Source organism: Gopherus flavomarginatus, chromosome 20, assembly GCF_025201925.1.
Source record: "Gopherus flavomarginatus isolate rGopFla2 chromosome 20, rGopFla2.mat.asm, whole genome shotgun sequence".
Lineage (NCBI taxonomy): Eukaryota > Metazoa > Chordata > Testudines > Testudinidae > Gopherus > Gopherus flavomarginatus.
This window is the reverse complement of record NC_066636.1, coordinates 1,133,499-1,396,687: the sequence shown is the minus strand read 5'-3', so window position 1 is coordinate 1,396,687 and position 263,189 is coordinate 1,133,499. Positions and strand designations below refer to the sequence as shown.

General features: G+C 60.5%; 17 protein-coding genes, 3 long non-coding RNA genes and 1 pseudogene across 29 annotated transcripts in view; 11 read left to right on the top strand and 10 right to left on the bottom strand.

Moving 5' to 3' along the window:
* Window positions 1–4,863: 4,863 nt before the first annotated feature.
* On the bottom strand, window positions 4,864–19,163 carry XRCC1 (X-ray repair cross complementing 1). Of its 3 annotated transcripts, XM_050931082.1 has the most exons (17): window positions 19,046–19,163; window positions 18,644–18,736; window positions 17,100–17,207; window positions 16,718–16,876; window positions 15,827–15,907; window positions 15,481–15,598; window positions 15,038–15,174; window positions 14,213–14,333; window positions 13,787–14,003; window positions 11,143–11,259; window positions 10,786–10,885; window positions 10,356–10,530; window positions 10,205–10,259; window positions 9,759–9,898; window positions 9,415–9,505; window positions 8,778–8,853; window positions 4,864–8,126 (listed from the first exon to the last, which is right to left on the bottom strand). In XM_050931082.1, the coding sequence occupies exons 1-17, from the start codon at window positions 19,094–19,096 to the stop codon at window positions 8,013–8,015; spliced, it is 1,953 nt and encodes a 650-aa protein (XP_050787039.1). In that variant the 5' UTR covers window positions 19,097–19,163; the 3' UTR covers window positions 4,864–8,012. The 3 variants fall into 3 exon arrangements, 2 of the variants coding, with proteins under 2 accessions (XP_050787039.1, XP_050787040.1); XM_050931083.1 differs by lacking the exon at window positions 8,778–8,853 and having other exon boundaries at window positions 8,040–8,126; XR_007770640.1 differs by lacking the exons at window positions 4,864–8,126; window positions 10,205–10,259 and having other exon boundaries at window positions 19,046–19,162.
* LOC127038459 (uncharacterized) lies at window positions 12,435–13,659 on the bottom strand. The gene is made up of 3 exons (XR_007770641.1): window positions 13,619–13,659; window positions 13,154–13,290; window positions 12,435–12,589 (listed from the first exon to the last, which is right to left on the bottom strand). It is a non-coding gene; the product is annotated as an uncharacterized LOC127038459 (long non-coding RNA).
* Window positions 19,164–29,907: 10,744 nt separating the features above from the next.
* On the top strand, window positions 29,908–39,583 carry LOC127038341 (sialoadhesin-like). The gene is made up of 8 exons (XM_050930926.1): window positions 29,908–29,926; window positions 31,313–31,666; window positions 33,850–33,909; window positions 34,397–34,660; window positions 35,012–35,293; window positions 36,283–36,429; window positions 38,630–38,673; window positions 38,953–39,583. Exons 1-8 carry the CDS (start codon window positions 29,908–29,910, stop codon window positions 39,016–39,018), a joined length of 1,236 nt encoding a protein of 411 aa, XP_050786883.1. The 3' UTR covers window positions 39,019–39,583.
* A 14,132-nt stretch (window positions 39,584–53,715) lies between these two features.
* On the bottom strand, window positions 53,716–56,284 carry LOC127038091 (phospholipase A2 inhibitor and Ly6/PLAUR domain-containing protein-like). Its single transcript, XM_050930486.1, has 5 exons — window positions 56,236–56,284; window positions 55,818–55,934; window positions 54,769–54,921; window positions 54,231–54,371; window positions 53,716–53,873 (listed from the first exon to the last, which is right to left on the bottom strand). Exons 1-5 carry the CDS (start codon window positions 56,282–56,284, stop codon window positions 53,716–53,718), a joined length of 618 nt encoding a protein of 205 aa, XP_050786443.1.
* A 12,172-nt stretch (window positions 56,285–68,456) lies between these two features.
* On the top strand, window positions 68,457–73,774 carry LOC127038128 (phospholipase A2 inhibitor PIP-like). Its single transcript, XM_050930561.1, has 6 exons — window positions 68,457–68,519; window positions 69,056–69,162; window positions 70,164–70,274; window positions 70,896–71,051; window positions 71,535–71,678; window positions 73,617–73,774. Exons 2-6 carry the CDS (start codon window positions 69,108–69,110, stop codon window positions 73,772–73,774), a joined length of 624 nt encoding a protein of 207 aa, XP_050786518.1. The 5' UTR covers window positions 68,457–68,519; window positions 69,056–69,107.
* Window positions 73,775–82,735: 8,961 nt separating this feature from the next.
* Window positions 82,736–87,134, top strand: LOC127038127 (phospholipase A2 inhibitor and Ly6/PLAUR domain-containing protein-like). The gene is made up of 6 exons (XM_050930560.1): window positions 82,736–82,798; window positions 83,257–83,363; window positions 83,997–84,104; window positions 84,664–84,819; window positions 85,306–85,449; window positions 86,511–87,134. The coding sequence occupies exons 2-6, from the start codon at window positions 83,309–83,311 to the stop codon at window positions 86,666–86,668; spliced, it is 621 nt and encodes a 206-aa protein (XP_050786517.1). The 5' UTR covers window positions 82,736–82,798; window positions 83,257–83,308; the 3' UTR covers window positions 86,669–87,134.
* Window positions 87,135–105,318: 18,184 nt separating this feature from the next.
* On the top strand, window positions 105,319–109,402 carry LOC127038340 (phospholipase A2 inhibitor and Ly6/PLAUR domain-containing protein-like; annotated as a pseudogene).
* A 6,472-nt stretch (window positions 109,403–115,874) lies between these two features.
* Window positions 115,875–121,219, bottom strand: LOC127038126 (phospholipase A2 inhibitor and Ly6/PLAUR domain-containing protein-like). The gene is made up of 5 exons (XM_050930559.1): window positions 119,884–121,219; window positions 118,484–118,603; window positions 117,996–118,151; window positions 117,265–117,408; window positions 115,875–116,790 (listed from the first exon to the last, which is right to left on the bottom strand). The coding sequence occupies exons 1-5, from the start codon at window positions 119,930–119,932 to the stop codon at window positions 116,597–116,599; spliced, it is 663 nt and encodes a 220-aa protein (XP_050786516.1). The 5' UTR covers window positions 119,933–121,219; the 3' UTR covers window positions 115,875–116,596.
* Window positions 121,220–125,437: 4,218 nt separating this feature from the next.
* Window positions 125,438–129,603, bottom strand: LOC127038120 (interferon-inducible GTPase 5-like). Its single transcript, XM_050930549.1, has 3 exons — window positions 129,528–129,603; window positions 127,930–128,559; window positions 125,438–127,387 (listed from the first exon to the last, which is right to left on the bottom strand). Exons 2-3 carry the CDS (start codon window positions 128,550–128,552, stop codon window positions 126,184–126,186), a joined length of 1,827 nt encoding a protein of 608 aa, XP_050786506.1. The 5' UTR covers window positions 128,553–128,559; window positions 129,528–129,603; the 3' UTR covers window positions 125,438–126,183.
* On the top strand, window positions 129,574–133,030 carry LOC127038118 (interferon-inducible GTPase 5-like). 2 transcript variants are annotated; one of them, XR_007770586.1, is made up of 4 exons: window positions 129,574–129,662; window positions 130,177–130,879; window positions 131,444–132,646; window positions 132,711–133,030. XR_007770586.1 is itself a non-coding variant. In XM_050930545.1 (3 exons), the coding sequence occupies exons 2-3, from the start codon at window positions 130,185–130,187 to the stop codon at window positions 132,591–132,593; spliced, it is 1,845 nt and encodes a 614-aa protein (XP_050786502.1). In that variant the 5' UTR covers window positions 129,574–129,662; window positions 130,177–130,184; the 3' UTR covers window positions 132,594–133,030. The 2 variants fall into 2 exon arrangements, 1 of the variants encoding a protein (XP_050786502.1); XM_050930545.1 differs by having other exon boundaries at window positions 131,444–133,030.
* An 828-nt stretch (window positions 133,031–133,858) lies between these two features.
* On the top strand, window positions 133,859–137,343 carry ZNF576 (zinc finger protein 576). 2 transcript variants are annotated; one of them, XM_050930556.1, is made up of 3 exons: window positions 133,859–134,350; window positions 135,232–135,449; window positions 135,761–137,343. In XM_050930556.1, exons 1-3 carry the CDS (start codon window positions 134,079–134,081, stop codon window positions 136,276–136,278), a joined length of 1,008 nt encoding a protein of 335 aa, XP_050786513.1. In that variant the 5' UTR covers window positions 133,859–134,078; the 3' UTR covers window positions 136,279–137,343. The 2 variants fall into 2 exon arrangements, with proteins under 2 accessions (XP_050786513.1, XP_050786514.1); XM_050930557.1 differs by lacking the exon at window positions 133,859–134,350 and adding an exon at window positions 134,364–134,511.
* Window positions 137,344–139,469: 2,126 nt separating this feature from the next.
* LOC127038122 (zinc finger protein 48-like) lies at window positions 139,470–145,256 on the bottom strand. Of its 2 annotated transcripts, none has more exons than XM_050930552.1 (4): window positions 144,939–145,256; window positions 142,226–142,322; window positions 141,273–141,371; window positions 139,470–140,956 (listed from the first exon to the last, which is right to left on the bottom strand). In XM_050930552.1, the coding sequence occupies exons 1-4, from the start codon at window positions 145,239–145,241 to the stop codon at window positions 140,379–140,381; spliced, it is 1,077 nt and encodes a 358-aa protein (XP_050786509.1). In that variant the 5' UTR covers window positions 145,242–145,256; the 3' UTR covers window positions 139,470–140,378. The 2 variants fall into 2 exon arrangements, with proteins under 2 accessions (XP_050786509.1, XP_050786510.1); XM_050930553.1 differs by having other exon boundaries at window positions 142,226–142,326; window positions 144,939–145,034.
* On the top strand, window positions 142,784–144,387 carry LOC127038132 (uncharacterized). 2 transcript variants are annotated; one of them, XR_007770587.1, is made up of 3 exons: window positions 142,784–142,886; window positions 143,485–143,586; window positions 144,292–144,387. It is a non-coding gene; the product is annotated as an uncharacterized LOC127038132 (long non-coding RNA). The 2 variants fall into 2 exon arrangements; XR_007770588.1 differs by having other exon boundaries at window positions 144,190–144,387.
* Window positions 145,257–145,277: 21 nt separating the features above from the next.
* Window positions 145,278–162,845, top strand: LOC127038131 (guanylate-binding protein 1-like). The gene is given in 12 exon segments (XM_050930563.1): window positions 145,278–145,419; window positions 147,464–147,645; window positions 152,983–153,116; window positions 154,552–154,661; window positions 155,076–155,113; window positions 155,116–155,265; window positions 155,646–155,888; window positions 158,839–159,119; window positions 159,446–159,658; window positions 160,191–160,293; window positions 160,413–160,606; window positions 162,156–162,845. Coding segments are annotated over 12 exon segments (1,872 nt in total). The 5' UTR covers window positions 145,278–145,411; the 3' UTR covers window positions 162,372–162,845.
* Window positions 162,846–167,844: 4,999 nt separating this feature from the next.
* LOC127038133 (uncharacterized) lies at window positions 167,845–187,593 on the top strand. The gene is made up of 2 exons (XR_007770589.1): window positions 167,845–167,915; window positions 187,352–187,593. It is a non-coding gene; the product is annotated as an uncharacterized LOC127038133 (long non-coding RNA).
* Window positions 168,992–181,008, top strand: LOC127038116 (guanylate-binding protein 1-like). Of its 2 annotated transcripts, XM_050930541.1 has the most exons (10): window positions 168,992–169,469; window positions 172,400–172,583; window positions 172,690–172,817; window positions 173,733–173,842; window positions 174,465–174,658; window positions 176,767–177,009; window positions 177,587–177,861; window positions 178,319–178,531; window positions 179,507–179,609; window positions 180,172–181,008. In XM_050930541.1, exons 2-10 carry the CDS (start codon window positions 172,403–172,405, stop codon window positions 180,600–180,602), a joined length of 1,878 nt encoding a protein of 625 aa, XP_050786498.1. In that variant the 5' UTR covers window positions 168,992–169,469; window positions 172,400–172,402; the 3' UTR covers window positions 180,603–181,008. The 2 variants fall into 2 exon arrangements, with proteins under 2 accessions (XP_050786498.1, XP_050786499.1); XM_050930542.1 differs by lacking the exon at window positions 172,400–172,583 and having other exon boundaries at window positions 168,997–169,469.
* Window positions 187,594–202,727: 15,134 nt separating the features above from the next.
* LOC127038125 (cell surface glycoprotein MUC18-like) lies at window positions 202,728–209,760 on the top strand. The gene is made up of 8 exons (XM_050930558.1): window positions 202,728–203,047; window positions 203,694–203,821; window positions 205,345–205,546; window positions 205,986–206,128; window positions 206,766–206,931; window positions 207,013–207,145; window positions 208,733–208,847; window positions 208,948–209,760. Exons 1-7 carry the CDS (start codon window positions 202,987–202,989, stop codon window positions 208,821–208,823), a joined length of 924 nt encoding a protein of 307 aa, XP_050786515.1. The 5' UTR covers window positions 202,728–202,986; the 3' UTR covers window positions 208,824–208,847; window positions 208,948–209,760.
* A 1,866-nt stretch (window positions 209,761–211,626) lies between these two features.
* On the bottom strand, window positions 211,627–238,465 carry CADM4 (cell adhesion molecule 4). 2 transcript variants are annotated; one of them, XM_050930550.1, is made up of 9 exons: window positions 238,355–238,465; window positions 223,141–223,287; window positions 222,695–222,847; window positions 222,188–222,322; window positions 220,949–221,110; window positions 218,815–218,905; window positions 218,108–218,280; window positions 214,041–214,169; window positions 211,627–211,901 (listed from the first exon to the last, which is right to left on the bottom strand). In XM_050930550.1, the coding sequence occupies exons 1-9, from the start codon at window positions 238,425–238,427 to the stop codon at window positions 211,792–211,794; spliced, it is 1,173 nt and encodes a 390-aa protein (XP_050786507.1). In that variant the 5' UTR covers window positions 238,428–238,465; the 3' UTR covers window positions 211,627–211,791. The 2 variants fall into 2 exon arrangements, with proteins under 2 accessions (XP_050786507.1, XP_050786508.1); XM_050930551.1 differs by lacking the exon at window positions 238,355–238,465 and adding an exon at window positions 236,662–236,682.
* Window positions 238,466–248,697: 10,232 nt separating this feature from the next.
* On the bottom strand, window positions 248,698–251,544 carry RPS19 (ribosomal protein S19). The gene is made up of 6 exons (XM_050930562.1): window positions 251,461–251,544; window positions 250,837–250,907; window positions 250,491–250,591; window positions 249,413–249,596; window positions 249,118–249,172; window positions 248,698–248,761 (listed from the first exon to the last, which is right to left on the bottom strand). The coding sequence occupies exons 2-6, from the start codon at window positions 250,905–250,907 to the stop codon at window positions 248,735–248,737; spliced, it is 438 nt and encodes a 145-aa protein (XP_050786519.1). The 5' UTR covers window positions 251,461–251,544; the 3' UTR covers window positions 248,698–248,734.
* Window positions 251,545–252,680: 1,136 nt separating this feature from the next.
* On the bottom strand, window positions 252,681–254,638 carry LOC127038123 (adenosine receptor A1-like). Its single transcript, XM_050930555.1, has 2 exons — window positions 254,191–254,638; window positions 252,681–253,850 (listed from the first exon to the last, which is right to left on the bottom strand). Exons 1-2 carry the CDS (start codon window positions 254,514–254,516, stop codon window positions 253,121–253,123), a joined length of 1,056 nt encoding a protein of 351 aa, XP_050786512.1. The 5' UTR covers window positions 254,517–254,638; the 3' UTR covers window positions 252,681–253,120.
* A 6,716-nt stretch (window positions 254,639–261,354) lies between these two features.
* The window catches only part of LOC127038119 (guanylate-binding protein 4-like), a 12,445-nt gene continuing 10,610 nt past the window's right edge, over window positions 261,355–263,189 (bottom strand). For both annotated transcript variants that reach the window (XM_050930547.1, XM_050930548.1), the window contains 2 exons: window positions 263,074–263,176; window positions 261,355–262,062 (listed from right to left, as the gene is read on the bottom strand). In XM_050930547.1, coding sequence (XP_050786504.1) covers window positions 261,671–262,062; window positions 263,074–263,176 — 495 coding nt within the window. In that variant the 3' untranslated portion in view covers window positions 261,355–261,670. The remainder of the gene's footprint in view (window positions 262,063–263,073; window positions 263,177–263,189) is intronic.

Genomic DNA, 263,189 nt, shown 5'->3' with positions numbered 1-263,189 from the left:
CTCTCCTGCCCTCTCAGGGACCCCCTCCCCCCAATGGAGTCCCCCCATCTTACTAAGGAAGCCCTGGTCACTGGCCAACTAGGCGCCTCCAGCCTCAGCCTGATCCCTAGGATTTCACCTAATTGCTCCCGTTTCCAATCCTGCGGTTTTTTGCTTTTCAGGAAGCAGCTAAGTGGTTTGTTGAGTGGCTGGGTAGCTCTAGTGCATTAGAGCGGGGGCGGGGGGCAGGATTCCTGGGTTCTCTCCCTGGTTCTGGGAGGGGAGCAGGATCTAATGGGTTTGAGCAGGGGTGCAGGGAGTTAACCCTTCTCTCCTCCCCTTGCCACAGGATGTTTTCTGTATTTATCTGCTCCATCAATGATTTTTTTTCCTACAGAAATCAAAATAAAATGTAGAACCAAAGCCACTGAGCTCAAGGAGACCCTACAATAATAAGCCAGCGTGTGCAGTGCCAGGACTCAGGGCAGACCCTGTAAGAAACAGCACGCACAGGCATGCAGAGCTCATAAGCAACCCGACAGCAATAACCCTGAGCTATGCAGTCCAAGCTCTCCCAGAGACCCTACAATAAACAAACGGGTGTGTAGCCCCAGAACTCTGGAGAGACCCAACAATACACTAATGTCTGTAGTCCCAGTGCACACGAGAGACCCTACAGTAAACAAACCAGGGTGTCTAGATACTCTGCAATAAACAACGCAGAGACCCCGTGTGCCTGGGAGGGTAGACCCAGCCTGGAACAGCCTGCTGCGGAGAGCTGCGGGGGGGGGGGGGAGGACGCATAGAAAGAACAGCCACAGCGCGTTGCGACGATGAATTTTGTCCCTCGCACCTCGCCATAGATATCAGCCCGAGCTGCTGAGATAAACCAACTGGGCGCGCGAAGGGGAGTCCTGGCTCGCCCCCGTGCGAGCACTTGGTACAGCCCCAGCGCTAGCTCCCCGCTCCTGGCCCCTCCCAGCGGCTAGGTTGATTCGGCCGCGTCCGGCGACGGTTCCTCCCTCTTCCCCCTCCCTTCTTGGTGGATTCTGCTGCGTCCGCCCCCTGTTCCCTGGGGAGTGGGAACTAGGGGGGTGGGAGGGGCTAGGAGCCAGGACTCCTGGGTTCTCTCCCTGGCACCAGGAGGGGAGTGTGGTCTAGTGGTTAGAGCTGGGAGCCAGGACTCCTGGGTTCTCTCCCCGGCTCTGGGAAGGGAGTGGGGTCGAGTGGTTAGAGCAGGGGGGGCTGGGAGCCAGGACTCCTGGGTTCTCTCCCTGGCACCAGGAGGGGAGTGGGCTCTAATGGTTAGAGCCAGCGGGGGGCTGGGAATCAAGTCCCAGAAGCAGGAATAGAACCCGGATGTCCTGACTCCTTGGCAATTACTCACAGGCCACCCTACCCTTCTGCTGCTGGAAATAGAACTCAGGAGCCCTAGGGGGCACACGGGCCTCGTCTGAGTGTGAACCTCCCCTCTTATGAAACAGGGCTCAGCCACCTTGTGGCACTGGGAGCCTGCACGCCCAGGCTGACAAACAGAAAACCCTGGGGAAATTAAATGCAAAAGACTTTGTTACAGGGTTGGGTGATTCAATGCCCCTCAGCTTATCCCACTGCTCCCACCAGCTCTGCCCTGAAAGCCTCAGACATGGGATTTTCCCTTCTCCCCTCTGCACATCCCAAACCAACCAAAGCCAGGGCTCTTGGCCTGCCAGTCCTGCGCCCTTTAGATTGGGATCCCCGCGGAGAAAGCTGCCCATCTACATACGTCGGGTTAATACCTCCCATCTCCGGGCAGTGGGCTGGTTTCTCTCCCTCTCCTGCTGTCTGCCTCAGTTTTCTTTTCCAGCCTCTCTGGGTGAGAGAAAATTCAGGTACCAGGTCTCCAGAAGGAAGCAGCAAATATTCCATTGGCCAGGCCAGGCTGTTGGAGAGCGAAGGAGGGGTCCTGAATTGGGAGGGGCAGCTATTAGGTGTTTGACAATAGCACCTAAAGGTGCTGATCAAGACAGTGAATGAGAACAAGGCTCCCACCACGCCGGGCGTTGCACAGACCCCGACCAAGATCAGGGCCCCGTCGCGCCAGGCGCTGACCAGACCCCAACCAAGATCAGGGCCCTGTCACACCGGGCGCTGCACCGACCCCGACCGAGATCAGGGTCCCTGGTATATGGGGTCAGTACGTGGGGCTGGATCTATGGGAGTTCTGTGGGGCTGGGGGCCACCCAGGGGGGTCTCTAGCTGGGTCCCCCTGAAGGACTCTGGCCCCATGCACAGCCCTGACACTGCCCCACACCCTGCAGCTGCCTGTGCTGCGCCCATCACCCTGGGCCGGGGGAGATTGAGGCGAGGCCCAGGGACCAGCTGGAGAAGGGCACAGACCAGCATCTGGGGCAGGCCAGGGACGGGGGAGGGGGAACAGGTGAGCGGGAATGGGGACAGGTGAGCGGGAGGTTGGGAAACAGGTGAGTGGAGGGGATAGGTGAGCAGGGGGTTGGGAAACAGGTGGGTGGGAAATGGGGACAGGTGAGCACAGAGGATGTGTTAGAGGGGGATGGCTGGAGATATAGAAGCGTGGGGGCTGGTCCCAGAGGGACGATGGCCGAGTGTAACACAAAGGTCATTTGTATTTTGGGCAGGGTATCAATGGGGCCAGAGCACAAGTGGGCGGGAACTGGCCTTAGCTCTGTGGACGTTCCCCATCTCATTCACAACAGGGCCTTTCCCCTGTGTAAATCTCAGCCCGGTTTTGCTCACCCCGATCTTGGCCTGAATCCGGCCCCCGAGACTGGATTCCCGCTTGCTGGGCCCACCCAAATCCTGCCCAGAGGATGAAATTCCAGCCACTGCCGGTGAGATGCAGGACAGGCTGGATCACTGGTGCGTGATAGCAAAGTGACACCAGCGAGACGCCCGAGCACCAGCACCAAGCGGACTAGGGGGAAGAGGTGACCATTGATAATCATCAAACGCCATAATTCACTGCAGGGCCCAGGTATCACTGTGTGTCTGTGCAGCGCCCAGCACGACGGGGCCCCGATCTCAGTTGGGATCTGGGCAGCGCCAGGCGCGATGAGGTCCCAATCTCAGTCGGGGTCTATGCAGCGCCCGGCATGAAGGGGCCCTGATCTCAGTTGGGGTTTGTGTTTATTGTTATACAATCTCTAACTTATAATATTATGTTAACCAACAATATATACTTATCAATGATATATTTTAAAGGAGAGATTGAATCATATTATAAATACATTAGTAATTTATTATAAATTAAATACTGTATATTATATATGATAAACAATAGAAATTTTTATAATTAAATAATTGTAACAACTATTATTTATCATTTATAACACTTCAGATCATAAATGATAAATTAGTAATTATTTAGTATAAATTAGGGACTATGTATGAACACTACTTTACATTATAAATGAGAAGTTAGTCATTATAAATTAGGGACTATACATTACATATTAAAATCCTTTGTTCTAAACGGTACGTTATTAGTAAGGCACAGTGTTTGTCACAGACACTGTTAGTAAAAGGGCCAGGTCACGGGCAAAGAAGAAAAATTCACAGAAGCCAGGACCTGGCCCTGACTTTTACTAACAATATCCTGGACGAAATGGGGATCGGTGGGGCCCCCCACCGCCTGACACAGGGCAGCGGCACCGGGGCTGTGGGGGACCCCTGCTGCTGGCAGCTCAGGGGTTTCCCCACTGCAGCCGGAGCTGCAGGGGCTGCCAGAGGCAGTGGAGGTCCCACAGCTCCCTGTCCCCGCGGGCAGCAGGTACCCCGCAGCTTCCGACCACGGCAGGCTGAAGTCATGCCGGTGGCTGGAAGTCACCGATTCCGTGACTAAAGTAGACTGAATCCTTAGTAATTCTGGGTAGTTCGTTGTACTCACACTGTGTTAAACCACCACACTTTCTATGACAGATGAGACAGGCTCGATTCTCCGCTCCTTAGGCCCATCTCTCCGGGGCTGGCTGGTCTCCGTTCCCGTCTGTCTTGGAGCAGTTCCTCAGAGACATGGCTGTTCACCCAACCCCAGCTAGCGCTGGGTCTCTTCCAACCTGTCTTTCACCTGCCGTGCCTAACATGAACCCATCTTCTTCCCACCTGGCCAAACAGCCCAAGCTGGATCCCCTCCGCGGTTCTAGAATTGGTGCCAGCTTCACCCTTCCCCTAAGTCGGTCGTTCCGAGCACGGTTCGGCCTTGTTTCCCCAGTTGAATGGGTTTATTCCCATTCTCTGCAGGATCTGCCCATCACGTCCTCCGTCCCCAGCACTGGGAGCTCTACACGCTGCAGACCCGATTACCGGCTCCTAGTTCCGACTTGTCACTGTGCGAACCAGCCTCCTCCCGCAGATCACGCCTCACTTTTCCTTACGTACTCTGCCCCTTTCCTGCTCTGCTGCTAAGATCCCTGCTGAGTTCTCCATTTTCCTGCTGCAGGGGCTGGCGCCAGCCTGGCCGCCACTGGCTGTAAGACTTTGCCAGAGACATGATAAATGACTGATTAGTTGTGTTAATTATTAATATTGTTGTAAAGCCCAGATTGCATGTTTAATGAACGGTGACACGTTACACCTAGCCTTGGGTCAGTTTTGATCAGTAAACATCGATACAAGTCAATTTCACCCATGCAAATCGATAGAAAAATCTTTCTGTCAATGAGCATCAAAATGTCCAGACGGGCGACGTGAGACCAGCACTGCTGGGGAACAGAGCGGAGCTGGAGTTCAAGGTATTTGCTTTGTCCACGTCGACCAGGTGTGTTTTAACGGGCAGAAAGCTTTCACTTTTTGAAATCAAATAATTATTGTCCGAGCCGCCCTGTTGCGTGACTGCCCCGTAACCTCTCGCAGCAGTGAACATTCAAATCAGGAGAAAACTGTAAAATGCTTTAAATAAAAAACTGAGATGTCAAAAATTATAAAACTCAAATTGTCAAGCCTAATTATACATTAAACATTAATTATTGCTATATATTCTCAACAGATCTTGGATGATAGATTATCAGTGATCAGTTACCAATTATTATAAGCAGGTGACAATGTGTTAGGTACAAAACGATAGTTGCTCAGTAAAATCAATCAGATGAAAGAATGTGACGGAAAAGAAATAAAAACAACAAAGATAAATTGTGAACTGGGAAATTTCTGTAGCAGGTTACAAAAAAAAGTTAAGTAACAAAAATAACTTTACCCAGATTTTAATTTTAAAAATGTTGTAGGTGAAATTTAACTAATTTGCTAACAGAATTGAGAGAAAATACTAAACAACAGAGTAAAAAATAAATCACCCTTGAGGTGGATAAATCACTGGGCCAGGGCTGTGATCCAGCCCAAACCCTGGTGCTGTAGGGGAGCTGGCACCGCTAGAGGGGAAAGGCCCCGTTCCCCCCTCCCCCTCCCGAGCCAGCCAATTCCGCACCCTCGGGCCAGCGCCCCAATCCCAGACCTGGACGCTTCTTTGGATCAAGGTGTATTCCCCCCCCCCTCAATCTTGTGGTGAAAGCAGCAGATTTGTGGGGGGATGCGGGACCAAGGAGTCCTGGGCAGCACTTCTGACCTCTTATTTCTATGGCCCCAGTCCAGGACCCCATTGCACTCACCCCAGTCCATGACTGGACCTTATTAAGTGTATCAGGGTAGGACTGAGGACCCCACCGCGCCAGGCGCTGCACAAACACCGAACACGGAGACACTCCTGGCCCTCCAGCGCTCACCACCTAAGCATCAGCCCCCACCAGCCCCAATGCCTGGATTTCCATCCCCGTGGGGCTGGGGATGCAAAGTTCAGGTGCCCTTTGTTCTGAGGGACCCCCCCCCCCGCCAGGGGGCAGGCAGGGTTGACCCATTTATAGAAGCTTCTTCCAGTGTATTGTGTGTGGAACCCTCCCCACATACACCCCATGAGGCCGGGGGTGGGGGGGAAGGAATTCACTCGTTTTATTTTCTTGGTACAAATGGTATCCTGGCAATCTAAATCTAAAAATCAGTAATAACTCTCTGTCCATCTGTCCTCTGTTGGACGGGCTGACCCCCCTGGCCCCCAAATACACACACCACCACCCAGGGAGTCTTGAACTCCCCAAAGCACAAACTTCTCCAGAACCCCTCCTCGAGGTTCCTGACTCCAGCTCCACAGCCCCTCACCCAGGTCCGACCCACAGCCCCGTTATCCCAGCCCTGGGCTCCCTTCCCCAAGCTCTTCCAGTGCCCCTCCTACCTCTGTCCCTGGACCCACCTCTCGGTCTCTCTCAGCCCCACTGCGTCATTTCTGCCACTCGGGGGCCACACCTGGGCTTGTTAACAGGTTTAGTTAGGAAAGAGACACACTGGCCCTGCAGCAAAGGACAGCCCCACCCCACCCCCGTCCCCCAGGTGCTGTGGGGAGCAGCTGAGCTGGGCTCTGGCTCAGGACCCCCATGCACATCTCTCCTCCCCATGGCTGGGCTGAGTCAGGAAAGCACCATGGGGCACCTGGCTGGATTCCCCTGCCCAGGCCAGATCTGAACATGCAGAGACCCCCCCCACACACCCCCCTAGAGCTCAGAGGGAGACGGAGGGGTTATGGCTCCACAGCTGGAGATGGGGGTCATGCAGAAATGGGGCAGCCGAGGGGATGGAGCGTGCATGAGTTTCAATACAGTGAGGGCTGGGGTGGGAGAGTTCAGCTTTCATGGCAGCAGGGCCACTAACCTTTCCCAAGCAGCTCTGGGGGAGGTGGGTTCATGGGGGCACAGAGCTGGGGGGCTGAGCCGCAGCAGGTCTTTCAAAGAAACCTGGGGGGCAGAGCAGGGCCCCTAGCGCGCCCCAGGGCCACGCCTCGGCTGCGGCGTGAGGTAGGGGGCCCAGGACTTGTAGCCTGAATTCCATGTGGGGTCCAGGCCAGGGGCGCAGGGAGACCAGACCCACCCCCATTAAAGCGGGTTTTTAAACCAAGCTTCTCCTGAAAACAGTTTATTTTGCTCAAAGAAAATTCTGTATAAAAGAGTTTTCCCCCGCCCTGCCCCCCAAATATGAACAGTGCCCCAGGCTCTGGGGCAAGAGAAAGGGAGGGAGGGGAAACCATCCAGACAGACCCACAGCAACTGGGAAACTGACCAGACACACCCACCTGCGGCCCCTCCCACAAGCCTGAAACTGACCAGGGAGAGAGGGAAGGAAACTCACCAGCCTGATTTCCTTGCCCAGAGCAAATGCTAAGACCTGAACTCACCCCTCCATGGCTCGGTGGAAATTCACGGTGCGAAGCAGCCCCCGGCCGCACCGATCCCTGGCCACACCGATCCCAGGGCAGCCCCCGGCCACACCGATCCCTGGCCACACCGATCCCAGGGCAGCCCCCGGCCACACCGATCCCAGGACAGCCCCCGGCCACACCGATCCCAGGGGAGCCCCCAGATGCCCTGATCCCAGGGCGGTAAGGCAGGGAGGGAAGGTTTCCTGCATTTCCTTTGGGTTGGTAAATTCTCTGGAGTTTAGCATCTAACTCAGCCCCTCGGGCTCCCCACCCCCAGGCACAGATCCTGGCCAGCTGAAGCCACGTGGATTTAACTGAAAAGGGAACTCACACGGGTGAAGGGGACAGGGGGCGGGGAGCCCACACGGCTGCAGACACCAGTTCGAACGGATGTGAGCATATGGCAGGTGAGCAGCGAGAAGCCGGGTTCAAATCCCTGTAGGGGCGTCCGCGCACACGATCAATTCAGGCTTAACCCGAGGGGTGGAAATGACAGCGCTGGTGGGAAAGGGGGTGGAGGCGGGGGCTGAGGGTGCCTTGGAGATGGGGGGGTATTTTGAGGAGAACAGGGAGTCTGGCCGGGGGAGGTGGATACATTTGGGGGGGCCCCTGCCCCGGCACAGCCCAGCTCATGCCCTGCCATTGCTGCAAACAGGAGGCTGAGGCAGGGACCAAGAACAGCAAAAACCGCCCCCGCCCGGCGTGGCGTCTGTACACAGGAGAGTGCCCAGCCCCCCCGAGTCCACAGCACCCTGCGCCAGCGGGCTCCCCGAGCGCCACCCTACGCTCGCGGCACCACCACGTACGGCTGGTGCGGGATGAGCCGCTGGCGCTCGTTGCAGGTGTAGATCCAGCGAGGGCGGACGAAGGAGAGGTTGGCGTTGTCATTCAGGGCCTGCGGGGGGTGAAGGCAGGGCCGTGAGAGCAGAGCAGCAGGAGTGTTGGACCAGCCCCCCCGCTCCGAGCCTCTAGCCCCCACTCCCCTCCCAGAGCCGGGGAGAGAACCCAGGAGTCCAGGCTCCCAGCTCCCCTGCTCTAACCACCAGCCCCCACTCCCCTGCCAGAGGCAGGGAGAGAACCCAGGAGTCCTGGCTCCAGCCCCCCTGCTCTGAGCCCCTAGCCCACATTCCCCTGCCAGAGCCGGGGAGAGAACCCAGGAGTCCTGGCTCCCAGCCCCCTTGCTCTCACCCACCAGCCCCCACTCCCCTCCCAGTTAGGGACAGAACCCAGGAGTCCTGGCTCCCAGCCCCCCTGCTCTGAGCCCCTAGCTCCCCACTCTGCCCCTTCCACCCCCCCAACCATTAGACCCCACTCCCCTCCCAGTCAGGGACAGAGCCCAGGGGTCCTGGCTCCAAAGACTCTAGTCTACACCCTGCATTAAACCGCCAACTGCCATAAACAGGTTAAAGGCTCCGTGTCCCACTCCCTGTCCCCTCGGAGCCAGCCAGCCCCCTACCCGCTCCAGGGGAGGACCCGTGTACCTCACCCACTGGGGGCGCTATTCGGTGCTGGGGGGCAGGGGAAGAGCAGGGGGGGCCCCTCTCACCTCCTCGAAGGTATCATCCCACTCCTGGGCCGTGATGACGTAGTTCACCCGCTCGTTCATGTAGCCCTCCACCTCCCTGGGAGCAGAATGGGAGTGAGAACCCCTCACTCCCGACCCCCAGCTCCCTTCACTCCCAACCCACAGCCCCCCCAGCTCTGCCTGCGCCTCTCACTCCTGACCCTCAGCTCCGCCCGCCCCCCACTCCTGACCCGCAGCCCCCTCGAGCTCCGCCCACCCCCACTCCCAACCCGCAGCCCCCCCAGCTCTGACCGCACCCCTCACTCCCAACCCACAGCCCCCCCGAGCTCTGACCGTGCCCCTCACTCCCGACCCACAGCCCCTGTGACCCCAGCCCATACTTCCATCGGTTATGAAAGAATTGCTTGCTGAACACAGCCATGTGTCTGGCACAGAGATGCAGCTGTCTCTGGGGTGGAACGCAGCACGGAGGCTGTTTAACCACCTCCTAGCAGCAGATCACGCTTAGGACAGCAGTGAGGGTAATTTCATAACTACGAAGGGGACTTCGGGAGCTAAACCCACACTCTATGGAATTTCACCCGGACTCCTGGGTTCGCGTCTGGGTGGAGGGACCAGCTGCCCTGACGGCCTGAGGCCCCCGTGGCCTGCCCCTCACCCGTTGAACGCCGTGATGTAGCGATTCAGGAGGCGTCGTTCCTGGGACGGGAAATCTCCATATAGGAAAAAGCGTTTGCCTACAAAGAAATCTGGAGAGGAGAAAAGGGGTTAACGTAAGGAGCTGGACGCTACAAAACTGTGTGGGCGTCTCCCTGTCAGATTTGTGCCGTGTTTACCCATGGGACTCACTGCTGCAGGGTGTTAAAATCTCCATGTGTTCAACTCAGACTCACACCCACGAGAGGAGATGGGCCCCAGGCCCCACTCCTCGCCCCCAGAGAAAGCCAGTTCCCGCCATGGGGCTGGACGGAAGCCAGAGTCCCCATGTCCTACCCCACATACCAGGCAGCTCCGGGATGGGCTGATCCGGCTCCTCTTCCACATCGGTGTTCTCCTCCGTGGAGCCGCCGTAGGGGTCATCGTCGGGGTCCGGAGTCGCCTCCCGACCCGCTTGCTGCTTCTTGCGGTGCTCCTCCTCCACCCTGCATCAGGGAGCACGGTTCAGCTGGGGGGAGCACGAGCCAGCTCCCCCTCCCCTGCCCTACTTCACCCCCCTCCCCAAGCCAGTGATAGAACCTAGGAGTGCTGGCTCCCAGCCCCCCTGCTCTAACCACTACACACCACTCCCCCGAGCTAGGGAGAGAACCCAGGAGTCCCTCCCCAGAATGAGTGGGGGGGTGGGCGATCTCCCTCTAGGGCCCTTTTTCCATCCCTCCTGTCCCCGCCCCCTCACTAGATCAGCCCCCATGGCCCCCAACTCACAGGTGGCCACGCTCTGCTGTACCCACCTCCTCAGCTCGTCGTCCGTGTCGCCGGAGTCGCCCTCCCCGCTGTCTCTCGCCCCTGGAGAACAGGACGGGAAATCAGTCCCAGCTACCCCACGGCACTGGGGGATACCTCCCAGGGCAGGGAGCCAGGACTCCTGGGTTCTCTCCCTACCTGCGGGCTCCCCGCTGTCCGTGGAGGCCGGGGAGCTCTCCTCCCCAGCCCGCGAGTTGCCGGCGTGGGCCCAGGAGGTGCCAGGCTCTGTCTCCTCTCCCGAGGACTCACCCTGAGGCGGCTGGGCCCTGGCAGGCACCTTGCCCTGGTGGTTGGAGCTGGGCAGCCCGGCTCTCTGCAAGAGAAAGGTCCGAGGGAGGGGGGTGTCTGCGCGAGGAGGTATCACAGGGGGCAGGGGCTTGGGGAGCTAGATCCCACCCCACCCCCAGAGCTGGGGAGAGAACCCAGGAGTCCTGGCTCCCAGCCCCCCACTCTAACCACTGGACCCCACTCCTCTCCCAGAGCTAGGACAGAACCCAGGAGTCCTGGCTCCCAGCCCCACGCCACTCTCCTCCCAGAGCCAGGCCCTGCCCCACCTGACACCCCCTACCTGTCGGGGGGAGGGGGTCTTGCGGGGCCGGGCGGGTGACTCCTCCTCACTCTCCTCTTCTTCCTCGCTGCCTGAGGCGGGCGGCCCGCCCATTAGGTATCTGCCAGGGTACACCGCTCGGTTACCCCCAAACCAAGTGAACCCCCAGGAACTCCCCCATCCCCAGGCAGTCTCCCCCACCAGGACTGAACCCCCTGGGATCCAGCCATCACTGATTGCCCCCATGAGTGACCCCCAGCACCGGTCTAGCTCCCCATCTGACCCCTGATAGCACATAAACCCGAGCCTCAGCCATTGCTGATAGCTCCTGGATGGCCTCTCACAGCCCCACTGGCCATGGGGTGCCCCCTGCCTCACCGTTTGCAGGGCAGGCGCCGCCGGGCCCGGTGGCAGTCCAGCACCCACTCCTTGCGCACGATGGTGCCCCCGCGCCCCTTCACCTGGCTGTACTTGGGGGTGTTGGCGAAGGCACAGCTAGGGGGAGGGAAGCAGAAGGGAGATCAGAGAGGGGCAGGGGTGTGGGACCGAGCACCCTCCACACACAGCCGTTTGGAGGCAGGAGGCATAGACGAAGGCATCAGGACTCCTGGGTTCTTTCCCCAGCTCTGGGAGTGGAGTGGGGTCTAATAGTAAGACGGGGGTGGGGGAGGGCTGGGAGCCAGGACTCCTGGGTTCCTTGCACAGCACACAGTTGGGAAGGTCCACCCGTGATGCTCTGCTCCTGGTTCTGAGTGCGCCCCGGGTTTCCCAGGATGCACTGGGTCAGGACTAGGCAGGGTTAATCAGGCTGGACAGTACCGGCTGCATGGCAGAAGGTCGGGGCCCACATTAGGGTGTGTGTTGTTGGGGGTCCAGTCGGGCTGGCCAGGCGGTGCCAGACGGAAGGGGAGAGGGAGCCAGAGGTACCTATGTGAAGCAGGTGCTGTCGGGGGTCCAGTCGGGCTGGCTGGGGGCACTGGCCGGGCAGGGGCAGGGAGCCAGCGATACCTACATGAGGTGGGTGTTGTTGGGGGTCCAATCAGGCTGGCCAGGGAGCCGGTGGTACCTACATGAGGCGGGTCCTGCCGGGAGTCCAGTTGGGCTGGCCAGGCAGGGGCGGGGAGCCAGCGATACCTACATGAGGTGGGTGCTCTCAGGGGTCCAGTCGGGCTGCACCGACCAGGTGGGGGCGGGAAGCTAGCAGTAGCCACATGAGGGGGGTGCTGTCGGGGGTCCAGTCGGGCTGGCCGGGGGTACCGGCTGAGTAGGGGCGGGGAGCCAGTGGTGCCTACATGAGGCGGGTGTTGTCGGGGGTCCAGTCGGGCTGGCCAGGGGGTACCAGCCGGGCGGGGGCAGGGAGCCAGCAGTATCTACATGAGGCGGGTGCTCTCGGGGGTCCAGTCGGGCTGGCCGGGGGGTACCGGCCGGGCGGGGGTGGGGAGCCGGCAGTACCTACATGAGGCGGGTGCTGTCGAGGGTCCAGTCGGGCTGGCCGGGGGGTACCGGCCAGGCGGGGGCAGGGAGCCAGTGGTACCTACATGAGGTGGGTGCTGTCGGGGGTCCAGTCGGGCTGCACCGACCAGGTGGGGGCGGGAAGCTAGCGGTAGCCACATGAGGGGGGTGCTGTCGGGGGTCCAGTCAGGCTGGCCGGGGGTACCGGCTGAGTGGGGGCGGGGAGCCAGTTGTACCTACATGAGGCGGGTGTTGTCAGGGGTCCAGTCGGGCTGGCCGGGTGGTGTCAGACAGAAGGGGAGAGGGAGCCGGAGGTACTTATGTGAGGCAGGTGCTGTTGGGGGGCCGGGCGGGGGCGAGGAGCCAGCAGTATCTACATGAGGCTGGTGCTCTCGGGGGTCCAGTCGGGCTGGCCGGGGGGTACCGGCCGGGCGGGGGTGGGGAGCTGGCAGTACCTACATGAGGTGGGTGCTCTCGGTGGTCCAGTCGGGCTGGCCGGGAGGTACCGGCTGGGCGGGGGTGGGGAGCCGGCGGTACCTACATGAGGCGGGTGCTGTCGGGGGTCCAGTCGGGCTGGCCGGGGGGTACCAGCCGGGCGGTGGCAGGGAGCCGGCAGTATCTACATGAGGTGGGTGCTCTCGGTGGTCCAGTCGGGCTGGCCGGGGGGTACCGGCCGGGCGGGGGTGGGGAGCCGGCAGTACCTACATGAGGCGGGTGCTGTCGAGGGTCCAGTCGGGCTGGCCGGGGGGTACCGGCCAGGCGGGGGCAGGGAGCCAGTGATACCTACATGAGGTGGGTGCTGTCGGGGGTCCAGTCGGGCTGCACCGACCAGGTGGGGGCGGGAAGCTAGCGGTAGCCACATGAGGGGGGTGCTGTCGGGGGTCCAGTCAGGCTGGCCGGGGGTACCGGCTGAGTGGGGGCGGGGAGCCAGTTGTACCTACATGAGGCGGGTGTTGTCAGGGGTCCAGTCGGGCTGGCCGGGTGGTGTCAGACAGAAGGGGAGAGGGAGCCGGAGGTACTTATGTGAGGCAGGTGCTGTTGGGGGGCCGGGCGGGGGCGAGGAGCCAGCAGTATCTACATGAGGCTGGTGCTCTCGGGGGTCCAGTCGGGCTGGCCGGGGGGTACCGGCCGGGCGGGGGTGGGGAGCTGGCAGTACCTACATGAGGTGGGTGCTCTCGGTGGTCCAGTCGGGCTGGCCGGGAGGTACCGGCTGGGCGGGGGTGGGGAGCCGGCGGTACCTACATGAGGCGGGTGCTGTCGGGGGTCCAGTCGGGCTGGCCGGGGGGTACCAGCCGGGCGGTGGCAGGGAGCCGGCAGTATCTACATGAGGTGGGTGCTCTCGGTGGTCCAGTCGGGCTGGCCGGGGGGTACCGGCTGGGCGGGGGTGGGGAGCCGGCGGTACCTACATGAGGCGGGTGCTGTCGGGGGTCCAGTCGGGCTGGCTGGGGGGTACTGGCCGGGCGGGGGCAGGGAGCCAGCGGTACCTACATGAGGCGGGTGCTGTCGGGGGTCCAGTCGGGCTGGCCGGGGGGTACCGGCCGGGCGGGGGCAGGGAGCCAGCGGTACCTACATGAGGTGGGTGCTGTCGGGGGTCCAGTCGGGCCGGTACTTGGCGCCCATCTCCAGCGCCTTGTCCCGCAGCTCGGAGCGGAAGGGGTTCTGGAAGCCGCTCAGCACGAAGACCGTTCCCTGCAGGAGGCGATGAAAATCCTCCCCCGCCCCCTCCGGCGATGGCTCCTTCGGCTGCTTCTTGGGGGCTGGCGGCTTGCGGGGGGGCGGCTCTGGGGCTAGGGGAGGACAACGAGGGGGTAGCAATAATCCCCGCCTACTGGAACACCTGAGCCAGCTGGAATGCCCTGCCGAATGAGTGACAGATCCATCCTCCCCTCCCTACACTGTACCCCCCTAACCCTCTCCACAGTAGCGACAGACCTCGATCGGTCACACTGTGTAAGGTGCACAGCGCCAGGGAGAGAACCCAGGAGTCCCCTCTCACCTTTGGGCTTCTTGGGGGCTGGCTGCGTGGGGTGAGGGGCCTCGGCATCAGGTTTCTGAGCAGAGAGGGGGGACGAGTTCTCCTTGCTGAACTCAAACTTCCTCTTGGTGGGAGCTGGATCCTGAGCGGGAAGAAAAGTGGGTCAGAAGTGAAAGGTAAATATCTGGTACGATCTGCACTGGATTCCTGAACGCAGCCACCTCTGGGGGGCTGTTTATCCAGGATCCCTCACTGGGTGCTGAGATGCAGCCACCTCTGGGGTGCGGCATGGTGCCTGTTTACACAGGGATCCCTCACTGGGTGCTGAGGTGCAGCCACCTCTGGGGTGCGGCATGGTGCCTGTTTACACAGGGATCCCTCACCGAGGATTGAGGTGCGGTTTCTTTAAGATAAAAAGTGAAGGAGAACCCCGTACCCAAGCAAACCTGCAACACAGCGGATTGTGGGTACCCGAATGCAGTCCCCAGTGAAGGGATCCGGCCCGGATACCAGGGTTCATATAGACGACATTCCCAGGCCAGCAGGGCCAGCTGTGCCCGTCAGCCTGCTCCTGAGAGCCCAGGCCACAGACCGGCTCCCGAATCACTCCTAGGGCCAATCTTACTAAGGAACCCCCCCGTCTCGGCTGAGAAACTGCCTAGGATGGAGAATCCCCCACGCCCCTCGGGGACGTGTCCCAGTGGCTCATTCCCCTCCCTGGTGAGCACTGGGGCCTTATTCCCAGGGTGAATAGACAGATGGGGATTTACCACCGGAACTGGCCTCCGGGTTCCGGCAGCCCCCCACCCCTGCGAGGGAGCAGCCGCACCCAGCCGAGGACTGTACCTTGGGGGAGGTTGCGGCGTGGCTGGGGGAGGTCCTGGCGGTGGGTTTCTCTGCGACGGAGGGGGAGGAGGCGCTGGGTGTGCTGGCCTGGAGGGTGGCCACGGCGTAACTGGGGGATGGTTCCTCCGTCTGCGGGGCTGCACGGGAGAGCAGACAAGAGACGTCGCAGCCAAAGCACGTGGAGCCAGAGCTAACTGGCAGGGGACAGCCCCTGGAAACCAGCATCTCTGGGTAACCACCAGCCCCAACTCTCCTCCCAGACCAGGCAGAGAACCCAGGAGCCCTGGCACCCAGCCCCCCCCTGCTCTAACCACCAGCCCCCACTGCCCTCCCAGAGCTGGGTAGAGAACCCAGGAGTGCGGGCTCCCAGCCCCCATCCCATTCTAACCCAATAGACAACACTCCCTCTCCCTCCAACCCCACCTCTCCGGGGTTCGTGGTACCTCTGGGCGGTGTGAGAAGTGGTTTGCTAGCTCGGCTGAAGAACAGGGCCCCGGGCCTCATTGAGGCAGAACTGCTGTCCTCGTCCTTCACCTTAAAGTGGCCCAGCTTGGTCACCTTCTGTATGGAGAGAGATGCACAGGGCTGGGCTAGCTGGGGCTGCGGTTCGGGAGTGAGGGGCACCGGCAGAGCTTGGGGGAGGGGGGAGCCCATGGCTGGGCTAACAGGAACTATGGGTCAGGATTGAGGGGCACTGGCAGAACTGGGGGAGGGGAGGAGGGAGTCCGTGGCTGGCTTAGCAGGGGCTGAGGGTCAGGAGTGAGGGGCCCCGGCAAAGCTGTTACTCACCGGGGAGGCAGATTTTGACTGGGTTTCGTTGTTTTCAGGCGGCGAATGGAACTTCACAAAGGACAGCCCATATGCCAGGGTCTATGGGGAGATCAGCCAGAAAGAAAGTGACCCATTGGCAGTGCTGGGGAGAGAACCCAGGAGTCCTGGCTCCAAGCCCCTCCCCCCCTCCACTCTCCCCCCACTGTGACACTCTGCACCCCATGTTCACCAGTTCTATATGGAAGGACAGTGAACCAAAGGGGTGGGTGGGGGTGGTCCCAGGCTGACAGGAAATCCAGGTTTTGCTTTTAATTTCACTTAGCTGGGTAAATTAGGTATTCACTTCCGTGTTTATCTTCTATTATGTTAACAAATTTTTCTGACTGTTCAGCCCAAAGCAGTGTGTTTGGACGGAAGTGTTTGGGAACCTCCCCTCAGCAGCTGCACACTCCATTTCCTTTGCTGGGATTTCTAGGAGCTCGTGCTGGCCAGGAGGGTGCTGAGCAGTACGAGATGCACATTTCTGAGAGACAAGGCCGGGACTAAGGATTTGCGGGTGCCGTATGTTTGTAACTCATGAGCGGCTAGGAGAACACTCCTGTCACTCAGCTCGGGGCGACTTTACAAGCTGTGGGCTGTGAGAGTCGGCCAGGACTGCAGGCAAAGCAACGTCAAAGAGAACCAAGAGGACACAGCTGTTCCCCAGTTCAGACCGTATCCCGGGGAACGTCACACCCACCCGGCTTGAGCAGGGGGCCCTGACAGCGAATCACGCACTCCCCGCTGTTCTGGACTGCCCACTTGCACTCCTCCACATGTAATCCCTTCCACCCTGCCCGGCCAGTATGCCGGGGTCCCCCGACCAGGCTGTACTGCGGAGCAGGGTCCCAGGGTCGGGAGGGGTCCCACCTTGGTGTAGGGCTGGGTGCAGACAATTTTCACCCGGTCCCATTTCTTCTCGGCTGCTGCTTTCACCAGCTTGTCCGGGCCAAACATCCGGACCCGGTTGAGGTTGGTGCCAGCCTTGCTCTCCGAGGGCGACATGAAGGATGAGGTGACCAGCAGCACCTTGGGAGGGGACCAACTGGGCTTAGAGAAGCCTCCGTAAATCCCTGACATCCCCCCAACCCCAAATCCTGTCGCTGCCTCAGTCCTAAGGGGTTAAGCCCCCTGGGGTTGCTCGGCTGGGCCCCACCCCACACGATTCACTGAACCAGGTCCACCCCTCTGCCCCCGACCTTAGACCTGGCAGCTCCCCAAAGCCCGGCACGTGCAGCTTCCTCCCCCTCACCTCGTAGTCCTGCTCGCTAGGCGAGGCGGAGCTGCCGGCCAGCACCTCCACGAAGGCCGAGCCCTCGTTGCCCACGTCGATGCTGTGGATCCGCTCCTCCTTCTCGAACTGCCGCGGGAGGAAGGGGGGAGAGTCAGGGGTTGGAGATGTGGCGCCCACCCAGGGTCCACTTCCCACCCACGCCGGGAACCCAGGAGTCCAGGCTTCCCCCGACCCCCTCCCGCTCTAACCACTACACCCCCCTCCCCTCCCAAAGCCGGGCAGAGAACCCAGGAGTCCGGGCTCCCCCTTACCCCCCCCTCCCACGGAGAGAACCCAGGAGTCCGGGCTCCCCCTTACCCCCCCTCCCACAGAGAGAACCCAGGAGTCCGGGCTCCCCCTTACCCCCCCCTCCCACGGAGAGAACCCAGGAGTCCGGGTTCCCCCTTACCCCCCCCTCCCACGGAGAGAACCCAGGAGTCCGGGTTCCCCCTTACCCCCCCCTCCCACGGAGAGAACCCAGGAGTCCGGGTTCCCCCTTACCCCCCCCTCCCACGGAGAGAACCCAGGAGTCCGGGTTCCCCCTTACCCCCCCCTCCCACGGAGAGAACCCAGGAGTCCGGGTTCCCCCTTACCCCCCCCTCCCACGGAGAGAACCCAGGAGTCCGGGCTCCCCCTTACCCCCCCTCCCACGGAGAGAACCCAGGAGTCCGGGCTCCCCCTTACCCCCCCCCGCTCTAACCACTACACCCCCCTCCCCTCCCCTCCCAAAGCCAGGGAGAGAACCCAGGAGTCCGGGCTCCCCCTTACCCCCCCTCCCACGGAGAGAACCCAGGAGTCCGGGCTCCCCCTTACCCCCCCTCCCACGGAGAGAACCCAGGAGTCCGGGCTCCCCCTTACCCCCCCCGCTCTAACCACTACACCCCCCTCCCCTCCCCTCCCAAAGCCAGGGAGAGAACCCAGGAGTCCGGGCTCCCCCTTACCCCCCCTCCCACGGAGAGAACCCAGGAGTCCGGGTTCCCCCTTACCCCCCCCTCCCACGGAGAGAACCCAGGAGTCCGGGTTCCCCCTTACCCCCCCCTCCCACGGAGAGAACCCAGGAGTCCGGGTTCCCCCTTACCCCCCCCTCCCACGGAGAGAACCCAGGAGTCCGGGCTCCCCCTTACCCCCCCTCCCACGGAGAGAACCCAGGAGTCCGGGCTCCCCCTTACCCCCCCCCGCTCTAACCACTACACCCCCCTCCCCTCCCCTCCCAAAGCCAGGGAGAGAACCCAGGAGTCCGGGCTCCCCCTTACCCCCCCTCCCACGGAGAGAACCCAGGAGTCCGGGCTCCCCCTTACCCCCCCTCCCACGGAGAGAACCCAGGAGTCCGGGCTCCCCCTTAACCCCCCCGCTCTAACCACTACACCCCCCTCCCCTCCCCTCCCAAAGCCAGGGAGAGAACCCAGGAGTCCGGGCTCCCCCTTACCCCCCCCTCCCACGGAGAGAACCCAGGAGTCCGGGCTCCCTCGTGCCCCCCCGGGACAGACCCAGCAGTCCCGCCCCCGGGGTCCGGGGGGTCTCACCTGCAGGATGACCGACAGCTGCTTCTCGCCCGCCTGCGCCGCCTTCCACTTCCGGTAGGTGTCGGCCTTGAGCAGGTTCTCGGCGCAGTGAGTCTGGGGGGGAGGGGGAGAGCGTCACCCCCGGGATGGGCTCTCCCGTCCCCCCGCCCCCCCCAGGGAATGGTCTCCCCCAGTCAGCTCTTCCGCACCCCCATGGGAATGGTCTCTCCCGCCCGCCCACAGCCGCTCCGAATGGTCTCTCCCAGCCCCCCACCGGAATGGTCTCTCCCGCCCGTCCCCCCCAGGAATGGTCTCTCCCGCTCGTCCCCCCCAGGAATGGTCTCTCCCGCCCCAGGAATGGTTTCTCCCAGCCCCCCCGGGAATGGTTTCTCCCAGCCCCCCCGGGAATGGTCTGCCCCGCACCGGGTCAGCGCTGCTCGCGGACACCACATGGCGGATCCCGATCTCCGGCATCCCCGCGCTCCGCCGCCGGGCGCCACCGCTGCCTGCCCCCGGAAACAAAACTCTGGCCGCCCCGGAAGTGGAACCGCTCTGCGCCGCCCACTCTATGCTCGCTCGGTCCTCCGAGACGCTCTGCGCAGGCGCCGTTGCCCGGCGAGGGATTGTGCGCGTGCGCAGCGCCCGATCCAGCCCGAGACGCGGCGCGCGTGCGTGCTTCCTTCGCGCCTCTTTCGCCCGGGCTCCGTTCCATCGCGGCGCATGCGCCCCAGCTGCTGCTTGCGGCTCCTGCTAGTGCGCATGCGTATTTCCCTGGTCTTCCCCTTTCTCCTCTGTGTCTCCCCCTGGTGGCGCAGAGTGAAGTCACGTCAGGGCGGATGACGTGGTGCAGGGGGCGGGGTAGCTCAGTGGCCCGCTAACCCCGGGGTTGTGAGTTCGAGCCTGGAGGGGGTCACGGGGGGGGCACTTAGGGAGTGGGGGTACAAGTCTGGGGGTTGGTCCTGCTGCTTTGAGCGGGGGCGGGACTAACCGAGGTCCCGTCCAACCCTCCCGGTCTGTGCTGTTGGAGCCCCGTCCCCGCAGCGAGGTGCAATACGGGCAGGGGGCTCGCACCACGACACGTCACTCCTGGCACCTGTGCACAGACCTGCACCCCCGAAGAGTCACCGCCGTCTGGGCTGGGGCAGTGGAGAGCCCCACCCCGGACTGAGCCGGCCCATTCCCGGGGGCACCGACTCCTAGGGTGGCGGTGGAGTCTGCAGGGAAGGGAACTCTTACTGTGCTTCGTGTGACAGTGAACCGGCCGGGGGCCTTCGTTCCTTACCGGAGCCTGAGTTCTGTCCTACGCTGTCATCCTGTTGGCTAATAACCTCCTGCTCTACGCTGGCTGAGAGTCACGTCTGACTGCAGGGTTGGGGTGCAGGGCCCTCTGGCTCCCCCGGAGCCCCACATGGGCGGACCAGCTGCAGTTACAGACAGGCAGGTGTCCTGAGCCCTGCAGCGCCTCCCCCCGTCAGCCAGGTCATTTGCATTTTCACTGACCACTTCAGTCTCAGCCAGTTGGTGCCCTGGATTCAAAGTCGAATCCTCGGCCATTACAGGAGCAGGGCCTGGATCCTTTCCCAAAGAGACACAGTCCACCCCACCCCCCGCCCCCAGGACTTCACAGCCGATATCCTGGAGAATCCCAACGACCAGCCAGCCGACCCCTCCCACGTCTGCACAGGGATCCAGGTCAGAGGCAGGGCGAGGGGCTTCACCCCAGGGACCTTCACTCAGGTCCCACAGCCCCTCAGCATCTGGGGCTGCACCAGCCGGGGCCTGACAACTGTTCTCTCTGTCCCAGGGTCTCGCCACCCCAGGCGTGTCCCCTCATTGACCCCACCTTGCGCTCCCACTGGGGGTCCGAGGGGCCTGAGCCAGGAGACTCCACGCAGCCATGTAGGCCGGGGCCAGTAGTGGGAGCCCATCCACCACCCCACCCCACCCCACCCATCTGGCTAAACAGCTCTATGGCCTCGGGACCCAGGAAGGGGGCTAGACACCAGAGCCTTTCCGCAGGGCCAGCCTGGTTCCAATTGCCAGTCTTCCCAAAGGCCGCGAGACGAACATCTATCTCTCCCCCACCCTTAACCTAGGGCAGCAATTTAGGGTCGAGGTTCCCTGCGGAATTGGCACCCTGGGGTCCATCGCCACTCGTCCCCGAGCAGGTCCCTCTGCCTCTCAGCTCAGCCATCACCAGTTCCTGCTGCCTCTGTCTCTCCTGCTGTTCTGCTTCGTGCCTGCCCTGTCTCTCATGGGCCTCCACCTCCTTCGATCTCAGCTCCACTTCCATCCATCTCAGATCCACCGACAGGGAACCCAGTGGAGACCCCCTGTTGGGTGGGGACACGGGACTCCGGGACAGCCGGCTGCTCCCAGCCTCTCTCGCGGCCCCAGCTGGGTCAGGAACTGGTTCCTTAGAGCACAGGAGCCGACTCCGTGGGTGCTCTGGGGAAAAATTAGTGGGTGCTCGGCACCCATTGGCAGCCACGCTCCCCCCACCTCACGTCCTTCCCCCCCCCAGAGCGCCACATTCCCGCTCCTCCCCTTCCATCTCAGTACTCCCCCCCCCCGCTGCCTATCAGCTGTTTGGCGGAGCCTAGGACTTTCCCAGAGGGAGGAGGAGGAGTGGGGACACTGCGTGCTCGGGGGAGGAGGTGGAGAAGGGGTGGGGACTTGGGGGAAGGGGGTGGAATGGGGTGGGAGCGAGGGCGGAGCAGTGATCTTTTGGACCCTGTCGTTAAAATGGATCAGCCTGTTCCTTGTTATCTGTGTGGAAGGCGCTGCCAGGGGGTTCTGGGACCATCCTGGCACATGTTTCGCTTACTGGTGATTGGTATCTGTCAGGTACGTGTATTGCAACATCAGCCTTCCTCTTGCCAGCTCCTGGGAGCCAGGCCTGCCTCTGGCTCGCAGCTTCACTTTGCTGTGTTAGCAAAGCTCGACCATTGCTTCAGTTCAGGCCTCAGAACGGGCCTCTGGTACAAGGGTTTATGTCTCAGGGTCTCATCTTACCACATCCCCCCATGTTTTGTCTTTTTATGAGGAGGATGTTCACCCATCGTCCTGGAAAAGCACAATGCTGGACCCAAGACAACCCAGTGGGCTAAACACTGTTATGTACTTACCTTATTTTACCATCTAGACACTCATGCCTCATCGGTCCCTTCGTCGGCACATTCCCTCGTCCGACTGGGAGACAGATTTTATTTTCCAATTGCTTTTAGTCCCTTAGGGTGGGCCTGGGACCTTGACTGAGATGCCTGTGTATTATTAACTTTACAGAATGGCATGAGACGGCCTTCACCAGCATTTGTTACCTCCCGCTCAGGGCTTCGTTGAGACAAAGCGGATCTCTAAACGACATTGCAAGATGAATATCTGAACAAGTGGATATATGGTCTGATTACTATGGGGTCGAGAACTGATTACTACATGTGACATATGAAGGAGCTTAACCATGTGCTTTAACACCTCTCTCCTTAAAATGATTATTCATTGCCACAGCAGCGCTGATCGGCATTTCCATCCCCTCTTCACTCCGCGCTGTAGCTTGGCTTGTCTGGTTTGACGTAGCATGTGACAGAACATGCACCCAAGAACAACCACTCGTAGGGCCTGCATACCCACTGGGATCACACCAAGGGTTCGGAGCACCGGATGTAGAGTCACATCCTCGGAAATTGCTCACCAGTGTGTTCCCACGTCCCTTTGTACTTTCGATTTCATTCGCTGTTGGATTAGAGATTCTTTGGTTCTCGCCACCAAATCCTGGATGTCCAACTGCAAGTGTTCCACGGAGGGGAACGGTTTGATCAGTAAGTCTTGTAAGCATTCCCGTGGGAGGATCGTTTCAGTGATCGCGCTGCCTTTGCACGTTGGCCAGAAGGTCTGGGCTCCTATTTGGATGATGCTGGTAACAGGTACGCAAAATCCAGCATCACTCGTAGGGCAACCGTGGCCAGCGATGGAAAACTGATGCTAACCTATAGCACAGATCACGTCCTGAATTCGTCCTGCCTCATTAACCAGGTCTTTTTGTACCAGTCAGGCCCAGCCTCTGCTGGTGGCGTTAATATCAGTTGTGGCGTAGCAGTCACACAGCCACCAGCCCTTATGTTTTACTCAACAAGCTTGACTAATTTCCGAGCCCGTTTCAGTTACGAGGCTCTCGGTGGGGTAATGCTGGACATACGCCTTGTTTACAAGCATCCCCATGCTATTTGCTTAATGTACCTTAACTGGCTCCTGCAACCATCCAGGGACTGCCAGCATGAGAGAGACACTTTTGCCGTCCTCCTGCTCCAATCTTGGAACCCAATCAAATTTAGCACATTGTAGTAAGACAGGTGCAGTGCGGTTTATGCCTCGTTGCTGTATTGGTTTTAAGATGGCTGCGGGGTTTAATATCCATGGCCAATTCTGAAGTTGCAACTGCCACAAACTTTGCTCTACTATTTTGATTACACTATTGCCATAGGCCAGTGGTTCCCAAACTGGGGTTCGTGAACCCCTGGAGGTTCGTGAAATGTTACAGGGGGTTCTCAGGGAAAAATTCCCTAATGGCAGACAGAGCTGTCTCTAGGGACCCCGGGCAGCACGGGGCCAGCAGCCTGGAGCCCCGGGGCTTCCAAGAGCTAAGCAGATCAAAGCCAGCATGTCTACCACACTGAGGAGACTTCACCCCCCTTTCCACTTGTAAGGAGTCTTGAAGGTTGATATTTTTTGCTGTTTAAAATTAAATACGCAGCTAGTGTTATTTTTAAAATTATTATGAAGAACAAGGTTAAGCTTTGTTGTAACGTGCGGTGTTTGCCTGGACTGCTCAAGACCTGAATGCTTGTGTAGGAGGAACTCTTTGAGTTGGCTTCTTAAATATCTTCCTGCTGTTTCACATCTGATACTCCTTGATGAAACACAGGAGCGTTGTGTTATAACAGGCTTCTTCAAAGTGATACAAGCTACGAAAGTGAGATCTTGGAAGATTGTTGCCATTTTCATAATGTAATAAAATACTGTAATGATAAATAATAATTAATAATAAATATTGTGTAATAAGCATGTCACAAAAACAAATTTTATATTTCCAAGATCACGGCTTTTATAATTTATACACAGGTAAAGGAGAAAATCCCTGAAAATATTCATTTTTACGAGGGAGTTCACAAGACCTGAGATTTTAGTGAAAGGGGTTCACAGGTTGTTAAAGTTTGGGAACCACTGCCACAGGCTGTGCAAGCAACTGCCAAAGAAACATCAGGATTTTGCATGCTGTTGATGAGGGACAGAATAGTGGTATTCAGGTGGATAAACCGTTGAGCAATCAAATGCATATTATCAATAGTGATCGCATGCTGCTCCAGTAATAAAGTGCTAATACCTCCCCTGTTTTAACTGTTTGGCCTATTCCAGTCACAATGGTGTTTATCTTTAAATTAAGATTTTCAATATCTGCAGAGTTCCATATGGACATGCGTGGTGGGGCAGTTGGCCACTGAGGCAGGTGCAAGCTGAACAACTGCTGTTAACCGCCCCCCCCCGGAAGGGGGTGAGACTGGAGTAGTGGCACTGCCAGAGGGCAGTGTCCTGAAGCGGACACCGCCAAGCAGGAAGCAGTGCGGTTCCCAAAGCAGCAGAGCAGACAACGGGCAAGACGCCGCACGCAGAGGGCGCGCCAGAGGTCTCTTTCCACACGCCACGCGCAGAGGGCGTGCCAGAGGTCTCTTTCCACACGCCACGTGCAGAGGTCTCTTTCTAGAAGTCTATAATATAGAACTAAACTATTGGTGGATGTAAAGTAAATAAGGTTTTTAAAATGTTTAAGAAGCTTCATTTAACATTAAATTAAAATGCAGATCTTATCAGTTTAGTGTGACCCGCGCCCTTGCTTTTCCTTGCTGAGTTTTCCAATGTCTGGCAAGTATTTGGATACTTTAAGCTGCACACCGGCTTCTGAGTGATCAGTTGTTAACTGGCTCCAAGAAGGACCAATTTCATGTGTGAAAATACCTGTTCACACAGGTATGTGGATGCAAATGCTGAGAGCATTGCAAACGCAATTTTCTTCAAACAGTTACATTTCACTGGCGGGGACGTCCAGCAGGTCAGAAGAGAGGCCCCAGGATCTCTCTCAGTAGCTTTAAGTGCACTCCGCAGAGCTCCAACTTTGATGCCCACAATTCTGAGCTTTTTAACTGAATCAGCTGCATTTCAAAATCTTCAACACCCAGCCACTGAAATACACACAAATCCAAGTCACTTTCGTTGAACTTTCCCAGCGATTTGGCCCAAGGCTTTCTTTTCTAATGAAATCTGAAATCTTGAAATCTGTCAGAAAATTCGGATTCCAGTTCTTGCATGTACATTCCAGTCTCATCGACACTGACAGAGCAACGTGTCAATAGCTCTTTTATGTGTTGGAAGTAGCAGAAAGTCGAAGTTTGAATATCCCAAGAAAACACTGCTCGTTTTACAACGAATTCCTTCCAGGCTTCATAAAGATCCAGAACCATTTGCCCTGCACCCTGGAGATGGAGGTTGAGTTCGTTTAGGTGAGCGGTGATGTCAGTTAGAAACATGAGCTTATACAGCCATTTGTCATCATCCAGTTTTGGTAGTTTTGTCCTTTTTCTGACAAAAAGGCCTTGATTGCATCAAAGCAGTTCACAAAGTGCACCAAAACCTTGCCATGACGTAGCCACTGAAAGTTGCTGTGAAGTGGGATGTCATTATAAGCACTGTCCATCTCTTCTAGCAGTGCTTGAAACTGTCTGACCAGCAGCGGACTGAGTGGGGCTGGCGGATGGGACCTCGGCTGGCAAGAGGCCGGCAGTAGGACCCCAGGATGGCAGCTGAGCCCCCGCAACTGGTGACCAGGATCCGGGCAGCGTGAGTGCCACTGAAAATCATTTCGCGTGCTGCCTTTGGCACGCGTGCCATACGTTGCTGCCCCCTGCTCTACCATACACTCTGCAGGGAGGTGTAGGAACATTCCTGGTTCTACAGTGGGACACTCCCTCCTTGGGGTAATGTCGGATGCGGAAGAGTGAAGGAGGAGAAGCTGGTGCTGTTGTCTGGCAGGCGTCTTCACGTGCCCGTACATGGTAGATGCATTTACTGATACTTGGGGTTCTAGACCAAGTCCCCGGGTATGTTCCTGTATCTTTTAATTGACTGTTCCGAATGCAAATCGACGCTCCATCTATCCTGCGAGTCAGTGAACTCCACCCGGCTTGTCCAATCTCCCGATGTTTTTACAATTCCATTGAAGTCAGTAATCACAGTGTCCCCTGCTCAAAACCAGTCCAAGGAAACTATCGGCCTCGAGCTTGTGTGCTTGGACAACACGTCCCAGAGTCAGATCCTCCCCCACCACTCCCGTGCCTCTCGCTCCCCTGGTCCCTGCCAGCAGACTTGGCTGCCCGTAGTCCTGCTGCTCTTCCAGGCAGCCAGGCCTGCAGCCCGTTCTTCTCTGTTCCATATGGAAACTAACTACTGCTCTGGGCTGCAGCTTCTTTTATATGGCCCCCCTGATTGGCTGCTTCCCCTGCAGCCTCTCTAGCCTGCTTGGAGGACCTCTCCACTGCTTCTTTCCTGGGATGGGTGGGGCAGAACCCCGAGGTTTGTAGCTTGTTACAGCATCACAGTGTGAGAGGGAGCCCAGGTTGGGAAGCCAGAGGGCTCAGCAGTACCCCAGTTCCACGTTGCACCCCAGGGAACCCATCACAGTGGGTGGGAGTCAGGACTCCTGGGTTCTATCCCCAGCTATGGGAGAGAAGTGGGGTCTGGTGGGTTGCAGCAGTGGGGCTGGGAGTCAGGACTCCTGGGTTCTATTCTTGGTTATGCCCCTTTGTCCCTGGGGGATGGGGACCCTCCTCTCGTTCCGAAGGCTGAGCGGCTCATCAGATGCTTTGCGATCCCAGCTGGCCAGTGCTAGAACAGGACCAAGCCTCATCCCTTCCCCAGGGTCTCTCAGAGCACAGGGATCCTGGTCCTTCAAACTCTGACCCAGCAGGCCCACTTGGCCCATGGCCGGGGAGTCTCTGGGGCTGGACGGGGTTAAAAGGAATGGGCACCACCACACACACACACCATGTAACCAGCGCTGGGGCTGAGCTTTCGCAATTTCCAAAGAAAGAGGAAGTGTCTCTGCTGCAGCCAGACAAGAAAGTGAAAGGCTCCCACAGGAAAAATGGTGTGTGGAGCCAGAACCCCCAAGTTCTGACTCTCAGCCCCCTGCTCTAACCACTAGACCCCACGCCCCTCCCTCAGCTGGGGATAAAAACCAGAAGTCCTGATTCTTGGTCACTGTAACCACTAGACCTCATTGCTACCAAACCAGGAAGTACATTGCCTTTAAAGGCCAGGAACAAACTGTCACGGTTCCCTTTCCTCCCCTGAGCCACCAGCCACTCACGGCGCCTGGACTTATTGCCACAGATGTAGATGAACCTGATTCCTCATTACCTGCCCCCAACCTCCCTGCTCTCCCATTAGTGTCAGCGGTGGGATCAGACCAGAGTCCCAGCTGCTAACCCAGGCCCAGGGCCCAGGTAAGAGCCACTTTCCCTTGTTTTGGGGCAAAAAACCAGAGTTGGGAAGAATCATAATCAGGGTTGGGAGGGACCTCAGGAGGTACCTAGTCCAACCCCCTGTTCAAAGCAGGACCAATCCCCATGGATTCTTCGCATCTCTAAATGGCTGAAAGGAAATTAATCAGTGACAGTTTCTTATGGGAGGGGCCCCAACTGAGATCAGGGCCCTGTTGTGCCAGATGCTGCCCTGACACAGCCAGAGCCAGTCCCTGCCCCAAAGAAATTACAATTAAAATAGCCAATAGGTGGGAGAGAAAACTGAGGCACAGAAAGGAGCAGTGTCTGGCCTGCTGTTGTATGGTGGGTCCATGACAGATCTAGGAGCAGGACCCAGGGCTCTGTGTCCCACTGCTGTGCTCTAGCCCCTGGGCCACACTGTCACATTGTAATTGGGGGTAGCATTGAAAATACCCTGGGGGCTCCCCAAACCCAGCATGAGAGCCAGTCTCTGCCCAATGAACTCATGGTGTAAGATATGGGGACTGAACACGGCAGGGCAACATTACCCTTTGCTGTTAAACCGCTGCTGTGCCCAACCCCAGAGCAGGCTGCATTTCACTGCTGGTTGAAAAGCTCAACAACTGGGCAGGCTGCGAAGGTGTCTGAGATCATGTGGGGGAGACCAGGCTAGACTGACCGACTGTTCAGAGAGGGAGCCTGGTGTTTGGGGTAGAACTGAGGGCTGGGAGCCAGGACTCCTGGGTTCTATCTCAGCTCTGCAAAGGGAAATTTATTCTCAGCCGCACCCAGGCCCTCAGACCCTCGCTGGCCAGTTGGCCCATTACCCAGAGAGGACGTTCACAGAGCAATTGGGTAACATCAGACACTGGCTCTGCCCAGGCTGTGGTCACAGATACACACAGAGACGGGCCCCCGATAAACAATCCAGCTATCGGAGAGGAAGGAGCCGAGGAAGTGCTGGGGGTGTGGAGCTGCAGAATGGGCTCGGGGGACTCAGCAGGGGGCGCTCTCTCATGGCAGTCAGGGCTGGCCCCAATGCCCCAGGATGGTGCGGGGGGGGGGGGCTGTGCTGCAAGGAAAGCCCCCCCAGCACCACTCCGTAGGGGGGTCTCCCCTCGCAGTCAGGGCTGATCTCTGCTTCTGGGGCTTTGCTGTTCCCAGCTGAGACACTGAGCCCCGACCCTGCCCCCTTGGGCCTGTGATACCCTTCCCCCACCTGGCCCTCTCCCAAGGGGTCGGGATGTCTCCCTGGGGTCCCTGCCACACCCCAAAATGGTTTGTTCCCTTCCTCTCTCCCTGATTCTCCCTGCACGTCAGCTCCACATAGGAACCATCCTCTGGTCCTGCCCTGAAACTGGCCTCTGCATTGCTGTGAGCTGCCAAACAGCCAAGCGTCTCTCCCCAGAGGTGGCTGCATTTCACCCCTAGGCTGTGAGACACGCAGCCTGCTGGGCACACGGGCATAGAAGTGCCACCAGTCCTTGCTCTGTCAGGCCAATCTCTGAGCTTTACTCCCTTCTGGTTAGGGAGCGCTTTTACGAAGGGCCCTAGGTTTAAAATACCTGGTCGCACAGCCAGTCCCGCGGCCGAACACCGTCGCCCGGCGCCGACGAGCTGTCACCCAGAAATGCTGCTGGTGACTCATTCCCGGCCCCTTTCTCCCCCAGGCCGGCTGAGCGCTCTGTCCTGGACAAAGATGGCCTTGGTGCTGGTCCCTGCCTTCTGCCTGCTGAGCGGTGAGTAATTCACATAGACACGTCGTGTTGCCGCTCAGGGACCGGTGGGGACCCTTTCCCAGCCCTGGGAGTGCGTCTACACTGCCAGGAGGGGGCTCGGAACCGGGTTCCAGCGCAGGGAAGTCCCAGCCACACGCCAGCGGCTCCAGTTCAAGCCTAGGGGCGCCTGGCCTTGAACCTGACCCCGAGCGGCCGGGTCCTCACTGCTGGTTTCGCCCCGGGCGGAGAACACGCCTGGTTCTCAGGGCCGAGTCAGCCTGGTCTAGCCCCGGCCACCCTGGGCTGAGCACGAGGGCCTCAGCCGTTCTCGTCCCCCGAGCGGCCATTTTCCCTGCACCACGTCCTGCCTCCGGGCATCTCGCTGCCCCGGTGAGTCGGGGCGTCTCCTGGGCTGGCTTGGAGAGCTCTGCTCCCGGCACTGCCCGTCCGCCCAGCTCCGGCCCAGCTGGGCCCTGCTGCCGTTTTCCCTGCGCCACGTCCTGCCTCCGGCCATCTCGCTGCCCCGGCGAGTTGGGGCTTCTCCTGGGTCAGCTCCGAGAGCTCTGCTCCCTGCACTGCCCGTCCGTCCAGCTCCGGCCCAGCTGGGCCCTGCTGCCGTTTTCCCTGCGCCACGTCCTGCCTCCGGCCATCTCGCTGCCCCGGTGAGTCGGGGCGTCTCCTGGGCTGGCTTGGAGAGCTCTGCTCCCTGCACTGCCCGTCCGTCCAGCTCCGGCCCAGCTGGGCCCTGCTGCCGTTTTCCCTGCGCCACGTCCTGCCTCCGGCCATCTCGCTGCCCCGGTGAGTCGGGGCGTCTCCTGGGCTGGCTTGGAGAGCTCTGCTCCGTGCACTGCCCGTCCACCCAGCTCTGGCCCGGCTGCGCCCTGCTGCCGTTTTCCCTGCGCCACGTCCTGCCAGCCCTCCAGGCTTGAACGATTAATATTTCATTAAAAATGGTCATGTTATGAAACCTTGTCACGGACTCACAGGTCGGGCCCACTCTTCACCCCATGCGGTCATGGGGGGAACCCCCTTCAGTGCGACAGCCATTCTCAGGGGGGCCACTCTCTCTCGGGGTCAGGCCCCTCCACCTCCTGGAGCTGCACGTCTCTGAGCCTTAGCACGTCTGTCTTTGCCGTGGGCCCCTCGGGGAGTCCCCTCGCTCTGGACCCCCCGGGCCTCCAGCCCCGAAGGGGTTGATGCCCCCCCCGGCCCCGCCCTGTTCTCTAGCCCGGAGCTACTCTCCCCCAGCGTAACACAAGAGGTTTATTGAGCATCTGAACCCAGCACAGGAAACTCTCCAGCCTCAGGCCTGGCCTCCCTCAGCCCAGCATATCCCAGTCCCCCTGCAGCCAGGTGGGTTCTGCCTGCTCCCCCTCCAGCCCTGAGCCCCCCTGCTTCCCAGCTGGGCCTCCAATACCCCCGGCCCCAAACCCCCTCTGCCCATTGGCTTCTCTCCAGGGAAACAGTCGTAAACAGGGGTGCCTGGGTCCCCTCTCCTCTCAGCCCCCCTCTGACCCCTCTGGCTGGAGCCGGCTAGTCAGGTCATCCAGTCCTCTCTTCACAGCCCATTGTCCTCCCACTGGCCAGAACTGGCTGTGTCTCGAGCTGGGTCTTCAGGTCACCAGGCGCTGGGGTCTCTATCCTCCAGGCCATCGGCCGGGGTCCCGAGTTCCCTCTCTGGTCCTGTGTCCCAACAAACTCCCTCTCCCCTCCCCTCGTTAAACCAGTAACACCCAGGGAAACTGAGTCCCACCCCCCTGCATGCAAACCACTGGAAAACACAGAAAACCCCAAGAAAACCCCCCACTTTGTCACAAACCTCCAGAAATTTCTCCAACCAAAGTTGGCAACCATAACCCACCCCTCAGCAGTGGGGCTAATCCTGGGATGAGGGGTGCACTGAGGGGTGATATGGGGGTGAATTGAGGGGGGATGCGGAGGTGAACTGATGGGGCTGGACTGAAGGGGGTGGCCAGAGCAGGTGAACTGAGCAGAGATTTAGAGGGACTGAAGTGGGATGCAGAGTATGGACTAGACTGAAGGGGGGCTAGACAGATGTGGAGGAGGGGTTCAGCCAGGACTGATGGGAGAACTTGGGGGGACAGGAGTGATTCGGGGCCTGGGGTGATTAATTGCAGGCGATGGGATGATGTTGCAGGAGACCATCTCCGAACTCCCCTCCCCCATTCACAGGGGGGCACTGGCTGGGCTCACTGTCCCCCCCAGGCCAGGAAAGGGCGGGGGGCTCAGACAGCCCCACAACACAACCTCCTGGATTGTTTTAAAGCCCCTGGTTTGGGGGGCCGAGCTGATGCTGGCCTCTCCCAGCAGGATCTGTGCAGCAGCCCAGCTTGTGGGGGGCGTTCCCCAACTCGCTGGGGCCGGGTGCTGGTCTGATCCCCGATTCCTGTCCCCGGCAGGTGCCTACGCCCAGGCGTGGGGCGTGACACTCGCACCAGGGCCCCTTGCTGCGGGGGCCGGCTCCTGCGTGACCATCCCCTGCTCCTTCACCTACCCCACAGGGTGGAACATCAGTGCCGTGAGCTGGACACGGGTCGGGGATCAAACCGTGTATCACTGGGACGGGGCTCGTGTCCACGCTGCCTTCAAGGGGCGCGTCCGCTATCTGGGGGACCTGCAGCACAACTGCTCCCTGCGGATGGCGGGGCTGCGCCCCAGCGATCAGGGCACCTACCGCTTCCGGTTCGAAGCAGCGGGCGATGGCAGGAGGGACGGATGGACAAGTCTGCCAGGACAGCAGCTCAATGTCTTCGGTAACCAACTTCTGTCCAGCACCCCTGGGTCACTCACTCGCGCCACACGCAAGTGCGCACACAGGGCAGGGCTCAGCACACACCCACACAAACCACTTCTGCCTTGCTCTGAAATCCAAGTGGTTAGAGTTGGGAGCCAGGACTCCTGGGTTCTCTCCCCAGCTCGGGGAGGGGAGGGGAGGGGGGTGGGAAGCCAGGACTCCTGGGTTCTCTCCCGACTCTGGGAGTGGGGGCTAGGAGCCAGGACTCCTGGGTTCTCTCCCCGGCTCGGGGAGGGGGGAGCTGGGAGCCAGGACTCCTGGGTTCTCTCCCCGGCTCTGGGAGGGGAGAGGGGTGGAGAGCCAGGACTCCTGGGTTCTCTCCCGGCTCTGGGAGGGGGCTGGTGGATTAGAGCGGGGGGGCTGGGAGCCAGGACTCCTGGGTTCTCTCCCCAGCTTGGGGAGGGGGGAGCTGGGAGCCAGGACTCCTGGGTTTTCTCCCCGGCTCGGGGAGCAGGGAGTTGGGAGCCAGGACTCCTGGGTTCTCTCCCCAGCTCTGGGAGGAGAGGAGTGGAGAGCCAGGACTCCTGGGTTCTCTCCCGGCTCTGGGAGGGGAGGAGGGTGGGAAGCCAGGACTCCTGGGTTCTCTCCCCAGCTTGGGGAGGGGGGAGCTGGGAGCCAGGACTCCTGGGTTCTCTCCCGGCTCTGGGAGGGGAGAGGAGTGGAGAGCCAGGACTCCTGGGTTCTCTCCCGGCTCTGGGAGGGGAGGAGGGTGGGAAGCCAGGACTCCTGGGTTCTCTCCCGGTTCTGGGAGGGGGGCTGGTGGCTTAGAGCGGGGGGGCTGGGAGCCAGGACTCCTGGGTTCTCTCCCCAGCTCGGGGAGGGGGGAGCTGGGAGCCAGGACTCCTGGGTTCTCTCCCGGCTCTGGGAGGGGGCTGGTGGATTAGAGCGGGGGGGCTGGGAGCCAGGACTCCTGGGTTTTCTCCCCGGCTCGGGGAGCAGGGAGTTGGGAGCCAGGACTCCTGGGTTCTCTCCCCAGCTTGGGGAGGGGGGAGCTGGGAGCCAGGACTCCTGGGTTCTCTCCCCAGCTCTGGGAGGGGAGAGGAGTGGAGAGCCAGGACTCCTGGGTTCTCTCCCGGCTCTGGGAGGGGAGGAGGGTGGGAAGCCAGGACTCCTGGGTTCTCTCCCCAGCTTGGGGAGGGGGGAGCTGGGAGCCAGGACTCCTGGGTTCTCTCCCGGCTCTGGGAGGGGAGAGGAGTGGAGAGCCAGGACTCCTGGGTTCTCTCCCGGCTCTGGGAGGGGAGGAGGGTGGGAAGCCAGGACTCCTGGGTTCTCTCCCGGTTCTGGGAGGGGGGCTGGTGGCTTAGAGCGGGGGGGCTGGGAGCCAGGACTCCTGGGTTCTCTCCCCAGCTCGGGGAGGGGGGAGCTGGGAGCCAGGACTCCTGGGTTCTCTCCCCGGCTCGGGGAGGGGGGAGCTGGGAGCCAGGACTCCTGGGTTCTCTCCCGGCTCTGGGAGGGGAGAGGAGTGGAGAGCCAGGACTCCTGGGTTCTCTCCCTGGCTCTGGGAAGAGAGTGGCAGCTGGTGGGTCAGAGCAGTGGGGGGCTGGGAGCCAGGACTCCTGTGTTCTCTCCCCGGCTCCGGAGGTGGAGTAGGGGGGGGCTGGGAACCAGAACTCCTGGGTTCTCTCCCCAGCTCTGGGAGGGGAGGGGGACTAGGAGCCAGGACTCCTGGGTTCTCTCCCCAGCTCTGGAAGGGGAGGGGGGGCTGGGAGCCAGGACTCCCCAGCTCTTGGGAAAGTGGGATGTAGTGGTTAGATCAGGGAGGGCTTGTGGGTCAGGACACCTAGGTTGTGTTGTCAGATCCGAGTCCCCGTTATTCTGTCTAACTCTGAAGAGTCGCTGAGGCTGACCCTGCAGCCAGCATAATGCAGCAGGCTTGAGGGGCTCTCAGGTGGGCCTGGGATCCTGCAGGACCCCCGCCCCCACCAAGAACAGTGGGAGCGAGTAAAATGTGCTTTGTTGTACGTGAGTTCGGGTCGGCAAAAAAACAGGCTGAGATAATTTGCGGGAAAAACACTAAATCTCATTAATGTAGCAAGAGTCGCCTAGCGAGGAAATTGCTAAATAATTTGCGTGAGCTTCTCTTTCCTCTCCACGTTTATCTCCCTCGCTGCAACGCTGGGGAAATGCACCCGCCCAAGTCAGGTCAGAAACGCGTTCTGAGACGCCAGGAGTTAACACGAGTTTGTACCTGCTTCAGGCAAGGTTTGTTTTATTCTTTTAGTGGTAGGAGTGGTCTCTGAATTCTGTTGGTAGCAATCATATCTTCACCCACCGGTGTCCGGCTGTTGGTTGGTTTTTAGCAGCGTGGCGGAATCTCTCTCTCTTGCGGGATCGAAGGTTTTTGTGGTTGGAAGGGGAGTGAAAATGCAAAAACCAAAGCCGGGCACTTGGACAGAATTAAAAACAGCCCAGCTCAGGGCTCTGCTCTGAGCCCGATGTGTGGTGCCCCCCACTGGCAGGTGTTCCCCCTCAGACAAACCCAGCGCTCCCCGTGTCTCAAGCCAATGTTTGCTGCTCTCCCCCATTGCCACGAGCCCTCATTGCCCCGGCCAGCCAAGCTCCCAGGCTGGGCCGCGCCCACCCCCTGGGGGCTGCTCCCCACTCTGCAGCCAGGCTATGGCCCCTGGGAGGTGCCAGCCCCAGGGCCCCAGCAGGTTTCAATGGCTCCTCACCCCTCCTCTCCTCCCAGGTGATTGGTGCCAGCCCTCCCTGGGGCACCGAACGGAACCGAGACCCTCCCTCACCTGCTCCGTGGGGGCCGCCTGCCCCCATCGCCCCTCCTGGTACGACCGAGATGGCGCGCGGCGGAGCCCAGGGCAAACCCCAGGTGGGGCTGGGGCGACCGAGCTGCGAATATCCCCGTCCCAGCTGGCCCCCGGCGCGGCACTGAGATGCCAGGTGGAGGGATACTGGGATGAGTGTGACTCTGCCCCATCCCAGCCCCTGGGGACAGGTGAGCTCTGCTGCTACACATGGCATGGGTAGGGGGGGGGGGGGGCTGGGAGCCAGGATGCCTGGGTTCTTTCCCTGACACAGGTAGTGGAGCAGGGATGTGGTTAGAGTGGGGGCAGGGCTGGTGATCAGGACTCCTGGGTTTTGTCCCTGACACAGGGAGGGGAGTGGGGTCTAGTGGGTGAATGCAGGAAGGGTGGGAGTCAGGACTCCTGGATTTTACTGTCTGAAAAAAACCTCTCACCTGCCTCTAGCAAGTATTCTGCCCCCGTGGGACTGGACGGGGAGGGACCTGCCTCTTCAGTCAGTCCCGGGGCCCCACTGACGAACTCTCACCCAACTCTCGCCTCAGTCGCCCCCAACGTGCCCAGGGTCGAGGGTTCGTGGCTGCCAGGGAAGGCAGCGCTAAGGAAAGGCGACGGTTTTACCCTGCACTGCCAGGCTGCTGCCCTGCAGCCCGTCGCCGGGTACGTCTGGTCCCGCGGGGACGTGTGGCTGCCAGAAGCCGGGCAGGATTTACGTGTTGACAAGGCAGCCGACTCTGACGGAGGGAGCTACGCGTGCGGGGTCTGGGTCTCCGGCCCCGGCTGGGCGTATCTGAGCCTCTCTGCGAGAGAATCGGTCGAAGTTCAGCGTAAGTAGCGAGCGCTGGCGAGAGCCTCCTCCCTCGCAGCCCCCGATACTCCCCACACGGCCTCCTGGAGCAGCCCTGCATGCCCCCTCCTCGTCCCCCCTGCTTTGCCCCCTCCCGCCTGGTCCCCCCCGATTCGCTCCCATCCTCCTCGACCCCCCGCTTGGCCCACCCACCTCGTCCCCCCCCCCGCTTTGCCCTCCCCTCCTGCCTCATCCCCCTGCTTCGTCCCCCCACCCTCCTCGGTGGCCCTGCTTCACCTCCCCACACGCCTCATCCCGCCGCTTCGCCGCACCTGCCTCGTCCCCTCCTGCCTCGTCCCCCTGCTTCACCCCCTCCCGCTTCGTCCCCACTCACCTGGTCCCCCCTGCTTCGTCCCTACTGCTTCGTCCCGCTGCTTCATTCCCCCTGCTTTGTCTCCCCCTCCTCGTCCCCCTGCTTCGTCCCCCCCACTTCGTCTCACCCTCCTCGTCCCCCCTGCTTCATTCCATCCGCCTCATCCCCCCTGCTTCGCTCCCCCACCCGCCTCGTCCCCTCCCGCCTCGTCCCCCCCCGCCCGCCTCACGAAAGCGTGACCACGGGGAGCGCCGCAGAGGCTCACCACCTGTCTAAAGTGACACCAGCCCGGGACACACAACCCCATTTTTATCATCCTTTCCCCGGCTCCTTTTTCCCCCCATATCCAGATGCCCCTAAAGGTGCCAACATCACGGCTACACCCAGCGCTGACCGGCACAAAGGGGACCCGGTGAATTTAACCTGCCGCGACGTCTCCTCGCCTGGGACAAGGATAACGCCAGGCTGGGGGGGTCGTAGCTGGCGCTTCAAGGCGTCACAGTGACACACACTGGGGAATATCACTGCGAGGTTTAGAACCAGATGGGGCAAACCCTTGGGCTGTGGGTTCTGATCCCGCCGGGCTCCGTGCTGCCCGGGTCGGGCCGGGCTGTCAGCACCCCTCACCGGTGACAGCTGCCCCTGTCTTCCCTCAGGCTCTGGCAGGTGCCCATGTCTGAGCCCCGGCCTCGTGGCAGGCGTTGCGGTTGCCATCCTGCTCCTCGTCGTCCTCATTAACGTGGGGGTTTGGTACCTGCTCGGCAGAGGCCGGTGGCAGGCAGCAGCTGAGAGGGCTGCGCAGGGTAAGAGTTGGGCTGGGTGGGTGGGAACAGAGATGGGGCTGGTGCAGAGGGTGGGTGATTTGGGGGGCTGATGGGAGACACTTGGGAGAATTTGGGGGGTTGGGACCAGTGGTTTAGGGGGAGACACTGTGGGTGATTCGGGGGGGCAGAGCCTGATGGTTTGAGGGGCTGGTAGAAGATACTTGGGGGAACACAGGGCTGAGGAGATGTTGAGACTTGTGGGGGACTGGTAGGAGACAGAAATACAGTTTGGGATGGCTGAGAGGAGACACTTGGGGGAATGCAGGGGGGCAGCCAAGGATTTTAGTTGATTATTCACTGATCGTGCGATGTTATGATTCGTTAACATACAGTCACTGTCTGGTCAGTAGAGGGGAGCTAAGACCGATCGGTATTTAGCAGGAATAACCATGTATCAGAGCAACAGTTCTCAGACTCCTTTGCATCATGACCCCTTCTGAGCACAGAGTTACTGCCTGACCCCGGGAGGGGGCAGAGCCCAAGCCCCCCAATCCCCCCCGGGGTGGAGCAGAGAGGGGGCCCCAGTCTGAGCCCTGGGGCTTCAGCTTCAGCCCTCAGTCCCAGCAAGTCTAACGCTGGCCCTGGCGACCCCATGAGAATCAGGTCCCACCCCACAGTCAGAGAAGTGCCGTGTTAGCAGGACGGCTGGAACGCCAGGCCTGAGGCCAAGACCTGCGAGATCTTAGCTTTGCTATTTTGGGCCTCGGAGCTAAGAAATGCTGACAGACGTAAGTAAGCGAAGAAAAGCCCAATGCCCTGAGATGCTGGGAAAAGAGGCCCCAAGGGGGAATGTTACAAACAAACAATCAGCCCGAAGATTAACTTCAAATCACAAAAAATGCAGTGGCGGCACATCTGGCTCCAATGTGTGTCTGCACCACAGGCTGCAGGTTGTGTGGCCGTGTTAATGAGAACAAAGAATCTACACAACCTATAGCGAGAGCCCTACCAAACTCACAGATCACTTTGATCAATTTCCCAGTCATGGGACTGTCAAAATAGTAAATTTCAGGATTTCAGAGAATCCTAGAATCTCAGGGTGGGAAGGGACCTTGGGAGGTATCTACTGCAACCCCTGCTCAAAGCAGGGCCAACCCCAACTAAATCAATCCGGCTATTTAAACCTGACATTTGGCAGTGTTGTAATTGTAGGGATCCTGACCCAAAGAGGAGTGGGGAGGGGGGTTCACAAGGTTATTGTAGGGGGGGTTGCGGTACTGCCACCCTTACTTCTGTGCTTCCTTCCGAGCTGGGCCCTCAGTCAGCAGCCACCACTCACTGGCCATCCAGCTCTGAAGGCAGAGAAGTGAGGGTGGCAGTATCGCAACCCCTCTAAAATAACCTTGCGGACCCCCCCCCTGCAATTCCCTTTTGGGTCAGGATCCCCCACGAAACCTGCTTCCTTTAGGGTAAACGCACACACAAGACCAGATTTCATGGGGGGAGACCAGATTGCAATGTCCGTGATGTATTTTTCATGGCCATGAATTTGGTAGGGCCCCATCTATAGAAATTGAGGGGCGGGAGGGGGCCTTAACCATCATGGGGATGCAGACCCATAAGGGAAAAGTGGAGTGAAACTTTCAGGTCCATGCACAGATGGTGGCTATAGACAGACTCTCATTATAAAAAGGGGGGACCCAGACTGGGGTAATTGAGTTTCCTATGAGAAAACTCCCTCGGGAACCATCCCTCTAGTGACGATCGATCCATGGGGGACCCAGCAGCCCAGAGTGCTGCCTGGGAGGCGGCGAGTATGTGTAGCTCTCGCTGGTGCGTGGATGGATCTAGGAGCTGGACACGTGGTGACAGTCATCACTCAGCTGGTGACTTTAATACAGTTGAGACAAGACAGAGACCTTGTTCCTGCCACTGGCCTGGGCCCCCCTGTGTCCCGGTGGCGCTGGATCTAAACCGGGTCGAGGGGACTCTGCTGAACAGAGACGGCAGCCGCCAGCGCCAGCTCCTCACTGCTGTAATGTCACATCACTGGCATTCACGTCAAATAAAACTAAAGGCTACAGGGGGTGGGAGGCTGGTGGTTTGGGAGTGGGGGGGCTTGTGAGAGACACTGGGGGGATCCCAGGGCTGGTGGGAGACACTTGGGGGGGGGATCCAGGGGCTGGTGATTTGGGGGACTCAGATCTAATACCAGAAACTATTTTCCCTTTCTCCCGAGGTGCTGAGCTTTCCCGCAGGCCAAAAACAGAGTCACCCTATGAGGTGAGTGCAGGGTCTGTTACCCTCCCCCTGCGGGCCCCACTGCCCCCTGCTGGCTGGGGCATGTGTGCAGCTGCAGCCTCTCCATCCCCCGCAGTGCAAACCCCTGCCCCCTCTTGGGTGGAACCGGCGCTGCCTAAGCGTGTGTCTCAGACCCCATCCTGCTACCGGCTCAGGGGAGATTCCCCCACCCACAGAGTCTCCGGTCCTGGCAGCACCCACCCTGCCGGCCCTGGGACCTGTTGTGCAGGGATCTCACTGGCTCTCTGTTTGGGCCTACAGGAACTCCAAGGACGGACCCAGGATATTTACAGCCAGTTGGTCTCTCCCCAAGCTGGTTCCCACTGAGCTCTGCTGAAATCCCAACCAGCCGGGGACCCCTCTGCATGGCTGGGACCCTAAACACAAAGAGAAGCCATCGCTCTATGGGGCCAGATCCCAGCAGGAGTCCACAAGCACTGACTTTCCATTGTGCCGGGGGGTGCTTGACCCCTGGCTCTGCCCCACCCCTGGCTCTGCCCCAGGCCCAACCCCGACCTTCAAGGCCACACCTCTGCCCTGCCCCTTCCCCACCCCTGAGCACGCTGCATCCTCGCTCCTCTCCCCTTCCCCCGGCCTCCTGCACCATGAACCAGCTGATTGCAGCAGGCGGGAGGCCCATGCAGGGAGGGGGAAGCACTGGACGGTGGGGCCTTTGGCGGGCGGGAAGCGCTGAGAGGGAGGGGGAAGCACTGATTGGGGGCTGCCGGTGGGTGCCCAGCACCCACCATTTTCTCCCAGTGGATGCTCCAACCCCAGAGCACCCATGGAGTCAGTGCCTATGCAGGGGGTCAAGCGGTCATAGCTCCTTTGGAATGAATGGGGTCAGACCCCCAGCTGGAGCGACGTGACTCCACTGGAGAACTAAATTGGGAATAAATAGCTCCGAAATGCAGGGATTGGGTCATTCTTATTTCTAGAGCAACTTCATAACAAACAGTGGAAATACCTGACAAAAAACTTCGGTGAACTTGGAATTAAGGGTGAGATGTGATGAGCAATTCCCAAGGGGCAAAGGAGAGAACAGGGGAGATTTCAAATCCCAAAGAGGAGAGAGGCAGGAAATTCCAGGGTCAAGTCAAAGTTAGGAGAACCCGGCGCTGGACAGCAGCAATTCCCAGCCCTAAGCGGGGTCTGGGCTGCAGCCGGGCTCCGCAGCCACAGGGGGCTGAGCACTAGGCGTCAGCTTGGTTCAGAGTGTTTCCCAGCTCCTAGAGGAGGGTGAGCTCAGGCCGGAGTCTCATGGGGTTCAGGGTCCTGGCAGCACAGAGGGGACCATGGCGCGCAGGGACCTCGGCCGGGCTCAGTTAGAATAGTCCCCCAAACTGTTATAATGGTCTCCATCATTGTCTGACGGGCTGGCGATATCCCCGGAGTGCAGGATTTCCCATTGGGGAAACAGAAAGACAGACAGAGAGAAAGAGGTGGCCAGAAAGCTGGCTAGATCATCGGGCTCAACGGGTAGTGATCAACGGCTCCATGTCTAGTTGGCAGCCAGTTTCAAGCGGAGCAATACAAGGGTTGGTCCTGGGGCCGGTTTTGTTCAATATCTTCATTAATGATCTGGAGGATGGCGTGGGCTGCACCCTCAGCAAGTTTGCAGATGACACTAAACTGGGAGGAGTGGTAGATACGCTGGAGGGCAGGGGTAGGATACAGAGGGACCTAGACAAATTAGAGGATTGGGCCAAAAGAAACCTGATGAGGTTCAACAAGGACAAGTGCAGAGTCCTGCCCTTAGGATGGAAGAATCCCATTCACTGTTACAGACTGGGGACCGAATGGCTAGGCAGCAGTTCTGCCAAAAAGGACCTGGGGCTTACAGTGACCAAGAAGCTGGATATGAGTCAGCAGTGTGCCCTTGTTGCCGAGAAGGCTAACAGCATTTTGGGCTGGTGGCTGGAACCCTAGACAAGGATCCCAGGCAAGGATCACACTACATTGATAAGATCTGCATTTTCATTTTATTTTAAATGAAGCTTCTTAAATATTTAAAAAACCTTATTTACTTTACATACAACATGTTTTTGTGGCGGCCAAACTAGTTTCTTTTCAAGTCGGAAATGCTTCCACCCATTTACTGAAACCATCCACGCTTACAAACAAAAATCTAGTTTTTCTAGGGGTGGTAGGCAAGGGTCCTGCAAAATCAACCTGTAAACATTGGTGGGGATCTTCTAACTCTCGATGCATTCGCGCTCCCCGTCTTTCCCTTCTAACAGGGTCTTGCTTAGCACATGGTAAACAGCTCTGAATACGCAGGTTTAAATCCTCTCTCATGCCAGGCCACCAGCCCAGTTTTTAAAGTTTTTCTAATACCTCTGCCTGTTTTGGGTGACCTCCCATAGCTGAACCCTGCATCCATCCCAAAAGGTGGTACTGCATCTGCTGAGGCATTACCAGAACCCACTCCGGTTCTAGTTTTGCCAGAATTACATCTCCCTCCTTTCTCAGCGGGTCACCCTGCCACTGTGAGGCGCATTCTACTATCCGTTGCTGAATTAAGTCATCGTTTGCCTGCAGGTCCTGTAAAAGTCGTAACTCTCTGTAACGATGCTGCCCTGGGTGGGACCCAACTGAGAGCGCCAGTTCAGGACAAATTGCTCAGAGCAGGGCAGATACAGCCCCAGCTGGGGTTCCTTTACTAACAAAGCACCAAACCAGCCAGCCAGAGAGGACTTTGGTCTCACCCCCCTGGCTAACCACAAGTCACACAAGCAATTCCCTTAGACACTCCAGTTTCCCAGTATCCCCACCAGTGCCACTCGTATGGGGATGAGTGGTTATGAAAACCAACACCCCGGTAAAAGAAAAGAGGTTCTCCCGATCCCAAAGGACCAAGCCCCAGACCCAGGTCAATATACAGATCAGATCTTACCCACAAATCACGCGGGTGCCAATCCTTTAGAATCTAAAATCTAAAGGTTTATTCATAAAAGAAAGAAATAGATCTGAGAGCTAGAATTGGTTAAATGGAATCAATTTCATCCAGTAATGGCAAAGTTCTTGGTTCAGGCTTGTAGCAGAGATGGAATAAACTGCAGGTTCAAATCAAGTCTCTGGAACATCCCCAGCTGGGATGGGTCATTCAGTCCTTTGTGCAGAGCTTCAGTTTGTAGCAATGTCCCTCCAGAGGCCAGAAGCAGGACTGAAGACAAGCTGGAGGGGTTTCCAGGGCCTTTTATATTCTCTGCCCCTGCAAGGACGCCCCTTTGTTCTCACTGGGGAAAATCACAGCAGCAAGATGGAGTCTGGAGTCACATGGGCAACTCACATGTCCAGGCACGACTCAGTTCCAGGCTGACACCATTGTTTACATGTTAGTTTGAAGGATCCCATTAAAACTTATGTGGATTGGGGTCTCCCAGGGTCCATTATCCATTAAGTGTTTCTTGATTGGGCACTTAACTTGCAAATTGCTTTCTTAAGAGGCTGACCAAATGCTTCAATAGGGCTGTGTCTACACTGCCTCTTTCAGCGCTAAAACTTTTGTCATTCAGGGGTGTGAAAAAACACCCCCCTGAGCCACAAAAGTTTTAGCGCTGAAAAGCACCAGTATAGCCAGTGCTTTATCCCCAGGCGCTCCTGGCTAGAAAGCTACCTCCGCCTGTTAGGGGTGGTGGGGTCTAACGCTGGGCAAGTTCTCCCGCAGGGATAAAGCATGTCTATACTGCTCACGTCACCGTGCTGCCACAGCCACGCTGTAATATGTGTAGTGTGGGCACACCCTAGGGTACTTCAGAATTAAAACATTGCTCACTTCAGCTACAAAAATGATGCACACATACAGCTGGCATCATCATAATCAGCAACATAGGGGAGGAGGGATAGCTCAGTGGTTTGAGCATTGGCCTGCTAACCCCAGGGTTGTGAATTCAATTCTTGAGGGGCTATTTAGGGATCTTGGGCAAACATCTGTCTGGAGATTGGTCCTGCTTTGAGGAGGGGGTTGGACTAGAACCTCCTGAGATTCCATGATTCTAATCACAACCCTTCCATAGACACTTTTGTACAATATGTGCTGCAAATATAGAACAGGGGTTGCAGGTTATGTCAACACCATCACACTCTTTCTGGTTGTTCTCTTCACTTCCTTGTTTTTGTTTCGCCTGTGACCGGATGGTTACTGCCACGGGTGTAGGCTCCCACAGTGTTCCAGTGAGGGCTGCTTCCTTAGCCAATTTATCTGCTTGTTCATTTCCCCACGGTAACAGACCCTTTTCCGTATGGGGCTTTATTTTAGCCATCCAGATCTCTTTATGCGGCTTTGCCAATTTTTCCACTTGCTGCCACAGAAGTTTGTGCTTAATTTCAGATCCATCGGTTCCTGTAAAACCTACACTATTCCACCATGGCAGATAGACGGTGGTTCCTTTGTAAACACAATGTGAATCAATTCCTATTATTAGCTCTGTTTGCTTATTCTTCATCCTAGCTAAAACTTCTAAGCCTGCTGACACTTCTGCAGACCGTGTTCCTCCTTTGATCAATTTGTACTGGAAGGTGTTAACTCTCTGCAGGTTTCCAGTGAAACAAATCCCTGCAAAGCCAGTGACTCGTTTCCCTTCGGTGTAATATGAGTTACCGTCCACAAACCAAATGGTTTTGCCAGTCAGCTGTTCAGTTGGGGTCGCTTTAAAGACAGGATGCGCTTTGGATTCCCGTTAGGGTTTACAAACATGTTCCCGGCCTTTTATAGTCAATCTCCATCCAGACAGTTCAGGTTCTTTTAGTGGGACCAATTGAACATTCTCGGACATGAGAGCAAAGAGCCACTGAATGGCCTTACCCACTCTCCTTTAGCCAGGTTTTCCTGACGAGTAACTTTCCCAGCGCAGGGTGACTCTACAACCACCTCGCTTGCGCCGATATTTGCCTGAGCTTTTTGTAGTGTCCAATAGGGGGCGAGAGCAGTTTGCTCACAACGTCCCAGTTTGCTTTCGGGACGTGTTAATGCTCTGCCATAGTAAGCAATGGGCCTCTCCCCAGCACCATGTCAGCACGCTAGCAATAGAGAAATCCTTCACACTGGGGTACAATACAAAGAGGAATTCATTGTTCAGGGCGACCAAGGCAAGTGCCTCCATTAACCCTTTTATCAGGCTTTCCCAGGCCCTGGTTGCCTCCTTGATCCAGGTCCAGTGTGGTTTTTTCAGTACCTCGTACAGGGGACTTGCCTTCTCTGCGTACCCAGCCATGAATTCTCTGCAGAAGTTAATCAGCCCCAAGAAATTTTGCAAAGATTTAGTATCTACCGGCATCAGGAGGTTAACAATACCCTTCACCCCTTCCTTAGCCACAGACCTTCCCCCGGTACTGAGTCGAATTCCAAGATTTGCACTTCTCTCTGGTTCACCTGGGATGTAGACGGGTTAAGTTTCAAGCCGTCTGCTTGGCAGCTAGTCAGTAACTGCTGCATTAACGCTTCATCTTCCTGTTCTGTTTCACTGACTATTAAAACGTCATCTACATTCTGGACTGTCCTTCTCATTTGTAACAGACCCTCCTTCTCGAGCATATTTCTCACTACAGCAGGAAATATTTGGGGTGCGTCACAGTACCCCACAGACAGAATATTCTGGCAGTATTGCATCCCCTGGGATACAACAGATGTTCTAAATTGAGACGCCAGGTTTAAAGGTAAACTCCAAAAGCCGTTTGCCACGTCGAGTTCTGAGAACCACTTCACGTCAGAGGTTACCACCTCCAACAATTCGGGGTAAGCAGCCACTACTGGTGCCCCTCGCTTGGCAGTTCTCTTTAACCCTCGATAGTCAAGAGTTAATCTCCATGTTCCAGCAGGTTTTTTAACTGGACAGATGCCGCGTTAGGCACTGAACACCTTTGAATTAATCTTTGTTTTTCCAATTCTTCTATAACTTGCCTTAAAGATTCTTTTGCTTCCTGAGGTATTGGGTATTGTTTGATGTATGGGGGTGTGTATCCTTCTATTGTAACGGAGCTTTGTATTTTTCCCGTATCTAGGAAGTCCACTGCCCAGATAGTTTGAATCTCAGCCCACCAGCCGTCCCAGCCGTCCGGCACAGAAGGTGGCTATTTGGGCTTTATCGCTTTCACTGTCAGAGGACCAAGTCCCACTGGGACCAGGTTAGCATTATTTCTTTCTCCCGTTACAGTGACAGCTTGTCTGATACACGTTTGGGAGGTCCAGGATTATTCCCAATCGTTTGATAGCTTCTGCCCCAATTCGATTTTCTCTCCCTGCTCTAGCACCCTTCTCCTGAATGGTCTGTACACCAGACTGCAGAGGGAGGGTTTTAACATCGTATGTTTGCTGATATGCCCTGTGTTTGTATGGAGTCCATGACTGGATATATGTTAAATGCATCTTTTACTATAGGAATTCCAGCTCCCCGTGTCCAATGGAAGATCTGCAAGTGGGGGTGTCCCCAGACATCTATTGTCCTGGGTCACTGGAAAACACATTCCTTGTTGCAGGGAGGGCTAGCCAACGGTACTGAATTAGTAGCAATTGGAACATTCAATCCAGACGCTAAGGCAGTCACCGGAGCCACCTTCATTGCTGCCTTTTCTTCCCCCTTTTGAGAGTCCTTGCCAATGAAACATGCCTGTAGCTGCACCCGCAGCTTCTCACTCTCTCCTTAAAGGTCCAAGTTCTGTTTCAGCGCTCCAGGCGACACCCGTTCATGCTCTCTATTTCCTCCTGTACCCTCTGTTCATTCCACGACGTCGCCAACCCTGGCCACTGCCACGGGGAATATCCAGGCCCCTCTGGTTTTCACTGTCCTGCATGTTCACAGCTCCTTGGCAGGAGTTCCTTCCTGCGGTTAACCACAGTCTCCACTTTTTCAATCCATTCGTTCCAAGGTACATCCCTGCCTCCATTCTCACACCAAGCATTCATCCGTCCCAGCACCCCAGAAGGCAGCCCCTCCAGAACAAGTTGCTTCAAATCCTCGTGCTCAGGATTCCCCGCTGTTAGCCTAACATACGTTTATATCCTGTCAGCCAGCTTGGCCGGAGCCTCTCCCAGCATTCCTGTAAATCCTTTACGTGCAGCTAATCCACTGGAGAGCTTAAAATGCTTCTGAGCCACCCGTTTAACCGTTTGCGTAACATCATCAAAACCAAGGGTGTGACAGTTCAGTGGCCCCAACAGGGTTTGTACCAGAACTGGTTCCTGTACCGTGTCGATGCCCACCGCTTTTCACAACCGTGAGCATTTCTGTAGCCAGGCCATGAACTCATGGGAATTCTCAGCAGGCGGGGGCTGACAGCGCCAGCTAGCGCCGTGACTTCATTCATTCTGAAAGCGACCAGCCTGGCTGTGAAGCCTCTTGCTCGAGGTGGGTGGGGTTTATCTGTGCGGCACTTGGGTGCCTCCATTTCCCTCTCTGCATAATTGCCACGGGGCCCTGGCTCCCTTAAAGTGTCAATACATTTTTTCCTTGCAGTTTCCACTGAGTTCCAGAACCCCAGTGGAGGTGGAGCACCAGTTTGTGGGGCTGCATCAAGGGTAAAGTGGGGTGCAGGCGGGGTGTCATGGTCAGGTTCTGGGGCAGGGCTGTCTCTCCCATTTCCCCCCATTTCTCCTGTTTTAACCGGAACTGATCTAGGTTTGGGGGAGGGTTTATCCAGAACCTGGTTCTCAGCATAAGGCGGCGATTGCGGTGTAGTGGCCCCTGCCCACGGCTCAAGAGAGGAGGATCTACCTGGGTCATTCATTCCACACATGCCCAGTGCAGCCTCCCTTCCAGTTGTCCCATGTTCCATCTTTTAATTTAGCTAACCCACCTGTTTCCATTTCTGTCCCATCCTTCAGGTACGGTAAAAGCATTCAAAGTCTGTCAAGCAACAGGGAACGGTAACTTTTTCTTCTGCAGGTTTTCCACGACAGTCTCCAATTTTTTATTTTCCTGCTTGATCTGTTTGAGCAGATCGTGGGTCTGGACCACCTGTTGCCCTGTTAAAAGCACTTGGGCTTTCCAGTGCTCGACTCCCCTGGGTTGCTTCCTCCGAGGCTTGAGTTACCACTTCTACTTCCCCGGATTTCTCCAGACTTGCCTGACCAGTATGGTGGTGTGTCGTTGAAGCCATCGTACTGCCATGGACATTAATTGCAAAATTCCAGCTTTTTTCCTTTTGTTATTGTTTTTTACAGCTTCTGTTTCTACCATTGCTTTACGTCTGCCAGTCCATGTTTGGAGTCACCAGTGTCATCAGATGTCACCAGTGTGGTGCTCTGCTCTGTTTGATGATGATAACAGTTGGCTGCACATGTGGGTTCCCTCTGTGCGCTGCCCCAGCTCTGCAGATCGCTGGCACAGCAGACTCCGAGAGAACCCCCAATGACCACAGGCTTCGATAAGGAACGAAGGCCCCTGGCCAGGTTCATTGTCAAATGAAACACAGTAATAGTTTCTTGCAGAGTCTACAGGAGATACTACGCATATGTGCCCCTGACAATCATAGGTGCCAGCTTCCCCTCTTTTCCATGGGAGCTCGACCCCCCCCGCCCTGCCCCTGGCCCCACTCCACCCCTTCCATGAAGCCCTGCATCTTTCCACCCCTTCCTGGCCCCCATTCCAAACCCTTCCTCAAAGTCCCACCCCAACTCCACTCCCTCCCTGCCCCTGTTCCGACTCCTTCCCCAAATCCCGCCCCGGCCCCACCTCCTCCCCTGAGTGTGCCACATTCCCATTCCCCCCCTCTCCCAGAGCAGCAAAACAGATGTTTGGCGGTGGCCGGGCAGGAAACACTGGGAGGTAGGTGGAGGAGAGGGGATGCAGCACGCTCAGGGGGGAGGAGGAGCAGGGGGTGGGGAACAGGAGAGCTTGGCTGCTGGTGAGTCCCAAGCACCCATTAATATTTCCCTGTGGGTGCTTCAGCCCCAGAGCACCCACAGAGTCGGCGCCTGTGCTGACAATGGACCGGCTCAGTCCATGGCGGGATTCTCCTGGCGTTTGAACAAAACAACTCTATCCACCACGTGAATGTTTTTGACCCTGTCATTAAAATGGATCAGCCTGTTCCTTGTTATCTGAGTGGAAGGTGCTGCCAGGGGATTCCGGGACCATCCTGGCACATGTTTCGCTTAGTGGTGATTAGTATCTGTCAGGTACATGTATTGCAACATCAGCCTTCCTCTTGCCAGCTCCTGGGAGCCGGGCCTGCCTCTGGCTCGCAGCTTCACTTTGCTGTGTTAGCAAAGCTCGACCATTGCTTCAGTTCAGGCCTCAGACCGGGCCTCTGGTACAAGGGTTTATGTCTCAGGGTCTCATCTTACCACATCCCCCACCCTCGCTCACTTTCTCCTTTTTACCAGGCTGGAGCAGGCGGTTGTGGTGCGGGAGGGGGTGTCTCCGGCTGGGGGTGCGGGCTCTGGGGTGGGACTGGGGATAAGGGGGTTGGGGTACAGGAGGGGGCTCTGGGCTGGAACCAAGGGGTTCGGAGTGTGGGAGCGAGCTCAGGACTGGGGCAGGGGGTTGGGACCAGGAGGGAGCTTAGGGCTGGGGCAGATAGTTGGGGTGTGTGTGGGGGGTGTCTCCAGCTGGGGGTGCAGGATCTGGAGTGGGACTGGAGTACAGGAGGGGGCTCTGGACCGAGGGGTTCAGAATGTGGGAGGAGGCTAAGGACTGGGGCAGGCGGTTGAGGGGTGTGGGGGGTGTCTCCGGCTGGGGGTGCAGGCTCTGGGGTGGGACTGGGGATGAGAGGATTGGAGGACAGGAGGGGGCTCCAGGTTGGGACCGAGGGGTTCGGAGTGTGGGAGGGAGCTCAGGACTGGTGGCAGGGGGTTGGGGCACAGGAGAGAGCTTAGAGATGGGGCAGGTGGTTGGGGGGTGTGGGGGTGTCTCCAGCTGGAGGTGCAGGCTCTGGGGTGGGACTGGGGATGAGGGGGTTGGGGTACAGGAGGGGGCTCTGGACCGAGGGGGTCAGAATGTGGGAGGGGGCTAAGGACTGGAGCAGGCAGTTGGGTGGTGTGGGGGTGTCTCCAGCTGGAGGTGCAGGCTCTGGAGTGGGACTGGGGATGAGAGGATTGAGGTACAGGAGGGGGCTCCAGGCTGGGACTGAGGGGTTCGGAGTGTGGGAGGGAGCTCAAGACTGGTGCAGGGGGTTGGGGCACAGGAGAGAGCTTAGAGATGGGGCAGGTGGTTGGGGGGTGTGGGGGTGTCTCCAGCTGGAGGTGCAGGCTCTGGAGTGGGACTGGGGATGAGAGGATTGAGGTACAGGAGGGGGCTCCAGGCTGGGACTGAGGGGTTCGGAGTGTGGGAGGGGGCCCAGGACTGGTGCAGGGGGTTGGGGCGCGGGAGGGAGTGAGGGTTGAAGGCTCTGGTTGGCACTTACTTTGGGTGGCTCCCGGAAGTGGCTGGCATATCCAGCTCTGAGATGCAGGTGTGGCCAGGTGCACTCCCCCCACCCGCAGGTGCTGCCCCCGCAGCTCCCATTAGCTGCGGCTCCCCGCCAATGAGAGCTGCAGAGCCGGTGCTCAGGGCAGGGGCAGTGCGCAGAGCTCCCATGGCCGCCCCTGCATTTCAGGGCTGGATATGCTGGCCACTTCTGGGAGCCGCATGGAGCCAGGGCTGGTAGGGAGCCTGCCTTAGCCCCGCTGCGCTGCTGACCAGACTTTCAATGGCCCAATCAGCAGTGCTGACTGGAGCCGCCAGGGTCCCTTTTAACCAGGTGCAACAGTCGGAAACCGGACGCCTGGCAACCCTAATTATCACGAGGAATCTGGGCACAGGGCCTGACTCAATGCTGGCTCTGTGATGGGACTCGGTGACGCTGTTGTGTGATGGTAGCCCTGGCGAGCAGGATGGTGGCACCGCCGGGCCACGACTGAGAGCGACTTCTGCTCCCTCTTTCTGTCTGCTGGGACAAAGTTCCTCCTCTGCCTTGGTGGGGCCTGCGCTTATTGGTGGATTTGCTCGCCTCAGTGATCTTCCCCTCTGGTGGAACCCACAGTCTGGGTCAACTCCTCCTGTGTCTGATCAGGAGTTGGGAGGTTTGCGGGGAACCCGGCCCATCCTCTACTCCGGGTTCCAGCCCAGGGCCCTGTGGATTGCAGCTGTCTATGGTGCCTCCTGTACCCGCTGCATGACAGCTACAACTCCCTGGGCTACTTCCCCATGGCCTCCTCCAAACAGCTTTATCCTCACCCCAGGACCTTCCTCCTGGTGTCTGATAACACTTGTACTCCTCAGTCCTCCAGCAGCACAGCCTCTCACTCTCAGCTCCTTGCGCCTCTTGCTCCCAGCTCCTCGCACGCGCACACCACAAACTGGAGGGAGCTCCTTTTTAAACCCCGGTGCCCTGATTAGCCTGCCTTAATTGGCTGCTGGTGTTCTAATCAGCCTGTCTGCCTCAATTGTTTCCAGAAAGTTCTCGATTGTTCTGGAACCTTCCCTTTTACCTTTCCCAGGGAAAGGGGACCTACTTAACCTGGGGCTAATATATCTGCCTTCGATCGCTCTCCGGTAGCCACCTGGCCTGACCCTGTCACGCTGCGTACACACGCCTCTGGCAGTCCCTCTGCCGCGCTGTCTGGAGCGGCTCACCACCGCGAGTGCCTATTTCAGGGCAGACTGACAGACACGGGACAGGCCCCCCAAACTGGTGGTGGGTTCTGTTATTAGATTTCCCCAAGACAGTAACAAATGCCAATCCCTGGCTCACTGTCACAGTCGAACCCTGGAGTCACAGCCCGTCCCCTGAGACTCTCCAGTCTGTCTTGGCACCCGAACAAACTGGCCTTAGTGACCAATGGTCATTACACCAAAAATCACCGCTCAGCAGGTTGCTCTCAGGCACTGGTGCCCTAGATCCTACACCAGAGGCAAGGCCTGCTGCAAATACTAACGCCTGCCCGGCTCATAGTGATCTGTCGATTTGAAGTGGCTTAAAGGGCAGACCAGCCGGGATCTCGGCCTCACAGAGCCGTCCTTAGCCATAGGCAGAGCAGGCAGCCGCCTAGGGCACCACTAGGTCTGGGGGCACCGCTCTGCCGGGAGCCCAGACAGACGGGAAGCAGCGGAGAATGTAAGAGCAGGGCTGCGGGGTCCTAGAGAGAGCCGAATGCAGCACAGTCTGAGGGAGGGGATTGGCTGCTGGGGTCTCTGGGAACGGGGCGGGGGGGAAGGAACTCACCTGCAGGGTGACCAGATGTCCCGATTTTATAGGGACAGTCCCGATTTTTGGGTCTTTTTCTTATATAGGCTCCTACTGCCCCCCGCCCCCATTCCCAATTTTTCACATTTGCGGTCTGGTCACCCTAGGTGGTGGTAATTGGTACCTGTATAAGACAAAGCCCCAAATATCGAGACTGGCCCTATAAAATCAGGACATCTGGAACTGGTCATCCTAGCTGGGGAGCACGCCTCTCCCCTGGGCTGGCAGTGATCCATCTCATCCGGGGGGAGCTGCACAGGGCAGGATGAGCTGCTGTGGCTCCATGGGTGCCCCATTCCTGAGATCAGATGCTGTGCTAACTTCACGAGGGTCTGTTGGGCTGGCGGTGGTGCCTATTGGTGTGGGATCGGAGCTGAGGTTTTGCTGCTGCTGTTGCCACTCTGCACCCCAAGAAGTGGATTCTGGGGTCCTGCAGTTTTCCATCTATCTCCTCCTCTACTGCAGCTGTTGGACCAGCAGGTTGGGGGGTGAGCCAAGCATGAAAGCAGTAGTGTTGCCATTTAGATTGTCATTTAACAAATTTGTTCACCAAAAATGCTTGCTAACAATCCTGAATTCAGTTTCAGTATTTTTTTTAAATCAATATCTTAGCCAAAAACAGAAAATTGAGTTGTTGACAATTATTTGTGACAAGTTTGGTTTGGGGAAGGGAGTGGGTCAGTTTTTATCACAAAAACAAAAAATGTTGACTGACTTTCCTATAGCCCCGTTACTGCTAAATAGAGCCCTCCAACAACTGTAATGTGTTCATCTCCTTACTAGTGTACAGAGCAGGGGTCGGCAACCTATGGCACATGTGCCAAAGGCGGCACGCGAGCTGATTTTTGATGGCACGCAGCGATGGGCTGAGCGGCTCAGCCCGCCACTGCTCTGGGGTTCCGGCTGCTGCCCCATTGCCACCCGGGGTCCTGGCCACCGGCCCGACTCAGCACGCACTGCTGGCCTGGGGACCCCCAAGGAACCCCAGGCTGCCAGCGGGCTGAGCAAGCCGGCGGCTGATACCCTAGCTGAGCCACTCAACCCGCTGTCGGCCTGGAGTTCCATTCACTCAGCTGGTAGGTGGGCTGAGCAGGACTAAATTCAACAAAATAGAAAAACAAGAGCAACTAATGACAAAGTGCAAGAACCTAGAGCAGTGGTCCCCAACCTTTTTTGTCTGGCGGGCGCCAGATGAAGGACTGTGGCAGTGGACGAGCAACCACCAAAATTTGGCGGCATTTCAGCAGCGACGCCTCTGGATGATGCTGCTTATTGGCGGCAAGCGGTGTCATCCAGAGGTGTCGCCGCCGATATGCCGCCGAATTTCGGTGGCATTTCAGCAGATGCTTGTCCGCTGGCCAGTACGCAGGTGCACTGAGAGGCCACTACGGGTACTGCGTTGGGAAAACCCTGACCTAGAGAGCCCCCTGAAGCATGGCAATCGTTTTGATTTAAATGGAGTTGAGCTGTATGAAGAATTGAGTACACTGTCATCAATGTTGCCACATGCAAAATCGATAATGGACATTGTACAGTTTACTCATACCAGCAAACTTGTTGACATATATTCTAATGTGGACATTGCCACTCCTATTCTACTGACAATTCCTGTAACAGGAGCATCAGGAGAACAGAGTTTCTCAAAACTAAAGCTCATTAAAAACTATCTCCGCTCTACAAGGAGTCGGGAACACTTGACTGGTCTTGCTATTCTTGCAATCGAACAAGACATCACTTTGTCTTTGTCATACTATGACATTATTCCTGATTTTTCAGCCAAAAAAGCCAGAAAGATTGCTTTTAAATAAAAACTAATCCTTGTTTCAATACCTCTTCATAGAAATTTCCAATAAAATGTTGACAAATTAAAAAAATTATATTATTTGCATCATTCTGTCAAATCAGAATTTTTTCTATAGTGCTGCTTCTTTAGTGCTAGTCCATCAGCATTACAGAGGCTTCACTGCGTTCAGCTGGTTTTAATAACATGCATGTGGCAAGTTTTCCAATAGTGTAAGCTTATGTTTGTGTTGCTAAGAGCAAGACAGCCTCAGGGGACCAGTTTAATAATCCCACCTAGGGCACCATAAATCCTAGGGACGGCCCTGCCTGGTGACCCGGAGACCCAGCTCAGGAGTCACAGCTGGTTCTGGCCAATGGGGGACTATGGGCTGCGGGGGGAGGATCCCAGTGACCTGACCAGCTGGTTCCAGCCAGAGGGGCCAGAGGACAGAAGAGGAGAAGAGGAGGCCCAGGCGACCCTGTTTCCCTGGAGAGAAGCCAATGGGCAGAGGGGGCTTTGGGCCGGGGATATCGGAGGCCCAGCTGGGAAGCAGGGGGGCTCAGGGCTGGAGGGGGGAGCAGGCAGAGCCCTCCTGGATGCAGGGTGACTGGGATGTGCTGTGCTGGGGGAGGCCAGGCCTGAGGTCAGAGAGTTTCCTGTGCTGGGTTCAGACGCTCAGTAAACCCTGCTGTTTTATGCTGGGTGAGAGTCGCTCCGGGCTAGAGAACAGGGGGCTGTCGCTCTGAATGGGGTTCCCCCCATGACCGCACGGGGTCACGAGTGCGAATGACCTGGGAGTCTGTGACATCCTGATGTGCCAGTTTTGCAACAGTGTTAAAAAATCACATGTCTTTTCCCCCCTCACCCTCTGGTGTTGCTTTATTCAGGGACGTTCTCACAGGAAATAAATCTCAACCTCCCCCACCCACCCCCCACCAGTTTGCAGCACACGCTCGATGCTGGAACTCGATCCTGGATCGTGCTGAGAGCCGACGGCGACAGGAGCGACTACCCAGCCGGGCTCCATGTGCCCCAGGCAGCGGCTGGGCTGGGGCCTGGTGGCTGCGCCTGGGGGGCTAAGTGCTCTGCTTGGGGCCGGGTGTGGGGGCCGGGCTGCATTCGGACGTGATCACGATGTCGGTGAAGACCCCGGGCAGCTTATACACCCCCACCTTGCTGACACAGGTGCTTTTGGTGGCACAGCCGCGCACGGCGTAGGTGTAATTCCGGGTGCCTGAAAGCAGAGCGGAGAAGGGTGTCGCCGGGGGAATGTCCCTAGGGGGCTTTGTTCTTCTGAATCTTACCTGCATTTTAATTCCAGAAGGTTCTTGGCTAATTTCCCCTCCCGCGGAGCCCCGGTAAGTCTCCCCCGGCACGGAGATCAAGGACTTGTGTTGCACTCAAGCAGCGGCCAGAGAGGACACAATGGGGGGTGGACCCACCCCAGCCCGCGGGAGCTTGTTACAACGGGGCCTTATCCCCGACCAGGCTGTGCCTGGCGCTAACGCCCGAACTCGCTCCTTGCCCAGCCTTCCTCCGCTAGAGGCCAGAGCCCTTCCCCGCCCCACACTGTCTCCCGCCGAGTGGTTACCGGCTATGATGGATCCAGCAAAGTAGACACAGTGGTTCTCGGCGCCCAGGCAGCTGACGGTCTCATTGGCCTGGCATTCGGTGCTGTCGGACAGGCAGCCCGGGCACTTCAGCCCACTGGGTTTGGGCTGGGCCCGTGGCACTAGGGACAGAGAGACACAGTCAGCGTTGGTGCTCGGAGCAGGGCAGGGCGTTGGGATGGGCCTGGGTGTCCCAATGGTCAGAGCAGCAGACCCCCGAATGAGACAGGAGTGGGGTGTACTGGGTTGGAAGGGGAGGGGTGGGTGGGAGCTCAGGGCCAGGACTCCTGGATTCTCTCCCTGGCTCAGGGAGGGGAGCAGGGTCTCATGGGTCAGAGTAGTGGGGCTGGGAGCCAGGACTCCTGGGTTCTCCCCTCGGCTCTGGGAGGGGAGCGAGGTCTCGTGGTTCGGAGCAGGGGGTGCTGGGAGCCAGGAGTCCTGGGTTCTCTCCCCGGCTCAGGCAGGGGAGCAGGGTGTGGTGGGTTAGAACAGGGGCCAGGCAGGCGACTGGTCCCGTACACCTCACGGCCCCCGTGTTGCACAGGTCCCGCTGGCAGCACTTGGCGGCGCTCCGCACACGCAGGCCGAAGGCGGAGCTGAGGCTGGAAGATCGCGGGGGGCAGAACTTGTTCTCGGTGCAGCCCTTGTAGGTGCCCAGCTTGTGCTCCTTCCCTGGGGGCGAGACGGGGGGGAGGCATCACCGGGCCGGACGGGCTGCAGCACAGCGGGGCTAAGGCAGGCTTCCTGCCTGCCCTGGCTCTGTACCACTCCCGGAAGCAGCCGGCACATCCCTCCAGCTCCTATGCGGAGGTGTGGCCATGGGGGCTCCATGCACTGCCCCCACCCCAAGTGCCGGCTCTGCAGTTCCCATTGGCTGGGAACCATGGCCAATGAGAGCTGCAGGGACGGCACCTGCGGATAAGGGCAGCGCACAGAGTCACCTGGCTGCGCCTCCACCAAGGAGCCAGACACGCTGGCTACTTCCGGGAGCCACCTGAGGTCAGTCCCACCTGGACCCCACACCCCAAAACCCCTCTCACACCCCAACCCCTGCCCCAGGCTCAAATCCCCTCTCGCACCCAAACTCACACCGAATCCCTCAGCCCCAGCCCCATAGCAGAGCCTGCAGTCCCACCCCTAGCCCCAGCCCTGGAGCAGCCTTAGAGGAGCGGGGCTGGGGCAGGGCCTTGGGAAGGGGTGTTTGGTTTTCTGCAATTGGAAAATTGGCCACCCTACCCAGAGGGAATGAACAGAACAGGGAATCATCAAATGATCCGTCCCCTGTCGCCCATCCCCAGCTGCTGGCAAACACAGCCAGGGACCTGATGGGCCTATGAAGTTATCTAGGTTGTTTTTGGACCCTGTTATGGTCTTGGCCTTCACAACATCCTCTGGCAAGGAGTTCCACAGGCTGACTCTACTGCACTTGGTGTGACAGGCCCTGGTCTCAGTTGGGGTCTGGGCGGTGCCTGGTGTGACGGGGGCCCCTCTGGCTGGCCAGCAGCAGAGCCCAGCCCCTCCCCCTTGGAGGTGGGGGGGAGATGCCCGGGCATGGTGCCAGGACCCACCGACTCTGGTCTCCGAGGTGAGGATGAGGCAGGAGGTCTGGGAGGGCGCGCAGTCCTGCGGCTCTCCAGTGCACGCCTTGTCGGAGCTGCTGCAGCGTTCACACTTCAGGGAGCCACCTGGGGAGAGAGGGGAGGATTTGGGAGAGGGATAATCTGCAGGGCCGCCAGACCCCTGTTAATGGATCCTTCCAGGGAGCAGCCCTGCTGCCTGGTCACCCGCAGCAGCTGACTAGCAGAGCTTAGATTGGGGCTGCCATTCTTGGAGCCAGGATTCCTGGGTTCTCTCCCTGGCTCTGGGAGGGGAGTGGGGTCTAGTGGTTAGAGCAAGGGGGCTGGAATCCAGGACTCCTGGGTTCTCTCTGGCTCTGGGAGGGGAGTGGGATCTGGTAGTGGGTGCTGGACAGACATTACCACTCACCTATGGCTAGCAGCGCTGAGAGCAGGCAGAGGGCCAGGTGGGCCGCCATGGTGCAGGACAGAGTGCGGGGCAGCGAGCGGAGCTGGCCGTTGGATGCAGCCAGCGCTGTGTCCAGTGGGATTTATAGCCACGGGGCTGGGCCAGGGCAGGGAACAGGACCTGGGAACAGCCAGTTCCTGGAGGGATCCGGCTCTGGAGCCATCAATTACCCTGGCTTGGACCTTTCACCACCAGCCACGTCTCCCTTTCAATCCCTGCCACCCACCCCGCCTGGTCTGGGGACGTGGCACCCACAGCCCCGGGGCTGCCGCTCTCGAACCATAGGGTATCTGGGGGCCGGTGTAGGGGGGCCAGGGTTGGGGTGAGGATTTAGGGAGCCTGGGGGTTGAATATGGGGGATCCCATTAAGGGAAGCCTGCGACCTGACCAGTGCAGCCTCACCCCACCCCCATTGTCCCAGCCCGTAATCCAGCCAAAGGCCCCCCCAGCCCAGGTTGCCCAGGAGGGACACGTGCCAGACGGTGTCTCGGCATGGGGCAGAGGGCCGAGATGCAGGGGGGAATGCAGCCCTAAGGCCAAAGAGACAGGCCTGTGAGCATCCGGCCACAGCTGCCAAGTGAGATTGCTCAAAGGGAAGGATGCGCCGGCCGGGCCAGGGCCAGGACTCCTGGGTCAGGCCCTGTCACAAAGCAGACGCCTGCAGCAGGTTCCACATCCTGTATGGGAACTTGGCAAGAACCTGGCTGGGGTCGCTCCAGTCACTCCTAAGATGTGCCAGGCGCTGGGCACGTTCCTGAAGGATCCCCCCAGTACCGAGTTAGGGGTAAACACACTCCCCAAAGATGATCCAGGGACACCCTGACCCCTCCAAAGGCCAGGCCCAGAATGACGGGGCATGGATAGAGGGGGCTTGACCCTGCATCAACCAGTCGGTACATGGGCAATATTACCTACTTTGTTGCTAGCCATGTGTAAAGGTGGGATCCCAGAGGGGGGGTCTTTGTCTGGTCGAGGCAGGAATGGAAAGTCCCACCAGGGATTTTCTATCCCTGGCTCTGGGAGGGGAGTGGGGTTTAGTGAGTTAGAGCAGGTGGGGGTCTGGAAGCCAGGACTCCTGGGTTCTCTCCTGCACTCTGGGAGTGGAGTGCAGACTCATGGTTTAGTGCAGGGGAGGCTGGGAGCCAGGACTCCTGGGTTCTCTCCCCAGCTCTGGGAGGGGAGTCGGGGCTGGGGGCTGGAGCCAGGGCTCCTGGGTTCTCTCTCCGGCTCTGGAATTGGAGCAGGGGCTGGTGGTTAGAGCAGGGGGGGCGAGGCTGGAGCCAGGACTCCTGGGTTCTATCTCCAGCTCTGGGTGGGGGGCGGGGGCTGGTGGTTAGAGCAGGGGGGGCGAGGCTGGAGCCAGGACTCCTGGGTTCTATCTCCGGCTGTGGGAGGGGGGCGGGGCTGGAGCCAGAACTCCTGGGTTCTCTCTCCGGCTCTGGAATTGGAGCAGGGGCTGGTGGTTAGAGCAGGGGGGGCGAGGCTGGAGCCAGGACTCCTGGGTTCTATCTCCGGCTCTGGGAGGGGGGCGGGGCTGGAGCCAGGACTCCTGGCTTCTCTCCCTGGCTCTGATTCCTGGCAGAGGGCTGAGAGGGCCCAGGGGAGCTGAGCGAAGTGCCCAGGTCGCTGACGGTGGCGCCACTGGCCTGGCGAGGGGCCAGCATGGGCAGAACAGAGAGTTACTGGGCAGGGCCCTGGAGAAAGGCCTTTGGGACAGTCCAGGGGCAGCAAAGGCCAAGGTCTGGCCAGCTAGCTGCCATGACGACCCAAGGCCCCCCCACTCGCTGGGATCTAGCGCAGGGGGTCTGAGCCCCCCTCCACATGCTACAAAAACTCCAGGGCCTGGCATGGGCAGGGGGCACTTGGGGCTCTGGCCAGGGGCAGGATCCTGGGGCATAGGCCTAGTTTGACATCTATTTTGGGGGAGGAGGCTCAGGCCAGCTCTGCATAGCGGGGTCCATGGAGGGAGAGTCGCCTCCACCCCTGGACTCTCCTCAGCAGACCCCCCGCCTGCCTGGGGCTGCGTGCATGCGGGGGCTGCTCCCCGAGGGCTCCACCGGCTTCGGAGCCGGGTCCCCGCCCAGGCGGCTCTGACCGGCTGCAGGAGCAGTGGAAGGGGGCTGGGAGCAGCCGTACCCCCAGGCACCAGCAGCAGACGGGGGGATGCCGCAGCTGCCCGACCCATGGTGCCACCAGCCAGAGGAGCAGCAGCTGCCCCACACTGCCTGGCTCCTGCTTCCCGCCTGGGACCTGGCCAGAGTGGTGCTGGGGGAGAGGAGAAGTGGGGGGTGGAGCTGCCCTCAGGACTGCCCCACTCTGGGTAAGACACTGCAGTTTGAGGGGGGTAAGGCTCTCATGCCCCCTCACCTCTGCCCATGGGCTCAGGGCTTCTGCCCAGGTCAGGGCTTTGGGGGGGGATCTCAGGGTTTCAGCCCCATGCCGCTCCTGGTTTCAGCCCCATGGCGGGGTGGGGGGGAAATGCCAGGACTCGGGGTTTCAGTGAAAGGGCTCACAGACGCCCAGGGGGCTGCGGATCCCTGTTTATCTAGGGAGGGTGATCCCAGGGGCACATTAGCTGCATGGATGGGTCTATGGGGGAGGGATAGGGAGACTGAGGGCTGTGTATGGGGCCGGAGGGCGGGACAGGTGAAGGCAGTATGGCCAACCCCAAAGGTTCAAAAATCCTGAGATTGGCTTTAAAATCATGAGATTATGTAAAGATACGTGATCTGGGGGGCTTATTATTTGCCGTCTGCTCTTTGAGCTATTAGGGGACCCATGGGTCACGGTTTGTAGCTTTTTCCACAGCCACGAGGGCTCGAAATGGCCCTCTGCTTTAAGGCTGAAACCAGCCTAGACCCACCTGACTCCGGGAGCTGGGGCTTCAATGAAAACAATATTTATCATCAAAAACAACAAGGAGTCTTTGTGGCACCTTCGAGACTAACACATTTATTTGAGCATAAGCTTCCGTGGGCTACAGCCCGCTTCATTGGATGAAATATATATTATATGATATATATATATATATATAACAGAGCCAGACGTGTACCCAGAAGCCACCTACTGCAAGACAAACCCAAGAAAGAAACCAACAGGACTCCACTGGCCATCACATACAGCCCCCAGCTAAAACCCCTCCAATGCATCATCAAGGATCTACAACCCATCCTGGACAATGATCCCACACTTTCACAGGCCTTGGGTGGCAGGCCAGTCCTTGCCCACAGACAACCTGCCAACCTGAAACATATTCTCACCAGTAACTGCACACCGCACCATAATAACTCTAGCTCAGGAACCAATCCATGCAACAAACCTCGATGCCAACTCTGCCCACATATCTACACCAGCGACACCATCACAGGACCTAACCAGATCAGCCACACCATCACTGGTTCATTCACCTGCACATCCACCAATGTAATATATGCCAGCGATGCCCCTCTGCTATGTACATCGGCCAAACTGGACAGTCTCTATGGAAAAGGATAAATGGACACAAATCAGATGTTAGGAATGGCAATATACAAAAACCTGTAGGAGAGCACTTCAACCTCCCTGGCCACACTATAGCAGACCTTAAGGTGGCCATCCTGCAGCAAAAAAACTTCAGGATCAGACTTCAAAGAGAAACTGCTGAGCTTCAGTTCATCTGCAAATTTGGCATCATCAGCTCAGGATTGAACAAAGACTGTGAATGGCTTGCCAATTACAGAACCAGTTTCTCCTCTCTTGGTTTTCACACCTCAACTGCTAGAACAGGGCCTCTTCCTCCCTGATTGAACTGACCTCGTTATCTCTAGCTTGCTTGCTAGCATATATATACCTGCCCCTGGAAATTTCCACTACATGCATCTGAGGAAGTGGGTATTCACCCACGAAAGCTCATGCCCCAAAACGTCTGTTAGTCTATAAGGTGCCACAGGATTCTTTGCTGCTATTATATGATATTATGATGAGACTCGTGACAGAATCATGAGTCGGCACCACTGTGGCGAGGGGTGAGGCTGGAGATGGACGGACAGAGGGATGTGGATGAAGTGGGAGGGATGGGTATGATGGACTCACAGATTGGGACCACGCATGGCCCCATGTGGTCCATGGGGGGAACCCCCTTCAGAGCGACAGCCACTCTCGGGGGTCCACTCTCTCTCGGGGTCAGGCCCCTCCACCTCCATTGTCCCCACTGGCCAGAACCGGCTGTGACTCCTGAGCTGGGTCTCTGGGTCACCAGTCGCTGGGATCTCCATCCTCCAGGCCATCGGCCGGAGTCCCGAGTTGCCTCTCCGGTCCTGTGTCTCAACAAACTCCCTCTCCCCTGTAACACCTGGGGATACTAAGTCCCACCCCCTCTGCATGCAGCCCCCTGGAAAACACAGAAAACCCAAGAAACCCCCCACTTCGTCACAATGGGGTGACGCTGGCAGGCCGGCTGCAGGCTTCTGAGAGGCTGCAGGCATTAGCTAAGAACTGACAGACCGCAGCCGGGGCCAGGCTAGGTTACCCGTGTGTTACTTTGCTCAGCACTGGCGTCGGTCTGGTCCGACAATATTTAATGTTTAGCCTCTAGTGAAGCTGCTGCGCTAACTTCCGGGCCACGTCTGGGTTCCAGCCTACAAGGAAGGAGCTCACTTTTGCTCTGAAGCTTTGAAAACGTTTGCTCTGAACTTGTGAACCCAGCCTGGGGCTCGTCCCCCCGCCTGGCCAGCAGGGCCTATCCAAATCTGACGGGCCAGCCAGGGCCATTGCGATCCAGGGGGCTGCTTAACGGCCCTCTCACACCTGGATAACAGAAATAAAACCAAGTCACGGGAAAATTGTTCCTCTCTCTCTTCTCTGTTTGAACTCTGACAGGGCCAGAAACTCTAAGCTGAGGCTGCAGGGCCGTCTTTAGGATTTAAGGTGCCCTAGGCGGGATTATTAAATTGGTGCCCCTGAGCCTGTCTTGCTCTTAGCAACACAAACATAAGCTTACACTACTGGAAAAATTACCACATGCATGTTATTAAAACCAGCTGAACGTAGTGAAGCCTCTGTAATGCTGATGGACTAGCACTAAAGAAGCAGCACTATAGAAAAAATTCTGATTTGACAGAATGATGCAAATAATATAATTTTTTTAATTTATCAACATTTTATTGGAAATTTCTATGAAGAGGTATTGAAACAAAGATTAGTTTTTAACTAAAAGCAATCTTTCTGGCCTTTTTGTCTGAAAAATCAGGAATAATGTCATCGTATGACAAAGACAAAGTAATGTCTTGTTCGATTGCAAGACTAGCAAGACCAGTCAAGTGTTGCTGACTCCTTGTAAAGTGGAGACAGTTTTTAATGAGCTTCAGTTTTGAGAAACTCCGTTCTCCTGATGCTCCTGTTACAGGAATTGTCAGTAGAATACGAGTGGCAATGTCCACATTAGGATATATGTCAACAAGTTTGCTGGTATGAGTAAACTGTACGATGTCCATCATCGATTTTGCATGTGGCAACATTGATGACAGTGTACTCAATTCTTCATACAGCTCAACTCCATTTAAATCAAAACGATTGCCATGCTTCAGGAGGCTGTCTAGGTCAGGGGTCCCCAACGCAGTGCCCACACGTGCCATGGCGCCCACAGGGGCCTCTCAATGCACCTGTGTACTGGCAGGCAGACAAGCATCTGCTGAAATGCCACTGAAATTCGGCAGCATTTCGGCGGCGACGCCTCTGGATGACGCCGCTTGCCGCCGATAAGCAGCATCATCCAGAGGCGTTGCTGCTGAAATGCTGCCGAATTTCAGCGGCATTTCGGCTGATGCTCGTTCACTGCCACAGTCCTTCATCTGGCGCCCGCCAGATGAAAAAGGTTGGGGACCACTGCTCTAGGATCTTGCACTTTGTCATTAGTTGCTCTTGTTTTCCTATTTCATTGAATTTAGTCCTGCTCAGCCCACCTACCAGCTGAGTGAATGGAACTCCAGGCCGACAGCGGGTTGAGTGGCTCAGCCAGGGTATCAGCCGCCAGCTTGCTCAGCCCGCTGGCAGCCTGGGGTTCCTTGGGGGTTCCCAGGCCAGCAGTGAGTGCTGAGTCGGGCCGGTGGGAGGACCCCAAGTGGCAATGGGGCAGCAGCCGGAACCCCAGAGCAGTGGCGGGCTGAGCCGCTCAGCCCATCGCTGCGTGCCATCAAAAATCAGCTTGCGTGCCGCCTTTGGCACATGTGCCGTAGGTTGCCGACCCCTGCTCTGTACACTAGTAAGGAGATAGGCACATTACAGTTGTTGGAGGGCTCTATTTAGCAGTAACGGGGCTATAGGAAAGTCAGTCAACATTTTTTGTTTCTCTGATGAAAACTGGCTCACTCCCTTCCCCAAACCAAACTTGTCACAAATAATTGTCAACAACTCAATTTTCTGTTTTTGGCTAAGATATTGATTTAAAAAAATACTGAAATTGAATTCAGGATTGTTAGCAAGCATTTTTGGTGAACAAATTTGTTAAATGACAATCTAAATGGCAACACAGCACTGCTTTCATGCTTGGCTCACCCCCCAGCCTGCTGGTCCAACAGCTGCAGTAGAGGAGGAGATAGGTGGAAAACTGCAGGACCCCAAAATCCACCTCTTGGGGTGCAGAGTGGCAACAGCAGCAGCAAAACCTCAGCTCCAATCACACGCCAATGGGCACCACCACCAGCCCAATGGGCCACGGTGAAGTTAGCACAGCATCTGATCTGAGGGACGGGGCACCCATGGAGCCACAGCAGCTCATCTTGCCCTGTGCAGCTCCCCCCGGATGAGATGGATCGCTGGCAGCTGCCAGCCCGGGGAGAGGCGCTCCCCAGCTAGGGTGACCAGATCCAGATGTCCTGATTTTATAGGGCCAGTCCCGATATTTGGGGCTTTGTCTTATATAGGTACCAATTACCCCCACCTAGAGTGACCAGACAGGAAATGGTGGGGGGGAATAGGAGGCTATATAAGAAAAAGACCCAAAAATCGGGACTGTCCCTATAAAATGGGGACATCTGGTCACCCTGCAGGTGAGTTCCTTCCCCCACCCCTTCCCAGAGACCCCAGCAGCCAATCTGGTCATCACCAGCCCCAGCCCCTACTGCAGGCGAGTCCCTCCTGACCCCAGCTGGGGGGTAGGAGGAGAAAAGTAGTGAGCGAAGCAGGGAGGGAGAGGAGGCGTGGACAGGGTGGAGCCTTGGGGAAGAAGTGGGGCAAGGGAGGTTCCAGCACTCCTGTTGCAGTGTCCGTTTTGTAAATATGACCAAGTTGGCAACTCTAACAGACAACCCCTTAGAATCCAGAACACTCACACCGAAGAACCGTCCCAAATCAGAGAGAGACAAAGCAGGCTGCTCCCTAAGGCAGCGAAGCCCAGCTCACCCCCTCCCCTTTCTCTAGGCTGGCTCACAGCAGGCTGACTCAAGCCACGTCCGTCCATGCAGTGCCCCCGAGCCTGCCAGCATGACTGGGAAACCCTAGCACTATATGGGGAATTACGACATTTTGCTACATATGTGTTACTGAAATATGTAGCAAACACCCACAACCAGCCTTTCAGGGGCAACAATAGAGCAGCCAGACGAGAGGGAGCCACACTCCCTAGGATGACCCCAGGAACTGGATACGATGGAGATGCCTCAGGGAGAGCATAGAGACAGCTGGCTGGAAGAACCTGTAGCTCAGAAAACTGCTCAGAGTAATATAACATCCCAACAATGCTAGAAACTGGACTTTCTAGAGGATACAGTTTCTCCTGTTGCTTTTTTGACTTGGAGTCTAAGTTTGGCTCAGCAGCCAGCAGCTCCATACACCCCTGACGAGGCCGTTCCTCACTCAGCAGCCTCCTTCTTTCTTTTAGCAGCTTCTCTTTCCAATTCAGCATTTCTTTCCGTAGCTTCTCTCTGTCTTTCAGCAGCTCCTTTCTTCAGCTGGGCCCACGCTTGCTTCTCTCTCATTTGAATTTCTGCCAGTTTCTGATGATGTTCAGATGGCAGCCTGTCTCTCAGGGTTTGCAGTTTCACTGCTTCTGCTGATGCTTTCTGGCTCCCGGTCACTGTTCTTTAACCAACCAAACTCTCAGTCCCAAAATTCAAATTTGGCTAGTGTGGGGTTCTGACCCAAAGCTTAATGGACCTGGTGCTGTGGATCCTGCCAACTACGCCACTGTGACGATGCTGCGTTTGGTGAGACACAACTGAGAGTGTCAATTCAGGACAAATTGCTCAGAGCAGGGCAGTTACAGCCCCAGGCTGGGGTTCCTTTATAAGGCACCAAACCAGCCAGCCAGAGAGGACTTTGGTCTCACCCCACTGGCTAACCACACGTCACACAAGCAATTCCCTCAGACACTCCAGTTTCCCAGTATCCCCACCAGTGCCACTCGTATGGGGATGAATGGTTATGAAAACCAACACCCCAGGAAAAGAAAAGAGGTTCTCCTGATCCCAAAGGACCAAGCCCCAGACCCAGGTCAATATACAGATCAGATCTTACCCACAAATCACGCGGGTGCCAATCCTTTAGAATCTAAAATCTAAAGGTTTATTCATAAAGGGGAAAAGGTAGAGATGAGAGCTAGGATTGGTTAAATGGAATCAATTCCATACAGTGATGGCAAAGTTCTTGGTTCAGGCTTGTAGCTGAGATGGAATAAACTGCACGTTCAAATCAAGTCTCTGGAACATCCCCAGCTGGGATGGGTCATTCAAAGCTTCAGTTTGATGTAAGGTTCCTCCAGAGGCCAGAAGCAGGACTGAAGACAAGCTGGAGGGGTTTCCAGGGCCTTTTATATTCTCTGCCCCAGGAAGGACGCCCCTTTGTTCTCACCGGGGAAAATCACAGCAGCAAGATGGAGTCAGGAGTCACATGGGCAAGTCACATGTCCAGGCACAACTCAGCTTGCAGGCCGACGCCATTGTTAACATGCTATCCTGAAAGTTTCCCAGAGGAATTCTTGCGTGGATTGGGGTCTCCCAAGTCCATTGTCAGTTAAGTGTTTCTTGACTGGGCACTTAACTTGCAAATTCCTTTCTCAAGAAGCCGACAAAATGCTTCCCTAATGCTATTTAGAATCAAACACATTGAGATACAAAAACAAGGAGGAGTCTTTGTGGCACCTTAGAGGTGAACGTATTTATTTGGGCATAAGCTTTCGTGGGCTAAAACCCACTTCATCAGATGCATGGAGTGGAACATACAGCAGAGAGGTATAAATATTCAGCACCTGAAAATATAGGAGTAGCCTTAGCAAGCGGGGGATCAGTGCTAATGAGCCAATACAATTAAGGTGGAAGTGGGCTATTCTCAAGAGTTGAGAAGAAACAGTTGACAAGAAGGTGGGAGTATCAGCAGGGGGAAATGAATTTTTGTAGTGACCCAGCCACTCCCAGTATTTTTTCGGGCCTAATTTGATGGTGTCCAGTTTGCAAATTAATTCCAGTTCTGCAGTTTCTCACTGGAGTCTGTTTTTGAAGTTTTTTTGTTGAAGAATGGCCACTTTTAAGTCTCTTATCGAGTGGCCAGGGAAACTGAAGTGTTCTCCTACTGGTTTTTGAATGTTATAATTCTTGCTGTCAGATTTGTGTCCATTTATTCTTCTGTGTAGAAACTGTGGGGTTTGGCCACTGTACATTGCTGGCACATGATGGCATATATCACATTGGTAGCTGTGCAGGTGAACAAGGCCCGGATGGTCTGCTGAGGATGAGGTCCTATGAGGGGGGGTGTCCCTTGAACAGATATGCAGACAGAGCTGGCATCGGGGTTTGTTGCAGGGTTCGGTTCGTGGGTTAGTGTTTCTGTTGTATGGTGTGTAGTTGCTGGTGAGTATTTGCTGCAGGTTGGGGGGCTGTCTGTAAAGAGAACTGGCCTGTCTCGGGGGAGACAATTTAGGGTGGGGAAGGGCTCTTGCATCTAGCAGAGGAAGTAGGGCAAGGAGTGAGAGCGGTGTTGTACCATGGGTACTGTGCAATATAACTGGTTATGTTTTGACCATATACGGTGTGTGTTTTACACTAAGACTTAAAGTAGTAGAATAAATGAATAGAATCATGGATACTAGGATTGGCCATTTCCTTCTTCTTCATGCCTTGCAAGTAAGAGACAGGAAACTGAGGCACCAACCCAAACACTAACGGAGAAAGTTTTGGGGCTAGTTCAGGAAACAGGGTTCAAAGTAGCCTGAGGCAAGGCTCCACTGGTGCTACCTCAGGTTACACTGCCTCATGCTCTGGCAGCTCCAGCCCTTCGCTCTCCCGAAGAATCACAGCCCCTTGTTACTCGCTCGGCTGCCAGCAGTACGGCCTTGGCTGCTACCCTATTGCAAATAATGAGGCGGGAAATCTGGTTCTGGTAGCGTCTGAATCCAGGAAATTGCAGGAGCTGAGATAAACATTGACCCCTGTGAACGCGAGTGCCTGGCAGCCGGCTGGGCAGTGCAATCTTTCGAGCCCCTCACAGGAACAGCTCCCATCACGGACTGTGTGCATGGGGTGTGTGTGTGTGTGACTGGAAAGTGTGTGCTGACTGCTGGATTCTCAATAAATGTGGCGTGTTGCCTTTTTCCCTATAAAAAGATCTCGTGTACTTTTTGTGAGCATAAAAGCGCGGGCGTTAGTGCCAGGCACAGCCCGGTCGGGGATAAGGCCCCATTGTAACAAGCTCCCGCGGGCTGGGATGGGTTCACCCCCCATTGCGTCCTCTCTGGCCGCTGCTTGAGTGCAACACAAGTCCTTGATCTCCGTGCCGGGGGAGACTCACCGGGGCTCCGCGAGAGGGGAAATTAGCCAAGAACTTTGTGGAACTAAAATGCAGATAAGATTCAGAAGAACAAACACTTCTAGGGAAATTCGCCACCCGCGGGAAAGCTCTGGAAAGCCAGCCAGGTGGAGGGTGGAGGGTGAAGTCCTGGCTCAGAGCAGGATGGGCAGGTGAACTGACAGGGTGAGGTCCCGGCTCGGGGCAGGCCTTCTCCGCTCTGCTTTCAGGCACCCGGAATTACAGCTACACCGTGCGCGGCTGTGCCACCAGAAGCACCTGTGTCAGCAAGGTGGGGGTGTATAAGCTGCCCGGGGTCCTCACCAACATCGTGATCACGTCCGAATGCAGCCCGGCCCCCACACCCGGCCCCAAGCAGAGCACTTAGCCCCCCAGGCACCGCCACCAGGCCCCAGCCCAGCCGCTGCCTGGGGCACACGGAGCCCGGCTGGGTGGTTGCTCCTGTCGCCGTCGGCTCTTGGCACGATAAAGGATCGAGTTCCAGCGTTGGGCGCATGCCGCAAACTGCTGGCGGGGGGGACTTATTTCCTGTGAGAACGTCCCTGAATAAAGCATCACCAGCGGGTGAGGGGGGAAAAGACGTGTGATTTTTTAACACTGTTGCAAAACTGGCACAACAGGCACCAATCTCACCTGGGGTCGGGCCAGCACCTGGCACGGGCGGTGGGGGCGCCTGGACTCGACTGGGGTCTGGGCAGTGCCCAGCCCAGGGGGGACCCTGGATTCAATTGTGGTCTGGGTGGTGCCTGGCACGGGGGGGCCCTGGTCTTGTGCAAGGTCTGGGCAGCGCCATGGGGGTCTGGGAAGTGCCTGGTGTGAAGGGGGATCCAGTCTTATTTGGGGTCTGGGCTGCGACCCCATCTCTCAGCTGATCCCTAGGAACAGACGCAAACCCCAGACGCTCCTATCCTGGGAACTCCCTACGAGGAGATGCAGTGATGTTCAGTGGTTAGTGCACTCACATCAGACAAGAGAGACCCTGGTTCAACACCCTGCTCTGCCCCAGACCCCTTTAGTAAATCACCTGGCCGCTCTGTGCCTCAGTTTCCCCATCTGGACAACAGTGCTAGAAGCTCTGCACTGCTGCCCAGGGATGTGTGGGGATGAAGCAGCAAGGACGGGGCTAGCAAGTCCTGGTCATCCCACTGTGGCCCATTCCCCCCTGGTGTAAATCAGGAGTCACCCCCCCTGGAGTCCCTGGGCCCATTGCCCTCTCACTTCCCCCAGGGTAAATCAGGAGTAACTCAGCGAGGCTGTTCCTGTTCACACCAGCTCCAGGGGCCGCCCTTCAGCAAGGGGAGGACGGGGAAGGGCTTTGGAGAGAAGCTCTGGTCTGGCATGGTGCCCACCTGCTGCCCTAGCTATTTAAGCTGCATGTCCCCATCCGCTTGCCCAGCCACCAGCTAACCCCGACATCTCCGTGGCCCAGGGACAGAGCTGCAAACCCACCCCCCAGCCCTGCGCTGCCCCAGGTGAGAATTCCCTCCCCAGCCGACACCGCAGTCGCTGGCTCCTGTGCCAGGCCCAGCCCCTGCCCTGGCCCTGCCCAGCTGGATTAAACCCAGTGCTCAGGGCAGGAGAAAGCCAGGCAGCGGGTGCCAGGGTATCTGTCCAACTGGGGGGCTGCAGGGCAGAGTGAGAGGAGACTGGCTCTGGAAATGTTCTCACTCCATGGCTGGGCTCAGCGGGCAACGCTGCCAGCCCTGCTCGCTCGGGTGGGCACTCCCCAGAGACAGCTGCACAACGCCACGGCCCCTTGCAGAATATCGGGGCTTCCTAGTGTGGGGGCCGGGGGTTCTCCCAGAGCTGAGGAGAGAACCCAGGAGTCCTGACTTCTGGTTCCTCTGCTGTAACCACGGGATCCAAAGCCCAGCCCAGAACTGGGGAGGGAAACCAGGAATCCTGTCTCTCAGCCCACTGCCCTCGCTCTAACAGCTAGACCCCACTCCCCTCTCAGAGCTGAGGGCAGAAAAGCAGACTTTGCTCTGTGATGTTTCCTGTGTTCCAGGCTAGGTGGATCTGTCACGGCTCCAACACCAGCCCCAGCTCTCTCCAGAGCCATGGACGTTCGTCTTGTCTTGTGCCTCGTCTGGGCTCTCCTAGCTACGGCCAACGGTGTGTGGAGTGAATTTCTGGGGGTCTAATGGATTAGAGTGGGGATGGGGAAAACCAGGACGCCTGGGTTCTATCCCAACTCCTGGAGGGGGAGTGGGATATAATGGGTTCTGTTCCCAGCTCTGTCAGTGAGCAAGTACCTGCTCCGTGCCTCAGTTTCCTCCCTGTCATGGAATTCCTGGGCAATGCCCTGGAACTGCTGCCCACAAAGCCAGTCAGGACTTTGGGGAGCCTCCTCTCCCTCGGAGCAGACTTGTTCAGGGCAAGAAGCTCACACGGCTTCACCTCCTGGGTCTCTCCTTGGAGCAATTCACCATATGCCCCTCTATGCGCTTCCCACAGCGAGTTACACACTCAGGTATCCTCCCTTCCCCAAGGCCATCCCAGCACAACTCCCCTGCAGCCTTCCCAGGTCAACACTCCTCACTCAGCATTCACACACCACAGCAAGAACATTCCCACTTCCTCACACTCCCCCACACACTCCATGCTCAGTTTTTCCCCTACACTCTTTGGGGAGGAATTGTTTCTCAAGGTGGGTCTGTGCAGCACCTGGCACAACAGGGGGTGGGCCCCAATCTTGGCCAGGGTTTGTGCAGCACCTGGCACGACGGAGAGTGAGTCCCAGTCTCGGCCAGGGTTTGTGCAGTGCCTGGCATGACAGGGAGCTGATCTCAGATGGGGTCTGTGCAGCTCTTAGGAAAGCATCACATGGATTGTTCCCCTGAGAAAATCACCATGGGAAACGTTCCCATTTTCCAGACAGGGACCTTCCTGGTCTGGCCGCTGGAGAGAGTCAGCGGAAGTGACTCTGCCTCTGCCCTCGAAATAACTCGCAGGGGGGCCAACCCAGCAGAAAGGGTCCCTGGGGGCCCGAGAACCCAGCCCATGGGATCTGAGCTGCCCCGGTGCCAGAAAACGACCCGGAGAGCCAGTAAATGGTGGCCAAGGAGGGATGAGGAATATTGTTTGCCAGAACTCAGGAGCAATTCCTTTCACAGCACGTCCTTCCAGCTGTTACTACAGATTCCCCGGGGAAAGCAGCCATGAAGAGAGGAGATGTAGGTTTTGGGAAGATTCTTGCATCGCTGTTCAGGAAGTGAACACTGTTGGTACGTACCATGGTGCCGTGACACAGAGCAAGGCGCGGGATCTCTAGGCCGCACATCCTGAATCAGCAGTGGCATTCAGCGAAAACAAAACAGCAGCTCTCAGGCCTTCATAGTCAGTGTGACCGACGCAGTGACGCTGCCTGGGTCTGCCAAGAGCCTGAGCCCATTGCTGGGAGGAGGGAGCTGCCCTGAATGACCGACAAAGTGACGCTGCCTGTGTCTGCCTAAAGCCTGAGCTGATTGCCAGGAAGTGAGAAAACTGCCCCAGGCATCTCAATGGAGTTTTAACTCCCAGCCCCTTGGCCCAGGGGGACTCTGTCAGCCGCCCAGCACCCCTCAGCCAGGGGGCTCTGCATGAGGGGCAGAGTACAACAGGCCTGCTCTCCCTCCCCCAAAGCAGAGATCCCCAACTGCCAGGTTAAGGCCTGTGGGATCCCACTTCTGCCACCAGTTTGAACTCACCCTCACTCTGGGTAGGGGGGGTTGGATCAAACACTGAGGCAGAGCCACGGGTGGCAGGGGGTGGCCTTGGTCCAGCTGTAGGGAGCCAGCAGGAGGTTGGGGATTCGGGCGCTCTTTTATGTTCACCCCTTGAGAGACGTTCCTGCCCCTCCCCACCAGGGGGTGTGGTGCAGAGGGGCGTCTTGCAGTCGTGCACCAGCAGCCTGCACAGCCTGGAGGGCAACCTGGACTTTGAGTTTGCGGAAGGCGTCTACGTGAGGGTCCATTCCAAGATCTGCAGAGAGACCAACTGCAACACGGGGGAGATAAAGGAACGTACGTACCCGGCCTGTGCCCACCCCCACCCTGGCACCTCTCACCTGCCCTTTCCCTCCACTGCCCTGCACCCTTGGGGATCAGGGACCCATTGCATCAGGTGCTGTCCAGGCTCCCCGACTGAGATCAGGGCCCCCTCTTCATGTCGGGCGCTACCCAGCTCCCCCGACTGAGATTGGGGCCCCCCATGCTATCAGGCGCTGCCCAGACACACAAGGATACACAGCTCCTGTCCCAGTGAGCTTCCAATCTGAATGGACCCAGGCAGGATCATTCTCACCATGTTCCCATTGGGGAAACTGAGGCCCAGGAACGTCCAAACTCCCCCAGCCTGTCAGCGGCAGAGTTCGGAGGAAGAGAACCCAGGCATCCTGATGTCCAGCCCTGTGTCTTCACCCTAGCCCACCCTTCCTGCAAATGCCAAGACACAAGGAGCTGCTTCCCGCTTCAGCCCCGATTCTGATTCCCTCCCTTCGTCCGCAGGCTCCAGACTCAGCGTCATGCCCAATGGAAGACAGTGCCCGTCGTGCTATGTCGTGGGATCCCACCGCTGCCTCCAGAACGACATCCTGCACTGCCGGGGGGCTGCCAACCAGTGCGTCGACGTTGTTGGGACACTGTCAGAGAGTGAGTTCCCCATAGGCCCCCCCAGGCCAAACCTGCTCAGGAGACACCCGGGCCTGCCAGCGGGCACTGGACCAATCCCCCCACCCCCCGAGCGGGCAGGCTGCAGGGCGCATGGGCGGAGCATGGGGGAGAAAGGGCCTCTGTTCAAAATCTGCAAATGAAAAAGGGGTCCAGCGGGTGGATGGCTCAGAACTACTTCATCTTCTCCCCCTTTTCTTCTTCCGCTCTTCCCGCCTCCCCCTCCGCCCTTGGGGTCACTGCCCCGTGGCGGGGGAAGCCCCAGCGCCTGGACCCAGCCGCAGCCCTGGGACTGCAGGAGTCTCACTCGCTGCTGCACCCCAGGGCCCTGGCGTGGGGACAGAGCTGCTCCGGTCGTGGGGCCGAAGTGGGGGCGGGGACAGAAAGGAGCAAACGGGCTGTGGGGCAGGTGGTATGTGGGGGAGGGGGCTCTGGGGGAACAGGGCGGGGCCCTGGGGAGTGGGCAGAAAGGGAGGGGGCTGTGGGCGGGGCCACAGGCAGAAGCGGGGTGACAGAGGCGGGACCGAGGGGAGAAGGGGCGGAACGGGGCGGGGCTGTGGGCAGAAGGGTGGAACAGGGGCAGGCGGCTGGGGAAGGGGCAGAGCGGGGGCGGGACTGCAGGCAGAAGGGGATGGGAAGGGCCCCCCACTTGCTCTGGCCCAGGGCCCAGGAAGCCTTAATCCATCTCTGGCGTCTTTTCTTGTTTCTTTTCCCCTTTCTTTTCCTTCTGTCCATCTCTTTCCTCTCGTCTCTCCTTCCTGTCCATTTCCTCCTCCTTCCCCCGTCCTGACTCCCCCCTTTGGGGACCCTCCCCCCTCTCTTTTCCTGGGGGTTTTCCAAATGGCTCCATCCAACCAGAATTGTCCCTTTCCTCGTCCCCCGTCCCCCCCCCCCGGCCAGTCGTCTGTCTCCTGCTAGTGTTTCTTGTTTTACACCAAGACTGGCAGATCTGGTGGGCAGGGACCGTCTCTCAGCTGCTTTGCCAGCGCCTGGTGCGGTGGGTCTCTGTCTCCCCCATGCCAGGGGCTCTGTGCCCCCCCGTGCCAGGGCTCTGTGCCCCCCGTCAAGGTTCTCCCACCCACTCTGAACTCTGGGGTACAGATTTGGGGACCCACATGAAAGACCCTGAAGCTTATATTCTACCAACTTAGGTTAAAAACTTCCCCAAGGCACAAATTCCTTCTCTTGTCCTTGGACGGTATAGCTGGCACTACCAAACGATTTCAACAAACATTCGGGGAAGGGTCGCTAGGAGTCCCTGTCCCCCCAAAATATCCCCACAAGCCCCTTCACCCCCTTTCCTGGGGAAGCTAGAGAAGAACGTGGGTACCAACCAGACCCCTTGTCTCTAGGACACTGAAAATTGATCATGTTCTTTAAAGAAGAATTTATTTAAAGAAAAGGTGAAAGAATCACACCTGCAAAATCAGGCTGGAAGGTAACTTTACAGTGTAATAAAACGATATAAAACACAGAGGATCCCCCCTGGACTCAACTTCACAGTTACAAAAACAGGAATGAAACTACATCTGTAGCATGGGGAAAATTCACAAGCTAAAACACAAGACAATCTAAGGCATTTCCTTGCCTTACTTACAACTTTTGTAATCTTAGATGAATCATTCCAGGGACATGTTCAGGAGATGTTGTCCCTGCCTGGTCTCTCTCTGTCTGGAGAGGGAACAAAAAAAATCCTCCCCCACCCAGATTTCAAAGTATTTTCTTTCCCCATTGGCCCTTCTGGCCAGGTGCCAACCAGGTTAGTTGAGGTTCTTAACCCCTTACAGGTAAAGGGATTTAGTGCAGCTGCCAAGGAGGGATTTTCTGTTACCCGTATCTCCACGGTTATGACCCCCCAATGACAGGAGCTCTGTGCGCTCCCCTCCCATGCCGGATAATGACAACTATTTCTCTGGGCAGACGACGCCAACCTCCCTTTCGCAGGAAGAGGATGCGCCACCAAGGATGTGGCCAAGATCAAAGCCGGGATGGGCCTGATGTCGGGTTTATACATCTATCAAATCAAGAGCATCCAGTTAAGCCCGGCCCCCAAGGTGGAGAACGTGATCAACTTCTGACGCTCTGCTGAGCTCCATCCCACCCCCGCTTTGAGCTATTCCCTCCCCCCCACTTCCCCAGGCCTGTCCGTGGCCGGCCCCCCAGCTGTGACTCAGTTTACCCCCACTCCAGTTGGGGAATAACGGTGCCAAGCCACCTTCACATAGCACTTTGAGAGCCATCGGTGCAGGGCCCAAGCCAGAGACCCATTATGGGCTTTGCACTGAGCGTGATGGGCTTAAAAACAGGCCTGAGTGTTAGAGACCCGTTAGCAGCTTTTCCCAGGAGAATGATCTGAGGGGTAGAACCCAGGAGTCCGGGCTCCCAGCCCCTGCCGCTCTAACCCATCAGCCCCCACTTCCCTCGCAGAGCCAAGAACAGAACCCAGGCATCCTGCCACTCCTCCACCCTCTGTTCTCACCTTCTCTATTTCCACCCACTAATGCATTGAATAAAGCTGCATCATAAATCCAAATTCCCTGAAGAGTACGTGTGTCTGTACCACTGCTCCTGTCCATGCTGGACCCTGGAGTCCTAGCCCCACCCCCACCTCCCAGGGACTCTTGTGTCACTCAACGTTATTGCTGAGGGCAGCTCTGCACCAAACACTTGGGGGACCCGGCTGCATCGCTCCAGGGTGTGAAACATCAACACGCTGGGGGCCGTAAGGTGTAGCCAGCGCTGGGTGGATGGGGAGAAATCAGACATCCCAGCTCCCACCTCTCGGGGAGATGGACTGACTCCGGCAATGGCAGCACCCTGCCCCTCAGCGTAGTCGTGTCTACACTGAAGCGCTACAATGGCACAATGCCGTGTTTCAAGTGGACACTGGGGTGGCCAGGTGCCTGGTTTTCAACCGGAAAGTCCAGTCCAGTCGAAAAGGGGTCCTGACAGTGTCTGGTCAGATCCACTCACTGGACAGCAAAGTTTGCAGGCTGGAGAGGTGGGGAGGTGCTGGGTCATCTCCTGCGCCAGCCCCTACTGAGCCAGGGCTGCCGCCAGCCTTCACTGGGGGGCTGCGCTCCCAGCCCCGGCTCCGCAGGCGAGTCCCTCCGGACCCCAGCTGGGGGTGGGAGGAGAAAAGCAGTGAGCAAAGCGGGGAGCGGGGAAGAGACGTGGCAGGGGTGGAGCCTTGGGGAAGAGGCGGGGCAGGGGTGGGGCTTCGGGGGAAGAGGCGGGGCAGGGGTGGAGCCTTGGGGAAGAGGCGGGGCAGGGGTGGGGCTTCGGGGAGAAGAGGCGGGGCAGGGGTGGGGCTTCGAGGAGAAGAGGCGGGGCAGGGGTGGGGCTTCGGGGAGAAGAGGCGGGGCAGGGGTGGGGCTTTGGGGAGAAGAGGCGGGGCAGGGGTGGGGCTTCGGGGAGAAGAGGCGGGGCAGGGGTGGAGCCTTGGGGAAGAGGCGGGGCAGGGGTGGGGCTTTGAGGAGAAGAGGCGGGGCAGGGGTGGGGCTTCGGGGAGAAGAGGTGGGGGAGAGGTGGAGCCTTGGGGAAGAGGCGGGGCAGGGGTGGGGCTTCGGGGAGAAGAGGCGGGGCACGGGTGGGGCTTCGGGGAGAAGAGGCGGGGCAGGGGTGGGGCTTCAGGGAGAAGAGGTGGGGCAGGGGTGGAGCCTTGGGGAAGAGGCGGGGCAGGGGTGGAGCCTTGGGGAAGAGGCGGGGCAGGGGTGGAGCTTCGGGGGGAAGAGGCGGGGCAAGGGTGGGGCTTCGGGGAGAAGAGGTGGGGCAGGGGTGGGGCTTCGAGGAGAAGAGGCGGGGCAGGGGTGGGGCTTCGGGGAGAAGAGGCGGGGCAGGGGAGATTCCAGCGCTCCTGTTGCAGTGTCCGTTTTGTAAATATTACCAAGTTGGCAACTCTAACAGACAACCCCTTAGGATCCAGGACACTTACACCCGAGAACCGTCCCAAACCAGACAGAGACAAAGCAGGCTACTCCCTAAGGCAGCGAGGCCCAGCTCACCCCCTCCCTTTTCTCTAGGCTGACTCTCTGTGGATGGACTCAGGCCACGTCCGTCCATGCAGTGCCCCTAAGCCTGCCAGCATGACCGGGAAACCCCCAGAGGATTTCAAGGATGGCCTGTCACTGTAACCCTGTTTCCAACATGTCCCCAAAGGGGGAAATCGAAGGAAATTTGGACAGGCAAACGCCAGCTTCCACTTCCCCTGGGTGCAAGTCCAGGTGGAGTGTGAGAGTGACAGCAAAGAAACAGCTGTCTAGAAAATCAGCCCCTTTGTTGCTTTGGGCCTCAGTTTCCCCTTCTGTGCAATAATCTTTCCTTTGTCTCTTTAGATTGGAAGCTCTCCAGGGCAGGGACTGGCTCTCAGGGTGTGTCTGGGCAGTGCCTGGCACAACAGGGATTCCCTGATCTCAGCCGGGGGGCTGGGCAGCACCTGGCATAATGGGCGCCCCCAATCTCAGGTGGGGTCTGTGGACCCCCACAACCCATTGTGACACTCCGTCCCCCAAAGCAACACCCCAGTACCCCCATATTTACCATGGCGAGAGTATTAAAGTGTGTTTTGTACCCAGTCTGCCTTGTGAGGGATCATTCTAAAAGTCTTGATCTGAGCATTAATACGCTGTTGGATTGTGTGCGCTAACACTGTATGATAGTTTCTCCTGTTCTTCCATTACTTTTTTCACCTGGAGCCTAAGTCCAGCAACACCTCTCCCTAGCAGCCAGCAGCTCCATACGCCCCTAATGAGGCCGTTCCTCACTCAGCAGCCTCCTTCTTTCTTTTAGCAGCTTCTCTTTCCAATTCAGCATTTCTTTCCGTAGCTTCTCTCTGTCTTTCAGCAGCTCCTTTCTCCAGATGGGCCCACACTTGCTTCTCTCTCATTCAAATTTCTGCCAGTTTCTGATGATGTTCAGATGGCAGCCTGTCTCTCAGGGTTTGCAGTTTCACTGCTTCTGCTGATGCTTTCTGGCTCCCGGTCACTGCTCTTTAACCAACCAAACTCTCAATCCCAAAATTCAAATTTGGCTAGTGTGGGGTTCTGACCCAAAGCTTAATGGACCTGGTGCTGTGGATCCTGCCAACTACGCCACTGTGATGATGCTGCCTTTGGTGAGACACAACTGAGAGTGTCAATTCAGGACAAATTGCTCAGAGCAGGGCAGTTACAGCCCCAGGCTGGGGTTCCTTTATAAGGCACCAAACCAGCCAGCCAGAGAGGACTTTGGTCTCACCCCGCTGGCTAACCACACGTCACACAAGCAATTCCCTCAGTCACTCCAGTTTCCCAGTATCCCCACCAGTGCCACTCGTATGGGGATGAATGGTTATGAAAACCAACACCCCAGGAAAAGAAAAGAGGTTCTCCCGATCCCAAAGGACCAAACCCCAGACCCAGGTCAATATACAGATCAGATCTTACCCACAAATCACGCGGGTGCCAATCCTTTAGAATCTAAAATCTAAAGGTTTATTCATAAAAGAAAGAAATAGAGCTGAGAGCTAGAATTGGTTAAATGGAATCAATTCCATACAGCGATGGCAAAGTTCTTGGTTCAGGCTTGTAGCTGAGATGGAATAAACTGCACGTTCAAATCAAGTCTCTGGAACATCCCCAGCTGGGATGGGTCATTCAAAGCTTCAGTTTGATGTAAGGTTCCTCCAGAGGCCAGAAGCAGGACTGAAGACAAGCTGGAGGGGTTTCCAGGGCCTTTTATATTCTCTGCCCCAGGAAGGACGCCCCTTTGTTCTCACTGGGGAAAATCACAGCAGAAAGATGGAGTCAGGAGTCACATGGGCAACTCACATGTCCAGGCACGACTCAGCTTGCAGGCCGACGCCATTGTTAACATGCTATCCTGAAAGTTTCCCAGAGGAATTCTTGTGTGGATTGGGGTCTCCCAAATCCTTTGTCAGTTAAGTGTTTCTTGACTGGGCACTTAACTTGCAAATTCCTTTCTCATTAAGCTGACCAAATGTGTCACTGATGCTATTTAGAATCAAACACATTGAGATACCAGGACAGATCCAATATTCATAACTTCAGCTACAAAAATGATACACCCCTACAGACAGCATCATCGTAACCAGCAAATCATAGCGTCCTCGTAGACACCTCACCTGACCTCCTTTGTACAAGATTCAGTGCCACTACAGGATCTTGGTTGCAACAATGGTCTATATGGTCACAGTTCGTGTCAGTAACGTCATGGGGGAGAACACGGTGAGTTATGCCCATCCCCTGGGGGAGCTCTCCACCACATCCTGTCCACCCGTCCTTGAACTGCACCCATGGGCAGAGATAGGGGGCAGGGACACCGCCCCCCAAACTGGACACATTGCAAAGGTGATGCAGGGGAGACACCCCCTCTGACTCTCCCACCGAGCCTCACCCTGCCCCCAGCCCTTGTTCCCCTAAATAGAGACATCAGACTACGCCTGTGGCTGCAACGGCCCTGATCTGGTGCCAGCACGGCTGGGATGGGCGCCCTGGGCATTCCTCCGGCCCCCCCTGCACATCTGCCTCTGCAGCAGCTATCGTCTGGGGCCAGGCCCGGTCCACAGCCCAAGAGCTGAGACAAACAACCCAGGAAGGCAGTAAGGCTGTCTGTGCCGGGGGCCTGGAGGTTACCCTGTGATGGAGTAGGGGCTGTCTGTGTGGGGGATGGGAGAGCCATGAGGAGAGGTTGCAAGGAGAGGTTCCTGTGGGAGAAGGGGTTCCTGTACCGAGAATGGGCTCCCCCAGGGGAAGTGGAGTCATGGGGGATCAGGAGGCAGCTGGTGGTCCCCCAGAAGTTTTGCCACAAGCTGCTGTACCTGGCCCATGACATCCCTCTCGCAGGGCACCAGGGAATCCGGCGCACAAGGCAGAGGCTGCTACAGAACTTTTACTGGCCTGGGGTCTTTACCCAGGTCCGACAGTACTGCCAGTCCTGTGACCCCTGCCAGAGGGTGGGGAAGGCCCGGGACAAGGGGAAAGCAGCTTTGAGGCCTTTACCCATCATAGAAGAACCTTTCCAGAAGGTGGCCATGGACATAGTGGGACCCCTCAGCAAGACGACCTGGTCAGGGAAGAAATACATCCTGGTGGTGGTGGATTTTGCCACTCGCTACCCCGAGGCGGTGGCCTTGTCCTCTATCGAAGCAGACACCGTGGCAGATGTGCTGCTGACAATTTTCAGCCGGGTGGGGTTCCCCAAGGAGGTCTTAATGGACCGGGAGTCCAACTTCATGTTGACCCTGCTCCGGTGCTTGTGGGAGAAATGTGGGGTCCAGCACAACTGGGCCTCAGCATATCATCCCCAGTCCAACGGGCTACTGGAAAGATTCAATGGGATGCTAAAGATGATGCTAAAAACATTTATGAACCCGCACCCGCAGGACTGGGACAAGTACTTACCTCAACTGCTGTTCGCGTACAGGGAGGTACCCCAGGAATCTACCGGGTTTTCACCTTTCGAACTGTTGTATGGAAGGCGGGTAAGGGGGCCCCTGGACCTGATGAGAGACGAATGGGAGGGGAAGGCCACTCCCGATGGAGAGTCAGTGGTGGAGTATGTCCTGACGTTCCAGGAAAGACTGGCCGAGCTCATGGGCCTGGCCAGGGAGAATCTGGCCCGAGCCCAGAGGAGGCAGAAGGTCTGGTATGACCGCATGGAGCAGGACCGCGCCTTTGCCACTGGGGATCAGGTGATGGTTCTCATCCCCGTGAGGAAAAACAAACTCCAGGCTGCCTGGGAAGGGCCCTTCAAGGTTGTCAAGCAACTAAATGAGGTAAACTATGTGGTGGAGCTGTCAAACTAGGCTCATCACCACCGGATACCATGTGAATATGATGAAGCCAGACTATGACAGGGGGAATGTGGTGTTGGCCGTGTGTGGACATTGGGAGGAGCAGGGAGATGACCCTTTAGTGGATCTATTCCCTGGGACAAAAGCTGGTTCCCCCCTGGAGACAATTCCCCTCTCTGATCAGCTGACCCCGGCCCAGCATGCTGAGATCAGGGGGGTGCTGCATCTTGTAGATTGCCATGTACTTTTAGGGGCAAAAGAAAAATGCAGACCTATTATTTACCAGGCTGCACGTGGCAATAGATTGTATAGGTAAGGGATGCAAGGAGGGTATGGGTCACGATGCAAACTGCAGGCATGCACACAACTAAAATTAATTAATTAAAAGTTTTATTGGGGATAGTTACAAGGGGTAGGGGAGCAGCGTATGATTAGCTAATAGGGTTAATGGAACTTAAAACATAGAATGGCTAAAGTATTTACTATCAAACAATATTTATAAACAAAGATGCAGTAAATAATATTTATAAACACGGATGCAGCATTTAGTAATAACCAATACTTACGAATACAAACCAACTCATAACAACCGGCAAACGTAGAAACTCTGCTTAAAACACGTGAGCTGAGAGAGGCTTCGAGGTGATCAGGCTCGGTTACGAGTGTGCACAAGGTACACAGGATTCGTTTTTCTTTCTCCTCTTCTGCCTCCACATGGCAGACTAGCCTAAAATACCCACTATGACATCATAGAAGTGTCATAGGGGACAGGGCCCAAAAACTGTGTGTGTTCGTTTCTGATTGGTACAAGCAAAGTTTACACCAAGTAGGGGAGCAGGTGCCTGAAAGTCTGGCTTCACCCCCAAAAGGTGAGGAAATGCATATAGTTCAGAATGCCTTTAACACTGAATGACAAAGGAAGAGGCCAGGGCAATGCCAGTATGGGCAAGTTTTAGGATGCAGACAGGAACTTATCTTAACACATCTGTACCGACAGCTGTTTTCCAACCAGCCTGGATGCACTAATTTGACTGTCCACTGGGTGAAGACCGGATCACATCCCCCTATAAGATGCTCCCCTTTTCAGGTCACTGGGAAAACCGCCCAGGACCTAGAAAGAGAGGTCAGGGACATGCTGGCTCTGGGGGTGATCCAGCCGTCTTCCAGCCCTTGGGCCTCGCCTGTGGTGCTGGTCCCAAAAAGGGATGGGTCAATCCTGTTCTGTGTGGACTATTGAAAGCTCAATGCCATCACCATATCTGATGCCTACCCCATGCTCAGGCCTGACGAGCTCCTAGACAAGCTGGGAGGCGCTTGGTACCTCACCACCATGGATCTTACAAAGGGCTACTGGCAAGTGCCACTGGACGCAGATGCCAGGCTGAAATTGGCCTTTATCACTCCTCTGGGGCTCTACAAGTTTCTGACCCTGCCCTTCGGCCTCAAGGGAGCGCCGGCCACCTTCCAGGGCCTGGTGGATCAGCTACTGAGGGGGATGGAGAGTTTTGCCGTGGCGTATATTGACGACATCTGCGTCTTCAGCCAGACCTGGGAGGACCACGTGTCCCAGGTTAAACAAGTGCTGACCCGACTCCGGGAGGCTGGGTTAACCGTAAAGGCTGAGAAGTGCAAGGTGGGGATGGCTGAAGTATCTTACCTGGGCCATCGGGTGGGGAGTGGCTGCCTGAAGCCGGAACCAGCCAAGGTGGAGGTGATCAGAGACTGGCCTGCTCCCCAAACCAAAAAGCAGGTCCAGGCCTTTATTGGGATGGCAGGGTACTATCGAAGGTTCACGCCCCACTTTAGTGCCATAGCCGGCCCCATCACTGAACTATGCAAAAAGGGGAAGCCAGACAAGGTGATCTGGACTGAGCAGTGCCAGGAGGCTTTCCGGGCGCTGAAGGAGGCTCTGGTTAGCGGCCCAGTTCTGGCAAACCCAGATTTTGACAAACCCTTTATGGTGTTCACCGATGCCTCAGACACGGGACTGGGGGCGGTGTTAATGCAGGAGGATGAAAAGGGGGAGAGACACCCCATCGTGTACCTGAGGAAGAAGCTGCTACCCCGGGAACAAAGCTACGCGGCCATCGAGAAGGAATGCCTGGCCATGGTGTGGGCCCTTAAGAAGCTAGAGCCATATCTCTTTGGGCGACACTTCACCGTGTACACCGACCACTCTCCCCTGACCTGGCTGCACCAGATGAAAGGAGCCAACGCCAAGCTCCTGAGGTGGAGCCTGCTCCTGCAGGACTATGACATGGACGTGGTCCATGTGAAGGGAAGTGCCAACCTGACAGCGGATGCGTTGTCCTGGAGGGGGGGCCCTGAACTTCCCCAGGTCACTGGGCAGAGTGACCCTGCTCAGTTCAGTCTCGAAGGGGGGAGAGGTATGATGGAGTAGGGGCTGTCTGTGTGGGGGATGGGAGAGCTGGTGGTGACTTTAGGTGAGGGACAGGATCTTTAAGCCTGTAACCTGAGCCAGGAAAAGGGGAGGAGGTTAGCACCTGGGCCCGGGAAGCTGGACAAAGGAATCGGCTGGCTGGAGGAGGGGCAGGTCAGTTTCAGTTTTGGGCTGGGTGAGGGGAAGTCAGGGGATCTTATGCTGGGATCCAAGCGCCCTGAACCTCCAGAAGGACTCGATTGAGGGGTCCTGGTTGGGCCCCCAGGTCCCAGGAAGAGGGGTGCAGGGCTGATCTCCCCCACACTGCATGACATACCCCGGCATCCTGCCAGCTGCCTCCCAGTCACGCGTCACCTGGGCCCCTCAGCAAAGCCTCCAGATCAGCCTGTGCCCAGTGCGGAACTGGGGAAATCAAGCGTCACCCCACTGGGGCCCGTTCCCCCCAGGGTAAATCAGGAGTCACCCCACTGGGGCCCATTCCCCCTGGTGTAAAGCAGGAGTCACCCCACTGGGGCCCATTCCCCCGTGTCAATCAGGAGTCGCCTCACTGGGGCCCATTCCCCCGTGCTAATCAGGAGTCACCCCACTGGGGCCCATTCTCCCTGGTGTAAATCAGGAGTCACCCCTGGAGTCCCTGGGCCCATTCCCTTCTCACTTCCCCCAGGGTAAATCAGGAGTAACTCAGCGAGGCTGTTCCTGTTCACACCAGCTCCGGGGGCCGCCCTTCAGCAGGAGGAGGACGGGGGAGGGCTTTGGAGACAAGCCCTGGTCTGGCATGGTGCCCACCCGCTGCCCTAGCTATTTAAGCTGCCTGTCCCCGCCCGCTTGCCCAGCCACCAGCTAACCCCGACATCTCCGTGGCCCAGGGACAGAGCTGCAAACCCACCCCCCAGCCCTGCGCTGCCCCAGGTGAGAATTCCCTCGCCAGCCGACACCGCAGTCGCTGGCTCCTGTGCCAGGCCCAGCCCCTGCCCTGGCCCTGCCCAGCTGGATTAAACCCAGTGCTCAGGGCAGGAGAAAGCCAGGCAGTGGGTGCAAGGGCTTCTGTCCAGCCGGGGGGCCACAGTGCAGAGTGAGAGGAAACTGGCTCTGGGAATGTCCTCGCTCTGTGGCTGGGCTCAGCAGGCAACGCTGCCAGCCCTGCTCGCTCAGGCGGGCACTCCCCAGAGACAGCTGCACAACGCCACGGCCCCTTGTGGCAGAATATCGGGCTTCCTAGTGTGGGGGAGGAGGGTTCTCCCAGAGCTGAGGAGAGACCTAGAAGTCCTGACTTCTGGCTCCCCTGCTCTGACCACGGGATCCAAAGCCCAGCCCAGAGCTGGGGGCAGAAAAGCAGACTTTGCTCTGTGATGTTTCCTGTGTTCCAGGCTAGGTGGATCTGTCACGGCTCCAACACCAGCCCCAGCTCTCTCCAGAGCCATGGACGTTCATCTTGTCTTGTGCCTCCTCTGGGCTCTCCTAGCTATGGCCAACGGTGTGTGGTGTGAATTTCTGGGGGTCTAATGGATTAGAGTGGGGGTGGGGAGAGCCAGGATGCCTGGGTTCTATCCTAACTCTTGGAGGGGGTGTGGGGTATAATGGGATCTATCCCCAGCTCTGCCAGTGAGCAAGTCCCTGTTCCATGCCTCAGTTTCCCCCCCACTCCATCTATTTGACCGTAATCTCTTTGGGGATAATCTGTTTCTCAAGGTGGGTCTGTGCAGCGCCTGGCATGACAGGAGTTGGGCCCTAGTCTCGGTCAGGGTTTGTGCAGCACCTGGCATGATGGGGGACTAATCTCAGACGGGGTCTGTGCAGCTCTTAGGAATGCATCACGTGGATTGTTCCCCTGAGAAAATCACCATGGGAAACGTTCCCATTTTCCAGACAGGGACCTTTCTGGTCTGGCCACTGGAGGGAGTCAGCAGAAGTGACTCTGCCTCCGCCCTCGAAATAACTTGCATGGGGGCCAACCCAGCAGAAAGGGTCCCTGGGGGCCCAAGAACCCAGCTCACAGGAGCTGAGCTGGCCCAGTGCCAGAAAATGACCTGGCGAGCCAGTAAATGGTGGCCAAGGAGCGAATGAGGAATCATTGTTTGCCAGAACTCAGGAGCAATTCCTTTCACAGCACGTCCTTCCAGCTGTTACCAGAGCTTCCCCGGGAAAAGCAGCGAAGCGGGGAGCTGCGCCATTGGGGCAGATTCTTGCATCACTGTTCAGGAAGTGAACAGCCTCGGTATGTGCCGTGGTGCCATGACACAGAGCAACGTGCGGGATCTCTAGGCTGCATACCCTGAATTAGCTGATTAGAGCAAAATTGCTGCGTTCAGCTAAAGCAAAACAGCAGCTCTCAGGCCTTCATAATCAGTGTGACTGATGCAGCGATGCTGCCTGGGTCTGCTCAGAGCCTGAGCCTATTGCAGGGAGGAGAGAAAACTGCCCCAGGCATCTCAATGGAGTTTTAACTCCCAGCCCCTTGGCCCAGGGGGACTCTACCAAACCTCCCTCCCCCAGCCAGGGGGCTCTGCATGAGGGGCAGAGTACAACAGGCCTGCCCTCCCTCCCCCAAAGCAGAGATCCCCAACTGCCAGGTTAAGGCCTGTGGGATCCCACTTGTGCCACCAGTTTGAACCCACCCTCACTCTGGGTAGGGGGGGTTGGATCAAACACTGAGGCAGAGCCACGTGGGGCGGGGGGTGGCCTTGGTCCAGCTGTAGGGGGATGGCAGGAGGTTGGGGATTTGGGTGCTCTCTTGCATTCACCCCTTGACAGACGTTCCTGCCCCTCCCCACCAGGGGGTGTGGTGAACACGGGTGTCTTCCAGTCGTGCACCAGCAGCCTGCAAAGCCTGGAGGGAGACTTGGACTTTGAATTCGGGGGCGACGTCTACGTGAGGGTCCACTCCAAGATGTGCAGAGAGACCAACTGCAACACGGGGGAGATAAAGGAACGTACGTACCCGGCCTGCGCCCACCCCCACCCTGGCACCTCTCACCTGCCCTTTCCCTCCACTGCCCTGCACCCTTGGGGATCAGGGACCCATTGCACTGGGCGTTGCCCAGCCACCCCCCTGACTGAGATCAGCACCCCCCATCATGTCAGGTGCTACCCAGCCCCCCCGACTGAGATTGCGGCCCCCCATCCTATCAGGCACTGCCCAGACACACAAGGAGACACATCTCCTGTCCCAATGAGCTTCAAATCTGAATGGACCCAGGCAGGATCATTCTCACCATGTTCCCATTGGGGAAACTGAGGCCCAGGAATGTCCAAGCTCCCCCAGCCTGTCAGTGGCAGAGCTGAGAGGAAGAGAACCCAGGCGTCCTGACGTCCAGCCATGTGCCTTCACTGCAATCCACCTGCCCTGCAAACGCCGAGACACAAGGAGCTGCTTCCTGCTTCAGCCCCGATTCTGATTCCCCCTTCTTTGTTCGCAGGCCCCAAAATCAGCACCGTGCCCAATGGAGGACAGTGCCCGTCGTGCTTTGCCCCAGGATCCCTCCGCTGCCTCCACAATGTCACCCTGCACTGCCGGGGAGCTGCCAACCAGTGCGTCGACGTTGTTGGGATGCTGTCAGAGAGTGAGTTCCCCATAGGCCCCCCCAGGCCAAACCTGCTCAGGAGACACCCGGGCCTGCCAGCGGGCACTGGACCAATCCCCCCACCCCCCGAGCGGGCAGGCTGCAGGGCGCATGGGCGGAGCATGGGGGAGAAAGGGCCTGTGTTCAAAATCTGCAAACGAAAAAGGGGTCCAGCGGGTGGATGGCTCAGAAATACTCCATCTTCCCCCCCTTTTCTTCTTCTGCTCTTCCCGCCTCCCCCTCCGCCCTTGGGGTCGCTGCCCCGTGGCGGGGGAAGCCCCAGCGCCTGGACCCCACCGCAGCCCTGGGACTGCAGGAGTCTCACTCGCTGCTGCACCCTGTGGCCCTGGCATGGGGACAGAGCTGCTCCGGTCATGGGGCCGAAGTGGGGGCGGGGACAGAAAGGAGCAAACGGGCTGTGGGGCAGGTGGAATGTGGGTGAGGGGACCCTGGAGGAACAGGGGCGGGGCCCTGGGGAGTGGGCAGAAAGGGAGGGGGCTGTGGGTGGGGCCGCAGGCAGAAGGGGTGGAGCGGGGTGGGACCGTGGGCAGAAGGGGCGGAGCAGGGGCAGGACCATGGGCGGAAGGAGCGGAGCAGGGGCAGGTCCGTGGGCAGAAGGGACGGAGCGGGGGCAGGACCGTGAGCAGAAGGGGCGGAGCAGGGGCAGGACCGTGGGCAGAAGGGGAGGAGCAGGGGCAGGACCAGGGCAGAAGGGGCAGAGCAGGGGCAGGACCAGGGCAGAAGGGGCGGAGCAGGGGCAGGACCGTGGGCAGAAGGGGTGGAGCGGGGGTGAGACTGCAGGCGGAAGGGACACCTTGTTTCCTTGTCCTCTCACCCCAGTGTCCTGCCAGCCGTCTGTCTCCTGCTGGTATCTCTTGTTTAACACTGAGACTGTAAGATCTGGGGGGCAGCTGCCAGGTCAGTGCCTGGTGCAGTGGGGCTCTGTGCCCCCAATGTCAGGGGATGTGTGCTCCCTGTGCCAGGGGCTCTGTGCCCCCAATGCCAGGGGCTCTGTGCACACACACACCCCGCCAGATAATAATGCCAATTTCTCTGGGCAGACAACGTCGAAATCCCTTTCGCAGCCAGAGGATGCGCCACGAAGGATGTGGCCAAGATCAAAGCTGGAGACATCCTGGTGTCGGGCATATTCATCTATCAAATCAAGAATATCCAGTTAAGCCCGGCGTCCAGAACGGAGACCGTGGATGGCTTCTGACACCCTGCCAGCTCCATCCCACTGGCGCACCCCCACTTTGAGCTATTCCCTCCCCCTCACCTCCAGCTGTGAGTCAGTCCCCCCCATCCCAGGCAGGGAATAACGGTGCCAAGCCACCTTCGCTAAGCACTTTGAGACCCATCAGTGCAGGGCCCAAGCCAGAGACCCATTATGGGCTTTGCACTGAGTGTGACAGGCTTAAAAACAGACCTGAGTATTAGAGAGACCCATTAGCAGCTTCTCCCAGGACAGTGATCTGAGACATAGAACCCAGGAGTCCTGGCTCCCAGCCCCACTGCTCTAACCTACCAGCCCTGACTCCCATCCCAGAACCGGGGAGAGAATCCAGGAGTCCTGGCTCCCAGCCACTGCTGCTCTAACCACTAGACACCACTCCCCTGCCAGATCCAAGAACAGAACCCAGGCATCCTGCCACCCCTCCACCCTATGTTCTCACCTTTCGTATTTCCACACACCCAGGCATTGAATAAAGATGGATCCTAAATCCAAATTCCATGCAAAGCACATGTGTCCGTACCGCTGCCCCCATCCACACTGGACCCAGGAGTCCTGGCCCCCACCCCCACCTCCCAGAGACCAACAGGGACTCTTGTGTCATTCAACGTTATTGCCAAGGGCAGCTCTGCCCTAAACACTTGCGGGGACCCGGCTGCATCGCTCCAGGGTGTGAAACATCCACACTCTGGGGGCCGTATGGAAGCCATCTTAGCCCCAGTGTAGCCAGCGCTGGGTTGAGGGGGAGAAATCAGACATCCCAGCTCCCGCCCACGGTTCTGGGGAAGCTGGACTGACGCCAGCAAGGGACGCATCCTGCCCCTCGGCGTAGTCGTGTCCACACTGAAGCGCTACAATGGTGCAGTGGCTGCGTTTCAACTGGACACTGGGGTGGCCACGTGCCTGGTTTTCAACCGGAAAGTCCAGTCCAGTCGAAAAGGGGACCTGACAGTGTGGGGGAGGTGGGGAGGTGCTGGGTCATCACCTGCGCCAGCCGTTACTGAGGGGCTTCACTGGGCGGCTGCAGCTCCCAGCCCCGGCTCTGCAGGCGAGTCCCTCCGGACCCCAGCTGGGGGTGGGAGGAGAAATGCAGTGAGCAAAGAGGGGAGAGGGGACGAGGAGTTGACAGAGTGGAGCTTCGTTGAAGAGGTGGGGCAGGAGTGGGGCTTTGGGGGGAAGAGGCAGGGCAGGGGAGGTTCCAGCACTCCTGCTGGAGTGTCTGGTTTTTAAATATTACTAAGTTGGAGACTCTAACAGACAACCCCTTAGAATCCAGGACACTCACACCCAAGAACCATCCCAAACCAGAGAGAGACAAAGCAGGCTGCTCCCTAAGGCAGAGAGGCCCTGCTCACCCCCTCCCCTTTTCTAGGCTGGCTCACAGCAGGCTGACTCAAGCCATGTCCATCCATTCAGTGCCCCTGAGCCTGCCAGCATGACCAGGAAACCCTAGCACTGTATGGGGAATTACGACATTTGCTACGTGTGTGTTACTGAAATATGGGGTGAGGTTGGGAACACCCACAGCCAGCCTTTCAGGGGCAACAATGGAGCAGTCAGATGGTGCTGAGGGATCCACACTCCCAAGGACACCCGAGGAACTGGATACGATGGAGACGCCTCAGGGAGAGCACAGAGACAGGGGGGGCTGCTTGACTCACCTCACAGCAAAACCTCTTTCCAGCCGCGGGAGGAACCTGTATCGGGGGGGGGGGGGGGGGAAGGGACGTTCTCCCTGTTCTCCCTCCCCCCACAACCCAACACCTGGAAACATGCCTGGAGGACAAGGACTGAACACGGGACGGGGGCCCGGGCTGGAAAGGAGAATCCCGGCCTGTGTATCAAGGAACGATCCAGTCAGGGTGACACGGCCTGATTCAAACCCTGGCTACTTTCTGGAACTCAGACTGCGATTTTCCTTTTATTTCTTCTGTGACCAGCTTGGATCTGCTCGCTCACTGCTTACAGCCAGTGGACACCTCTCTGCAGTTAATAAATTGTTTTTATATGTCACCTAAAACGGTGGGTTTTGCGTGAGGTGCCTGGGGAATCTGCTCAGTGTACGAAAGCTGGTGCATGTTCACTTTCCCTTGGAGAAGTGGCAACCTGGGTAATGAACTTACACTGCTCAGGGTCTGCCCGGGGCAGGACGGCCCAGCCCTGGGCTCCTAGGCTGGGCAGCTGGCGGGGAACTGGCTGCAGCCTCTCGATGGCTGACTCATGAGGGGCTGGGAGAAGCATTCGTGTAGCTCGGCTGGGAGTGTCCCTGCCCATGGACCCCTGTGTGAGTGCAGGACCTGAAGGGGTTGGCAGCTTGTCAGCATCACAGTGCGAGATAAACCCGAGAGTTGAGCAGTAAAACCCAGTTCCAGGTTGCACCCCAGGAAGCCCGTCACCTCCGGGTCTAGGAGTCCTGTAGCAAAGCCCTTGGGTTCAGGGCATTTATTGGAGTTTGCGAAGGATTCCAGTGGAACCCAGGTGTCCTCTCTCCCTGCCCTCCCCCCGGCCTAACCCCTGCCTCACTCCCACTCCGCTCCCCAAGTTCAGGGCCCCCGTTGTGCCAGGCGCTGAGAGGCAACCGCTGCCTCAAACAGCTTCCATTCTAACCGGATATCTGGGAGCTCCCTCTCCCCATTCTCCAGATGGGGAAACGGAGGCAGACAAGCCACCCAACTGGAGCGACAGCCCCACCCCTCTCTGTCAGTCAGGTACCCCTCACCAGCCGGCCATGATGGGGGCCTAACCGCAGCCCCTCTCCTGTCCTCCAGAGAGACTCCCGGGGACAAGGGTCTGCAACTGTCTTGGGCAAACCCAAGGGAGACACAATCCTTCTGGTTCGTAGCCTCTCTGGACAAACCCCCTCCCCCAAGCTCCTTATGCCCTGGTTGGCTGGAGCAATAAAGAACGTTATATTGGCTTCCCCAACACCAGAGTTTCCTGCAGAGGCCCCTGAGCCCCCGCCAGCTGCTGCAGCGTGTCTGGAACAGGCTGTTAACGGGCCTGAGGAATAAAGCAGAGGTTGGCCAGCAGTGAGAGAGGCTAGAGATGCCCAGACGTCCGTGCTGGCTAGTGGCTCAGAACATGGGGTCAGGGGTCAAGGCTTCTGGATTCTATTCTGGATTCTGCTTGGGGAAGTCAGGTTTCCCCCCTTGTGCCTCAGTTTCCCCTCCCATCCATTGTCAGCTCACACCGTGAGCCTTTGGGGGCAGAAGCTGTGTATCTGGGCCATGCCTATCAAGACAGGGGCCCTGCCATCTGTCTCTCTATCCATCCGCACATGCTCCCCTCTCCTACCCATCCTTCCCATGCACCCCATCTGAGAATCCAGAGCCCTCTGCTGGTGGGGCCTCCAGACCCACAGGTCTGGGACTTAACAGCCAATTGAGATGAACAAAGCAGCTCCTCCCTCCACAGCAACGAGCTCAGGCTCTCAGCAGACTCAGGCAAGTGTAAGTCACACACATTTTTTCACTTTTCTCCCCAACCACAAAGGCTAGAAAATTCCTCCTTTTTTTTTTAAAGGAAAGCTGTGATTCTGACCCATACCCATGAGCCGGGGCCCAGGCAGAGATGTATCATAAAAATCTGGCCATATATGCATATATGACACCTGGACTTTTACCCATCACTATTGTATAGCCGTAAAACCCACATAAAGGCATCATCTTTCACCTGGTGCCCCATGCCACCATTCATTCCTGCCTCTGTTTACCCAGCTGTTCCCCTCTGACTTCCCCACCCCACAGCAATTCAGCCCCTGCATGCAAATAACCCCACCCCCATTCCCCAGAGCGCAGGGGCCTGCAGAGACCCCAGATTTGAGCTCGACCTTGTACTTTGCCCAGCACTGCACTGGGAGATGGTGGGATGGATGCACAAAAGACTGGGAGGTGCCCGGTGATGAGCAGCCCCATGAGGTATTTTCATTCCCTGTGTTTCCTGGGACCCACGCGCCATGCCAGCCCCATGCGTCCTCTGCCTGCTCGCTGCACTCCTGGCTGTGGCTGATGCCCAGACAACAGCAAGTACGTGTCTGGCTTCCAGGGGAGCCATGGCACCAGCGTGTCCCCGAGACACAGGGGCCATCCCAGCAGGACAGCCGCTCTGGGAAGTGGGGAGACGGCGGAGCGCATGCAGGGATAGAAGGGAGTGTGGGGCTGGCTGGCTGGCTGGCTGGGAGTGCAGGGAGATGGCTGGATGGGGCATGGGTTGAGGGAAGGATAGATGGATGGATAGATAGATAGTCATACAGGGGGATGGATGGAGGGATGGATGGGCATGTAGGGGGATGGAAAAATGGAGGGATGTGTAAGGGACAGATGGATGGAAAGATGGATAGAGGGATGGATGGTCATGTGGGGGAGAGTGAATGTGTGGGGGATGGATAAATGGATGGACGTGCAGGGGGAAGGATGGGGAAATGAATGGACATGAAGGGGGATGGAGGGATGGATGGATGGAGGTGTAGGGGGACAGATGGATGGGTGTGTAGGGGGATGGAGGGATTCATGGAGGTCATGTAGGAGAATGGATGGATGGGCGTGTAGGGAGATGGGTGGATGGATGGATGACTGTGGGGGGGGGAAGGTGGGTGTGTAGGAGGACGGATGGATGGTGGGCATCAAGGAGGGGTGGAGAGATAGATGGAATTATGGATGGATGGGTTTATGGGGGAAGGGCGGGCATGTAGGATGATGGATGGATGGATGTGTAGGAGGATGGATGGATGGACAGATGGATGGGTGTGTAGGGGGATGGAGGGATTCATGGAGGTCATGTAGGAGAATGGATGGATGGGTGTGTAGGGAGATGGGTGGATGGATGGATGACTGTGGGGGAGGGAAAGGTGGGTGTGTAGGAGGACAGATGGATGGTGGGCATCAAGGAGGGGTGGAGAGATAGATGGAATTATGGATGGATGGGTTTATGGGGGAAGGGCAGGCATGTAGGATGATGGATGGATGGATGTGTAGGAGGATGGATGGATGGACAGATGGATGGGTGTGTAGGGGGATGGAGGGATTCATGGAGGTCATGTAGGAGAATGGATGGATGGGCGTGTAGGGAGATGGGTGGATGGATGGATGACTGTGGGGGGGGAAAGGTGGGTGTGTAGGAGGACAGATGGATGGTGGGCATCAAGGAGGGGTGGAGAGATAGATGGAGTTATGGATGGATGGGTTTATGGGGGAAGGGCGGGCATGTAGGAGGATGGATGGATGGATGTGTAGGAGAATGGATGGATGGGCGTGTAGGGAGACGGGTGGATGGATGGATGACTGTGGGGGGGGGAAAGGTGGGTGTGTAGGAGGATGGATGGATGGACAGATGGATGGATGAGCATGTGGGGGGAAGGCTGGATGGAGACATCAGACTTTTCCGTTTCCATGCACACTCAGTCGGGTTGTGCCCATGGACAAGGGGCGGGGAGGGGGACTCCAGGGGAGCAGGGGTCACTGGGGCTGGTGGGGGGCAGCCCAGAGAGAGGGGAGGCAGGAACCGTTTTAAGGAGCCATGGGTTGACTCAGGGAGGGGCAGGGGGGTGGGGGGTGGGGTGAGGGAGTGATTCTGGACTGCGCCAGGAGGGGGTAACAGAGGGATGGGGGGAGGGGGCAGGTTAACACGGCACTGCCGGGCAAAGGACAAAGCAGCTTTCAGTGGAGGGGTGGGAGGGTGTCACCCCATCTCTGCCCCCCACCCCCATTCCTGCTAGAACCAGGCAACCATTTTGGGCCCAGAAACACACATTCAGGTAATTTCCTAAATTTGTTTCAGCCGAGGAGGAGAGAGACTCAACGACCAGGGAAGACACGGAGCCGCGGGGGTTGTTGGGTGGGGGACGGCTCCTCGCTTGGCTGGTACAGAAAAGAACAAACAGAAAGGGGAACCCTCCCCCATATAACGTGCCATTCGCCCCGAGCCCAGCCGGCCCCCAAATCAGTCAGTTCCCAGCTCTCAGCCCCATTCCCCAAAGCTTTTGGGCGCCTAATGCGCCCTGAAGTTCGGCTTTGAGGAACTGGACCCTTGTCACGGGTTCCAGGCTGCACCCAGCCTGACACCTGCCCCCCGAGAGGGACCCCTTTAGTGCCCCGGGCTCCACGGACCCACAGGTCCACCGGGGCCGGCTCGTGCCCTCACTGGGCCTTTGGCACCAGCGATCCCTGTCTCCCTGCAGCGAATCCAGCCCAGGGGAGGCTGCTCCTGTCCCAGGGGAAGTCTGCGGTGCCCCCCAGCAGCCTTGGCCAAGTAATGCGACGCTTTATCAGCCGCCCAGTCTGAGTGTCCTTAGCCGGGCACTGAGAGGCCAAGGTCCAGGCAGGGCTCACCCATGCCAGCCTGGTGCCCTTGGACTTTGCCCTCTTTTCCCTGGCACTGGGGTCTCTCCAGAGGGCAGCTCACCCCGCAGCCCCCTTTCTTCCCAAGTTCCAGGCCTTCTCCTGCTGAGAGCTAGGGGAGGGGGAATCTCCTTTCTCTTCACACTGTCCTGGCCAATCGGGTCCCACTGTCTCTCCCGATCCACTGTTGCCAAAGGTTGGTGCCAGCTGGCCTGGAGCAACCCGTTCCTCCCGCCCTAGACAGCTGAGTGGCCCAAACACCGCAAGTCTCCTGCCCTCCCTCTTTTTAGCCCCCTCCATGCCATGCACAGCCTTGCAAAGCACGGAGGGAAACTGAGGCACGCCACGGCATGGTAGAAATTGCAACTAAATTCCCACTTTGTCACATCCCTCTGCGCCCCAACCTGCTGCAGACACCGGCTGGTGCCCCCTGCTGCTGCCAGCACCAATCCCAGGCAGTGGGTCCAGGCACTGCTCCCCGGGTGCTATTAGAGCATGGGACAGAGCCGCTGTGGGGCATAGCTCTGGGTGCCAGGAGCCTGTCTCCACCGGCGCTTTACCACATTGAAACTTGTGATTTTTCACACTCGAGTGAAGAACTTTCAGCGCAGTAACTTGTCAGCGGTGACAAGCCCTAGAAGTGGTGACGCACCCAGTGGCTGCGTGATCCTGCCCCAGGAGCCTGGCGTGTCCTCTGGTGACCAGCCCACACCACCCACATCAACGCTGCCACTTTTCGCCTGCTAGCTACTCGTGGGCATATCTGGGGTGGTACCACACGGCCTGGGCGTGCCAGCCAGCCAGGGGCACTGAGATCAAACCAGCCGAGGCCACCGCCGTGAGCCCTAGGCCTGCAGGGACCAGACGGGAAAGGGGGGACGGCGGCACCAGAAATTAAAATGGAAACACTGATTGTTCTTTCCCTCCTCACCAGATCCTCAGTCCTGCTACCAGTGCAGGGAAAATTCTTTGAGTAGGTGCCCTGCCCCAGCACAGCCCTGCCCTGCCGGTCAGAGCTCCTGCCTCAGTGTCTGGGAGGAAAACACGCTGGTCAAAGGTGGGTGGCACCGACCGTTTGCTGGTGGTGGGCGTGGCAGGGCGAGCGTGCTGAGTTCTTAGCACACCTGGGCTCCAGTCCCCTCTCTGCCAGCCGCCCTGTGTGACCTGGGACACGCCACTTAGGCCCAGAGCTTCAAAGAGTTAGGTAGTGCTGAGGATCTGTGCCTCAGTTTCCCCATGTGTTCAGTGGGGGTGACAGCCCTGCCCCATCACACAGAGTGGCTGTGAGGATAATACATTAAAGATGACGAGGGGTTCAGAGACCATGGTGATGGGTGCCAGATAAGTATTTGGCTAGACGTGCTGAGGAGGCTGGTTAACAAGATCCCCAGGGACTTGGTGGATGCACCGTCCCTCGGCATCTCCCAGGCCAGGCCGGCTGCCCTCCTGGAAGATGCTTTCATCAAACACACGTGATCGGGCCCTGTGGAGGGGGGAATTCTCCAGCCCGGGCTACGCGGCAGGTCAGACTAGAAGCTGGGATGGGCCCTGCTGTCCTGGGACTCCAGGAAAAGGGGTGAGGCAGCTCCCAGGAATCACCCGCCCTCGGGGCGCTGGTTTCATCTGTAAATAATTTTTGTAACTGTTTGGCTTCTAACCAGGATCTGTGAAAAATACAAGCTATTCCTACTCCTGTGTATCCTCCGCCAGCCCCAGGAACATCTCCCTCTTCTTTGGGAACAGGGTGTATGTGAAGATTCAGTCCCGGAATTGCTCTACGAACAGCTGCAATGCCGCATTCACTCCTGTCTGTACGTCTCTGCATCCCTCCCTGCTGGGTCCCAGCGGCCCGGGCACCGACTGAGTGTCACAAGGGCTCTTTCCTGGAGAAGAGGGGAGTCCCGTGTAGCACCTAGTGCCATGGGAGGGATCCTGATCTCCGGGGGGGAGGGGTGCAGTGGCGGCACAATGGGGGGCCCCCAGTAGCAGGCTGGGGGGGATCTATGCAGTGCCCAGTGCAGTCAGGGCCCCTGCTCTGGGGCAGGGGGTGTACAGCACCCAAAGGGGAACCCTGATCTCGAGCCGGGGGGGGGCCTCTGTGCAGCTCTTGGCACAAGGGGGTCCCTGATCTCAGTTATTGCTGTGCTAGAAGTAAGTGGTAACAAAGTAGAGAAGGCATCTGTCCCCAGCTCAGCCCTGTCAACCCCCACCGACCCGCTCTCTGGGGGTCTTGCAGGGCCAATCATCAACTCCGTCTACACGGGAGGCCGGTGCCCGATCTGCTTTGCCCCGGGTCAGGGCAACTGTTCCAGCAAGGAGACTCTGCAATGCGAGGGCCGTGCCAGCCAGTGCATTTCCATCAGCGGGCAGATCTCGGAAGGTGAGCGCGTGTCTCGGATCCCTTCCGGCCCCGGCTGTCTGGGCCCATCGGCACTAGGACAAAGGGAGGCCCAGGACCTGGATTCCCAGTGTGCCAGGCCCCCGCAGCCCCCCGGCAGTGCCCACTTTAACTGGCTACGCCCCCAGCCCAGCTGTGTGCGAGGCTCTGCCCCAGGGTCCCTATGGGGCCAACGCCCTTTGCAAGCGAGTTCGGGGACACGGTCCCCTGTCCAAAGCCAGCCGGCTTCCCCCTCTCCCTGTGGACACGGCTCTGACTCGCGCTTAAGGCCAAACCCCGCTCCGTCCACACACAGAGCCCCCTGCCCCCTGCCCTGCCAGGCCAGCTCAGCCGGGGAAGCCCGCGCCTCTACCCGCAGTGTGGCAATGGCAGATTAGCCAATAGGCCATCAGGGCCTGTGCCCAGCGGCCTCAGCCAATTGAGGCCCCCTGGAAAATGGGCACCCCCGCGCCCCAACCCTGGTCCCTGGCCCGAGGACTGGAGCAGCTCTCGCTTCTTGCCGCAGCCCCAGGTGCGCCGGCAGGGGGGCAGATCTTCTCCGGTCTTGGGGCCATGGTGCGGGGGCGGGGAGCATACAGGGGCTGCAATGGGGTGGGTGGAACGGGGAAGGGGCAGGGAGCATACAGGGGCTGCAATGGGGCAGGGCTGCAGGGGAAGGGGCAGAACAGGGGTGGCACCGTAGGCAGAAGGGGGGCTGAGCCCCCCCACATTTGCTCCCACTTGCTCTGGCCCACAACCCCACAAAATCCACCTCTACAGTGCGGCCGAGGCTCAACTCGTTGCCAGCTCAGCTAGCCGGCCCCAGCTGTCCTGCAGTCCCCGGGGCCCGCCCAGCCCAGCCCTCCCGGCTTCCCGCCGATGACGGAAGAACGAGAGACGCCCACACCATGCGGCGTGCGGCCAGCTGCTCCCCAGGGCTGGGCAGCTGAGCTCTCACAGCTGTGACCTGCCCCGGGGCCCTGGTAGCTGTTGCGTGGAGGCCGTCTCTCCCCTCGCCAGGCGTTACAAATTAATGCCCGGTTCTGCCCAGGGCAGTTACCCGGCTGGGTGGCTGTCACACTGCCTGGAGCGGCTCAGGACCATGGGTGCCTGTCTCAGGGCAGACCCCCCGAGCGCATGGCGTGTTCTCCCATTAGATTTCATCAAGCGAGATTTCCTGGCAGGGCCGGCTTAGGCCGATGCACCCAATTCCCCGGCATTGGGCCATGTGCCTAAGAGGGCCCCGCGACTTCGGCGCCTTTTTCATTTTTTTTTCTTTTTTACTTACCTGGCGGCGGTCTGAGGCTTCGGTAGCATTTCGGCAGCGGGCGGGGGGTCCGCTCCGGGGGGCTTCGGTGGCATTTCGGTGGCGGGGGGGTCCGCTCTGGGGGGCTTCGGTGGCATTTCAGCGGCGGTGGGGTCCACTCCGGGGGGCTTCGGTGGCATTTCAGCAGTGGGGCGTCTGCTCCAGGGCTTTGGTGACATTTCGGTGGCGGGGGGTCCACTCCAGGGGTCTTCGGTGACATTTCGGTGGCAGGGAGTCCACTCTGGGGGTCTTCGGTGACATTTCGGTGGCGGGGGTTCCGCTCCGGGGCTTCAGTGACATTTCGGCGGCAGGGGGTCCACTCCAGGGGTCTTCGGTGACATTTCAGTGGCGGGGGTCCTTTGGTGCCACGGAAGACCTGGAGCGGACACCCCGCCACCTAAGTGCTGCCAAAGCCCCGGCCCGCCGCCGGGTATTCAAACCAGGCTCTGTTTTCTGGCTTGCTGACATGGCCTCCCCGCGGAGTCCCAGCCCATCCCCTGAGATGCTCCAGTTCTCTCCTGCCACCCAACCAAACTGCACTTATGATCAATGGTCACTTACACCAAAAATCAGCCCCCAGCAGGTTGCTCCCCGTCACTCACCCCAGCTGAGCTGGTGCTGTAGATCTCACATGAGAGGCAGCGCTGGCAGGTAACGCTGCAGTAACCCCCCGGAAGGGTTATTCGCTAGTAAAAGGAGGTGAGAGCTCTGGAGAGGTTATAGCAGGTACAATATATGCCCAGGTAAGTCAGTCTGTAACCCCTGCAACCTGCCAGGTTCCCAAGTGTTGCTCGGGGCTGCCCAGAATAACCCTGGGGAATCTCCGTCTTTCCGCCCAGCTATTCTGCCCCGCTAGATGCCAAGCCGGCCAGAGACGCAGGATCTTTTCCTGAAACCAAACTTCCAGCTCCCGCTCCCAGAGAACAAGCCGCCAGGGTCCCCACCTGCGTGGGCTCTCCCTTCGATGGCGGAGAGCGAGGAACCCGCTTTGGGTCATTAACTGCCCATCCTCACACGCAGGGGCCACGTGCTTTGGAATTAACCCGTCTCTGTTGGTTACAGGGTGTGAACCTTTGCTATGACATCGAAGCAGGAGGCAGATCAGTGCAACTAATGCGTGTGAAGCCCCACTCGTTTTCATGACAGTTCAATACCAAATGCACCGTTCTGCCACCCACCATCACTTTGACCGACACTAACACACAAGTAAAATGGCCTGGGGCTCTGACATGAGCTGGCACCTGGTCTGCCAGCGTCACAGCGACCACTTCTTGATACTCCATTCAGAGCAACTCAGCCAGGCCCACTGCCTAGGTCACTGCTATGTCACCAGCCATCAGCTAATGGGAGTTAAGAACTTGCCTTCCCCTCCACCAGACCCAAGAGAACCCCGCAAACGGCAGTGAGTCTCCAGGCAGGCCGAAAACCACATCCCCCAGGGGGTGACGCACGCCCTTTCTGTCTCAACAAAGTGTTGACTCTGAAGCCTACTAATTACCGTTGGCATCTTGGTGCCACTCGGCGCTAAAGATGCATGGCTGGGGGCTTCCAGGCTGCAGGTGTGTGTGTTGGGGGGGTTATGTTGGCTCAGCAGAGCCGGGACACCCCATGTCTGATCAGCGTCTCTTTCTCTGCACAGATGACATCACGATACCCTTTGCAGCCAAAGGCTGTGCCACCCCGCATGCCTGTGAACTCAAGAAGGGAGAGATTCTGAATTCGGGAGTGTTCACCTACAAAATAACACAGACTGAGTGTTACACACCCAGCGGCGCTCAGCGGATGCTGGGCCCCTTCGGCCTGGGCAGCATCTTGCCCTGTCTGGCTGGGCTCCTGGCAGTGAAATTCCTCTCTTGACACCCCCCCGTGTCATCCCCCCCAAAGGGATCCATCCAGCAGCTGGATGATGCCATCATGGTCCGTGGGTCTCTCTCCTCTCCCTCCAACCCACCTGTGCCTCAGTTTCCCCATCTGTGTCCAAAGGATAATGATGCTGAACCGCGTTTGCAAAGATCCAGGGAGTCAGGACCCAACACAAATCCCATTGCAGCCAGAGTGGGAGGAGGGGTGGGGGTGTCTCTGCACAGACTGTGATGTGCTGTGTTGCAGTGCTGAGTCTTATTGTATTCCACAGCAGCCCCCCGAGAGTCCTGGCTCCCAGCCCCCCTGCTCTAACCACTACATACCACTCCCTTCCCATAGCCGGGGACAGAAGCCAGGAGCCCTGACACCAGACACTCCCTGATTTAACACGATGTATTTCCAGAAGTCAAGGCACTGAATAAAGCCGGATCCTAAACTTAAATTCCCCGGAAAGCATGTGTTTGTTTGGACAAGTTGCCCCATTACAGCCCCGATCTGTGCTGGACCCAGGCGTCCTGGGACAGAGCTTAGTCCAATAACCCAGGTGGGGAGGGGGAAGGGGTCTCCTTTGTTCTTTATCCTCTTTATCCTCCCGTGCAAAGGGTGTCCGGGCTGGGCCATTCCCCGGCGTACAGGTTGGACCCCTGACCCGCCATGTCCCCCTCAGCCTAGGGAGATTCACGGTGAGAGCCACCACTCCCCTGCTGCTCACACCCAGCCTCCAGCCCAGGGCCGGGCAAACTACAACCCAGGGGCCGCACCTGGCCTGCCAGATGTTTTAATCCGGCCCTCAAGCTCCAAGCAGGGAGTGGGGTCCGGGGCCTGCCCTGCTCTGGCGCTCCAGCTGGGGAGTGGGGGAGGGGGGCTGCCCTGCTCCTGGGCTCCAGCTGGGGAGGGGGGGAGGGGGGCTGCCCTGCTCCTGGGCTGCAGCCGGGGAGGGGGGCTGCCCTGCTCCTGGGCTCCAGCCAGGGAGGGAGGGGGGGGCTGCCCTGCTTCTGGGCTCCAGCCGGGGAGTGGGGGGGGGGCCTGCCCTGCTCCTGGGCTGCAGCCGGGGGGGGGGAGGGGGGCTGCCCTGCTCCTGGGCTCCAGCCAGGGGGGGAGGGGGGCTGCCCTGCTCCTGGACTCCAGCTGGGGAGGGGGGGAGGGGGGCTGCCCTGCTTCTGGGCTCCAGCCGGGGAGGGAGGGGGGCTGCCCTGCTCCTGGGCTCCAGCCGGGGAGGGGGGGAGGGGGGCTGCCCTGCTCCTGGGCTCCAGCCGGGGAGTGGGGGGGGGCCTGCCCTGCTCCGGCGCTGCAGCCGGGCTGGGGTGGGATTTGCCTTGCCCCACGTCCACGTAGAAGCTGGAGGGGGGACATGCCACTGCTTCTTGGAGCTGCTTGAGGTAAGCTCCGGAGCCTGCACCCTTGAACCCTTCCTGCACCCCAACCCCCTGTCCAGCCCTGATCCCCCTCCCTCCTTCCCTCTGAACCCCTCGGTCCCAGCCCAGAGCCCCCTCCTGCACCCCCAACCCCCTGTCCCAGCCCTGATCCCCCTCCCTCCTTCCCTCCCTCCCTCCCTTGGTCCCAGCCCAGAGCCCCCTCCTGCACCCCCAACCCCTCAGCCCCAGCCGGAGCCCTCAGCCCCTCACCCCAGTTTTGTGGCCCACCATACAGTTTCCATACCCAGTTGTGGCCCTCGCAGGGCCGGCGTAACCCATTAAGCAGTCGGCTAAGGTGCTAACATTTCGGCTGCCGTCGGTATTTCAGGGGCGGGACCTCCCCCCCGGCTCCAGGGTAGGAATCACTCCCGGTTACACTGCAGCCAGCCCCCCGCAAATCACACTGCAGAGCGACACCAGCGAACCCCCCGGCCCAGACACATGGGAACCCCCAGCACCCTCCTGCCAGCCCACGCTCCTGGAGCATCCGTCGCTGATTCCTAGAAAAGGAGGCGCCCAGATCCTGCCAGCCACGGGAAGGTCCCAGCCACACCCTGCTTGAGATCAAACACGAGGCCGAGCCTGGGCACCAGGGAAGGGAGGTGCTAAGTGATCACAGGCCATAAACCCCCGAGTTGGTCAGTGTAGGGGCTGTGACAGTGCTTCCCTCTGGCCAGATGTGGCACAGCCCCTGGCTCACGTAGCCCAGGGGGCACCCCAGGCCTGCCCACTCCTCTGGCTTCCGGCTCAGGGCCCTCCAAGGAAATAGACGGGGTCAGAGGGGCTCCCACCCGCCAAAGCCCTGAGTGCTCCCCTGCCTTGCCCCAGGGCTCTGTGTCCCTGCACCTTTGGGGGCTCGCAGCCAGCCGCTCCCTCCCCTCCGGCAGCTGGGACCGGGAAGCCGTGGGGCAGAGCCAGGGGCGGCTCCAGGCCCCAGCAGGCCAAGCGCGTGCTTGGGGCGGCGCGCCGCGGGGGGGCTCTGCCAGTCGCCGGGAGGGCGGCAGGCGGCTTCGGTGGATCTCCCGCAGGCGGGCCTGTGGAGGGTCCGCTGGTCCCGTGGCTTCGGTGAAGCTGCGGCTTGGGTGGAGCCACGGGACCAGCGGACCCTCCGCAGGCACGCCTGCAGGAGGTCCACCGGAGCCAGCAGAGCACCTCCCGCGGCAAGCCGCCGTGCTTGGGGCGGTGAAATGTCTAGAGCCGCCCCTGGCTCTGCCCCACGGCTTCCCGGTCCCTTTATTCCTCCCAGCCTGGGCCCGTGTTAACCCTTTGGTCTCTGGGACACCCTGGGGTGCTGCAGCAGGGGAGTCACCCCGCTCATGCCCTGAAGGGTTTAAAGCAGCCCTGGGAGAGGGCTGGGGCAGGGGAAAAGCTGGGCTGATTGGGGGAAAGTAGCCACAGGTGGGGCCACGCCCCAATCAGGCCACAGCAGGCCCTATAAGAGGACTGAGGTCCAGAAAGAGAGACAGACTCTAGCTTTTAGGGAGAGAAGGACCTGGCTGCCTGGGAGCTGAGGCGGGTATCTAGGGTGGAGCAGGGCTGGGGAAGGGCCGAGGAAGCTGGGAGCTCCAGCCTAGCAAAGCCCCAGGCTGCAGGCTGAGTTAAAGGCCCACAAAAAGGCACTGGGGCTGCAGAAGGGTAGCTGGTCCTAACCCCCTTGCTGCTGAGGTGTGGTTTACGGCCCCAGGGAGTGGGGGTTAGATGGTGACTGGCACTAGCCCCTGATGTGGGATAGGGGGTGGGGGTTCCCCTGGGAGGGGAGACCCAGATTGTGGGGTGCTGCAGTGGGCAGAACCTCTGGGCAAGGGGCACCGGGGTCTGGGAAGGAAAAAGCTCTTTCCCTGGACGACCAGCAGGAGGCGCCGCGCCACAGGTGCGTATGCCCCAAGGCAGGTACAAGGACATCGAAGGTGAAAGGCCAGTGATGCCTCCCTTCGCAAGCCAAGCGAGTTCAAAGCAAAGGTTCCTCTCCCTGCTCCCTTTCACAGACTGGCTGGCTGGGTGCCAGGCAACCAGGACCCCTCCCAGTCCCCACAGGGGTTCATTTGTGCCCGGGCTTGCCAGGGTGGGCCCCAGCATCCCCCGGGCCCGGCGGTTCGGGGCCCCGGCGCCCCCCGGGCTCTGCATCAGTTCTAAATGTAAGCGAAATGAAGCCTGGCCTGACCCCAGGCCAATGCTCCTTTCCGCGCCCCTCAGGGGTGGGTGCCACGAGCGGTGAGCAAGTTCCCAACTTTCTACTTGCTGACAACCAGCCCCCTTTGCCCCACCCCTGCCCCGCCTCTTCCCCTGAGGCCCCACCCCTGCCCCGCCTCTTCCTCCAGGCCCCGCCCCTTCTCGCTCTTCTCTCTCTGTTCCCCCCATCGCTCGCTGCTTTCTCCCCTCCCCGTTCCGCATAACTGGATCCTCTCCGCTCCCTCCCGCCTCAGCTGGGCTCCCGCTGCTCCCGGGGCTGCAGCCCGATGGGGGCCAGCTGCCCACGCGCGATGCAGGGATTTGAGCAGGTGCTGGTGCGGGTCAACTTTCTGGTCAAAACCCGGGTCCCCGGCAACCCTAGCGGGGAGAGAGGGAGGAAGAGATGGGGGGGGTCATTTTCTCCTCTTCTAGCCCCCTCTCTTGTGCAAGAGCCGTCTCCTGCCGGGGTTCATGGGATGGAAAGTCTGTTCTCAGGAAAAACAAAGTTTGGTTTTGTCCACACCATGGCCCCTTAATCAGGCCTGGGGCCGCTTGATTTCGTGGACATGTACATCGCTCGGGGGGGAGGGGCGTGACTATTCCACACACACACACACACACACACACACCCCCAAACGACTTAACACCGACATAAGCACTTGTGTGCAAGCACTGTGCAGGCAGGAGAACTTCCTCTCATCTATCTGCTCCAGTCCCCGCTGCAATTCCCCATCTCATCCCACCCCCTCTCTATGGCTGGGCCAGTGATTTTCAACCTTTGTACGTTCCCTGACCCTGTGACCAAGTGGGATTTGTTCAGAATATTTTGTATGAAGATTGTGCGTGCCTCAGTTTCCCCTGCGTGCGGCACGATTAGGGGGCGGGGAAAGGGGGTTTCTTTGCACAACAATCCAGAGATCCAGGTGGGGCCGGAGCCCAGAAAATTGCCTGGTGATTTGTTACCTCGCAGCTGCCGACCCCGGCCCAGTAGGAAGCCAGCCAGTTTTGGCCAGGCGGAGGATCCCGAGGAGGAGCCCAGGTGACTCCGGTGGTCTGGGAAGAAGAAGGAAGGACTGAGGCAGGGCCAGGCGGCGTTGTTACGTGTGGGCTGCCTGAAGCACATACAAGCTTCCGGACTGGGGTTCTGGGGTTGTGAGAGGAGAGCCCCACCCCCAGGCTGATGGACTTTGCTGTAACTTTCTGTTCTCTCTGCTGCCCTAAGGCCGTTGTAGGCCATGTTCCAGACATCAACCAAACCCTCCTGTCTGACACCCGCTGGCGGAGGGTCCCTCCAGACTGACGGGGGTGCAGGACTCCAGATGGGTCTACGTCTCCCGCCAGTGTCCAACCAGGGGGATGCTCTGAGGGGCTCGGGGGGCTCTGAGGTTTGGTCCCAGAAGAGGGAGAAGCCAAGAGGCTCACCCCAGCCCTTGGTCCCCACGGACTCCCAGACTGAAAGGTGGGCGGGGCCAGGACTCCTGGGTTCCATCCCTGGCTTTCAGAGAAGAGTGGGTTAGAGTGTGTGGAGGGTGCAGCTGGGTGTCAGGACTCCTGGGTTCTCTTCCTGCCAGTATCTCTGGCGCACAGAACAGAGGCCGGCTCCTTACCCCACCACTCACTTTATTCAGCCAACGCACAAAAGGGAATCGCAATCCCCCCCCAAAGAGAAGCAGCAGCAGCCGATGCCCCAGGGTGAGGCGCATTGCAGCCCCCACGAGCAGGGCAAGGGGATGGGGCCCGGCTGGGGCTCACAGCTCCCCGCCAGCCCAGGGAGCAGGGTAGGGTTAGGGTTAGATTTCTAAAGATAGCTACAGCACTCGGCCCAAGGTTTCCAAAATCTGAGAGAGCCGAGGTGAGGAGCATGCTTTCGGAAGTCTTAAAAGAGCAACACTCCGATGTGGAAACTCCAGACCCCGAACCACCGAAAAAGAAAATCAACCTTCTGCTGATGGCATCTGGCTCAACTTTGGATCGTTATCGAGCAGAGCCCGTCATCAGCATGGACACATGTCCTCTGCAATGGTGGTTGAAGCCTGAAGGGACATATGAATCCTTAGCGCATCTAGCAGGTAAATATCTTGCAACACTGGCTACACCAGTGCCATGCGAATGCCTGTTCTCAGCGTGATGCTACAGGCAGCTCACTGGTCTCAGTACACGGGCTGGATTCCCCCCTAGCCTGGGACCAGTCTCCCTGGGTCGAAGTCCTTGTCTTCTAGACCATCGTCCCTGCGCTGAGATGGGGGAGGAGGGAGGCCAAGTGGTGATGTTGCTGCCCCTCTTTTATAACTCCCTCCAGTGCCAGAAAGATCCTCGCTGTGACCTGGGAGCCAGCCCCCCACCCCACCCGACGTACATGCCCTCTCTGAGGAGCCTCTGGAAGGGTGGATTGTCCTTGATGGGCCTGCCTGGCCCGTGATGGTTGCTCCTTTCTTGCTACTGGAAGGCCGTCTGGGTCTTCTCCCTGCGTATTTCAGTAACACACCCCGCAAGACTTCAGCCCTTCGGAAACCCACAACCTACCAGCACGGGAACGCTCAGCAGGTCGAGACTGTTTTTAAATGACCCCTCGCAATACAGACATTGTACGGATCATGTCACAACCACACCAAGGTGGTGAATATGGGCTTTCCACCGTGCAGAGTGTCCTACCCACACAACCCCACTCCCCTCTCAAAGCCAGGAATAGAACCCAGGAGTCCTAGCTCCCAGCAGCCCCCCACTCTCCTCCCAGAGCTAGGGAAGGGAACAGAGGAGTTCTGGCTCTTAGCCCAGCCCCCAATCTAACTCACCCAACCCTAGTCCCCTCCCAGAAGTAGGGATAGAGCCCAGGAGTCTGGGCTGTACCCCTTCCCCCAAGGCGAGGCCCCGGAGGCCGGAGGAAAGGTGTGGGCTGGCTGAACGTCCCTGGGGAAGGAGGGCTGTGGGTACGTGAGGCCGAAGCTCACCCAGCCATGAAGGTGGGTGGGAACACGCTGCAGGGGAGACATGTGCCTCGGGGGTCGATTTTGCAGCACTTGGGACTCTGAAATGTCCCATCTCCAGGCCCACCAGGATGTCATGGAACAGCCCCAGCTGACCCCCTGGGGCAAGTATTTGCCAACCTGTCTAACATAAGTACAACAGCTGCTCCATTGCTGCTCTGGTCACTGCAGAAAACGCCTGGCACCATGTGGGCACCCCTGCCCCTCTGCCTGCTGGCCGCTCTCCTGGCCACCGGTGAGTCCCGTCCGTCCCTGGGCAGAGGGAGCTGGACACTGGCGGAGGGTGGGGTGGTTTCATCCGGGAAACGTGCTGCTGTCGATGGCGGATTCTGGGGTCAGGATGGAATTTGTGGGTAAAACCAGCAAGAGGAAAACCCAGCGCCACATCCCCCGGCTGATTCAGGGAGAGCAGGCATTGGAGCCTGGGGCTCCCACAGCCCACGCGAGGGGCCTGGCCGACGGCTGCGGGTCAGACTGGGGTGATGGGTCGGGGTCTGAGTCCGTCTGTGCGTCTTCTTCCTCGTTCCTCCTCCAGCTCTAATGGGGCTCCCCGACGAGGAGCAGGAAACCAGGGAAACCGCCCCCCAGCCCCTTGCAATCTTGCTTGGAAACGTTCCCCTACCCCCTAGCGCTGAGATTCCTGCCAGAACGCCTGGGTTCATTCCCCAGCTCTGAGAGGGGAGTGAGGGGGTCTCTCATGGGGTGTAGGTACCCCAGGCCAGCCCAGCGAGTGAAGGGAGAAAAGGGCTGGGCAGCAGAGGGTTTTGCAGATTTCTGGGCACAGGGACTCGAGCGAGGGCCACCCTGAGCTCGGTGTGCCAGGGCCACGCCCTGCCTGGCCAGGAGGGGGCACTGCTGCACCATCACACTGACTCACATGGTCTAATGTGATGTCTGGGAGCCAGGACTCCTGGGTTCCGTCCCCCGGTCAGGGAAGCGGGTGGCTGTAGAATGGACTGGAAGTCAGCAGCAACTAGGACTCCTTGTTTATATTCATGGCTCTGGGTCTGACACCGCCTCTTTGTGCCTCAGTTTCCCTGTTTATAAGATGGGGATAATTTTCCCTTCCTACCACTTAGGACCTGGCAAAGGCAGAGGAAGGCGTTCTGAGGCTGAAGTGATGTTTACAGATGAAAGCTCCGAAAAAAACCCAAAGTGGACCAATTAATCTTCTTTCTTTCTTCAATTAAAATATTATGTTCACCTAATGAAATGAAACTCTCCCAAGCTGTCCCAGGAAAGAGTGAACGATCATGGGAGCTCTTCAGCCAGCCCAGATTTTTCTGCATGCAGGATAGAGGTGTGAAGCTATCAGTGGAAAGGGTTAACCATCACCAATGAAATTAGGAAGAAGACAGTTGACAGGACCCCAGACAAAAAGTGATCCAGGAAGTTGATCATGGCTGAGCTAATGTTACTCTGAGAGGCAGAGTCCTCAAACAGCAAGTCTCTGTGTGTGTGTGTGTGTGTGTGTGTGAGAGAGAGAGAGAGAGAGAGACAGGTTCACCCCAAAGCCAGGCAGAAACCACTCCATAGAGAAGTGTAATTCTGTACAGATGTGTGGGGTTTGTTCACACACACGACTTTTACCGGATCGCCAGCTCTGCAGCTGAACATTTATTCTAGCCACAAACACTCAGGCAGCAAACAGACTTGTCTACAGCTTTGATGAGGATGCACATAACCAGCTGGCAGGATGCCTTTCCCCACACAGCGAGTCAAAGGGACCTGGGCCAAACTCCTGCAAAAGCAGATGGAATTTCTCCAAGATCTGCCTGCCCACACGTTCGGTGAGGTGGCATCGGTGGTAACAACCACCACAGCGACACCTCTTGGTTCCTGCTGGTATTTCTCCCCCAGGCACTGCCCGAGGAGGGGTGGGGAGCCGGGGTTTGCACTGAGCAGGGATTTTTCCATCCTCCAGGGAGCGCCCTGCAATGGGAAGTGTGTCAGTCCAAAGCGGGATCGTGCTCCAGCCCACTGCAGCCCTGCACCCCCTCAGAAGGGACCTGCGTCGCTGCTGTGGCAGAGTTCAACCTGGGTGAGTGAACCAAGATTCCTACAAAGTGTAGACACCATGGTCCTCCTAGAGCCAGGGGAGAACCCAGGAGACCTGGCGTCCAGCCTGCACGCCCGCTTTATGCACTAGACCCCACTTCTCTCCTGGCTTAGGGCTCCTTAGGGTTTTCAGCCTGTGCTCCATGGCCCCCTGGGGTCTGCAGACTCTGTCTTAGATGAGATGGGGAATTGCAGTGGCCCCTGTGGGGACAGGATCGGATAGAGGAGAGGATTGTGCTGCGGGGAGGGGGAGAGATGGATAAGATATGGAGTGGATGGATACAAAAGGGGAGGCCGGAGCAGCTGTGGGGGCACTGGGGGGGCTAAGAGGTGATTCTCTATTTCCCTCCCACAGAGGCAAACTCCTTCTCCTACACGGCTAAGTCGTGCCTGGAGCCCAAGAGCTGTGAGCCCTGCCCCTTCACGCTGACCTTCGCCAGCAATATCACCTTGCGGGTGAACATCGCCTGCTGTGACACTGACAGCTGCAATGCCGGGGCCATCTCAGGTGTGTGTTGTCACGGGCTCACAGATCGTGCCCACTCGTGGCCCCGTGCTGTCCGTGGGGGGTGCCCCTTTCAGTGCGACAGCCCCTCTCGGGGGTCCACTCTCTCTTGGGGTCAGGCCCCTCCACCTCCTGGAGCCGCACCTCTCTGAGCCTCAGCACGTCTGGCTCTGCCGTGGGCCCCCCCAGGGAGTCCCCTCACACTGGGGCCCGGGGCATCCTCACCCGCTAAAGGGGTTGATGCCCCCTGTTCTCTAGCCCGGAGCGACTCTCCCCCAGCGTAACACAGGAGGTTTATTGAGAGTTGAACCCAGCACAGGAAAGTCTCCAGCCTCAGGCCTGGCCTCCCTCAGCCCAGCACATCCCAGTCCCCCTGCAGCCAGGTGGGCTCTGCCTGCTCCCCCTCCAGCCCTGAGCCCCCCTGCTTCCCAGCTGGGCCTCCAATATCCCCGGCCCCAAGCCCCCTCTGCCCACTGGCTTCTCTCCAGGGAAACAGGGTCATAAACTGGGTCCCCTGGGTCTCGTCTCCTCCTCTCAGCCCCCCTCTGGCCCCTCTGGCTGGAGCCGGCTGGTCAGGTCACCGGGGTCCTCTCCCCGCAGCCCATTGTCCCCACTGGCCAGAACCGGCTGTGACTCCTGAGCTGGGTCTCCGGGTCACCAGGTCACCAGTCGCTGGGGTCTCCAACCTCCAGGCCAGCGGCCGGGGTCCCAAGTTCCCTCTCCGGTCCTGTGTCCCAACAAACTCCCTCTCCCCTCCCCTCGTTAAACCAGTAACACCCGGGGACACTGAGTCCCCCTCCCTCTGCATGCAGCCCCCTGGAAAACACAGAAAACCCAAGAAAACCCCCCACTTCGTCACATGTGTCTGCTGCAAACCTAGAGCCCTGCTCCGGCCACACCTGCCTGGAGAGAACCCAGGAATCCTGGCTCCCAGCCCAACCCTCCTCTTCTCTAACCATTAGACATCACTCCCCTCACAGAACTGAGGAGAGAACCCAGGAGTCCTGGCTCCCAGCCCCCCACCCCCGCTCTAACCACTGATCCCCACTGCCTTCCCCAAGCTGGGATCGAGGTGCGGTGACTCCCCACCCCCGGCTGACTGGGTGTGTCTGGCTGTTCTCAGTGCCAACCGTGAGCCCCGTCCCCAATGGCCGGCAGTGCCTGTCGTGCTTCGCCGCGGGGGCAGATCACTGCGAGGACGTGGAGCCCTTGGCCTGCACCGGCGCCGAGGACCATTGTGTTGAGTTCACCGGGACAATAACAGCGAGTAATTCCTCCAGATCGGGATGGGGTGTGGAAGGCAGCATCAGCCAGCTAGAACCCAGGAGTCCTGGCTCCAGAGACCTCTGCTCTAGCCACTAGACCCCACTCCCCTCCCAGAGCTGGAGCGTGAACCCAGGAGTCCTGATTCCCCCCCCACCTCCCCTGCTCTGACCACTAGACCCCTCCTCCCTACCCAGAGGTGAGTGCAGTCCTGCTGGGAGGGGATTGGGTGAGAAGCCTCCTGGGGGTCGGGATGTGGGAGCCCCCAATCACGTCTCTCTCCCCCCTTCCAGGTAACGAGACCCTGAGGAAGGCTGCGGCTGGATGTGGCTCCCCTGGCGCCTGTGTCAAGAGAGTGGGGGTGAAGAAATACGCCCAGGGTGTGGTGGATGTGCTGAGAGGGCCGAGTGCTACCCCGCTCCCTGGGCCGGCAGGGAGCAGTGATCCCCGGCCGGGCCCCGTCTCCTTGCCCTGCTCGTGGGGGCTGCAAAGCGCCTCCCCCGGGGCATCGGCTGCTGCTGCTTCTCTTTCGGGGGGGATTGCGGTTCCCTTTTGTGCACTGGCTGAATAAAGCGAGTGGTGGGGTACGGAGCCGGCCTCTGTTCTGTGCACCAGAGATACTGGCGGGAAGAGAACCCAGAAGTCCTGACTGAGTCCTGCACCCAAACCCCCTCATCACTGGTCCCACCCCACAGCCTGCACCCCCAGCCCAGAGCCTCTGCCCCCTCCCATACCCCAACCATCTGCCTCAGCCCAGAGCCCCCTCCCATACTCCAAACCCCTTAGATCCACCCCCCAGGCCAAAGCCTCCTCCTGCACCCAAACCCTGTCATCACTGACCCCACCCCACAGCCTGCACCCCCAGCCCAGAGCCTCTGCCCCCTCCCACACCCCAACCATCTGCCTCAGCCTGGAGCCCCCTCCCATACTCCAAGCCCCTTAGTTCCACCCCCCAGGCCGAAGCCTCCTCCTGCACCAAACCCTCTCATCACTGGTCCCACCCCACAGCCTGCACCCCCAGCCCAGAGCCTCTGCCCCCTCCCACACCCCAACCATCTGCCTCAGCCTGGAGCCCCCGCCCATACTCCAAACCCCTTAGCTCCATCCCCCAGGCCGAAGCCTCCTCCTGCACCCAAACCCTCTCATCATTGGCCCCACCCCAGTCTGCACCCCCAGCCGGAGCCCTCACCCCCTCCCCCATCCAGCCCCCCTGAGCCAGCGTGCTGAAAATGAGCAAATGACAGAGGGAGGGGGATGGAGTGAGTGGGGGTGGGGCATTAGAGAAGGGGCGGGGCGGGATGTGGGGGCTAGGGTGTGCAGTTTTGTGCAAGTAGAAAGTTGGCAACCCTACCCCACTCCCTTCTGAAAGCCAGGGAGAGAACCCAGGAATCCTGGCTCCCAAGCCCTTCCACGCCCCCACTCTAACCACTAGATCCCACTCCCCTTCCAGGACCAGGAAATAGAACCCAGGACTCCTGCCTAGATCCCCTCCCTCAAAGCAAGGCCCAGGTGGCCGGGGGAAAGGCGCGGGCTGGCTGAGGTCCCCTGGGGAAGGAGAGGCTGGGGCTCACCCAGCCGTCCAGGTGGCCGGGGGAAAGGCGCGGGCTGGCTGAGATCCCCGGGGGAAGGAGAGGTTGGGGCTCACCCAGCCATCCAGGCGGGCGGGAACGCGCTGGAGGGGAGAAATATTTGCAGGGCTGAGTTTGGAGCGGCTCCCCTGGGAGCGCCGAGCTCAGGGAAGGTGTCAGAAAACAGGGCAGATCCCCCGAGCCGGTGGCGCTCCTGGATCGCTGCCCCCGTCTGAGCCGGGAGTCACAGTCAGGCCCTTCCGAGACTCCCAGACAGGCCGGACTTTGGGAGGAAAGGTCACTCAGCCCACATTGCCCCCAGCCAGGGGTGAAAGTAACGCCCGAGTCCTGAGCGGGGGCGTGGCCTCAGCCAGAGGAGGCGGGGCCTTTAAATCACCCCGGAGCTACCAGCTGCAGAGGCGGCTGCGAGCCCCGGGGCACAGGGGTGAATTAAAGGGCCCGGGGCTCTGGCCGCCGCCGAGTTCTGGGCTCTTTAAATCACTGCGGGAGCCCGGCCGCTGCTACCCCGGGGCAACAGGGCTCGGGCGGGGATTTAAAGATCCCGGAGCTCCAGCCGCTGAGAAGATTCCCGGGCCCTTTAAATCCCCGGCAGAGCCCGGCTGCAGGAGCCCCGGGGTTCTGGCAGTGATTTAAAGGGCCAGAGGCTCTGGTCACTGCGGGGAACTCTGGGTCCTTTAAATCCCCACCCAGAACCCGGGACTATCCCAGTGAAAACCGGCCGCAGGGCCGCCCAGAGAGGAGGGGCAAGCAGGACCTGCCGCCAAAGTGCAGCCTGGTCTTGGGCGGTAATTCGGGGGCCGGAGGTCCTTCCGTTCTGGGACCCGCCACCGAAGGGCCCCGAAGATGCCGGCGAGGACCCCCTGCCGCCAAATTATCGCCAAAGACCCGGCTGCACTTCGGCAGCAGGTCTCACTTCGCCGGTAATTCGGCGACGGGTCCCGGAGTAGAAGGACCCCCCGCCGCCGAATTACCACCAAAGCGAGGGCCTCCCGCTGCTGAAGACCCCAGGCCCCCAGAATCCTCTGGGCAGCCCTGACTGGCTGGGTGGCCACCCAATGCCGCTGCTCGGGGCATTTGCTGCTGTGAACAGCCCAGCAGAGCAGCTTGACAAAGCCTGCCTCAGTTTCCCTTCTCAGACTGGTCAAATAAAATTTCCCGTCAGGCTTTCTCTTGGGCAGAAATACCTCTCCTTGGGCACCGGGTTTATTAATTTAAACCCACTCAATATAACCTGCAAAAAAACCATCTCAATAAATATATACTAATTAGTAATTAATCCAAACCCAATAAAATAGAAATTACAAAACCTAATTAATATTTAATCATTAAGAATTAACATATGTTCAATAAAAGAGCAGCTTTGGAGAGAATCATTAATATTTAATAATTAATATAAACTCAATACATTCTAAACTGGAACAATAATTGTTAATAATTAATATAGATTCAATTAATCTTAAACTGCAAAAAATCAATTGGAAATAATTAATCTAGAACATCTAAACTGCAAACAACCCCCCCAGCCCATAGTCCTGCCCTGTGTCCACACACATGGGGGGGGTCATCCTGCCCCCCCAGACTCCTGCCCCGCCCTCCCCCCTGCCAGCAGCTCCGTGGCCAGCCAGCCCGGGGGCACAGACACAACAACCCTTGCGTAAGGTCGGTGCTGTGACTTCAGCACCCGCAGCAGAGAGGTGAAACTGGGGGCAGGTTACACAACCAAGGCCAAGGAATTCCAGTCGCTGGGGAACAGGCGGCAAGCCCGGACTCCTGGGTTCTCCCCGGCCCTGGGAGGGGAGTGGGGGCTTGTGGTTAGAGCAGGGGGGCTGGAAGCCCGGACTCCTGGGTTCTCTCCCTGGCTCTGGGAGGGGAGCAGGGGCCTGGCAGTGGGCTGACTGGAGGACTCTGGGAGTGCAGAAAATGGGCGGAAGGCACTGGAGGAACCAGCCGGCCCCAGAAATGTTCCCACTTTCATCCTTTTGTTCCTTAAATTCTTCTCCTTCCCTTGCCCATTAGTGGCGGCATCGCGGCAACATCGGCCGCCCCAGGGCTTGGCCAAAGGAGCTCCAGCCTGGGGGGTGAGTGGCAGGCACCTCTGGGGGTGGCGTCAGAGCTGCAATGAGGGGGCACCGCCCCCCGGCCAGTCCAGCATGGCTGGTCCTGATCCCAGCCCAGATCTCTGCTGCCGCCTCTCCCTCATTCCCAGCTGAAATGGGGGGGGGGGGGTGCAGGGGGGGGGGACTCAGTGAGGGGAGCCTCTATGAACAGCCCCTACCCTGCACCCCAGTACAAAGTAAGGAGTCCCTGTAGAACCAGCCCCAGCGCCCCACCCCAGAGCGGCCGCGTCCCAGTGCCGGGTGAGGGGTCCCTGTAGAACCGGCCCCAGCGCCCCACCCCAGAGCGGCCGCGTCCCAGTGCCGGGTGAGGGGTCCCTGTAGAACCGGCCCCAGCGCCCCACCCCAGAGCGGCCGCGTCCCAGTCCCGGGTGAGGGGTCCCTGTAGAACCGGCCCCAGCGCCCCACCCCAGAGCGGCCGCGTCCCAGTCCCGGGTGAGGGGTCCCTGTAGAACCGGCCCCAGCGCCCCACCCCAGAGCGGCCGCGTCCCAGTGCCGGGTGAGGGGTCCCTGTAGAACCGGCCCCGGCGCCCCACCCCAGAGCGGCCGCGTCCCAGTGCCGGGTGAGGGGTCCCTGTAGAACCGGCCCCGGCGCCCCACCCCAGAGCGGCCGCGTCCCAGTGCCGGGTGAGGGGTCCCTGTAGAACCGGCCCCGGCGCCCCACCCCAGAGCGGCCGCGTCCCAGTGCCGGGTGAGGGGTCCCTGTAGAACCGGCCCCGGCGCCCCACCCCAGAGCGGCCGCGTCCCAGTGCCGGGTGAGGGGTCCCTGTAGAACCGGCCCCGGCGCCCCACCCCAGAGCGGCCGCGTCCCAGTGCCGGGTGAGGGGTCCCTGTAGAACCGGCCCCGGCGCCCCACCCCAGAGCGGCCGCGTCCCAGTGCCGGGTGAGGGGTCCCTGTAGAACCGGCCCCCGGCGCCCCACCCCAGAGCGGCCGCGTCCCAGTGCCGGGTGAGGGGTCCCTGTAGAACCGGCCCCGGCGCCCCACCCCAGAGCGGCCGCGTCCCAGTGCCGGGTGAGGGGTCCCTGTAGAACCGGCCCCGGCGCCCCACCCCAGAGCGGCCGCGTCCCAGTGCCGGGTGAGGGGTCCCTGTAGAACCGGCCCCGGCGCCCCACCCCAGAGCGGCCGCGTCCCAGTGCCTGGTGAGGGGTCCCTGTAGAACCGGCCCCGGCGCCCCACCCCAGAGCGGCCGCGTCCCAGTGCCGGGTGAGGGGTCCCTGTAGAACCGGCCCCGGCGCCCCACCCCAGAGCGGCCACGTCCCAGTGCCGGGTGAGGGGTCCCTGTAGAACCGGCCCCGGCGCCCCACCCCAGAGCGGCCGCGTCCCAGTGCCGGGTGAGGGGTCCCTGTAGAACCGGCCCCGGCGCCCCACCCCAGAGCGGCCGCGTCCCAGTGCCGGGTGAGGGGTCCCTGTAGAACCGGCCCCGGCGCCCCACCCCAGAGCGGCCGCGTCCCAGTGCCGGGTGAGGGGTCCCTGTAGAACCGGCCCCGGCGCCCCACCCCAGAGCGGCCGCGTCCCAGTGCCGGGTGAGGGGTCCCTGTAGAACCGGCCCCGGCGCCCCACCCCAGAGCGGCCGCGTCCCAGTGCCGGGTGAGGGGTCCCTGTAGAACCGGCCCCGGCGCCCCACCCCAGAGCGGCCGCGTCCCAGTGCCGGGTGAGGGGTCCCTGTAGAACCGGCCCCGGCGCCCCACCCCAGAGCGGCCGCGTCCCAGTGCCGGGTGAGGGGTCCCTGTAGAACCGGCCCCGGCGCCCCACCCCAGAGCGGCCGCGTCCCAGTGCCCGGTGAGGGGTCCCTGTAGAACCGGCCCCGGCGCCCCACCCCAGAGCGGCCGCGTCCCAGTGCCGGGTGAGGGGTCCCTGTAGAACCGGCCCCGGCGCCCCACCCCAGAGCGGCCGCGTCCCAGTGCCGGGTGAGGGGTCCCTGTAGAACCGGCTCCAGCGCCCCACCCTAGAGCGGCCACATCTCAGCACTGGAGGAGGGGTCCCCGTATAACCAGCCCTGGCGCCCCACCCCAGTGCCAAGTAAGGGGTCCCTGTGTTCCAGTGCCGGGTGAGGGGTCCCTGTGTAACCAGCCCCGGCACCCCACCCCAGAGTGGCTACGTCCTGGTGCCAGGGGAGAGGTCCCCATATACCCAGCTCCTGCTCCCCACCCCCGAGCAGCCACATCTCAGCACTAGGGGAAGGGGTCCCCATATAACCAGCCCCCTGTGCCCCACCCCAGAGCAGCCACATCTCAGCACTGGGGGGAGGGTTCCCCACATAACCAGTCCCTGCACCCCACCCCAGAGCAGGCACATCTCAGCACTGGGGGGAGGGGTCCCCATATAACCAGCCCCTGCACCCCACCCCAGAGCAGCCACATCTCAGCACTGGGGGGAGGGGTCCCCATATAACCAGTCCCTGAGCCCCACCCCAGAGCAGCCACATCTCAGCACTAGGGGAAGGGGTCCCCATATAACCAGCCCCTGAGCCCCACCCCAGAGCAGCCACATCTCAGCACTGGGGGAAGGGGTCCCCATATAACCAGCCCCTGTGCCCCACCCCAGAGAGGCCACATCTCAGCACTGGGGGGAGGGTTCCCCATATAACCAGCCCCTGCACCCCACCCCAGAGCAGCCACTTCTCAGCACTAGGGGAAGGGGTCCCCATATAACTAGCCTCTGCTCCCCACCCCAGAGCAGCCACATCTCAGCACTAGGGGGAGGGTTCCCCATATAACCAGCCCCTGCACCCCACCCCAGAGCAGCCACATCTCAGCACTAGGGGAAGGGGTCCCCATATAACCAGCCCCTGTGCCCCACCCCAGAGAGGCCACATCTCAGCACTGGGGGGAGGGTTCCCCACATAACCAGTCCCTGCACCCCACCCCAGAGCAGGCACATCTCAGCACTGGGGGGAGGGGTCCCCATATAACCAGCCCCTGCACCCCACCCCAGAGCAGCCACATCTCAGCACTGGGGGGAGGGGTCCCCATATAACCAGTCCCTGAGCCCCACCCCAGAGCAGCCACATCTCAGCACTAGGGGAAGGGGTCCCCATATAACCAGCCCCTGAGCCCCACCCCAGAGAGGCCACATCTCAGCACTGGGGGGAGGGGTCCCCATATAACCAGCCCCTGAGCCCCACCCCAGAGAGGCCGCGTCCCAGTCCTGGGCAAGGGGTCCCCATATAAACACAAACTTGTGCATATTTGCAACTTTATTATATAAAACTCTGCAACTGCATTTTTGACCCAGACTGGCCGTTCCCGTCGCGTGAGCTGGTTGGTGAGAAGTGAATGAAACCGGAAAATCAGCCCGGATCCCGGATCTCAGGTGAGAAAGAAACTCCTGCAAGCCCTGGGTTTGGCAATCACTGCCAGCGAACAGGCCCGGGGCCTCTCCCCGCTGGGGGGGGCACCGTCTCCCAGCCGGCCCCAGGGCAGGGAGTGGCTGGCTCGGGGGTGGGGAATGGGGCAGGGGCCTGTCCCCCCCAGGGGACGCTGGCTCCCACCTGGCCCCAGGGCAGGGAGTGGCTGGCTCGGGGGTGGGGAATGGGGCAGGGGCCTGTCCCCCCCTAGGGGGCACTGGCTCCCATCCGGCCCCCGGCTGGCTCAGGAGGGCAGGGAATGGAGCAGGGGCCCGTCCCCTCTGGGGGGCGCCGGCTCCCATCCAACACAGGGAAGAGGACAAGGAATTGGGTCGTGGGAAGTACCATATCGGGGGCGGAGTGCCGTGGGGGGGCACTGGGGCAGGTGAGGAGGGGCATAGCAGGGGGCATTTAAGGGGGCAGCACCCAGCTTTGGGGGTGTGATGGGGGCAGTGCCGGGCTGGGGGCAGGATGACCAGGAGACAGCGACTGCCAGGGAGGGGGCTAGTCCCCAGCCCTATCGGGGAAGGTGCAATTGGGGGGGAGGCCCCCGCCAAAGGGGGGCGCTGCAGAGGGGGGACGATGCGATCAGGGGCGCAGCGCCCAGAGGAGAAGCCCCCCCAGGCTGAGGAGGGGCAGCCCCCCCCGGGCTGCCCCCGCCGTGCTGCACAGGTTGGTCTTGAGCACGGCCTGGCGCTGGGAGGCGAACAGGGCCACGGCGCCCACGTCACACAGGCTGCGGGTGGCACAGCCCATGAAGGCCACGCGGAGACTCTCGAACCCTGGGGGGAGGGAAGAGGGTTAGGGGTGCAAGAGACCCCCCACGCAGCCCCCTAACACCTCATGGGCACCAGCCCCCCACCTGCCCCATGGGGATCAGCCCCCCAACTGCTCCATGGGCACCAGCCCCCCACGCAGCTCCCCGTGCCCCATGGTCACCAGTCCTGCAAGCACCACATGGGCACCAGCTTCCCTCACAGCCCCTAACCACCCCATGGGCACCAGCCCCCCACGCAGTCCCCCACTTGCTCCATGGGAACCAGCCCCCCAACTGCCAGCCCCCGACCTGCCCCATGGGGACCAGCCCCCCAACTGCTCCATGGGCACCAGCCCCCCATGCAGCCCCCTGCTGCCCCAAGGACATCAGCCCCCCATGGGAACAGGCCCACAGCATGACCCCTCATAGGCACAAGGGCGCCCCCCTAACACACACGGCTGAACCTCAGCTCCCCCCAGCAGAGCCCGGCCCCCGGTACCTTGGCCGGCGGTGGCAGCGAATTGGATGCAGCGGGTCTGCAGGCCCGTGCAGTTCAGCACCTCGGTGGGCACGCAGACGTCTGAGCCGCGGGCAAAGCACGAGTGACAGCTCAGCCCATTGGGGACCCTGGAGCTCGGCTGCACTGCAGGAAGGAGACACAGGGAGTGAGACAGAGCTGGGGATGGGACCCAGGAGTCCTGGCTCCCAGCCCCCCATTCCCCTCCCAGAGCCACAGAGATAACCCAGGAGTCCTGGCTCCCAGCCCTCCACTCCCCTCCCAGAGCCAGGGAGAGAACCCAGGAGTCCTGGCTCCCAGCCCCCACTCCCCTCCCAGAGCCAGGGAGAGAACCCAGGAGTCCTGGCTCCCAGCCCCCCATTCCCCTCCCAGAGCCACAGAGATAACCCAGGAGTCCTGGCTCCCAGCCCTCCACTCCCCTCCCAGAGCCAGGGAGAGAACCCAGGAGTCCTGGCTCCCAGCCCCCACTCCCCTCCCAGAGCCAGGGAGAGAACCCAGGAGTCCTGGCTCCCAGCCCCCACTCCCCTCCTAGAGCCACGGAGAGAACCCAGAGTCCTGGCTCCCAGCCCTCCACTCCCCTCCCAGAGCCACGGAGAGAACCCAAGAGTCTTGGCTCCCAGCCTCCACCCCTGCTCTAACTACTATACACCACTCTCCTCTCAGAGCCGAGGAGAGAACCCAGGCGTCCTGGCACCCGCCAGGAGGGTCCCTACGGGTGATCTCGGGCACGTTGCAGCTGTCCGCCCGGCAGCACGTTGAGTTCCAGCGCAGACGGTAGGCACCGGCCGTCAGCCCATAGAACTGATTGCAGAGCCGGTCGTCCGAGTTGCATTTCTTCTCGTACACTGTCTTCTCCTTGTCCTCGTCCCCTGGAAGGACACGGCAGGCACCAGAGGTGAGACAAGGGATACAGGGATGGTGCAAGCCTTGATTTGTGGGGAGAATCCCCCTGGGATGGAGCAGTCAAGAGGCTAGGACACACGTGGGGTTCGTACCCACACCCCCCTCAGTCTACCTGTGGCTCTGGGGTGGGGGCATTGCTGGGGGGAAGCTCGTAACATTGAGGCACTGCTGACAGGGGAGGCCTGCAGCTCCAGGGGGCACTGCTGGGAGGAAGCTGGCAGCGTCGGGGCACTGCTGATGGGATGCTCGCAGCACTATCGTCCCCACTCCCCCAGCCCCGCAGGCAGTCCAGCCCTACCTTGCTCCTCGTCGCGGGCGATGGTGATGCAGCTGTTGACGGCGCTGGTGCAGGGGGCCTGGTTCGTGGTGCAGTTGTAGCCCTCTGAGCTGGTGCAGTTATAGCAGGAGATGGCGCCCCCTGGGCACAGGGGAGGGAAGCGCAGTCAGAGCCCCTTCAACGGGCCCATCTCACCCGGCATCCCGTCTCCTGCCCCCCTAACCAGCCCCACGGGCCCATCAACCCGCCTTTGTGCAGGAAAGTCCATCCTACCCCCGTGGAGACACAGTGGCCCTGCAGCCAGAGGAAACAAATCACTCGCTCAGCCTGTATCGCTGCATACCTTCTCCCCGGCCCATGGCCCCAGAATGAACCCAGGAGTCCTGGCTCCCAGCCCTCACTGCCCTCACCCACCAGACCCTGCTCCTCTCCCAGAGCTGGGAGAGAACCCAGGAGTCCTGGCTCCCAGACCCCCCTGCACTAACCACCAGACCCTGCTCCCCTCCCAGAGCTGGGGATCTATTAGCCCAGGGGTCGGCAACCTTTCAGCAGTGCTGTGCCAAGTCTTCATTTATTCACTCTAATTGAAGGTTTCCCGGGCCAGTCCTACATGTTAACGGTTTTCGAAGGGCTCTCTCTGTACGTCTGTAATACAGAACTAAACTGTTGTTGTAAGTAAATAAGGTTTTTAAAATGTTTAAGAAGCTTCATTTAAAAGTAAATTAAACTGCAGAGCCCCCCAGACCGGTGCCCAGGACCTGGGCAGCGTGAGTGCCGCTGAAAATCAGCTCGCGTGCCACCTTCGGCCCGTGTGCCATAGGTTGCCGACCCCTGTATTAGACATTAAATAACCAAAATTCACTGGGTGAAGTGACAACAGGCTCCATCCCACCCCACTCCCACCCCCTAGCAGGTAGCCAGAGGAGGTATCTGTGAGGCTAGACAGATTGTGTGTATGGGGTTAGATGAGGGATAGTGAGTGTCTATGGCGATCTGACAGTGGGTACAGGGGTGTCCTGGGGCTAGGGACTGGGGACAGAGTGCCCTGGGGGCTGGGTATAGCGGGTCCCAGGGGCTAGGGGTGAGGTATGGGGTGTCTCTGGGGCTGGGGGCTGGGGACCAGGTGCCCTGGGGCTGGACTGGGAGCTGGCTATGGGGTGCCCTGGGGCTGGGGAATGGCGGGTGTCCCTGGGGCTGCAGCCTGGATATGGAGTGCCCTGGGGGCTGGATACAGCAGGTCCCTGGGGCTGGGGGCTGGGTACAGGGATGTCCCTGGGGGCTGGGAACAGTGGGTCCCAGGGGCTGGGGGCTGGATACAGGGGTTCTTGGGGGCAGGTTACAGGGGTTCTTAGAGGCTGGGGACAGGGGTGTCTGTGGGGCTGGGGACCGGGTGCCCTGGGGTGTGCACCGCCACCTCTCACCTGTGCCCAGGAGTGCAGCCAGCACACATAGGCGCAGCAGATCCCCCATCCTGTCTCGTAGGCTCAGGCCAGCTGTGGGGCTGGGGCCGCCTCCCGGGGCTGTTATAGGCTGGGCTGGGCCGGCAGACCCAGGGGCGGCCCCGGGCTGGGCTGGGCTTGGCTGGAAAACTCCCGGGCACCAGCTCTACCTGTTCCTCCACCACCACCACCCCCCCCCCCGTGCAATTCAATCTCCCGGCTCCACCACAGGAATGTCCCCGATTGAACCCGACCACCACAGGTCCAGGAGGTAGACGGCACTGCTGGGGGGAAGCTCGCAGCACTTGGGGTATTTCTGTAGGGAAGATCAGTGGAGGAGTGGGGTCTGGAGGTCTGGTAGGGGGGTCTGGGAACCAGGACTCCTGGTTCTCTCCCCAGCTCTGGGAGGGGAGTGGGTCTAGCGGTTAGAGTAAGGGGCTGGGCGGTGGCGCTGGCTGCACCCAGCTCTAGGTGTGAACGGAGACATACCAGCTGCCCCTCGCTGCGTGGCTGATTTGTTCCAGAGGCAGTGACTGCGTCATCCAGAAGCCGCAGATTAAGAGGCCTAATGCCCAGGGCGATGGGCCTGTTCTGCAGGAATTAGCACAGCCCCCGCCGGTGCCCCTCAGTCCCGACCCGCAGCCCCCAGGATTCCAGCCCTCCCCAGTCCCACAGCTCGGTGCCCCCAGTCATTCTCCAGGCCTGGCCATCTAGTCCTCCAACTCCAACCCACTCCCCTCCTTCCCCAAGCTGCCGAGAGAACCCAGGAGTCCTGGCTCCCAGCCCCCTCCCTAACCACTATACCAGGCAGCTACAGAACCTGGCTCCTAGGTGTGTTTAACGCTTTCCCTGCTGTACCCTGGGTGGGGCCCATAACTGCCCCTGTTGGGGAGCTGCTGGCAGCCTGGGCCAATGCCATGGAGGGTTCCATCCCCTGCTCTGGGAAGGGAGTGGGGGCTAGTGCTTAGAGCGGGGGGGCGCTGGGAACCAGGACTCCTGGGTTCTCTCCTTGGCTCTGGGAGGGGAGTGGGGGCCAGTGGTTAGAGCAGGGGGGCTTGGCTGGGGAACAGGGCCTGTCTGAGCACCCAGAGGCAGGAGGTTGCTGCTGGGACTGTCCCCAACCCCTCGTGCCACGTCAAACCCGCAACAGCGTCCCAGTGGTGCCAGGCAAGAAGGGCCCGGGGCATCACAGCAGGTGATGACAAGAATGTGGGCAGACTGGTCCGGCAGGAACCGGAGCAGGATCGGGGCTTTGATTTCAATCCCCTCAGAGGCGCTGTGCTGCAGGGAGCAGAGCAAGGGGCTGTCCCCTGGCCTTTAGGACCAGTGCTGGGGGCGTTGGGGTGGTGGCTCAGTGGGGCAGGGAAGGTGATGTGAGGCAGATGTGTGGGAACCACTCCCCTCCCCCCCACAGGAAAGAGCAGCCTAAAAATAGCATGAGTCTCAGGGAAGGTCAGTTTATTGAGGCACAATTATGTGGCTCTTTATTGCAAGTGACTGTTTCCTCCTCCTCCTCCATCCCCTCCCAGATCCAGGGAGAGAACCCAGGAGTCCTGGCTCCCAGCCCCCCTGCTCTAACCACCAGCCCCGACTCCTCGCTCAGAGAGAACCCAGGAGTCCTGGCTCCCAGCCCCCCTGCTCTAACCACCAGCCCCGACTCCTCGCTCAGAGAGAACCCAGGAGTCCTGGCTCCCAGCCCCCCTGCTCTAACCACCAGCCTCCACTCCCCTCCCAGATCCAGGGAGAGAACCCAGGAGTCCTGGCTCCCAGCCCCCGTGCTCTAACCACCAGCCCTGACTCCTTGCTCAGAGAGAACCCAGGAGTCCTGGCTCCCAGCCCCCCTGCTCTAACCACCAGCCCCAACTCCCCTCCCAGAGCCAGGAGAGAACCCAGGAGTCCTGCTCCCAGCCCCCCTGCTCTAACCACCAGCCTCCACTCCTCGTTCAGAGAGAACCCGGAGTCCTGGCTGAAGAATCAGGCAGAGATATGGGGGTAGGGGAGATTCTCCATGACATGACCTTTATCTTACACACAGGAACCAGGCCTTAGACTGTGTGTCTCTGTGGGGCTAAGGATCCCGCCCCTACGCAGGCAGAGGGCATGCATTACCATAGCTACTTATTAGGTGCATTACGGTAGCTCCAGTCCAGGCCCAGGCAGGACTCATTGTGCTAGCAATTGTGATGTACAGCATCTATTTATTAGGTGCATTACGGTAGCACTAGGTGCGGTTCATCATGCTTGCTATTTATTAGGTGCATTATGGTAGTGCTGGGTGCAGTACATCACAGTTGCTATTTATTAGGTGCATTACAGTAGCACTAAGTGCGGAAGATCACGATTGCTATTTATTAGGTGCATTATGGTAGTGCTGGGCGCGGTACATTACGATTGCTATTAGGTGCCTTATGGTAGCACTGGGTGCAGAACATCACGATTGCTATTTATTAGGTGCATTATGGTAGTGCTGGGTACGATACATCACGATTGCTATTTATTAGGTGCATTATGGTAGTGCTGGGTGCGGTACATCACAATTGCTATTTATTAGGTGCATTATGGTAGTGCTGGGTGCGGTACATCACAATTGCTATTTATTAGGTGCATTATGGTGGCACTGGGTGCGGTACATCACGATTGCTATTAGGTGCATTATGGTAGCACTGGGTGCGGTACATCACTATTGCTATTTATTAGGTGCATTATGGTAGTGCTGGGTGCGGTACATCACGATTGCTATTTATTAGGTGCATTATGGTAGTGCTGGGTGCGGTACATCACGATTGCTATTAGGTGCATTATGGTAGTGCTGGGTGCGGTACATCACGATTGCTATTAGGTGCATTATGGTAGCACTGGGTGCGGAACATCATGATTGCTATTTATTAGGTGCATTATGGTAGTGCTGGGTGCGGTACATCACGATTGCTATTTATTAGGTGCATTATGGTAGTGCTGGGTGCGGTACATCACGATTGCTATTTATTAAGTGCATTATGGTAGTGCTGGGTGCGGTACATCACGATTGCTATTTATTAAGTGCATTATGGTAGTGCTGGGTGCGGTACATCACGATTGCTATTTATTAGGTGCATTATGGTAGTGCTGGGTGCGGTACATCACGATTGCTATTTATTAGGTGCATTATGGTAGTGCTGGGTGCAGTACATCACAGTTGCTATTTATTAGGTGCATTACAGTAGCACTAAGTGCGGAAGATCACGATTGCTATTTATTAGGTGCATTATGGTGGCACTGGGTGCGGTACATCACGATTGCTATTAGGTGCATTATGGTAGTGCTGGGTGCGGTACATCACGATTGCTATTTATTAGGTGCATTATGGTACTGCTGGGTGCGGTACATCACAATTGCTATTTATTAAGTGCATTATGGTAGTGCTGGGTGCGGTACATCACGATTGCTATTAGGTGCATTATGGTAGTGCTGGGTGCGGTACATCACGATTGCTATTAGGTGCATTATGGTAGCACTGGGTGCGGAACATCATGATTGCTATTTATTAGGTGCATTATGGTAGTGCTGGGTGCGGTACATCACGATTGCTATTTATTAGGTGCATTATGGTAGTGCTGGGTGCGGTACATCACGATTGCTATTTATTAAGTGCATTATGGTAGTGCTGGGTGCGGTACATCACGATTGCTATTTATTAAGTGCATTATGGTAGTGCTGGGTGCGGTACATCACGATTGCTATTTATTAGGTGCATTATGGTAGTGCTGGGTGCGGTACATCACGATTGCTATTTATTAGGTGCATTATGGTAGTGCTGGGTGCAGTACATCACAGTTGCTATTTATTAGGTGCATTACAGTAGCACTAAGTGCGGAAGATCACGATTGCTATTTATTAGGTGCATTATGGTGGCACTGGGTGCGGTACATCACGATTGCTATTAGGTGCATTATGGTAGTGCTGGGTGCGGTACATCACGATTGCTATTTATTAAGTGCATTATGGTAGTGCTGGGTGCGGTACATCACGATTGCTATTTATTAAGTGCATTATGGTAGTGCTGGGTGCGGTACATCACGATTGCTATTTATTAGGTGCATTATGGTAGTGCTGGGTGCGGTACATCACGATTGCTATTTATTAGGTGCATTATGGTAGTGCTGGGTGCAGTACATCACAGTTGCTATTTATTAGGTGCATTACAGTAGCACTAAGTGCGGAAGATCACGATTGCTATTTATTAGGTGCATTATGGTGGCACTGGGTGCGGTACATCACGATTGCTATTAGGTGCATTATGGTAGTGCTGGGTGCGGTACATCACAATTGCTATTTATTAGGTGCATTATGGTGGCACTGGGTGCGGTACATCACGATTGCTATTAGGTGCATTATGGTAGCACTGGGTGCGGAACATCATGATTGCTATTTATTAGGTGCATTATGGTAGTGCTGGGTGCGGTACATCACGATTGCTATTTATTAGGTGCATTATGGTAGTGCTGGGTGCGGTACATCACGATTGCTATTTATTAAGTGCATTATGGTAGTGCTGGGTGCGGTACATCACGATTGCTATTTATTAAGTGCATTATGGTAGTGCTGGGTGCGGTACATCACGATTGCTATTTATTAAGTGCATTATGGTAGTGCTGGGTGCGGTACATCACGATTGCTATTTATTAGGTGCATTATGGTAGTGCTGGGTGCGGTACATCACGATTGCTATTTATTAGGTGCATTATGGTAGTGCTGGGTGCGGTACATCACGATTGCTATTTATTAAGTGCATTATGGTAGTGCTGGGTGCGGTACATCACAGTCGCTATTTATTAAGTGCATTATGGTAGTGCTGGGTGCGGTACATCACGATTGCTATTTATTAAGTGCATTATGGTAGTGCTGGGTGCGGTACATCACGATTGCTATTTATTAAGTGCATTATGGTAGTGCTGGGTGCGGTACATCACAGTCGCTATTTATTAGGTCAGTGGCTTTCAAACTGCAGGTCGTGACCTAGCACTGGGCCGCGGCAGCTCTGGTCAGCACCACACTCCCGGCCAATGGAAGCCGGGAGGGGAGCGCTGCCTGTAGGCGAGAGCCGTGCAGAGCTGCTTGTGTCCCTCCGCCTGGCAGCAGGGCCTGCTGCTGGCCACTTCCGAGAAGCAGCGCAGATCGTGATGCCAGGACAGGTAGGCAGCCTGCCTCTGCATCCCAGTTGTGCTGCTGACCAGGAGCCGCATGAGGTAAACCCGTGCCCCAATTCCCTGCCCCAGCCCTGAGCCCCGCCCCACAAACCCCTTCCTGCACCCCAAGCCCCGCATCCCTGGCCCCACCCCAGAGCCTGCATCCCCAGCTCAGAGCCCTGACCCCCTCCCCACCCCAAGCACCTCATTCCTGCTCACACCCTGCAGCCCTCACATCTGCACCCCAACCCCCTGCCCCAGCCCTGAGCGTCTCCCACCCCCCAAACCCCTCACCCCAGCTCTGTTGGGTCGCAGGCATCAACAGTTTTCTTCAGCTGGGTCGCCAGAAAAAAAGTTTGAAAATCACTGTATTAGGTGCATTACGGTAGCACTGACTGTGGTACATCATGATTGCTATTTATTAGGTGCGTTACAGTAGCGCTAGGTGCTGTACAAACCCATACGGGCATTCTTAGCAGAGCTGTGGAAGGACAGCCCCTCCACACACACACACATGTTGCCCCTTTTGAGGACTATCAGGGGCCCCCTGCAGAACGGGCCTCCCTGCATTTCAGTGCTCCCCTCCAAAAGCCAGGGAACAGGGCTGGACCCAAGCCCCACAAGCCAGCTCAGACCCACCCACGGACTGAGAGAGGCCTCGTCCGTGGGCCTGCGTCACGCCAAGATCCCTGTATGAGCCGGAGCCACCATGGGGCAGGGGTGGGACAGGGTCTGTGTTAGCAACCTTGGGTATTTCAGGGACTGTGGGGGGAGAACTGCAAGGAGAATTGCCCCCCAACCCTGCCCCCTGCAGCACAGCACCTCCGAGCGCCGCGCTGGGGCATCGGGGCCAGCTTGGGATCTGCCCCCATCGACTGCAGTGGAGCTATGGCCGATTGCCCCAGCAGGGGGGTTGCTATAAGGGTGGCTGTGCTGAGACGGTAGCCATGGGAATACGGGGTGGGGGGCAGAGGACAGGGAGTGCAGGCCCCTTTCAGGAGACCCTACAATAACCAAGCAATGCACGCGGCCCCTACTCGCCCGGGAGACCCTACAATAACACGGCCGTTGTGTCTTCGCTGCGGGAGGGGATCCCCTCGCGTGGCTGGAATCCCCCTCAGACCTCGCTGTCGAAGGCCTTGATGAGAACCCGCTGGGAGTCGGCCGCCAGCTCCTCCAGGCACTGGCTGAGCATGGAGTAGGTAGTGTGGAAGGAGATGCCCCCGGAGGCCAGTGCCCCGTAGATGGGAATCCGGTGGAAGAAGAGGTTGACCACCACCAAGCCCCCGCCGGTGGCCTTCCCCAGCAGCCCGATCACCACCTCCTTGTTGATGCTGCGCCCAAGCACGCTGCGCACCTCGGCCCGCAGCACCTCCAGCGGCTTCCCGGCCCTCTCCGCCAGCCGGGCCAGGGAGGCCGCGTCCAGCCCAAAATCCTGCCGGTAGGCGGCCAGCTTCCTCAGCAGGATGGAGACGTCGCAGGTGAAGGCCAAACCCGGCAAGGGCACGGCAGCCACCAGGCTGGAGACCAAGGCCACCTTCCAGACCTCCTGGTGGAGCAGCTGCCGCTTCTTCTCGATGATGGCCCGCGAGAGGTTGGGCAGGGAGAGGAGGAAGGCGTGACGCTTGTGCGCCGGCAGCTCTCGCTCCAAGGTCTCCTCGAAGGCCTGGAAGTCGTATTTCTCTATCTCAAAACTGCTGAGCAGGAAGACCTTGGTGTTGCCCAGCCCAGCCTGGCCCAGCCGTTCCCGGCAGTCCCTCCTGATCTTCTCCAGCACCTCCTCTTCCTCGGGCGGGTCCTTCCTCCTCCGCATGGCCTCCAGGTCGTTGTCCACCTTGGCACGCACGAAGTAGAAGCGTTTCCCTTGCTCCACGATGGCCCGGGCCAGGTGGACGTGGTTATCCTTAAACCGCTCCGAGGCCAGGATGATGAAGAAGTCGTAGCGAGTGAAATCCACGGCCTCGAGGTAGTGGTCGGCCCGGAAGCTGGGTGTGCCGATGCCCGGCAGGTCCCACAGCGTCACATTGGGGTAGCCGGAGTAGGGGTAGGCCGTGGGCTGGGCCGTGGTCTCGGTCACGCCGGTCTGGGCTGCCCCCTCGTCCTCGTCGCTCAGGCCTCGCAGGGCATTGACGAAGGTGGACTTGCCAGCCCCCGACTCCCCGGTGATGGCCACATCCAGCCGGGCGTTCCAGAGGGTCTCCAGGCTGCACTGGACCCGGGTCACCACCTCCGCCAGGCCACCCAGCTCGTAGGCCTCCTGGATCTCAGCCACCTCCCGCTCGCTGATGAGCTCAAAGCCAGAGAGCGCCGGGCGCAGCACCCTGCGGGCACAGGGGGAGAGACAATGGGGGCATGGAGGCGTGAGATGCCAGAGGGCACCAGGGGGGCACCAGGGGCATACAACAAAGGGGAGCACTGGGGAGGGGGATAGAGGGGGCATGAAATGCTGGGGGGCACTGGAAGGTGGGGACTGAACAGAGTAAGGACCAGGGAGTATGGGGCGGGGGGGCTGGAGTGGAGGGGAGGCAGAGCAGGAGAGACATGAGATGAGGAGTAGGGGGCACCGGTGAGAGGGAGACATGGGGTGGGGACTGGCTGGGTGTTGGGGGCTCTGGGAGACCCTAAAATAACAAACTACCTGAGACCCTATAAAAAGAACTCACCAAGAGACCCTACAATAACAAAGCACCGCATGCAGCCCTCCAAAGAGACCCTACAGTATCACCCCACCTGAGGCCCTTCCCCCCACAACAACCACCGTCGTCTCCCCGAGAGACCCTACAATAACAAACCAGCCCTCCCTCTCCCGAGCATCCCCACAACAGCAGCCCACCCAAGAGACCCTACAATAAACAAGCCGCACCTCTCGTACACCCTGACATCTCCCACCAGAGCCTGGCGCAGCAGGGGCCCGTCCAGCTCCTGGGGCTCGTGGCCGGAGATGAGGAAGACGACGGGCGGGGACTCCCCGAGGCCATGGGCCGCCAGGGACTGGACGCAGGCGGCCCGGAGGGCGTCGAGGGCCTGGGTCCGGTCGTAGCGCTCGCCCAGGAGCCGCCGGAGGGTGTGCAGGTCCAGGTCGACCTTGGTGCGGGCGAAATGCACCGTCTTGCCGGCGCCGCGGGCCTCCTGGGCCAAGCGGGCGTGGCTGGCACCAAATAGCCCGTCGGTGGCCAGGAGCACCACGTCCCCCTCGGCCAGCCAGCGTGCCGGCCCCTCGCCCTCCGTCAGGGCCAGCTCCCAGAGCAGCAGGTTGGGCCGGGCCGGATCGGGGTACAGCACAGGCCCCCCGGAGCTAGCCAGGGCCCCCAGCGGGGCCGCGCGGGCATCATCCTCCGCCAGGCCCCGCGCGGCGTTGAGCAGGGCCGACTTGCCACAGCCCGGCACCCCCACGATCACGACCGAGACATCGCCCCGGTCCGGGGAGCCCGGCGAGGCATCCGGCGGGGGCTGTGGGGGCATTTCGGGGCCTGGGGTGTCGTTCATCTGGGTGCTGAGGAGACAGAAGGAGACGTGATTGTCTGGGGGGGTGGCTCAGGGGAGTCTGTCCCCTACCCCGACACCCCCTGAGCCCACCCCAAGCCCTGACATCCCACCCCTTCCTGACTCTGCCCCACCCCACCCTGCTCCCAGCCCCCCCCAATACCCCAGCCCCCATCTTGAACAAGATGAAGAGGTGTGCACAGGGGCGGACAAACCGGGGGGGGGGAGTGCATGGGGACAGAAAGAAAGAGTGCAGGGGGATGGATTGGGGGTGCACAGGGTGAAGACAGGGGGTTACAGGGGATGGATTGGAGATTCATGGGGCAGAAAGAGGGGGGTACAGGGGCTGCACAGGGATGGATCGGGGCAGGGAGACAGAGGGGGGTGCATGAGGTGGATCAGGGAATGCAGGGGGTGGAACGGGGGGTGCACGGTGAGGATACAAGGGGTGCAGGGGGACAGATCAGGGGGTGCACAAGGCAGACAGAGGGGGGTCCAGGGGGATGGGGGGACAGAGGGACCCAGGTGGCGGATCGGGGAGTGCACGTGGCGGGTGGAGGATGGGGGGTGCAGGGGGCGCACAGAGAAGGTGCAGGGAGTGCAGAAGACGGGGCGGGGGGTGCACGGGGCGCACAGAGGGGGTGCAGCGGGATGGATCGGGGGTGCACGGGGCAGGGGGAAGATGAGGGGTGCAGGGAACGAGGAGGTGGGGGTGCAGCGGGATGGATCGGGGGGTGCAGGGGTGCAGCGGGATGGATCAGGGGTGCACGGGGAAGATGAGGGGTGTAGGGAACGGGGCGGTGGGGGTGCAGCGGGATGGATCGGGGGTGCAGGGGCGCACAGAGGGGGTGCACCGGGATGGAGGGGTGCAGGGGAGGGGGGTGCAGGGGCGCACAGAGCAGATGCAGCGGGATGGATCGGGGGGTGCATAGGGCGGATCGGGGGGGGGGTCACACGAACGCTCCCTCCCGCACTCACGACTCCGCCGGCGTCTCTCCCGGTTCCTCCCCATCCGGCCCGGCCCCCGCGGGGAGGAGCCGCCGCTTCGGTTTCTGTTTCCCGGCCCCGCTGTCACTCGGCCTGGAGCCACCGGCCGGGAGGGACCCACTGCGGGTAAGCAGCTCCCCGCCCCCCCCCCGAGAACCCAGGCGTCCTGGCTCCCCCAGAGAACCCAGCCCCCCCTTCCCAACCACCATCCCCCTCCGAGAACCCAGGCATCCTGGCTCCCTGCCCCCCCTACAGAATCCAGCACCCCCAGAGAACCCAGGCGTCCTGGCCCCCCCATCCAAAACCCAGGAGTCCTGGCTCCCAGCACCCCCACTGTAACCACTAGACCCCAATCCCCTCCCAGAGCTGAGGAGAGAACCCAGGAGTCCTGGCTCCCAGCCCCACCGATCTAACCCACCAGCCCCTATTCCCCTTCCAGAGCTGGGGAGAGAACCCAGGAGTCCTGGCTCCCAGCCCCCCCTGCTCTAACCACTAGACCCTACTCCCCTCTCAGAGCTGAGAAGGGAACCCAGGAGTCCTGGCTCCCAGCCCCCCCTGCTCTAACCACTAGACCCCAATCCCCTCCCAGAGCTGAGGAGAGAACCCAGGGGTCCTGACTCCAGCTTTCTTCCCCTCGCAGCTGTGGCCATGGCCGCCCCAGCGGGCTTGGACGACGCTTTCCTCCGGGAGCTGCGGACCCGCTACGAAGCCCAGGACCCCGGCACAGCCGCCACCCGCCTCCAGGCCCTGGTGGACTCGGTCAACGCCCTGAAGGCCGATGTGGCTGTGGTGGGCCGCCGGGGCGCTGGGGTCACCACGCTGATCCACGCCCTCCTGGGAGAACAGCCCGGCCTGGACGACCCCCAGGCCTTCTTCCAGCAGGCGCCAGAGCCCCCGGGGCAGCCGGCCGGCTACACCCACCCCACCTTCCCCAACCTGACACTGTGGGATCTCCCGGGCTTCCAGGAGCCGGAGAAGCCGGGCGACTACACGAAGCGGCTGGGGGACCTGGGGAAGTTCGGCTGCCTGGTGCTGGTGGTGGCCGAGGGAAGCCCGGCAGATCCCCTCCTGCAGCTCCTCAAGGCCTTCCAGCAGAAGCGGAAGCCCTACTACGTGGTGCGCACCAAGGTGGACCTGGACTTGCACACAGCCAAGCGGCGGTTCCGGGCCCGCTACAGCTCGGCCGAGGCGCTGGCGCTGGCCCGGAACGGGGTGGCCGAGGTGCTGGCCAAGAACGGGCTGGACACCAACAGGGTTTTCCTGGTCTCAGCCCTGGAGACGGACAGGTACCAGTTCAACCAGTTCCAGGACCAGCTGGAGGAGGAGATAATCCAGCTGAAGAGGTGAGCGGGGCGGGGCTAGAAGCCTGGACTCCTGGGTTCTCTCCCTGGCTCTGGGAGGGGAGTGGGATCTCGCAGGTCAGAGCAGGGAGGGTGGGAGCCAGGACTCCTGGGTTCTGGCTCTGGGAGGGGAGTGGGGGAAATTTTACAGCACTTTGAAAAATCAGCTTTTTAACAGAAACTGCAGTAAACCTTCCACACTGGGTATTGAGGGGCCCCATCACAGTAAGTGCTGCATTGTGCCGGGCGCTGCATAGACCCCGCCTGAGATCAGGGGCTCCGTTGTGGGGTGCTGTATAGACCCTGCCCAAGCCCCAGTCCCTGCCTCACATCGTCTAAGGGGTGGAGCTTCCATTCTGCATAGACAAAAGAAAGCTCCTTCTCCCACATTATACAGGTGGGGAAACTGAGGCCCAGAGAGAGGCAGTGACTCACAGGCAGTCTGTGGCTGAGCTGGGACCAGACCCCAAGTGTCTTGGGTTCCAGTAACACCAGGTACAAGCTTCCTCTCTACCCAAAGCACTGCAGAGGGGCTCCAATTCCCCCCATCCCGTCCTCTCTGTGCAGGGCCCACAACAGGGAGCTGGAGGACCTAAGGGCCGTGAGCCCGAGAAAGATCCAGGAGCTGCACCAGGCCTGTGCCACGGCGGGGCTGGCAGAGGTGCCTGCCATCATCCGCTCGGCACTGGAGGAGCCCTCACAGATCCGGCTGGACGTGGCGGTTCTGGGGGAGGCCGGCTCAGGCAAGTCGACGCTGGTGAACGCTCTGAGGGGGGTGGGCTGCGGGGAGCCAGAGGCAGCACCCACGGGGGTGACAGCCACCACCCAGAAAGCCACGGCTTACGCCCACCCTACCGTGCCTGGCCTGTATCTGTGGGACTTGCCAGGAGTGGGGGTGACGGAGGAGGACGTGGGGCGGCTGGATCTGTCCCGTTATGACTTCTTCCTGCTGACGGCCACGGAGCGCTACCGCCACGCCCAGAGCCGGCTCGCCCGGGCCATCAGCGCGGCCGGGAAGCGGTTCTTCTTCGTCAGAACCAAGGTGGACGTGGACGCCCAGCCCAGCCCTGAGCCCGGCCCCATGGAGGAGATCCGGGGCAGCTGCGTGGGTGCCCTCCAGAAGGACGGCGTGAGCTCCCCAAGTGTCTTCCTCGTCTCCAGCCTTCTCCGCGAGGCCTATGACCTGCCAGCCCTCCAGGCGGCCCTGGAGAGTGACGCCCCAGCCTTGAAGAGGGAGGCCCTGGAGAAGGCCATCCCCGTGGCCTTGGGCCGCCTGGTGAGGAGGAAGAGCAGGGCGCTGATGAAGGACGTCTGGGGCAAGACCCTGGACAGCTGCCTGTACTGGGCAGCGAAACCTGGCCCGGATGTGGCCACCAGCCTCGTCGACACAGTCTCAGCTTTCTCCATCCAGCTGGGCCTGGACGAGAAGTCCTTGGCCCAGGTGGCCAAAGCCACAGGGAAGCCGGCCGGGCTGCTCCAGGCCGAGATCCGGAGCCCCTGGGTCAAGCAGCCAGACCCGGAGCAGGTGCTGAAGCAGATCACGAAGCCAGTGCCCTTCTCCTCCCGAATGTGGAGCTTGGTGCCCTACTGGGGCCACGGGGCCGAGGGGCAGCCCGAGATCTCCCTGGAGGCCACCTACAGGGTGCTGACGCAGGCCCTGGCAGAGATGACGGAGGACGCAGAGCGGATGCTGCGCCAAGCCTATGCCAAGGAGTAGGGGGAGGGGCTGTTTGTAGAAGGTGTCCTCACCCAGCACTGAGATGCAGACACCTCTGGGATGGGGCACAGGCCTGTTTGTACAGGGATCCCTCCCCTAGCGCTGAGATTCAGCCGCCTCTGGGCTGCTGTGCGGGGGCTGTTTGTACAGGGATCCCTCCCCCAGCGCTGAGATACAGCCAGGGAGGCTGTGTGGCACAGGGGTTGCTGCTGCATTAGAGGAGTGTGGTTATACAGCTAGGGCATTGCATGGCTCTTTCCTCGTACTGCACTCGTGAGAATAAGGTGCGACCTGCCCGTCTAGGGGGTGACCTACTGAGCTCCAGGAGGCTGATGTTATAGCCAGAGTCACTCACACTGGGCCCTCCGCAGCACAGACTTTGTATTAGTTCTTTTTTGTCTGTTTTCCTTCAATCAGAAATAAAACAGAGACCCGAACATCAACTGTGTTGATGGAAAATTCTGACGATGAAAGCGCAGCTGCTGGCTGGGGCACAGCAGGCAGCGCAGAGCCTCCCCGGGGGGCCAGCCCTGCCTGGGAAAGGAAAGGGGGCACCCTTGCTGACCTCCACCCTGCAGCATGGCCCTGGATACCCCATTGCCCCTGGGATTTGAGGCTCTGAACACCCCAGAGCATTCTTGGGAGTTGGAGCTCTGAATGTCCCAGAGCATGCTGGGAATATGGGGCTCTCCACGCCTTGGTGCATTATGGGAATTTCAGGTGCTGGACACCCCACTCATCCCTGGGAAGTTGGGGGACTCTCCATGCCCCAGTGCATTCTGGGAACTTAGGGCTCTCCAGACCCCAGTGCATGCTGGGAATGTGGAGCTCTCCACGCCCTAGTGCATCATGGGGATTTCAGGTGCTGGACACCCCACTCATCCCTGGGAAATTGGGGGAATCTCCATGCCCCAGTGCATTCTGGGAACTTAGGACTCTCCAGACCCCGGTGCATGCTGGAAATGTGGAGCTCTCCATGCCGCGGTGCATCATGGGGATTTCAGGTGCTGGACACCCCACTCATCCCTGGGAAGTTGGGGGATCTCCATGCCCCAGTGCATTCTCGGAACTTAGGGCTCTCCAGACCCCAGTGCATGCTGGGAATGTGGAGCTCTCCACGCCCTAGTGCATCATGGGGATTTCAGGTGCTGGACACCCCACTCATCCCTGGGAAGTTGGGGGAATCTCCATGCCCCAGTGCATGCTGGGAACTTAGGGCTCTGCAGACCCCAGTGCATGCTGGGAATGTGGAGCTCTCCACGCCCTAGTGCATCATGGGGATTTGGGGCAGTGGATGCCGCTGTGCTCGCTGGGAATGAGGCCTCTCCCTGCCCCGGTGCACCCTGGGATATCATGGTGGGTGGCCTCCCGCAGTTGCCCGCAACTTGCTTCCCCCTCTGAATTGTCACCCCCCTCATAGGGGAAGCGCCCCCGCAGTCTGCGCATGCGCATCATTCTAGCAGCCGCCCCGCCCAAGTATTACGCATGCGCAGACCATTCGTCGTAGGCTCGCCGCGACGCATTGAGCAGAATCTATACGCATGCGCACTGTCAGACGCGGAGCTACACGACGTATGTCGCGCATGCACAGTCAACTTCGCCACGCGCCTTTCCCAACGCGCATGCGCTTGCCGCAGTAGCGCGACGCTGGGAACAGAAGGACCCCGCGTCCTCCCGTCTTTTGGCTGCCTTGATGGATGCCTGATTAAAACTACTCCTCTCCGGGGGCGGGGCTGGGGGAGGGAGCCCAGATGGGGGTAAGAGGGGGAGGGAAGGGAGCAGGCCTGGGGCCCGGTAGTTTAGGTCAGGCGCGGCCAGGGGCAGCCCCACCGGATACAGGGAGGGGTCCTGGCTGGGTGGGCATCGGAAACAGGAAGGCGAAGCGGGCGAGGGAGGAGAGAGAGAGGGAGAGGGAGAGGTGAGGGGAGGGGAGGGGAGGGGTCCCTGGGGGGGGTCTCCATGCGGGTGGCTGGGAGGGGTCCCTGGGGGGAAGGGTGGCTGAGGGGATCTGTGGGGGGAGGGGTCCATGGGGGTCTGGCTTTGTGAGGGGAGGGGGAAAGGGGCCATGGGGAGAGGTCGCTTTCTGTTGTGGGGGGAGGGGTTGGGAGAGCTATCTGAAGGTGGCGAAGGGCTCCATGAGAGAGGAAGGATTTAGAGAGAGAACACTCCATGGGAGGGGGGGAGAAGGATCTGTAGGGGGGGGAAAAGAAGTTGGGGGGCCTCTATGGGGAGGGTGGGCCTGGGGGGGGAGGAGTCCACAGGCAGTAGTGGCTTTATATGGGGAGCTTTTGGGATATGAGAGGAGTGGGGGAGCCTGCATGGGGGGGACAGCTGGTGGCTGCATGGAGAGAGGGTTGGACAAGAGGGGGCTCCTTTGCGGGAGCGATGGGAGGAAATGGGGCGGGTGGAGTGAGGGGCCGAGACACTGCATGAGCGGCCCTATGGGAAGCTGAGGTGCTTCATGGTGAGGGGCAAAGAAACCTAGAGTGGAAGAAACCATGGCTGATCTGGGGCAGCAGGGAGGGGGCTGGATAGGCACCTAGATGGGCCTGTGGGTCTGAGCTGGAGGGGGGCAGGATATGGGGCTAGCTGGGCCCATGGGGCTGTGCTCTGACACAACTCACCCCTCGCCTGGCAGAAACAAGATGTCTGAAGTCACAGCAGAGAAGCATCCCTTGGCTGAGCCGCTCCCGCAGGAGATCCCAGTGCGGCCTGCGCTCCCTGCCAAGCAGGAGGCTGCACCGGCCCGGGCACGGTGCCCCAGCTCTGACCCAGAGCCCATCTGCATTGAGGATGAACCCGCCCGGCCCAGCCCCGAGGGGAAGGTTAAGGCCTCTTCCAGCAACAGCCCCGTCTGTAAGTACCCGGGGTGGACATGGCTGTTCGCTGTATCTGTTCTCTAGGGCTTTAAATGCCACAGCACTGGGGCTCCCAGCCCTTCCCTTGGGGAACTGCACCCTGGCTTCCAGATCCCCCCAGTGCCAGGACTCCCAGCCCTTCGTTCGTGGAGGGCAGCCCCGGTCCCCCTCCCCACCCCCGCGGTATGCAGCTCAGGAGTTAGGGATCCCCCCCCGGCAGTGTGGGGAGCCCAGGCTGGGCAGGGAGTTGGGGGTGGGGATAAGCCCCGGCTGGAGCCTTGAGCTTTCCCTCCCGCCCTTTTCCCCCAGATCGCCTGGGTTCCAACCAGTGCTTCCACTGCCTGATCACCTTCCCGGACGAGAAGTTCAAGGAGCGGCACATGAAGCGGGAGCACCCCGAGGACTTTGTGCAGGAGAATCTGCGCGACGCCCTCTTCGTCTGCTTCATCTGCAGCAAGCCCTTCGAGAGCTCCCGCGCCCTCATCTGCCACCAGCGTGGGCATGCCCCTGCCCCGCCCCCCGACTGCCCCGACTGCCTGCGCCCCGCCTTCGAGTGCCCCGACTGCGGCCGCCGCTTCGGCCAGCTGGCCAACTACCAGCGCCACCGGCTGGGTCACGCCGCCGGCCGCAGCCTGCCCCACCAGTGCCCCGACTGCGGCAAGAGCTTCCGCCAGCTCTCCAACCTGCGCCGCCACCAGGCCTCCCACCAGCGCCCCCTGGAGCTGCTGCCCTCCCGCCCCTACTCCTGCACTGAGTGCGGTGAGAGCTTCGCCCAGGAGGCCGGCCTGCACGAACACTACATCCGGCACGCCCGCGGCGAGCTCTAGCGCCCCGGCCTGGGGGCTCTGGCGCTGCCCCTGGAGCTCTAGCGCCCCTCCAGCCCCCGTGGGGAGAGCTGGGACTGCAGCAGAATGCCCCCCTCTTCTGCCACCGAGCCCTCTCCCATCGGCTCCAGGCACTGGGACAGCAGGCGCCACCTGGCAGGAAGTCGAGCTAGAATGGGACTGGAAGGACATTGATGGGACTAGAGGGTGCCAGCTCCCATCCAGTCCCAGGGCAGGAGGGCTGGCTGGCTCAGGGGGTTGGGGAATGGGGCATGGGGCCTGTCCCCTCTAGGGAGCACGGGCTCCTATCTGGTCCCAAGGCGGGAGGGCTGGCTGGCTCAGGGGGCTGCCAGCTGAAACCTCCCCCCCATCCCCCTGTGTCCGTTAGGCACCCTACAGCATCTCTCTCCCCACCCTGCTCTTCCTCCCATAAACGCCTCATGCCTCCCCTGCAGCCAAGCACCGAGCGTTCCACGGCACCGGCTGTCACCCCCTAGTCCGGGTGGAGGCTGCAGTGCCCCACACTGGAGTCCTGGCGGGAGAGGACCTAACCCGAACACATCCTCTTTCTTTGTTTGGGGCAGGGGGGAGCTTTCCAGCGCCCGTGTGTCCAGTCTCTGGGCTGTTACCCTGCAGCGTGGTGTGATCTCTGACTTCCCCCGAGCATAGCTGGATCCAGTAAAGCCGTGTTAGCGCGGGGGTGACTTTTACCCTGCTAGTTATCCCAGTGCAGCGCCTAGCACGGAGGCACTTACTCCAGTACGAAGGGCTGTTGTACCAGTCTGCCCCTGCAGTGTGGCACTGAGCCACCGTGAGCTGGGGTATAACTGCCCAGTGCTGCAGGGGTCACAGACCCGATCCCAGGGCGGGGGTTGTCTTCAGTGCTTCAGGGCGGAGCTGGGCAGCCATGGGGAGGAGCTTTCGGGGGCAGTTTGGAGTGGAATGGGGGAGATGTGGGATGATGAGGAGAGCTGGGCTCCCATAGCCGGCAGCGGGGCCGTGCCAGGACACTGGGGTGAGGAGTCAGTCCTATTTTTCATATGGAAACAATAAAGAGTTGGAAGCTGAGCACAGGATGGGGTGTCTGTCTCCTGGGGTGGGCTGGAGCCAGGCAGGGCTGGCCACTGGGCAGGGGAGGGCTACAAGGAGCCATGGGCACGTTGCCCCAGGGCTGGGGGGAATTGGAAAGGCTCTGCGTTCAGCTGCCAGGGATGTGTGGGACCTGCAAAGCCTGATTTCAAAATCAGAGGAAGGGGAATGGGCCAGGGGCCTTTCCCCTTCCCCTCTAGGGGGCACTGACTGCAGGGTTGGGGGCTGGGATGCAGCGAGAACTTGAGGCCTCTAGTTCTCAGCTGTGAGCTCTGCCCCACAGGGGGGTTGTGGTGACACAGGCCAGAGCACCAGGACCCCACTCAGCTGACTAGTGGTGCTGGGACAATGGCCTCAGCTGCTGAGGGATGGGGGGTGGTCTAGGACCCAGCTTCACTTCCTGTTGCAAACTGCTTCTCCCCCCCCACACGCACACACACCCCCACTGCCATCTCAACTGCAGCTAATCAAAATGTTCCATCAGGCCCAGCCTTGCCCCCCACCCCCTGTGGGTGCCCCTCAGTCCCAACCCACATTCTGCTGCCAGCCCAGCCCAGCCCAGCCCTGCCCCACCAGCTCAGCCAGTGCCCCTCCAGTTCACCCACCTTCTACCCCCAAAGAAAAAAATCTTGGGGCTGTTTTCCGTTCTTGACTTTGTATCGATCCCAGGTTTGGTCTCATTGCCTCTGCTGCTCTGCACAGCCCATGGGGCTGAAACTGACACCCCACAATCTGGGGACCTCTGGGCTGTGACTCCAGCTACTCCCACCCCACATCCCTCTGGAGCTGCAGCCCCAGGGCTCGTGCTCCCAGACCATGTGCGGACGGGCTCTGGGCCCCTGCATAACCATGAGGGAGGGTTTCATGGCTTGGTCACTGCACCCGGTCCTGCTTCTGCACCCACAGTCCCTGCCCTTGCACTGGGTCCATAGCACAAGGGGGCCTTGGCCCTGAAGTGCTATATAGGACCATGGGCTTCCTGTAGGACCCAGGCCCTGACTGAGCCCCACAGAGCGACAAGCCCTAGGCCCCAGCCCCAGCCCCCTCGGTCCCTCCTCCTCCCTTCTGGGGCACAGGGCAGCCCAGAGGGCACCTTCACCATGGGGCAGGCAGCCACCAAAACAGTGACAAGCCATGAGGGGCCAGCAGCGGGTGGCTCAGTCGCTGGATGCTCTGCCCCAGATGTGTGGCCTTGGCCCCACATCTTACCCCACAGTCCCAGCCAGCCGCCCCCCATAAAGCAGTTTACCCAGGACCACCCCTAGCCGCTGTCTCCCAGGTCAGATCCTGGGTCAGGGGCTCATCCGGGGGGACCTGGCTGGAGTCCAGGGATTGGGGAGGGGAGAGATGAATTGGACACACAGCCTATGGGGTCCCAGATGGGGAAAGGTCCCCTGCCCTGTTCTCCGGCCCCTCTGTCTTGCACCTCGAGCTGGTGCTGCAGGAGCCCCTGGTGCAGGTATTTCCCCCCGCCCCAGGGGCTGACACCTACCCCCACCCCCAGCTCTCGTTCTCAGACACAAAGCCCCGGCCACATGCATGCTGGGCGCTGTACTTCTCAGTGGCGAAATGACCGAACCAAATGCATTCTGGGAGTTGAAGTTCTTGCAGCGGAGCAAATGCTAGGTAAGGTGGGAGGTGTAGTTCTCACCATAGAACAAGGCCCCAGCCAGATGCATGCTGGGAGTTGTAGTTCTCAGCGAAGCCAGAGGCTACAGCTGTTAACATCCTTCGCGGACACCAGGCCACGTGCTGGGAAGGGCCCCGGCGCCCCCCCCCCCCCGCGGAAAAAGCAACACGTGATGCTGCCGCTGCCGCAGGCATGGCATCACCGCCGCATGGTGTCGTCACCCACCTGACGCCCAGCTGGGCAGGGGGACGGCCACGCGCAGCATCCCCACCGCCGTCACCCAACTGCATGGTGATGTCACCCATCAGCAGGGTGACGCGTGACGATATCACAGCCCAGGCCAGCTCCTTACCCCGATCATCCTGGGAGCCAGTCCGCCCGCAACCAAGCTCCTGCCCCTGATGCCAGGTGTCCCCGCAACTTCGCCACCCACCCAGACCCGCAGACACCGGCGCAGGGACAGAGTACAGCAGAGTTACAGAATCACTTTTATTATTAAACAAGGTCCCCTCCCCACCCCACCCCACCCCCCGCTACTTCAATGAGCTTGTTAATATTCATCGTTCTGCTGCTGGCTGGCCCGCCCACAACCTGCTACCTCCAAGGCGGAATAGACAGGATGGGCGGGATCTGCCCCACCTGAAACCCTGGGGGTGGGGGGGGGGGCGCTGGGTTCCAAACACACCCCGGGCTAGTGGAAGGGGCAGTTTGGTGGCTGCCAGCCTAATCTGCGTGGGGCAGAGGGGCAGGAAATGAGTGATGGGGCCTTCTCCCCATCCTCGAGGGCGGCAGTGGGGAAGGAGGGGGCTGGGCCCCTCCAGCTCCACAATTTTGCTGCCCCAAGGGTGAGTGGAGTTTGCCAGGTCTGAGCCCCCAATGGGGCTCCCCTCTCTGAGGTCTGGGGGGCAGGTTGGGAGGCCCTGCTCTGCGGGGAGGCAAAGATAGGGCCAGGCTGTCTGGGGCCCTCGCCAGAGTCACTTGAATCTACAAATCAACTAGAATAAAGGAAGTGGGGGGTCCCCGGCCTCCATTTCTGTCTCAGGAGCTCAGGACTCCAGATCCCATCACTGCCACCAACCCCCAGCCTGCAGAAACCACTGCGAACATCACCCAACCCATGGATCCCACTGCATCCACCCTCCTCTCTCCTACTGAACCACCAGTCCTCATCTGTGGATCCCACCGCACCCACCATTCTGGCTCCCTCATATCCTCCCACAGATCCCCAGCCAGCCACCATCCAACCCACAAATCCCACCGCACACACCAACCCCCAGCCTGTGGAACCCACTGCCACCGCCGTCCAACCCACACATCACACCACTGTCACCATCCATCTCACTCCCACTTTCCCCACCCCCCAGCACCACAGCAAGGTAGGGGGCTACAGCTCCCCTCGGGCATGCAGCATGTAGTGCTCATGCAGATCCGCTACCAAGCCGAACTCGCCCGGGCACTCGGTACAGTGGTAAGGTCCGTCTGCTCCCTCGGCATCCCGGGCACCATTGGCCTCGCGGGGCGGGGCAGGGGGCCCCTTGTTGCGGGGCGGGGCCGGGGGGCTGCGGCGCCAGCCATGTTCACAGCGGTGAGCCTCCAGGGAGGCAGGCGAGGCGAAGCCCAGGCCACATTCAGCGCAGATGTAGTGGAAGGCTCCAGCTCGGGGTGAGGGGGGCACAGGCCTGGCATCGCGGCCCTCTGGGTCCCCAGCAGAGGGTGGGGCCGGCCGGGACGGCGGCGGCTTGGAGGAGGAGGTGTGCGGCCGCTTTCGGCCCACGTGGTAGCTGCGATGCACCTTTAGGGCCCGCGAGGTGCCAAAGCCGCGCCCACACTCAGGGCATTCATGCCACTCAGGACTGGGGGCCTGCGGGGAGCCCAAGCGCCCCTGGCCGGCATCCCCCTCCTCTGCCGCCACCTCCTGCTGGGGCTCCGATACTGCCGACCTCAGCTCCTTGCTCCTGGGACCTAGAGAGAGATGGGGTTGGGGGGTGTCAGCAAACTGTCCCTGACCCACAAAGGCCACAGTCTTCGGGCAGCCTGAGAACACACACACACTCCAGCAACCCCCAACCACAGGGAAGGGGCTGACCTGCATGGCCAGGAGTCTGGCTAGTAGCACTATGCTGAATCTCTGTCAGAGGAGAACCCAGGAGTCCCGGCTCCCATCTCCACTTGCTCCAACCACCAGACCCCACTCCCCGCACAGAGAACCCAGGAGACCTGACTGACTCCCAGCTCCACAGAGTGAGATGACCAGCCCTAGGCAGAGCCGCCCACCTACCTGGGTACCCGTTGGCAGAGGGCGTGGATGGCCGGCTCTCTCCAGATGACACTGAGGTTGCTTCTGATTCATCCTCTTCCTCCTGCACCGTGGAGACGCCTGCAACATCCACTGCAGGTGAGAGGCTGCCTTTTCCCTCCCACCCACCCAACCCACTGGGGGTGCCCTATAACTCCAACCCACAGCCCTGGGCTCCCCACAGCTCTGCCGGTGCCCCTCAGTTCCTGAGCTACAGAAGTTTTCTCCAGTGCCCCTTGTTCTGGCACACATGAAAGTATGCGCAGGTAGGATGCAGCTAATCCCCCTTCTCCCCATGGCCTCAGGCAGCTACTCAGGGAGCACAAACTGTTAATGGGCACCAGAGAGCTACACACACCAAGCAAACCCTGGGATCCCCGCCTTTCAACATAGGGACCAATCAAAAGAGAGCTGGGGAAAGGGGTGGAGACCAACGCCTATTAAAGTGCACTGTGTTCTCCTAGCGCTGAGATGTGGCCCTTCTGGGGTGGGACACGGTGGGTGTTCAACCACCACACAGCACAGTAATTTAGGACCAAAAACAAAGGACTGAAGCCCAACACACACACACACCGACATATCCAGCATCGCCCTGGGTTTAACGGCAGATTTCCCATTCCAGTCGTGACCAGGCCTGACCCTGTTTAGTATCTGTGCCACCACCTCCCAGCAGCTCAGGATCATGCGAAGGAGGAATTCCAGGCCTATCATGCTTTGAGACTAGCATTGACCAGGGGATGGGGAATTCCAAGCCCATAATGCACTAGGCCTAGTGTTTTATAGACCAGAGCAAGGAGAAATTCTAATCCCATAATGCACTGGCCTGATGTCATAAAGACCAAGAAGAGGGGGAGTGGGAGGGGGAATCCCAGCCCCTGCAATGCCCCTCCCCCCACCAAGCCACCCCACCAGCCACCACCTTGCCCTGCCCTCACCGGTTGAGGTCCCATCCTCCTCCTCGAAGATCACATCCTCGCTCCCCCCCACATCTGTGTGCTTGTGTGTTTCAGACATCATCCCTCGGCGATCAGCCTGGCTGGGGCGAGAGCCTCGCTCATGGAATCCTTGCTCTGTCACAGGGGAGCCGACCCCCCGAATATGCCACAATCCCACAATGCACCAGGGTTATACAGATCAGGAGAAATCTGAGGCTCCAAACCTACCTTGCCCTGGAGCTATATGGACCAAGGGGCAGGGGACACTCCAACAGTGGGCTGGGGCTATATGGACCAAGGGGAGAGGGTTCCATCCCACAATGCACCTGGCTGAGGCTATATGGACCAGGAGCAGGAGGGTCCCATCCCACAATGCACCGGGCTGGGGCTATATGGACCAGGGGGAGGAGGGTCCCATCCCACAATGCATTGGGCTGGGGCTATATGGACCAGGGGGAGGAGGGTCCCATCCCACAATGCTCCGGGCTGGGGCGATATGGCCCACGAGGGGGTCCCATCCCACAGTGCACCGGGCTGGGGCAATATGGCCCAGGGTGAGGAGGTTCCATCCCACAATGCACCAAGCTGGGGCAATATGGACCAGGGGGAGGGGGTTCCATCCCACAATGCACCGGGCTGGGGCGATATGGCCCAGGAGGAGGTTCCATCCCACAATGCACCGGGCTGGGGCGATATGGCCCAGGGGGAGGGGGTCCCATCCCACAATGCACCGGGCTGGGGCCATATGGACCAGGGGGAGGAGGTTCCATCCCACAATGCACCGGGCTTGGGCCATATGGCCCAGGAGGAGGTTCCATCCCACAATGCACCGGGCTGGGGCGATATGGCCCAGGAGGGGTCCCATCCCACAATGCACCGGGCTGGGGCGATATGGCCCAGGGGGAGGGGGTTCCATCCCACAATGCACCGGGCTGGGGCGATATGGCCCAGGGGGAGGGGGTTCCATCCCACAATGCACCGGGCTGGGGCGATATGGCCCAGGGGGAGGGAGTCCCATCCCACAATGCACCGGGCTGGGGCGATATGGCCCAGGAGGGGTCCCATCCCACAATGCACCGCGCTGGGGCAATATAGCCCAGGGGCAGGGGGTTCCATCCCACAATGCACCGGGCTGGGGCGATATGGCCCAGGGGGAGGGGGTTCCATCCCACAATGCACCGGGCTGGGGCGATATGGACCAGGGGGAGGGGGTTCCATCCCACAATGCACCGGGCTGGGGCGATATGGCCCAGGGGGAGGGAGTCCCATCCCACAATGCACCGGGCTGGGGCGATATGGACCAGGGGGAGGGGGTTCCATCCCACAATGCACCAGGCTGGGGCGATATGGCCCAGGAGGAGGTTCCATCCCACAATGCACCGGGCTGGGGCAATATGGACCGGGGGAGGGGGTTCCATCCCACAATGCACCGGGCTGGGGCGATATGGACCGGGGGAGGGGGTTCCATCCCACAATGCACCGGGCTGGGACGGTATGGACCAGGGGGCGGGAGTCCCATCCCACAATGCACCGGGCTGGGGCGGTATGGACCAGGGGGCGGGAGTCCCATCCCACAATGCACCGGGCTGTGGCGATATGGACCAAGGGGCGGGAGTCCCATCCCACAATGCACCGGGCTGGGGCGATATGGACCAAGGGGCGGGAGTCCCATCCCACAATGCACCGCGCTGGGGCAATATAGCCCAGGGGGAGGGGGTTCCATCCCACAATGCACCGGGCTGGGGCGATATGGCCCAGGGGGAGGGGGTTCCATCCCACAATGCACCGGGCTGGGGCGATATGGCCCAGGGGGAGGGAGTCCCATCCCACAATGCACCGGGCTGGGGCGATATGGCCCAGGAGGGGTCCCATCCCACAATGCACCGCGCTGGGGCAATATAGCCCAGGGGCAGGGGGTTCCATCCCACAATGCACCGGGCTGGGGCGATATGGCCCAGGGGGAGGGGGTTCCATCCCACAATGCACCGGGCTGGGGCGATATGGCCCAGGGGGAGGGGGTTCCATCCCACAATGCACCGGGCTGGGGCGATATGGCCCAGGGGGAGGGAGTCCCATCCCACAATGCACCGGGCTGGGGCGATATGGACCAGGGGGAGGGGGTTCCATCCCACAATGCACCGGGCTGGGGCGATATGGCCCAGGAGGAGGTTCCATCCCACAATGCACCGGGCTGGGGCGATATGGACCGGGGGAGGGGGTTCCATCCCACAATGCACCGGGCTGGGGCGATATGGACCGGGGGAGGGGGTTCCATCCCACAATGCACCGGGCTGGGACGGTATGGACCAGGGGGCGGGAGTCCCATCCCACAATGCACCGGGCTGGGACGGTATGGACCAGGGGGCGGGAGTCCCATCCCACAATGCACCGGGCTGGGGCGATATGGACCAAGGGGCGGGAGTCCCATCCCACAATGCACCGGGCTGGGGCGATATGGACCAGGGGGAGGGGGTTCCATCCCACAATGCACCGGGCTGGGGCGGTATGGACCAGGGGGAGGGGGTTCCATCCCACAATGCACCGGGCTGGGGCGGTATGGACCAGGGGGAGGGGGTTCCATCCCACAATGCACCGGGCTGGGGCGGTATGGACCGGGGGGGGTCGAGGGGCCAGACCCCACAATGCACCGGGGCGCTATGTCCCGGGGGGGAGGGAAGACCCGCCCTATCCCGCCATGCACCGCGCCGCTCACCGGCTCCTCCGGGCCTGACCCGGTCCCGTCTGGCCGCCGCGGCAGGACCGAGTTGCGCAGGCTCAGTGAGAGCGAGGCGGGGGGCGTGGCCCCGGCAGCGCCTCCGACGTGGGTCTTTGCGCATGCGCGGGCCGCCCATTGACGTCTGCGTCCTGGTCGCAAGGTATTGCGCATGCGCTGTGATGAGGGGACGCGAACGTCGCAGCTTTGCTCACGCGAAGCCTCTCCTGAGTCGATGCGCCTGCGCCGAGTGGAGGCGGTGAAGCTGGGGCGACTTGTTCTCCGATGGAGGGTTCTGCGCATGTGCGGCGGAGTATGCCATTTTTGCTGTTGCTGTGGGGGGAATAATGCTCCCCGTTTTCATTATTCCCCTTGGTATGGTCTAGATCTGGAGTCTCGTGCAATGCACCACTGGTGGTGCAAAGGACCGGTCCACAAACTAGGGGAAGCTGGTGCAATGCGCGGGGGGTGCTATGGTCTGGTCTGTATACTGGGGGTGGAGCTGGTGCAATGCACTTGGGGTGCAACAGTCTGGTCTGTACACTGGGGGCGCTGGTGCAATGCACGGGGGGAGCAATGGTCCGGTCCGTACACTGAGCGGATGCTGGTGCAATGGTCCGGTCACTACACTGGGGGCTGGGCTGGTGTAATGCACGGCAGTGCAATGGACGAGTCTGTAAACTAGGGGGAGCTAGTGCCTGGGTCCCAAGTGCCCACAGTGGGGGGTGCCACATTCCAGGGGCCTGTGATGCGCTGCCAGGGTGGGAGGCGGGCGCCTGCTTGGGGCCCAATGCACCACGAGCGAGCTGGCTGGGCAGCAAGGGATCCTGTGCCCTGGTCTGCCATGCCCTAGGCAGGAGCTGGGGTGACCCTCACCCTGGTACAGTGCTTCTCTATCCTGGGGAATTTCCCAAAACCTGGGAATGTGTGAGTAAAATGTTTTGAATGAAAATTCCCCAAGTTGAAACATTTTACTCACACATTCCCAAGCTCTGGGAAATTTCCCAGGATAGAGAAGCACTGTAAAAACTGTATCTGAAATTTTTCACTAGATTTGGGAATCTTTAGCACTAGGCTGGGAAAAGTTGGCATCGCTATATAGCAGCACTGCCCAGCCCGGTGCTCTCCAGAACGTCCCTGTCCGGAGCAGTCTGGCCCTTGGCCCAGGAGAGTTGTGGGGAACCCGGCGGTGCCTGGGACAGGGGGCGTGGCTGTGCCGTGCCCTGGCTGCCAGATGCAAACGTGGCCTGGCTCCAGACCAACGGAGAACATGCCTGCCATACGGGCGACAAGGGCGTTGCCACTGGGGAGCCAGTGTATGCTGGCAGCAGCCGTGAGCTGGGCCTGGGGCCTCTGGCATGTCCATTTGCCATGGAGCAGCTGGCCAGAGTCCTGGCTTTCAGCCCCTCTAACTACTATGCCCCAGTCCCCTCCCAGAGCTGGGGAGAGAACCCAGGAGTCCTGGCTCCCAGCCCTGCCCCCTGCTCTAACCACTAGACCCCACTCCCCTCCCAGAGCCAGGGAGAGAGCCCAGGAGTTCTGGCTCTCAGCCCCGTCCCCTTGCTCTAAACACTAGACTCTGCTCCCCTCCTAGAGCAGGGGAATCACTGGCTCTGTGGCCGGTCCAGTCGCTCTCCAGTGTTTGATCAGCGGCTCCTGAAGGCCAAGGGTTGGCCTGAGCGAGCTGCGGGATCCCAGCCGGTCCGGTCCACGGAGCTGGTGGGGCGGAAAGGGAAGGAAGCGGGTAGTGCAGACAAGTGTCTGGAATAAAGAGGCTGGGAGTGAGGGGGGGTCGGATGGAATAAAGAACAAGGGGGAGGAAAGTTTAATCTCTTGCCACCTAAATTTCCCAAGGTCGGATGTGGTTAAAGCAGAAGCTGGGAGCCAGCACTCCTGGGTTCTCTCCCCGGCTCTGGGAGGGGAGTGGGGTCTGATGGTTAGAGCAGGGGGGGGCTGGGAGCCAAGATTCCTGGGTTCTCTCCTTGGCTCTGGGAGGGGAGTGGGGGCTGGTGGTTAGAGCAGGAGGGGCTGGGAGCCAGGATTCCTGGGTTCTCTCCCCGGCTCTGGGAGGGGAGCGGGGGCTGGTTGTTAGAGCAGGGGGCGCTGGGAGCCAGGACTCCTGGGTTCTCTCCCCGGCTCTGGGAGGGGAGTGGGGTCTGGTGGTTAGAGCAGGGGTGGAGGGGCTAGGAGCCAGGACTCCTGGGTTCTTTCCCTGCTTTGGGAGAGGAGTGGGATCTGTGAGGGGGGGAGCCAGGACTCCTGGGTTCTGTCCCTGCTGTGCCACCGAACTTCATACGCAACCTTCAGCGAGTCACTTCCCCTCGCAGGGCCTGGGTTCCCCCCGGCAGCGTCTCTCTTGGGAGGGTGGCGAGGCAGCGGTCGTGTGTCTGACAGTGACTCTCATGCTGGGGGCTGCGGCCCCTGCGGAGCGGCCTGAGAACAGGGGTTTGGGGTGGAGGGAAATGCCAGAGCTGCCCTCCCCCCACTCTCCCCCCGGCTCCAGCTCTGCGCCTGCTGTTCTGCAGGTGGGCGATGGAGCAGCCCGTGTGCCTCGTCGCCAACCCGGCCGACGGGGAGCTGCAGGTGATGGAGGAGGCGCTGGAGGCCCTGCGCGATGTGGATCAGCCTGTGGTGGTGGTGGCCGTGGCTGGGCTGTATCGCACCGGCAAGTCCTACCTCCTGAACCAGCTGGCCGGCAGGAGAACGGGTGAGACCTTCTGCTTCACCTCCCCCCTGGGCTGGCCAGGAAATCCCCCTGCTCCCAGCGGCTCATGTGAGTCTGTTATCGAGCCACGGGAACGTGGGGCTGGAAGGGACCTCGTGGGCTCATCACGTGCAGCCCCCAGCGCGGAGGCAGGGCCAGGAACCGAGAACGGCCGGCACAGGGGTCTGTCCAATCTCTGACCAATGTGTGCTGGCTAGTGGGCGACCATCCACATAGCTAACCCTGTGCACAGCCGCTGTCTGTCTGTCCGTCTGTCTGTCTGCCTATCCCCAGACCCCACATCCATCTATCTATCTATCCCCATCCACCACCATCTATCTATCTATCTATCCCCACACACCCCTCCTTCTATCCATCTATTCCCATCCCATCTATCTATCAATCCCCCACACCCTCTATCCTCATACACCCGCTCCCTCTATCTATCTATCTATCTCCAGACACCCCCCCATCCCAGACACTGCCTCTGTCAGAGAACTGTCCATGGTGCCAACCCACATCCCAGGGCCAGGGGACGAGGCGGGTCTGGCAGCTCCAATCCCTGAATGCCTCAGTCAGGTGGAAACTGAAAGCAGCCGGATCCTTTCGCAGCCCGGGGCTGATTCCAGGATACCCGGTGGGGCAGGAGGGGTGGGGAGGGGGGGGTTGCTTTTCTCTGCACTGGGGCCCGGGACACTTGCAGGTTGAACTTGTGTCCGTGGTGGAGTCTCTTGGAGTCTGTAACCCCTGATTCAGGGCTGGCAGCAACTCGGCCCGAGGTCAGGGCTGGTACAGGGGGCTGGGCTGGGGGCTGCGCCGCGCAGGGGGTTGGACTGGATCACATGTCCCTGAGTGTGGAGCAGTTAAGCCGGCTCCAGCCTCCACTTTCAGTTTCCAGCTGACTCATCCCGTTTTCTGGACCAGGTGTGGAAAAGTGCAGCTCCGAGCCAGCCGGACAGACACACTGCGCGGGAGGGACCCCAAGCGGACACCGCGCCGGCCGAGCACCCTCGCCCCAGGGCAGGTGGGTCCCGGCTGCTCCCCTGCCCCCCGGGGCTCGGATCGACTCGGGTCAGAGCACAGGGCTGCCACGGGCAGAGGGCCACCCCCCTGAACACCATGGCCCCATACACCCCGTGACCCCTGGCCCTCATGGCCCCATACACCCCGTGACCCCTGGCCCTCATGGCCCCATACACCCCGTGACCCCTGGCCCTCACGGCCCCATACACCCCGTGACCCCTGCGCTCACAGCCCCATAGACCCAGTGACCCCTGGCCCTCGCGGCCCCATAGACCCAGTGACCCCTGCGCTCATGGCCCCATACACCCTGTGACCCCTGCACTCACAGCCCCATAGACCCAGTGACCCCTGCGCTCACGGCTCCATACACCCTGTGACCCCTGGACCCCACAGATGCCAGGCCTTGAGAGCCCCATAGATCCGGTGCCAGGTAGGGGCTCTGTGGGGCTGCCCAGCCCTGGGTGTGAAGCAGTTAAGACGGCTCCAGCCTCCACTTTCAGTTTCCACCTGATTTGTCCCCTGTTTTCTGGACCAGGTGTGGGAGAAGCGCAGTTCTGAGCCAGCCAGGTGGACACACAGCACAGGAGGGAAACCAAGCGAACACCAAGCCGGCCGGGCGCCCTGACCCTGGGCAGGTGGGTCCCAGGTGCTCCCCTCTCCCCCCGCCTCGGGCTCGGAGTGACTGGGGTTAGGGCGCAGGGCATCCCCTGGGTATGGAGCCGAGAGCGAGGGGAACGGCTGCTAACGGGGGGCAGCACCGGGGAAGGAGTGGAGAGCAGGGTCTGCCACGGCCCTAAGACCTCAACCCTAATCCCTGACACTCACCTAGCCCCCTTTCCCGTACCCCCACCCCATAACTCTATCCCCCACTCCACAGCCCTAGCCCCATAACTACCCCCACCCCATAACTCTATCCCCCACCCCATAGCCCTAGCCCCATAACTACCCCCTAACTACCCCACCCCATAGCCCTAACCCATAACTCTACCCCTCACCCTATAGCCCTCCCCCCTAACTACCCCATCCCATAGCCCTAACCCCATAACTACCCTACCCCATAGCTCTAACCCCATAACTCTAACCCCACCCCATAGCTCTAACCCCATAACTCTACGGGATGATAAGGGATAGCTAACAGACCAAAGCAGAGCAACAGGAATGATGAAAGGTCTTGAGAACATGACCTGTGAAGGAAGGCTGAAGGAATTGGGTTTGTTTAGTTTGGAAAAGAGAAGACTGAGAGGGGACATGATAGCAGTTTTCAGGTATCTAAAAGGGTGTCATCAGGAGGAGGGAGAAAACTTGTTCACCTTAGCCTCCAATGATAGAACAAGAAGCAATGGGCTTAAACTGCAGCAAGGGAGATTTAGGTTGGACATTAGGAAAAAGTTCCTAACTGTCAGGGTAGTTAAACACTGGAATAGATTGCCTAGGGAAGTTGTGGTATCTCCATCTCTGGAGATATTTAAGAGCAGGTGAGATAAATGTCTATCCAGGATGGTCTAGTCCAGGGGTAGTCAACTTATGGCATGCGTGCCCAAGGCGGCACACAAGCTGATTTTCAGTGGCACTCTCACTGCCCGGGTCCTGGCCCCCAGTGCAAGGGGCTCTGCATTTTAATTTAATATTAAATGAAGCTCCTTAAACATTTTAAAAACCTTATTTACTTTACATGCAACAATACTTTAGTTAATATATTATAGACTTATAGATAGAGATCTTCTAAAAACGTTAACATGTATGACTGGCACGTGAAACCTGACATTAGAGTGAATAAATGAAGACTTGGCACACCACTTCTGAAAAGTTACTGACCCCTGGTCTAGACAATATTTGGTCCTGCCATGAGGGCAGGGGACTGGACTCAGTGACTCTCGAGGTCCCTTCCAGTCCTGGAGTCTATGAATCTACCTAGCAAATAGACAAAACCGCAAACTAAGTTTAAGATACTAGAAAGACAGGATATGAACTAGCAGATTCTCACCCTGCTGGACGGTACAGGTGGGCGGCAGATTCATAAGGGGAAAGCTGCCCCCAGGTGTTCCATACACAGGGCTAGAAATCCCTTAGCCTGGGTCCAGCACCTCCTCTCAGTCAGTCTTTGTTCTTCGGCTCTTTGTTCAGGGGTCTGTTTGGGTGGGGCGTGAAGAACCCCAGATGACATCACTCCCCTGCCTTACACAGCGTTAGCATCTGGCAGGAACCTTTGTTCCCAAGCTTGGTTCCCAGACTGGGTTGTGGGGAAATACCGACACCCCAAGATGGAGGCTGGAGTCATGTGGTCTCATGACATGTCCCTGTAGAGTCATAGCAGCGTCACTCACAGGCTGTGGGGGGGGGTCTCAGGAAGGCCCCCCAGGTTGGGGAAAAGCTTCTCCTAAGGGCCAGTGTCTTTTCCTAATGGCCCTGAATAGGCTCTTCCCCACCCGCTATGTAGACGGAAAACATCTTGCCCAGTGGGCATTCTCCGGGTGTGACTACCGTTGATGTACAGATACACGGTCAATATTTATACCTTCAGATACCAAAATGTTACACGCACACACCTAGGAGAATCCTATTCGGCAAACACCACTTGTCCAATGACCCCTCACATGACTTGTGGAAAATGCATCAGGATTATGCCATAACCCTGTCGTCATCGTATCACGGTGAAAACACGGCGTGCAGTGTCCCAGGGTCACCGACGATTTTCGGCTGGAAGAAAAGCAGAGGGGAACCGGTGGCAGCGTTTCGTTTTGAAAGGCCGGTTTGTGTCCACACGGAGCTGGGTTGTGTTAAAACCACAGGGCCAGAAAGGGTGAAAATCTGCCTAGAAATGCCCTGGAAAAGGGAGCAGGGGCAGTTTGGGGTCGAATGGTTCATTTGGGACCGAAGTTCGCTAATGTGGTGAGATTCTTCTAAAAAACAAAATGTGCAAAGGTTAAACATTCTGTTCAACCCCCAAGCGGATTTGTTTTGCTTTGACAAGACCACCAGACACGTTCCCCTCTCGGGTGGAGTCAAAACAGTTTCCCCCCTGCCCCGGATTTTCTGGTCACTGAATGGAAAAAAATCAACCTCAGCTCAGCCCGCAGCTTCCGGGCAGCCGAAGAGAGCTCGGAGACAGGGTGTAATCAAGGCAAGAGGCCTCTGCGTGCCCCATGGCTCCATCCTGTGGGCTCTGGCTGCCCTGTCTATGGTCCTTCTAGGGGCCCCATCGCCGCAGCCTCATGTATTGACCCTCACCCCCCAGGGGCAGGGCAGTGCCGTTATCCCCATTGCACAGATGGGGAAACTGAAGCACAGAGGAGCTGAGACCGGGGACAGTCAGGCCTTGCAATGCTGAGTGCAGCAACGCCAAAACACCTTCCAAAACATGGCCCAAGAGTCGGGGAGTCTTGCTCTAACCACTGGACCGTCCTGCCTGTCCAGCAGCAGCCCCAGCAGGTGTGATTCAAGGGGCACCGGCTGGGGTCTGCAGTGATGCCCAGGAGCGCCAGGGCTTGTCTGCCCCAGGGTGAGCTGCTGTGGGCGACGCTGGGGTCCGTACACTGCATGCGGGTGGGTGGAAGGGTCTCCCGCAGTTTGGGGGGCTTGACTCTGTGTCTCATTCCCCTCCCATGTCTCACCCCCCCGCGCTGACCCTCCCCGCTCTGTGTCCCGCAGGCCACCCCCCCAGCGCGATGGAGATCCCCATGCCGGCCCCCATCTGCCTGATGGAGAACAGCCCGGTGGGGGAGCTGCGGGTGCAGCAGGAGGCGCTGCGGGTGCTGGCGGAGATCTCCCAGCCCGTGGTGGTGGTGGCCATTGCCGGGCTGTACCGCACCGGCAAGTCCTACCTCATGAACCAACTGGCCAGCAAGAGAACGGGTGAGAGACGTGAGCCCGGCCCCTGGGAGCCAGGACTCCTGGGTTCTCTCCCTGGCGCTGGGAGGGGAGTGAGGTCTAGTGGGTGAGAGGAGGGGGGAGGGGCTGGGAGCCAGGACTCCTGGGTTCTCCCCCTGGCGCTGGGAGGGGAGTCAGGTCTAGTGGGTGAGAGGAGGGGGGAGGGGCTGGGAGCCAGGACTCCTGGGTTCTCTCCCTGGCGCTGGGAGGGGAGTGAGGTCTAGTGGGTGAGAGGAGGGGGGAGGGGCTGGGAGCCAGGACTCCTGGGTTCTCCCCCTGGCGCTGGGAGGGGAGTAGGGTCTAGTGGTTGAGGGGGGTAGGACTCCTGGGTTCTCTCCCCGACTTTGGGAGGGGAGTAGGGTGTGATGGTTAGAGCAGGGGAAGCTAGGAGCCAGGACTCCTGGGTCCCCTCACTCTGCGTCTGTCCCAGCCCCGTCCCTCTCTCCCCAGGGTTCTCGCTGGGCTCCACCATCCAGTCCCACACCAAGGGCATCTGGATGTGGTGCCTGCCCCACCCCCATCCCCGCCGGGCCGGCCACACCCTGGTGCTGCTGGACACCGAGGGGCTGGGCGACGTGGAGAAGGTGAGTGGGGGTGGGGTGGGGGCAGCGTATGAGAATCAGCCAATCTGCAGAGCAGGATGGAATGTCCCTCAGGATGGAGCAACCCTTGCTGTTCCCAGGGACTTCTGGGACTTGTAGTTCCCAGGGGATGCTGGACATTGTAGTTCAGGGCAAGGCATGCTGGGAAAGGGGATGGAGTATTTAAGGGGCTCCCCCGGCTAAGGAACAGACTCAGCGAGCCCCGTGTAGGGGAAGGAGGGGCTGTCTGATGTGGGGTGATGCCCTCTGAAGGGGGCAGTGCCAATGCTGGGAGGGCTGGGGATGCGGTGGCGGGGCTGGGAAGGGAGGCTCAGGGGTGTGGCTGGAAACGTTTGTCCTGCCCGGGGAGAACTGTTGAGATATCGAAAATGTTTCCCATCCCGAATCATGATGAAAAGTCAAACTGGGGGGAAAGTGCCAGGGCCTGAAAATCAGAAACGTGCCCTGGGTCCAGGTCACACAAAAAACTTCGGTCATTTTCAACTATTTCATTCTGATTTTCCACCTTTTTATTTTCTTTCTTAACTGGGTCTAAATTTACCAAAACGTTGGCAATGAGACATCTTGAAAAACAGCAAGTTTCCGGTTACACAAACGGCCAGTTGGTTTATTTCCACAATTCTGAAACTTTTTCCCTAATAATTTTTCAAGTCAGGAAATTCACCTTAACCGATCCTGTTTCACCAGTGATTTTGGTATCAGCAATTCAATGTTCTTCAGCGACAATTTCATGACCCACTCTAGTGGTGGAGGGCAGGCCTGGGAATTGGGGGAGCCAGCTTCAAATCCCTGCTCCACAGACCCCTGTGGGACCTTGGACTCAGTTTCCCCACCCCGCCTGCCAGAGGGAGTGTGACGATAAATACATTCACTCTGAGGAGGGGCTCAGACGCTGCCGATAAGATGGATCTTTTGAGAAGGATCCCGCAGCCTTGACCATATGTCGGCATCGCTTAGCTGTAGGTGGAGGGAAGAGCCGGCATCGCCAGCCACCAGGGATCAAATAAAAGTTGAGACCAGAAAAATGCATGAGAGCAACTGGACCCCATGAGGCAGGGGTGGGCAGGGGGTTGTTGCCTTCCCAAAGTTTAAATGGAGCCATGTGGGTTAGAAACTTACTTCAGTAAAATAAGGGCAGTGGGAGCTCCCGTCCCATCCCGTGCCTCCAGGAGCTGGGGATTTAAAAGGATGGGGGAAGGGAATACACCAACCCCAAATAGTGACTCTGCTGGCTCCAAGCGGGGAAATTCATTGTGGCCTGGACCGGGACTCCAGAGAGCTGGGGGCTGTTCTACTGACCATCCCTCCCCCATGCCTCAGTTTCCCCACCTGTGCTATGGGGCCGGCAATCCCGCCATGCTCTGTGAGCTCTGCAGCTGGGACGTGCTTGGGACGGTGACGGTGGGTGTCGTTCCAGGGCGACGGGAAGAACGACACGTGGATCTTTGCGCTGGCCATGCTGCTCAGCAGCATCCTGGTCTATAACAGCATGGGCACCATCAACCAGCTGGCCATGGACCAGCTGCAGTATCAGGGCCTGGGGGCTGGGGCTGGGGGATCAGGTCTGGGGGCTTGGGGTTCCCCATCTCCCCAGAGAAGGGTCCCACAGTTCCATCCAAATACATCACCCCCAGCAAAATTGTGACCCACGGCGCAGGGTGTGCACCATGGCCCCCTCTAGTGGCCGCTCTGCATGGCGGGTAACAACCCACTACTACCACCAGCAGGCAGAGTCACTGCTTCAGCTCCAGTGCTGCAGGGGGCTGCTCTGGACCCTGGAAGTGTTGGGTTCGATCCCTGTTTCTGAGGGTTGTAATGGAATATCCTCCCCATCCCCCAGTCTCTTCTGAGCCCCCGTTGCAGGTGGGTTGAGGGGTCCTAAGGGATCGGGACCCCCGTGCGGGGGGCACCACATCTCTGGTTCCTTAGCCCGGCCCCCAGCTACGTGGCGGAGCTGACGGAGCGCGTCAAGGTGAAGGCGGCCGGCAGGAGGGGGAGGATTCAGCCGAGTTCGTGCGGTTCTTCCCGGCCTTCGTGTGGGTCGTGCGGGATTTCACGCTGCAGCTGGAGCTGGACGGGCGGGAGATCACCGAGGACGAGTACCTGGAGAATGGCCTGAAACTAAAGCCGGGTAGGGGAGCGGTGCCGGCCCCCGTGCAGCTCTAAGGGGCACTGGGATGCAGGGTGTGTGTGTGTGTGGGCTCTCCCCTGGCTGTCAGGGCTGGCCCCAGGGTGGCACTAGGAGGTGCTGTGCTTGCAGAGGGGATGACTTTTGCTCGAGACACAGACCCCAGCTGTTGACACCTCGCGGGGGTTACCAGTTCCTGGGAGTTTGGGTGTTTGCTGTCCCGGACACGTTCCAGCTTGGACGGTTCCCTGGCTCCCCTCAATCCCCTGTGGATATTGGGGTCTCTTCCCCCAGGGGAATCTGTCCAACAGCTGTTGTGCTGCCCCCCAGAAGCAGCTGCATGTTGGCACAGGGCTGCTGCCCAGCTCCCGTCTCCTCCCCAGGCAGCAGCCAGCGAGCCCAGCTCTACAACCTGCCCCGCGAGTGCATCCGCCAGTTCTTCCCGGGCCGGAAATGCTTTGTCTTCGTCCAGCCGGCCAGCAGGAGGGACCTGCCCTGGCTGGAAGAGCTGCAGGAGGCCGAGCTGGAGCCTGAGTTTCGGGAGCAGGTGGCCCGGTTCTGCCACCACGTCTGGGAGACGTCGAAGCCCAAGACCATCCCAGGCGGCCACGTGGTGACTGGGGCCAGTGAGTGTCGGTAGCCCTTGGGCTGGTGGGCACTGGGGCAAATGGGGCTCGTGGGGTGCTGCGCGGGTGAACCGAGCTGGGAGGGGGTCCCATGTAGCCGGCGCTGGTGGGGCCAACACTGGAGCCTGTGCCCAGCTCTGGAGTGCACGGTTAGAAGGGCCACTGGAAATTGTCAAGGGGTGGAACAGAGCCGCAGAAACGACCCACACGGGGAGAACAGGCCAGGTGGGGGGAGCCCAAGAGAGCAGATCTGGTCAGTGGATCCCAGCAGAGATGGGGAGAGGCCTGGATAGCAGGGTGGGCGCGTTTCCCTGGGGAGGGACGCCTGGGTCCCAAGGGGCTGTTTGGGCTGCAGAGAACTGCAGAGCAGGGCCCTGTGGCGGGGTAGGGATGGCGAAGCCAGGTGCGTCCCAACAAGAGATGAGGCACCAATTGTTCAGAGGAGCGGGGGGCATTTGGGAAGGGGGCATGTCCCAGGCTTGGCGTCTGTCCTGCAGGCGGAGGGCAGTTCAAGGAGTGCAGGGACAGGCAGGGAGCAGCCAGGGTCCTGGAAGGTGTGGAGAGGGGCTGGGTACCCTGGTGCTGACCGTGTCCCCCTCCGACAGTGCTGGGGAACCTGGCACTAACCCTGCCCCTCCGGCCCTGCCGGGCCCCCTGGTGCTGACCCTGTCCCCCTCCGGAGGTGCTGGGGAACCTGGCCCTGACCCTGCCCCCCTCCAGCCGTGCTGGCCCCTCTGGCGCTGATTCTGTCCCTCCAGCCGCACTGGGGAACCTGGCGCTGACCCTGCCCCCCTCCAGCCACTCTGGGCTCCCTAGTATCAGAGGGGTAGCCGTGTTAGTCTGGATCTGTAAAAGCAGCAAAGAATCCTGTGGCACCTTATAGACTAACAGACGTTTTGGAGCATGAGCTTTCGTGGGTGAATACCACTTCCTCAGATGCATGTAGTGGTAACTTCCAGGGGCAGGTATATATATACTAGCAAGCAAGCTAGAGATAACGAGGTCAGTTCAATCAGGGAGGATGAGGCCCTGTTCTAGCAGTTGAGGTGTGAAAACCAAGAGAGGAGAAACTGGTTCTGTAGTTGGCAAGCCATTCACAGTCTTTGTTCAATCCTGAGCTGATGGTGTCAAATTTGCAGATGAACTGAAGCTCAGCAGTTTCTCTTTGAAGTCTGGTCCTGAAGTTTTTTTGCTGCAGGATGGCCACCTTAAGGTCTGCAATAGTGTGGCCAGGGAGGTTGAAGTGTTCTCCTACAGGTTTTTGTATATTGCCATTCCTAATGTCTGATTTGTGTCCATTTATCCTTTTCCGTAGAGACTGTCCAGTTTGGCCAATGTACATAGCAGAGGGGCATTGCTGGCATGTGATGGCGTATATTACATTGGTGGACGTGCAGGTGAATGAACCAGTGATGGTGTGGCTGATCTGGTTAGGTCCTGTGATGGTGTCGCTGGTGTAGATTTGTGGGCAGAGTTGGCATCGAGGTTTGTTGCATGGATTGGTTCCTGAGCTAGAGTTATTATGGTGCGGTGTGCAGTTACTGGTGAGAATATGTTTCAGGTTGGCAGGTTGTCTGTGGGCAAGGACTGGCCTGCCACCCAAGGCCTGTGAAAGTGTGGGATCATTGTCCAGGATGGGTTGTAGATCCTTGATGATGCGTTGGAGGGGTTTTAGCTGGGGGCTGTATGTGATGGCCAGTGGAGTCCTGTTGGTTTCTTTCTTGGGTTTGTCTTGCAGTAGGAGGCTTCTGGGTACACGTCTGGCTCTGTTGATCTGTTTCCTTATTTCCTCGTGCGGGTATTGTAGTTTTAAGAATGCTTGGTGGAGATTTTGTAGGTGTTGGTCTCTGTCTGAGGGGTTAGAGCAGATGCGGTTGTACCTCAGTGCTTGGCTGTAGACAATGGATCGTGTGATGTGTCCGGGATGGAAGCTGGAGGCATGAAGGTAGGCATAGCGGTCGGTAGGTTTTCGATATAGGGTGGTGTTAATGTGACCATCACTTATTTGCACCGTGGTGTCAAGGAAGTGGACCTCCCGTGTAGATTGGTCCAGGCTGAGGTTGATGGTGGGGTGGAAGCTGTTGAAATCATGGTGGAATTTTTCCAGAGTCTCCTTCCCACGGGTCCAGATGATGAAGATGTCATCAAGGTAGCGTAGGTAGAGAAGGGGCGTGAGTGGACGAGAGCTGAGGAAGCGTTGTTCCAGGTCGGCCATAAAGATATTGGCATATTGTGGGGCCATGCGGGTGCCCATAGCGGTGCCACTGATCTGGAGATATATATTGTCATCAAATTTGAAATAGTTGTGTGTGAGGATAAAGGCACAGAGCTCAGCAGCCAGTTGTGCTGTGGCATCGTCAGGGATAGTGTTCCTGACAGCTTGTATTCCATCTGTGTGTGGGATGTTTGTGTAGAGAGCCTCTACATCCATGGTGGCTAGGATGGTGTTTTCTGGGAGGTGACCAATGCATTGTAGTTTCCTCAGGAAATCAGTGGTGTCACGGAGATAGCTGGGAGTGCTGGTGGCATAGGGTCTGAGTAGAGAGTCCATATATCCAGACAGTCCTTCAGTGAGAGTGCCAATGCCCGAGATGATGGGGCGTCCAGGATTGCCGGGTTTGTGGATCTGGGCTCCCTGGCACTGACCCTGCCCCCCTCCGGCCGCGCTGGGCTCCCTGGCACTGACCCTGCCCCCCTCCGGCTGCACTGGGCCCCCTGCTCCCCTCCGGCCGTGCTGGCCCCTCTGGCGCTGATTCTGTCCCTCTGGCCGCACTGGGTCCCCTGGCGCTGACTCTATCCCTCCGGCCGCGCTGGGCCCCCTGCTCCCCTCCGGCCACGCTGGCCCCTCTGGCGCTGACCCTGTCCCTCCGGCAGTGCTGGGCCCCCTGGCACTGACCCTGTCCCTCCGGCAGTGCTGGGCCCCCTGGCGCTGACCCTGTCCCTCCGGCAGTGCTGGGGAACCTGGCGGTGACCTACGTGGATGCCATCCGCAGCGGGGCAGTGCCCTGCATGGAGAGCGCGGTGCTGGCCCTGGCGCAGATCGAGAACTCGGCGGCGGTGGGGGAGGCCGTGGCTGCCTACGAGGAGCAGCTGGGGCTGCGGGTGGTGCTGCCCACGGAGAGTGTGCAGGATCTGCTGGAGCTGCACGCCCAGTGCGAGCGGGAGGCGCTGCGGGCGTTCATGGTGCGCACCTTCAAGGACGACGACCACCGCTTCCAAGGGGAGCTCATGGTACGGCCCCTCGCATGGCCCCAGGGGTTATGGGGTAGCTGCCCCTCTGCAGGATAGGGGGGTGGGAGGGCTCGCCTGATCCCCTTCCCTGGGTACGTCCCAAGCCGGTCTCTGCTTAACTGGAGACCCAAGATGCCAGGCCAAGGGGACTCAGCCCAATCTCCAGCCCCGGGTGCATGTGGATTGGCTCACATCCCTGCCCCATTTGGGCCCTCTCCTGGCGCATTCCCTGCCCCGTCTGTAACCCCCCACCCTGGCTCATGCCTGCCCCATCTGTAACCCCCCACCCTGGCTCACGCCTGCCCTGTCTGTGCCCCACCTGGCAGCGCCGCCTGGAGGAGCAGAAGCAGGAACTCTGCGGGCGCAATGAGCTGGCGCTCTTGGACCGCTGCACGGCCGCCCTGCTGGAGCTGTCGGACGAGCTGGAGGACCGGATTGGTGAGGGGGTCTACTTGGTGCCTGCGGGCTACCAGCGCTTCCTGGATGACCAGTGGCATGTGGTGGAGAGATACTGGCAGGTGCCAGGGAAGGGGGTAAAGGTGGGAGAGGGCTGGAGCCTGGCTCTGTCTGTCTGTGCGTGTCCTCATTCTGCAGCATCAGGGGCAGCATCAGAATGCGTCTACCCCACCCACACAGCCCTCCCCGCTGCCAGCTTGCCCCGGGCCAGGTTCCCGCGGCCAATCCAGTCCTTGGCTGCTCTGCTGGGGCTGCTGGCGGGTGGCCAGTTAGCGCCCGTGTGATGAGTCCGTTTGTCCTGTTACAAAGCAGGTTCAGCCCCCAGCTCATCCGGAACCAGCGCCGAGGGTGTCGAGTGAGAATGAAATGCTGACTCTGGAGCTAGCGCCCCCAGAGGGGAAAGGCCCCATGCCCCCATTCCAACCCCCCCGAGCCAGCCAGTCCCCTGACCTGGGACTGGATCATGGGCAGCAACCCGTAGAGGGGAAGGATCCTGTCTCCCCGCCTGCCAAGCCAGCCAATTACCCTCCGGTGCTGTGATCCAGAATCCTGACCCAGATCCGGCCCCACAGGACAAACCCCCCTGACCCGGTGGCTCCCACTCTCCAACCCCAGGCCGAGGAGGTGCTGCAGGAGTTCCTCCAGCCCAAGCAGGCCGTGGCCCGGTCCATCCTGCAGACGGACGAGGCCCTGACGGAGAAGGAGAAGGAGATGGCAGGTACCCACCGGGGGGCATTGCACTGCTGGGGCAGGAGAGAGGGTGCCTGGGCTGCAGCCTGGCAGGCAGAGTCACTATGGCCCTCCCCATGCTGACCCAGTTCTCTCTCCCTGTCCCAGCCGAGCGAGCCCGGGCCGAGGCGGCCGAGCGGGAGCAGCAGGTCGTGCAGCAGAAGGAGGCTGAGCTGCAGCAGAAGCTGGAGGACCAGGAACGCAGCTACCAGGAGAACCTGCGGCAGCTGGAGTCGAAGCTGGAGGACGAGAGGAAGAAGCTACTGGAGGAGCAGGGCAAGATGCTGGATCAGAAACTCAAGGTACTGGAGGGGGGCGGTGGTGGGGCCGGGGCCGTGGGTGCTTGGCGCTGGGGGGAGAGGGACAGGATGGGCACAGCCTCACTCCCCCCCCTTTAGCAGATTTCCCCGTTACTTTGGGATATCCTCATTAGGGTTTCTCTTCTGGCTGGTTTCCTCCAGCCCCAGAACCAGATGAAAAAGCGTGCGTGCACGCACGCGCACGCACACACACACACACACACACACACACAGGGTCTGAGAGGACCGGGTCAATCAGCACTCTCTAGCTGACCCTGTATATGCCCTTGGACTCAGTAGTCTGGGTCAAGCCTCCTTTGTATGCCCCAGGTTCAGCACGTCCCTGTCCCCACTTTCACGTCACAATCATACTGGCAGTAACCCCCTTGATGAGCAAACCCCACAGGATTCTGGGTGCTGCAGGGATCTTTAGCGTAGGTAAGAGAAGCATTGCAGTAGAGTGAATGGGGGAAGCTAAAAACACCAGAGACTAAAGTTCAGAGAGAGAGAGAGGGAAGCAACCAGCTTAACCATATACGTTATTTTTTGAATAATAGTGATACCTGCACCAGGCGCCTAAACCAACATAATCAGTTTGTTAAAGGTTACAAAAGTGATATATAAAAAACTCTACGTGATCAAACAAACCCGGGTTAGAAAGTTATACCTGAAGTAGAAAGGAAAACAGAGAGCGAGAGCGCTGGGGTCTCACCACTCCCTGAAGCTTGAGCTGCTCGGGGTTCCCAGGTGATGGTGGTAGCTCAGGGTGCTGAGTGCTGGAGCCAGGCCGAGCCCCCCTGCACGATCAGTCAGCAGAAGATGAAATCCCAGTGGAACTGATGCAGAGTTTGGGGCCAGGCATCAGAGCACTTCCTGGAGTGTGAGTAGGAGTTTTTGGTTGGGAAAATACAATGGTTCAAGGGAGAACAATCCGTGTTTTTCTGAGTACAATGATGACTCCAGGGTTTTCTTTAGGCTGGACATGGGAGCTGCTGATTCCTGGCCGTGGGCGATGTTCCTTCCAGGGAGCTCACGGTGCAATTAGGCAGCGTCAGTATTTTGGATCCCAATAAAGGATTTCTGACTAGACCTGGTCTGATAACTGCTGAGCTGGGGGGGTGCTGGTGGGTTCATTGACATCTGGAGCAGAGATCCCCCATCATGCACTGCTTCCCTGCTGTTCTGCTCCCAGAGTTCAGTGTGGTTCCTGCCTTGGAGTCTCTGTTCTCCAGTCTGTAGCTAATGGAGATGCCTCCTTGTCCCATCTGTGATGCAGATGACACTCGGTGTTTCCTTAATCCTGTCCCCCTTGTCCCAGGGGTCTAGGTGTGTCTCCCACCCCCCGTCACTGCTCTCTGCAAGGCCTTTCTCTGATGGGTTTTGGTTCTAGCAGACGCTGAGGCGGGAGTGGGGTCCTTCATGAGTCAGACAGATGGGATACTGCACCCTGGTTCCCCAAGAACACAGAGCTGACTGGTATCACTGCCCGTGGGGCAGAGACTGTCCCATGGGGCGGGGATGGGGATCCCCCTCACACGTCATTGCCCCTCAGGAGCAGGAGGCCCTGCTGAGGGAGGGGTTCCAGGAGGAGGCTGGACGCTTGGATAGAGAGATCCGGCGCCTGCAGGAGCGGAGCGAGGAGATCCAGAAGCCGTCGTGGATCCAATCGGCGCTGGAAGTTCTGGCCGACGTGGCCCCCTTCGTGCTACCTGGCTTGGCTGGCAAGGCCGCCGGAGTCGTCAGCAGCTTCTTCCGGGGGATGGTCTGAGGGCGTCCCGCTCACCTCTGTACCCCAGCACCCTGTTCACCCGCGGAACCCCCCACCACAGGACGCTCCGCCAGCGAGCAGCTTAGGAACGTCCAGCAGAGCATTGTGTGGTTCTGACTGCAACGCCGGGGGCTCCCAACCCCCACGCTTCGTGGCCTGGGGTGGCCCCCCTGCTGGCAAGGTCAAGGAGGAATATCTCACCCCACAGGGCCCTGCAGGGAGGGTCACTATGGGAGACGTATTACCTCAAGATTCAGAGGACGTGTTAGAGAGGGATACCAGGATGGGTGGGGCTCATAGCCTGATCTGTGAGGCAGGACCCAGGTGAGGTGGCCACCAGACAACCACACCTGGAGCTAAGGCAGCCTTCTGCCCTGGGTACCTCCCCAGCCGTGGGCCGAAGGATGGGAGCTGTTGTGGGTGCAGGGTGCCTCTGCCTTTAAACTCTGCAATGAAACAAACCTCCCTCGCTCACATGTCTGCATGTTTTTGCTGCTCTCTGGTGACATGAATTGACCCCTGAAACTAAGAAACATACAGGACAGACGCCGGCTGCCCTGAATTTGGGCTGTCAAGGAAGGGTCAGTGTTGTGAGATTGGCTAGTGGTTGGTGGAGGGGGGCTGGGAGCCAGGACGCCTGGGTTCTCTCCCCAGTTCTGGGAGGGGAGTTGTGTCTAGTGGTTAGAGCAGGGGGGCTGGGAGCCAGGATAAGGCCTGTCAGGGCATAGAGTTCTCACCGGCTTATTAGTGAAATACCCAGGGAGGTCCTGGCAGCGCAAATGCTGGAGGACAGTTTAAGCAGCGGGATTGGCTGGCACCAGCGGGGGGGGCATCAGGAAATGCGCAAGAAGCCAAGCCCCTCGCTGTGTGGAATCCCGACCCGGTCAGGGCCCTGCGAGGTGGTGTGATCTTGCCGTCGCCAGCTGGCCAGGTGTTGTTTAGCCTGCTCCGTTCAAGGCTCCGAGACCTGCCCCATTTCCCACAATGACAGGGAAGAAGCACCAGGGCTGGGTGTTCCTGCTGAAATGATCGTCAGTGACACAGATAACGAAGCAATCATTAGGCCCCAGGGGTAACATGCCATTGCTATGAAAGACACAACTCACACTGGGGTCAGGCTCTCTGCAGACACAGGGAGCAAACCATGTGGATTCAGGTCACATTGGGAAGGTTTTATAGAAGCTCAGGGCTGGATTTTCACCAACACCGGAGCCCTGTTCAGCCTGGAAGTGGGGGAAAATATAACACGGGCCCCCTGTACTTCCTGAGCTGTGTAAAGGGACCCTCGCACCGGTGAGAATCCAGCCATGCTCCACCAGCCATTGTGGCTGCAAAGCAAACTTCCAGATGTGACCTCTGCTGGGCAGGGTTTTCTGCCTCAGTGTGCAGAGAGCCTGAGCTAAAAGCCCTGTGAGTGGTATGAACTGCCCCATTTCTAGTGACAGTCTGTTAACTCTGAACCCTAATGACCACACTATAACCTGTTTTGCTGATCATTCCAGCTATGGGTCAGCCCGGCAGTAACACTTGAGGTTGGAGCCATTCGTTGCTGGAGGGGGATGTGGGATAAACACTCCCTTCATGTGGGCCTCTGGGGCAAAGCGCTTTGGACACCAGCTGTTCACACACACCCTGCTCTTCCTGCTGGGCTCTCTGCTGCTCCCTCTCTTTAGCCCATGGTCATGGAGGAGCCCGTGTACCTGGTGGGAACCGGCGCTGATGGGGAACAGGACGTGTACAACCCGTGGAACAATGCGGTGACCGCCATGGCCTCCATCGAGAATGAGACAGCTCTCAGGGAGGCGCTGGCTCACTACACAGCCCACCAAGGGACCCTGTGATCAGCGGGTCCGACCTCCTGTACAGCACAGGGCATAGGATGTCCCTGAAGTGATTCCTGTTTGAACGAGAGCAGATCTCATAGAGAAACACCCCACATTCCCCAGCAGGTGACAGCATCGGCCTTGCGGGCAGGCAGCTCCTCTCGACCCGGTCGCTTGCTTTCTAACCCCGGGCTCTGGCGCAATGTCAGGAAGCCCCCACCAAAGCCTCGATTTTGCTCCTCCAAGAGGATGAGGCCGCAGAAAGGAGGAATCAGCCCCTGTGCTGCAGCTCAGCTTCCATCTCCCCACCCCTGACTCCGGCCCCTGCGATCCTCCATCTTCATGGGGGGACCATTTTGCCTGAGGTGGAATAAAGTCCCCCTGAGAAAGGAGGGGGCTCATTACCACATTGATTGGAGCTCATGAATAACCCAGCTCTTGGCCATGTCTGGTCCCAGGCGGAGGAGGCTCTGGAGCAGTTCCTGGCCAGTAAGAAGGCGGAGGCGGAGGCCGTGCTGAAGGCCGACAACCTGTTGACTGAGGCGGAGAAGCACATGGCCTGTGAGTCCCCACAAACAAGCCTCTGCTCCCTTTTCTTTGCAGCAGAACCAGTTTGTGAAATGTCGACCGGCTTTAAGCTGTTGGGGCCAAACGCCCATTGATCTCGCTGGGTGTGCCGGGCAGACCCGGCCCAGGCAGTTCGTACCGTGCTGCGTTAGCTCCCTGCAGAGCAGACGCCATCCGCACTCAGGGGCCGTCTACACTGGGACGGCAGCTGGGGGATAGACCCACGCCAGCTCTGAGGTAGCTGCACCAGCCCGCCTGACGCTCAGCAGAGCCAGGCCCTGCTGCTCCTGCTTCCCAGCACTTAGGGTCACTCTGACCCAGGCACAAACCTGTGGCCTTTAGAGGGTGTCGCACCTGAGGACAGCTGGGCTGAGCCAGTCCCTCAGCTTTGGAGACGTACAGCAGGAAGAACAGAAAGGTGAAGGCTGTGCCCTGAATTGCTAGACCAGCCGTGTATCGCAAACTATGTTAATATGACAATCTCTTGCCTTAAATCCTCGGGGGGGTTCCTGGGCCTGCTGGCACGTCAGGGGCCCCGTAAGGAAGTGTGCGACCTAAGTCAGCCTGCGGAGAGACAGCCCAGAGCAAGGTGGGGTGAGCTGGGCCTCGTGACCTTTGGGAGCAGCCTGCTTTGTCTCTCTCTGGTTTTGGTTCTTGTGTGTGATCGTCCTGGATTCTGAGTAATGAAGTCGTGTTACTCTGCAGCCTTCCAGCAAGAGGATTCGGTGGTTTTATCTAACATCTCTGCCTGCGTGGCATGAAGTATAACCTTGACAGAGTTCATTTCTGATGGACTGGCCCGTCCTGTTGATAGCTAATTATTACAATTCCCAGAGGAGAGGGCATGGCAGGGTTGGAATCTGCTCTGTGTGTTGTTCCCAAGCCCCAGTGAAATCAATCTTTTCCATCCTTTTTTCACTTTCCATGAGAAAACTCTGCAGTGCCGCGGTAGCCGTGTCAGTCGCAGGACGTTAGAGAGACGAGGTGGGGGAGGGAATCGCTTTCACTTGCCCAGCTACTGGCGGGAGAGAGACGAGCTTTCGGGCTGCACCAAGCTCTCCTGGAGGGCTGGGACATGGATTGCAAGCGTCCCAGCTCAATACAGGGGGGGCAGATTGTTCAGCATGAGGAGTTAACACCCATTTCCAGGGACCATTCCGGGTGACGGGGGTTGTGGACACCCCTCCAGTCGCAGGGAGAAAAGGGAGGCGGAAGCAGCTGGGCCGGGGCTTGTTAGTGGGTTATCGATCGTCTCTGACCTCTCAGGAAACCAGCACGACACGTTCAAGAGGCGAGCCCGGGGGCTAAATCCCTAATGCTGCTGGACACTGAAACCCAGGGGCTGTGCAGAGACCTGGGTCTGTGGCTGATTCTGGCCCATGTTAGCGGGTCGCCGCTCGGACGCGAAATGTTGTATCCGTGCAGAGCTCTTCCTGCACAGCCCCTGAGCAGGGCCCGGCCTGCAGAGCTCACAGCAGGGCGCCAGCGAGGGGCACGTTGTGGCCCTGCACAGCCACTCTCCAGCTCCCCTGGGCTGCCCAGCCCCTGAGGGGTCTCACTCGTCCTTCAGCCTCCGCCACTGAACCTCCGGGCTCCGGCCCTCCTGCTTCACACCACACGCTCGGCCCGGCATGTCGGAGCCAGGCCCCGGGAGAGACTCTAATTTTGGGGTCCCACTCCAGCAAGGGCGCAAGGCGGGGGAGCAGGGAAATGGGCTGTTTGCCCTTGAGTGGCTTCAGTAAAGCACTCAGGCAGCTGAGTTCGGTGTGTGGCGCCTCCTGCTGTCGTGTTGGATGATAACAGGGCCCGGTGAGGCTGGCTAATGGGAGAGGCCTGCCCAGCTGGAGGGTCAGAGCCCACAGCGATTCCACAGCTCCCAGGCTGCACCCCGGGGTGACAGCCCATCACACCCGCCTTCGGTCACGGCGAGGCCCCTTTCCCAGCGAGCCACTTCTCATCTCCTGAGCCATCTCCTGAGCTCGGCACCCTCCCCAAAGCCTGTCCTGATGGATCTGTTCTTTTCAAGGCCGTCCCGTGGCTGCTACACCCGGCTAGTCGCAACAGGGGGCAGCGGGGACCAGTGCTGCCAGCGCTCATGAGTGGAATCATTTTCCTTAAAGCCCCAGCTCCTGGAGTCAGGTGGGTCTTGGCTGGTTTCAGCCTTAAAGAGAAAGGAAGCTTTGAACCCTCGTGGCTGTGGAGAAAGCTACAAAATGTGACCCCCGGGCACCCTAATGACTCAAAGATCAGACAACAAATAACAAGCCCCCCAGATCTCTTATCTTTACATAATCTCGTGATTTTAAAGCCAATCTTATGATTTCTGGGGAGGCTGACTTGCGATTAAGGATATGATTCTGTCACAGGTGGAGGTCACAAATTCTGGGACTTTCCGGGACCTCCAGGATATCTTTGGGGGCCAGGCTGGAGCAGCTGTCAGACCTGGAGCAGTGGCCACCAGAGCCTGTGTCTGGCAGCCAGTCCTGGGGCGGCTGGAGCAGTGGCCAGGGTTGGGTCAGCCCCCCTGGGCCTGGAGCAGTGGGGCGGTGGGAGCAGCTGCAAGCCCTGGCAATGGTCTCGCTGTGTTTGCCCACCCCCTGCCCCAGGGTATTTTTAGTAACAGGGACACTCCTCTCCGGCTAGATCTGAAAAGCCACCCAGCAGAAATGCCCCGGGACGGGGTGGGCTGGACAAATTCAGACTGGAAACCAGGCGTCCGTTTGTACCAGGGAGGGGAATGAACCATGGGAAGAATTTCCTGAGAAGCACGTTGGAATCTCCATCACGGACAGTTCTTAAATCAAGCTGGGCTGGTCCTCCGACAGATCCACTCTCGGGTTAGTGTGGGGCAGGCCTCTGGCCTGTGGGACACAGGAGGTCAGTCCAGGTGTTCACCGTGGGGTCTTCTGGCTTTGGGGTCTATGATCTATGAATGGGGGACATGGCACCCCTGGCATGGGGGGCACAGAGCTGCTGGCATGGCAGGGGTGGGCAGGTGGCACCCAGGGAGCACGCGGGAGGGGACAGAGGGACGCCAGGAGCCCCGTGAGTGGGATGAGCTGAGCTGGTACAAGCTACACAGGGTGTGACCCAGGGAATTCAGACCGTTAATACAGGGAACTGAGGCGCTGGTGAAAAGCCCCTGGCCAGTCGGGTTCAGGATCACAAGCCCTTGTCACACATCTCAGGACTAACCGAGATCCCAGCGCGGGCGCAGCCGTTACAGGCCCTGCTGGGAAAAGCCTCATGGAGGACGCTGCGCAGGCAGACGGGTTCGGTGAATGTTCCTGCCCTGGGTCGGAAGGAGGTGGCCGAGGGATTTGGCTCTAGCAGCTGTACCCGGCTTTCTGTTAAGTACCAGCTGCTAAAGTTACACATCTGGAAATCGGCAGGGCTGGGTAGGGAAGAGTAGCAGAAGAATTGGCCGAGGGCTCCCTGCACCACTGAGGTTGATGTGTAACAAACCTTGGCACATACAGGAGGTCCCAGGGGATCTGAGAAAGCTCTTTCAGCAATATTAAAAGGGTGGACGGGGTGACCCGGGAACCCAGGGCAGTAAAACCCCTGTGGGAAGGGAGTCAGCCAGCTGGGGGGTCTGGGCGGGGGAGGGTAGTGTTTAACCTGTGCTTTCTGGGGTGGTGCTGCCCCTATTCCCCACAGCTTAGAGAGAAACGCAGCCCAGACCTAGTGCAGGAACAACGCTGATTTCCCGGCATCGGCTCCCATCACACGAAGGGCAGCTGCTGTCCTGACCGCTTCCAGTTTCTGTTTGACACAAAGCTGTTTGCACTGCCAGCCAGTTTTAGACTCATTGAGTTTAACGTCAAGGGGCCCAACGTGATTGTCTCGTCTGACCCTTGGCACCTCGCAGGGCCCAGAACCTCCCCCCCCTCCCCCGTAACAGACCCCAACCTCTGACTGACTCACCGAGGGCCCCAAATCACGGGTTACAGACAGAGTGACAGAGACTCCACCACGGACACAAGTTCAAACCTGCCAGTGACCTGGGCCCCAGTGCAGAGAAAGGTGAACCCCCCCACCCCAGGTCTCTGCCAATCTGTCCTGGGGCAGACCTCCCCCCCGCCAGCCCCGAGTCTGGCTTTAAGCGAACACTTAACATCGCTGGCGATTTTTCGCTGCTCGTGGTTTTGCGACGGCTTAACAGGAAAGGGTGCACACCGCACTCGCAAGTCCAAGGGAGCAGCACAACAGGAAGCTGTTCGGGGGGTGCCATGGGCTGCCCCCCTCCCCGTGGAGCAGGAGCTGCTGCTGGCTGGGGAAGGCCAAGCCATGGCCGGGGCCGCGTCCAGGCTGGAGTGGCAGGACGGGCCAGTGCGGCACCGAACGTGGGCCAGGAAGTTTTCCACACACAAGAGGAGGCCCGGGACGCTTTGGCCACCTCGGAAGCTGGAACTTGCTAAGAGCGAGGAGCTGCCTGAGATGTCAGCTGGAGAAGGAAGTTCAAGGCAGGCAGCCGCCCGGGGGAGGCAGGGAACCGATCAGCGGACCTGGGCAAGGCTGAACAAAGACCAAGTTTTCGACCACACCCTCCGAGCTCACCCCTTATATCGGATGCCACCTGCTTTTGCTTTTGCTTTTGCTTTTGCTTTTCGCTCAACCCCAGGGAGAGGCAGGAAGCCACAGTGCAGAGCGACAACGCGTAGGACTTGTCCCTACATCTGAGAGAGAGGCTGGGTGGCTAAAGAAGGTAAGTGCTCAGCCTCCGGCTTGTCCCACCGCACCCCAGGACATTATCAGCACGACTTTACCCTGGAAAGGTTTGCTGGCGATGTGGCGTCGGTACATCAGGTCAGAGTGTGGGGGGAATCGCCCCCCTACTGACAGACCTGTGCCAGCCAAATTCCCAGTATGGACGCAGCTCTAGCAGCAAACGTTTCAGGCTGTCCGGGTACAAGAACTCGTTGGCTGGAAGAAGCCATGTCCCCACCAGCAGCGTTTGCCAGTGGAGCCCTTCTGTGCAGAGAAGGATTTATCCGCAGCGCCATTGTTCATGGCTGAAGATCCTTTTCACGGCACATGGGGGAACCGGACTGTCCATCATTATCTTGCAAAGCGAGTCTGGTGGAACAGAAGCTAGAGGAGAGGCAGGGAAGGTCCTGGAGGAGAGTCAGGTCCATCCATGGCTATTAGCCAACATGGTCAGCGATACGACCCCCTGCTTGGGGCCACCCTGGACTTCTGACGGCCAGACGCTAGGAGGGGAAGATGGGGGTGGGTCTCTTCAAATTGCCCTGTTCTATGCATGTCCCCTGAAGCTCTGGCTTGGGCCACTGTCAGAAGACAGGACACTGGGCGAGATGGACCATTGGTCTGGCCCGGTCTGGCTGCTTTTATGTTCTTAACCTGAGCTGCCTGGGCCATGAGAGCCGGGGGCATAGCTGTGGGAGAGCCTGGTAGGTCATATGGAGATTGGTCATGGGAAGGGTGAGACGAGCTGGACGGAAAAGAGAGGGGAGGAAAGGTAGCGGAGTTTCATGTCAACTTACTAGGAAGGGAACTGGAGCTAACACTGGGGGTTGAGGGGCTGGGACTCTTGGGTTCCTTTTCCAGCTCTGGAGGGGGCTGGGATCTTGTGGTTAGCTCAGCTTGGGGGCTGGAAGCCCAAATTCCGGAGTTCTGTTCCCAGCTCAGTAACGAATCTTCAACAATTCCACTTCTGACGCCGGTGCCTTAGTTTCTCTCTGTGTTGAAGAGAAGAGCAAAGCCACCGGGGACTGGGAGGGTGAATTGTTGTGTGTGAAAAACTTTCAGCCCCTCAGACGAGACGAGCAAAGTGTCATTAGTGATAATGAAACTGACTGAGGTAGAAACATAAGAAATAATATTCGAGAGGAAATAACAGGGAGATTCTCGGTATAACTCTGGGGTTTGTGATGCGGTAGGTCGTGGGGGTGGGGCCCCACTGCACGAAGCATCTTGAGAAGCGGAAAGTGGGTGTTTGCCACAGACAAGGGCAGAAATATGTTACAGGAACGCGCTGCACAAGAGACGTCGGGACAGGTGTCAATCGCTAGTGCACAGTGAACGCGCCAGGAGATGGCGTTGCAAATCTCTATTGTGCATTAAAGCTGCTTGTTTCAGAGCCGAGCCAGTAATTGATTTGTCAGGGCAGTGGCTGAAAATCACAAAACCGCCTCTTTTCGGGTCGACACCAGATGCAAATGGAAAAACGAAAAATGATTCATTTGGGGTCAATTGAAATGTTTTATTTGGCCTCCGATTCTTTTATTTTCATTTTTTCCTGGTTTTTTAAAATCCTTGTGGTTCATTTTAAATTTCAAAAGAAATTCAAAACGGTTCATTCAGGAAATGTCAGAGGGAAACGTTTCGACTTTCAAACCAAATATTTTCCCTCCGAACTGTTCCGCACCTCGGGGGGTTCAGCTGCAGACCCTGGCAGGAATTTCTGCTGGAGGTGCAGACCCCTTGGGAGCTGTGGAGCAGAGGTCGGGACCACTGAGCTAGTGACAGGGGCAGGGCTTCCTCCCGCCTCGGCGCAGGGTGTCGGCCTAGGTGACCTCTGGAGCGTGGGCGGTGGGGATGAAAAGCCAGGGAGACGCTGCCTCCCCCAGCTGCTGCGGCCGCTGACCCCCGGTTGCACGGTTTGGTGGCGAAGGTTTTGCATTATTATGCACCATGCAGGCACATCCTGCATGAGGCATAGCAAACGAATCCGGATGAGAGGGGAAGGGTGGCTGCGGCTGGCCCGGGGCTCCTCCGGGTGGGGTGGGGGCTCCAGTACTTCAGAGGGAATGAACAGAACAGGGCAATTATCCAGTGATCCAGCCCCTGGCATCCAGCCCCAGCTTCTGGCACTCAGAGGTTTAGGGACACCCAGAGCATGAGGTTGCATCTCTGACCATCTTGGCTCATAGCCATTGACGGACCTGTCCTCCAGGAACTTGGCTAATTCTTTTTTCAACCCCGTTATACTTCTGGGTTCACAACATCCCCCAGCAGGGAGTTCCACAGGCTGACGGCGCTGTGTGAAGAAATGCTGCCTTCTGTTTGTTTTAAATCTGCTGCCTGTTAATTTCATTGGGTGACCCCAGGTTTTTGTCATGTGAAGGGGGAAATAACACTTCCCTTGTCACTGTCTCCACACCAGTCACAATTGTGGAGCCCTCTGTCACGTCCCCCGGATACTGGAAGGGGCACAAGGGTATAATTACCCCAGGAAATTCTGGGCAGGCGAGCCCACCTGCAGCCTGGATAGAGACTGTCTGAATATGCCAGGGAAGGTCTCTCCCAGCCTCTGTGTGTGCTGCTGGTGTCGCTGCCTGTGCATCACTAGATCCAATCTAAGCGACTTTGTCAACATATTCAACCCAGCCCAGCCCAGGCGGGCCCCTCTTATTCAGCACAGGACGTTGGGTCAGTGCTTGACCATCGAGTCACTGGTTATTGGTTGTGGGCAAATTATGAGTGATCAATGAATCCTGATCGGATCACCTGAAAGGGCATTTTTTAGCGACTAAATGATTGGCCTGTAAAGTTTGGCCCCACTCCAGCTGTTGTGCCTGGGCAAGCAGCTCTGTGCACCGGAGCCAGCGCCTCGGTGTTATCACTGCCGGCGTTACTGCCTCCCACGGTCTCTCTGCCGCTCCCTCTCTTTAGACCATGGCCATGGAAGGGCCCGTGTGCCTGGTGGGGAACGGCGCCGACGGGCAGCTGGAGGTGAAGCCCGCGGCACTGGAGATCCTGTCTGGCGTGGCCCAGCCCGTGGTGGTGGTGGCCATCGTGGGGCTGTACCGCACCGGCAAGTCTTATCTCATGAACTCCTTGGCCGGGAAGCAGAGAGGTGAGAGGTTTCCCAGCCCCCTTCCCATGGACCCGGGCTGAAGCCGGGAGCGAGGGGGCAGGTGCAGCCGGGTGCTGGGTCTCTACCCCATCTCCTCTCTCCCCAGGGTTCTCGCTGGGCTCCACGGTGCAGTCGCACACCAAGGGCATCTGGATGTGGTGCCTGCCCCATCCGCGCCGGGCCAGCCACACGCTGGTGCTGCTGGACACTGAGGGGCTGGGCGACGTGGAGAAGGTGAGCGGGGGGCAGGGGGCTGGGGGAAAGGGCCGTGTGGCCCTTGCCTGGGGAGCAGATTCTGAGATCCCCAAGGCCAGAGGGACCCTGTGACCGTCTAGCCTGGCCCCCCTGGATATTACTGGCTGGATTCCAGCCCCCCAGGAATTCCTGAAAGGGATCGAGAGGATCAGCCGCCTTCATTTCCACACTGCCTGGGAAGGAGACTCCCCTGTGTCCCTGGGCCAGCTGCTCCCAGGGTTCGTTCCCCTCCCCGGGCAAAACTGGGGCCTGAGTCCCAGGCTGAATTTGCTGCACTTAGTCACCCTGATTTAAGGTTCTGCAGGCCAGTTGGACATGTTAACGGTTTTGGAAGGGCTCTTTCTATACGTCTACAATATAGAACTAAACTATTGGTGTCTGCAAAGTACATAAGGTTTCAAAATGTTTAAGAAACTTCATTTAAAATTGAATTAAAATGCAGAGCCAGGATCAAGGGCCAGGACCCGGGCAATGTGAGTGCCACTGATAATCAGCTCGCGTGCTGCCTTCAGCTCCTGTGTCACAGATTGCCAACCCCTGCTCCAAAGCCTTCCCTGGGCCCAGCTGAGCAGCGGGAGTCCTGGCCTCGCTCGCTCTGGCGCAGGGCTTCGAACCCTCGAATCATCCTTGGGGCTCTGCTCCGGCCCCTCCCCAATGTATCACCAGCTGTCAGGGATGGCTGGGCCCAGAACTGGGCACACGTCCAGCATGTCACCTTCAGGCCAAGCCCAGAGGGGAGATCCCCTCCCTGCTCCCACTGGAGAGCCCCCGTTTGGGATCCCAGGCCGGCGCTAGCACGGGCGGCTGGTGCGCTCAGCCCCGGAGCAGCCCCCTCTCACCCTGTGCTGGGCACCCGGCCTCGTGCTTCAGATCCAACCCCCCCTCGCTGCCCAGGGCGACACCAAGAACGACGTGTGGATCTTCGCGCTGGCCGTGCTGCTCAGCAGCACCCTGGTCTACAACAGCAAAGGGACCATCGACCAGTACGCCATGGAGCAGCTGCAGTATCCTTGTCGTGGGGTGGCCATGGGGGCCATGAGGCTGGGGGCTATGGGAGTGGTCCCTGGGGGATGTGGGGCTGGGGCTGCTGGGGGGTGGCCATGGGGGATATGGGTTAGAGGCTCCTGGGGGGTGGCCTGTGGGGGATGTGGGGCTGGGACTCCTGGGGAATGGTCCCCGGGGGATGTGGGGCTGGGGCTGCTGGGGGGTGGCCCTGGGGGATGTGGGTTAGAGGCTCCTGGGGGGTGGCCCCTGGGGGACGTGGGGCTGGGGGCTCTGGGAGGTGGCCCTGGGGGATGTGGGTTAGAGGATCCTGGGGATGTGGGGCTGGGGGCTCTAGGAGGTGGCCCTGGGGGATGTGGGGCTGGGAAAGGCCCCTGGGGGGGACCTGGTGCTGGGGTTCCTGGGGGGTGGCCCCCGGGGGATTTGGGGCTGGGACTCCTGGGGAATGGTCCCTGGGGGACGTGGGGCTAGGGCTCCTGGGGAATAGTCCCTGGGGGGGCCTAGCGCTAGGGCTCCTGGGGGGTGGCCCGAGGGGATTTGGGGCTGGGATCCCCCCATTCAGTCCCACGCCGGCTGGTAGCACCCCGGCCTGGCCCCCGTTTGAGCCCTCAGCCCCCGGCCCAGCTTCGTGTCGGAGCTGACGGAGCACATCAAGGTGAAGGCGCAGAGAGGGGACGACGCAGAGGAGGACACCGAGTTCGTCCGGTTCTTCCCCAGCTTCGTGTGGGCCGTGCGGGATTTCACGCTGGAGCTGAGGATCGAGGGGCAGCTGGTGACGGAGGATCAGTATCTGGAGCACGCGCTGGCCCTGAGGAAAGGTGAGCTGGGGTCAGCTGTGTGCAGGAGGGGCCCATCACCCCTGGTATCCTGCCTCCCCCCCCGAGATCAGACCCATGGGCCCATCTACCCCGGCGTCCCGGCCCCTGGCACTGAGGGCCAGGCCCAGTCGTAGCCCAGGAGCCCAGTGCTGCACAAACAGAGCAAAGATACAGGCCCTGCCCCCATGAGCCGACGGCATAAGAGACACGCGGCCCAGATAGACAGACGGGGGGTGCCCGGGGACACAGGGACAATACAGGGCAATATAGCTGTGAACGTTCCCTGGCCGGGCCCACACGGGACAGTGTTATCTGGGAGCTCCGCAGCCACGGCTGGGTACCGCACAGGTCCCTGCGTTCCCCCTCCCCACACACACACCCCTAGCGCCGGTTGGGAGAGATGTAACCCTTCTGCCGGGTGGATCCAGCAGCAGCCAGGGCCGGGTTCAGTAGCTAGGTGCTCCTTTCCATCGATACAACACAGAACCAGCTCGAGCCCCCACCCAGTGCCCTGGGAAAATCACACCCCACCCCTGCGCGACTCTGAGAGGTGATACTTCCCCACTGGCAAGGACAGCCTCTGAGCATAGAAAAGACCCTTTTAATGAAAGGAAGGAAGTCGCCCGACATTAATTAAGGAAAATTCCACCAGCCAGATCCACTGCCATCTGAACACGTGCTCTGACTGGCAGGGCTGGCTTTAGGAGGTGCGTGGCCCAATTCAAACAGTTTCGACGGGGCCCCGGCAGGGATGACTAAAAAAAAAACCAAACCAGAACAACAACAAAAAACACCTGTAGAAAAACACATGGGGCTTGTATTCACCAGGCGGTGCTCTGAGTCTTTGGCGGCACTTCGGCGGTGGGTCCTTCACTCGCTCCAGGTCTTTGGCGGCACCAAAGGACCCGCCACCGAAGTGCCACCGAAGACCCAGAGAAAGTGAAGGACCCGCCACCGAAGTGCGGCTGGAGATCCGAAGCGCTGCTAGGTGAGTAAAAATTAAAAAGACGCCTCTAGCTAGGGAAGGGATTCTCACTGGGTGCGGGGCCCTCTTAGGTGTGGGGCCCAATTCGGGGGAATTGGTGGAATTGGCCTAAAGCTGGCCCTGCTGACTGGGCACCCCACCACCCGCCCGTTCTGCCCAGCCCTCAGTCACCTGCTGCTGCTTCCTGCCCCTCGGCTGGTCAGTCTCTTAGGGATTTTTCGCTCTAAGCAGGCTGGGTGAAAACAGGTCCCATCACAACAGATTTCAGCTCTGCCTGAGCATTTGAAATAAGAAGGAGTCTCCTAATGAAGCCTATTTAGCTGTGTCTGAATGCAGGGGGGAGGAACAGGTTAAACCAGGCCAGGGAAGGGTAGGAAGAGTCCAGACCTCTTGGCTGGAACACCTGCTGCCCCTCCTCTTACTGTCACAGGGCTCTGGCATTTGAGCCCCTGGCTTAACGGGGTTCTCTCAGCCTAGGGTGACCCCCTCATTTGGGGCAGGTTAAGCACAGGTTCTGCACCCCTTTATTCGTACAACACTGATAACATTTCCCCACCCTGCATTCACTACTAAAGTGATTTGTAACCCAACACCGCTGCTGTGCTGGATACCTAGGCAGGGTAGGTGTGTTCATGGAAATACAGTTTGCTCCTGAAGTCTCCCCCCTCCCTCCCCACTAGCTCTCGAGGACAATTCATTCAGAGCCCGCTTACAAGGCGTAGTCACAGCCGACCGTCTGGGTTTGGTGAACCCTGCGGATTAAGGCTCCATGTTGCAGGTTCCGGTTGGGTTTGTTGATTTGGGAAGAAAATAAATAATAAAAAAATCCAAAAATCTGGATTTTTTTTCTTTTGGTTATAAACAACTTTTGGTTCCAAAATCTCCATTTGACTTTATTCAGCGTCCCGACTCCAGACATGTTTAAAAATGGCCATAATTAAAACACCACGTTTCCTTCAGCTCCAAAGTCAGGTTTTCTCAGCTTTTCAGTTTTCCAGAACTTTTCATTTTCCACCTGACCTCAGCCAAATTTTCCCCTGATGTTTGGAAGCTGCCAACAATCCAAAACTCCTTTCTTTGCCCAGTGCTGAGTGTAGCCTCCTGCTTCTGCTTGGCTCTCCAGGTAACAGCAAGAAGGTGATGGACTACAACCTGCCACGGCAGTGCATCCGCAGCTTCTTCCCCACCCGCAAGTGCTTCGTGTTTGTCCAGCCGGTGTCGCGGCAGGAGATGGGCCAGCTGGATTCGCTGCCCACCAGCGCCCTGGACCCGCAGTTCCTGGAGCAGACCCGCCGGTTCTGTGACTACGTCTTCCAGTGCTCAAACATCAAGACGGTCAAAGGAGGGATTCCGGTCAACGGGCGAAGTACGTCAGCCCCACGGCTGCTCGGGGAAGACGCAGGCCGATGGCTTTGCTGGGTGCTCTTGCACCTGGCCTCGTAGCAGAGATGGAAGCAGGGGTCGTCCTGCATTCAGGGATCCTGGGAGCCGCCCAACTTCAGATTTGCATGGACGACGCACACCTGCCTTGGCAATCTGTGGGTAAAACGGCTCCAGCCCCGTCCCAGCTCTGGAGAAAGACCCCAGGGAGCCCTGCTGGCATTACCCACCAGCGGGCAGGTCTGACGGGTGCCCCCACTGGGCTAACCCACCAGGGAGAGGAGCTCGTTCTGGGCCCAGCTACGGAGCCCTGGCTCTGCTCAGAGGACGCTCGCTCCGAGCCTCTAACAGTTCGAATCCCAGATGAGCCCCGTTGGACTGGGGTCTGCAGAGCTAAAAGCAGGAACTCTGTGTCTGCGACCAGAATAACCCCTATCCCCCAGGCATCGGCACAAAGGAGAATCTGGGACACGGTCCCCTGTGGAGTCCCTGGGGTGCCAGGTGCTGTACAAATATACAGTCCCCTCCCCCCAGCTCTTAACCCTCCCCCTTCCCTTGCCCAGGGTTCGGTGCCTTAGTCCAGAGCTACGTGGACACCATCCGCAGCGGGCAAGTGCCCTGCCTGGACAATGCTGTGACCACCATGGCTGCCATCGAGAATGAGGCGGCCCTCAGGGAGGCACTGGCTCACTACGTGGCTGGGATGGAAGGGCTGCAGCTGCCGGTGGAGCTGAGTGAGCTCTCGGCAGCGCACGGGATGTGCGAGGCGGACGCCCTGCAGCTTTTCATGCAGCGCTCCTTCAAGGACGAGGAGCAGGGCTTCCAGAAGCAGCTGGTGGTAGGTGGGGGCATCCCGAACCGGGCCCAGCAGCAAGAGAATTGCTGGGATGGATCTGCACTGCGGGAAGCCCCCTGGGCACCAGTGGTGGGTCAGGGCCCCTTTGTGCCAGGCGCTGTAGGAAAACCTGCTCCCTGCTCCGGGGACCGTCCAATCCCCAGGTGACCTGATAGGCCAATGGACCATTGGCACTTCCAGTCCTCCAACTGGCCAATGGATCGCTGACCCTCCTAACCCCCGATTGGCCAGTGGACCATTGGCCTCTGTTCCCCTGATTGGCCAGTGACCCATTGACCCGCTGATCCCCCGAGTGGCCAGTGAGCCTTCGGCTCTCCCGTTCCCCGCTTGGCCAGCGACCCACAGTCGGGTGCAGGCGTCAGCCAGGGGAGGCAGGAGGGCACCTCAATCCAGCCCCAGTCGTTGCTCTGCGACGAAGTTTCTCCCTTTCCGTGCCCAGGCCGGGATCACAGAGCAATACGCAAACATCCTAGCAGAAAACGAGGCCGTTTCAGAGCAGACCTGCCATGTCCTGCTGGAGGAGCTCTCGGCCGCCATGCAGCAGAAACTCAGCACCGGGCTTTACTCCCAGCCTGGCGGGTACCAGGCCTACGACAGGGACCAGAACCAGGTGGTGGAGAATTACCGGGCCAAGCCCAACAAAGGGGTCAAGGTGAGTGTCTGAAATTAGCCCCCCCGTCTAGGCCTGGCAGTTACAGGAGCGAGCGCAGCTCCAGGCGGAGGAGCTGGATTCTGCTCCGGCTTGTACCTCACCCGCAGAGCTGGTGCCTAAACCCCAGCGGCTGAGTCAGGCTTCCCCGCTTCGCTGAGGACAAAGCAGAGGAGCAACGGCAGGGAAAGGCCATGGGGTAACCAGGGTCTGACCGTGACCTGCAGAGTCACTGTGGCCCCTGGTGATGCCCCAGCTGGATCCTGATCCCATGTGGGGAGTTTGTGGAGCTGGAAAAGTCCCACAAAGGCCCTCGGTCATGGAGCTGCTTTTCTGAGCAGGATGGTGCTGTGGGCGAATTCCCCCCAGGATCCTATCCTGCTCTGCCTGGGCCCAGTCCGGATCTTTCCATTGACTGGGCTTCAGATCAGGCCCTGTATGAACAGCAACGGGGCCCTGTATGAAATGACACCACATGCATCATAGGTTCATCGATTCTCAGCCCACTAGGGACCCCTGTGATCAGCGGGTCCGACCTCCTGCACAGCACATGGCGTAGGACGTCCCTGAAGTGATTCCTGTTTGAAGGAGAGCAGATCTCACAGAGAAACACCCCACATTCCCCTGTGGGTGACAGTGTTGGCCTTGCGCGCAGGCAGCTCCTCTCGACCCGGTCGCTTGCTTTCTAACCCCGGGCTCTGGCACACCACGGGGAAGCCCCCACCAAAGCATCGATTTTCCTCTCCCAAATGAGGCTGCGGAGAGGAGGGATCAGCCCCTGTGCTGCTGCAGCTCAGCTCCCATCTCCCCACTCCTGACTCCGGCCCCTGCGATCCTCCATCTTCATGGGGGGGACATTTTGCGCAGAGGCAGAATAAAGTCCCCTGTGAGACATATGCCCCTGAGAAAGGAGGGGGCTCATTAGCATATTGATTGGAGCTCATGAATAACCCAGCTCTTGGCCATCTCTGGTCCCAGGCGGAGGAGGCTCTGGAGCAGTTCCTGGCCAGTAAGAAGGCGGAGGCGGAGGCTGTGCTGAAGGCCGACAACCTGCTGACTGAGGCGGAGAAGCACGTGGCCGGTGAGACCCCACAAACAAGCCTCTGCTCCCTTTTCTTTGCAGCAGAAGCAGTTTCCATCACTGCAGCGTGTCTGTGCAGCGCCTGGCGCCGTGGGGCCCTGGGTCGGGATTGTGGCTCGTAGGTGCTATGGCCAAGCAGACTGCAAATAATACCAGGGTCACATGCTGCAGAGCGTCTGTCGGCCAAACTCATTGCACCCACCAGGAGCTACCCGCATGCCCCCCCCCAGCAAACTCCCTGGGTGCTCCCTCTCAGCCCCCTTTATTTTAGAGACTCTCTGCAACCCCCTGCCCCTCCTCCCATGCCAGGTGCTCTGAATGCCCCCCACACCCCATTTCCCCAGGGCTCTGTGGGTCCCCATCCAAACTGCCCTTCGAGCCGTGGTTAGGTGGGTCCCATGCTGAGATGCTGGTGTCAGGGACTGGCTCCCTAGTTGTCCACCCCTGTCTCATGCCAACCGAGTCAGGGGTGCGGGTTTGCGTGGTGCCTGGGAGCTGCTCCAAGTGGTTGGGGGAGGGGTTGTGCCTCTATTTCCCCCTTTCTTTCCCCCCCCCCCGAAAGAGGAGAAGCAGAAGGCAGAGCTGCTGGAGCAGCAGCGGAAGGCGGCGGAGGAGAAGCAGCTGCAGACAGAGCAGCTGATGAAGGACCAGGAGCGCAGCCACCAGGAGAACGTGAAGCAGCTGGAGGCCAAGGTGGCGGAGGAGCTGGCCAGTGCCCGGCAGGAGGCAGAGCGGGCACTGCAGAGCAAGCTGAAGGAGCAGGAGGCCATGCTGCAGAAGGGCTTCGCGGAGAAAGCCAGGCTGATGAAGGACGAGATCTCAGGCCTCCGGCAGGAAATCAGCTTCGCCAACAGGACTGAATCTTTGTCAGACCTTTTGGGCACCATCAGGGAGGGACTGAGAGCCGTCGCCAATGTGTCAGGTTATCTGAGATCCAGGCACCAGCGGGGGAAAGGGAAAAGTAACCCAAGTAAAACCCCGAGACCAAAGTAGCCGGGCCCCTGTGGGGTCCCCCCCGGGCGGCAAGTCCCACAAACGCTGCTTCTCTGCACAATCGAAAGCTTCTGCTGACTAATTCCTGTGATCTCCCAGATCCCACAGCTACTAACACAGGGCCCGGAGCTGTCTGCAAAAGGAAATCACAGGGCACCTGGGTTTTGTCCCCAGCTCTAGGAGGAGAGCAGGGTCTAGTGGTCAGAGCAGGTGGGCTGGGAGCCAGGATGCCTGGGTTCTGTCCCCATCTCCTGCACTGTAATTCTGTGAACCTTTGTGCTGATCACATCACTGTTCCGTGCCTCAGTTTCCCCATTGTGAAATGAGGATCTTCCCTCTGGGTGCAGAGGACGAAGGGTTGTTTGTCTGTTAGGTGCTGAGCGGATGGTGCTCTCTACACGCAGTGTTAACACAGGGATCTCCAGTGACTGGCTCCAATTTCCCTGCATGCCCCTACGACCATGTAAATGCAGTCCCGCTCCCAGGGCTCCCCCCGGCCGGTGCTGTAATGGGGCTGCCGGGTGTCTAGAATCATAGAACCATAGACTACCAGGGTTGAAAGGGACCTCAGGAGGTATCTAGTCCAACCCCCTGCTCAAAGCAGGACCAATCCCCAATTAAATCATCCCAGCCAGGCTTTGTCAAGCTAGGTCTTAAAAACCTCTAAGGAAGGAGATTCCACCCCCTCCCTAGGTAACCCATTCCAGTGCTTCACCAAAGCATCAGTGCTTCCAGTGCTTCTAGGGCGAGGCAGCTGTGGGGATGTCGCCTTTCCCCAGCTCAGCATGCTGAGAGCTGGGTCATTATCCCCCCATCTGTAACAGGAAGGGCTGGCAGGTGGCTGCAAGCTCCAACACCTGTATCTCCCTGCGCAGGGAGACTCTGCGCCCTGGAGCCCGGGTCAGAATTAAACAGGTTTGCATGAGCTGGAGCAGCCTGTCCCAGTGTCTGTATTAACAACAGCTCCTGAGTTGATCATGGTCAATCTCCCTCCACCTGCAAATCCAAGAAAACACAGAGCCGGAGGGGCTATTTCTCTTCTCTGCAGAACCACACAGCTGTCCCATGAGGCTTTGCAGCATTAGCTCCCCCTCGCATATAGACAGATATTGATATGGAGAAGATCCTAGAATCAGAACTAAATGGAAGGAGCAATGAAGCACCTTCATGGAGTGAGATAGCAGGATACTACAGAAGCCGCTGTCCAAGGCACTAGGCCACAGGCCGAGGCTAGCGCTAAAATTAAAGGCAGGTAGTTTCCCTGGTTGCAAAGGCAGTGGCGGAGGTTTGGGCTGATGTGTCTGTGGGTGTTTAGCGCAGAAGATCCAGGAGAAAGGGAGAAAAGCAATGGGGAGCTAGCGTGACCCCGAGCTGGAAGCAAAGGGACAGCTTCTTGGGCACAGATCTGGCTGGAGAGGCACGCGGGGGATGTCTGAGCAAGGAAACTGCCCACTATTGTCCGTCTCCACTGCGGCCCGGGCAGCAGGCCTGGGTGGGCGTTCGTAGTACAGACGCAGGATTGCACCCAAGACCAGACCTGACTCGTGGCTTCGATTTCTCCTTCTCCTGGAAACACCCTGCAAAGCCCAACTATCAGCAACGCCCACGGGCCCCGAGGGGTGGCAGCAGCTTTCTGAACGGCAGCCGGCCCGGCTGTGGGGAGAATCCAGCACCTCCCTTGGGAGTGTGTTCCCGGGGCTAATCACCCGCCCGGTTAACTAGATTGGCCTATTTCCAGCTGGAACGTGTCTGGCTTTCGCTCCCAGCTGGCAGTTCTCGTTCTGCCTTCGCCACCCGCTCACAGAGCCCTTCGGTGCCTGGGAGATTCTCCCCGCGGCCGGCCTGACACCCCGGGATCAAGTCACCCGGGCCCCCTCCTTCTGAGCGAGCTCTGAGCCTTTGCTCAGATGCCATTTTCCCCTCCTGAGTTCAAACAGCCAGCGTGTTGGGGAGACAGGCAGGGCCTCTGCGGGGCGTCAGACGGCAGGACACCCACTCCTGAGCAGGGGCGGGGCAGAGTCTGGGCATTTAACTCAAACTGCTTTGACCAGCGCACCCCGAATGTGCACCAGGGACTCCGTGCTGCAGAGCCGGGCGCGGGCACTGCCGGGCCTGCCGAAACAGCTGCTTTTAGCTGTGTGTGTGTGTGTGTGTGTGTGTGTGTGTGTGTGTGTGTGTGCCGCCCCCTGCTGGAGGGGCTGAGCCCTGCTCTGTGTGTGTGTGTGTGTCTGTCTGTCTGTCTGCCGCCCCCTGCTGGAGGGGCTGAGCCCTGCTCTGTGTGTGTGTGTGTGTGTGTGTGTGTGTCCCTGCCACCCCCTGCTGGAGGGGCTGAGCCCTGCTCTGTGTGTGTGTGTGTGTGTGTGTGTGTGTGTGTGTGTGTGTGTCCCTGCCGCCCCCTGCTGGAGGGGCTGAGCCCTGCTCTGTGTGTGTGTGTGTGTGTGTGTGTGTGTGTGTGTGTGTGCCGCCCCCTGCTGGAGGGGCTGAGCCCTGCTCTGTGTGTGTGTGTGTGTGTGTGTGTGTGTGTGCCGACCCCTGCTGGAGGGGCTGAGCCCTGCTCTGTGTGTGTGTGTGTGTGTGTGTGTGTGTGTGTGTGTGTGCTGCCCCCTGCTGGAGGGGCTGAGCCCTGCTCTGTGTGTGTGTGTGTGTGTGTGTGTGTGTGTGTGTGTGTGTCCCTGCCGCCCCCTGCTGGAGGGGCTGAGCCCTGCTGTGTGTGTGTGTGTGTGTGTGTGTGTGTGTGTGTGTGTGTGTGTGTGTCCCTGCCGCCCCCTGCTGGAGGGGCTGAGCCCTGCTCTGTGTGTGTGTGTGTCCCTGCCACCCCCTGCTGGAGGGGCTGAGCCCTGCTCTGTGTGTGTGTGTGTCCCTGCCACCCCCTGCTGGAGGGGCTGAGCCCTGCTCTCTGTGTGTGTGTGTGTGTGTGTGTGTGTGTGTGTGTGTGTGTGTGTGTGTCCCTGCTGCCCCCTGCTGGAGGGGTTGAGCCCTGCTCTGTGTGTGTGTGTGTGTGTGTGTGTCCCTGCCACCCCCTGCTGGAGGGGCTGAGCCCTGCTGTGGGGTGGGTGGGTGTGTGTGTGTGTGTGTGTGTGTGTGTGTGTGTCCCTGCCGCCCCCTGCTGGAGAGGCTGAGCCCTGCTCTGTGTATATATATGTGTGTGTGTGTCCCTGATGGCCGCTGCTGGAAGGGCAGAGCCCAGCTCTGTGCGCGTGTGTGTGTGTGTGTGTCCCTGCCGCCCCCTGCTGGAGGGGACGAGCCTGGCTGGGGGGGGGGAACATGTGCAAGACCATCTACCAGCACAATGAAATAACAGTATCTGTTGTGGTTGCAAGTTGTCGGTTCACTCCAGCTGCTGGCCTGCAGGTGGCCAGGGGCATCTCTGACCCCCTTGCCCCTTGAGACACTTTGGGACTGATTTTTCATACTCAACAGGTGCTGTGGGGGCTCAGGTCCCCCCCCCAACCAGGCTGATGGAGCAAAGTGCCAAAGGGATTTAGGCACCCAGTGGGATGCTCCGCCTGGCCTGAGGCGGTTGGGGCCAAACGCCCATTGATCTCGCTGGCCATGCCAGGGCAGACCCGGCCCAGGCAGTTCGTACCAGGCTGCATTCGCTTTAAATCCTTGGGTGGGTTCCTGGGCCTGCTGGCAGGTGGGGCCCTGTAAGGAAGCGTGAAACCCGAGTCAGCCTGCAGCGAGACAGCCTGGCCCAGGGGTGGGTAAACATTTTGGCCCGAGGGCCAAATCTGGGAATAGAAATTGTATGGAGGAGCCATGAATGCTCACGAAACTGGAATTGGGATGCGGGAGGGGATGAGGGCTCTGGTTGGGGGAGTGGGCTCCAGGGTGGGGCCAGAAATGAGGAGTTCAGGGTGTGGGAAGGGGCTCTGGGCTAGGGCAAGGGGTTGGGGTGCGGGAAGGGATGCAGGCTCCAAGTGGGGGTGCGGGCTCTGGGGTGGAGCTGGGGATGAGAGATTTGGGGTACAGGAGGGGGCTCCAGGCTGGGATCAAGGGGTTCAAAGGGTGGGAGGGGGATTATTGAGGTTACATTCTACAGATCCCTGTGCAGTGCCAGACGGGCTAATTCTGGGGTCCCACTCCAGCAAGGGCGCAAGGTGGGGGAGCGGGGAAATGGGCTGTTCGTGAGCGACTTCGGTAAAGCACTCGGGCAGCGGAGTTCGGTGTGTGGCGCCTCCTGCTGTCGTGTTGGGTGATAACAGGGCCCAGTGAGGTTGGCTGATGGGAGAGGACTGCCCAGCTGGGGGTCAGAGCCCACAGCGGTTCCACAGCTCCCAGGCTGCACCCCAGGGTGACAGCCCATCACGCCCACTGTCAAGGCTGAGAGCAGGGCCTGGAGGAGGCCTGTGGGGCCCCCTGGCTGACCCAGCTTAGCCCTTCAGCTCCATTTCCGCCTCGGAGCGCTTCTCCTCCGTGTCCACCTCCAGGCACTTCATCGGCAGGAAGAAATTCCTGTCTTCCGCAGGTAGAGCTTGGTTCAGGTTAAGGGCGTCCCTCCAGCTCGGCGCCTGGATCCCGTAGGGGAGGGCTGACCATTTCCTCCAGGGGGATCTCCAGTCCCCCATCCCCTCCCTGCATTTCTGTCACAGAGCTGGATGTCTGGGCTTGATCTGGGTCTGTCTTCTCCCGGACGTGCCGCTTTGGGAAGAGCGGTTGCTCTAGGGTTTCGGTGCCCAACCACGACCTCATGCACAGGGCTGCCCTACTCTAGCCCAGCTATTTCGTTGCCACCAAGCTCAAAGAAATTAAACTGCTTGTTGGACTCGCTGGCTTTGCAGGCTGAACCCTTTGCAGAACTGTTCCTCCTCAGGCAGCAAAGCCAAGAAAAGAAAGAAAAAAACCTCCCTGGCTTTGCAGGTTGCCAAAAGGAAACGTGTGTCCTTTCCAAATCCTGAGGTCTGTGCTTCTGGTTCAAAATGATCCCACTATTGCCACCGTGTCAAGGCTGATTCCCACTCCGGCACTTCGAGTGCAGAAGGTGGGGGCCTGTAAGGACTCTAAAAATTAATAATGGCCACTCCAGGCTGGTATTAAACTCTCAAGGTATTAAACTCTCTGGCCTTGGCTTGGTAGATGCTGCCACCACCCAAGTGCAGAACCCGTTGGAGAGCCCAGGAAGGCGCACTTGGGAATTCCTTCCTGGGGGGGACCCTCAAGGCCTTTCACTCCCCCCTCTGGGAAGAGCTGAGAAAGAAAAGAAAAGAAATCAGCTGTTGCCACCAGCTAATTAAATAAAGTGCACAAACCTCTTAGACACACAAATCCAATTCTGTTCTTAAAAAAGATACATTTTATTAATATAAAATCAAAGAAAGAAAATTCATCTGGGAACTCAGGAATTTGCTAGTTTTTAAAAGCATAACTACAAGGGTTAAGGACCAAGAATCGTTTTCTGGGGGTGCAGCTTAAAGGTTACAAGCAAAGCAAGAGCACTGGGGTTAGCACAGGAGAGTCCACGAGCCATGAAGAAATAAAAGGGATGAACCTGATTGCATCGTCCTAGACCAGAGGTCGGCAACCTTTCAGGAGTGCTGTGCCGAGTCTTCATTCATTCACTCTAATTTAAGGTTTCCCTGGCCAGTCATACATTTTAACATTCTTAGAAGGTCTCTTTCTACAAGTCTATAATATGTAACTAAACTATTGTTGTATGTAAAGTAAATAAGGTTTTTAAAATGTTTAAGAAGCTTCATTTAAAATTAAATAAAATGCAGAGCCCCCCGGACCGGTGGCCAGAACCCAGGCAGCGTGAGTGCCACCGAAAATCAGCTCACGTGCCGCCTTCGGCCCGTGTGCCATAGGTTGCCAACCCCTGTCCTAGATGTTCCCTGAGCTACTCACATATCTGGGGTTCAATGAGTAGTTTCTAGGTGTGATACCAGGGACTTTTCATACCTGCCTCCAGCTTCTTACAGCATCAATGGGCCTTGGCCCCTTTCCCCGGGAGAACAACAAGAGACAGACCAAAGGGGAGTCTTTGTTCAATTTTTAAAAGTTTGAGCCTTCCCATTGGCTCTTTTGGCCGGCTGCCCACACCCGCCTTCGGTCATGGCGAGGCCCCTTTCCCAGCGAGCCGCTTCTCATCTTCTGAGCCACTTCCCGAGCTCAGCACCCTCCCCAAAGCCTGTCCTGCTGGGTGCCATGTCCTTTGAATTTGTTCTTTTCAAGGCCTTCCCATGGCTGCTACACCCAGCTAGTTGCAACAGGGGGCAGCAGGGACCAGTGCTGCCGATGCTCATGAGTGGAATCGTTTTCCTTAAAGCCCCAGCTCCTGGAGTCAGGTGGGCCTGGGCTGGTTTCAGCCTTAAAGAGAAAGGAAGCTTTGAACCCTCGGGGCTGTGGAGAAAGCTACAAAATGTGACCCCTGGGCACCCTAATGACGCAAAGATCAGACAGCAAATAACAAGCCCCCAGATCTCATATCTTTACATGATCTCGTGATTTTAAAACCAATCTCATGATTTCTGAGGACCCTGACTCGCAATTAAGGATACGATTCTGTTGCAGGCGGAGGTCACAAATTCCAGGACTTTCCAGGACCTCCAGGATGTCTTTGGGGGCAGGGCTGGAGCAGCTGTCAGACCCAGAGCAGTGGCCAGAGTTGGGTCAGCACCCCTGGGCCTGGAGCAGTGGGGCGGCGGGAGCAGCTTCAATTCCCGGCAATGCTCTCACAGGATGTGACCCAGGGAATTCAGACCGTTAATACAGGGAACTGAGGCGCCAGTGAAAAGCCCCTGGCCAGTCAGGTTCAGGACCACAAGCCCTTGTCACACAGCTCAGGACTAACCAAGATCCCAGCACAGGCGCAGCCGTTACAGGCCCGGCTGGGAAAAGCCTCACGAGGGACGCGGCCAAGGCAGACGGGTTCGGTGAATGTTCCTGCCCTGGGTCAGAAGGCAGTGGGTCGAAACATTCGGCTCTAGCAGCTGTACCCGGCTTTCTGTTCGGCCAGTGACTGGGGGGGATGTTAAATACCAGATGCTAAAGTTACACATCTCTAAATCGGCAGGACCAGGTACCCTGTACGGAAGAGTTGCAAAAGAATTGGCCAAGGAGCTCCCTGAACCATTGATGTTGATATGCAACAAATCTTGGCATTCAAAGGAGGTCCCAGAGGACTGGAAAAAGCTCTTATACCAGTATTTAAAAAGAGTGGAGAGGGCGACCCAGGGAACCCTGGGCAGTAAAACCCCTGCAGGAGGGGGTCAGCCCTGTGCGGGAGAGGAGGGTCCTGTTTACTCCTCACTTTCTGGGGTGGTGCCGCCCCTTTTCCCCACAGTTTAGCGTGAAACACAAGACGAGCTTTGTGTCGGCGTGGTGCTGAATTCCCAGCGTCAGCTCCTGTGACACAAAGAGCAGCTGCTGGCCTGGCCGCTTTCAGTTTCCATTTGACACAGGGGGAGGGGGTTTCGGGCCCAGCCACTTGCCCATGCCCAAACTCCGTCACCTGGAATCTAGTCTGCCCATTTTCAGCAGAAAGGAGAAGCTGTTCAAGGGAATCAGCGTCCCAGCTCCGAGACAGCGAAGAGGAGGAGCCAGTGGTCTGTGTGCAGCACGGCAGAGGGACACGAGCTGTGCTAATACGGGTGGCTAATAGATCACGTAACAGACTGGGAAAGAAAAGGGATCAGTAGGGTGCTTCTAATTCACATGCAGCCCCACTGGAAAGCCAGAGACCCACACATCCAGCTCTGCTCTCCGGCACTTCCTAGTCACCACCCCCAGCTAAGCTCCCTACCACAAGCTGCCCCAGTAGCAAATTGCTGAGACACAACATTGGTGTATAGGGTGAGACCCGGTGGGCAGCTGCCTTTCAATCAAGATAAGTATCTAAGAAGCAATTAAGCTCCTTTTATGGAACCAGACAGCTGAAACTAAAGAAGCCACCACCCAAACTGTGGGACACATACAAAGCCTGTTAGGAATCCGAGCTATATTGGTGAAGTTTTTGGTGGAGGGATGTGTGTGTTTGAGGGGAAGGTGTGGCAGAGAAACAGCAGAATCACCACTGAAGCAGACACAGAAGGAAGACAGCAAGCCCCAGAGATGTGCTTCTAACATGACCCTGAAAAAGAGAGACCTTTTGGGCAGAGTGCTGTCTGGAAAGAGGCTTGAGATGTAAGTAAAACAACCTGCCTCTTGCTGTGTTCTGGGGAACAGGACTTCATAAATAAAGACATAGCAAGGAAGTGCCTGACCCATCAGTAATGTCCCTCCCCGTAACAGAAACAACAAGTGAGACCCCAAATATGGCCAGGCACTCAGGCTACCGTTGGTGTGAAGAGTGAGATCCATTCTCCAGGAGGAGACTCAAGATTCCCCTGTTTGGCCAGGGTCGCGTGAGCCGTTTGATCCTGGTGCAGGGCCAGATTACCAGTGGCCTGGCAGCTGACAGGGAACTCACCTCTTCTCCTAATGGCATGATCATTTCCCACCCTGCAGAGGCCAGTTTTATATTGTCCATTGCTGTCTTCGAAGGGCTGCTTGTCTGGCCCAGGGACGAAAGAGGAAGCGACCAGCCCCCTGCATAGACCATCAGACCTGGAGGGCCCAGAAAACGCCTCCCAGAGTCCTAACCCTCCGCTCCTTTCTCCCCCTTCCAGTGCTCAGCGTTTTGGACACAACACCCCGCGGGAACGTGCCCTGCCTGGAGGACGCCGTGACACTGCTGGCGGCTCTGAAGAACGAGGCGGCCGTCACAGAAGCATTAGGCTCACTACATGCCTGAGATGGAGACGCGGGTGACATTCCCGGTGGCCATGGTGGAGCTCTTGGAGCCTTACGGCAGAAGCCTGGTGGCCGCACTGCAGCTTTTCATGCCGGGCTCCTCCAAGGCTGAGAAGCCACAGTCTCAGCAGGAGCTCGTGGTAACGTACAGTCACCGCTCGTGTCTTCCAGCTCTAGAGGTCCCTGGTTCGATCCTCCGTGGCAGCCATGCCAGGGCCAGTCTAGGATCGAAAGCGCTGTGAGCTCCAGGTGAGCTTGGCTTGAGCTGGAGGAGTAAGTTACCCACTGGCGAAGGGACTAGAAATGCCAGGACTGTGTCCTCTCCTGCAGGGCAGGGGCCAGCCTGACGCTATAGGCCAGAGCAGAGAGGCGGCTGCGGAGAACAGAAATGAGTTTTTTCCTTTTGTGGGCTAGGCCGGGTTAGCAGAAAACTTTGGCAAAGTCTCCAGCAGAAGTGAAGCATCTCCAGGGAGCTTTGCCTTGTGCTGCGGGAGGAGCTCTCGGCCGCTGTGCAGAAGCAGCACCTGCGGCTCCGAAGTTGACCTCCGAGACCAGAGCCGCGGGGTGGAGAATTTCGGGGTCCAGGTGAGTGGCTGACAACCCTTCACTGGAAAGGGGGCAGGTGGACGGAATGGGGGGCCAGGGGGCCATAGCCCCGTCCCTTTGAACAGGAAGGGGGTGAAGCGGGTGCGAGGCCTCCGGGGCAAGGGAAGTGCAGGGGGCAGGGGCACGGTTCGGGCACTGGTGGCCCCACACTCTTAAGGACCTTCCCTCGCCCCTGTAGCCACAGCAGTGCTTTCCTTCCTCATCCCCCCCAGGTTTGTTTTCAAACGCCAGCAACGGCCCTTGCTCCCTTGCTAAGAGGAAACGTGTTTTAGTGGGAGATAAGGTAAATTAGCATATTCATGAGTGCTCATGAATAATTCAACACCATGTGATCTCTTCTTCCCAGGCAGAAGAGGTACTGGACCAGTTCCTGGCCAGTAAAAGGCGGTGGCAGATGCCATCCTAAGAGCAGAGCAGGAGAAAGCCAGTCCAGTGCTCGAGTCTGGAGGATTCCCAATTGAACCAGACCTAAACATTCCCTAATTTCCGCAGACTGCTGAGAAAAAATGGGTCAGTGCCATGAAGAGAGGCTGTTCTTTAGCAGCACAGAAGCAGAGACTCACACCCCATTGCATGGTGACAGTGCTGGTGACATCCCCCCCCCCACAGGAATAAATGGGTCCGTGTGTCCCTAGCTTTACGGTCACTGACCTACGTGGCTCACCAGAATTTGGGGTCTTGTGGGTTGTTCCACTTGGGAGGGGAAATTGAGGCTGGAGTGTGGTGCCTTTGGGGCAATCCCGTTCATTTACCAAGCATGGACCAAGTCCAATTTTCCTGAACACAGGATGACTCAGAAAAGAGGGCCCCCCTTCCCACCCCCCACAGAAAGGATGTGGACGAATTGGAGAGAGTCCAGCGGAGGGCAACAGAAATGATCAGGGGGCTGGGACACATGACTTATGAGGAGAGGCTGAGAGAACTGGGATTGTTTAGTCTGCAGAAAGAAGAGTGAGGGGGGATTTGATCGCTGCTTTCAACTACCTGAAGGGGGTTCCCAAGAGGATGGAGCTCGGCTGTTCTCAGTGGTGGCAGAAGACAGAACAAGGAGCAATGGTCTCAAGTTGCAGTGGGGGAGGTCTAGGTTGGATATTAGGAAAAACTGTTTCACTAGGAGGGTGGTGAAGCACTGGAATGGGTTCCCTAGGGAGGTGGTGGAATTTCCTTCCTTAGAGGTTTTTAAGGTCAGGCTTGACAAAGCCCTGGCTGGGATGATTTAGTTGGTGTTGGTCCTGCTTTGAGCAGGGGGTTGGGCTAGATACCTCCTGAGGTCCCTTCCAACCCTAATCTTCTGTGATTCTATGATTCTAACAGGAGACAGTTTCCTTGCTCACAATTCGAAGCCTCTTCCAGCCAGTATTGTGCCCAAAAGCTCCCTCTCTGGGCTTCTCTCAGGGTTGTGCTATCAGTTGCGTGTTCAGGCTGCATCTCGCTTTCTTTTGCCGTGTCTTACACGCAGACTTTTAAGCCAAAGCAACATTCAGTGACACCCTCCGCCCAGATGTTTGCAATGTCTGTGAGTTGCTTGAGGCAATGACTGGTGCTTATCTGTCTCCTGCAGCTTATCTGAAAGAAAGGGTAACAGTTAAACCTCTAATAACATGCTAAAAAACCCTGCAGCTGGAATGAAGAGATTAAACACTCCAGTGTGTGTGTGTGAGAGAGCGAGAGCTCCCCATCACTTACCCTCCATTCAGTCTCTTAGGGGTCGCCGACCCAGTCTTTTCCACCCATGTGACATTCACTTACTATAAATCAATACTGCGCTGGATTTAAATCTCTCTTCATCCTTGAATTATGTGCTGCCCGTCGCAAGGCAGCCTAGCGCGTGTGAACTGTGCGGAATAGACTCAACTACCGTGAAGGAGACACAAAAACCAAGCAAACCTCAGGAAGATTTAAAAGAAAAATAGGGGGAGAAAATATTCTTGTTTAATGTAAGGCCCCCCAGGAACTAATGGTGCGAGATTCCTGTAGCAACTTCAAAACACTGCTCACTTGTACAGGGAAAAAATCAAAACCGGAATTAGTTCTGGAGTAAGATTTTTCAAAAGCATCTAAATGATTTAGGGGCCTATTTTGATAACCCCAGCCCAGAGTCTGATAAAATCCAGCCAACCGGCAATCGCTCTCAGGGCCAGACCAATCCATCAAACCACTACAGGCAACATGCCCCATGCAGATAGGTCTCGGGGCTTAGTCCTAAGCGTTACATCATCATTGTACATAGTCTGAACCCCTGGTCAGGACGCCACAGCGATAACACGTCAATGTTTAGCTCCTTAGCTAAGCTCCACACAGGAGGATCTCTGGAGATGGTTAGAGATTGTCGCTCCTTTGAGCCCAGGGGTTTGCCAGAATTCCCCACCTTGCAGGTTTCAGAGTAGCAGCCGTGTTAGTCTGTATCCACAAAAAGAACAGGAGGACTTGGGGCACCTTAGAGACTAACAGATTTATTTCAGCATGAGCTTTCATGAGCTACAGCTCACTTCTTCGGATGCACAGAATGGAGCACACAGACAGGAGATATTTGTACACACAGAGAACATGAAAAGGTGGAAGTGTGCATACCAACAGGAAGAGTCTAACGAATTGAGATGAGCTATCGTCAGCAGGAGAAAAAACACTTTGGAAGTGATATTCTGTGGTGTCATCTTGCTTATTTATAAAGGATTTTCACAGGGGCCTGGCAGGAGCAGGAAGTTCCCTTTCTCAGAAATCCCCACGCCTGCATCTCCAGCAGGCTCTGTGCCCAAGAAAATCTCTTCATGTCGAACTCCCTACGGCAGCTAGGGTGACCATGTTGTACAGACAAAACTACACAGGATCGTTTTAGGGGTCAAGCCAAAGATGCCACATTTATTATGATCTATAACTACTAGCAAATACCTTAATACTTATACACATACACTCACACACACACACATCCCAAATGTTCTCCAGCTGCTGGATAGTTACCAGTCCCGATTGTAGCTTGAGTTTGTGGCTTGAGTTCGCTGCTGGGGATCGTAGCTCGTGGCAGCTAACTGGCCAGGAAAGCTGGGGAGGAGGAGCCGGGTCTCTGTCGAGCGCGCACCGATGCCCCTCGATGTTGATAGCAGAACGTTACCCAAAGTCTCTCATCTCACCCATCTTCTTTATAGGCTTTTGGTTTGGATTCAAAGTCCGTAGGTCTTGCTGTTTCACGCTGCCTCTGGGTTTGGTGATTGATCACCCGTCATTGCAGGCCTGACTGTCAGCCTTGAACCTGGCTTTGATCTTCCTTCTGTTGTTTCTTTTGTCCTTTTCTTTTTAGGGTGGGTGCTTCTTAGGCCATGTCTACACTTACAGTTCTGCAGCGCTGGTAGTCACAGCTGTGTTCGTACAGCTGTGTAGGGCCAGCGCTGCAGTGTGGCCACACTGACAGCTACCAGCGCTGCAGTGTGGCCACATTTGCAGCATTTGCAGCGCTGTTGGGAGTGGCGCATTGTGGGCAGCTATCCCAGCATTCAAGTGGCTGCAACGTGCTTTTCAAAAGAGGGGGGTGGGGTGGAATGTGACAGGGAGCGTGGAGGAGACAGACAGAATGGATTTTTGGAGTTGACACTGTTCTCAGCTCCCTGCCTTGCAAGTTCTAAGGACTGGAAGACACACAGTGCCTACCTTCAATCATTTTAAAAGTTCTAACTCCCTTCCCCCACCCCTCTCTCATTCACTAAATGCAAATTATGTACTGCTAAATACCCGTCAGACCAGATAAGCATCTGCTCAACACGGACTTCCCCCTCCCCCCCTGCCGTGTGAGCGTGCTGTTTCTCTCTTCAGGCAAACAGCTGTGAACATTCCTGCCTGCCTCCGCTCGCTCAGCAAACAGGAGCTGTGTTTGTTTTTTAAATAAGCAGTTTGGCTGAACTCCGAGCTCTCCCTTTCTTCCTGTTTGTTGTGGACAGGAATTCTGGGATACCTCCTTATACCCCGGAGGTCAATAAAAGCGCTGGTGGGCGTCCACACTTGCTGACCAGCACTGGATCACCAGCGCTGGAATCCGTACACCCAAGGCTCGACCGGGTGTACAGCCAGCGCTGCAACCAGGGAGTTGCAGCGCTGGCCGTGCTTTGCAAGTGTGGCCACATCCTAAGTTGCAGCGCTGTAACCCCCTCACCATCGCTGCAACTCTCTAGTGTAGCCATTCTGTTTAGGGCTGTTGTCTGCGTCTTCAGCCGTTGGTATTTGAACTTTATCTCATCAGGACAGGCTGGGGCTGGAGGTTAATTCTAACACCCATACATGCCTCATTCACACATCTAAACTAAACTAATAAAATTATAGCAGGGCTTGCAAAAATGAAGGCTGCAGCACAAGCCTTCCACAAAATGGAGTAAGCATTTTAAAATGGGTTTTGAATTACAATAGTGCACAGAAGTTACAATGTAGGCAAAATGGCAAGTGTAATGGAATGGTGAACAGAAGTTACAATGATACAGTGAATAACTAAAACCAATTTCATTCACATCAGTTCTACAACCAGATGTCCCAGTTTTACAGGGACTGTCCCGATTTGGGTTTTTTTTTCTTGTATAGGTTCCTATTACCCCCCCCCATCCCGATTTTTCACATTTGCTGTCTGGTCACCCTAACGGCAGCCGATCTCCTGTCGCCAGTGACCAGGGAACCCCCCACTCTTGCTAACAGACATTAGTAGCGTTGAAGAAATTTTTGGTGCAATGTTTTTTTCACAGATTCAGGGCAACCAAAGCTATTGGTAATTTAGGTCAATTTGTGGCCAATCATTCTGGTCAATGACAGGATCTATTAGAACCGGGAAAAGTGCAGTGAAAGGCAGCGTAAGCGATGAGGGGGATGGAAGAGCTTCCATGTGAGGAAAAGCCTGGGACTGCTCCACCTGCAAAGAGACGATTGGGGGGGATGTGACTGAGGTCTATAAAATCTTGACGGGTGTGGAGACAGTAAATACAGAAGTGCTATTTACCCCTTCGTGTAACACAAGAACCAGGGGTCACCCAATGAAATGAGCAGGCAGCAGGTTTCAAACAAACAACAGGAAGTATTTCCTCAAGCAGCACTTAGCCAACCTGTGGAACTCACTGCCGGGGGATGTCGTGAAGGGCAGAAGTATAAGAGGGTTCAGAAAAGAACTAGATCAGTTCCTGGAGGATGGGTCCATCAATGGCTATTAGCCGAGATGGGCAGGGACACAACCCCCTGCTCTGGGTGTCCCTGAACCTCTGAGTGTAGAAGCTGGGACCTGACGACGGGATGGATCACGCGATAATGGCCCTGTTCTGTTCACTCCCTCTGGGGCACGTGGCACTGGACACTGGGCTGGATGGACCATTGGGCTGACCCATTCTGGCCGTTCTCATGTTCTTAACAAGTCTGGAAATGTTAAAATATTTCAGAAAGACGTTTTGTGCTGGGCTGACATTTTATTTTTTAAAATAATTGAAAACCACACGAAACAAAAAAGAAACAGAGACAAACACTCGTTTCGGGTTGAATGAAATGTTTCGTTTGGTCCAAAATCATTTTTTTCCAACTATTTTCATTTTGCTGGGAAATCTGAACATTTTTCGTTCCACTTTGATGCAAAACGAAAAATTTTCTTTTGATTATTTGATTGGGCCCCTGACCCAAAAACGTAGTTCGTCACTCGGTCCAGGCAGCAGCAGCTCTGTGCCCGACAGGCCATAGGCAGGAAATGGAGGTGCTTCATGTGTCTGAGAATCGGACTCTGGCAGATCTGCTCCAGATGCCGCCTGTTCTTGTTTAAACGCGTCTCAGGCGTCGTGTCTGCCCTGGGAGGGCGGCGCCGTTTCACTGACCTTTACGTCAGAATTGTTCGTTTCAACCCTTCTTCCCAATGTGCAGAGAAGCAGGAGGCAGAGCTGCTGGAGCAGCAGCGGAAGGCGGCAGAGGAGAAGCGGCTGCAGACAGAGCAGCTGATGAAGGACCAGGAGCGCAGCCACCAGGAGAACGTGAAGCAGCTGGAGGCCAAGGTGGCGGAGGGGCTGGCCAGTGCCCGGCAGGAGGCAGAGCGGGCACTGCAGAGCAAGCTGAAGGAGCAGGAGGCCATGCTGCAGAAGGGTTTCGCGGAGAAAGCCAGGCTGATGGAGGACGAGATCTCAGGCCTCGGGGAAGATACGTTCAGCCAACACCTCCCATGCCAATGGCCTCATTGTTCCCTTCTGTGCCCCGAGCCCTTTGCCCCTGGGCCGCGTTCAGCCTCTTTCTCCCACCTGTGTCTATAGCCCCTGTTCTCCTGTCTTCAGTACTCACTGGGCCAGACTCTCCATGGGCCACAGCGACCACAGGACCTGCTGCTCCAGCGACAGTGACTGTCTTTCACACACACCACCTGGGCCAGGGCAGATCAGCAGCTGCCACCGCAACCCAGCCCCCCTCTTTGTCCAGCCCTCCAGCCCCTTGCCAGCCTTGAGCCTTTGGCTTGTCTGAGCTCAGTCCCCCTGCACTGTGGGTCTTGGGGGGGGGGGGGTCTTATGGGAAAGAAAATCCCCAGTAAACAACGTAGCATGAGCTGACAGCCTGGGCAGGGGTGGGTTTTAGGGGATCGGGGCCCAGGCTTTGGCGGGGGGCGGGTGTCTCCAAAGCTGTTGGGTGGGTTGTGGGAGCGAGGGAACCACTGGCGCTAAAGGCAGGATGATGCTGTTTTCCTTCCTGTCAGCCAGGGACGGTGCTTCCATTAGGCGACCTTAGGTGGTTGCCTAGGGCGCCAGGATTTGGGGGCGGCATTTTGTGCGCTCCCCACAGGGCGCGCGGGAGCTTCCGGTTCCGCTCCGGTCACACCGCCAAAGAAGGACCTTCTGCTGACGTGCCGCGGAAAACAGCGGCAGGCAATGGAGCAGCTCAATGACGGCCGCTGTCGCCTGCAGCATTTCGGCGAAGGGTCCTTCTTTGGCAGCACGATGGGGGTGGAACCAGAAGCTCCCGCGCGCCCCGTGGGGAGCGCACAAAATGCCGCCCCCTGAATTCTGCCTAGGGCGCCAGAAACCCTGGCACTGCTCCTGCCGTCGGCTCTTGCGCCCCGGTTCCCAAGTGACCTGCCTGGCTCGGTACCAGGGCCGTGTCCTCGTCAGGGTTTCCCGCTCCCCCCGTTTAGGGGTTGGCTGCCAACTTTGTGTGTTTTCAGGGCATTCACTGAGACAGTGGCCAGCAAAGGGCCCAGCCAGGAGCCAGTGAAAATGTCCCGCTTGGGCCGAGCCCCTGGTTACAGCTCCATTATCTAGGGCACTCAGGAGACGGCTGCAGGCCAGTACCCTGGCTCTAGCCTGGCCACCGAGCATGGCTGCATGGCCGTGTTCTCGCGCTAGCCGACCCGGTTACCTCGGCAGTGCCAGGGCAGCCCCTGCTTGAGTTCACCCATCTGCCAGCTGCTGAGGCACCCTGATGTCTGCACTGCTCCTTGGGCCTGTGCGGCCGGGGGGGCAGAACCCCCATGGCTGGGCAGTAGCTGCCCCTCGTTCAAGGGGCTCACATGAGCCCGAAACTGTCCAACCCCCAAGGGGGCTAAAGGAGAGCATTGGGCTGCAGAGACGGCAGCCGGCGTCGCACCTTGGGAATATCAGGGGGGGTCTGTCCCAGCAGACAGGGGAAGGCGAAAGGGCTGGACCCCAACAGCCAACGGAACGAGGCAGGTCTGGCCAGGGGGTTAGCTGTGACTTGCCGCCCGACTACTGCTCGGTCCAGCATGGCCTCCCTGGGGCGCCTTTCCCACCAGCGGAGCTTGGGGTGATGAACAGCCACTTCCCTTGGACAGTTACGTTCACAGTTAGGGTAAATTAGGGAGCAGGGGGTGCTGGGAGCCTGGACTCCTGGGTTCTCTCCCCAGGCCTGGGATGGGAGGGGGCTCTTGTGGTTAGAGATGGGGGGGCTGGGATCCAGGACTCCTGGGTTCTCTCCCCAGGCCTGGGACGGGAGAGGGCTCTTGTGGTTAGAGATGAGGGGGCTGGGATCCAGGACTCCTGGGTTCTCTCCCCAGGCCTGGGAGGGGAGGGGGCTCCTGTGGTTAGAGATGGGGGGGCTGGGATCCAGGACTCCTGGGTTCTCTCCCCAGGCCTGGGAGGGGAGGGGGCTCCTGTGGTTAGAGATGTGGGGGCTGGGATCCAGGACTCCTGGGTTCTCTCCCTAGCTCAAGGAGACGGGGGGTGAAGTCGGGGTGGGTTGGAGTAGTGGTGTTCAAGGCAGCTTCCTAGGAATGTCTTGCATCCAGCGAGTGCTGGATTTACAATGGCGCCCGTGGCTCTGTGGAGCTGGCCCATGCTCGAAAGTGGCCCTGGCCTGCTCTGCTTGCACTGTGTCCTGAGACCCCGCTGGCTCCCCTTGCCCACCCCCTGCTCCTCTCTGCCCCCTGGCCGGACCCCAGGGTACCTCCGGGCAGTCTCTGCTTCCCACCACCTGTGGACCCCACCAGGCTCCCCAGAGCTGAGCTGCCTGGGACTGGTGCAGAAGCTCAGCCAGTCTCAAGCCCAGGGGGGTGGGGGGGATGGGACACAGTGTGGGGGGCTTGGCTGGGTCCCTCCAGGCAGGTGGGTCCTGAGGGAGCCCAGTGGGGCAGGTCCTGGCCTGGCTGATCACACCACTCCCGAGGGGCCGGAGCGATTCCCGGCCCCAGGACCAGCCCTGGTTGCGCTGCCGGCTCAGCCCGGCAGACACAGTCCCCTCCCAGCAGGGCCGGTGAGTGCGGCCGGGAGGCAGGGGGTGGAGAGTGGGTCTCTGGGGCTGCTGGGCTGGGGAGGTTCTGTGTGTGTTGGGGCAGTAGGGAGTGGGGGGTGCTGGGCAGTCGTGGTGGGGCTGGGGGTGCAGGGCAGGGGTGGTGTGCAGGGCGCTGTGCATTTGTGGGGGGGGGTAGCGGACATAGTGGGTCCGGGGGGCTCTGGCCATAGGGAATTGGGGGGGTGTCCCGGTGGTGGTGGGGGGGGCTGTATGGTATGGCATGGACCCGCCCCCAAGGGGAAGGGGCAGGCTGGCAGCACAGGGCTGAGTGGGCCAGTGTGCGTCAGGCAGCTGCCGGTCTGTAACTAGTGCCCTGGGCTGGGTGGATCGGGGCCAACCCTGCCAGGCCTCATTGCCCCTGGCTGGCCCCTCGCTCTGGGGACCGACATCCCCACACCAGGCTCTATTGCCCCATGGGGGCCCACAGATAGGTGTGGTGCCAGTTCCACAAAAGGTTAATCCGGCCCTGGCTGTGCTGTAGGGAGTGTGTGGGGGAAATGGGGTGCCCTCACCTGGCTGTGCTGTAGGGGGGGAATGGGGGGCCCTCCCCTGGCTGTGCTGTGGGGGGGAAATGGGGTGCCCTCCTCTGGCTGTGCTGTAGGGGGGGAATGGGGTGCCCTCACCTGGCTGTGCTGTAGGGGGGGAATGGGGGGCCCTCACCTGGCTGTGCTGTAGGGGGGAATGGGGGGCCCTCCCCTGGCTGTGCTGTAGGGGGGGAATGGGGTGCCCTCCCCTGGCTGTGCTGTAGGGGGGGAATGGGGGGCCCTCCCCTGGCTGTGCTGTGGGCAGCATGTGTTAATCCGGCCCTGGCTGTGCTGTAGGGAGTGTGTGGGGGAAATGGGGTGCCCTCCCCTGGCTGTGCTGTGGGGGGGAATGGGGGGCCCTCCCCTGGCTGTGCTGTGGGGGGGAAATGGGGGGCCCTCCCCTGGCTGTGCTGTAGGGAGTGTGTGGGGGAAATGGGGTGCCCTCCCCTGGCTGTGCTGTAGGGGAGGAATGGGGGGCCCTCCCCTGGCTGTGCTGTGGGGGGAAATGGGGGGTCCTCCCCTGGCTGTGCTGTGGGGGGTAATGGGGGGCCCTCCCCTGGCTGTGCTGTAGGGGGGGAATGGGGTGCCCTCGCCTGGCTGTGCTGTGGGGGGGAAATGGGGGGCCCTCCCCTGGCTGTGCTGTAGGGAGTGTGTGGGGGAAATGGGGTGCCCTCCCCTGGCTGTGCTGTAGGGGAGGAATGGGGGGCCCTCCCCTGGCTGTGCTGTGGGGGGAAATGGGGGGCCCCCCCCTGGCTGTGCTGTGGGGGGTAATGGGGGGCCCTCCCCTGGCTGTGCTGTGGGCAGCATGTGTTAATCCAGCCCTGCACCTGCCCAGCTCCGGCCTCACTCCCTGGGGAGACCCTTGGGGGGCAGGCGGGGGCGTCACTGCCGCAGGGCAGCATGTGGGGAGCCCTCGCTCCAGCCCACTCGATGGATCAGCTTTTAATTTGCCATTTGCTCCATTACCGGGTTGGACGGGCCGGCGATGAGGCGTGACACGGAGGAGACGGAGCAAAGCTTCGCTCATCAGATGTCCAGGCGTTTGTCTTCATAACGGAGACAAATATTCCCCCAGCTCCGCCCTGCCTCCCGCTCCCAGGAACCGCCAGCGCAGAGATGCAGCCGCCTCTGGGTTTGGAAGCGGGAGCTGTTTAACAGAAACACGACAGTTTGCCAGGGGATGGAGAGAATCCCCAATCCACTCAACCTCACTCCCCTCCCAGAGCCAGGGAAAGAACCCAGGAGTCCTGGCTCCCAGCCCTCCTGCTCTAACCACTCAACCCCACTCCCCTCCCAGAGCCAGGGAAAGAACCCAGGAGTCCTGGCTCCCAGCCCTCCTGCTCTAACTACTCAACCCCACTCCCCTCCCAGAGCCAGGGAAAGAACCCAGGAGTCCTGGCTCCCAGCCCTCCTGCTCTAACCACTCAACCCCACTCCCCTCCCAGAGCCAGGGAAAGAACCCAGGAGTCCTAGCTCCCAGCCCTCCTGCTCTAACCACTCAACCCCACTCCCCTCCCAGAGCCAGGGAAAGAACCCAGGAGTCCTGGCTCCCAGCCCTCCTGCTCTAACCACTCAACCCCACTCCCCTCCCAGAGCCAGGGAGAGAACCCAGGAGTCCTGGCTCCCAGCCCTCCTGCTCTAACCACTCAACCCCACTCCCCTCCCAGAGCCAGGGAGAGAACCCAGGAGTCCTGGCTCCCAGCCCTCCTGCTCTAACCACTCAACCCCACTCTCCTCCCAGAGCCAGGGAGAGAACCCAGGAGTCCTGCTCCCAGCCTCCCCCCCCCGCATCCAGGTCCCCCATAGTGAGTTTCACCCTCTTCCCCAGCCCCCATGGAACCCCCCCCCTTTGCTCTTGTCACTTTAAGGCGGGGGGGGTCACCTGGCTGGCCCCCATCGCTACACTGTTGCCGAGCGGAAGGCGCTCAGCCAATCAGCGGGCCGGGGGCGGTGTTCCAGGGACCGCAACGGGCGGGCGGGGGCTCGAGTGTCCCCTCCTCAGGCCCCGCCCCCAGCCAGCCCCGCCCACCAGGATCCCCCCAGGGGAGGGTCCCCGCTGCCCCACGAGGTGACCAGAGAGCAGGTGTGAAATCGGGACGGGGGGGGGGCGATAGTTGCAGATAAACCCCCCGAGAGGGGGTGTCCGGTCCCCATTCCAGCCCCCAGCTCAGCCCCCACTCCGCCTGGTGTCTCCCAGCCCCCCCAGCTCAAATTCCTCCCCCCCGCCCGGCGCCCCCAGCTCAAATTCAGCCCCACTCCCAGCCCGGCGCCCACCGCTCATCCCCCCCGCCTGGTGTCTCCCAGCCCCCCCCAGCTCAAATTCCTCCCCCCCCGCCCGGCGCCCACCGCTCATTCCCCCCGCCTGGTGTCTCCCAGCCCCCCCAGCTCAAATTCCTCCCCCCCGCCCGGCGCCCCCAGCTCAAATTCCGCCCCACACTCCCAGCCCGCCCCCCGCCCGGCGCCCACCGCTCATCCCCCTCGCCTGGTGTCTCCCAGCCCCCCCTCCCCCAGCTCAAATTCCTCCCCCCCCCTCCCGGCGCCCCCAGCTCAGCCCCCCCCCGTGTCTCCCAGCCCCCCCAGCTCAGCCCCCACCCCGCCCGGCGCCCACCGCTCATCCCCCCCGCCTGGTGTCTCCCAGCCCCCCCTCCCTCAACTCAAATTCCTCCCCCCCCTCCCGGCGCCCCCAGCTCAGCCCCCCCCGTGTCTCCCAGCCCCCCCAGCTCAGCCCCCACCCCGCCCGGCGCCCACCGCTCATCCCCCCCGCCTGGTGTCTCCCAGCCCCCCCTCCCCCAACTCAAATTCCTCCCCCCCGCCCGGCGCCCCCTGCTGAAATTCCGCCCCACACTCCCAGCTCCCCCCCCGCCTGGCGCCCACCGTTCATCCCCCCCGCCTGGTGTCTCCCAGCCCCCCCCCAGCTCAGGCCCCCCCAGCTCAAATTCCGCCCCCCACTCCCAGCCCCCCCCCGCCCGGCGCCCCCAGCTCAGCCCCCCCCCCGGTCTCTCCCAGGCCCCCCAGCTCAGTCCCCCGCCCCGCCTGGTGTCTCGCAGCCCCCAGCACAAATCCCCCCCCCTCTTGTCTGAGCATCTCGCGGCTTGTCCCGACTCTGTGCCCGCAGCTCCCCCGCCCCCCCAGTTACTGGGGCTGAGCGCCCCGCCCCCCACGCGGCCCGGAACCGGCCGGACCGGTCCAGCCGGCGCCCCGCCCGCGATGGAGGTGACTGGGGGGAGGGGAAATTTACCCCCCCCCCAAGCTCTCAGCAGGAGGTGACCTGCAGCTGCCCAGTTCCCCTTCCCGGGGGCGTTGAGTTTTGCGGCTTCCCCGGGTCACCCCCGCACAGAACTTCCCATGGGGGGAGGGAGGCCCAGGAATGCCCCAAATGCATGGGTCAACCGGTGCCCCTCACTCCCGACCTGCAGCCCCTCCCCCGCTCTGCCGGTGCCTCTCCCAACCCGCAGCCCTGCCCCCCGCCAGCTCTGCCGGTGCCCCTCACTCCCGACCTGCAGCCCCCCTCCCGCACACACGTTGTGTGTTGTGTGTTGTGTGTTGGAATTGCACCATCACGTGCAGTTGCTGGGAGTCAGTTACAGGCGGTTTGTTTTTGACTTTCCGCCCCCGGGAGGGGCCTGGGCCCTGGCGTCTCTGCTCGGTCCCCCCCCCCCCCCCGCAGGTGCTCTCCGGGGCAGGGTTCGAGGCAGGCGGAACCCCGACTCCCCCCCCCGCCCCGCCGCCTTCCTGCTTCTGCTGCGACACGGAAGCCGGACGCCAGAGTCTGCCTGGAGCCCTCGCCCGCTGCCATGGCCCTGCCAGGCCCCCTGCTCCTGCTGGCCGCCCTCGCCCTGCGCTGGGCCCACGGGGGTGAGTGGGTCAGAGCCTCGCCCCGTCTGCGGCCTCCCTTCCTCGGGGGGGGCTGGGGCTCCTTCCCCCCAACACCCACCCTGTAATCCTGTTCTGCCAGGGGGGCCCACTGCGGTTGGGGGCAGCAGGGTTGGGGGAGCTGCTCCCACCCGGCCCCAGGGCAGGGCCTGGCTGGGTCAGCGGGGCAGCGAATGGGGCACAGAGTCTCTCCCCTCTAGGGGGGTCCAGCTCCCACCCAACCCCAGGGCACGGCCTGGCTGGTTATAGGGAGGCAGGAATGGGGCAGGGGCCTTTCCCCCCTAGGGGGCACTGGCTCCCACCCATCCCCAGAGCAGGGCCTGGCTGGCTTAGGGGGACAGCGAATGGGGCACAGAGCCTCTCCCCTCTAGGGGGGTCTGGCTCCCACCCGGCCCCAGGGCAGGGCCTGGCCAGCTCAGGGGGGGCAGGGAATGGGGCACAGGGTCTGTCCCCTCTGGGGGGGCTGGCTCCCACCCAGCCCCAGAGCAGGGACTGGCTGGCTCAGTGGGGCAGGGAATGGGGCACAGGGTCTGTCCCTTCTAGGGGGGGCGGGCTGGCTCAGGGGGGCAGGGAGTGGGGCCTGTCCCCTCTAGGGGGTGGTCATACTGTGCCCCATCGACTGTTCCAGAGATACCCACAATCCGCCTGATTGACCAAGAGGGCCCGATCCTGGAGGGCAGCTACGTGACCCTGGAGTGTCTGACGGACGAGGCCGGAGCCGACATGAGCCAATTCACCTTCCAGAAATACAGTCGGGTCAGGATGCCCGCCCCCCCCAATGCCCCGCCGGGGACGAACCTGCCCCTCACCCGACACTGAGGGGTGCCAAGCTGCAGGGGGCATGGCGGGGGGGGGTCCATGTCACAGGGGCCAGGGCACAGGTTCAGCAGGGGTGCCGTGGGGCAGGCAAAGGGTCTGTACCATGAGGGACAGGAAAGGGCGTCCAAAGGGGGTGCCATGGGGCAGGCAGAGGGTCTGTGCCACAGTGGGGCAGGGCAGGGGATCTGTAGGCGGTGCCATAGGGCAGACAGGGGTCCATGCCATGGGGGGCAGGGCAAGGCGCTCCATAGGGGGCACCCTGGGGCAGGCAGAGACTCTGTGCCACAGAGGGGAGGGCAGGGGGACAGCAGGGGGTGCTGTGGGGCAGACAGTGGGTCCATGCCTCAGATGCAGGGGGTGCATACAGGGTGCCATGGGGCAGGCAGGGGGTCTGTGCCACAGGGGGTGGGGCAGGGCAGGGGGTCCATAGGAGGCACCGTGGAGCATGCCAGGGGTCCCTGGGGGTCGTGAGGCAGGCTGGGGGTCCATGCAACGGGAGGGCAGGGCAGGAGGTCCATAGGGGGCGCCGTGGGGCAGGTTGGGGATCCGTGCCATGGGGGCACAGGACAGGGGGTCCATAGGGGGCGCCGTGGGGCGGACTGGGGGTACGTGCCATGGGGGGCAGGGCAGGGGGTCCATGGGGGCGCTGAGGGGCAGGTCGGGGATCGGTGCCACATGGGGCAGGGCAGGGGGTCCATGGGGGCACCGTGGGGCAGGCTGGGGGTCCATGCCACAAAGGGTAAGGCAGGGGGTCCATAGGGGGTGCTGTGGGGCAGGTTGGGAGTCCGTGCCACAGGAGACAGGGCAGGGGGGTCATGGGAGGGCCGTGGGGCAGGCCGTGGTCCATGGGAGTGCCGTGGGTCCGTGCCACGGGGGGGGGCAGGGCAGGGGATCCATAGGTGGTGCTGTGGGGCAGGCTGGGGGTCCATGGGGGCGCCATGGGGCAGGTTGGGGGTCAGTGCCGCATGGGGCAGGGCCGGGGTCCATGGGGGTGCCGTGGGGCAGGCCAGGGGTCTGTGCTGCAGGGAGCAGGGCAAGGTGTCCATAGGGGGCATCGTGGGGCAGGCCGGGGGTCCGTGCCACGCAGGGCAGGGCAGGGGGTCCGTAGGGGGCGCCGTGGGGCAGGCCAGGGGTCTGTGCTGCGGGGAGCAGGGCAAGGTGTCCATAGGGGGCATCGTGGGGCAGGCCGGGAGTCCATGGGGGTGCCGGGGGGCAGGCCGGGGGTCCGTGCCATGGGGGGCAGGGCAGGGCGTCCATGGGGGTGCCGTGGGGCAGGTCAGGGGTCTGTGCCACAGGGGGCAGGGCAGGGGGTCCATGGGGGTGCCGGGGGGCAGGCCGGGGGTCTGTGCCTTATGGGGCAGGGCAGGGGGTCCATGGGGGTGCCGTGGGGCAGAGGCTGGGGGTCCATGGGGGGCAGCCTATCAGGGTTTAACGGGGACACCGGGGGCGTCTCTCTGCAGTGGCTCCACTCCTGGGTCTCGCTGGACAATCCCGACCGGCTGCGCTGCTGGTTCTTCGACGTGAACGTGACGCGGGCGGACGGGCGCCTCCTGCTGGCCATCGGGGCCCTGCAGTCCTGGCACGCCGGGGCCTATCGCTGTGTGGCCGCGAACAGCACCGGCAACGCGTCCGCCTCCGCCGAGCTCAGCCTGCGCGTGGAGTGTGGGTGGCGCCGCCCCAGGCCCCTCAGCACACAAATGAATCTGGCACAGCCAATTCAGGGGGGCCCACCCATGTCTGTCTCTTGGGGGGTCATGGGGGGGTTACCCTTGGTTATATTTGAGCATAACCCCCCAATTTGCCCCTTGCCTCCCCAGGCTGGGTGGGAGGAGATGGACAGGGGGTGCAGCAGGGAGCCCAGAGTAGGGAAATTACATCAGTTTGGGGGTCCATCTGTGGGGCAGGCGGGGGAGGGGTAAAGTGCCCAGCGTGGAGGCGGCAGTTTGATGGGTGTCTATTCCCCACAGCTAGAAGTGGGGTACAGAGGGACACCCCAATTGTAACCCGGGGGCGGGGGGGTGGTTAACTCTCCGGCAGCTGTGCAGGCAGGGGAGGAGCAAGGATTTCGGGGCGCGGCACCTGAGGCAACGTGTCCCCCCAGATCTGCGGAGCGTCTTCGTGACCCGGGCCCACACCTGGTGCGGGACCGTGGGTGACTCCGTGGCCGTGATGGAGGGCGAGGACGTGGAGCTGCAGTGCTCGGCCGATGCCTCCCAGCCCCCCCAGTACGAGTGGAGCCGCCAGGTGAGGGGCTGGGCAGGACCCCCGGGCAGTGGAGGGGGATCATACCCCAAAATATCAGGGATGGATGTGGGGTGTCACACAGTAGACCTAGCAGGGGGGGCCATAGGACAGGGAGCGGGACAGAGGGTCAGCAGGGGGCATCGTGGGGCATGGAGCGGGGCAGAGGGTCAGGAGGGGGTGCCGTGTGGCAGGGAGTGGGCCGAAGGGTCAGCAGGGGATGCCATGGGGCAGGGAGCGGGGCAGAGGGTCAGCAGGGGGTGCCATGGGGCAGGGGGTCAGCAGGGGGCACCGTGCAGCAGGGAGCGGGGCAGAGGGTCAGTAGGGGGTGCCGTGTGGCAGGGAGTGGGGTGAAGGGTCAGCAGGGGATGCCATGGGGCAGGGAGCGGGGCAGAGGGTCAGCAGGGGGTGCCGTGGGGCAGGGGGTCAGTAGGGGGCACCATGGGGCATGGAGCGGGGCAGAGGGTCAGTAGGGGGTGCCATGTGGCAGGGAGCGGGACGGAGGGTCAGCAGGGGATGCCATGGGGCAGGGAGCAGGGCAGAGGGTCAAGAGGGGCGCTGTGGGGCAGGGAGCAGGGCAGAGGGTCAGCAGGGGACGCCATGTGGGTCCCGGCCCCCTAAGCGGCTGCCCTTGTTGCAGGGGGCTGACTGGGTGGTGGCATCCAGTGTGCTGACCCTGCCCCAGGTGATCCGGGAGCAGGCCGGGACCTACGAGTGTCGGGCCCAGCACCCCAGCCTGGCCCACCTGGCGCGCAGCCGGGCCGTGCGGCTGGACGTGCAGGGGCCACAGAGCAGCTACCAGCTGGGTGAGTCAGCGGCTCCCCCCCACGGCCCCCCTATGGGCTGTGACCCACCTGCCCCGCACTGACCCCTCTCTCTGCCCCCAGAGCCGGGCCTGGGGCTGAGCAACCCTGTGCTGCTGCTGGCCGTGGGGCTGCCGGCCCTGCTGCTCCTGCTGCTGGTGCTGGGGCTCAGCGTCCTCGTCCTGCGGCGCCGCCAGGCTGCCAAGATCCCAACCGGGTGAGTGCGAGGGGCCGGGCGCGGGGTCTGCCCTCCAGGGGGCGCCGGGCCGAGTGCGAGGTCTGCCCTCCAGGGGGCAGCAGGCACAGGGCCGGGCGTGGGATCTGCCCTCTAGGGGGCAGCAGGCACAGGGCCGGGCGTGGGATCTGCCCTCCATGGGACAGCAGGCACAAAGCTGGGCGTGGGATCTGCCCTCCAGGTGGTGCCGGGCGCAGGGCCGGGCATGGGGTCTGCCCTCCATGGGGCAGCAGGCACAGAGCCGGGTGTGGGATGTGCCCTCCAGGTGGCGCAGGGCCGGGCGTGGGGTCTGCCCTCCATGGGGCAGCAGGCACAGAGCCGGGTGTGGGATGTGCCCTCCAGGTGTTGCCGAGCATGGGGCTGGGCATGGGATCTGCCCTCCAGGTGGTGCCAGGCACAGGGCTGGGTGTGGGATCTGCCCACCAGAGGGCAGCAGGCGCAGAGCCGGGTGTGGGATCTGCCCTCCAGGGGGTGCTGGGCGCAGGGCCGAGCGTGGGGTCTGCCCTCCAGGGGGCAGCAGGCACAGAGCCAGGTGTGGGGCCCTCCAGGTGTTGCCGGGCATGGGGCTGGGCGTGGGATCTGCCCTCCAGGGGGCAGCAGGCACAGAGCCGGGCGTGGGATCTGCCCTCCAGGGGGCAGCAGGCACAGAGCCGGGCGTGGGGTCTGCCCTTCAGGGGGCAGCAGGCACAGAGCCGGGCGTGGGATCTGCCCTCCAGGGGGCGCCGGGCGCAGAGCCGGGCGTGGGATCTGCCCTCCAGGGGGCGCCGGGTGCAGAGCCGGGCGTGGGATCTGCCCTCCAGGGGGCGCCGGGCGCAGAGCCGGGCGTGGGATCTGCCCTCCAGGGGGCAGCAGGCACAGAGCCGGGCGTGGGATCTGCCCTCCAGGGGGCGCCGGGCGCAGAGCCGGGCGTGGGATCTGCCCTCCAGGGGGCGCCGGGTGCAGAGCCGGGCGTGGGATCTGCCCTCCAGGGGGCGCCGGGCGCAGAGCCGGGCGTGGGATCTGCCCTCCAGGGGGCAGCAGGCACAGAGCCGGGCGTGGGATCTGCCCTCCAGGGGGCGCCGGGCGCAGAGCTGGGCGTGGGGTCTGCCCTCCAGGGGGCAGCAGGCACAGAGCCGGGTGTGGGATCAGCCCTCCAGGTGGTGCCAGGCGCAGGGCCAGGCACGGGGTCTGCCCTCCAGGGGGCGCCAGGACTGATCCAGCCCCATAGCGGAGGCTTGTGGGGGGCAGAGAATGTGACACGGGTTCGGGCCCTTTGATTTATTGACTCCCCGGCTGCTGGCACCCGACTTCGGTGCCTCAGTAGCTGCGGGGGGGGGGGGAAACGTACAGTCCCCAGGGGGATCCGGATGGTCACGGCGGGGGGTGGGGGGTCATCTCTCTTCATTTCCCCTCCCCCAGCTCGGTCCCAGGAAGATTTGGGGGGGGTGGGAGGGCTAATGGGGGTCTGCCCACAGGGCAGGTGGAATGGGGGATGGGATCCCAGAGGCTGGTTGGGGGGGTCTTTCCCCCTGCCTGGAGGGGGGCTGGCTTGGGGGTATCACTCACCCGGGCTCTGTCCCCCCGGTTCAGGGAGGAGCCCGGCCAGCGCACCCCGATCTACAAAGGCAGCCTGGAGTCGGTCCCCTCGGTGGCGGGGGACCAGCAACCCCTGGTGCTGTGAGATGGGCCCTGCCCCCCGGCACAGGTAGGAGATTCGCTCCTCCCATGATCCTTTGGGGACTGCAGCTCCCCCCTCACCCCGATTTCTCACACCCCCCCATTGAAATCTCTTTTCTCCCCCCCAGGCAGAACCGCACCAGCCGTCACAGAGCTTCAGCCACTTCTGTAATCAGCAGGGGGGAGGGCTATAGGGGGGCTTTGGGGGAGGAGGAAATTATTGGGGGCTCAGCTGCGTTTTCGGGGGGAGCTTATTATGGTGTGGTTTCTATAGGCAGTTGAGGCAGATGCAGCCACTGTGGGGGGTGGGGAAATACTCCGGATGGGGGGGCTGGTATTATTTTGGGGGTGGGGTGGATCTTGGGGTGCTGTTTGACCAGCCCAGCTCCCCCCAAGTGGTCTCTTTTGGGGGGTCTGACTTAGGGGGCTGGGAGCTCGGTTTGGGGGATATCAGCATTTGGGAGCCAACCCCCCATTTTGTAATGGGGGGGTTGTTCATGGAACCCTCCCAAAATGCAAACCTCCCGCCACCCGCAAATTCATTCTGCAGGGGTCACCAGTCCAGAGACCCTCCAGAGGCCTGGTCCCGCCCCCCCAGCTAAATGGAGTTAATTTGCTTTGTTAATGGGGAGACTGTAATCAGTGTAGTGGGGGAGGGGTCAGGGCAGCCTGAGGGTGGAGTCCCCCTAAACTGGGACCCCCCAATGCTGATCCCTTGCAGTCTGCTCTCGCCCCTCTGCTTTCATCTGCCCTGCATGTAAGTCCTTGCGGGGCCAGGGGCTAAGCGTTATTTCGGGGGGGGGGGGATTTCTTAGGGCTATTGCTTAAAATCTGGGTATTGTAGTTCTGTGGGAGGGGCTCTTTAAATGGGGGGGAGAACATGGGCCAGCCCCACCTCCCCCCCCGTTTAAATGGGATTAAAATGACACTTTAAAACTCTGGCTGCGAGTGCTGGCGTCTGAATACCCCCAACCCCTGTCATGGGGCTGGGGGTCGGGAGTGAGGGGCACCAGCAGGGCTGTGGGGCAGCCCTGGAGTCTGTCATTGCCCCTAAACCCCACTTCCCTCCCAGAGCCGGGAGAGGCCCCAGGAGTCCTGGCTCCCAGCCCCCCAACCTCACTCTAACCCCTCACTTCCCTCCCAGAGCCAGGGAGAGAACCCAGGAGTCCTAGCTCTCAGCCCCCCCGCCCCTTGCTATCTGGGGCCCTGCCCTGTGTCCCAGCCGTGGGGAGGTTGCTGGGGTGTGGGTCCCCGTGGGGAGGTTGCTGGGGTGTGGGTCCCACTGCTCCTGTTCTCGGCTGTGAGTCTCGAGGGGGAGGTCCTTGTGACTTCACGGGGGTGGGTGATTTTTCTTCAGCCCCCTCGGGATTTCACCTAGAAGAATCCCAGGATCTCACTCAACCTGCGTCCCTCATTTCTCAGCCCCCAGCTGTGATTTTTAGGCCCCTGAGTAACACTTTCTGGAGGGGGGAGACGGGGGCTCCCTGGGGACAGACCCCACAAACCAGGTCTCTGCCCCCACTCGGGTTAAAAGAATTAATCGGGGAGTTTATTGAAGTATCAAAGGCGGTTAAAAGGCGACAGATATTTACATATATATTAACGTTCAGGCGGTGGGGGTGGGGGAACAGCCTCAGGGTGGGGAGGGCCTGGCCCCCCCACACACAGAGCCCCCTCTCTGCACCCCGGTTATATATTATTTATTATATCTCCCATTCGTTTCCCCTCTCCCCTCCCCCGACACACACTAGAAAATAACCTCGAGCCAGAGATGGGGCTGGGAGCCACTGGGGGGGGGGGTTCTTCTGGACAAAGGGGGGGCTGGGGGCAGTCAAGGAAGTGGGAGGGTCAGAGGGGATCAGGGAGGAGATACCCACACTGGAGATGCGGCCCCTCTGGGGTCGGGTGGGTTATGGGGGGACCCCTTGCCCGGTGCTGGGAGGGGGAGGGGGGGTCCCCGCTCTCCAGCAGGCCGTGACGGGAAAGCTCTTGCCCAGTTTAACGGAGGGGCAGGCGGGGGGCGAGGGAGTTCAGGGTCTGGCTTCTCTAATGCCCGGGGTGGGGAGTGGCACTAACTACGGGGGGGGGGGTGGTGAGCGAGCCTCACCGCCACAGCACCCCCAGTGCTGGGGGCATCTGAGGGGCTGGTGCATTGCGGGGGCAGGAGGGTGAAATCTGAATTTGCCCCATTCACCCCCTCTGGGCCCACGGGTGCCCCCTGGCAGGGGAGTTCCTGGGGGTGGGGGAAGATTCCTCCCCCCCCCCCGCCCCATCTCAGGCTCTTGTGCTTGGTGAGGACGTCACATGACGAGGATGGACAGACACTGATGGACAGAGACAACCCCCCCCCCCAATCATGGCTTTAAAGAGTCCAACCTGCTTTTAAGGCCCCGAGCAGGAATTCGGGAGCCCTGGATGGAACCCAGGAGTCCTGGCTCCCAGCCACCCCCTCCACCCCAGTAACCCCCACCACCGTCCTGGAGCTGAGGAGAGAAGCCAGGGGTCCGGGCCCCAGCAGGCCCATCCCCCATCCAGTCAAGACCCAGTTAAGCTGTTTCCAAAAGCACCCCAGGGTCTCCACCCCACCTCCCTGGAGCCCTGCCCCATCAGAGGGGCGTGGTCCCGCCAATTGTATTGTGGGTGAGGCCAGAATCCTCTGCTTCACTCCCTCTCAGCCCCCTCCTCTGCCTGTTCTCCCCCCCCCCCCCCCCGGGGTCCCTGGAGGGGAGACTTTCACGGGTGGGCAGGGCCTCAGCCCAAGGGTGTGGTCTTACTGCATAGGGGCGGGGCTTCTTGTAGGAGGCGGGGCCTCACAGTCCAGGGGTGGGGCTTGAACCCCACGCTGCTGGCACATAGGCCTTGGTTTCAAAAATTAAACCAGCCCCCCCACCCCCCCAATCCCGTGGTTGGGCCGCTGCTCGATGGGCTGGTCCAAACTCTCCCCTGGCTCCGCCCCCGGCTCCGCCCTCGGCTCAGATGAAGAATTCCTCCTTGCGCTTGTGGCCGTCCCCGCCGTTGAGAAACGCCTCCCGCGCCTCCCCGTGCTCGTCCAGCCCGCTGGCCTCGTGCGTCAGGTACGAACCTGCGGGGGGGGGAGTGAGGGGCTGCCCCTGTGCCGTGGCCCCTGCCTCCCCACCCCCGGGCCCCTTCCCCACGGGCCCACCCATCTGCTGCTCTGCCCCGCCCCTGCTGCCCCATCCCCTCCCTCCCCCCTGCTGCTCTGCCCCGCCCCCTGCTGCCCCATCCCCTCCCCTGCCTGCCCCCTGCTGCTCTGCCCCCTGTGCCGTGGCCCCTGCCTCCCCACCCCCGGGCCCCTTCCCCATGGGCCCACCCATCTGCTGCTCTGCCCCGCCCCCTGCTGCCCCATCCCCTCCCCTGCCTCCTCCCCGCTGCCCCGCCCCCTGTGCCGTGGCCCCTCCCTCCCCACCCCTGGGCCCCTTCCCCAGCGGCCCCACCCATCTGCTGCTCTGCCCCGCCCCCTGCTGCCCCACCCCCTGTGGCCCCATCCCCTCCCCTGCCTCCCCCCCGCTGCCCTGCCCCCCCGCTGCCCCGCCCCCTGTGCCATGGCCCCTCCCTCCTCACCCCCGAGGCCCCTTCCCCAGCAGCCCCACCCATCTGCTGCTCTGCCCCGCCCCCTGCTGCCCCATCCCCTCCCCTGCCTCCCCCCCGCTGCCCTGCCCCCCCGCTGCCCCGCCCCCTGTGCCATGGCCCCTCCCTCCTCACCCCCGAGGCCCCTTCCCCAGCAGCCCCACCCATCTGCTGCTCTGCCCCGCCCCCTGCTGCCCCATCCCCTCCCCTGCCTCCTCCCCGCTGCCCCGCCCCCTGTGCCGTGGCCCCTCCCTCCCCAGCCCCGGGCCCCTTCCCCACGGGCCCACCCATCTGCTGCTCTGCCTCTTCCCCTGCTGCCCCACCCCCTGTGGCCCCATCCCCTCCCCTGCCTCCCCCCCGCTGCCCTGCCCCCCCGCTGCCCCGCCCCCTGTGCCGTGGCCCCTCCCTCCTCACCCCCGAGGCCCCTTCCCCAGCAGCCCCACCCATCTGCTGCTCTGCCCCGCCCCCTGCTGCCCCATCCCCTCCCCTGCCTCCTCCCCGCTGGCCTGCCCCCCCCGCTGCCCCGCCCCCTGTGCCGTGGCCCCTCCCTCCTCACCCCCGAGCCCCTTCCCCAGCGGCCCCACCCATCTGCTGCTCTGCCCCGCCCCCTGCTGCCCATCCCCTCCCTCCCCCCGCTGCTCTGCCCCTCCCCTGCTGTCCCGCCCCCTGTGCCGTGGCCCCTCCCTCCCCACCCCCGAGGCCCCTTCCCCAGCGGCCCCACCCATCTGCTGCTCTGCCCCACCCCCTGCTGCCCCATCCTCTCCCTCCCCCCCGCTGCTCTGCCCCTCCCCTGCTGTCCCGCCCCCTGTGCCGTGGCCCCTCCCTCCCCACCCCCGGGCCCCTTCCCCAGCGGCCCCACCCATCTGCTGCTCTGCCCCGCCCCCTGCTGCCCCATCCCCTCCCCTGCCTCCTCCCCGCTGCCCTGCCCCCCCGCTGCCCGGCCCCCTGTGCCATGGCCCCTCCCTCCCCACCCCCGGGCCCCTTCCCCAGCGGCCCCACCCATCTGCTGCTCTGCCCCGCCCCCTGCTGCCCCATCCCCTCCCCTGCCTCCTCCCCGCTGCCCTGCCCCCCCCGCTGCCCCGCCCCCTGTGCCGTGGCCCCTCCCTCCCCACCCCCGGGCCCCTTCCCCAGCGGCCCCACCCATCTGCTGCTCTGCCCCTCCCCCTGCTGCCCCACCCCCTGTGGCCGTGGCCCCTCCCTCCCTCCCTCCCTCCTCACCCCCGAGCCCCTTCCCCAGTGGCCCCACCCATCTGCTGCTCTGCCCCGCCCCCTGTGGCCCCATCCCCTCCCTCCCCCCCGCTGCTCTGCCCCTCCCCTGCTGCCTCGCCCCCTGTGGCCGTGGCCCCTCCCTCCTCACCCCCGAGGCCCCTTCCCCAGTGGCCCCACCCATCTGCTGCTCTGCCCCGCCCCCTGCGGCCCCACCCCCTGCAGCCCTGGCCCCTTCCTCCCCTCCCGCTGTCCTGCCCCTCCTCTGGCTCTGGCCCCAACCCCACACTGCCTCATCCCCTGCCCTCCCCCCACTGCCTCTGTCCCCTCCCCCTTCATCCTCCCCCAGCTCCTCTCGCCCTGTCCCCTGCTCCCCACTGCCCCACACCACACCCCATCCCCCGCTGTGCACCCCCTCCCCGCTCACCTTTCTGCCGGATGGAGCACCACACCATGCCAATCAGGACGCAGATGATGCTGAAGACCAGCAGGGCAAGGATGCCGCCCACAATGGCGTAGGGCACCGAGGTCTGGGCCTCCACAATGGCCCCGGGGTCTAGGGGCGGAAAGGAGGGGTCAGGGGGGTTGGGCCCAGGTGGACACCGAGTGGCCACGTGGGCTGGAGCTCCAAGCTCCCCCCCCCCCCCCCCGCAGGAGGCTGCGTCTCGGGAGTGAGGGGCACCAGGGGGGGACGGGAGAGGGGGCTGCGGGGCGGGAGACAGGGGCACCAGGGTGGGACGGGGCTGCAGGGTGGGACTGAGGGGCACCAGGGTGGATAGGGGCTGCGGATTGGCAGTGAGGGTCAGGGGACAGGGGGCTGCGGGTCAGGAGTGAGGGGCGCGGGGGGGGGACGACGGGGCTGCGGATTGGGAGTGAGGGGTGCCGAGGGGACGGGGCTGTGGGTCAGCAGTAAGGGTCCCCGGGGGACAGGGGGATGCGGGTCGGCAGTGAGGGGCGCCGAGGGAACAGGGGGCTGCGGGTCGGCAGTGAGGGGCGCTGGGGGGGACGGGGCTGCGGGTCAGCAGTGAGGGTCCCCGGGGGAAAGAGGGCTGCGGGTCGGCAGTGAGGGGTGCCGAGGGGACGGGGCTGCGGGTCAGGAGTGAGGGTCCCCAGGGGGACAGGGGACTGCGGGTCGGCAGTGAGGGGCGCCGAGGGGACAGGGGGCTGCGGGTCGGCAGTGAGGGGCGCCGAGGGGACAGGGGGCTGCGGGTCGGCAGTGAGGGGCGCTGGGGGGGACGGAGCTGCGAGTCAGCAGTGAGGGTCCCCGGGGGACAGGGGGCTGCGGGTTGGCAGTGAGGGGTGCCGAGGGGACGGAGCTGCGGGTCAGGAGTGAGGGTCCCCAGGGGGACAGGGGGCTGCGGGTCGGCAGTGAGGGGCGCAAGGGGGACAGGGGACTGTGGGTCGGCAGTGAGGGTCCCTGGGGGGACGGGGCTGCGGGTCGGGAGTGAGGGTCCCCAGGGGGACAGGGGGCTGCGGGTCGGCAGTGAGGGGCGCCGAGGGGACAGGGGGCTGCGGGTCGGCAGTGAGGGGCGCAGGGGGGACAGGGGACTGCGGGTCGGCAGTGAGGGGCGCTGGGGGGGACAGGGGGCTGCGGGTCGGCAGTGAGGGTCCCCGGGGCACAGGGGGCTGCGGGTTGGCAGTGAGGGTCCCTGGGGGGACGGGGCTGCGGGTCGAGAGTGAGGGTACCCAGGGGCACAGGGGGCTGCGGGTCGGCAGTCAGGGTCCCCGGGGCACAGGGGGCTGCGGGTCGGCAGTGAGGGGCGCTGGGGGGGACAGGGGGCTGCGGGTCGAGAGTGAGGGTACCCAGGGGGACAGGGGGCTGCGGGTCGGCAGTGAGGGGCGCCGAGGGGACAGGGGGCTGCGGGTCGGCAGTGAGGGGCGCAGGGGGGACAGGGGACTGCGGGTCGGCAGTGAGGGGCGCTGGGGGGGACAGGGGGCTGCGGGTCGGCAGTGAGGGTCCCCGGGGCACAGGGGGCTGCGGGTTGGCAGTGAGGGTCCCTGGGGGGATGGGGCTGCGGGTCGAGAGTGAGGGTCCCCAGGGGGACAGGGGACTGCGGGTCGGCAGTGAGGGGCGCCGAGGGGACAGGGGGCTGCGGGTCGGCAGTGAGGGGCGCTGGGGGGGACAGGGGGCTGCGGGTCGGCAGTGAGGGTCCCCGGGGCACAGGGGGCTGCGGGTTGGCAGTGAGGGTCCCTGGGGGGATGGGGCTGCGGGTCGAGAGTGAGGGTACCCAGGGGGACAGGGGACTGCAGGTCGGCAGTGAGGGGCGCTGGGGGGGACAGGGGGCTGCGGGTCGGCAGTGAGGGTCCCCGGGGCACAGGGGGCTGCGGGTTGGCAGTGAGGGTCCCTGGGGGGATGGGGCTGCGGGTCGAGAGTGAGGGTCCCCAGGGGGACAGGGGACTGCGGGTCGGCAGTGAGGGGCGCCGAGGGGACAGGGGGCTGCGGGTCGGCAGTGAGGGGCGCCGAGGGGACAGGGGGCTGCGGGTCGGCAGTGAGGGGCGCTGGGGGGGACAGGGGGCTGCGGGTCGGCAGTGAGGGTCCCCGGGGCACAGGGGGCTGCGGGTCGGCAGTGAGGGTCCCCGGGGCACAGGGGGCTGCGGGTTGGCAGTGAGGGTCCCTGGGGGGATGGGGCTGCGGGTCGAGAGTGAGGGTACCCAGGGGGACAGGGGACTGCAGGTCGGCAGTGAGGGGCGCTGGGGGGGACAGGGGGCTGCGGGTCGGCAGTGAGGGTCCCCGGGGCACAGGGGGCTGCGGGTTGGCAGTGAGGGTCCCTGGGGGGACGGGGCTGCGGGTCGAGAGTGAGGGTCCCCAGGGGGACAGGGGGCTGCGGGTCGGCAGTGAGGGGCGCTGGGGGGGACAGGGGGCTGCGGGTCGGCAGTGAGGGGCGCCGAGGGGACAGGGGGCTGCGGGTCGGCAGTGAGGGTCCCTGGGGGGACGGGGCTGCGGGTCGAGAGTGAGGGTACCCAGGGGGACAGGGGGCTGCGCGTCGGCAGTGAGGGGCGCAGGGGGGACAGGGGACTGCGGGTCGGCAGTGAGGGGCGCAGGGGGGACAGGGGGCTGCGGGTCGGCAGTGAGGGTCCCCGGGGCACAGGGGGCTGCGGGTCGGCAGTGAGGGTCCCCGGGGCACAGGGGGCTGCGGGTTGGCAGTGAGGGTCCCTGGGGGGACGGGGCTGCGGGTCGAGAGTGAGGGTCCCCAGGGGGACAGGGGGCTGCGGGTCGGCAGTGAGGGGCGCTGGGGGGGACAGGGGGCTGCGGGTCGGCAGTGAGGGGCGCCGAGGGGACAGGGGGCTGCGGGTCGGCAGTGAGGGTCCCTGGGGGGACGGGGCTGCGGGTCGAGAGTGAGGGTACCCAGGGGGACAGGGGACTGCGGGTCGGCAGTGAGGGTCCCTGGGGGGACGGGGCTGCGGGTCGAGAGTGAGGGTACCCAGGGGGACAGGGGACTGCAGGTCGGCAGTCAGGGTCCCCGGGGGTGCAGCCATCAAGGCTAATTTGCTAGTTTGCATCATGTGTTTTCTTCACTGGTTTGGTTGATTCTATGGTTATTTTCTTGGGGGTTTGTTGACACCGAATTCTCGTCAGCATGGTTGCTGTGAAACGAGGCCCCGACAGGCGTCTCCTGTCAGATTCGCTCCAGCGACTCAGTCTAAGTGTTTGTAACCTTCAGCCCTGAGAAACGGCCTCCACTTCCCGTTGTCTTTGGGGAACTGAGACCTGCCCGTGTTTCCCGTGCGCTTGGAGAGCCGGTAGCCGCAGGCCGCACCGCAAAGCACGGATGTCACGGGTTAGGCCAAGTACCGGTTTCGGGGACGAGCCACTCCATAGTAACGTGTCTGAATACGTGTCAGCCCCAGAAGAAGTGACCCCGAAGATGTCGCTGGGACTGGCAGGCCGGGCACTGGTCTGAATATTCAGGGCCCGGCCGGGACCCACTAATGCCATGGCAAGGGCTCGCTCTGCGTAGCTTCTGCTACCCTGTTAGCTCAGCTCTGGCCCTACAGCTTAGCCACTCGACCCCCGAACCGGCTCGCTGCCACCGGGCAGCCTGGCCCCTCGAGTTCACCGGGCGCGCCAGTGCCGAGGCAGGTCGGGTCTCCAGGGAGGGGGCGAGTTTGCTCATTTGAGACTAGAGCTGTTACCACCAGGGACCGTGGTGGACGTCTGTGTAATTGTGTTTTCTACCTTGGATTCTCCGTCCGTTCGTTCAAATAAAGAGCCTGAAAAGTTGGTATTGGTCTCGGTAGACGTGCCCTGGCCACACCCCAGAGAAAACTCTGTTCTCTACCCCTGGAGCCTGAACTGGGACAAGAACCTAAATATCTTCTGCTCAGATCACTGGCGAAGCGTCATGAACTAGCCCCGTACATTCAGGTCAACGGGGCTGCGGATTGGGAGTGAGGGGCACTGGGGGGCAGGGAGCTGCGGGTCGGGAGGGAGGGGTGCCGGCGGTGCCACGGGCTGCGGGTCGGGAGGGAGGGAGGGGCGCCGGGGCTCCTTACCGTACACCACCAGCACATACTGGTCGGAGGCGCGCCCGTGTTTGTTGGCCGCGTGGCAGGCGTAGGTGCCGTTGTCGCCCGGGCTCAGCACCGGCAGCGTCAGCTCCGCGCCCTCGATCTGCGCCCGCTCAGGCAGCGAGTCGTTCGCCCGGCTCCACGTGATCTCAGTGGGGCTGCGGGGACACACACCGGGGAGGGGGGTGAGCGGGGCCAGGCCTTGGGATCTGTCCCCTGGCACCAGTGGGCAGGGCCGACCCAACACCAGGGTGATGGGCAGCAGCACGGCTCACAGGGTGACACCCCAGTCCCCGGCACTGAGACACGCAGCCCCCCATGTCCCGGGCACATCCGGCACTGTGAGCTGGAGGCTTGGGGTGACGCTGTACGAAATATGGGGGTGTCATGGAGTGTGGGGGAGTCAGGGCCCCGCACCCCCTCGTCCTGCAATTCCCCGGGGCTCTGAGCCAGCCTGAGCCCTGCTGCCCTGGTCTTCGGCTGGGGCCCAGGCCCTGACCTTGGTGCTGTGAGCTTCGCCCCAGCAGTGCCCCAGCCAGGGACCCTGGCGCTGCGAGCTTCCCCCCAGCAGTGCCCCAGCCAGGGACCCTGGCGCTGCAAGCTTCCCCCCAGCAGTGCCCCAGCCAGGGACCCTGGCGCTGCGAGCTTCCCCCCAGCAGTGCCCCAGCACACAGCCCATGGCCCCCACTCACAGCGGGTTGCCGTTGACAACGCAGGTGAGGAGCAGGGTGTCACCCTCACGCAGCACAGCCTGGCTGGGCTGGATCCGCGCCGTGGGCGAGTCTGCGGGGACAAGACGAGGGCGGCTGCACAGGGAGCCCAGCAGCCGCACAACCCGACAACCCAGCAACCCCACAACATGACAACCCAACCCCCTGCACACCCTAAAAACAGCCCAGCTCACGCTAGTCACACCACACCACACACCCAGTGCGCCCCCCAGCACGACACCACAACACAACAACCCCACAACCCAGCAACCCCACAACACGAGAACCCAACCCCCCGCACAACCTAAAAACAGCCCAGCTCACCCTGGTCACGCTCCACCACACACCCAGTGCGCCCCCCAGCACAACACCACAACACAACCCCCTGCACACCCTAAAAACAGCCCAGCCCACGCTAGTCACACCCCACCACACACCCAGTGCGCCCCCCAGCACGACACAGCAACCCCACAACACAAGAACCCAACCCTCTGCACACCCTAAAAACAGCCCAGCCCACGCTGGTCACACCCCACCACACACCCAGTGCGCCCCCCCAGCACGACACAACAACCCCACAACCCAGCAACCCCACAACACGAGAACCCAACCCCCTGCACAAGCTAAAAACAGCCCAGCTCACCCTGGTCACACTCCACCACACACCCAGTGTGCCCCCCAGCACGACACCACAACACAACAACCGCACAACATGACAACTCAACCCCCCGCACAAGCTAAAAACAGCCCAGCTCACCCTCGTCACACTCCACCACACACCCAGTGCGCCCCCCAGCACGACACCACAACACAACCACCTCACAACATGACAACCCAACCCCCTGCACACCCTAAGAACAGCCCAGCTCACGCTGGTCACACACTCAGTACGCCCCCCAGCACGACACCACAACACAACAACCCCACAACATGACAACTCAACCCCCCACACAAGCTAAAAACAGCCAAGCTCACCCCAGCCGCACAACCCCACCACACACCCAGTGCTCCCCCCAGCACGACACCACAACACAACAACCCAGCAACACTACAACCCGACAATCCAGCAACCCCACAACACGACAACCCAACTCCCTGCACACCCAAAAACAGCCCAGCTCACCCCAGCCGCACAACCCCACCACACACCCAGTGTGCCCCCCAGCACGACACCACTACACAGCAACCCCACAACACGACAACCCAACCCCCTGCACACCCTAAAAACAGCCCAGCTCACCCTGGCCACACAACCCCACCACACACCCAGTGCGCCCTCCAGCGCGACACCACAACACAACAACCCCACAACCCAGGAACACAATGCTGCCATGTCCTTCCAGCAACCCGACACCACCACAACCTGACAACAACACAACCTGAGAACCCAATACCACAACCCAACCACATGATGCCCCCTATGTCCCCACAGCAATCCAACAACACAACCTAACACCACACCCCCATACCCGCACCAGCAACCCATCAACACTGCAACCCTGTGACCCCCAGCATCACAACCCAACACCACTGCAACACGACGCTCCCCCCAAAACAACACAGCTCACCCCAGCACACACCCAGTGCGCCCCCCTAGCACAACAGCACAACACAACTCGCCACCTCCGCCAACAGCCCCCGCACTCCCTCAGCAACATGACAGCCTGTGACCCCCACACACACAACCTCCTGCCCCCCGCAACACCCAACACACACAGGACAACACAACACAACCCCAGCCTCTCACAACTCGGCCCCAGCCCCAGCAGGACATGCCATCCAGCCCCCCCGTGCCCTCACAACCCCCCTCATCCCAGCCCCCTGCACACTCACAACCCAAAGCAGCCCATGGCCACACGCCGCCCCCAACCCACCACCACAGCCCAGCCCAACCCCACACGCGACTGAGACATGAGGAATACGCCCCCCCAGGGCAGCCCCATCCACAGGCACTTCCTGCCCCCCAGCCCTAAACCCTGCCCCGCATCCCTCCCTTTCCCCCCTCACCCCACCCTGCCCCAACCCCCCATTCCCCTTACCCCTACCCCATCTGCTCCCTGTCCCCCCTTCCCTCTTTGCCCCCCACCCGGCCCCCCATGTCTCCCCCCGCACTTACACTGCACGTCTAGCACGTACTGCGTCTGCTTCCGCTGCCCGCGCAGGGCGGGGTGCGTGGCCTCGCACGTCACGATGGTGCCGTGGTCCCGGCGCTCGACCCGCAGCCTCACCGATGTGCTGACCTGGAAAACCTTCCCCAGCTGCTCCCGGCTGCTGAGCCCTGCCATGGCACGGCCGGGGGTGAGCGACTCGCAGTGACCCCGGCCGGCCCCCCGCCCTGCCCCATCCCTGACCCCTGAGCCAGCCTCCTCATCCAGAGGGGACATGCCCCCTGCCCCATTCCCCGCCCCCCAGAGGGGACAGGCCCCCTGCCCCATTCCCCGCCCCCCAGAGTCAACCACCTCCCCGCTCCCAGAGGGGACAGGCCCCCTGCCCCATTCCCCGCCCCCCTGAGTCAACCACCTCCCCGCTCCCAGAGGGGACAGGCCCCCTGCCCCATTCCCCGCCCCCCTGAGTCAACCACCTCCCCGCTCCCAGAGGGGACAGGCCCCCTGCCCCATTCCCCGCCCCCCAGAGGGGACAGGCCCCCTGCCCCATTCCCTGCCCCCCTGAGTCAACCACCTCCCCGCCCCCCAGAGGGGACAGGCCTCCTGCCCCATTCCCCGCCCCCCTGAGTCAACCACCTCCCCGCTCCCAGAGGGGACAGGCCCCCTGCCCCATTCCCCGCCCCCCAGAGGGGACAGGCCCCCTGCCCCATTCCCTGCCCCCCTGAGTCAACCACCTCCCCGCCCCCCAGAGGGGACAGGCCCCCTGCCCCATTCCCCGCCCCCCTGAGTCAACCACCTCCCCGCTCCCAGAGGGGACAGGCCCCCTGCCCCATTGCCTGCACCCCAGAGGGGACAGGCCCCCTGCCCATTCCCCGCCCCCCTGAGTCAACCACCTCCCCGCTCCCAGAGAGGACAGGCCCCCTGCCCCATTCCCCGCCCCCCTGAGTCAACCACCTCCCCGCTCCCAGAGGGGACAGGCCCCCTGCCCCATTCCCTGGCCCCCTGAGTCAACCACCTCCCCGCCCCCCAGAGGGGACAGGCCCCCTGCCCCATTGCCTGCCCCCCAGAGGGGACAGGCCCCCAGCCCCATTGCCCGCCCCCCTGAGTCAACCACCTCCCCGCCCCCCAGAGGGGACAGGCCTCCTGCCCCATTCCCTGCCCCCCTGAGTCAACCGCCCCCCTACCCCATTCCCCAGCCCCCCAGCCGGCCCATGCCCCCTAGGGGGAGTAGGCCCCTTACCCCGCCTCACCTCGCAGCTCCCGCCGGTCCCGGTACCAGCGCAGGGTGGCCGCGGGGCGCGACCGGGGCACGACGCACGTCAGCTCAACCTCCCCGCCCTCCACCGCCTGCTCCTTCACCTCCACCGTCGGGTTCTCGGGGGCCACTGCAGAGACACAGGGGGCAGGGCAGGGGGGTCACTGGGGCTGGCCCTCGTCCCATCCCAGAATCCCCTGGGGCAGCCACCCCACATCTCTTCCAGAATCCCCCAGGGCAGCCACTCACCCATCCCTTCCCAGAATACCCCGGGGCAGCCACCCCACATCTCTTTCCAGAATCCCCCCGTCCCTTCCCAGAATCCCCTGGGGCAACCATCCCCTCGTCCCTTCCCAGAATCCCCCGGGGCAGCCACCCACCCGTCCCTTCCCAGAATACCCCGGGGCAGCCACCCCACATCTCTTCCAGAATCCCCCCCCCCGTCCCTTCCCAGAATCCCCTGGAGCAGCCACCCCCTCCCGCCCCCGGGGACCCCGCGCACCCAGCACGGTGAGCGAGGCGATCTGGTGGTGCGTGTCGTCGGTGTAGAGCTGGCAGAAGTAGCCGCCCTCGTCCTCCAGCCGGACGTCGGAGAGCAGGATCCGCACCTGCCTCTGGGTGAACTCCACCAGCTGGAACCGCTCATCCTTCAGCGCTGGGGAGACAGGGACGGGCTCAGCGGCTGCCCCCCCCCACCCAGCGGCCCCTCACCCCATGTGCCCACCCCCCTGCCCGGCAGCCCCTCACCCTGTGTGCCCACTCACCCCGTGTGACCACCCCCCGCCTGGCGACCCCTTACCCCACGTGCACAAACCCCCCCACCTGGCAGCCCCTCACCCTGCGTGCCTGACCCCCCACCCGGCGGCCCCTCACCACGCGTGCACGAACCCCCCCGCCCGGCAGCCCCTCAGCACGCGTGCACAGACCCCCCGCCCGGCAGCCCCTCACCACGCGTGCCGTTGAAGAAGAGCGTCTGCCGGGCCGGGTTCTGGATCACCACGATGGAGCCATCATATCGGTGCAGCCGGCAGTTGATCTCGGCCACGCCACCCTCCACCACTGTCATGTTCTCCGTCTGCACCTCCTGCGCCAGGGCTGGGCGGGTGAGAGCAGGGGTCAGGGAGAGACCGGAGGGCTGTCAAGCTGCCACGCAGACCCCCCCACGGACCCCTGTAGCACCGAGGGCGCTCATCAAACCTCCCAGCGACAACGACCTCGACGCATTGGAGAATTGGGCTCAAAGCAGCTCCCTGAGGACACGTGCCAAACCCAGCCCAGGTCAGGGAAACGGAGATGATTGTCCGGTGCAGGCTCTGAGAGACCCCAGACAAACCCCTGCCTGGCTGGTCCAGGGTGCCCCGGTCCCGCCTGGCGTCTGGCCCGACGCAGCGATGACCGTACGGGGTGTGTGGGGAGGAACAGATGGACATGGGCCCTCTGCGCTACTGAGCCTCCCCTGGAGCCAGCGCTGCGCCAACCGTAGCTGGTGAAGGGCCCGGGAGGGACATGCTGCTGGCAGCACCGGGGGAACCAATCCTGGGGCTGGCTGGGGGGGTGGGACCTCCTGCTTTGCAATGACCCCAACCCCCAGGGAGACGATCCCCCTCATTGCCCCCACCCAGACCCACCAGATCTCCACCCCCCGAGATTTGGTGGTGATTTGTTACATGGGGCATGGAGTAGGGGCGTGGCTTGTTGGAACGGGGCGTGTTCTATGCAGATAAGGTGGGGCTAAAACATCCTTGGTCCCCACTAGCCCACAAGAGCCCAGGGCCAGTTCATGCTGCTATTGCCGCCGCTTTCCCATCCCACCAAATGGCGACTGTCTCGTGACCTTTGACCTCTGCCGTGAGGCCACTTCCTGTCTTTGGCTTAACCCAGGGGTCAGCAACCTGTGGCGCCCGGGCCGAAGGCGGCACGCGAGCTGGTTCTCAGCGGCACTCACACTGCCCGGGTCCTGGGCACCGCTCCGGCGCCTCTGCAGGTTAATTTACTTTTAAACGAAGCTTCTTAAACATCTGAAAACCCTTATTTACTTCCATCCACCAACAGTTTAGTTCTGTATTACAGACGCCTAGGAAGAGCCCTTCGAAAACCGTCAACATGCAGGACCGGCCCGGGAAACCTTCAATCAGAGTGAGCACACGCAGGCTCGGCCCAGCGCGGGGAACGGTGCCGACCCCGGCTTAACCCGCCCCCAGTGTGTAGCCAGGACGCCACGGCCCCTGTCACTTCCTGCTTCACTGCCACCCGCGGCTGCGTCCTATGCGGTGTAAATTACACCATCACCTAGCAACAACCTGGCTGCCTCCTGGCAACGCGGACAGACATGGCTGCCTCCTGGCAACGCGGACAGACATGGCATCCCCCTGGCAACGCGGACAGACATGGCATCCCCCTGGCAACGCGGACAGACATGGCCGCCGCCTGGCAACGCGGACAGACAAGGCCGCCCACTGGCAACGCGGACAGACATGGCCGCCGCCCGGCAACGCGGACAGACATGGCCGCCGCTTGGCAACACGGACAGACAAGGCCCTCCCCCGGCAACGCGGACAGACATGGCCGCCCCCCGGCAACGCGGACAGACAAGGCCACCCCCCGGCAACGCGGACAGACAAGGCCGCCCCTCGGCAACGCGGACAGACAAGGCCGCCCCCTGGCAACGCGGACAGACAAGGCCGCCCCCTGGCAACGCGGACAGACATGGCCGCCGCTTGGCAACGCAGACAGACAAGGCCGCCCCCCGGCAACGCGGACAGACATGGCCGCCCTCTCCTGTACAACACAGATGAAAACCGGTCGCTCTAGGGACACTCAGTGGGGTTTGGTTGCTGGCTCCCAGTACCAACAGAAAGGGGATGGGCTGATGGGACCCAGACTGACAGGTGCCAGGGCCAATGGGGAGAGGCCAGCACTCCATTTCAGCCTGATTGATAGGGCAGGCAGGCCAATCAGGGAGTCAGGAGTCCCGGGGGGGTACCGTCCTCTGTGTGAGCTGGGGTAGCCTGGCCCAGAGGGGCAGAGCTAAGGGGACAGCAGGAGCTGGAGGTAGAGTGGGGCTGGAGCTGGGTGTGGGGTCCCCGTGGGGCTGGGGCTGGGTGGGGGGTCCCCGTGCCACGGACCGGGGTGATGGGTTTTCCTGCCCCATTTTCTCCTGAGTTTTTAATCAGTTGCTGTTTAATCAACTGTATTTGCTGGAGCTCTGTGCAGGGATCAGTGGGCCAGGGAAGCGCCCGGAGCAGAGACGCCCCCGGATCCCGGGCCTAGGCTGGTCGGGCTTACGAGGACTCTGCCCCACAGGAAAGGGAAACCCCCGAGGTCAGGCAGGCCTCGGGGTGCAGGGAGTGGGAGCGATCCTTTCACTAGCCCATTTCACCAAGTCGTGTATGAGCCAGGAAAGTTCCCCACCATAGCAGGACTCCCCACCTGCACCAAGAAGAGGGGGCTGCAGGTCAGGAGTGAGGGGCGCCAGCGGGCTGGGGCCTGCAGGTCGGTATTGAGGGGCACGAGTTGAGAGGGGGGCTGCGGGTCGGTATTGAGGGGCACAAGTCAAATTGGGGGGCTGCGGGTCGGGATTGAGGGGTGCTGCTGGAGTTGGGGAGCTGTGGGTCAGGATTGAGGGGTGCCGCTGGAGTTGGGGAGCTGCGGGTCGGGATTGAGGGGCGCCGGTCAAATTGGGGGGCTGTGGGTCAGGATTGAGGGGTGACGGTTGAGTTGGGGGGGCTGCGGGTCAGGACTGAGGGGCGCCGGTTGAGTTGAGGGGCTGCAGGTGAGGGGTGAGGGGCACCAGCGGGTTGGGGCCTGCAGGTCAGGATTGAGGGGTGCTGGTTGAGTTGGGATTGAGGGACACCGGTTGAGTTGGGGGGTCTGCGGGTCAGGACTGAGGGGTGCTGGTTGAATGGGGGGGCAGGTCAGGGATGAGGGGCGCCAGCGGGTTGGGCCCTGCGGGTGGGGAGTGAGGGGCACTGGTTGAGTTGGGGGGGGCTGCAGGTGGGGAGTGAGGGGCACTGGTTGACTTGGGGGGGCTGCGGGTCGGGAGTGAGGGGTGTCGGTTGACTTGGGAAGGGCTGCAGGCGGGGAGTGAGGGGCACTGGTTGACTTGAGGGGGACTGCGGGTCGGGAGTGAGGGGCACTGGTTGACTTGGGGGGCGCTGAGGGTCAGGAGTGAGGGGCACCAGTTGAATTGGGGGCTGTGGGTCGGGAGTGAGGGGCACCAGTTGAATTGGGGGCTGCAGGTCGGGATTGAGGGGAGCCAGTTGACTTGGGGAGGGCTGCAGGTGGGGAGTGAGGGGCACTGGTTGACTTGGGGGTGCTGCGGGTCGGGAGTGAGGGGCACCAGTTGTATTGGGGGGCTGCGGGTCGGGAGTGAGGGGCACCGGTTGAATTGGGGGGCTGCGGGTCGGGATTGAGGGGCACCGGTTGAATTGGGGGGGCTGCAGGTGGGGAGTGAGGGGCACCGGTTGAGTTGGGGGGTCTGCTGGTCATGCTGCCCCTTTAAGTCCCTTGCTGTTTTGTCGTCTCCTTCTTTGACATCATAATGGGTTGTCATGGGAACGGCTCTGATCAGCTGGTGCAGTCAGCGGGGGATGGGGGGGTCTGGGCGGAGTGGGGGCAAGAGGCCGGGGGAGGGGTGGTGATGGCAGTGGGGGGGATGGGAGAGAACCCCCCCATATAATCTCACCCCATGGACCTAGACCCCCCCACCCAGCAGTGAAGGATTGTGGGTAACCCCCAGGCCCTGTACCCCCATAGCTGGGATCCCCCCAATCCTGCCTGGGAGGTGGCATCGGGATACCAGGGGCAGTTCCCTTCACGCCCTCCAGGGGGCGCTGGGCGGCATCGCCCGCCTCATCCCCACCCCCCATGGCTCCATTCAGCTCCAGCTAATCAGGCGTTGCCATGGCAGCCAGCCACTGCAATTTGCATATTCGAGTCCTTAAATATTTGGCTGAGAGCTGGAGATGGAGGGGCTGGAAATTGGAGGGGGCAGAGAACTGGGGCCTGGGACCCACATGGCCCCTCCCCCCACTGATAATACCCCTCAACCCCGACAGGATGGGGTGACGGAGGCCAAGCTTGGCCTCATCTCTGGCTTTGGGGTACCCAGGGTGGGGACAATTGGAGGGGCCTGGCACAGGGGCTGGCTCATGGGGGGCAGTGGGGTGGGGGTAATTAGAGGGGCCTGGCACAGGGGCTGGCTCGTGGGGGGCAGTGGGGTGGGGGGTAATTGGACGGGCCTGGCACAGGGCCTGGCTCGCCGGGGGGCAGTGGGGTGGAGGTAATTGGAGGGGCCTGGCACAGGGCCTGGCTCGCTGGGGGGCAGTGGGGTAGGGGTAATTGGAGGGGCCTGGCACAGGGATTAGCTCGCTGGGGGGCAGTGAGGTGGAGGTAATTGGAGGGGGGTTGAGATGGGTCTGGCTCGTGGGGGGCAGTGGGGTGGGGGTAATTGGAGGGGGGTTGAGATGGGGCTGGCTCGTGGGGGGCAGTGGAGTGGGGGTAATTGGAGGGGCCTGGCACAGGGATTAGCTCGCTGGGGGGCAGTGGGGTGGAGGTAATTGGAGGGGGGTTGAGATGGGGCTGGCTTGGGGGCAGTGAGGTGGAGGTAATTGGAGGGGGGTTGAGATGGGGCTGGCTCGTGGGGGGCAGTGGGGTGGGGGTAATTGGAGGGGGGTTGAGATGGGGCTGGCTCGTGGGGGGCAGTGGGGTGGAGGTAATTGGAGGGGCCTGGCACAGGGCCTGGCTCGCTGGGGGGCAGTGGGGTAGAAGTAATTGGAAGGGGGTTGAGATGGGTCTGGCTCGTGGGGGGCAGTGGGGTGGGGGTAATTGGAGGGGCCTAGCACAGGGCCTGGCTCGTGGGGGGCAGTGGGGTGGGGGTAATTGGAGGGGCCTGGCACATGGGGTTGGCTTGGTGGGGGGCAGTGGGGTGGGGGTAATTGGAGGGGCCTGGCACAGGGATTAGCTGGCTGGGGGGCAGTGGGGTGGGGGTAAGTGGAGGGGGGTTGAGATGGGGCTGGCTCGTGGGGGGCAGTGGGGTGGAGGTAATTGGAGGGGCCTGGCACAGGGCCTGGCTCGCTGGGGTGCAGTGGGGTAGAGGTAATTGGAGGGGGGTTGAGATGGGGCTGGCTCGTGGGGGGCAGTGGGGTGGGGGTAATTGGAGGGGCCTGGCACAGGGGTTGGCTTGGTGGGGGGCAGTGGGGTGGGGGTAATTGGAGGGGCCTGGCACAGGGATTAGCTCGCTGGGGGACAGTGGGGTGGAGGTAATTGGAGGGGGGTTGAGATGGGGCTGGCTCGTGGGGGGGCAGTGGGGTGGGAGTAATTGGAGGGGGGTTGAGATGGGGCTGGCTCGTGGGGGGCAGTGGGGTGGAGGTAATTGGAGGGGCCTGGCACAGGGCCTGGCTCGCTGGGGGGCAGTGGGGTAGAAGTAATTGGAAGGGGGTTGAGATGGGTCTGGCTCGTGGGGGGCAGTGGGGTGGGGGTAATTGGAGGGGCCTAGCACAGGGCCTGGCTCGTGGGGGGCAGTGGGGTGGGGGTAATTGGAGGGGCCTGGCACATGGGGTTGGCTCGGTGGGGGGCAGTGGGGTGGGGGTAATTGGAGGGGCCTGGCACAGGGATTAGCTGGCTGGGGGGCAGTGGGGTGGGGGTAAGTGGAGGGGGGTTGAGATGGGGCTGGCTCGTGGGGGGCAGTGGGGTGGAGGTAATTGGAGGGGCCTGGCACAGGGCCTGGCTCGCTGGGGTGCAGTGGGGTAGAGGTAATTGGAGGGGGGTTGAGATGGGGCTGGCTCGTGGGGGGCAGTGGGGTGGGGGTAATTGGAGGGGCCTGGCACAGGGGTTGGCTTGGTGGGGGGCAGTGGGGTGGGGGTAATTGGAGGGGCCTGGCACAGGGATTAGCTCGCTGGGGGACAGTGGGGTGAAGGTAATTGGAGGGGGGTTGAGATGGGGCTGGCTTGTGGGGGGCAGTGGGGTGGGGGTAATTGGAGGGGGGTTGAGATGGGGCTGGCTCGTGGGGGGCAGTGAGGTGGGGGTAATTGGAGGGGGGTTGAGATGGGGCTGGCTCGTGGGGGGCAGTGGGGTGGGGGTAACTGGAGGGGCCTGGCACAGGGCCTGGCTCGCTGGGGGGCAGCGGGCCGCAGAAGGCGCCAAGCAGAGAAAGGGGGCACAGGCTGCAGAGGATGAAGGGAACGAGCCGGAGGAGAAAGGAGAGATGCTCGGTCACTGCCCCTCACTCCTGATGCTCAGCCCCCCCAGCTCGGCCAGTGCCCCTCACTCAGGAAGGGGGCACGGCGGGGGGGGGCAGAAAGGGCTGAATGGAGAAATGGTGGCCAGGTCCTTGCTCCCGCTGGTCCCGGCCTGGCTGGGAATGAAGCGAAGGAGGGTGGGGTGGGGGGGCTGCAGCCAGGGGGAGTCACCGTGGGGAGGGGGCAGAGCCCCCAGGCAACCAGCCGGCAAACGGAAACCACCACGGGAGGGGGGGCGGAAGGGCTGGACCCGGAGGAAAGGAGGCGACACACAATGCAGGGAGCCTGGGGTCTCAGCCCCCCAACAAGTGTCTGCTCCCGCCCCACCCCTTGGGGTGCCCCTCACCCTGCCCGCCTGGTCCTGGGCTCTGACCAGAGGGACACAGAGAGCATGGAAACACCAAGGGGTGGGCCCCACGGCCCTGCCCCACACCCTCCGCCCCCACCGACACCCGCACGTCCTGCTGAACAGACCCAGGGCCTGTCCCCTCTGGGGCACTGGCCCCACTCCAGCCCGGGGAGGGGTATATGGGGCCTGGGGCCAAGCCCCCTTCCACCCCACAGGAGGGGACATGGCCCCTGCGAACACTGGCTGTTACTGGGGCGCTGGGAGCCAGGACTCCTGGGTTCTCTCCCAGCTCTGAGAAGGGAGCAGGGGCTAGTGGTTAGAGCGGGGGGGTGGAAGCCAGGACTCCTGGGTTCTCTCCCAGCTCTGGGTGGGGAGTGGGGGCTAGTGGTTAGAGCAGGGGGGCTGGGAGCCAGGACTGCTGGGTTCTCTCCTGGCTCTGGGTGGGGAGTGGGGGCTAGTGGTTAGAGCAGGGGGGCTGGGAGCCAGGACTCCTGGGTTCTCTCGCGGCTCTGGGAGGGCACCGCGGGGCCATAGTTCACTTCCCTTCTCCCCACGGCGGGATCCCCTCAGCCAGCCCCTCCCCCCCGCGCCCCCTGCTGAGGGGGACAGACCAGCACAGCTGGGCCCCCCCAGGCAGCTGTCTCCTCACCATCCCAGCGATGCCAGCCAGGGTTGCCATGGCAACACCCCCATCGCCCGTTGCTAAGCACCAAGACTGTAGGACTCCCTGGTGTGTGGAGGGGGGCGGTTTATTGCTGTGTCAGCTACTTCCCCAGCCCCTCTCCCACCTCCGGCAGGGTCTCCACGGCAACCGCAGCGCAGCCAGCTGTGATTGTCAAGGTCACTCGCGCCACCAAGGTCACCAGTCCCACCCCCGCCAGTGCCCCTCACTCCCAACCCACAGCCCCCCACAGCTCCGCCAGTGCCCCTCACTCCCGACCTGCAGACCCCCCCCCCCCACAGCTCCGCCAGTGCCCCTCACTCCCGACCCGCAGCCCCTGCTAGCCCAGCCCTGGGCTCCCCCTGCCCCAGGTTAACTCCGCGCTGCAGGCCCAGCCCCCCAGGGGACCCAGCACTGGATTCCTGGCATATTTTGGGCCGCGCCCCCCTCAGCCAGTGCCAACAATGGGGCCCATTTTTCTGCCAGCTCGACCCCCTTCCACAGAAGGGAGAGGAACGGCCTGGGCTCCCAGCCCCCCCTTCCCCTGGGTGGGAGAGGCTCAATTCAGCCCTGGTGACCCACGGGGGCAAACCCTCCCGGGGCGAGTGAAACCCCCTGAAGAGCTGCCCCCCATTCACCTCCAGCCACTGCCCAGCACTGCCCCCTGGGTGGGGAAACTGAGGCACATGGCGCTAAGATCATAGAGTGAGGCAATAGCAGGAATAGAACCCAGGAGTCCTGGCTCCCAGCCCCCCCTGCTCTAACCCACCAGCCCCCACTCCCCTCCCAGAGCCAGGGAGAGAACCCAGGAGTCCAGGCTCCCAGCCCCCCTGCTCTAACCCCCCACTCTCCTCCCAGAGCCAGGGAGAGAACCCAGGAGTCCAGGCTCCCAGCCCCCCCTGCTCTAACCCCCCACTCTCCTCCCAGAGCCAGGGAGAGAACCCAGGAGTCCGGGTTCCCAGCCCCCCCTGCTCTAACCCCCCACTCCCCTCCCAGAGCCAGGGAGAGAACCCAGGAGTCCGGGCTCCCAGCCCCCCCCCCCCGCTCTAACCCCCACTCCCCTCCCAGAGCCAGGGAGAGAACCCAGGAATCCGAGCTCCCAGCCCCCCCGTGCTCTAACCCCTCACTCCCCTCCCAGAGCCAGGGAGAGAACCCAGGAGTCCGAGCTCCCAGCCCCCCCGTGCTCTAACCCCTCACTCCCCTCCCAGAGCCAGGGAGAGAACCCAGGAGTCCGAGCTCCCAGCCCCCCCGTGCTCTAACCCCTCACTCCCCTCCCAGAGCCAGGGAGAGAACCCAGGAGTCCGAGCTCCCAGCCCCCCCGTGCTCTAACGCCCCACTCCCCTCCCAGAGCCAGGGAGAGAACCCAGGAGTCCGAGCTCCCAGCCCCCCTGCTCTAACCCCCCACTCCGCTCCCGGAGCCAAGGAGAGAACCCAGGAGTCCGGGCTCCCAGCCCTCCAGCTCTAACCTATTGCCAGGGCCAGTCCAGCTCTGGCAGCAGGTCCAGGCTGCTGGACTCCATCCAGCCCTGGTGCCCCAGCAACCCCTGGGGGGAGGGGAGACAATGACCAGCCACCCCCTATGGACCCATATAGAGGCCTGGGGCCCAGGGGTATCAGCCCCCCCTCCAGGGCAGATTCCTTGGGGGACAGCAGGGGGGACGCTGCTCCCCCATGGGTGTGGCCCTGACCCACACATTCCTGCCAAGCCAGGAGCACCAGCCACTGCCCACGGTGCCGCCAAGCTGGGAACGGACAAGGGGCTTTTGTTCCCCTGCCAGCGAGCTCCCGGCACCCCACCCCCACCCCGGACACCTGGGTCCCTCCGACTGGCTCAGGCTGCTGCGCTCCCCATCAGATCCCTCCGTCCCCAGGACACCTGGGGCCCTAACTCCAGCTCAGACTGCCCCCCGACACACACAGCCATGTAAAATCCCCCCAACTCCACCTCTGCCGGTGCCCCTCAATCCAGACCCACAGCCCCCTGGGGAGTGTGGCCTAGTGGGGCTGAGAGCCAGGACTCCAGGGTTCTCCCCCCGGCTCTGGGAGGGGAGTGGGGGCTGGCGGTTAGAGCAGGGGGGGCTGGGAGCCAGGACTCCTGGGTTCTCCCCCCGGCTCTGGGAGGGGAGTGGGGGCTGGTGGTTAGAGCAAGAGGGGCTGGGAGCCAGGACTCCTGGGTTCTCTCCCCAGCTCTGGGAGGGGAGTGGGGGCTGGCAGTTAGAGCAGGGGGGGCTGGGAGCCAGGACTCCTGGGTTCTCCCCCAGCTCTGGGAAGAGAGTAGGGTCAGGTGGTTAGAGCAAGGGGGGCTGGGAGCCAGGACTCCTGGGTTCTCCCCCCGGCTCTGGGTGGGGAGTGGAGGCTGGTGGTTAGAGCAAGAGGGGCTGGGAGCCAGGACTCCTGGGTTCTCTCCCCAGCTCTGGGAGGGGAGTGGGGGCTGGCAGTTAGAGCAGGGGGGGCTGGGAGCCAGGACTCCTGGGTTCTCCCCCAGCTCTGGGAAGAGAGTAGGGTCAGGTGGTTAGAGCAAGGGGGGCTGGGAGCCAGGACTCCTGGGTTCTCCCCCCGGCTCTGGGAGGAGAGTGGGGGCTGGTGGTTAGAGCAAGAGGGGCTGGGAGCCAGGACTCCTGGGTTCTCTCCCCAGCTCTGGGAGGGGAGTGGGGGCTGGCAGTTAGAGCAGGGGGGGCTGGGAGCCAGGACTCCTGGGTTCTCCCCCAGCTCTGGGAAGAGAGTAGGGTCAGGTGGTTAGAGCAAGGGGGGCTGGGAGCCAGGACTCCTGGGTTCTCCCCCCGGCTCTGGGAGGGGAGTAGGGGCTGGTGGTTTGAGCAAGGGGGGCTGGGAGCCAGGACTCCTGGGTTCTCTCCCCAGCTCTGGGAAGGGAGTAGGGTCAGGTGGTTAGAGCAAGGGGGGCTGAGAATTCAGGGAACGAAGGCTTGGGCTAGTGGGGGGGCCGGTTGCCATGGCGAGGGGATGAGCAGGGCCTGGGGGAGGGGCTAGTGCCCAGGGGAGCTGACGCCATGGGGTGACAATGGCCTTTTCTCCGCTGCCTGGCAGGGATAAGGGCCCGGTGTGTGGGGCACAGAGCCGCCTGTCAGCCCCGCGGCCTGCACGGGCCGTCTCCTCCTGGCACAGCCCCCGGGACACGCCACTGGGGGGAAACTGAGGCACAGACCAGTCCAGAGTCCAGGGGACCCCCAGGAGAGAACCCAGGAGTCCTGGCTCTCAGCTCCACCTGCTCTAAGCAGCCAGCTCAGTGTCATCCCAGGGGTTAGGTGGTTTCACACAGATACAATCTTCCCTTCAAAACAGCCCCCATGCCCCACCCCAGAGGGGCAGCGTTCCAGCACCAGGCGAGGGGTCCCCCTATAACCAGCCCCCCACCCCAGAGGGGCCACATCCCAGCACCAGACAAGGGGTCATCATATAACCAGGCCCCCCACCCCAGACAAGCCGTGTCCCTGTGCTGGCAAAGGGGTCCCCGTATAACCAGCCCCCCCCACCCCAGAGGGGCTATGTCCTGGACCAGGCGAGGGGTCCCCATGGAACCAGCCCCCCACCCCAGAGGAGCCGTGTCCCTGCGCTGGCAGAGGGGTCCCCATATAACCAGCCCCCCCCCACCCCAGAGGGGCCACGTCCCAGTCCCCCGAAGGTGACAAATATGTTAGCAGCTGGTTGTACCTGGCCCCCCGGGCACAGACAGGCCGAGCGAGCGTCTCTTCAGGCCCGTTTCCCAGGGACGCGTCCATCGCCGTGCACTGGCGAGGAGAGGCTGCTGGGGGGAGGCACAGGTGTGGGGCTGGCATGGGAGATAATTGGGACAAGCTGGCCCCCCAGAACCAGCACCCCCCACAGCAAGCACTCCCCCAGAACCAGTGCCCCACTCCCCACAGCAAACCCACCTCACCCCCCCCCCACAGCACTCCCTGGGAGCCCCTCCAGAGCCAGCACTCCACCCCCTGTAGCCGGAACCCCCACCTGCCACAGCACCCACACACACAGCCAGCGCCCCGCCCCATCCCTCAAAACACCCCCTGCTGGGACCCCCCCAGAGCCAACAGCCAGCTCCCCACAGCCAGCGCCCCCTGCCAGGAGCCGCCCCCCATGGGGGCTGGAGGAGGAACTCTGATCTCCGGCACTGGGGCTGGGACACAAAGGGGGGAGGACGACACCCAGGGGGCCCACAGCTAGTCCCAGGGGTCAGCATCAAGACTGGCTGCTTGGACCCCCATCCTTCAGAAACACCTCCCCGGCCCCTGACACCTTGTGGGATCCAAGCGGGGAATCGCAGCACCCCAAACCTGGCCCAGCACCTGTGCTAGGTGCTACCCCCCCTCGCTCACCCCAAATCCAGCCCAGCGCCTGTGCTGGGTGCCAGGAGCCATCCCACTCGCTCACCCCAGACCCAGCCCAGCGCCTGTGCTGGGTGCCAGGAGCCACCTCCCTCGCTCACCCCAAATCCAGCCCAGCGCCTGTGCTGGGTGCCAGGAGCCACCTCCCTCGCTCACCCCAAACCCAGCCCAGCACCTGTGCTGGGTGCCAGGAGCCACCTCCCTCGCTCACCCCAAACCCGGCCCAGCGCCTGTGCTGGGTGCCAGGAGCCATCCCCCTCGCTCACCCCAAACCCGGCCCAGCGCCTGTGCTGGGTGCCAGGAGCCACCTCCCTCGCTCACTCCAAACCCGGCCCAGCACCTGTGCTGGGTGCTACCCCCCCTCGCTCACCCCAAACCCAGCCCAGCGCCTGTGCTGGGTGCCAGGAGCCATCCCCCTCGCTCACTCCAAACCCAGCCCAGCGCCTGTGCTGGGTGCTACCCCCCCTCGCTCACCCCAAACCCGGCCCAGCGCCTGTGCTGGGTGCCAGGAGCCATCCCCCTTGCTCACCCCAAACCCGGCCCAGCGCCTGTGCTGGGTGCCAGGAGCCATCCCCCTCGCTCACCCCAAACCCGGCCCAGCACCTGTGCTGGGTGCTACCCCCCCTCGCTCACCCCAAACCCAGCCCAGCGCCTGTGCTGGGTGCCAGGAGCCATTCCCCTCGCTCACCCCAAACCCAGCCCAGCGCCTGTGCTGGGTGCTACCCCCCCTTGCTCACCCCAAACCCGGCCCAGCGCCTGTGCTGGGTGCTACTCCCCCTCGCTCACCCCAAACCCAGCCCAGTGCCTGTGCTGGGTGGCAGGAGCCACCCCCCTCACTCACCCCAAACCCGGCCCAGCACCTGTGCTGGGTGCCAGGAGCCATCCCCCTCGCTCACCCCAAACCCAGCCCAGCGCCTGTGCTGGGTGCCAGGAGCCATCCCCCTCGCTCACCCCAAACCTGGCCCAGCGCCTGTGCTGGGTGCCAGGAGCCACCCCCCTCACTCACCCCAAACCTAGCCCAGCGCCTGTGCTGGGTGCCAGGAGCCACCCCCCTCACTCACCCCAAACCCGGCCCAGCACCTGTGCTGGGTGCCAGGAGCCACCCCCCTCACTCACCCCAAACCCGGCCCAGCACCTGTGCTGGGTGCCAGGAGCCATCCCCCTCGCTCACCCCAAACCTGGCCCAGTGCCTGTGCTGGATGCTGGGGGCCACCCCCCTCGCTGACCCCAAACCCATGCCTGGCTCAGCACGATAAGTCCCCTCCCCGCTCCCCCATATCACTGTGTTGCAGGCCACCCGCTCCTCGCATCTCCTCCTGCCGCTGGGGGAGGCTGCATCTTTCAAACGCCCTTCTGGCCTGCCAGGATCCCCCCCGCCCCCCGGGATCTGGTATCTTTCAAACCTCCCAAGGGGGTGGGGGGTTCTCCTCTGAGCCCAGCCCCGCACGCTGCAGGGCTGACCCCGGAGCAGCTTTTCCCCCCAAGTTTCCCCTCCCAAAGCGAAATTGGAGGCTTGGAAATTCCCAGCCCCTCGCAAGCAATTTATGGCTTCACATAATCAGTTTCCCCCACACAAGGGCGGGGGGGGGGCAGGGATCAGATCCTCCCCCCCTCCCTCCAGGCTCACTGGGGCTCCTAGCTCCATCTGTCACAGTCCAGGGGAGGGAGGTGTCAGAATGTCTTGGGGGAGCCAGACCCGGACACCTGGGTCCCACTTCCCCCCCGGTTCGCCCAAGGCCTCGCCAGGGGATGGGAAGAAGGCAAAGATGATCCCCGCAATCGCCAGCCCCACCCCCGACTCTCCATCCTGGAGCCGCCCCACAGCTGCAATGGGGCGGGGGCGCAGGAGACAATTTGCCATGCGGGTGGGGGGAGGGATACCTGCTGGGTGCCCCCAGCGCTGGGCCGGTGGCTGCAGGGGGCAGGGCCAGGCCTAGGCCAGAGGGCACCGAAATGCCATCGCGGGCTGGGGAAGCTGAGCCCAGTGGGCCGAGCAGGGGGCCGGGCGGGAGCCAGTGCCCATGGCCAGGGGGGCTGGGCCCTGCCAGGAGACGCGTCTGGTGCCCAGCGCTGGGCCGGGAGAACAAAGGCTGGAAATCTGCAGCCAGCGGGATAGGGGGGGGGCACAGACACGCCATTTTCCTCCCGCTTTTTCTATTCAGAGTCCCCGTTAATCATGTATGAAAATAACCCGAGGCCCAGCGCTTGGGCTCCCCGGCCCCGGCTCCCCGACCCCAGCTCTGGCCCGACCCCCCGACCCGACCTTGGCTCCCTGGCCCGGTCCTGACTCCCCGGCCCCGACTGACCCCAGCTCCCTGACCTGACCTTGGCTCCCCGACCCCGAACCGACCCCACCTTGGCTTCCTGGCCCAGTCCTGGCTCCCCAAACCCGAACCGACCCCCAGCTCCCCGATCCCAGCTGTGGCCCGACCCCAGCGCCCCAACCCGATCCCCTGACCCGACCCTGGCTCCCTGCCCTGGTCCCAGCTCCCCAACCCCAGCTCCTCGATCCCGGCTCCCCGATCCCGGCTCCGGCTCCCCGACCCCGGCACAAATCGCTTGCCAGTTCCTGTGCCCCCGGAGCAGGCCAGGATAAAGGCAGGAACAGAATAGGAGAGAGGAATTGGGGCGAGGGGGGGTTGCAAGGGGACAGATGCGGCAGCTGGTCAGGACCCCCCCTCCCAGCAGCCAGCCGGGCACAAGCAGCTCGGGTGCAGAAATACAAGGGACGGGCAAGGCCGGAGCAGCGGGACAGGGTGACCGAGGTCCCGATTTTACAGGGACAGTCCTGATGTTTGGGGCTTTTTCTTATACAAGCTCCTACTACCCCCCACCCCCCACCCTGATTTTTCACACTTGCTGTCTGGTCAGCCTACAGCAGGGGGAGGGGCTGCACTGAAGTGGGGTGCACAGCATGCAAAAAAGGGGGTGCATGGGGGATAAAAGGGGGTGCATGGGGGATGCAATGCAGAGGGTGCATGGGGGGGTTGGAATGCAGTTGGGGGCACAGGGATGGATCCAGGGGTGCAGGGGGCACTGTCAGGAAGTTGGGGGCTGGGGGTGCTGGCAGGATTGCTATGGGCTCTGCCTGCTGAGCTGGCGAGAAGGGGGCGCTGGGGGGGGGGGGGACACGGGGCTCCGAGCCCAGGCGGGGGGGAGGCTAATCCCACAGACCCGCATTTGAATGGGGGGAGGGCAGAAGATCTAACAAAGCCAGAGGCGGCACCGCTGCAGAATGGCAGGTGCGGGGGGGGGGCATTGTCACCCTCCCCCGCCGCAGCAGCTGCGCGTCCTAGACCCCGCACAACGCAGCGCGGGGGGGGGGGGCATAGAGCCAAGAGCCCCCCGCAAATCCCGCGGCTGCCGGGCCCCCTCGCCCAGCGCTCACGGCTGCAAGGGCCCCCCCGGAGCTGGCTGGGGGGCAGGAGACCCGCGCACCTGGCAGGGTCCGGGGGGGCGGCGCGCCCCACTGCGCAGCCCCACAGCGCCCCACTGCGCAGCCCCCTGCACACCCCGGCCCCCCCGCGCCCCACCGCCCAGCCCCACACACCCCTGGCCCCCCCGCGCCGCCTACCTCGCCCGGCTGCCCAGAGCAGCCCCAGCGCCGCCAGCATCGCCCGGCCCCAGCCCCACCGCGCCGGCCCCATCGCTGCCGCTGCGCCCGGCCCGGCTGCACCTGCACTGGGGCCGCTCCCGCCGGCACGGCTGCTAATGAGATGCTAATGAGATGCGAGGGGCCGGGCCAATGGCGGCCGGGCGGGGCCCCGGGAGCGGCGGCCGCGTGTTTACAAGTCCCACGCGGGAGTGGGGCGGGCGGGGATTTAAAGGGACAGGACACCCCCCCCCGCACCACAGCAACGCGCAGGGATTGGCTGGATTGGGGGGGGCTGTTCTGCCCCCAGGGGAAGGCGAAAGGGTCCTCAAAGCCAGAGCAGGGGGCGGGATCTGCTGTTGGGGGACCCAGGGGCTTCTCCAAACAAGAGGGGAGGGTCATTGGCAAGAGGAGAAACTGAGGCACAATGAAGGCTCAGGTCAGGTAGCGAGACAGCAACAGGTCTGGGGTGAGAACCGAGGAGTCCTGGCTCCCTGCCCCCTTCCTGCTCTAATCACTCGAACCCACTCCCCTCCCAGAGCCAGAGAGGGAACCCAGGGCCCCCATCACCCCAGGTGCTGCCCAGACCCCACACTGTGCTCAGAGCACACTACATTGTGACTATTCCCTGCCCCCCAGGGCCCATAGGAGCAGTGACCGCAGGGCCCAGGGGAAGCACAGCATACATTACAGCAGCCTCGAGGTTGCTCTCATTTGCCCCAGGGGCCGGGCAGTGAAGCCAGGGAACCTGAAACCACCTTTGTGCCCTGCCCCTCGTCCCGGTTCCAAGCCTGGGGCCGAAGCGAGTGAGGATTTGGCAGTGCCAACCTGCCGGGGGCACTGAGGCATCTCTGATCTCCCCCAACACCCCCCCCCCCCGTCTCCCATGCCCTTCAGCAGGCCGAGCGCCGCTCTGAGCCTCTGGTGGGACCATCACAGCCACGGCAGCCCCCATGCCCGGCACAGGTGTCACCCCAGCACAGATCTGGCCCCAGCTGGAGGCAGCTCCCAGCTGGGCTCATCCCTGGCGAAAGGGCCGCGGTTGGTGGCAGCGCCCGGCAGGGGCAGTAGCAGGAGCAGAGCTGCAGGGGGTTGCAAAGGCCACGTTCCCACGGCCACTCAAGATAGCAAATGAGGCACCAAGTCCCGGCCTGTTCCCATGGGCGGCGTCTCTGCACCAGCCCCGAGCTCCTGTGCCACCCGGGCTGGCAGAACTCGCTAGGCAGCTCCAGGCCCTGGGGCTGGCACTTGATTCCTCATCCCACCCAGGGGCCCTTTCTGCAGCCAACGCCTGCCTGAGCCCTGCCGGAGCAATGGGTGGGGGCTTGGTGGGGCCTGGAGGGAGACGCGGCCCTCAGGCTCTGGCGCGTCGAGCTGCTGGGCAGGGGCAGCATGGAGCCAGGTGCCAGAGAGCAAATCCCAGGAGCCCCACAGGGGAACTCGGTCCTCAGCTGAATGCAACGGGGCCGCAGCCGCTCCACCGGCTGGTGAGAGCTGAATGCCCCAGGACAGAGGCCCCTGTGCCATGAAATCACCGCCCCAGGGCCAGGACTGGGAGAGGAACCCGGCGGGACCCAGACAGTGACCCACTGCCCCCTTGCCCGAGATTTGGGGGCCCCAGCGGATCAGCAGCTGCCCAAGCGCTCCCAGTTTAGCTGAGCCCTGGGCAGGCTCCAGGCGCCGCGCTCCCCGTCTGTCCGTCCCTATGCCAGGAGCGAAGGTCTCCAAGTCCTGCTCAGCTGCCTTGGCCTGGACCCTGGACTCCCAGCACCCAGCCCCAAACTGCAGTGCGTCGGCGCAGCCCCATGGACGGGACATTCGCGTGGCTGCACCGTTGTGTGAAACGCGGGGGCCCCGTCGGAGCCGGGCCCATGGGTCACAGCCTGTCGTATCCTTCGAACCGGGGCTGGGGGTCAGAGGAGCTCGGGATGTGTTGCCTTGTCCCCCCACCCCCGGAGCTCATGGAAGCTGGAGCCCATTCCAGCCCAGACCTCAAACCACACCTGGCATTTTAACACACCCTCACCCCGCCCCGAACCAGATCTTTCCTCTGTTGCTGCTGGGGCAAAAATCCCCCCCTGCTGAGCCCCCACTGCCCCGTCCCCTCCTCTTCCTTCCCGCCTGGTATCTCCCTCTGCAGCCAGCCCCCCATCTCTCCGCACCTCCCCTCCTGCGGGGCGCCCCAGCGGCACTCCGGGCACAGGACGGGGGCGGGGGCACATTCTGCAGCCGGTGGGATCCGGGCCCCAGAAGGGGAACAGGACTTCAGCCCGGTGCAGCCCGGGGAAGGGGAGGGGCACGGGGAGGCGGTTGGCATAAGCCCAGGTCCACAGAAAGGCGGGTTGGGAAGTGGGGAGGCAAAGGGCAGCAACTGCAGTGGAGGAGGGGGAAGGGGCAGAGGAAGGGGGAAGGGGTGGAGGAGGGGGGAAGGGGCAGAGGAGGGGGAAGCAGCAGAGGAAGGTGCAGAGAAGCGTTAGTGCCCCCACGTTTCACACAAGGGTGTGGTAAGGGGACACCAGCCACGCGAATGTCCCGTCACCAACCCCACGAACTGGGGGGCCCCCGATGGGATTAACAGGCAGCAGGTGCAAGATTAGCCCAAGAACGTAATTTCACCCGCCACAGAGCAACCTGGGGAACTCACCGCCGGGGGATGCTGCGGAGGCCAAAGCTCTAAGCTCCTGGAGGGCGGGTCCATCAGTGGCTACTAGCCCAGGTGGTCAGGGCCATGGCCCCTTGCTCGGGGTGTCCCTGAGCCCCCGACTGCTGAGAGTGGCCGACTGGGCTGGGTGCACTCGATATCTGCCCTGTTCTGTTCATTCCCCCGGAGCAGCTGGGCTCGAGGTACTGCTGGGGGAATCCTGCGCCCAAAATTACAAATTCTTCACACAATATCTGGAAATTCTGCATATTTTATTTGTCAAAGTAACACAATCAAATGTGTTTCAATGATTTTGGTCATTTATTTCAAAATATCGGCCAACAAGTCTGTCCCTAACAATACTGACCAAAAAAACCCCAACGATACCAGTAATTTTATTTTGTTTGACAAGTAGATTCCTTAGGAGGCATTTTAACACAGCACTTGTGTAATTCATTGACACTACAGGGCAGAACTGTATTTTCTGCACCCCGCAGAAGCAGGGCAAAGGCTGGGGGACTCGGGGTAACGGAGGGGCTGAGGGAGAGGGATGGAGCCTGGGAGTGAACCTGGAGGGTGTTGGGGTGGTTTCTTTGGGGGGGGTTGTTAGGGAGTTTGGAAGCCTCCCCCATGCAGACCCTGCCTGACCCCAAGCCTCTCCCATTCAGTCAGGCACCTCTGCCCCAGGGCTGCCCGGGGGGGGGCAAGTGGGGCAATTTGCCCCAGGCCCCACAGGGGCCCCATGAGCCCTGGCCCGGCAGTCCAGGTCTTCGGCAGCATTTCGGCAGTGGGGGGCCCTTCAGTGCTGCTGAAGACGCGGACCGCTGCTGGGTGAGTACAAGTGCCGCAGCTCCCCCGCTTTGCCCCAGGCCCCCTGAATCCTCTGGGCAGCCCTGCTCTGCCCCAGTCCCTGCACCCCCCATCCCCACGGGTCTCTGCAGCCCCCTTTCCCGTCTCCAGGCTCAACGCTGTCCCCCTACTAGGTCCTGAGCCCCAGTCCCTGCACCCCCCATCGCCATGGGTCTCTGCAGCTCCTTTCCCATCCCCAGGATCAACGCTGTCCCCCCACTAGGTCCTGAGCCCCAGTCCCCGCACCTCCCATCCCCATGGGTCTCTGCAGCCCCCTTTCCCATCTCCAGGCTCAACACTGTCCCCCCACTAGGTCCTGAGCCCCAGTCGGTGACCCCCCATCCCCATGGGTCTCTGCAGCCCCCTTTCCCATCTCCAGGCTCAACACTGTCCCCCCACTAGGTCCTGAGCCCCAGTCTGTGACCCCCAGCACACCTGGGTGCCCCTCTCTGTCCTAGCCTGGCTGCGCGGGCAGGGGCTGTGATGCACCCTGCTCCGGGGGGAATGTGCAACACTGGGCATGCACAGATGTTCTGCCCCCCCCACACCTCCCCCCAAAATACACTCTGCCCCAGACGTCCTGCAGTTCCGCCTTTTTCCCACCAGGGGACGCTGTGACGTCAGAACCGCCGGCTGCATCCTGGTGCCCAGCGGCCCCTGGTGGACAAAAGGCGGAACTGCAGCACTGCTGGGGCTGGGATGGTTTTTATGCGGGAAAGCACGAAGTGCTGCGGGGCAGATGAATTCTGCGTGTCCGCAGCTGCGCCGGATTCCCCCGGGCTACAGGCTGGAGCCGGGCTTCCCAAACTGGGGACCCCTCGGGTTCTTACATGGGGGTCAGAGAATCTCAGGGTTGGAAGGGACCTCGGGAGGTTCTAGTCCAACCCCCTGCTCAAAGCAGGACCAACCCCAACTAAATCATCCCAGCCAGGGCTTTGTCAAGCCTGACCTTAAAAACCTCTAAGGAAGGAGATTCCACCACCTCCCTAGGTAACCCATTCCAGTGCTACACCACCCTCCTAGGGAAATAGTGTTTCCTAATATCCAGCCTAGACCTCCCCTGGGGCACGAGCTGCCAGCCTCCCCCCCAACCCTACTTTGCCTCCAGCGTTTATAATGGGGTTAAATATATAAAAAGGGTTTTTAATTGATGGGGGGGGTCGCACTCAGAGGCTGCTGTGTGAACAGGGTCACCAGGACAAAAGTTTGAGACCCACTGGGCTAGAGGGAGTGTTGATTCCGCCGTAGCAGCTCCGGGGCCTCTGGATTCTCCTCCGCTCAGGCACTGGCTTGGCCCCGCGTTCGTCCGAGGCAGCCTGGGGCAGGAGGTCTCCAGGGGAAGCGCAGCCTGTACTGGTGCTTTCAGCTCCGCTCCAGGGTCAGGATGAGGCCCATCTCCCCCGGGAGGAGCTGGTCTGGACAGTGCCAGTTCCTCTACTGGTGGACACCAGCCAAAAAGCCAGCCGGGGGCAGAGAGGGACGGGGAGGGAGGTTAAGGTGCCTTTGAAGAGCCAGCTGCAACTCCCTGCTGCTCCACACTCCCGCCGCCACCGTGTGCCTCAGTGTCCCCCTCCGTGGTCGCAGAGCGGTGCCGACTCCAAGGAGCTATGGCCCTGATGGTCTGGCCCCCCAAATCCAGGCTGATTACAAGTCAGGAGGAGCAGGGGAGGGTCAGATGCTCCTTTCTATTTCCCTCCCCGGGATTTAGCCGTTTCTCCTTCCCTGCTTCTTACTTGTCATTGAGCTACAGTGGCTCTTCGCTGGTTCTCTCACGCTGGGTTTTGAATTTGGGGGACATGTTAAAGTTGAGCCTCTATTAGGGTGTCTTGAAAAACTTTCCCCGCAGCTTGCAGAGATTTCACCTTTGGTGCTGAACCTTTTAATTCCTGTTTCACCAACCTCCTCCTCTTCACGTAGTTCCCCTTTCGGAAATGAAGTGCTGCAGCGTGGGGCCGCTGGGGCGTCCCCCAGCACAGGGATGTTACATTGAATTATATTATGGTCACTGTTACCAAGCGGCCCAGCTACATTCACCTCTTGGACCAGATCCTGTGCTCCACATAGGACTAAATCAAGAATTGCCTCCACCCTTGTGGGTTCCAGGACTCGCTGCTCCAAGAAGCCGACGTTTAAAGTGTCTAGAAACTTCATCTCTGCATCCCGTCCTGAGGTGACAGGTACCCAGTCAATATGGGGAGAGCTGAAATCCCCCATTGTTGTTATTGAGTTTTTTATTTTATAGCCTCTCTAATTACCCCGAGCGTTTCACAGTCACTGGCGCCTGGGCAGGTGGGCGGTAACAGATCTCCACCGCTACATTCTTATCGTGCGCAGTTACTATCCAGAGAGACTCTCTGGTGCAGTTTGGTTCATTCAAAATTTTTACTCCATTTGATTCAGCTCCTTCTTTCACACCTAGTGCCGCTCCCCCACCCGCACGACCCGTTCTGTCCTGCCGCTGGATTTGTACCTGGGATTACTGCAACCCATAGACTCAGACTCTAGAACTGGAAGGGACCTCGAGAGGTCATCGAGTCCAGTCCCCTGCCCTCATGGCAGGACCAAATACTGTCTAGACCATCCCTGATAGACATTTATCTAACCTACTCTTAAATATCTCCAGAGATGGAGATTCCACAACTTCCCTAGGCAATCTATTCCAGTGTTTAACCACCCTGACAGTTAGGAACTTTTTCCTAATGTCCAACCTAAATCTCCCTTGCTGTAGTTTAAGCCCATTGCTTCTTGTTCTATCATTGGAGGCTAAGGTGAACAAGTTTTCTCCCTCCTCCTGATGACACCCTTTTAGATACCTGAAAACTGCTATCATGTCCCCTCTCAGTCTTCTCTTTGCCAAACTAAACAAACCCAATTCCTTCAGCCTTCCTTCATAGGTCATGTTCTCAAGACCTTTAATCATTCTTGTTGCTCTTCTCTGGACCCTCTCCAATTTCTCCACATCTTTCTTGAAATGCGGTGCCCAGAACTGGACACAATACTCCAGCTGAGGCCTAACCAGCGCAGAGTAGAGCGGAAGAATGACTTCTCGTGTCTTGTTTACAACACACCTGTTAATGCATCCCAGAATCACAATTTGCTTTTTTTGAAACAGTATCACACTGTTGACTCATATTTAGCTTGTGGTCCACTATGACCCCTAGATCCCTTTCTGCCATACTCCTTCCTAGACAGTCTCTTCCCATTCTGTATGTGTGAAACTGATTGCTCCTTCCTAAGTGGAGCACTTTGCATTTATCTTTATTGAACTTCATCCTGTTTACCTCAGACCATTTCTCCAATTTGTCCAGATCATTTTGAATTTTGACCCTGTCCTCCAAAGCAGTTGCAATCCCTCCCAGTTTGGTATCGTCCACAAACGTAACAAGCGTACTTTCTATGCCAACATCTAAGTCGTTGATGAAGATATTGAACAGAGCTGGTCCCAAAACAGAGCCCTGCGGAACCCCACTTGTTATACCTTTCCAGCAGGATTGGGAGCCATTAATAACTACTCTCTGAGTACGGTTATCCAGCCAGTTATGCACCCACCCTATAGTAGCCCCATCTAAATTGTACTTTCCTAGTTTGTTGATAAGGATATCATGCGAGACCGTATCAAATGCCTTACTAAAGTCTAGGTATATCACATCCACCGCTTCTCCCTTATCCACAAGGCTCGTTATCCTATCAAAGAATGCTATCAGATTAGTTTGACACGATTTATTCTTTACAAATCCATGCTGGCTATTCCCTATCACCTTACCACCTTCCAAGTGTTTGCAGATGATTTCTTTAATTACCTGCTCCATTATCTTCCCTGGCACAGAAGTTAAACTAACTGGTCTGTAGTTTCCTGGGTTGTTTTTATTTCCCTTTTTATAGATGGGCACTATATTTGCCCCCTTCCAGTCTTCTGGAATCTCCCCCGTCTCTCATGATTTCCCAAAGATAATAGCTAGAGGCTCAGATACCTCCTCTATTAACTCCTTGAATATTCTTGGATGCATTTCATCAGGCCCTGGTGACTTGCAGGCATCTAACTTTTCTAAGTGATTTTTTACTTGCTCTTTTTATTTTATCTTCTAAACTTACCCTCTTCCCGTAAGCATTCACTATGTTAGACATTCCTTCAGACTTCTCAGTGAAGACCGAAACAAAGAAGTCATTAAGCATCTCTGCCATTTCCAAGTCTCCCGTTACTGTTTCCCCCTCCTCACTGAGCAGTGGGCCTACCCTGTCCTTGGTCTTCCTCTTGCTTCTAATGTATTGATAAAAAGTCTTCTTGTTTCCCTTTATTCCCATAGCTAGTTTGAGCTCATTTTGTGCCTTTGCCTTTCTAATCTTGCCTCTGCATTCCTGTGTTATTTGCCTATATTCGTCCTTTGTAATCTGACCTGTAATCTGATTATCCTCACTCCCCCAAGTTTCTGTGATGCCCGTTACATCAATCTCCTCATCGAATACGACACACTCTAGCTCACCCGGCTTGGTATTGTGACTCCTAGCAGTGGTAGAGAAGCACTTTAAAAATCTGTCTCCCTTTAGCTGTCTGCCATGCACGATGTCACTGACTGGGCCTCTTTTTTACTGGGTTGTTTCTGATCAGACCCTGCCGGTATTTTATCGTTTTCCATCCTCTGGGCCTCACTAGGACACCGATTCTCCATGAACAGATCCTCCCCAAGGGATGTCTCTGTCCCAACCACGTTCTCCTCCGCACCTGCCAGCTTTCCCCTGGCCCTTAGCTTAAAAAATGCTCAACGACCCTTTTGATGTTAAGGGCCAGCAATCTGGTTCCAATCTGGTTTGGGTGGAGCCCAGCCTTCCTCTACAGGCTCCTCCTTTCCCCAGAGTTTCCCCAATTTCTAATAAATCTAAACCCTTTTCCTGACACCATCGTGTCATCCACGTATTGAGTCCCACCCCGTCTAGCTCACCCAGCGTGTGGAACTGGGAGCATTTCAGAGAATGCCACCATGGAGACCCTGGGCTTCAACCTCTTCTCCAGCAGCCTAAATCTGGCCTCCAGGACGTCTCCCCTACCCTTCCCTAGGTCACCGGTACCTACATGTACCACGACCAGCAGCTCCTCCCCAGCACTGCACATCCGTCTGTCTAGCTGTCTCAAGAAATCCACAACCTTCACACCAGGCAGGCAAGTCACCATGCAGTTCTCCGGGTCCTCGCAAACCCAGCTCTCTGTTTCTAATGATCGAATCACCCCTCACTAATACCTGTCTCTTCCCAATAACCGGAGTTCCCTCCCCCAAAGAGGCGTCCCCAGTGCGAGAGGAGCCCACAGCACCACCTGGGTCCCACCTATGGATCGTTTCCCTCTGCTCCCATTGGATGTTCTCCTGCCCTGGGACTTTCATCCTCCTCAGCAGCACAGATTGTCAGACCGGGGTGGGACGTTCTCCTGTGTCCCGAAAAATCTCATCTCTGTCCCTCTCAGTCTCCCTCAGCAACTCCAGCTCAGCCACCCTGGTCTCCAGGCCCATAAACAGCCTCTGAGGGCCAGGAGCTCCCTGCACCGAATGCACAAATCCACCCCCCGCCTGCAGGGCAGGTAACCGGACATGCTGCATCGGGTGCAATCAGCAGAGTTGGGGCTGCTCGGTTTCTCGGCTTCTGCCTGCAGCTGGTTCCTTTGTTGCTCTTTTGTTTGGGGCTTTAAGCGTAAGGAGGGTAAGTGTCCCGAGCCCCCTCGCAGACCTCCCGGTGCCGAGCTCCGTGGGCCGCGTAGGAGCAGGCTCTATAAGGCCCTGGCCTTCCTGAGTAGCCCCCCGGCTAAGGGCTGATGGGGGCTAAAGGGATTGGGATCAAAGCCCCATCAAGAAGCCCTCGGCCTTGCCTAGCCGGCTGCGCGCACACAGCCCCCAAACGAACAGGCCACCCGGTGTATTTCAGTTTCCTCCGCGTGCTCGCCGGGCCATGGGGGCTGGTTCTCTCAGCCCGGTTCCCCAGGCAGATCTGCGGCAGGGGACATACCAGGTACATCGCAGCACCGGGAGCATTACGAATAAACCAGCAGCCACAGCCAGGGCTGCATGTCAGGGCTCCTAGCAGCTGGGCCGGGAGCGAGGGCCTGGAGGAGTCTGAGCGTAACGAACTCAGGAGCGAGGGCGTCTGTCTGAGTCCAGGTGGGCAGCCAGAGACTGAGCAGCCCCCGGCAGTTGCCCTGCACCGGTGCCAGGATGCCAGAGCCCCCCACACTGCTCCCAGCCTCCACGTCCTGCCCTGTCATTTACCTGGCTGCGGCAGCCGCGAGGCTCCGGAGCATGGAAAATCCAGCCGCCCCCAGGCCGGAGCTACTGACCTCCCCCGGTGTAAACGCAGTCGGGTCGAGGGGAGGATGCGCCGTTGGAAGCTCTCCGGGGCCCGGCCTCCCCCTGCGGCCCATGGTGCAGGGACATTGGTGCTGCAGCGATGGCAGTGCGGGAGGATGGGGGGTGGGGTGTCCTACACACTCCCTTACCCTGCTGGGGATCCCCCGATCTAATACACAGACCTGCTTGGGACAAGGAGACACTCTGCAGACACCCAAGATGGTGACATGTCTCCTCGCCCATCAGAAAACATCCTGGGACACCCCCTCCACTCACCCCCCAGGGCCACTGAGTGACGGGAAGAAGGGGACCAATCTTTGGATACCTGGGGGACTTCAAACAAGTGCCCGGAGAAATCCCCCTGACCGACAGAAAGCTCCAGGTCTCCGTTGCTGATGCGCCCCATCCCCGAGGGTCGCCCCAGAACGGGCCGGCTGGGAAGCCCACGTGGTGCCCAGCTGCCGGCCGCCCCAGCGCGAAGCCTCGCAAAGGAACAGGCGCAGGCGTGAAACAGGAACCGGGTTTTATTATCTGACGCTCATTTTAATGTTTCTTGTTTGCAGCTGCCACCTGGAAGAGAGGATGCGGATTAGAGCCGTGCAGGAGAAGGGGGGGCAGGAGCGCGTAAGACAGCCTAGGTGCCCCCCCACACCCCTCTCCCCAGGACAGGTTGTGGGGGTCACACGGCCACTTCACGCAGAGCCCAGCATGGAGTGAGCGAGGAATGGGATGTTCAGCACTATGCGGCTGGGGCTGCTAGCCAGGGCACCAAAGGCAGCGGCTGGCTCTGTCCTGGCCGTGGGGCAGGGAGAACAGCCCTTGCCACGCTGCCATGGGCTGAACTACACCCGCTTTCAGGGACCCTGAACGCACGGGCGGGATCCCCGGGCCCTACCCAGCACACGGGGGTGGGAATGCAGCCTTACCTGGCCGGCGATTCTGTCCAGATCTCTCTGTCCCTGGGGGGTGAGTTTGCGACCTCTGGGAGGAAACAGGAAGGGTAAAGAATCTGCCACTGCGGACTAACGCTCTCCCAGCGTCCCGGCCCCTGGAGACGGCTCAGCTGCAGCCCCTGCCCACCACGCAGCGTTCAGATCGGGCTCCGACGGCCGGCACGCTCAGTGTAAACCCGACAGGCTGCTTCGAAACCCGCCTCCCCTCCCGCCCAGCAGCCACATCCGTCCTCATCACGAGCGGCTGGCCAGGCCCCTCAACACTCACCCGTCCTGATCCTTCTCCACCATTTTCAGCCCCTCCAGGGCCTGCAGCACCCGCCTGGCCACGCTCTTGGAGCCGCGGCTGAAGTGGCTGGGCATGACGCCGTTGCGCTGCCGGCCCCCGTAGATCTTGGTCATGGAGCCAACGCCGGCACCGCCGCGGAGGTACAGGTGCCGGGCTGTGGAAGCTGCAGTATGCCAGGCAGAGCCCGTTAGCCTGGTGTCCCGGCGGCTGCTTCCAAGCCAAAGCATTAACGCCCCCATCCCCCACCCAGCCAACACGGCAGGAGAGGTAAGGCGCCAGGGATCGGCCCAGCTGGGCTGCGACCAGGAGACTCACGGGGGTCAGGACTCGGTTCCCTGCATGACTCCCGCAGTCTGTGAAGCTGGTGAAATCAGTGCACACCCCCAGGCGGTGAGCTACACCCTCACTAACAAACCCAGGACAAAGGGGGCTGGGATCAGAGCCCGAACGTTTCTCTAGTTCAGCGCTGGAGGGTTCGGGGCGCAGGATGCGTTCGAGAGCCTCTCGCCAGCCCGACGAGGCTCCCGGCCGAGCAGGAAAGGCTGCGGCGCAGAGCTGAATTCAGAGCCTGTTCTTTTGCCCTACGCGGCATGTTCACGAGCCAACCCAAGAGTCACAAACAAGCCCCAGCGCCCAGAGGGAGAAGCGCCGCCCGAGGCCCTCAGACAGCACCAGGCGACAGACAGAGGAACCACGGGGCCATGCCCATGGATCAGAGGTACAAGGCCATAGTCCCTCACTAGCAACGCAGGTGATCGCGATTCACATCGTCTCCTCCCACACCCCCAGCAGGAGCTAACACAACACACTTTTCAGTGCCCAGCACTCAGATTCCGGGTTCAATAGGTGTTTGCTGGCTGAGGCGAGCGGCCGCGCCGCAGAACCGCCCCTCCCCAGGACACGCCACACAAGCCGAAGCCCTGAGAAGACTCGCCAGCACCACCCAGCGTGGGAGGGACGTGGGCTGTGACTCCCCAGCTCATTCAGGGGTCACTGCTCCGCTGGTATGGGGGGCAGACATGCCCCTTGCTGCGATGGGCAGGGCTGGGATTCTTACCTGCTCTGGTATAGAACCAGTTCTCGTCGTACGGGGCCAACTCCTTGTGCTTGGCCAGCTTGACCGTATCCACCCACTCGGGCACCTTCAGCTTTCCGGACCTGTGACCAAAGCAGGGACAAGTCAGCCCCAGCTCCCGGGCAGCCTAGCCAGGGACAGCGGCGGACGGGCAGGCCCGCGGAGGAGACTTCCCAGGGCCCAGGGAGTGCAGGGACCCATAGAGATCAAAAGGGGCATTTGGGGAGAGGAAACGTATCCTGGCCAGATCCGCGGCAGCTGCCCCGACCGGCCCTCCCCCGAATGAGCCTCGTCCAGCCGCCCCCCCCCAAGAAAAGGGCGAACTCACTTCTTGAGAAAGGCGGCCAGGGCCCTGACGAACTCCTGCTGGTTCACGTCTTTCACCGTGACCCCGGGCATCTGCAAGACAGGAGAGCCCCGCTCAGCGGCCTGGGCCCCGCTGCAGCCGGGCGGCAGGACCCACCCTGCCGGGATGCAAAGCGGGAGCGAGCCTGGGCCGGGGGGGCACCGCGCCCTGCACCCCCCAGCGGGGAGCGGCCTCCCCCACCCAGCCGAGGCGGGGCCCCTCGCTCCCCGCCGCGCTGCAGACACCCAGCGGCTCCCGCGCGAGCTGGGCCGGGCGGGGAGCAGGGGCCGGGGTCCCGGGACCCCTCGGAACCCCCCGCCCCCCCGCCCCGGGGCGGCCCCCCCGCGCCCCCCTCCCCCCCGACACGGGGCAGCGCCCCCCCGGTGCCCCCCTCCCCCCCGCCACGGGGCGGCCCCCCCCGCGCCCCCCTCCCCCCCGACACGGGGCGGCCCCCCCCGTGCCCGCGCCCAGCAACTCTTCCCCACTCCGAAGTGCCCCGGGCTGGGGGGGGGCCGGGGGGGGCCAGAGGCCGGGGCCGGGAGGGGGGGTCCCGGGGGGCCCACGCGGGGGGGTCCCTGGCCGGGCCCGGCCCCCCCCGCTCCTCACCTCGCTGCTGGCTCCGCGCTGCCGGGCTCGGAAAGGGCCGTACGGGGCCGCCCGCCCTCAGAACACGGGGCCCCAGATCCCGCGAGAGCCGCTCGCCCAATCGCGCCCCGCGAGAGCTGCGCCCGGCCAATCGCCGCCGAGCGGGAGACGGGAGGGCGGGGTCCCGCGGGACGGAAGTCAGGGGGCGGGGAAATCTGCGCGGGGCGGAAACGGGGCTAGTCCGGAGCTGCGGGGCGGAAGTGTGGCGTCACATCGATTCGTTGTGACATTACAGCCTCGACGTGTGATGTAGCCACAGCCAATGACGTCACAGCATCCAAATGTGATGTCACTGCGTTTGATCACAGTCTTGTGACCTCACAGAGACTCATTGTGACATCATCTCATTATCACAGTCTCATTGTGACATCAGAGCAGCTCCTTGCCATGCTGGGCAGTTGGGTCACTTTCACTGTCACCGGGCGGCTCGAGCCAGCCCCCCCACACACACACCTGGGAACGGCCTGCGCTGGACAGAGCCATGGGACATTCCCACCATCCACCCCCCCCAAATCTGGAAACGTGCTGCCTTTGATGGCACTGTGGCCTGTTCCCCACCCCAAACCAGCCGCCACCCCAGCTAGTCCTTCCCAACACCCCCCACCCCCGAGCCAGCCAGTCCCTCCCAGCCTCCTGCCCCCCACCCCCGAGCCAGCCAGTCCCTCCCAGCCTCCTGCCCCCAACCCCAGCTGGGAACCATTCTCCCCCCTCCCCGAGCCAGCCAGTCCCTCCCAGCCTCCTGCCCCCAGCCCCAGCTGGGAACCATTCCCCCCCCTCCCCGAGCCAGCCAGTCCCTCCCAGCCTCCTGCCCCCCCCCAGCTAGGAACCACACCCCCGCCGAGCCAGCCAGTCCCTCCCAGCCTCCTGCCCCCAGCCCCAGCTGGGAACCATTCTCCCCCCTCCCCGAGCCAGCCAGTCCCTCCCAGCCTCCTGCCCCCAACCCCAGCTGGGAACCATTCTCCCCCCTCCCCGAGCCAGCCAGTCCCTCCCAGCCTCCTGCCCCCCCCCAGCTAGGAACCACACCCCCGCCGAGCCAGCCAGTCCCTCCCAGCCCCCCAATTTCCACCCCCCCAGCTGGAAGGGAGCCCTGGCCTGTTCCCCACCACCCCGAGCCAGCCCTTGGCCCCGCACCCCTGCCCTTTCTCAGAATCGATTTAACAAACGTTTGGTAAAAGCAGGAGGCCAGTCACGGGATGGTTTTATTGCCTGGCAGCAGGATCCAGTATCCGCCCGACAGCTGCGTGATTGATCCCTGCCCCCACTTCTTCAATAATTGCTCCGTGAGCCGGCGGGAGCGCCCCCGTTTTCCCTGGTCGCACTGGCTGGCGGGGCTGGGTGCCTCCAACGCGCCCAGAGACCGGGAACCCATGGCCGGAGCTCAGTGTAAGCCAAGCGGCTCAGCACCGTCCAGGATGGGGCCGGTATTTAACAGACAATAACCCCAGAGACACAAAGCCAGGAGGAGAAAAGCCAGACCCTGCTGGGGGGTTGCTGAGGGGGCAGGCACCAGAGATTGGGGTGGGGGGGCATCACCCCTTCCCTTTACAAATAGGACAGGGAGCCCGGCGGGGCGCTATGCCGGGATCAGGGAATAAGGACCAGGGCTGGGCCTTGGTCCCTCTTATCTTTGGCCGGTGCGGCCCTTGGGCTGAACCTTGGTGCCGGAGCAGCAGGGGACGTAGCGGAGGAGGACGGACCTGAGCGCCCGCCCGAAGTCCTTCTTCCTCATGGCGTAGACGAGCGGGTTGGCCAGGGAGTTGAGGTGGGACAGCAGCACGGCCAGGCGGTCCAGGGCCGCGTAGCTCCGGCAGCCGGGGCAGAGGAGCTGCACGCAGTAGACGACATGCAGCGGGATCCAGCAGAGGCAGAAGATGCCGAGCAGGAGGAGGAGGGTGCGAGCCATGTGCAGCTCCCCGCGCTTGGCCGCCTGCAGCGGCTGGGCGACGAAGTGCCCGCGCACCAGCCGGAAGAGGTCGGCGTAGATGCCCAGCAGGGCGCCCAGGGGCAGCAGCGTGCAGGCGCAGAAGACGAAGTAGACCAGGTATTCAGGGGCGAAGACGGAGGTGAAGGAGCAGTGCCCCAGGTGGTCGTCATGCAGCTGGCTGTAGGGGGGCGCCCCACGCGCGCCCGGGTACACCTTGGAGAGGAAGCCGCCGTAGGGCTGGTCACGGGCGATGAGGACCAGGGCGGCTCTCTCGGAGGTGAAGCTGGTGGCCAGGGTCCAGTTCCCCTCCACATAGTGCCCCAGGCGGTTCCAGCCCATCATGGGGGAGAGGCCGATGAGCAGCGAGAGCAGCCAGCACAGGCCCACGGCGCCCAGCACCCGGCCCTTCCTCACGTGCACGGCGTAGCTGCAAGGAGAGAGCCGGCTCAGGGCCCTCAGCACCCCCCTGCAGGCCTGGAGCCCCAGCCCCAGTGGGCTCCAGTTGCCTGGCAGCCTGGGCAGAGCCACTCCCACTGGGATGGCCTGGCGCGTGCCAGAGCCTGTGTGCCAACGCTGCCTGCCGGATGGGCGGGTGCCCCCTGCGGCCTGCTAGGAGCCGCTCAGCCCCCAGACCCACCGGGGGCCACAGACTGGCTTGCCCAGCCCCGGAGCCAGCCAGCTGGCATACCCCACTGCCCCTTGGCTGGGGAACTCCCCACGCCCACACCCCTGGGAGGCCCTGCCCCAGGGGGCCCCGTCTCTCTTGCCTGCTGGGCAGCCGGATTTTCAGGTGAGCGTTGAGTGCAATGAGCAGCAGCAGGAGGATGGAGAACTGGGTGGTGACCAGCGGGAAGCAGGCGAGGAAGAGGCAGGTGTAGAAGCAGAGGGTGAGCTCCAGGCTGAGCACCACGGAGAAGGGGATGGCCAGGGCACCCACGCCCAGGTCGGCCAGCGCCAGGCAGGCCACTAGGCAGTTGGTGACGCTCCGCAGCTCCCGGTGCAGGCAGAGCGCAGCGCACACCAGCAGGTTGGTGCCCACCACGGCCAGGGCCAGGAGCCCCTCCAGAATGATGAAGCCGAGGTACAGATCCATCGGGGCAGGGGTGAGGGGGCACCCGCCAGCCCTGCTGCCAAAGGGACCGTCCCCTGCAGCCAGCCCTGCCCGGTGATAAGCAGCTGCCGGCTGCCTTTGCCAAGCTATCTCTGAGCAAACAGATCAGGGCGGGTGCCGCGTGGATGAATCCAGCTCCCACGCGGGTGTCAGGGGCCAGCTGGCGGCAGGAGAACTGCAGGGACCAGCGAGGTGCCTGCGGGTTTGGGGAGCAAGCCAGTTCACGGGCAGACTGAGGCGCTGCTCACGTGGGGGTGGAGTGCTGGGGGGCACCACTGGGGGAGGCAGGGGTCCCCCCAACCAGAGGTTCAGACCTCCAATTCTGGCACTTCAGCAGTTTGCCTCTCACAATGAATGCAGGGCTGGGAGCACCCTGGGGCAGGGCCCGGCTCTGGGTTCTGTGCGTGCAGCCCCTGGCGTCCTGGGGTCCTGGGCCAGGACGGGGGCTCCTGGGCACTACCATAATACACCTAATAGCAACCGTAATGTGCAGCCCCTGGCAGGCTGGGGTCCTGGGCCAGGACGGGGGCTCATGGGCGCTACCATAATACACCTAATAGCAACCGTAACATGCAGCCTCTGGCATCCTGGGGTCCTGGGACAGGACGGGGGCTCATGGGCTCTACCATAATACACCTAATAGCAACCGTAACATGCAGCCCCTGGCGTGCTGGGGTCCTGGGCCAGGACGGGAGCTCCTGGGCGCTACCATAATACACCTAATAGCAATCGTAACGTGCAGCCCCTGGCACGCTGGGGTCCTGGGCCAGGACGGGGGCTCATGGGCTCTACCATAATACACCTAATAGCAACCGTAACATGCAGCCCCTGGCATGCTGGGGTCCTGGGCCAGGACGGGAGCTCCTGGGCGCTACCATAATACACCTAATAGCAATTGTAACGTGCAGCCCCTGGCACGCTGGGGTCCTGGGCCAGGACGGGGGCTCCTGGGCGCTACCATAATACACCTAATAGCAACCGTAACATGCAGTCCCTGGTGTGCTGGGGTTCTGGGCCAGGACGGGGGCTCCTGGGTGCTACCGTAGTACACCTAATAAATACCAACCGTAAGGTGCAGCCCCTGGCGCAGTGGGGTCTTGGGCCAGGATGGGGGCTCCTGGGTGCTACCGTAGTACACCTAATAAATACCAACCATAAGGTGCAGCCCCATCAGAGCCCAAGGGAGCAGCTGCTAGTGCGGGTGGCATAGTAGATGGCCCCAGAGCCCCGTGGGTGGCAGCCGAGGCAGGTGCTGGTAGCCAGAGACCGAGGATCCGCCCGCCCTTCCCTGCCCTGCACCATCCGTCCCAGTCACCCCTCACAAGAAGCAGGGACCTTCGCCTGGCGGGTCTCCCAGCGTCCTTCTGCCGCAAGTAGGGGTGTGGGGGGACACTGGGGCTGGGTCCCTGGACTAACGGACCTCGCAAAGTGCCCAGACCTGCCACCTTGGCAGCTGCAATACAGACTTCCTGGCTAGAGAGGGGCTGTGACACGCCTGCCTCCCTCTATGGAGTGACAAGGCCGGGGCGTTAATGTCACTTATTGGACCGACTTCTGCGGGCGAAAGGGCCGAGCTGCCGAGCTCCATGGATCCCTGTCACCGCTCGCCGGGTTCGTCTGAGGAGCGGCCCAAATGGCCCCCTGAGCCCGAGGACAGGAGAGGGAAGGACTAAACGTTAATCCTCTCTCACCTGTGAGTGATCTCGGGTCTGTAACGCACAGGGGGACAGGAGCCTCCCACAGCTGCAAGAGTCACCGAATCGCAGCCAGTACAAAGAGGCAGAACTTAGATGCCACCTTCTCTCTGCCCGCTTGAGGCCAGTGCCGGCGTCTGCCCGGCCGTGCCAGGGGTTTCATGCCCCAGCTGAGCCCCAAAGCTTGGGGGAGGCTCCAGGGTTAAAGAGAACTACGTAAGTTCATGGAGGACAGGTCCATCAATGGCTATTAGCCGGGCTGGGCAGGGATGGTGTCCCTAGCCTCTCTTTGCCAGCAGCTAGGAATGGGCGACAGGGGCTGGATCACTTGGTGATTCCCTGTTCTGTTCATTCCCTCGGGGGCACCTGGCATTGGCCACTGTCGGCAGCAGGACACTGGACTGGATGGACCTTTAGTCTGACTCTGTCTGGCCGTTCTTACGTTCAGGGAGGGAAGGATTCATTCACTGGGAGGAAAACAAGCCGCCTGTTTCCTCCACCTCCCTATTGCCGAGCCAGCCGGAGGAAACCCAGGCCCGGCCTGTGACAATAGGAAGCCCCAACAGCCACAGATGCACAGCCCCCAGCACCATTCACACCAGCTGCCCGAGCGCCCAGGGGAGCCGGCAAGCAGCCATGCAGGGCCACGACCCGCCCCTCGCTGGCGCCCTGCTGTGAGCTCTGCAGGCCGGGCTCTGCTGGGGGCTGTGCAGCAGCCAGGGCTTCGGGAGAGGGGAAGCGCTCGCCGCGCCGAGGATCTAGCCCTCCAAAGGCCATGTCGCCTGGTAGCCGCCCCCGTCTTCCCTGTCCCAGGCCAGGCGCACCCCAGCTTGGTGTTCGCAGGAGGCTGGGCTGCCCTGGGGATTACGAGTGAGAGACAACCCCGAGTCTAGGGGAGCAGAGAGTTCGGGAACCAGAGTCCAGAGTGGCAGCTGCTGGCCCGGAGCCCGAGGGCAGCTGCAGCTCTGCTCCCCCTCAACAGCCCAGCAAGGCTTCGCTCCAGGCTCCCGGCCACGCAGCGAACTCCCCAGCAAAGGCAGACGAACCGGGCCAGCTGGTTTCTCCTCCGAGACCCATCACCGAGTCCTCGCCAGGCATGGGGCACTCGCGGCCAGCGCTCCCCGGGCCAAGTTTATTATTCTTGGGGTAGAGACGTTACAGAGAAAACACATTGAAAACAACCCGAGAATCTGCCCCCCTGCTAGCAAGCTCACCAGCGAGTCCCCAGCCGGCACCACCGGGGCTCTGGAGCGTGAGTCCTTCACAGTCCCCCGCAGCAGACGTCTCCAAGGCCCCAGCCATAGTTCAGAGCCACCGCCCAGCCCTGTGGGGCCTGCCAACCCTCCCCAAAGGACTGGGCCCCCCACGGGCCATGGTGGGGTTGGTTAAAGGCCCCGAGCCTGCTCAAAGCCAGGCAATTTAGCCCCAACCCCCTTTCTCTGGCTGCCGATCCCTGGAGAATCCAGCGTGAGCCTCTCCCGGGCCAGCTTGAAAGGAGGAATTCCACAAGCCCCCCCCCACCCCCATGACATACGGCCTCACAAGACCCAAACAATTGCATTTCAATGCAATGCCCCCAAAGGCACTGAACACAATTCAGGTGGTGCAACGGTGCTGGTTCTGACAGGACACAACTGAGGTGCCAGTTCAGGACAAATTGCTCAGAGCAGGGCAGTCACAGCCCCAGGCTAGGGTTTTTCCATTTCTAAGGCATCAGACCTGCCGGCCAGAGAGGACTTCGGTCTCACCCCACTGGCTAACCACAAGTCACACAAGCAATTCCCTCAGACACTCCAGTTTCCCAGTATCTCCACCAGTGCCACTCGTATGGGGATGAATGGTTACGAAAACCAACACCCCAGTAAAAGAAAAGAGGTTCTCCCGATCCCAAAGGACCAAGCCCCAGACCCAGGTCAATATACAGATCAGATCTTACCCACAAATCACGCGGGTGCCAATCCTTTAGAATCTAAAATCTAAAGGTTTATTCATAAAAGAAAGAAATAGAGCTGAGAGCTAGAATTGGTTAAATGGAATCAATTTCATCCAGTAACGGCAAAGTTCTTGATTCAGGCTTGTAGCAGAGATGCATAAACTGCAGGTTCAAATCAAGTCTCCAGAACATCCCCAGCTGGGATGGGTCATTCAGTCCTTTGTGCAGAGCTTCTGCCTGTAGCAAAGTCCCTCAGAAGTACGAAGTAGGATTGAAGACAAGATGGAGATGGGGCATCAGCCTTTTCTAGGCTTTTCCAGGTGTAAGAACCTCTTTGTCCTTACTGGAAAATTACAGCAAAATGGATTCTGGAGTCACATGGGCAAGTCCTTGCGTACTTTGCTGAGTTACAAGGCGTATCTGCAGGAGCGGCGCCAGGGTTTTTGGCGCCTTAGGCGGGGGTCCTTCCGCGCTCCCAGTTGGCGGCAATTTGGCAGCGGGGGGGCCTTCCGAGCTCCTGGTCTTTGGGGCACTTCAGCAGCGGGTCCCGGAGCAAGTGAAGGACCTGCCGCAGAATTGCCCCCGAAGACCCGGAGCGCAGAAGGACCCCCCGCCGCCGAATTACCGCCGAGGGCGGCAAAATGCGGCCCCCCCCAAATCCTGGTCGCCTAAATGGAAGCGCCGGCCCTGCATATCTGCCTTCTCTCCATGGATCAATTGCATAGCTGATGGTCCTTAATGGGCCATCAAGCTGGCTAGGCAGAGCTAACACCAACTTGTCTGGGGTGTCAGCATAAGTTTGAAATACAGACAGTACAGAGCCAATATTCATAACTTCAACTACAAAATGATACAGACATACAGACAGCGTCATCATAACCAGCAAACCAGAACCTTGTTTTAGACACCTCATTTGACCCCCTTTGTACAAGATTTGGTGCCACTACAGGACTTTGGTTGCAACAACGATCTACACAGTCCCAGTTCAAGTCAATAACGTGACAGGCTGGTGTCGCTGGACTCCAGCAGGTCTGCCCAGGAGACTGTCACACGCTGGGGAAGGATCAAGGGTTCAGCCGGCTGCCGTCTCTGGGCCAAAGCCAGCGCCAGACCCGCGACTGATGCAGGGCAGAGACGCTCCGTGTGAGAGGAGTGGGGAAGAGGCCAGCGAGAAGCGGAGCTGTGGGGCACAGTGAGAGCTGCGGGCGCTGCGTCTGGTGTGGTGCTGATCCCGCCGGGCCGTGGCAGCTCGAAGGCACTGGGGGATTAGGGCTGGGGGACATTTCTAACCAACGACACCCACCCAGGCCTGGCTTGATTTGGGGAAGCCCGTGTGCCGTTATTGGGGGGAGGAAAATGGAGGCCCAGGGACACTTGCATGGCCCCCCAGACCCTGAAAGAGCCTGAATCCGGTCTCCCAAAGGACCAGCTTTTGCAGACCCCTCTGGCACTCACCTGCACCTGCAGGGGATGAAACCCCTCTAGAAATCTGGCCCCGGGGGCACTGCTGAAAAGGTCCCGCTGGGGCTTTGGAAGCTGGTGATCGGCAGGGGCAGCTCCCTGGCCCTGGGGCTGGCTAGAGCCACAAATGGGCCATGGGCCAGGGCCACGGGGACCTGCGATAACCTAGCTCCCAAAGTTCTGGGGTAACACGTCCAACAGGGCCTAAGGGCTAGGCTGGCTTACGCCACGCAGGGCTTCTTCCCCCGGGGATGAATCTTCCGCTGGCCCAGATGGATGGTTTTTCTTCCCCTGTGCGCCAGCAGAGTGCACAGAAACCAGCATATGAAACTATTCAGTGGGCCCCAAGCTAGAGCGCTTGCCAAAGTGTGATGAAGTGAGACCGTTCTTAATGTTTCCTCCGAATAGTGTAGGGGTGCCTCAGTTTCCCCTATGCACTTCTTAAGTCTCTAGGTGGTGGGATAAAGGCCAGTGTGTATAAATCACTGACACCCTGTCTCCTGGCAACTAATAGGACCCTTCCCACCCCCTGCCAGGAGATGCTAAAGGTGGGGGAGAACAAAGAGGTCAGGTGACCTCCTGGCCCGGGAAAGGGGCTGAGCAGAGAGGAGGGGCTGGTGGGGGTGGTTAGTCTGGAGCTGGCTGGGGACGAGCAGTGAAGTGCAGACGTGGGGGGTCTGGCTCACTGCCCCCCAGAATGGACGCAGCCGAGGGGTCTGGTTCGCAGTACCTACAAGCTCTGTGTTAGACCCTGATCCTGTCATCGAATAAACCTCTGTGTTACTGGCTGGCTGAGAGTCACGTCTGACTGCAAAGTGGGGGTGCAGGACCCTGTGGCCCCTCCAGGACCCCGCTGGGGCGGGCTTGCTGTGGGAAGCGCACGGAGGGCAGAGGATGCTGAATGCTCCAAGGAGAGACCCAGGAGGTGAAGCCGTGGGAGCTGCTTGCCCTGCAGACAGTCTGCTCCAAGGGAGAGGAGGCTCCCCAAAGTCCTGACTGGCTTGGTGGGGAGCAGTTCCAGAGCATCGCCTGGGGACTCCGTGACACAAGGCGGCGGTGCCAACCCCTGAACCCCCCAGGAGGGCTCCTTTCCCTGGACTCAGGGTTTCCCCAGTGCTGCAAGCAGGGCCGTTCCTAGCCATTTTGCTGCCCTATGCAGCCCCCCTGTGGGGGGGAGGGGTCTGGCCCCAGGCCTCCACGGGGGGGAGGGCTGCACCCAAGGCCTGTGGGGGGAAGGAGAACACTTGGGGGGCAGGGGGGAAACTGCCCCCCAGCACAAGCTGGCAGAGCGGAGCGGATTGCTCCACTTCCCGCTGCCCGGTTAGTGCAGGGAGCCCAACCCCTGCTGCAGTCCCCAGGGGAAGGAGTGGAGTGGGGGTGGGACTGGGGCAGAGCAGGGGTAGGAAGAGGCAGTGGGGATGGGGCTGGAGCAGCAGGCAGCTGCGTAGGGCACCGGGGAATTGGGTGCCCCACATTGCCGGCTGCCCTACGCAGCTGCGTACATTGCGTCTGGGTAGGGCCGGCCCCGGCTGCAAGCTGCAGGGGTGCAGAGCAACCAAACACCCAATTGCGTCATGCGTCCGGGGTTACACCCGTCGCTCACGGCCTGGATTACACCTGCCGCCCGGTTCTCTTGCTGGCCTGGCTCTGGGAAGGGGCGTGTCACGGAGTGTGGGGGAGTCCGGCCCTGCACCCCTCTTCCTGGGACCCACAGTGACTCTCAGCCAGCCAGTAAAACAGAAGGTTTATTGGACAACAGGATTGCAGGTTACAGCAGAGCTTGCAGGCACAGTCAGGACCCCTCCATCGAGTCCTTCTTGGGGTTCAGGGCACTTGGACCCCGGAATAGGATCCCCTGAATTCCCCTCACCCAACCCAAAACCGAAACTGACCTGCCCCCCCTCCAGCCGGCCAATTCCTTTGTCCAGCTTCCTGGCCCAGGTGCTAACCCCCTCCCTCTACCTGGCTCAGGTTACAGGCTTAGATCCTGTCCCTCACCTAAAGTCACCCCCGGCCCTCCCATCCCCACACAGACAGCCCCTACTCCATCACAGGGCGGGGTGGGCATCTTCGTCGCCATGGAGCCACGCGTCATAAGCGAGCGTGAGAGCCCTAGCTAAAACTTTCGCCGTGTTGAGAAGCTCCTGCTCTTTGGAATGGGTTATTTCCTTCCTCAACTCGGTGATCTCCTCCCCCAGCATCTGGGCCATTTCCTTAAAGCCCTGCTGCAGCATGGCCTCCTGCTCCTTCAGCTTGCTCTGCAGTGCCCGCTCTGCCTCCTGCCGGGCACTGGCCAGCTCCTCCGCCACCTTGGCCTCCAGCTGCTTCACGTTCTCCTGGTGGCTGCGCTCCTGGTCCTTCATCAGCTGCTCTGTCTGCAGCCGCTTCTCCTCTGCCGCCTTCTGCTGCTGCTCCAGCAGCTCCACCTTCTGCCTCTGGGCTTTTGGAAAAGCAGATGACAATTAAAACCCAAGCCGGGCTCCAGCTTCCCCAGAGCCTTGCGGGCTAAGTATCGGAGAGAAGCATCATGGGGCACCGCTACCTGACCCCCAGCACATGGGCAAGGCCGTCCTGCCAGCTGCGTGCCCACTCGCACGGCTATTGCACACAGAGGAGACGACACAATGGGGAATACGTGGGTACATCCCCACAGCGCTGGGGAGGCGATGGAGCTCCGGGGATGATGGAGAGGGCTCTGGCCCTGGATAACTTTCAAAAGCCCTTCCTATTTCCTTAATCTGCTCCCCTGGAAATGCCTTTCCCTTCCCAGCGCTGAGCCGTTTGGAACCTCCCGCCTTAAAAACATACAAAGGAAACAGCAGAGCAGGCCTAGTGACATCCAATGGGCAAGATTCTGGTCTCAGTTATCCCGGTGTAGATGAGAAATGACCCTGTTGCCTTCAGATGGAGTCATTCTGGATTTACACCAGTGTATCTGAGACAGGAATCTGAGCATTCCCATTTGGGAGGTTTTCAGACGTTTCATGCCGAGTGTGTGTGCAGCCAACCCCAGAAACGCTAGGGTGGCAAGTCCGGAAAGAGGGCAGGTGAGGCAGGAAAGGGTTGGGTGGGGTCTTGAGGACTTTGTTGGAACTGCAAGCACTCGCCGTCAGAGCAGGGGGGTCTTTGCTCTTGCTAGAAGGCTGAAGCAAAGCCTGGAGCAGACGGCTTCAATCATTGGGAGTGAATGGTGCCTCAGTGCTTTAGGGAGCAGCCTGGTTTGTCTCTCCCTGGTTTGCGCTCCCTCTTGTGTGCTCTGAAATCTACAGAGGTAAAGTCGTGCTACGGTGCAACCTTCCAGCAAGGGCACTGATGGTTTCGTATCTAACTTCTCCGCATGCGTGTTGTGAGCACAGCAGATCGGGGGAAGGACAGAGGGAAAAAAATGTTTTCTTGCATTAATATTTCTTGTATAATATTATCAAATCTCTTATTTGACTTTATGACTTACTGGCCAGGTTCTTTTCTGCTTCAGTCATCTTTTTGTCGACGCTGAGGACTGTTTCCGCTTCACTCCTCTTGCTGGCCAGGAACTGTTCCAGTACCTCCTCCGCCTGGGAAGAAGAG

Excerpts from the sequence above, each read along its gene's own strand:
- XRCC1 (XM_050931082.1), bottom strand. The coding sequence starts at position 19,096 with ATGCCGGAGATCGGGATCCGCCATGTGGTGTCCGCGAGCAGCGCTGAC. Across the intron at positions 10,886-11,142 it reads CGGCGCCTGCCCTGCAAACG|ATACCTAATGGGCGGGCCGC; the intron begins GTGAGGCAGGGG and ends GTACCCTGGCAG. Across the intron at positions 10,260-10,355 it reads GGACAGCGGGGAGCCCGCAG|GGGCGAGAGACAGCGGGGAG; the intron begins GTAGGGAGAGAA and ends CCTGTTCTCCAG.
- LOC127038341 (XM_050930926.1), top strand. Across the intron at positions 34,661-35,011 it reads ATCCCAGCCCCTGGGGACAG|TCGCCCCCAACGTGCCCAGG; the intron begins GTGAGCTCTGCT and ends CTCTCGCCTCAG. Across the intron at positions 36,430-38,629 it reads AGCTGAGAGGGCTGCGCAGG|GTGCTGAGCTTTCCCGCAGG; the intron begins GTAAGAGTTGGG and ends CTTTCTCCCGAG.
- LOC127038091 (XM_050930486.1), bottom strand. The coding sequence starts at position 56,284 with ATGGCGGCCCACCTGGCCCTCTGCCTGCTCTCAGCGCTGCTAGCCATA. Across the intron at positions 55,935-56,235 it reads CTCAGCGCTGCTAGCCATAG|GTGGCTCCCTGAAGTGTGAA; the intron begins GTGAGTGGTAAT and ends CTCTCTCCCCAG. Across the intron at positions 53,874-54,230 it reads TGCTGGATCCATCATAGCCG|GCACCCGGAATTACACCTAC; the intron begins GTAACCACTCGG and ends CTCTGCTTTCAG.
- LOC127038128 (XM_050930561.1), top strand. The coding sequence starts at position 69,108 with ATGGACGTTCGTCTTGTCTTGTGCCTCGTCTGGGCTCTCCTAGCTACG. Across the intron at positions 70,275-70,895 it reads TCAGGAAGTGAACACTGTTG|GGGGTGTGGTGCAGAGGGGC; the intron begins GTACGTACCATG and ends CCTCCCCACCAG. Across the intron at positions 71,679-73,616 it reads TGTTGGGACACTGTCAGAGA|ACGACGCCAACCTCCCTTTC; the intron begins GTGAGTTCCCCA and ends TTCTCTGGGCAG.
- LOC127038127 (XM_050930560.1), top strand. The coding sequence starts at position 83,309 with ATGGACGTTCATCTTGTCTTGTGCCTCCTCTGGGCTCTCCTAGCTATG. Across the intron at positions 83,364-83,996 it reads TCTCCTAGCTATGGCCAACG|CACGTCCTTCCAGCTGTTAC; the intron begins GTGTGTGGTGTG and ends TTCCTTTCACAG. Across the intron at positions 84,105-84,663 it reads TCAGGAAGTGAACAGCCTCG|GGGGTGTGGTGAACACGGGT; the intron begins GTATGTGCCGTG and ends CCTCCCCACCAG.
- LOC127038126 (XM_050930559.1), bottom strand. The coding sequence starts at position 119,932 with ATGGGGGATCTGCTGCGCCTATGTGTGCTGGCTGCACTCCTGGGCACA. Across the intron at positions 118,604-119,883 it reads GGCTGCACTCCTGGGCACAG|GGGGCGCCATCTCCTGCTAT; the intron begins GTGAGAGGTGGC and ends CCCTGTGCCCAG. Across the intron at positions 118,152-118,483 it reads CGCCCGCGACGAGGAGCAAG|GGGACGAGGACAAGGAGAAG; the intron begins GTAGGGCTGGAC and ends GTGTCCTTCCAG.
- LOC127038120 (XM_050930549.1), bottom strand. The coding sequence starts at position 128,552 with ATGAACGACACCCCAGGCCCCGAAATGCCCCCACAGCCCCCGCCGGAT. Across the intron at positions 127,388-127,929 it reads GATGTCAGGGTGTACGAGAG|GGTGCTGCGCCCGGCGCTCT; the intron begins GTGCGGCTTGTT and ends CTGTGCCCGCAG.
- LOC127038118 (XM_050930545.1), top strand. The coding sequence starts at position 130,185 with ATGGCCGCCCCAGCGGGCTTGGACGACGCTTTCCTCCGGGAGCTGCGG. Across the intron at positions 130,880-131,443 it reads GAGATAATCCAGCTGAAGAG|GGCCCACAACAGGGAGCTGG; the intron begins GTGAGCGGGGCG and ends CTCTCTGTGCAG.
- ZNF576 (XM_050930556.1), top strand. The coding sequence starts at position 134,079 with ATGCGCAGACCATTCGTCGTAGGCTCGCCGCGACGCATTGAGCAGAAT. Across the intron at positions 134,351-135,231 it reads GGGAGGGAGCCCAGATGGGG|AAACAAGATGTCTGAAGTCA; the intron begins GTAAGAGGGGGA and ends CTCGCCTGGCAG. Across the intron at positions 135,450-135,760 it reads TTCCAGCAACAGCCCCGTCT|ATCGCCTGGGTTCCAACCAG; the intron begins GTAAGTACCCGG and ends CTTTTCCCCCAG.
- LOC127038122 (XM_050930552.1), bottom strand. The coding sequence starts at position 145,241 with ATGCGCAGAACCCTCCATCGGAGAACAAGTCGCCCCAGCTTCACCGCC. Across the intron at positions 142,323-144,938 it reads GGTCAGGCCCGGAGGAGCCG|GCTGATCGCCGAGGGATGAT; the intron begins GTGAGCGGCGCG and ends CGCCCCAGCCAG. Across the intron at positions 141,372-142,225 it reads GGAGGATGGGACCTCAACCG|GCGTCTCCACGGTGCAGGAG; the intron begins GTGAGGGCAGGG and ends TGGATGTTGCAG.
- LOC127038116 (XM_050930541.1), top strand. The coding sequence starts at position 172,403 with ATGGCCATGGAAGGGCCCGTGTGCCTGGTGGGGAACGGCGCCGACGGG. Across the intron at positions 172,818-173,732 it reads GGCTGGGCGACGTGGAGAAG|GGCGACACCAAGAACGACGT; the intron begins GTGAGCGGGGGG and ends CTCGCTGCCCAG. Across the intron at positions 177,862-178,318 it reads GCTTCCAGAAGCAGCTGGTG|GCCGGGATCACAGAGCAATA; the intron begins GTAGGTGGGGGC and ends TTCCGTGCCCAG.
- LOC127038125 (XM_050930558.1), top strand. The coding sequence starts at position 202,987 with ATGGCCCTGCCAGGCCCCCTGCTCCTGCTGGCCGCCCTCGCCCTGCGC. Across the intron at positions 206,129-206,765 it reads AGTACGAGTGGAGCCGCCAG|GGGGCTGACTGGGTGGTGGC; the intron begins GTGAGGGGCTGG and ends CCCTTGTTGCAG. Across the intron at positions 207,146-208,732 it reads GCTGCCAAGATCCCAACCGG|GGAGGAGCCCGGCCAGCGCA; the intron begins GTGAGTGCGAGG and ends CCCCCGGTTCAG.
- CADM4 (XM_050930550.1), bottom strand. The coding sequence starts at position 238,427 with ATGGGGCCGGCGCGGTGGGGCTGGGGCCGGGCGATGCTGGCGGCGCTG. Across the intron at positions 221,111-222,187 it reads GGACCGGCGGGAGCTGCGAG|GGCTCAGCAGCCGGGAGCAG; the intron begins GTGAGGCGGGGT and ends GTGCCATGGCAG. Across the intron at positions 218,906-220,948 it reads GTACGTGCTAGACGTGCAGT|ACTCGCCCACGGCGCGGATC; the intron begins GTAAGTGCGGGG and ends TTGTCCCCGCAG.
- RPS19 (XM_050930562.1), bottom strand. The coding sequence starts at position 250,907 with ATGCCCGGGGTCACGGTGAAAGACGTGAACCAGCAGGAGTTCGTCAGG. Across the intron at positions 249,597-250,490 it reads CTGGTTCTATACCAGAGCAG|CTTCCACAGCCCGGCACCTG; the intron begins GTAAGAATCCCA and ends GGCATACTGCAG. Across the intron at positions 248,762-249,117 it reads TGGACAGAATCGCCGGCCAG|GTGGCAGCTGCAAACAAGAA; the intron begins GTAAGGCTGCAT and ends CCTCTCTTCCAG.
- LOC127038123 (XM_050930555.1), bottom strand. The coding sequence starts at position 254,516 with ATGGATCTGTACCTCGGCTTCATCATTCTGGAGGGGCTCCTGGCCCTG. Across the intron at positions 253,851-254,190 it reads AAAATCCGGCTGCCCAGCAG|CTACGCCGTGCACGTGAGGA; the intron begins GCAAGAGAGACG and ends CTCTCCTTGCAG.